This window comes from Thunnus maccoyii, chromosome 2 (genome assembly GCF_910596095.1).
Source record: "Thunnus maccoyii chromosome 2, fThuMac1.1, whole genome shotgun sequence".
NCBI lineage: Eukaryota > Metazoa > Chordata > Actinopteri > Scombriformes > Scombridae > Thunnus > Thunnus maccoyii.
The window spans coordinates 24080834-24369191 of NC_056534.1; the positions used below are offsets into that span (position 1 = coordinate 24080834).

The 288358-nt window shown below is 38.8% G+C and overlaps 1 protein-coding gene and 1 long non-coding RNA gene across 3 annotated transcripts; both read left to right on the plus strand.

The window, feature by feature from the left end:
- Positions 1 to 1571: 1571 nt before the first annotated feature.
- On the plus strand, positions 1572 to 2186 carry LOC121886429. The gene is made up of 3 exons (XR_006092728.1): positions 1572 to 1638; positions 1882 to 1981; positions 2095 to 2186. It is a non-coding gene; the product is annotated as an uncharacterized LOC121886429 (long non-coding RNA).
- A 46721-nt stretch (positions 2187 to 48907) lies between these two features.
- Positions 48908 to 225995, plus strand: LOC121912675 (VPS10 domain-containing receptor SorCS1). 2 transcript variants are annotated; one of them, XM_042434986.1, is made up of 28 exons: positions 48908 to 49999; positions 122855 to 122922; positions 142620 to 142719; positions 169541 to 169699; positions 178799 to 178872; positions 183848 to 183912; positions 185022 to 185140; positions 185342 to 185431; positions 187301 to 187480; positions 188612 to 188758; positions 189680 to 189782; positions 195447 to 195523; positions 197299 to 197390; positions 197760 to 197867; positions 199763 to 199880; positions 202663 to 202796; positions 205109 to 205222; positions 206989 to 207160; positions 207627 to 207813; positions 208497 to 208630; positions 210254 to 210380; positions 212522 to 212634; positions 214196 to 214330; positions 222072 to 222171; positions 222646 to 222751; positions 223388 to 223545; positions 223691 to 223740; positions 225110 to 225995. In XM_042434986.1, exons 1-27 carry the CDS (start codon positions 49283 to 49285, stop codon positions 223738 to 223740), a joined length of 3747 nt encoding a protein of 1248 aa, XP_042290920.1. In that variant the 5' UTR covers positions 48908 to 49282; the 3' UTR covers positions 225110 to 225995. The 2 variants fall into 2 exon arrangements, with proteins under 2 accessions (XP_042290920.1, XP_042290910.1); XM_042434976.1 differs by lacking the exon at positions 223691 to 223740 and having other exon boundaries at positions 210257 to 210380.
- The last annotated feature ends 62363 nt before the right edge of the window (positions 225996 to 288358 follow it).

The window sequence follows — 288358 nt, forward strand, 5'->3', positions numbered from 1 at the left end:
AACAGCACCTACCAGGCCAATGCATTGACGCCAAAAATGGCATCTTTACTGTTGATAAATCCTTCTTCAAGCCATGCTTTTACATGCATGCTTATGAGTGCATGCATGTAAAATCATTGCTCCTCTACCACATCCATCACTTTGGAGGAGGAGTTCTGTCGGAAATGGTTGATATTTGGGGACACAAGGAAGCAGAACTGCTATGAACAAGGTTTGTGTCCAAAAACATGTTGTTTGGTTTTTTTTTGTTTTTTTTGTTTGCAATTTCAAGGCAGAACCCCTTTGTGGTTTCACCAAATTACAACAACTGGGCACCTTGGATTGGACCGAAAACGAGAGAGGGGGGACACTGTTATAAACACAGAACATGAAAGGTTTCATTTACCAAGGCAGCCATGGCTGATCTCCAAATGATGGAAGAGAGGCTCCAAGATGCACTAATTCATCTCAGGGTAATGCTCAAAAATGTGCCTTGTCCTAAGACTCCGGGAGGAAATGAAGAACAGGTTGTCTTACAACAAGATCTTGGAGAAGATCTTGGGAGCTTCAGGTAAGATACATGTCTTTTGCCAAACAGTTGCATCTTGTTACTGTACAGTGATGAAATAGTTCTTCAGCCAGAAGAATGTAATGTTTGTAGCATAATATGTTGTAGTCTGTTCTAACCATAACCCTAACCTTTAAAAGTAAGCGTACAGTATAGGTCAGCATTTGTCACAGGACTTAAATCAAGGACAATACTAAATAATACACAATGTAGCATACAAATTCATCTGTGGCAGTTATTTAACATAGTAAGTTGTACTATATCATTACCTCAGTTATGTGTTTTCCATAGGTGGTTAGGCAGTTGTTATGTGTCCCTGTGCAGTGATCTACTCAATAAAATTTAATTTAAGAGTAAAGAGTCCCAGAGACTATGCTGATATTTTGCTTAGCTGGAAGCACTTCCCAAACATTGCCATTTATGACTTTGCGAGGGAACTGGCAACACACACCAACTTGAGGGAGCTTGAAAGTTTGCCATTTAGTCCAAATGAGGGGCAGCTGGCTGAAGCAACTGCAGACAATCTGCAGTTGGTTGCTGATGGAAGACTAAAGGTCAATTTACCATGGCTCAAAAGCGAGAACATTGATACTGATCCAAACTGCCACCCGATCACTGCATCATCTGATCATTACACCCTGTACAATATTTTCCATGAGAAGAATACTAAGGATACTAAAGATGCATTTTACTTTTAAAGGATTGCACTTGTCCCAGATCTGGCTGGCTGGGTCAACAGCCAGTGTACTGAGCAATTATTTGCCGACATGAGGAAGAACAATTATTTCATGAATACCCTCACGCCATCTGAACACATCTTTATGATGCAGAACATATAACAAAAAATGCAATAACGAAACTAAGGCCAGTATCCAGAAAATGGTGGGCAAGGACGTTCAACTTCAGTTAGATGACAATGGGTAGCTAGTAATGGGTAAATTAATTTGTCTGCATTCACATTTTCTCTCAATCATTTAACATTGAATGGTCATCAATATTATTCAATATTATTATTTTTTTTTAAGGCACAGCTGTACAGCCACCACTGAAGCAGATGAAACACCACAACCCAGAGAGAAACAGAAATCAAAGTATAATGAAATAATTCCTTTGAATTTAACATTATGTAACTGCTTAATGTTGAGGAATATTTCTTGATAACTTCCACTGCTTTTTCCACTGCTGGCTTTTTCATGTCAAGATTTGTAAAATTATTTCTTTTACTTGTGATTGTACACTACTTTCCTCACTATTTGCAGTGCAAGTTATGTGAAGACAGTAAAAATTATTTTATTGCCACATTAATATGGATCTCGTCCTCACACTTGTCCTAGCTCATCTGACCTAGTTCCAAGTGTAACAACAAGTCAGACAGATGAGCAAGCAAGCAGAAGGATATGGACTGTTGACCATCTCCCAGCACAACAGAATTTGGTGACATATACATATTACAATAATTTTCATAAATCATTCTACTGAATTACTGTTCATGTTTGTATGTTTTAATGAATTATTTCCCAATTTGTGTGTTTCCCTTTTTCATATAGCCAGAGATCTAAATAAGGATTTACTTCAATTGAGCTCAACCCAAACATTAACCAGAGGTGACTTCTGGTCTTTGGCCTTTGATGAGTTAGAGGCATTGGTAATGGTCCATTTCCATGCTTCACTCTGCTGTTGATGTGGGGTTAATATGAATGCATCAGTTTTCATTAATATCCTTCCATTTCTTTAAAAGATTGCTAATCAATGCTTCCAACACATAGTTGTACTTGCAGCTTGACAGGTCAGTTTGGGAGTTTCTGTTGTGTTTGGTAATATGTAATACAACGATTATGAAAAATGTATAATGACCTAAACTGCACTATGTGTTTCTATCTTTTCAGGGCAAGGATGTCTTTGCTGTCAACAGTTACATGGTGGTGACCTGGTTGCCACCATTAAACAGTGATCCTCTGGCAGCTTTACCTGTTCGTATCCTTTAAGATGTGTGGCACATACATTATAACGATTTGCTTTCTGAATTGTTAGTGCAGTGCACAGGAAATTAATCAAAATAATGATGGTTCACCATGATTCTCATTCCAACTCACAGGATGATGTTGCAACCAAGGACTTTATTTTCTCCCTTCATGGGAGTCAAGTCATTCGTGAGTGCTATCAGAGAAAAATGCTTAAAATTCTAACTGAAATCTAAAACCTTACAACAGAGTAGAAAATCATCATCGTTTGCATTGTAACAATGCAAATGTACGAAGGTAAGAAACCTCATATCCTATGAAGAATTGACACAGAAAAAAAGAAGATTGATATGCTACAACATGCAGCAGACCCCAGATTACCCTCATATGATTTTCATTCGATTTCTCCTCATGATTACATACAACCTCAGGTATTGTAGAGCCCCAGCTACTTTGTTACTAAGTATCTTTCAAAATTGCATCCTCATAGAAACTTCTGCGCACACAGCCTATCAAGCAAATTCAAACATCCATCCACTGATCATCAGTAAATGACTTGCTCTGTGATAGATGATGACCCTCACCTCCTTCCCCTCTTCCATTTTGTCTGTGTCCTCCTAATCCTGTTTATAAGGATCCATTACCTCTTCTACTCTTGCAGAATCCAACATTCCTCTCAAGGCCCCTGACAGTGATGGCTGATGATGAATCTATGACACATCTTGCTGTAACCTTCCAAATACAAGCAGCTTGCTGTACGTTTACAAAAATGGTTTCCTTTAACCCCCCTTCTTCAGTGAAACTTGTGGATGAGCAGGACAGGGTAGGCATTCCATACACATCGACAGCTCAAGCGTCCAATTTAAAGGGGAGGTCTGGGAGTTGAGTCTACAGCAAAGGGCCCATAATTGGCATCCTTCTTGTCTTATTAAGAGGGAAAGCACTGGGATGGATCCCCTAAGCCAGATCTTGGCCTTTATTAGAATCGTGTGTAAACACAACCTCACACAGAGACAGCTTAAGGCATTACTCATCACAGTATTTTGTTCTCAAGCAGCAAATTAAAGTAATTAAGGATTGTAAATGAGACTTGTATTGGTTGCAGCATAATTCAGGTGAACATTATTTAATTTAAATTAATGGTATAAGTCAGTATTTACACTGATGTAAAATTGTGACGAGTAATTAGATTTTTTGATTGTATAATACACAATTTTTGTCATTTATGGTGAATAAAATATATATCTATAAAGTATTAATTATTTTTTTCATTCATGCTCAGCCCTGAAAGCACTTAATGCAGTAGTGTTTTGTGATGCCCCTGGACAAAGACAGGATTCATAGATTCACTGCTCCTATCCGCAGCCTCTTCTGGCTCAGTAAAGCGCGTTAGTTTAACAAGTTTGTGCCATTTTGATGCTCAAGGACTTAATCTCCCATGGGGAGACAACAAAGATCAGCTAAAAAAGTGTTCTCACTTCTCCTCACTGCTCCGTGATTCTCTTCACTTCCCTGCATTGTTCAGAGCCGTGCCGGTGGTGAAGATCTGCCGCCCCCGCTCAGCCTGCAGCTACCAGCAGTCCCACGGCCACCACAGTTCCACTCCACCTCTGTTACTGCTCTCGGCTGTGCTGGCAGCTTTTTTCCTCTTCATGAGCCCTATTTAGAATACGCTGACATGAGAACAAATTTGACAATTAGCAATTTGCTGTTTTATTAACTGTGCTGCAGTATCGGTGAGTTAATACTTCCTTCGCCAGCTACGAGGGTGGAGACCCTGAAAAGTCTCTGGAGAGGACTTGATGGAGATCGCACATGCACAATTCTCATGTTACCCCTGTGGTTTTTCTTAACAGCTTGTTTTTCAAATGGTGGCTGAATTAGCCCTATGAGCAAATTGTTGGGCTCTCAATACTTATGTAATGTATACATCACCCACCACTCACCCACTCTGCAGTGTAGAAAAGCTTTCTGTTTCACCAGTAGTTTTATTATAGCCAGTGAAAGCATGAGATGTGTAAAAGTAGTGTAAATGTGTTACTATACCTTTATTCTTTTGTCCCTTGACACTGAGGATATTGTCTGAAGTATCTTCTAGTGATGTGGTGTCATTGTATTGTCTGAAACCACTTTTTGCATAATTCTGACAGTCAGGCCTGCAAAGGATGCCGGAAGACATTCAATTATCTAGCAGAGTGACTGTATGTGTTCATTGTGAGCCAGAAGAATGGACCGTGTTCTTTAGAGGAGAAATCCATCATAAGTAGGGATCTAATAGCTGAGTGTGTTTCCTGTGTGTCTGGGTGCTTGTTCTCTTCATAGAAATGCTGTAATTGACACTGTGAATATAAGAAATAATTGAAACTGCTCTTCAAAAGGAGTTTATTGCAGTATTGTGCTGAATGAAAAATTCCTACATACCATGTAGCAAGTGATTCAAAAAGTGTAGTCAGTATGCATGACATTTATACGTTGGTCTAATATCAAATGAGATACTGGCATTATAGGCCATGAGGTGAAGCCGTTTTTCATTTAATCCTGTTTCCATATATGAGGCAATGAATAATTTTTATTTCATGATATAATGTGTTTACAATTACGCATGGTCAATGTTTATTCAGTACCTTCAACTATCATCTATCATAGTCATATACTGTATATTTAAGGTTAAGAAAGAGGCCTAGGGTCACACAGGTTCTGAGTGTCTTAGAAGAGAAAACAACACTCCTAAGGCATGTTAGTTGTTTTTTTTAAGCTATAATGTATGGAATTGTGTGAAGGACCTTGTAGAAAACATATGTGCATCTGACACTATGCCGAATGGATGTATGGCAAGAACTCTGAGTGTTTTTCCAGATGTTGTGGGTGGACCATTTACAAGGGATTACACCTTGTTTTCCTTTGTCTATCATTGCTTACTGTGTTCTGTATACTGTGACAATGATTAAACCATGCCTGATATAATAAATATTTGAATATACTTACTTGGTGGACCCCAAATTATTCTTTGGATGAGCAGAAATCATCTTCATTAATAACACTCCCTCACACTTCATTAAAAAGATGTATTGGTTTTGAGCGAGAAAATAAAAGTTTTTCATGTGTCATCCTGCAGTTTTTTAAACAAATTTTTATTAGTGTTTAAAGTTGGCAGTAGGTCTTTCCATGCGTACTCATATTTTGATCATGAGTAATGAGGCTTTACAGACCAATCATCACATGCTTCCTGCTAGACCAATCAGGTGGCCGCCATTTGGAATGACATTTAAACCAGAATCCAAGATGTATGTGCCCTTGTTATCAACATTGAGTAGAAAAGAAGAGGAAATTATGGCCAGACCTCCTTCAAAAGTATGTTAAAGGGATTATAAACAATGCTATATGCATTGTGGGAAGGGTGAGAATCAGAGAATAGCAGAAACTTACAAACATTGTATAGAAATTGAGTTTTACAATGTTCCTGAAGGGTTTCACTCCACTTCCGGGCTGCAGTCAACCAAGGAAAATCTTTGTCAACTGAAATCGTACAATCTTCAATTAATTTCTCTATTTCTCTGTTTAGCGTCCTCAGGGTAGGCTAACCAATTGTTGCTAACTTTGGAGCTAACCCCCTTCACTTTTCCAGCAGTTGGGGAAACAACAGATGTGACCTTTCTTGGTCTTGAGAAGCTGCAGCATGTATTCACTGTTACACTGTCATTTGTACTGTACATTTACTGCCAGACTGATACCTTACTGCTAAACTTTTCCTCTGCTCTGCTCGCATTCACTGTGACTTTTCTGCCACTCGCTCCTTCCCACTCGCTATGCACACATATTACACTCTGCTCTATTCCTTAACAGAGCTACGCTATCAGGAGTTTCTCAGGCAACAACACAGAGGTTGACTCACGTATTGGAACAGCGCCACACAGAGGCTCTCAAACACTATTGATTTCCAAATGAATGAATATTTGGCGTTAAAAAATATTGTTTTGGTCTGGCGGGAGTTCTCGTTATAATTATGGGAGAAACACTGATTCAGTAAATGCTCAGTAAACGTTGAGTACAGTTAGACCCAGCGGTCTCCATTAGTTTGGGTGAGTTCAAAGTTGTGAAAACAATGGGGGTGTTTTGAATACACCCCCGTTTTCACAGGTAATTTGTTAGTCTGTCCCTCCTGCCGCAGGAAATAATGGATAAATCCTGGAAGGCTATAGATGTAGTACTTTTCTCCTTATGAAAGTAACACAGCAATTATTCGACCAATGAGACTTTGGTTGGACAAGAGCATATTGACCAACTAATCGACCAGTTGACCAGGAGACTACAGCCTTACTCAACTTACTACAGGTGTTTCATAGACAAAAAGTGCTTGGATGTGGCTGAGAAACGGGTCCCACAACATTCTGAAGCTCAAGATGTGCAATGAGGTGAGTCTGTCCTGTTGGGTAGAACCTCAACAATTGAATGTCCAAGAAAGAAACATAGGTCCAGGACAGGCCTGCCAGTAGCTCGTGCTGGTCCTGTGCTTCCTGCCTTGTGCATAATTTGTAAGAAAATGGGCAAGTACAGGACAGGCAAATGCCAGAGGGATTGTCTGTCACAGGCAGAAACGTTGTCAGCAGGTAGGTAAAAAAACAAAAACAAATCATATTATACATATTATTATATTGCATTATCAATTAATAATTACAGTAATAATTCCCTCACATTATTGCACATTTCAAAAGTAAAACATTGACCAGCTGCATAGTCTGTATATTGTCTGTCTGCAGACAAAATCTTGACTGCACAACTCTTGGCACAGTAACTCAATATGATAAAATGTGTAGTGGTGCATGAAGGTAGAAGAAACTAGAAATAATTTATTGCAAGGCAATAAATTCATCAGCCATTCGCAATCAGATGGATTTTCTTTCTGAAGAATAAATAAAAAAATCCTCTCTAATTGCTTGGTCAATTGCTTTTAATTCAATTTGCTACTATTTATACTATATTTAAAATAAGAGGCATTGTCAAATAGTTATAGCACATAAAATATCTTTTCCATTTTTAATGTGTTTTCTTTTCAGAAATGAGCCAACCTTTGATGCCAGCTACAAGATCTTCTGTGAGAGGATCATCTGCTATAGAATCATTGTAAACCAACTGGTGCGGACAATGGACCAGCTGAGAAGATGCTTCAAACTACAGGTAATTTACTGCAAATACCATGAGTTTCTTTTGCAGCTTTGGAACAAATATTTATGCAGAACAACTTTTCATGTTAACTTTTTCTCACAAAAATGGCAAAATAATACAAAAAATATACAGATTTCACATTTCGGGACATTATGCAAATGAAAAACAACCACAGATTCTGCACTGGCCCACGGCGCTCTGCTAAGGAAGTGTCAATGGCTTTACTGACTGCCTGCCTGACTGACTGATGACAATGCCTTGTGACATCATATATATTTATTTGTTGACATAAAATTGACTGTAAATATGTAAAAAAAAAAAAAAAAAAAAAAGTTAAACCAATTGCTGATATTGCAAAGATGATCATGTTAGAAATTCAATCTGTTGGCATCAATATGGCTTCAACTCTGACCTTGGCCAGCTTGGCCAATTGCTTTGAAATTGCACAGGGTTATTTCAGACCCTGTAGTGGGTCTCTACCAAGTCCATTTAGTAGTCAGCTGAGCATGGACTTTTCAAGCATCATATCATATTTTATAACATGTAGAAGCTGATACATAGTGTATTTTAACTAAATTGGTTTTCAATGTGAATATCTTTGTGAATATCTGTCACTGTATTTTTATGTTGCAGGCAGGATAAATTGAAGAGAAGGTTGACCTGTGGTTTCATTCCCCCAACAAGTGCAACATGTGTGAGATGGTTTTTGTTGAGACACTATCTGCAGCTATGTTGATAGACAGGCTACCTCATCCATTAGGCACAGAAACAACAGTCAACTGAGGTAAACCAAACTGAAAGTGACAGCAAAAACACCCAAAGTACAACAGCTGGTCCACAAAGACCAACTTCAGGGGCCTCTATCAATACTACAGAGGACACCAGGACACTTTATAGTGCGGCACTGATATTAAAGATTCTTCTTTGTGACTCTCCCAGTATGACGTGCCCGTGGTTGCCCACTTCACATGATTTAAATATGACCCAAGCAAAATCTGCTGTGTCACTCAAACTGTACAGTGTTCTTTCGGGTTCCTGTGTTCACTCCATGTGTCTGTTAATTCCAGTTCTTCTTTATGGTTGTTGAGCCTGTTAAGTTTTCTGTCAGTATGGCTCTGTGTTCCTTGGTTGCTATTCTCCTCTGTTCCACCAGAGACCTCCTCCTCTTTCCCTGTTATGTTAAGAAGGCTTAATGGAGTTGTATCTCTGTAGGACTGTCTTGCATTATTAGTTAGCTTGTAGTGTTGTGTACTTGAGTTTATGTAATTCTGAGACAGTTTGATATATGCTGGGTTGTGATTATGTGGTATTGTGTTTTCCGGGTTTTGTTTTTCTCTGTTTTTCCCTCCTGTGTTCCTCCCCAGCCTGTTTTTTCCCTCCACACCTGCCCTGCATCTAGTCTTGTTAGCCCTGCCCTGCTCTGTGTTTTCCCCAAACCCGCCCTGTATCAGCCTTGTCAGCCCTGCCCTGCTCTCTGTGTTTTCCCCCATCAGTTCAGTTCAGTTCCTTGTCTGTTCTCCTGTTTCGTCACGTCCCTTACCTCCCCTCCCCTGAGTTTCTCCACCCATCTCCCCACCTGCACCTCATCTCCTCGTTAGTTCAGTTAGTTTTTAAGTCCTGGTTTTCTGTTCAGTGGTTGTTGGATCATTTGTTTGGTTTGGTTGTCTGCCTGCACTTCTGTGTCCTTTCATGAATAAATACATTCTTCAGTGCCTTTTGCCTGCCAAGTCTCTGCATTTGGGTTCACCTGCTCTGCAAATCATGACATACAGTCTGATTTCCTGGATTATAGGTGCAACTGAGGAACCAACACTGGCTCACTGTGTTGATATTCCAGTTGATTTGAACCTAAAAGTGATGATATCTATTTGTCAAGACATTGTGTATCTGGCATCTAAGGGCCAGAGGCAGACACCTAAATCATTGTGTCTTGGTCTAACTAACAAAGCTAGTGTCTAGACTACTAGCCTTGCCAAAATTCAATTAGTAAAGAGCAGAGACAAAATACTAAAGGGATTCTCAAAGAAGGCTCCTACAATAGTAGTGTGGGACAATACTGACTTTGGGGAGGGGATGCTTTCAGGTCGTGGAATTACCAACCATACAAATGTGCAATGCTGCAAAGTTCTATAGTTCATCCTGTGTCAACAAAATGCAGACAACCACCACAGAAAGGGAAAGTGAAGGGAGGTGGGGTAGAATTTTGATTAATTTCAGTCATCTTTGGCCAAAGTGTGTGTGTGTTTTGTTTTTTGTTTTTTTTCTTCCTCTGATTACACAGTAGCTACTGAAAATGCTGATTACCATATAAAATATCAGTGTTTTGCAAAATTTACCATTTGTATGTTTAATTTTGCTTGGTGCCAATCACTGAAGTTGAAGCATATTTTCTGCAAATTTCATGGTCTAAACTCACACTTGATTATACTAATGCATCAATCCTTGTCTCAGATGTCTCAGCTACTGAAGAGACTTTCAGTAGCTATTAAATGTTGCGGTTTCTGACAAAAAAAATACAACTAAATGTTTACTGAAATGGATTACCAATCTCCACTAACTTAAGTACTACAATAATTCAACTTTATATGCATGAGAGCAATAGTACCTATAAATAAATCACTAGAAATATTTGTAGTTGACTATATTCAACAAAAACACATGTAAGCTCCTGTAAAACTGCATTTACTGTGGGGACATGGAATTTTTACTCACTTATTCACTTCAGTTTGACATGCTTGTTACAAGCCGTTTAGACAACTGTAACTCCCTTTTCACTGGCTTACTTAAAAAGTCTATAAGAAAACTACAGCTAGTTCAGAATGCTGCAGCCAGAGTCTGGACTAAAACAAAGGAAATGGATCACATCACCCCACTGCTTAAGATACTGCACTGGCTACCTGTATCCCTTTTAGAACTGATTTTAAAGTTATTTTTTACTTGTTTATAAAGCTTTAAATAACCTTGCTCGTCCCTACATCAGATATTTTCCTTCATTTTATGTTCTAGCCAGATCACTGAGGTCCTCCACCACTTCTATTTTTTAAATGTTCCTTGGTGAGGTTGTCTTCTATTTTTATTGAACACACTGCCTCTGGATATTTGAATGGCAAGCTCTCTTAGTATTTTTAAAAGAAAATTAAATACCTATCTTTTTAAATCTGACTTTCAATTTTCATTTGGAGAAATGTTATAGTGTTAGCTATAGCTATATATAAATAAAGTTGACTTGTCATTTCAGAACAAAGCAATATCTGTAATTTATCAACGTTGTCATGAAATCTGTTTGACTACAGTCACATGTGTCTATGGATCTTACTTCCACCTCATCAAGCACTGTAACTGCTACGTGCCTCTGAACATTTTGGAAATTATTAATCACCACTTTATTCTGTTTTTTTTTTTTTTTTTTTTTTTTTTTAAAGCAACACGTGACTTTTTTTTTTCATGTTAGCCGATTTCTTTCTTTTTTTTTATTGGTGCAATATAATATAACCAAAAGACATAGGGGCATAAGACAAGGCAGTATGAAAGTGTTAGAAAATACATTCATTAAAGTGGAGCTGATTTTTATTTTTGGACTCCACCAGAGTAGCTTTGCATGACTATGATGGCCCTTTATGCAGCCCCTCAGTTTAGCCCCCCTCCTGATGAGCCCACTTTGTTCTGATTGGCCAGCTTTCTGGACGCCTGCCAAAAGGCAACTGTATCAGAGTCCTGTTAAGTTACTGCTTATGCAAAACCAACATTTCCTTCTTCATATTAAAAATTTTAAATGACTAAGTAACAGGAGACTTTTATTGTGAAGAATTTATAGGAAATGAAACATGTTCATCACTGAATTAGCAGAGCTTTGTAGCGATGCTATTCTTCCATGAAAACAGGTTGAGACAACAAGATCTTGAAATATTTGGAGCAGTTTGTTCAGCGGATCAGTTAGAAATAATGCAGGGAGGAAGCAGAAACAGCCACAGTGATGATGATGATGTTTGAAGAGCTGCGGACAACCAGCACACCTCCAACAGGTCAACTGTTTATTTTACTTTGCTCTGCTGTGTAATGGAAAAACACACGTACACAGCGTACCAGTTTGACGCCAGTCATGGCTCAGTGTGACTAGCCCCAAAACAATGGAAAAAAGTTATGAAATAATGTTAGTGGAGTGGAGCAGTGAACTTGCGCGCTGTGCGTGGAGCAGATGACCATATAAAGTGAAAGTAGAAAAAACTGTTGGAAACCGAGCTATCAGAGCAGTCTGAAGCCAGTGCTTTTTGCTAACAGATTACTTTTACATACATTTACCTCATTATTTGACCTTTGGCCACATTTAAAACTAGAACCACCAAGGGGTTATTTTTACCTCCCTGGCATTTTCAAATGCATGTAACTGTTAAAATAAAACCCCTACATCTCTCAGTTCATCACTTTTCCTAAAATAGGTTTAGTAGTCATCTAGGGGGTGAAAATCATGTAGAGAAAAAATTATGATCATTTATACCTTGCACTGTTGGTGTCATTTTTACACCTCACAGAAACCACTGTATAATGCCATGCTCACGTTCGTGCCACATCTGGTTGTTTAGCAACATCCATTGTTTGGATTTCTTTTGAAAGGCATGCTGCCATATCATGAGCTAGAGCTAGCTAAATTTGATAGAGGAAGAATTGCTGTGTAAAATGCAAGTGCGCAAAAAACAAAACAATGAAAATGTGCATGATGTGCCTACGTGCAGTGTGTGGGCAGTGCACTGTGACAGTCCACAGCGTGTGTGCCAATTGTGAGGAGTGTACATGTCTACGTTTTTTGTTGAAAGGGTTGGCAAGACACAATTTAATGACTTGATAAGAAAATACCTGTAAGTCTGTTGCTGTATACACCAAGAGCTTATTTGGGAGTTTTCCAGACACATTCCTTCATCATCTCCTTACAGTTTTCATACATAAACTTGACTCTGTTCTTGACTGTGTAGTTGCTGTGGCAGCTTTGACTTACATATTGGTGTTCAAGTTTGCTGTCTGTTATTGTTGCGATACCAAGTGAACAGAAATTTAAAACTGTATTCAGTTCAGGCTTATTTCATCTCAAATTATATATTGTCATATCTCCCAACCCTACTTATGAGCAGTTATTTTTATGCACAACGATAATTTGGCATTACTGCTCCATTAATGATCCATAGGTGAACAGATGAAGAATGCTGCCAAAGCACTGTGTGTGTGTGTGAGTGAGTAAGAGAGAGAGAGAGTGCTCTGTTTCTTTATTTCCAGTGTAAAATAACACTTTATTATCCAAAATTTGCAATAATTTCTGCAATAATTAAATTATTTAAATGTGTTAATTATTCTATTTTTGTTATAGTCTACAGTTCATTAATTTTTAAAATGTATTTGACCTTTTTGATCTGTAATGAAATAAATTGTAAAATTAATAAATAGCGAGCGCTCTGTTTCTTTTTTCCCTTAAGTGGAAAACATATTATCCAAAATTCATTTAAATTAATGTTCTTCTTTTACAGTAATTGACTTATTTAAATGTGTTAATTATTTTGTTGTTTGCTTGTTTGTAACCTACAGTCCATTGATGAATTTTAAAATGTTTGACCTTTTTGATCTGTAATGAAATAGCCTAAAGCAATTGTGATGAAATAAATAAACCCCATGAACTGAATTTTAGTTATCCTGTCAAATCTTACTTATTATTTAAAAAAAAAAGATGAAAATAGACACTTCACTGCTTCAAGAAATGGCATCTTTGCTGACGCTGTTGTGGCAGGGGGTAAAAATGACTACCCTGCAGTTCTAGTGTCAATATGAACATCTGACATTGTAAAATTTTATATATATGGGTGTATTGTGAGCATGTTTGTCAAGGGGAAGACTAATGAGTAATAACAAAGAAAAGAGAAAAAGAAACAAGGTAGAGAAAATAATAAATAAAGGTAATAATAATAATGAAAATGGAAGATGCAGGCGATTTGAGTCCTGTGGGGTCCACTCCAGAAGTATAGTGGGGCAGGTCTGGTCCGAAGTTTGTTGGTGGAGGTTTTTTTTTTTCTTTTTTTTTTTTTTAGTTTCTTCTTCCAACCAGCCCAATCTTTGTCCTTTTTTTTTTTAAAATGTATTAATTTATTAATCTCTTGTGGTTTAGGTGGTCATGCCTCCCTGCCCTCATGCACCCCCTGTTGGCCCAGCCTACAGTTGAACCCATGTCATGGGGTCTTTAAAACTAGTAAAGTCGGTAACTAAAAAATATGGAGCTTCTAAAAAATGATCAAATACAATAAAACTCTCGAAATTAATACAATTTTGTTATTCATTCCATAGAATGAGTGTCATTAAAATGATCTTTGCTGTTAATCATGAAAGTGGTTTGTCAACCAACCAGCATGTGCCAAATGTTGTAGTACACATTTGGGATTTGAAGTTTGTCCACCAGCTGTTTCCATGTTGGCAAGCTGCATCAGTGCTGCATATTACTTTTGGACATTAAAACTGTTATTATCTGCTGACATTTAATCTCTGTGGATCTTTATAAACTAGTGGAGAGGAAAAAGAGAGAGAGGTGACAGATACAGTAGATCAGGAGGGCAAGAGCAGGAGGGAGGGAGACAAACAGAGATGGCTGCTGGAGGAAGTGGATATGCAACGCCTTGGCCCCAGATTTTGATCTAGAGGACTCGTGTCAGAAGCAATGACATAAATGATGTATCTCTGCAGACCCATCAATAACACCCAAAGAGGGCCTAATGGAGGTATAAAACTCGACAGATAAGAAGATTCGCATGGAGCTTTCATAAATCAGCCACTCAGAATGACCTATATAAAAGTGAACAGCACTGACAGGCTGCATAAATTACAAATGGACGCTCTAGGAAGTATTACTGTTATTGTAATTATCATGAAGCTCTCAGACACCTTAAGCACATGTATTAAATATCCTGGTAAAAACCATGGGGTTTTACTGCACAGGGATACAATTCATTAATGATTTATAGTCTCACTGACGCATCTTTATAATACAGTAACAGACAGTCAGTTCGATGTATGAAGAGCTCCATTTCCTGTTATCACCTATTGTTTTCACTGAAATTAAGTTCTGCCAGGCTGATCAAACAGTAAATCGTATTATATGCATTACACATACTGTATACTATAGTTTTTTCCACCTGACTTGAAGCTGTATGTATTTGTGTGTCTGCGAGTGTGTGGGGGTGTTTGTGCTGTCCTTTGAGTTTGACCTTGACCTGGTAATGACTCTGAGCTAAATATCAGCAGAGTCCATTCCATTTTGGAACCTCCTGCCATTTAACATGGAGAACGATAATAGCACTAACCTCCTCAATCTAACCGGAAAATGACCTTTCAAAGCCCCACATGTTTCCACAAGAAACAAGAGGCTGATGATGAATTGCATAAGTGTGTACCCTGCCTTCATGTTGCATAGCTCTCAGTGCCTATTGCCTCAAGTCACCACTTATGCTACACTCCCACTATGTTGGCGTGAAAAAGAGGAATTGGAAACCCTCCTGTTAAACCACTCATGCAATATTCCAAGATGGAATAGCCATCTGGTCATGCCATATAGATGTAAATTGAACAATTTTTATTGTGTTTTATATATATGTATATATTTTAGTGCCTCATTAATACATGAAACCAGATAAACAAACAGCGTTAACTGTATTAGTGTTTAAAAGAGTACTCCACTGATTTAGCATTGCACCTCTATAACAGATATCATCTTTTTTATTCCATGCATTCTTCTTCCTTGGCAAAATCTGATATGCAACTCAACTGCTTTAAGTTTGGTCAGAGATTCTGGTGTGTTATGCTAGTAGTGGTTAATGCAGCCTTAAGAAGATAGCCTCAAGTAGAGATGAGGAGCGGGTTACAGAGCTCTTTCTAACTAACTTTTTAACTAACACAGAAAACAACAGGCAGTGAGAGGGCCCTTGGTGTATTCAAATCAGGGATGTTGCAGTTATGTGGCATGTGCTGCAACCATTTGGCTACCACTGCACTACCTAGTAACTTTTTAACCCATTTCTAACTCCATATAGCTATTTTTTTCATTGTCAAACTTGCACTCTTTAGGCCCAATCAATGTTTCCTCAAGTTACATCACTTAAGGCAATTTAGACTTTGCGTATGCAGCTAAATATTATATTCCATTTCTGCCAAGTCTGTTCCGCTAGATGCCACTTAAATTGTGAATTTAATGTTGTGCTAGTCCTCAAAGTGAGCATTGAATTTTAGACTTTTCTCATGCTTTTTCATTTAGTTTATTATTATTATTAATAACTTCTTTTCTTATTTTAATTTATTATCAATAACACCTGTAATCATTTTCTTGCAAGGATCCCAGGAAGATTAGCGGTAATTCAATCAACAGCTAATGGGGATCCTAATAAAACAATAAAAACAACAAATTCTATACACTGCACCTTTAAGAGTTCAACAAGTGCAGCTGAGTGAAACAAATCGCCTGCTAGCTATAAGTATTAACGGTGATGAAGCTGCTACTTCAAAGCCACAGTGTTGTCTGGAAATAAAAACCTCCAGCCATGACTCAATGATAATAAAAAGTTACAATTAAACTACATTTTCACTGGATCAGGAGGGCATGGTTTTAGCTGAGCTGTGGCGTGTAGAGCCAAGCCAAGCCAAGCTGTGATCATCTGCATCACCCCCTGCAGCTCCCTCCCACTAGAGGATAACTGTGCTGACCAGTGATGTGCATCATGGTCTATGCCCTGGATGCCACAAAATATGTGGTAATGTAGGCGACTAGAGTCAATAGTAGACTTGCTATTTTCAGTTTTCAGTACTTTTTGTAGTTCTGGAGTAACATAATAAGTTGCTATGGTTTGAGTTTTATTTTCAGTACTACATTGCTGTTACTTTCATACACTGTTACTCTTGTGATCATCTCCTTTTGATGTGCTGCCAACTGTCATCAATTGTTTTAAACCTGCATTCATTTTTGTGGCCACTTTGGAGCAGCAAAACAAGCTATTAACATAATACTGAGTATCACTTATAATGTTGATATGGTGAAAGTGTTAGCAAACAGTGGTTTGTATACACATTAAGCAGACACTGAGCAGCATTATTTGCATTTATTTGGACTCATGTTTGTGTCCACCTGGTGAATGTAAGTCTGAAATTTAGCACTTTTAATAACAAATGATGTTCTTTAAGTAAAATTTCCTTAACAAAATATATTTTAAGATCCAACTGAAAATCAGCCCCAAAGATTATCACATGTACACATTGATAAAAAAAAACATGTTCTGGTGTTTCCACCATGTAACTACAAATTATTAATTTAATAATTAATTAAATAATTTCTCTTCTATATTATGAATATACATGATGTATAATGTCAGTTGATTGTGCATTAATTACAGTACTATGCTCACTTTCTTTATAAAAAATAATGATTTGTTTCTGTACATGCTATTGACATTAATCCATAAATACCTAATAGAATAGTTGTGCTTATATAGAAGGGACCAACAAATAAGAGCTTGCCTATGAAAGTTTGAGAGAGTAATGAAGGGGACATTAATAAAAAAAATTAAGACCAACTTATTTATTTAAACACAAAGTTGGGATAATATTCCAGATGCTATCTGGATCTTTTAGAAATATTTTGATCCAGTTAATTTTGATAATATGGTTGAATGAGGAAAAGTCCAAAATGTTAAGACGCCCCTGTGTTAGAGACATAGACATAACCCCCTTTTGTACCTTGTGTTGCTTATTTTTCTAAAGAAAGTTAAAAGGTCTAAACAAGAGGTTTTATGTTTGGTGACATCAAAGGAGGAAAAAACATAAGAGATTCTTGTATAATGGGCTGTTCAAGCGGCCATCTAAATGGTTACTTTCTCACCTGAAAAAATATTAAAAAATAAATGACATATTAACAGTCCTACAGCAAAATTTACAATAGCTCTGGCCTGGCTTCACCATTGCTGCCATTTGGTGCAAAATGTATTCTGGAATACTTGGCTGTCCCAAGCTTCAGCCGACCAATGGTGTGACTTTATCACTCAGCTACTCAGTCAGTGAATCAGTCAGTCATGGACAACTGTGGCAATGATGATGATGATAATAATAATAATAATAATAATAATAAACAACTTTATTTATACATCACTTTTCAATACAAAGTTACAAAGTGTTTACTTGGCTGAACCAGGATTAAAACATTTCAGGACTGAGGCAAATAAAATCAGGGAATTAAAATAATACAAAAATAACATGGAATAAAATCCCCAACAATAAAGATTAAAAAAAGGGGAAAAAGACAACAGTTATAATAAAACATGTTGGACATAAAAATGATGTGCTAGAATTAATAAAAGGCTTTTTAAAAAAAGATACATTTTGAGAAGTCATTTAAAAGATGTCACGAACCTGCAAGCCTCAGATTTTTGGGCAGGGAGTTCCAGAGCTGAGGGGCTCTGACTGCAAAAGCCCCGTTACCTTTAGTCAGAGCCCTGCCCAAGGATCTGAAGCCACACTCTGGCTCATAGGGGAGCAGCAATTCAGCAATGTACTGTAGCTGGGAGCTGATCCATGAAGTGCTTTGAATGTGATCAGTAAAATCTTAAAATCAATTCTTAAACTTAGTGGTAACCAGTAAAGAGAGGCTAAAACAGGGCTGGTGTGATCTTGTCTTCCACTATTTATTAAAAGCTGAGCAGCTTCAGTATAGGGCTGGCTCTGCTGTTATAGTCCAGCCAAAAACAGAGTTAATAGCAGAAATATCTCTCCATTTTTCTTTCAGTGTCTTCAGAAAATTCATTGAGATCCAGGATGTCCACAGTTCCACAAACTTTTAACTGTCTCTTTCAACTTTCTCTTTCCACTCATCATTCTTCCTTTCATATTTTTATATTTTTTTCCTACAGTCCTTGTCTTGCACCTGCAGAGTTTCCGCTTCACTCCCTCTTTCAGTCTCATGAAGGTTCATGACCCTGTCAGACTGCTGAGAGACATGGTGGTGTACTCCAAACAGGTAAGAAAAACAAAACTTACCTGAGAACAAACAGACACATTGGACTGATGTGAAAGTAAATGTGGACTGTGTGCTGTTGTTTTGAGTGTGTGTGTGTGTGTGTGTGTATATATATGTGTGTGTGTGTGTGTAAAGCTAATTCTTATTAACCGTGTTCCTTCCTAGGGTGGCGGCTGCTACAGCCTTGTCAGTACTGTCATTAAAAAGAGGGGAGAATTAAAAAAGTTAAAAGAAAATAAATACTTTCTCATATGGAGGATTTTATTGTTTGTATTTCTTTGACTCTCAGTATCAGTGCAAATGTTTTGGGTGGAAATGAGGGTCAGACTAACTTTTATGGTTATATATAAATTTGATTTGATTTAGTTCTTTTAATGTTAGACAACAAATTAAATGTGGTTTATTTACAGGCTGTTTTATATGAAGATATTTGTGGCCATTACAATTAAAGGAAATATATGGTCTTTCACAGATGTTTCCATCTCAGTGTGAAATAAACATGGACATATTCAAATAATATTCACTGTTTGCATAGCTCTACAGAGGGTCTTAATAATAGTAGTAGTAATAATATATAACACAAGGTTATTTAAATGGATGAATCAACGTTGAAACATTGTAAGACTAAAGGGTAAAAATAAATCTGGTAAAATAAGCCAATTTAAAAGTACAAAAATGAGAAAAAAAAAAACAATACACATACAACTAACTGATATTGTAGAACTGGAGAAGTAAAAAAACACAGACAAAAGTTGTGCCTAATATTTATCCAATCCAATCCAATACACTTTATTTATATAGCACAATTTTAACAAACACAAGGTTTCCAAAGTGCTGTACAGCAAGATAAAAAAACACAATAAATTGCACAACAGAACTCAATAAAATGATGAGGGACACAATAGGATAAAAGTAATAAAATAAGATAAAACAAATAAAATAAAATAAATAAAGTGCACTGCTCACACAAGGTGCAACATGCTACATGGTGTCAAAAGCCAGAGAGAAGAGGTGGGTTTTAAGAAGAGATTTAAAATGAGACAGTGAGGAGGCCTGTCTAATGTGCAGTGGCAATCCATTCCACAGTTTTGGAGCTGCAACAGCAAATGCTCATTCACCTCTCAGCTTAAGCCTAGCTTTAGGCACTGTCAGGAGCAGCTGGTCAGCTGACCTGAGAGAGCGGCTGGGAGTGTAGGGGTGCAGCAGCTCAGAGAGGTAAGGTGGGGCTAGGCCATTCAAGGCTTTAAAAGCAAATAAAATAATTTTAAAATGAATCCTAAAATGGACGGGCAGCCAGTGGAGTGAAGCTTAAATAGGTGAAATGTGTTCATACTTGGTTGTGCCAGTTAAAAGACGTGCAGCAGCATTTTGCACCAGCTGCATTTAAAAAATGCTTTTAAAAAATTAGAGTTGGTTTAATAGGTGCTTAATAGGTCCTGAAACCTCAAATCTTCAGGCACGGAGTTCAAGAGCTGAAGAGGCCTGAGCAGGGGACCAGTTATTTAGCAATATGGTCAGGAATCAACTCATGATGCGCTTTAAATGTAATGTGTAAAATGTTGACATTAACTCTATAACTGATATGGTGAGATATGATCTTATACTCAATTTCAGAGGGAAACATTGTGCTTTGCTGTGCTGTGCCATATTGGCAGACTGAGGTGATTAAACGGTTCAGTTGAAGAGAGACTGTACGATAACAATGGCATTGCTAAGCAGAGCACCTACTCCGATTGGCTAGAGGTGTGGCCCCCACCTTCACCCCAGCCAATCAGAATATGATCTTATGAATAATGCAAATTCCCTCACCTCCCATGAACCAGACCAGCACATATGGGTACTTCGCAAAACATCATGGCCGCACCCCTTTCATGGAGATAGAAAACCTCAGATCCTATAGATGTTAAAGCAATTTGACGAGTGTTTAACTGAGAATTTTGACAAGTTTGTATGCATTCATTTTGTGTTAAACAAACCTTTGTTTTATAGACATGTCTAGTAATTATTTTGCTACCTTACCTGAAACTGAGCGTTCACAATACCTTAATAAATTAAGGTTGATCAGTCAGCTATGCTGTTGCTTATCTGGACATCTACACGTGTTTTTTCAAAGTTTAGTACTAAGGCTTAACTAGCAAAAACTAATTATGTTACTTTCTAAGTTATAAAAGAATGACATTACGAGTTATTTGGTGTTTCCCACACACGTATACATGGGTAGACACTGGGTCCCAAAGCTCCCCCTCCTTATCTTGTCTCTGGATAGCTTAAAGCCATAAAGCTCTCCTTTTTGGATACCTTTCTTTTCCAGAAAGAATGGGGAACAGGAGATCTAGATTTGTGTGTTTATTTGTTTTACAGCCTGCTAAACAACAGCTTTTCGGCATTTTCCTGCTTCTCCTGTTATGTGAAAGTGTGATTCTTTTCCCCAAAAGGGGATGCAGCCTTGGTGCTTGATGACGTGATGCTGGTCTGGTCTATCTCAACATGGAATAATGGCTTCCACTGGATGTGTAAAACAGTATGTAGCAGTTTATGAACCGGAGTCTGATCCATGGATGTATAAAGAGAAATGGAGACAGCATTGAAGGCGGGCCCCGAAGCCAAAAAAGTTTGACCTCTTCCACATAGCTTCTGCATCTGTGGGGCCCATAGAGCAAGTGCACTAGTAACTTCCACTGGCCAAGGCGGCTACTACCGGTTTAGCTCTCCGGCTAACTTGAATGGGGATAAAACAATCCAGTTGTGCAGTTCCTCTAGACTTTACAAATGTTATGGGATGGAATGGATCAAATTCTGATAATAAAATGAATCATTTCTCTGGGGTTGTGACGCTCAAAAAAATGTATCTGCTGATTTACAGACCTCTCTTTCACAATGTTAAGTGTATGGGAAAAAAATTTTGTAACATCCTGTGACATTGTAATTACACTGTTTGGCCACTATGTCAAACTGGCTTCAAAGCCCAGGGCTGTTCTTGGGGTCTTGGTCTGATCCTGAATGAAGGGGAAAAACCTGCTGTTGCACAGTTTAGATTCCAACAGGATGGTTCAGAAAAGTAAGATTGTGTCTAATTTTCCTGACAAAGTAGCCAGAGATCACTAGCTTAGCTTTAGCACATTTCCAGTGTCCTGCTTTGCTCATCATCCAGCTGGGACGCAAACTCTGACTACAGAAGTTACGTACACACTCAGCATAGCACCGGGAGGTGGTGACTGTTGGATGTGACGTAGTAATGAGTTCAGCATCAACACGGCTAGCTCTTGAACCGCAAATTTCAAATAACTTAAAAAGACCAAGGAGATAGATGTGCCCACCAACACAGCCCCAAAGCTCATTTTTCTTATTTTCCACAGTACCAGCTCTTTGACTTTGTTTCACAGTGCTCAAGTATTTTTTTAATTACATTTTTGTAATCCTTCTTATTTTGTTTGAATAGATGGAAAACATTCATTATCCCAAAAAGGAAACCTCCCAGTTAGCTCACAGTGCAGAATTAGCTGTTAGCTTCAGAGACCTGGAAGAAACGCTTTGTTTAAGGTCAGACAGCTCCCCAGCACTCAAAAGACAGTAGAAAAATGTATCATTACAAATGAAATTATTACTTTTATGCATATATACATACACTGTATCATTTTAATTGTTATGTGTTCAAATTCGAAAAATGTGAGGTGCCACCTGCTGTATAACGGGTTAACCACAGTTAAATGCTGTAGCCAATCAAAATACATGTTCAACAGATATACATAAGTTGTGTGGCTTGTTCGTAAAGGAAGTGTGTGTGTGTTTGTGTGTGTGTGTTTAAACTTTAATAACAACCTTGTAATATACCAATACAATACAAATAATAGCACAAGGAGTATTGGAGAAAAAATAAAAATACACTAATCACAAAAACACAAGTAGAAATAAAATGTACAATGTAAAAACATATATAATACAGAAACAAAGGGAGACAAATAAATAAATGCAACTTATTTAAAAAAGTGAATAAGCAAAATTGCAAACCAACTTAAATCATCTGGCAATATTGTCCACAATGTTTCTCAAGAAATGAGATGTCTTTAAAGCTTTTTTTTGTTTTTAGATACTTAACAGACAGAATGTTAACTGCAATCTCACTCTCTGCCTTGTTATTATAGATAATAACATAACATGGTGTCAGAATTAAGCTTGCAGAAGATATGTGAAGTCACCCGAGGGGAGGAGAAGGATGCGCCTCCATAAGACAGTCATGGGAAAAAAAAGTCGACTGCAAGTCCTCCTGTGAGAACAACAGAATTAACGAGTAGCCAAATGGACTAAACAAGCTAGAGGTGTCACCAAAGCAAGGAAAGAGTAATTGTTGGCCAACCATAAAACAAGTGAAAGTGAGCCCAGCTGAAGATAAGTTGGGGAATTACACAGGAAACAGTTGTGTGAGGCTGTGGATAACTCAGACAAACATAAACGAGCAAATTAACAAAACTAAGTGACAGGCAGAAAAGATGAGCCTTCCAGCACATGCAGCAGCAGCAGCTCCAGCTAACAAGTGAACCCACCAGGCAAGTTTGATTTTAATAATGCAAGTGAATGCCCAAAGTGGATGAGATGTTTCGAGCGTTTACCCCTGGATAAACAGACACAAGAATATCAAGAAAATACACTAATCTACACTTGAGGGGATGAAGCTGAGGACCTATTGAATGTCTTACCCTTAAATGATCAGAAAAAAGGAAGGAAGGAACATTATTTTTGAGTGTGCACAGTTCAAGAGGCGCTATTAAGAGCTAGGAAAAAGTACTGAAACATTTCTTATTGCTGTCCATAGCCTAGCTGAGCATTATGCATTTGGAGATCTAAGAGGAGAACTGACAGGATTATTGATGGCCTAAAAGATGTAAAAATGTCTGAGTCATTGCAGTTAGATCCTGAACACACATTAGTGAAAACTATAGCCAGAGTACATCACAGTTAGAAAATAAAGAAGCAGCAGCCCATACTACATGGCAGCTTACATGAGAGGCAGTAGGAGAACTTTGATGCAATAAGTGAAAGGTGACAGACCCAGAGGAGCATAAAAGGACAAAAATACAGCTCACAAACCAAGCCAGAAAATAAAAACAGAGCCACAGGTTGTGGAAGATGTGGAAATGCAACAAAGCACCAGAGGAGGGATTGCCCTGCCAAAGATGCAGAATGTTGCAAGTGCAAACAACAAGGATACTTTGCCCGGACATGTCAATCAGCTGTTGGAATCTGTGATATCACAGAAGATTCTGCAGACTATGGAGCAGAGGATGTCGCCTTTCTCGGAGAGGTGGTTATTGAGCTTGACAGTGTTGAACATGATCCAACTGAGTGTTTACTGTGGGATATGTTCAAAGTGTGTGTATGTATATTTCCATCGCTGTATATCGATCAGAAACAGGTTTGCACTGCAGTTTGCAGCGATGCATTTATTGATCAAACAGAAATAAACAAGAAACAGTAACTCAACCAATGACTAAGAGAATAATGAAAATTGATTGTGGCCAAACACCTAAGGTGATTTCAATTTTTTATTCAGATATAAGTGCAGGGAACAACTAGCAGAACTTCCATGGCGGACCAGAGTGAGTCAATGAAATGATTTATTATGTAGAACTTCAATTTGGGACAGTTGCTGTTAAGTCTGGGACAGTTGAAAGTAGAATTCAGGACAGTTGCAGGACACTGAGGAAAAAAGTTAATTTCGAGCCCTACAGCTCCCTCAGTTACTGTGCGTTTAAGGCTGTTTAATGACGAATGTGAGCGTTTGTGACTGTGATCAATGCTTTGGAGATTGCAGTGGTTATGCAAACTGAGCGTTTCAATGGAAAACGCATTTAGAATTTTTCAGAGAAAGAAAATCCAACAAGTGTGCATAGTCTCTTGTGATGATCCTGTGTGGCTGATCAATATCGAATAATATACACCACAGTCCAGAATCTAGTATGAGGAAACAGCAGGATTTTCAGAATGCTAACATTACAGATATAATGAGGCTTTCTGTCCTATGCCGCAGTCAAACAGCAGGAATTATATGCAAACGTTGCTTTTGTGAGGGGTGCTTCTGAGCTTTTAACCCATGCTGCTGGTTGATAGCTTGGGACACATTCAGTTAATTTCTCACTACCTGTAGAGGTAACTTTGTGTAGTCTGCGTTAGTGTTATCACTGCTACTAGCTACTGTTTCTCATTGGAATATGTGTCATGATAGCTAGCAAGAGCTAACAAATTGTGACAGTCAGAGTCTAGTGGTTCTACTGCAGTGTCGAATAGTGCCACAAGGTGGTGCCTCCCTTTGTTATGTTAAACAGAGACCAGGGGTCCGTTTCACAAAGCAGGTTCAACAAACTCTGAGTCTAATCCTGAACTCTGAGTTGATCTACTCTGAGACAGGAAACTCTGAGTTTCTGGTTCCAGAACAGCTGATTTGAGTCAGTTTAATCAACTCAGAGTAGTTTCACCTGGAATTAAGCGCGTGCACCACAACTATAAAAAGCCAGCATCAATGGAGCCCCGATTCAACGAGTCACCATAGCAACGGGGAAGAGGATGGCTGCGTTTTTCGCCCCACTAGAGCTAGAAATCTTAATTCGCTCATACGGCGAGTTTGAGCATGTTTTCAGAAAGAAGTGCAACACCGCAGCTGCAAAAGAGAGGGAGACGGCGTGGGAGAACATTGCTGCTCGGGTCAATGCGTAAGTTTAAATGTAGTCCTTTGCAATCACAATGATATTACAGAGGAAAACTGCTTGAATGGTCGCCTATTAATTTATTTCATTTAGGTGCAATGCCGCAGGGGAGAAGCGCACTTGGCAGCAGTTTAGGATGAAATATAAAAACATTGTTCAAAAAAGTAAAACCTCGTCATAATCTCATGGGGGTACTTCATTTTGATCATGTTTTACATTGTAAAGTAAATATTAAGTGGCTGTTTGACTGTGCAGTTGTTTTATCCCCAACATAATGGTTTCACATACATAAATGTCTTCTCATCTACATCACGTTCTGTTAAACAATTAAGCCTATTTAAACTAACACAGACTTCTACTCAGCCAACAGAAAGAAGGCAGATGCCCGTAAAACAGGTGGTGGCCCAGCACCGCCACCTCTAACGGAGGCAGAGGAGCTGGCCCTAAGCCAGAATTTAGGAAGGCCAGTGGCTGGCTCCGACATTGTACAAAAAACTTCCGTTTGCAAAGAAACGCAGCGCAACACACAATATCTGCTGGGATGTGAGAGCATGACTACGCTTCTCTGCGCAGTAATGCTGCATCTTCATCCACGGGATCGTTAACAAAAGGACATGCCATGTTAGTGAAAAAGTCGCTACTTACTGTGCCTAATGGACTTCTAATATACTGACTCTGATTTTTTTTAATGATTTTTTTAAATGACAGACGGCAGAACTAGGCTACGCCAAAACTCACCTGCTGACTGAATGAATGAGGAAATCAAATGGAGTGTGTGGCTCTGAAAGAGGGCGGAGACTGAGAGAAACTTGAGGTTCATTGAGAAAAACCTGGTCCCGACCAGGTTAGGTTCATAGAGTGTTACTACAGTAACTGACCGAGAGCTTAAGTTACCGCTCTTTCTCTGAAACAGGCTAGAGTTATCCCTCTTTCTCTGGTTTGACTTACCTCCCTTTTTGAAACGGAAAACTCAGAGTTTCCCCTCATTTCAGAGTTAACAGACTCTGAGTTTTCACTAAACCTGCTTTGTGAAACGGACCCCTGGTGTCTTAAAAAGTTGCAGTGTGGAAATCTCCATTCTGTTGTCTGTCGACTCTGTGCTAACCTGCTATTCTGTGGCTCCTGCTAACTAGCTACATACTGCTAGTTCTCTCCACCTATACCAGTCACGTTACAAAATGTCTGTCAAAGGATGTGTGTATTTAAAAAAAAAAAAAAAAAAAGTTTCAGAAATGCAGGGATGAGTTTATCATACAAATTCACTTCTAAACATCATTTTAATGGTTTCCAACAAGTTGCTTTATTTCTAAATATTGAAAATGTCCATGAGTAAGCTATCAGGATGCTGTGGCGACGTATTCTTTTTACCCCCGTCTAAAAAAGCCAAATAGAAGGCAAGAACCTTTACCAGTGTATGACTTAACAGCCAATCCACGTAGAAAGCATTTTCAGGAGCCTTTTTGACATCCGTAATTTACACATCTCACATAACTACATGGAGATACATTTCCATTTTGTTACATGTCAATTCGCACAGACTCCAAGTAAGTCACCCCAGGACAGCATTGTTTTTCAGTCTGTTTTTTCCCCTGGTGTGCTTAGTGAAGCATAATCTCCACAGACAGCTGTTTAAATTACATAAACTCCCACTGTTTGTGTTCTGAACTGATTAACAATATCTACATATATTGATTAATCAAAGCTACCAGTGTGGCTGAGTTTACCAGTTTCACATTCCCTCCGCCTGCTGCAGTGGAAATAAAATCAATAAATCAAAACAATTTTGATTTCTTCCTGTGGAGCCTACATGAAAAACTATTCTTATTCAGTAAATTTCTGCTGTCAGTTAGTCTGGTGAAGAAAGTTTGGCCGACAGCTGTCCTCTCAGCTCCTCAGGAGTTGCTGCTGACACACAGCTGGTTCTGTGGATGGTGTCAGCCCAACAGAAGTTGGAGTCAGTGTGGATTGAACCAAGGCCCAGGAAGTGTGCCGGGCTGTGAAACCAATTTGACATAGTGGCCAAACTGTGTTATTACCAGGCCTAAAAATCTTTTTTCATATACAATCATGGGAAAAGGAGAAGTTGTAAGATGGCAGATAAATTCTTTTGAGCCTCACAACCCCTGTGAAATGACTTGTTTCACTATCAGAATGTGATCCATTCAGTCTGATCATATTTGGAAAGTCTAGAAGAGCTGCACGATTTCTTTACAGTGAGAATTTGCTTTTTTGGCTTCATGCGCCATTGAGCAACTTTTGTAGGATTGAACGGCGCCCCAATTCCAAAGCTGTATCCAGTTCTTATTATATGGATTGAACATTCAGTAGCGCTTACACACTGCTCATGTGTCGCTTTTAATGTGGATTCCCAGTCAGAGTGTGAGGCTGTGGTCATGTCCTGGAAGCAGCACATACCAGTGCAGACCCATAAGTCTCAGTAAAAAAGATTTGTTTGTTAATTTTTTTCCAGCACTATGACAGTTTGGGTGAATAATCAACCTTCAACACTAATAAACCTTCAAAGGTGAGCAATACCTCTTAGCTGCCATACCACTCATGCCTGGATCATGGTTCCTCACGGTATACAACTGCGTGTACAGTATATACCAATCATATGGAAATTTGACATTAATGGTACTGTTATTTTGTTGCATGTTGATACACTTTCACTTTACTGACAGTTTCAGCTGCTCAGGGATTTAAAATGTCAACTGTCTAGTCAGAGGCCAACTTCTTCAGCTACTGCTGCCTTATCGTCATTATCTCCCACAGTGGGTAATGCATCTTACTGCAGTATTCATTTTTAGCAGCACTGCTCATTTCCCAAAGAGGTTGGATAAAAAAAAACTTTATGGACATGCCTGGAACTAGGGATGCATGATATTATCGGCAAGTCATCGGTATCGGCCGAGAAAACCTCTAAAATAAAATATTGGCATCGCTGAATTCTGCCGATTATGAGAGGCCGATATGTCGCCTTCCCCACCGCCACCTGACTGTGCTTCCCCCAATGGATTGTGTCACCCCGAAGGTCCCGGTGCTTCCTCTGCAGGCTTCACCTCACTCAGCTGCATGTCAGACCAGCTGCTTCTTCTCACTTTAACCTGAATAACAAACCGGGACTTGGTGCTCTGGTTGGATCCACAATGAGTTGGAAATATCGGCAAAAAATCCAATATCGTGTATCCCTACCTGGAACCTTTTTTCAATTAAAAAGCTTTTGCAAATGTGCAAAAGTTTTTCTCTGTAAAGAATGCCACCTTGTATCTCCTCCTTGTCCTCTAACTTGAGCAATCAAGTGCAACTGACTGGGAGAACTGTTTTGCCCTAAACTTCTAAGAGGAGAGAATGAAAGAGTTGTGCACTCATGACGGCCTGGCTAAGAAGTAGTTCGTCCAGCTCTGTAACAAGATCTGTCCATGCCTGAGCAATTGAAGAGGCAGATGTTCTTGACCAGTCAGAATGTGAACCATGGCTCTTTACACAGAGGAATTAGGAGTGATGGAGGGAGGAGAGGGGAAAGAAGGAAAAGGGAAAGAGATGTAATTAGGGAGCAAGCCAGTGAGGGAGAGAGAAGAAACATCGATGGGGAGAGAGAACAGAGGAGGAGAGACAGAGAGACAGTTCGAGCTGAAAATCATTTAGCGCTAAGCTAAATGCCAACTAAGAATAGACTTTGAATCAATCAAGCCCAGCTATCTGGCTGGAGAATTAATATATCCCCTAGAAAGCATTGCCGTTCCCCTAAAGGCTGAAGGAGTGCATGTGTTTTCTAAAGCCTCACTGAAATTTCCAAACCATGCTTGTGTAGACAGATCACTTTCATGTTATGTGCTACAAAGATCAATGCTTTTAAAACAACATCTGATAAGAGAGTGACAATCAAATATACTTTTTAAGGCCACAGCAACCAAAAGAACCTTTTGATAAAAAATGAAAAAAAAGATGCATCAGCAAGAAAAGTACATTAAAAGCCAACTTGTATCCTCATAAGCGGAGCACTTGCTTTGATGCACTTCCTCCGCTACAGGTACTGTGCTTTCTCCGGAGGTTTGACAGCTTGGTTTGGTCCCTCTACATCTCTTCAGAGTTGGTCTGATCTCTTGTAAGGGAACGTAGTGACTGTGTGACAAACGCGGCCCCTATAGGCATCCGTCCTCAGCAACAAAGACTCCATTTGAACAATAGAAGGGAATACAGGGTCTGTCTGTTTCCCTTCATGCATAGCTGCATTTGTAGTTAGCCTCAGTTTCTTAGCTTATTATATGCAAAGAAATGTCAGCAGAGTTAAAAAAAAAAAAGAGAGAGAGAGAGAATCTAACAGATACCCATGCTGTCAACTGCCCCATGCATTTTGCATTAAGCTTCTGCGATAACTAGTTCACTTGTTAATTGACAGTATCTAGGTAAAAAACATTTGCACTTAGCGTTTTCATGCTTTTAAGAATGTGAGAAATTGTTGCCTAATTAGCTAAGAGATTTTTCCACTCAATGAAACATTCATCAGAGAGCTCTTATTATTGTCAACCCAGGTTTTTAAAGATAATGGCTTCAAAGACAATATTCTTTCTCCCAGCTTCAAAGACGCATACAGAAATGTGGCAAGAGTTTACATAGATTGCCACCATGTGCTTTGAAAAGCCTGTTTTTGCCATTGATGATATAATGGATGTCACGTGAAACTCTGTCCTGCAAAAATCCCATGTCCCCATTTATCACTCTTAATCATTTCCTGCAGATTTCTCAAGACCACATTTATTGAATGCATCTATCTTCCCCTCGTTGAGGCTGTGGACAAAGACGGATAGCCCCGGCCGCAGGATTTAAGGACTTCCCAAGCCCATCAGAGCACGGCTGACACTCCTTAATTATTCTAAATTCTAAAGCTGCTTTTCTCAAGCACATATTGTTCCAACCTGTGCACTCACATAACCATAGATACATATACTCCACAAGGGTTAAGTTTCGGGCGAAGGCAGGCTTAGGATTTGGAATTGAGAAAAAAGGCACCATGTTTATTGAGTTTCAGCTGGTATGTGGTAATATATCAACTCAGATAATAAGCGGCTTAAACGTGTAGTTTGACATTTTGGTAAATACGCTTATAAGTTTTCTTCCTGAGAATTAGATACAAAGATTGATACTGTTCTGAGGTCTGTACACTAAATACGAGTAAGCAGTTGGTTTACATTAGCATAAAACTGGGAAACAGGAAATTCTTGTCTGGCTCTGTTGAAAGGTAAAAAATAATCTGCCTGCCATCACCTCTAAAGCTAACTAATTAGCCTGTTATATCTCATTTGTTTAATCCATACAAAAACTAAGATGTAAAAAGAAGAAGTTGTGGTCTTATGGGGAGTTAGGTGCTAAGTAATTATTTCCTGGCTGGGTCAGTGACTTACTGGGCTCTTTGTGGTTGCCTGGCAACCAGTTCAGAAACACATTGTTAAACTGCAACCTTTTTTACATTTCCCTTTTGTATGGATAAACTATACATTAAGGCAAGGTCCTGCATCATTATCTGTCTTGTCAAAGTAAACATGATGCATATTCATAAGTAAATTTGTGTTTATTCAAATGACTACAAAATGTGGTTAATGGGGACCCACAGTAGATTTTTTTTTTTTTTTTTTGCCCAGGGGCCCCATAATGTCTCGATCAAAATCTGATGTACAGCTCAGAAATCATCTATACGTCCCCACTGCATCCACTGTACTGGAAATCTATCATTTAAATGTGGTTAACCTCATGTTTTAGATGTGTAGGGCCTCATACGCCCTCTATATACAAGACAGGCAGGCCTGCATGCAGTCATCAAGCCTGAAAACCTGTAGGGACTTTTACAACCTGATAACAAAGAAACGGCATCAAGTTGAACAAAAGGAGTCCAAAACAGACTTCAGTTCCCATCATGCTTTGCTCAACTCACACACAGGTGCAAAATCCAGCAGACTCAAACTCTTGGCTCCCATTGGACGAGACCCGCCAGAACCCACGAGGAGTCCCGCTCCTCGACCATGACGTCACCATATAAACACCTGAGACGCTTCCAAAACTATGATTCCATTTGTGGCTATCGCTACCATAGGAAGTACCCCATATATATGTTAACTCTAACTAGGCTGCACAATCTCCACCTCACTGGGCGAGTAGGGATTCTCTTTGTGTTCAATTGAATATATTACTTGATCCGAAGAAGACCGCTGTACAACCTAGCACTCTCACCCCTTCCTGCAAAAGTGAGGAAGGAAAACCCTGCTTTTCTTCAACTTAGTCGACTCTACTGTTTCTTCGCAACCCTACCGAGGATTATCTGTCATAAAACCCGCCAACAGAGTGAGAAGACGGCACCATCATCATCCAAGTTCCGAGGGACCAAGCTGGACCCGAAAGATGGACTGAAACACACTTTAGTCACTTCCTTAAGTGATACAAGTAAGAGGCTTAAGTCTGGGCAGAGACAGGTTTCTAAAGAGTGTGTTATTTTAAGCTTTATTGTTGTTGTTGTGAATTAACAGACTGTGAGTCCAGTTATTGTTGCTGCTAATACCATCAAAGTATTATTAATGCTTGCTGTTTGTTTTTGGTTGTGTTTATCACACAAAGTTGATTTGTGTTTTGTCCATCTTCATTGGACAACTTTGTGTTACTTTGCCACCATGTGCGAAACCAGTAAATTGGGTTTTATCTGTTAAAAGGCCAGCAACCGCAGTGGACGGATCACAGTCCATTCACTGCATCTCTGAGTGATAAAAAGCAATTACTGTGTCTCCCCGTGGCTGCTAGAATGTCTCTATGCTTTTGGTGCTTTGACTCCTTTCTCCTCTTACTAACCACACATATACACACTCCTGCACACACACACACACTCACATTTGGTCCCCAAGCTATCTTATTTTCAGAGACATGTTAAGCCATTAGCCATTGACTCTGTTGAAATCTCGCAGTCACCTACTCTGACTGGAAATCTTGCGTGATGTATTCCCCCACATGGGTCACATCCGCCATCTTGCTCCTCCTCTTCCTCTCTTGCACACACGCACCCACACACACACACACACATCTGCATGTGCCATATGTTTGCTTGTTGTTTATAGTTGCTTGTGTTTGATAGTAGATGGTAGTTGTATGATAGATGTTTATTGATTAAAATGCTATTGTTTGTTAATTGATATTGCTAATGTTATACCTTAAAGAGAAGTTGTTTTGTTATTGTTTGTATGTATACTGTGGTGGAGGCTGGTTGAGAGAGTCAGTGCTCAGATTCAAACCTTCACTGTTCACCTTATCAAAGTTAATATCTCTCAGATATTGATATTTTTAAAGTAAACAACCCTTTTTGAGACTGCATCCACTGTTTAGTTATTGGTCCCTGACCCCACAGTGGTGCCCTATTATTAATTCTTAGTAATCATTTTTATTGGTGTTAATAATTAATAATTACCTTTGTTAGTCATTTATTATTGCTGATAACCAAACCTGCTCCTAGCCAAGCCCCAACAGACATGCTAAGAGATGTTAACAGCTCCACAGTCAAGAGTGCATCTGAACTGAGAATTTCAATTTATGAAATTGGCCTCAGATATTTTGTAGATTCAGATTTTACAGTACAGGTCTTCATCCAGATCGACCATTTAAAAAACGGTTCCACTGACACCACTAGTCATTGACCAAACCATCAAACTGAATACCCTCTGTGTAGTTTATAATGACTTCCACTCCATTATTCATGCATCATTCCCACGCTCCCTGTACACAAAAATCTTTTCCTGCTGCATGTGCTCAGCCAGAGGTCACGACCCTCGTTACAGGATGCAACTGAAAGACTTTTTTTGATGCCTTGTAGTGAATTAGAATATCTTTGAAAAGTTTTTTTTTTTTCCTTTAGAATGTTGGGAAGTCCTCTGCTGCCTTTGCCAGAGCACTGCTAATGCTGTGGAGAAATACTTTACTGTTTCGCCCGCAGTACCATTTCACTGTGTAATCACCTAGCTCATGAAAATTGCAAAGGTGGTGAATAATTTAAAATGGCTGCGTTAAAAATTATGTGTTGTACGGTGTCATAACGATGGTGGTCCAGACACAGGGAGGAAGACAGTGAAGTAGATAAAAAGAAATGCGGGTGAAACATTTTTCTTTGTCGCTCATTTATAGTGTTCACATTACATATTCTTCTGTTTCCAACATTTCTTTATTGTTACTTGAGGGCATGTTTAAATTGCAATGAGGACTGACCTGCTGTTTAGTAGCAGAGGAGGGGAGTGCACCTTACCTATGGCATTATCCATTTTAATAGGCCATGTAATTGAGCACATGTTCTGCACTGGAGAGGAAACACAAAATGTTGCATGATTGACTTAAAGTACAACAAACAGCAGTTTTAAGTTAGACTGTTTGTCCTTGCTAGCTGTACAAAAAACCCAGTGAAGGACGGAATATTGAACTAAGCTGTTCAGCCACATGGGAGATCTGCAGTGATTTTATTTGATTAACTGCAATCATGAAATCCCAACTCACCAGGGTCTGCTCCAGCAAAGCCCTTCATGAAAAAAATACCAATAAATATTGCTTAGTCAGGGAGAGAATAAAGACTGTTATTGGTGCTGATGTGTTTGTCTCCATGCTGTTGTGTTGCATGTTAACTGAGCGAGTAATGAGTGATTTTACAGCAGTTTATGTAATGGGCCTATGCATGTGCAGATATCAAAAGCAGTGAGGCATTCCATAATAAAGGATTGATTAAAGGAAAATGTATTGAGCTTGTGAAGCATGGCTCAATCATCTTTATGCAGTCTAGTGGGTCTGAAATCTTCTTCATCTAAATCTAAGTCTGTCTAAATAAATCTAAATCTTCTACTGCCTGAGTAATGCATATGATTATGTACTTAGATCTCCTGGAACTGGTTTGCTTGCTGTTCCTAGAGTTAGAACAAACAAAATGGAGCTTTATTTAGTTACTGTTATGTGCCACACTTCAACAATTTATGAGATGATCTCAGGCATACATACTCAATAGATGGACTCCGGAAAGAATAACAATTTAATCTGGGTTGGGAACAACTTTTCACCGCAACCTGACCCGGACCACTTTTAATTAACACATCGCTATCAAATCATCTCATCTGTCATCATTCAGCCACACGCTAGTCATCACAGTTAGCAAGGCTGTTGTTGAATGTAGGAGATGCTAATAAAGTAAAATGGCTTATTCAAAACTAGCCAGTACAAAAGGCAGGGTTGACAGTGAAAAACATGCGTTTTAAAAAACACGGAGGCAAGATCCACAAAACTGAACCAGTTAAAGTCCATGTAAAGCAATAATAAATATGTGTTCTGTGTTTGTCACACTACAGAAAATGTGTAATTAACCACCCAGCAAAATATGAATGATTAAAAAATTTGCAAAGTATATAAAAAAGGCTTCAAAATTGTGGAAAAACAAGCAGTATTCTCCACTCTTAAATGCTGAGGGCGTGTCTGCTGAAGATGCTGAAAGCACAGCTCAGCTGAACAGCCTCTGAGTTAACAACGCTCATACCAAACTCCCATATAAAAATACACTATTTAAAATAGACCTTGTTTGTAGGTTTAAGGTAAGTGTAGTCAGGTTAAAAGATACATCATGATTAAAAATAGCTATTTTCTAAAATATTAAAAGGTTCAGTGGAATAAATAAGTTTAAAAATATACAGATGTATAATTTTATTTTGAAGAGTTCATGGAAGTAGTATTCCAGAGTAACTTTAATACTGGTCATTCATGGGTTGATGTGGGTGGGATCAGGAGTAGAGAGAGAGAGAGAGAGGAAGTAGAGTGTGAGTAAAAGTCATGTAACTTGACCATGGATGTATAATAAGAGCTGGATAGGGCGCCACCGGTCAGCCTTGCAGCCAATTTTTCCCAGTGACCACTCGCGGTATTGCAGTGAAAAATCCTCCTGCGGCCCAAAAAGGATTTTCCCCATAGACCACCATTGTAAAAGAGAAGCCTGTAAAACTGTTGACAGGACGCCTCAAACTCTTATGACTCAACTTATGACTCTTTCTATTATGAACGTTTAATCCATGGAGGTTTTATGTTTGTAAAACTTTCCTCGAGCCGAGAAAAGCGATTTAAAAATCTATGACGTCATCACAATGTGAAGTCCATGGGCCGAGTGTGAGCTCGCGGGCGGGGCCAGCGAGGGAAACACTACTGCGCATATTCAGTGGGCCGCACAACGCCGAAGCAAACCCGGAAGCCAGAAACTTTTTTTGGCGTATGCGCCAGGCGAGCAATTCCTATAGGACTGAATCTGAAAGGGCGCCTTTTTTAGTCCGGTATCCAGCTCTTCTAATACATGTATGTATTAGCAGATGTATTAGATGTATGTGTAGCTTGTGTCTGAGATTATCTACCTGACAATCTATGCCGGGATACTCATGCTACATATTTTCTGCGAGCAGCTGAACATACTCCTACTCGAAGTTTGTTGTACAGTTGTTCAAGTTTGTTTGTTTATTAGCTCATTAGCCGAACGTGTGTTTGTTAGCATTCATTAGCAAAGTGAATGGACTCATAGCCACTATAACTAACACACGAGTGATTTATTAGCATTCATTACCATAGTGATTGGACTTATAACCACTGTGTAGCTAACCTAGTTTATGCTAAATGCTTTAGTTCATCGTTTTCGACGTGGAAACCCTGAGGATTTACCGGACAGTGCTATGAGCTACTAAGTCATCGCTCAGAGAGACTTTTCACTATATGGGCCGGACCCGCCATCTTTGCACTTCAGTGTGTATCCTGTTCTTTCCCGGAGACCGAGGGCTGGTGTAAACTCCATCCTGTCCCTTACCGGAGACTGTGAGGCTGGTATAAACTGCATCCTGTTCCTTCCCAGAGACCGAGGCTGGGAGAAACTGTTGATTGGAGTCAGACTTCATGACCAAGGTACCACATTTTATTTTGTTGCTCTTTGAGTGAAGCGGCCAAATAGTTTTGGCTAGTATTCACAAGCATCGAATCAGGCCTGCAACGGGGGTTTTATTTTATTTTATTTGAAATACCTGCCGGCTTGTGTGTGTGTGCTTGGTGAATGTGGGCCCACAAATTTTGATATAAATTTAAATCAGAGGAAATCTAAATTTCACTTTGAGAGTATTGTTTTACATTTGAAGAGAGCTATCGCCATAACTCAGTTATTGAAAGAGACAAAATATTATTTCCTTGTTTATATGGGAAATTTGCAAAAGTAAAAAAGAGAAGTTCATTATTTATAAAACTAGAAACTAGTTTTGTTTAAAGGAGTGATACACCTATTTCAATGCAGTAGTCTAATTCATCAGGTAGATTACAGTGCATAGATTTAATACAAGGGTTGAATAAGAGTGAGCCTAATAAGTGTAATACAGTTCATTAGCAGTGAATAAAGGAACCCAAGACAAATGAAATAGTGTATATAAACAAAAGAGAAACATGTAAGTAGTATTTATTATACATTAAGTTGGCGAAAAGTTTTGAAGACAAGTTAATAGACCAAGTCTGCATTTACCCACATTTGTACAATGGTGTCATCGCTGCTGCACAGTGACAAATATGCTTGATGTGTTTAATTTAGGGGCCTTACATACCATCTCAGATCTCAGAATTAACAAAATAGTAGCCTCCTCGAGTGTCGCCATGTTTATTGTTTACATCATGCAAATTCCTTGGTGTGCCCTCTAGTGGAATCCTCCAGTAATATGCAAAGTACATAGACAAGTATGTCAACAATTCCGTTCATGACACAGCGTTTGTCTACACAAACACATGGTTGAAAAGAAGCTAAAAAAAAAGTGAAAGTTTGACATTAGAAGAGAGCATGGATAATCATGGATAAGGGAGAAACACACTAACATATAATATGCATGCTGCTACACTGAGACACCTTTTACATTTTTTACATTCCAGTGACACTACACAGTATATATGTATATTATATCATGCAGTATAAACTGCAGGAGCACTTTTTAAATTTTCACATAGACAAACTCAAGAGGAGATTGCACTGAGGTGAATAAGCTAGTGAAACAGGGGCTAGCCCACAGGTGGGGTCAAGAATTTGGCTTTCAATGATTCTTTAAAGTCTTATAATGTTATATTTTTAAAATCACTTCTGTTATTCCTTTATATCTTTTTTTTTTATCAGACTTGCCTTACATGTATATATGCTGTATGTCTGCGTGTAGGTTTGTTTCTTTTACATCCTCTTTAAAAGTCATTCTAATTATTTTTTCTATGTGAAGCTCTTTGACATTGTCTGTTATGTGAATTTGCCTTTGATTGTTTTGCTTTTGCTTCATTTTAAAATTGTATGTTAAGCATGTAAAGCACTTTGAATCTGTCTGAGCGTAATGAGCTGTGCCTTGCCTACACAATAACACTTTAATTAATGAATGTTTCATATGTTAAACTTTTGGAAATGTACTTTTATACATGACTATTGTAATTGCTGTTTCTACGTGACATTATTTTCTACTTAAATACATAAAACATACTATTGATTGATATTATATATAGTCCTACTTACAAGGGGAGAAGTGGGTTAAAATCCCAGGCAAATTTATTAATTAAAACAGCCCCAAAGCCACAGTCAGGGTGTCTTTCAGCAACCTTATTGCTCAAGTGAAACTGCCCAGTGGCCAAGAGATGCTTGGCACTTGGCAGCCAGGTGTAAAAGTGTGTAACTGTGCGGAACTGAATGTGAAGCACAGCACTCCTCACAAAAAAAAGGACGCAGTCAGCAAAGCCCACAGCACAGTTTAAAAAAAAACACATCTGAAAGTCCTTAAACTCTCCTCATAACGTATAAAATCCACTGAGATGAATTTCTCAACTGTGTATCGTTGTATCACACACTAGTTTAGCAGCATAACAAGTGCTTCACAACAATTCAGAGTTATCTAATTAGATAATGACCTTTTAATGTTTCTTGCTATGCTGTGTTTTTCATGTGACGGTGTCATTGGGAGGTTTAGAGAGAAATCTTAGCAGACACTGCACTGCACTGATCCAGTCACTGTGCCAGGAGTTGTAAATGCCATCACATTAACAATACCTCCAGGGTATAGAAAGTCCCCTGCATCTCTATGCAGCATGTTTGTTAAACACTGAGTGGTCACATCACTGCTGTCTTGTGTTCCTGACTGCTCTGGTATCATATCCAGGGTGTTTAATAGTGTGATAGCCACAGCGTCACTTTAATTATTTTGCTGTAATGAACTCAAAGGATTGCCTCTTTATCAATTCACTACTCAACCAAGCCTGCTTAGATAGTGGATTTTTCCACTCAGTTCAGTGGCACATCACATCTGCACACTTTGATTAATTTGGCTTTTATAGCCATGAGACACCTGAAATATTGTCTCTGACATATTCTGTTTAAACAATGGCTTTTTTGTGATGTATGTCTCAATCAAAATAAATTATGGACCATTTCCTACTGAATATGAAGTGTGTGAGGGTGTTTTAAACAGTATTCATGCCATTATCATTTTTCAGAGCAGGTCCCCCAGACTCATTCATAAACATACAGGATTTTAAGTGCTTGTGTTTTATACTTAAAACTGCAAAATATCAAAACGGACAACATGAGAGCTCTACCAGCAATCTTCTTTGCTCTTGTTTTCTTATATCCATTAATTTTAACCCAAGGTCATTATTTTCTCAGAAGTTTCAAAATGATAACTTTTCTATTTAATCTTTCTTCTACATTTGCCCTCTAGTGCACACATTCATCATTCATCATACAGAAGCTAAAAGGTAACATTTTATTGTGTACAGAGTAACAATTCAAGGAAGGCATCTCTGTTTTTATCAAAAATAAGTAAATAAATAGAAAACGGTTGCTTGAGAAATGTCAGAACATGGACTTAAATTATTTCATATGTTCACTACACAACACCTTGGTAACAAACAATGTTGTGATGAGCTCACTAAAATATACATTTAAAGCCGCACTGATCTTTATATTGATTTTTATATCATCAATGGGTCAAATGGCTTAATGTAATGTGAAGGTGGTTGGTCATAGAGATATTCCCACCAAAACCAACTACCTGACTCTGGAATTCCCCTGAGCTCTATGGAGTCTTTTAGGCTTTGTTCAGACTGCAGGCAAATCAGATTTGTTTGTCAAATCAGATTTTTAAGACAGACTGTCCACACTGTTATTTGCAAGTGATCAGCTTGGGCTTTTGTGTCCAGACATCACCAACCTATCTGCATGGGTTGCTTTAGTAATGATGTAGGTGTGAGTAACTACATAAGCTGGTGACGCGGCTGGTCAATGCAGAAGCATGAGAAATGGAGATGCATCATCCTCCCAAAAGTGCCAGCAGACAATTTATTTTAGCATCTGTCCAAAGACTGTTGTTCTCTGTGTTGTCCTCCATACTGCTCTGTTAGTAGCTGCATAGATTCTGCTCAGCGGCTCTGATCCACTTCTGTCAGTCTGGATTTGACATCATCATTGTGTGTCGTGTTGCGAGTGATGCAAAAGACACTTTGAAATCTGATGCGAGCTGCCAGGACGTCCAGACTGAGATGCATCTGTAGAGATCCAATTGGAATTGCATTTCAAACCACCTCTAAATGTAGCGTGGATCTAATTTGCAAAAATCGCATTTCATGTGCTTTTTTGCTGCCCAGACTTTCTAAAATTGATCTGGATACAGGCTGGACATGACATAAAATGGACGTGGGCTGGCAGTCTGTTCTTGATTATTGTTATGGTTTTCCAGCCTGTAATCTCCAGTCTTATCAACCTAATTTCCAGCCGCCGCAGACAGCCGTTTTTAGTGAAAAGGTTTTGATGGTGTGATAGCTGCCCAGCACCAAACAAAGTTAGCAACTAACATGCGAACATTGTGGAGCGTTAAGCAGTTTAAGAGCTACATATTTCCTTCAGGAGTTGCTGGAGACCAAAACAAAGCTAAAAGGAGATGGGAGATTGGGATTCCTAAATTTCAAATGAATGCTAATATTGCTCAGTGTTAGCTGAAATAAAATAAAATAAAAATAAATAAATACAGAATAAAAACACAGTTTGTTTAGTCTATCATATCTCCCCCTCTTAACAACCTGTAAGCCCACACAACACTGTGGCACAGAAAAATAGTGACCTATAATAACATATGTGTAATGTTAGACAAAATACAAAAGTTACTATATAGGTATGGAGGTACAGTGCTTAACCACACTGGTCAATAACAAGACTTTCCTGGTTAAACCTGCGGTGCAGAACTTTTATATATACAGTGAATGAACATCCGTTACATTCAAACCCTTGCCAAACGAGTTCACACAATGCAGATTAAGCCCATCATGACCAGGTAAATCTCTCTGTATTTCACAGTATTCTAGAGTTTTTAAATCTGGTGTCGGGTTTGACATTCCCATGCTGGCCGGATGAATGCATACTGCGCGAACTCTACAGGCAGAGCTTGCGCACTAGAGACTTCTGCCAACCAAGCCAGCCAACTTCCAGTTAGCCCTCTGTTAACTTGTATGGGGATAGAATAATTTAATTGTGCGGCTCCTCTAGACTTCCAGACACTGATAGTGACACAAGTCATTTCGTGGGGGTTGTGTTATGCTAAAAACAATTAATTCACCGCTTTACAGCCTCAACAGTAGCAACGGAGTAGGCTATGGTGGAGCCTATGACATAAGCACATGTTGACAAGTCCCACACTCCAGCTTTAAGTTTTATGCCTATTGGGCCAGGGGCCCAACATGTCAGTGGACAGATGCACTCAGTACACCCTGATTGTTAGATCTGGCCATGTTTGCAAGGCTTCCTGCTTTTGAATATATAAGAATATCTTTATGAATGAGAACTCTCTCTTGTGTTCTCCTCCATTGATGCAGTCAGCTCTGATGCATTCTTACTGTGTATTTGGCTAATGGTGATCACTTCCTTCCTGTGGACTGTTTAGGGCCCTTGCCTACAAAAACATGATGTGTTGACCACGCAGCCAGTCTGCTGATATATCCTATTCTAATAGGAATGACAGATTGACTGTTTTGCTCGCTGAAGCCCTTTTATAAAGCCATAGATTGCAGAGTAGAGCCTCTGCCAAAGCCACAACTCTCACCAATAAATCCAGCGGCCGACAGGGTGCCTATTTAGTCATAAATATGCATGGTGGACTCAATTACTCAGCGTGTTATATACGCACAACCATCCTGTCCATAGTTAACTGTGAACCCCTTTCAGAAACAAGCATGTTATTTATTTGACTCAGGTGAAGGAATCTGAGGTGCAAGGGTAATTGTCACCAGTTTTGGAGTGATTTGTTTTCGTGTGGTTTCAGGGCAGTAATGGCTTGTGCCATCTTGGTGATTGAAAACAATCGATTCTACTTCATAGGACAAAACAGGACAACATGCACTTTCCCACCATCAGTGCATTCATTGAATCTTTTTTTTCACTGCTCTCTAAGTGAGTTTATGAAGAAAAGTATTGGCATAGAAATCCCCAGGAACACATAGAACAGATGTGTCCTAATATCCAGTCCAGCATACTTCCAGTAATTATGGCCAATATATCTGTTACAGCAAAGATGGAAGATGTTGGGGGTTGTCTAAGAACATATCTTTTTACAGGAGACAGAAATTGTATTTCAACTGTTTAGCCAGAACTATACAAAGTGTATCCCTACAAACATTCAGCCTTCCCCTTTCTAAGAAGATGCAAAACGTACATGAATTTTAAAAAAGTTGCCCATAATCTGATCACCCATATCAAGCACTTGTTAACAAAGTAAATGCAGGTAAACAACAATTTATTCTTCTTCTCCAAAGACACCAGACATAAATCATAAACACAGTAAGATTCTGTTGCCTCTTCTGTCATTACTCAGCGACATCTCACATCAGGGAACAGATGCTAATAGCTGGTGAGAAGTGAGACAGACTGCTTATTAGGCATGCTCAAACTGAACTAAAAGACCACCCACTGTCTTGCAATTATTCTGCGGTCTCTGCCTCAAATTACAGCTTAATTGAACTTTTCACAATCATACCATTGCAAACTATTCCCCGGGTCAAAGTTGACTGGGTGGCGGAGGGTACTGAAACTTAAAGACATCATTAGCACGGCTCCTCTCATAATTATCCTCTTAGGCTGGTGGCTCTGCTCAGATGTGAGGTCAATTACAAATATACTTATTTGCATGGAGGTGCATGTTAGCGGGTGGTGTGCAATTTCAACCTCAGGAACAAAGGAATCACTCAGCCAACTGCAGTGAAAGAGAAGGTTCTCACAAAAATTAACAAATCTTGATCATTATTCTGCCAAAGGAGAGGGGAGAGTGTTCAATGTTAAAGTAGAAGTGATAACACAATCTTCCTCTAACAGTCAACTCACAAAACACACCCTTGTTCAGTTCAATACACTCAGGAGGTCTAGTCTGGCAAGCCTGGTCTCTTCAATCTGCATACAAATAACATGACTTTACATTTTCAAATTACGTGCAGTGCATCCGCCAAAGGCTGATTTTGTGTGCAGGTGATATGCCAATCCTTCCCAGTGAAGTGACGTCAATATAAAGCTATTTTCTTTTGTTTGTTTTTGTATGAAACAAATAGTCATATAAAACCCACTATTTTTGCTTTGCCAAATAATGTATTTGTATTCGGGCACACCCCTAGTATATAGTAACAAGATCCAAATGTTAGTATGAAAATACTGATTAAAGCAGCTTTAAAGCAAATAACTCAAGAGAATCTTGGGAAATTACTGAAAATTCAGTGTGCCATTACCCTGTAATTGCCACTTGTAGCCACAATGGCCGCTCTTGAGAGAAAGTTACATAATCACACTTTAAAGTAGAATTGCTGTACCTGTGATAGATTTTTAGTGCACACTGGTCTAAGGTTTGAGGAGGAAACCATAAGTGTTCTTATGCTATTTGTAGTGGATTGTATACTTTAACGGTGCGTTTTCTCTTCAAGGACCTCATGCTTACTCAAACAACGTCTCTCTGTGACAGAGAAGTGATGTTGGCTGTTTGAAAGAATGTCCTTGCCTGAAGCATCAGTGAGTAAAAAAGAGCCTGATCAGTCTTTTCAAATAAAAGCTTGGGATCTTCTGGAATGACATAGTTTTCCACATGTTCATGAATAAGTCATCTAGAACACAACCGCTTAGGTAAACAGATCACCAAGATGAGCTCCAACTGCAATAAGAGAATTGTAACAGATTGTTCATTTCTAGTCTACTGACTCCTTATAGAAGACGACGCTACGCATTGCTTTCCTTCTGAAGGTCGCAGGCATTGAACATCCAGCACAGTGGTCTGAAAATGAGATTCATTAATAATTATCGTTGCCTCACTCCAAGGATACTGGTAATGTTCCTGAGCAGCAAATATTAATATTTCAGACCCAGTAGGAAAGCTTTTAAAGCAGTCACTCATTTGGCCCTTCAAATGGATTAAGACAGATCTTGTTCTCCCTCTTACCTTGCTTTTCAGAAACTTTTTTCTTTTACATTTATGGCTGATTTTGATATGAGAACTCAAGATGTTAGCAGGAAGCCACAGTGACAGCCCAAAAAAATGTGCTCCCACCACTCTGCTGGTTTTCTTCTGGAGGAAATGAATAGAAAAGCCAGCCTGATGAATAGAAGCTAATGGTTTATCTGTGGGTGAATAAAACCTAGTGAATAAACAGCAGGTGGATTCGGTTTCTGCTCCAAATATTAGAAGCACAGCTGATTATGTGTCCAATCACCAGCACTTTATGGAAGAGTCATTTCACCCCAGCATGCTGTTGAAAAGGAGGGAATGTCTAGGAGGGGAGAAAACATCTCAGAAGAATCTGAATGCTTCTGGTGAGAGCTGCCTTTGTGTATGAAATATGCACATTTCTTAAACCGCATGAATGAAGTCACTGTGTGGTGAAATGCCTGTTTCAATTGACAGAAAAATCCCTCCTTCTTCCGCTGTTGTTCACACACAATTACAATTTCAACCAGCCACAATGGCTGCTTCATTGGGCTATTAGGTATATTGCAAGAAAACATCAGTTGGAGGCACTTATATTTGCTCTAAGTGAATTAAGCAGAGTGCAATAAGGATTCTGATAAAGGATTGAGACTTGGCCCCAAAAGTGCCATTGGAAATTGTGCAGTGGGGCATAAACTGCTCTAAGATAAAGTCCAATGTGAGGGGAATGAATAAGAGCTACTCTTTGCTAACAAGTAATCTCTATAGAGAAGAAGTCAACTTCAAAGATGTGGTTAGGAAGTGCTGGACAGGAGGAGTTTCTCACAGGCTGTTCACACACGTCATGGAGACTCTTGTTTGAGATGACAGTATTACTCACGCACCATCCACATTCATTTTGGGAGATCCCTCACTGTCATAAGTTTAGGGTTTCGTCGCCATCTTAAAATGGATTATCCAATTACTGCTTTTCAAATGCCTCGAAAATACAAGGCAGAACTGTGGTCCGGCTCAACCAATTTGGGACACTGCTTGAAATTCAATTCATGAATTGGATATGGAGTCCTAACTAACCACTGGTCTATTTCTGTAGGCTGGGTTTTTTTCTTTTTGCTTTGTGGAGGATTGGCTTTGATTTAGGCTGCAGTCTGTATCTTAGAAACTCATATTGTTATGGGTGGACGGTTTGCAATTAATAGCAGGCTGAGACACAAACATGCCAAAAAGTGTTGGAAATTGAAGGATGCTGAACTCAGATGTTGAACCCCTATCCATGAGCCCACGGCAAACTGATTGCTCCTGACCCAATGTCTGCTCTCTGCTGTGGATGAATACCAATAAAGTATATGTTACTGGGAAACTTATTTATCTGGAGTAACTTTCCATTTGAGTCAAACACGGAAAAATATAAAAGAGCCATTTACTTAATCCCCCACAACCTCTCTCTCCCATTCTTTCTTGCTTTGGCTGCTGTTTTTCTTTGACTTCCTTCCTCCTTTCAGCTCTTACTTGTTCATCTAGAACCCTTAAAACACAAGCTTTTTGCCTCTACATTTATTGGGCTGCTTTTGTCTCTGGCTCTCTTGTTAGGAATGGGAACATTTTGGCTCAGGAAAAAAAAGCACATCGCTGTTTGTTCCACTGAGTCCAACTCTTGTTTGTGTTAATGCTCTAAAGCTTTTTACTGGGCTGAGGGTAACCCTGGGTGCTGAGCAAGGGAGGGGGAACAATGTTGTAAAACTTGTGAAAAAGAGACTTTATGAGTCAGTGTCATGGTTCCATCAAATGACTGAAATAATATGAACCAGTGGCTTTGGAGAAATAAGGTCAAACAAGGACTACATCTGAGAAGCTAGACAGGCCACAGACTCTAACTGCATTTTAAGAATGATCAATAAACATGTGCTGCAAGCATGCAAGTATATGTATGTGAAATAAAGACTGATTGAAACCAACGAACTGCCTCTGGAAAGGCTTTCAATTATGCACTTTTTACTATGTTAAGTTTCTGTGAAGCCAGAGGGCATATTCTCTGCCATCACTTTTGCATACAAGAACATTTTCCTGTGATTTCTGAAGCTTTACAGCCTTGTTGTGTATTCATAGTCCAACAGAGTACATACAAATCAGACAGCTCAGGCCTGCATATTGCCTTCTGCAACATCCTCAAAAAATCCATTTCTGCTATTGGCAGGACATTGATTCCCTGTGAATGGATGGTGAGTCCAGGCGAGGACAGGAGATGATGTGGTGTGAGATGGTTACCGCAGGAGACACACACACAGACACACACACTCACACCAGAGAACCGGTTGATAAGTGTCTGCGAGCCATGTGGGCCCTGTCCATTGCAGCACCATTAATCCAATACAATATGTCTGCTTAATGCCGTGTGCCGTGAGGAGAGGCAACACTTATCATCTTTAATGTCTCTGGGAGGACATGGCTGGGGAGGATCGTTCCCAAAAAAAGGGAGGGTGTAATCAGACTTCAGTTTAACAGCGTAATTTAAGGGGTCGTTTCACCCACATTACAAAAAAACATATTTTCTCACTTACCTCTAGTGGGATCTAGCCATCCAGATACTTTGGAGTCATTTGCCCAGATTTTGAGGTGTCTGTACGTAGCTGTAACAGCACAGTTAGAGGCAGCAGACTGTAGATTACAGATCTTCACAGGTCTCAGTTCCATCCCAAAATGGTCAAAATCTGGCTGGTTTCAAATGATATCAGTGTGAATTGAGTCAGTTCAGGTCCCCTGGTATTGCCTCAGTCTCAGGTCTGTGTTTCAGTGTGTCTCAAACACCCACAGATCTGATGGTGTTGTGCATCATAATAATCACAGGAGAAAACTGTGTTTGTGAAGTGACAAAGTAAGTGTGCACTGTGAAGTGTGAGGTAAAATGATATGTATTGCTAAAGAATTGTATTGTTGCAACTAAACAAGAAACACTACAGTCCATCAGGCTAGCTAAACTGACTTCTGTCACTGGACAGCACAGAAATAATAACTGTAATCTAGAAAAGCCAGACTAGAGGTGAACTCAAGAGCAACCAGAAAACATTAGCACAGAATATATATATAGTGTATCATAGGAAACACAACACTGTCTCCAGAAGAACTTAACTGGATAATTCCTCAAAATGCCACAAGTTCAATTACAATGTTTTCTTTTCCTTCATTACATCCAGTTACAATGGTTTTAAAAATCTTGCCTTCTCCAATATTTGCACAAGGTAATTGTGGTGTGGTTAAGGTTAGCCAATGTGGTAATGGCAAATTAGATTAGTTTAGTGAACACTTAAATTTAGAGAAAGATCATGGAAATGTTTAATAAAAAGTCAAATGTTAATTGCAGATCTGTGACTGAAGCCAACCTCCACACCCTTACTCTCCATCTCGCTACAAAGAGGACACACTACTTCCTGCATTAGGAATTGAAATTGTAATTGGAGTTAAATTGTGGAATTGCCTACTGTGGATGTAATTCCTAAAGATTCAAGGCAACAGATAAAGTCAAGTAATTTGACATGGTTGGTCATTAGCTAGAACTTCCTGCTATTTTCTGCTGGCGGTAACCTCCCCCAGTGATGCGGACAGGAGGAGCTACGAGGTTAGCTTCATGAGCCGCTTACAACCACAGGATCAGGACCTTGGAGAGCACTTCTAGAGACATACAGACCTGCATGCTGACATTTCAGTATAATATAAGTGAACGGAATCTCATTTGTAGTTTTCAGTTTGGGTTGACTGACCCTTTAAACACTGATATCATAGCAAATACAAAGATGTCTCTGCTGACGTAATACAAATTATAATCAAACTCCAACAAAGCAGAATAATTTGAATTGTAAGCAAATGCCTTTATTTCATTGACGACCTTAGTATACAATTAAATGACTTCAGTGTGATTTATATGAAGATGAAATGGTGGGAAAACTGAGATAAGGTTGATTTAGCCTCAGGAAATACTTGCATGTTTTAATTCTTGCAGAGGGAGACGGAATGAGGCAGAATAAGCAGTTTGTGCTGTAATCACCACAGATGGGTCATTATCAACATACGAGAGTCTGACAACCAGTGTTTTTATATTCAGCACACATGATCAGAGCACATGATGCAACATGCGTTATGTGCAAACATTTGTCTAAAGAAGACATGAAAATCTTTAAACCAAATGTGTGACATTAATTCTATAATCTTAACTTGTTATAGCCTATAGATATTTTTCCTTGTGGTAAAATGAATCACCTTTTGATGCACAATCTGCCCATTTTATTCCCTCATGGCAGCATCCTCTGCTGTGAACTAGAAAGCAGCCAGCTGTTGTGGTAGTCTGTGGCCATTTGTGTATCCCTTTGTGCTACTAAGTGCTCATCAGCAATCACCATAACCTCCGATCATTAGACACAGAGAGCTGCAGGGCCGGTATCAAAGAGATGAACTTCCAGCCTTGTTGTTTCCACCAGTTACGATGATTCCTGTCGTGTTAGACACTCTGGATGCTTGTTGGGACAGAATTATACTGTTAAACATGATGTCTCTCTCTCTGTTTTTTTTTTGTTTGTTTGTTTTTTTAAGCAAAACATTTAAATATTCATGATCCAGGGCAGGCTGCATGTTTCACCTTACAGGTGATTCTCCAGCTTGCCCTCAGCTGGTCTGTTGCATATAATAAATGCACAGCCATCATATTATCCTGTAGGATGTGAGACCAGCTGTAAAATGCATGCAGATAGAGACGTGTTGTGTAAAAATCTCATGTTCCTATGAGAGCTGTGGAATTTTTATTGCTGTTCAATAAGTCATAGAATCTGCTATCTCTGACATTGCACTTAATTGAGAACATATTAATATGTTCCAATTACCAGAAGCCCCTGTTGAGACCTTTAACGATTGGATCTAAACAGGTTCATCATAGGTGAAATAAGTCTGTTTCATTTGCAAAATTAAGCGATTTACTTTCCCTGAAGGGAGGTTGGGTGATAAAATCTGCATCAGAAAGGGGGGAAAAAAGCTATGAGGAATAGCTTCTCAGAGGATGTGTCTGTGAGAGGAGAAATAAAAGAGCAGCAGAACAAAATGACTGTGTTACTGACTGCTTTAATTATAGCAGCCCATATGGTGGAAAATAACAAATATGGAGAAAGACAGCGGCAACATTACCCTCCATCTCTCAGTCTGGATCCTCAGCTCCTCCCCCTTGCGTGCGGGGCTTCATTTGATCAAATCCTTCAACTTGGACCACTTAGGCTCAGTGCACTTTTTACAACACTGCATTTGGGCAACGCCACAACTTGCGCAGCAGTTCCTTCTTCCACAGCCGAGCGGCAATTTACACCCCGAAGAGGCAGAGAAAAGAGTGGGGGGAAAAGGACTTCTTGCATCCACAGCATCCTGCTCTGCCGCCAGTAATGGAGAGGGAGGTCATATTTTGCCTAAAGTGGCACAGTGTGCTTTGCTTTTTGCTTTTGATGATGGTCTGTTTATTTCAAGCCGCTAAAGCTGAGATAACTTGCAGGTCATGCCAGCCTGGAAATAAGTGGCGTGCGCAGGAATTACTGCTGAAATTTGACACACATGAATCCGCAACAGGATTAAAAGGAGAAGTTTTTGGACATGAGGACGGGGCAGGGAGATCCGGGGCTGCAGGTGCCGAAACTCCGCGGCTCCGTTGCGCAGCTGGGTCCGCTGAATGCGCTCCAGATCGGGCGGAATACACTGAGCAGAGGCTGGAACGGAATACTGACAACCTGGGCGCAAAAGATGAAATCGGAGGAGAAGGCGAGTTTGCAAAGATGAAAGTTTCTCATGTCAAAATGAGTGGTCAGGACCAGACTAGTGATGATGCAGGTCGTGCCTCTGCCACCCGGTACAGAAGGCGCGCCAGAAGGAACAGTGATGATAGTAAAGTCAGATCCCCCGGTTCAGCTCAGAGTCAAGACCCGGGAGAGAGCATCAGCTCGGCGGCTGGACGCAGAGTGACGCGCTCTGAATTGCGTTGGAGCGGAGAAGAGCGGAGAGCCGCCGGCAAGCAGGAGGAGCTAAAACTTAACAGTTCTACATTCGCCTTGACTGGAGATTCATCTCACAACCAGGCTATGGTGCACTGGTCCGGCCAGAACAGCAGTGTAAGTGATTTATGTCCACTTTAAGCATTAAGGCCATATGCGCGAATCCACAGTGGAGGGACATGTGCGCTTGAATTAGCCGTCAGGTGGACGCACAGTCCGCCAGAGAAAGGAGCCAAAGCTCTGTCTGACGAGCCGCTTAAGATGAATGAATGTGTGTGTGTGTGTGTGTGTGTGTGTGTGTGAGAGAGAGAGAGAGAGAGAGAGAGTCCAAATAAGAGGTACAAGAAGCTCACAAACTCCCACCTCTTTAATTTAATTGCCATCTTCAAGTTATCAGCTGAAACTGCAGCTTGTCAGCTGTCTTTAATGAAACATTTCTCACATCTGTTTACAGTAAAGCACATAGTTAATACTTCACTAAAATCTGAGTGTATTTTAGTACAGAAAACCAATGTCTATGGTGTTATTCAATAATATCAACTGAGATTAGAGAAAGTACAATACGTTGTCGACATATTAAAGTTAGGCCTATGCAACAATGGTCTGGTTTTATGAGTTAGTTATAAGGGGGGGGGGGGGGGTGGATCATGAGCTGCCTCAGTTTGAGAGCAGCTGAATTGATGTGGGGATAAAGCTGTTCATGTTGAGCATGGTGCATCTCTGACCAGAGGGCAGGATTTTCAAGTAGCGCTGTAGGTTGTGAGAGAGGTTAAGCAATTTCAGCCGTGTCCTTCCTTTTCTGAAGCCAGCTTTCCTGAGCCACAGGCCTCAAGCGCCTGCAAAGTTTTGAGCTGAGAGAGGCCGCTTTTCTCAGCCTCTGTGCTTGTTGAGTTCAGATATTTTTATGTCATAGCAGGAATGAGACAGTCAAGGTTTTGTCAGTGAAGTTGTTCCCCATGAGGGAGGGAGGATATTTTCATGTTCCCCAGCCTCTGCAGCAGATAATAAGTTGCTCAATCATTTGCTCTGTATGTTGTGCTCAATATGAAGGTTGAGCACATTTCCAAATCAGATGACCAGCAGCAGCCGCACCAGGACTGGGTGTTGAACCTAAATACAATCTTAGGTATCGACTTGTCTGTAGCACCAAGTATTTAGCACTGTCATGGACAAAAAGCTGACATCGAATGTCAGATTTCATCAACATTTCAGATTTGATGTTTGGGAACATTGATTTCATTTGAAAATTAAAAAAAAAAAAAAAGTTTTGTAGGAAAATCAGGTTCATATTTCCCAGAAATGAAATGTGTTGCAGAAGGCACTGTAGGATGCAATCAAGATCATTTTATTATAAATTAAACTACTGATTTTTTTTATTCATCAATTAATCACTTAGTCTATTAAATGTCAAAAACAATGAACAAATGCTTATCACAATTTCTCAGAGCCCAAGGTGATATTTTAATGTAGCATTTTTTTGTCCATCCAAGAGTCTAAAATCCAAAGATATTCAGTTTACAATGATGTAAAACAGAAAAGTCACCAATCCCTATTGGAGTACGTTTGGCATTTGTGCTTGAAAAATGACTAATTGATAAATCAGATTGTTTCAATTATAAATTGTTGTTCAGGTATCAACTGATACCGGAACTCAGCTCAGTATTAGTACACTAGTGTTGATAATTTTCAAATGATGTAGCCCTAAGCTGCACATGCATGGCCAAGGTTTTCTTTTAATGATTATCCACAGCACAATGTCAGCATTACCTACTTATGTGGGTGTTTTCACATTAGTGACGGGTGCTGCTTTTGTTCAGGTAAAAGATTAAATCAAACATGTTCTTCATATGAAGTCGGCTCTTACAGGCACATGTGCAACGTGGGGTCACGCTCCTGGAATTTATTATAATTGTGCCAACAAAAACCCAACATGAGAAAAAAGGAGTAAAGTCGGTATTAGAATCCAACCAATGATGTCTAAAAATGTCATATGCCCGCTTACTCAAAAAAACGTCCACTCAGTTTTGCAGAAATCTCTATGTGACTCCCTATGTCTCTGTGGAGTGTGTGCATATCTACCTATACACTGTGGCTGGCAGTGCCTATGGAAGTGTCATCCATAGTGCAACACATTTTATCACTTGTTTTACCAGCTGCCTTTTTATGCAGCATTTTTGTTCCTTATTTATGGACAACAAATTCTGGATGTAAAAGCAGAAAAAAAGCAGATGCTAATGCTTTGTCTTGTGCTGAATCTGAGCATGAATCAGAATACAAACAGGCTTTATGTTGTATCCCAAGTGATAATCTAAGCCTAAATGCATTTTTAGATTACTGCTTTAAACTTTAATTAACATGGGAAGAAGGAAAGTCTTTAGGCAGCTTAAGCAAAAAAAAAAAGCACTGGAGCACAGTTCAAATGTATTCATTTGCTGCAAGGACTGATATCTCAACATGACTGCTTCTCTTTCAGAGTTTAAATATAATTAGCATGGACTGAGAATCGAAGGCAATACAACATAATAATCTTTTTTTTTTTACTCAAAATCTGCAGTCCTGTAAAAAAAAAAAAAGTGCAAGTGTTTGTCCTCAAACTTCCATTCTTCCGTGAGTCGATGTCCCGACTGTTCCACAACTGCACAGCTCGGTGTTACACCCACACCACTTAGCCCTGTCTGTAACAAAACCAATTACAGTCAAACACGTATCACCAGCTCCCATGCCCTCCACTCGCTTCTGACTGAAATTCCATCCGATGCCTCAGGTGTTTCAGTGGGCTTGACAAACTACTGTAGCTCATGACAAAAAGTGACCTTACACCAGAGGCAAGAGGGGAAAAAGTCCTGAAAATATCAGAAACGCTTAAGAGGATTTTCTCCATTTTTCGTTGTTCTTTTTGCTTTTCTGCTTCTGCCAATTTGTGTTTACCCTTAAAACGAAGCAGTCATCACTATTTTGTTTGATTTTGTGATGTGAATAGATGCTACTTGTGTAACTATGAAAAATTTGCCCCTATTCTTTCAGTTGGTGCGAACGACTTACTCAAGACATGCAAGAATAGAGGGTCCCACATTAAATATGTAGAGTTGTTGCTATAAGCAGGAACAGACATCTTCGGTCTTTACAGTCGGAGCCGCTGTATAAATAAACAGATGAGTCAACAGCATGCCACGGAGCTAAAGTGAAAGGGATATAGATAAGGTCTCCACTGCTCTTAATATTTAACCTGTAAGGCATTTACATAGCTTGTCTTTTAACCATCCCACATTACTGGAAGCCTGGATGTCAGATTGGATTAACTTAGATTGAAATATGAGCAGCACTGTAAAAAAAATAAATAAAAAAAAAGTGTGTTGTGTTTACATGCTGTTCCTTTTAGCCATGAAGGTTCTGAGTTCACTTTGGGCAAGACCACAAACTGAGCATGACCCAAGTTTTTAAAAACTGACTTACCTGTGAAGAAAATGTGACCCTTGGTTACACTTTATTTTATTTATTTATTTATTTATTTATTTTTTTTTACCAAACTGTATTGTTAAATGTATTCCAGGATTTCCTTTGTCTCTGCCTGCATCAGTTAGTGATTTCCCTACATTTTCCAGAAAGACATTTGACAGCTCTCAGAGAACTGGAGTGAACATTTTGCGTTCAGCTGTGTAGGTGGACAGCATCTTATTCAAAACCAGGACTGTCAAATGGTAGATTTTTAAATCGCTTTAATATTTATCCAGAAATATCTGTCGCTTAAGTCACTGTAATAGTTATCCAACAATATCCATCGTTAATTTCAAGTAACTGAATATTTTATGACATTAAACTCAAAAACATACACTCTCACTGTGCTTTACACTACCAACATTTATTTATAACTGCAAGGAACACTGCAAACTAAAGAGAACGTCAATAGAATCAAAATAATAAAAATAAAAAAGACTTAATTGCACAAAAACAAGTTACTATGTATTGTCTGCTATTTTCATTATGTGCCTAAAAAAGTTGCTTTAAATACACATGAACCAACTTGAATAACTGTAATACTTGACATTTCATATAGAGGCTTTACTGTGCAAAAAAAATTGCAAATATGTAACATTATTTTGTTGTTTCATGGCATTACATTACTTTCTGGGTAGGTTAGCAAAATGAGCTTTTCTGCTAATCTAGCTATCTATGTAATGTGTGAGGGACTTTCTTTTCCTGAGCCTCCAAGGCAGTACTTCCTCTCTGGATCTCCAACAAGTTCATTACCTGGTAAAAGAAAAATACAGCTGCCCTAAAATTAAACCCAAATTGTGATAAACTGTAGTTTTCCTTAAACCGCATCATGTACTAAAAGGAGTCTAGCATGATTAAAAGGAATTTAAGATTATTATAGCTTCATTTCTTTAAAGCCACTATGTGTAGAAATCTATGTGATATAATTTCTCAGTTTATTTTGATGCCATAAGTGTAGATAAAATTAAAAATTCTGCTAAAATTTGGTGCAGTGGATATATTGTTTTCAGACCTTTATTCTCAGTGTTATTATTGTGTAATGCTGTCTGCCACAATGTCTTTTTTGACAGTACCAACAAAGTCAGACATTTTTAAAAAAATTCTACACATGGTGGCTTTAAATTAAACCAATGCTTTTGCCAGACAGCAACTGTAAGCAAATCAAATCCCTAACTCATCATGTGTCAAGATTTTGATTAGTAATGCAAAGTCTATTTCTAATCATTGAACATTCAAAATGCAACGTTTTCATTTTTTCATCTGACCTTGATGGTGTCACCACACCACAACATTCCTAATTACAATCATGGAAACAGACAGAGAAAGAAAACTGATCAAACAAAAAGGTGCTGACTTCTTAGAACTGGCAGAGCAGCGTTGAGATTCTGAGAAAAAAGGTTACAGGAAAGCAGTCTCAACGTGGGGCCTGTGGCATATTGCTCAGATGGATGAAAAACATGCACCGGGACAGCATTATTTACATTATGAAATGTCAGGCATTAAGTACTTTGGTCTGTCACTCACATGGATTCAGGCTGACATATTGTCTATCAGCCTAAGAAGTTTACTCTTGAGCTTTGATAGCTTCCAGAGACGTAGGACATGTCCTATTGGAATTCGTCCAGTAAAAGCAAACAGAAGCAGATAAATTATAAAAATGGAACCCTACTGAGACAACAAGTGTGCCTCAGTTTTTCTTGCACAGACACACGAGTAATATATCAAAAGATTTTGTCACCAATTAATGAGGAGCTGATCACATGATGCTCTTTGAAGCGTTGTGAAAAACTCACTCACATATGCTGTCTCAGTTGACAGTCTCACATTACCTCTCTAGCTATTGAGGGAATTTATTTATGCTTGTGTATGCGTTCTCATAACCATGGCAACCCCTAATTTACCATCAACCCCCCGATTTGTTTCACCAAAGTCACATTTCTGCTGTGCGGTGGTATTCTCTCTACACCATCAAGCCTTCATAATTTGCTCAGTGTTAGAAATTTGAGGGCTGTCAACGCCACATGGAGTTGTAGGACGAGCAGTAAATTGAACACATTTACAACCTGCTCATCCAAGATGGCAGAAATCAAACATGCAATTTAGAACAGACATATGTTAAACTGACAAGGAGTTGTGCAGCATGGGAAAGTAGTTAGGATGGAGGACAGTACAACTCAATCTTTGATATGCAGTGCAGTATTATCTGATAGCTTGTGGAGTTTGTAAAATGTTTGACACTAAGTATAAAAACAGTTCATGTTGAAAAAAAGCCAGTGAATTGGACAATTACATTATTTTTCCATCTGATTTTTTTAAACCACATGAATAGAGATGCAATGGCACGCAATGCATTATATATATTTTTTTTTTTTTGACCAAACTAACTCTAGTCAATATTAGCTAAAACTTGTCCGCAACTCATAAAACTGCCAATCAAACAGAAATTGCAAATACATTCCATTTTTATTCAGTTTTCTAAATAGATATTTGGTTGGCGTTCTCTCTGACCAACATTGTCAGTGAAGGTAAGGCAGCATTTTGTGTATGTTAATTATTGAAACTGATGAATTTCACAGCTGTAAATACAACTCTTCTACAGAAATAAACAGGAATCTGATAAGTTTAAAGAGTAACTGAACTGTAAATTTCTTTGGCATTGAGTTTCTATTGGTTGTTGAGAGGACACACCAATCGTAGTTAAGGCCTGTCACTTTCAGTTAAAGGGAAAAAGAAACCTAGCAATATACACACATATATATATATATGGATTTCAAAAATGCGATTTGTTGTGTTAACACCATGTAGATTGTGTTTTGCTTTTATTTTAAATATACATAATTATAGAAACTCATTTCTACAACTACTACCTCCTGAGCTCTTTCTTATTGCCTTTACTCTAAACCTCATACCATATTCTGAATGTGGTGACAAAATAAAGGAAATCCATTTGATGATGGCCAGACATTGAGTTCTCTTTAGAAATATTCCTTAATCACAACTGAGCAGCTTTCCTGAGACACCTGCTCATCTGTATGTGTTCATTTCTAACAGCACAGCCAATCATTTCTTCTTGAGGACTCTTCTTCTTCTGTTGAGGGGATGTAACATCGCTCTAAGTAGATTTAGTTACGTTTGATACATGTATGCATGTTCTACCGATATGCCAGTTCTCCATCTTGTGTGCTTTATTCTCTAAAATCTGTGTCCATGTTTCTTTCTGCCACTTCCCCTCTCTCTCTCCCTCCACCTTGCTCACATGCACCTTGAGTCTTGACCACACTTATCCGGTGTAATGCTACAATCACAATGTGAGCTTCCAAATCAGGTTGTGAACATCCAATTGCAACGCGAGCAGAAGCTAATCTGTGTGCTTTCAGACCTGTTACTTAGCACATCCTGCTGAGATGGGAGAGTAAAAAAAAAAAGACAAAAAACACACATTGAAATAACAAACATACCAACAAACCGAAGCCAATGTGTGGGCTAAGCGATCCTTCGGGTACGTGCCTGCAAGTGATCAGGCAGGCGGACGCGTTCACGCTCCACTGAGCAGCATTTACTTGCCATCAGGCTGCATATGAACATGAACAAACTAGTTTCCCAGTCCCTCTCTCTTCATAGAAGCAAAAATCCCACATGAAACACTCACAAATAAGTAATTATTTCCTTTAGTCTGAAGTTTATAAGCTGTAAAAGTACTGTCTCTGGAGTCGTGCGAGTCTTCCTGTAGACAAGCACTTGACAAAAAAACAAAAAAAACCCCAAAAAAAAACAAAACACTTTGTGGGTAATATGTCGGGGCACTCTCAGCCAAGCCTGTGAGGCCTCAGGAATGCACACTTTATTTCAGTAAGTGCCCTCAGGTGCTTCTGAGTGTATCACTCCCATTGCTCCCGCCTTTCTGTTTCTCCCTCTCTTCCTCTTAAGTTTTTTCAATCATGCAACATGGTTTTCCGCTTGTGTTTTTTTTCACAGCCCACTCAATTTGTGGCCCCTTCAGTTTACAGTAAGCAGGGAGAATTTGACATGTAGCGTGGACTATAGAGGACCTCATGAAGGAGGCTAGTGGTTTATGGGTTCCCTTGTTCTTCAGTTTCCTTTTTTATACATGGTGTACCTCCATTATGCAGTAATAGGTAATATTTTTTGTCTTACTCATGGCATTAATCATTTTGCTGAAGGGGTGGGGGAACAATAGAATGTTATCAAATCGAAATCCAGTAGCAAATACACTTATCAAATCAGGATTGTCTCAAAACATTGTTGAATCTATTTAAGTTTAGCTTTTTAATAACAAATGTTCTGAATAATTAAAACCCAAAAGAGTCAATGGATATCTGTAATCACATTTTGTTGGCTGAGAAGGCAGAACCACTGCAGTTTTGATTGGTTTCCACAGCATGCACCTGTACCACCTGTAAATGAGATAAACATCATAAGATATGACATGTTGATTGTCTGACAAATTGAAATCACAGGTGCAGCCTTCTTACTACCTTATTTTATTTGAGCTCCAAACACTGGATGCCCCAGTTCTGAACTATTAAGTTAATGAAGTTGATCTAATAATATGATACGTATGAAAGTTGAACCAGGAGATCCTGTCTAAAGAAACAAGAGGTAATGTGCTAGGTTGTCAGCTCAACTGCTTCGCTTGAGAGGACTTACCATTCTGTAGTTCAAGTGCAGTCCACTCGTGTGTAGAGTTAGGGCCTCTACACACAATCAGTAGTGGAAGAGAAACGTCTTTAAAGAGTTAAAACAGGTATAAGAGCGTTCCTCGCCACTGTGGATGTGCAGGAACGTGGGTTCATTTACAGCTTCGCTAGCTTGTTGTGCTACATATCAAAACCTCTTGACTTTGTACTGAAGTTCTTTGATAAATTTATAATGTAGCACAAAATCAAGAGGTTGTGATATGTAGCACAACAAGCTAGTGAAGCTGTAAACAGAACCACTTTCCCACTCATGCATAGTGGTGGAGTTACTATCTTATCACTGTTTTTACTCTTTGGAGCTGCTTCTATACAAGCTATGGTAACCACTGTCTTCAGGAATGATGGAACATGTCACCCAGTGCAGCGGTGTGACTCATTGACGTGTTTTTAATAGTTTTTGGACAACAACAGAGGTCTACAGCACAGTGGAATAAGACATATCAGGCTTTGGATACACACAGAATACTCGTAAAGCTTCATTTATACTCTCAAGCGGATGCTACCCACAGACGGGCAGTTGCTCTGTTTATACTACCTTCTGGGATCCACTTGAAGGACGCATTCCACACATGCACAGCAGATCTCCTTCTACAAGAAGATAGTGTTGTGACTGGGCAGACTGGTGTGGACAGGTCCACATGGACACAACAAATTGCAGGTATGCCTATGTCCACACAGAGCCTACGCATACACCCTCTGATGATGAAATTTGCGTCACACAGACCCTTGTGGACTCGCGAACGTGGAAATTATAATTTCAGTTTAAGTAGGATGAGTTCATTGTTGCTTCGGCTCTGCACATGAGATTTGTTGACAAAAAGAAAAAATAGAAAATCACCAGCCAAATCCTTTAAATAAGTAATATGAATTAGCTAAAGCTGCTATAATGTGCTCATGTCAATGTCATTTCAACCCGACAAAAGCCATTGTTAGCGAGAAACCTGCTACTTGAATGTTTTCTATATTGTACTTGGCCACTAAAAAAGAGCAAAGAAGGATAAAATGATTTGATAAAAGATTTTTTTTTAACACATCTGGGTATTTAACAAAATGGAACCCAACCTTAAACTTGAGCATATACACTGCATATGGCTGTGTGTGCATCTGTGTATACGTTAGCTACAGTATATGTACTATATACCGCAGTGCCATTATCTCTTCCCAAACATCAGTACACTGTATTTTCTGCAGTGGCCTGTGACATTACTGCAGCTGCCCCACTGCCCTGTCATGTGATTGACACTTTGATGTGAATGATGGTGATTGAGGTGATGGGTGTATGGGAGCGCAGCATGCTGCACACTATTAGGAAAGTACTGAAGCGCGGCACAGAGGCTGAGCTGCAAGGTGCACGTTCACAGATCAGATTTCGTTTGGACATTGGTGACAGTTAGGTGAGCAAACGTAATTTATACACAACCCAGAGTGTATTAAGCAAGAGCAAAGAGTTAAATTTACTTTTGAAAATGTGAGAAAGTCAGATTTGCAGGATTGAGTTCATGGAAATATACCTGATAGCCTCTGACTTCAGATTTTCAGTCTGAGGCAAATGGATTCAATTGCTGGTCATGGTGTTTATATGTTATCTGCTTCCTGTGAAACCTCTTCCTCCTTGTAGCAATTCAGATTGACAAGGATGATTCTCGCAGCTATTGCAAGGCAGTCAGAGGTCTTCTTTCAGGAGGCAGAGAGTCCCATCTCACCCGTTGATCAGGTTCAGAATTGCATGGGACATTTCTGTGCCACAAATTGAATCTCTGGCAATCTGTAAACTGCAGGAATGTGTCTGAAAGTGAAGATCAAAAAGGGCTTTTTCAAGAGCCGAGCACGTTGACTGAGAGAAGCAGATGAGATGGCCGGTCAAGTTAATTGACCAAGTGTGGTATAACATGGAGACACAGAAGGGTAGAAATAGGTCTGAAAGACCCTGAATTACACAAAGAAGAACAGGAATTGAATCTCTCTTTTTCCACATGCCGCGTGTTGTTTTTGATTAGCAGCTGCGTTTTTTCCTTTCCTTGTCTGCGTATGTCACAAAATAAGACTCAATAAGACCTTGTGTTGCCCACTCATGCTCTTGAAATTGACATGGTGCATACTGAATACTTTGCGCTCAAAGTGAAAACAACAGAGCCTTTTCCTTTTTCTTTGCATTTACAACAGCCCACACACTTCCTGGCTCTGCATGTGCAGATGACCCAACATAGCAGTGCACAAATCTTTTAATGAATCCCTATTCATTATGATCAATGCATTTCCCTGCTTCCTTTTACAAATGCGATTGCTTGAAAAAGTACAATGCAAGTAATGTTTGGTAGGACTTCTGCTGAAATGTGTTGTTAAGATGTTTTTTCCTGTTATCTTGCTGGGTGACGAAGCTCACACAGTGTTTATTTTCCTTGTAAGCTGCCAAGGTTCTTAAGGGCTGGTCTAGGGCATCCATTGTGGGTGCATGAGTGTGTATGTATATGTGTGTGTATGCTCTAGCAACAGCTACAGTACTGCAAAGTAATTTACTAACTCCCATCAGCCAAACAGTAAAACTAAAATGTGGAAATCACCTTTTTTTCTAGTAAAGTCTGCTGTATTGAATATTCATAATCTGCATTCTATTAAGATCATTAGAAAAGTTACAAATAATTGTCTGTTACACAGTCTTTGTGGTCTCTTTTAATTAAGATCTATGAAACATGACTGTAAATTCATCAAATGCATGACATTTAAAATGCTTATTTCAGTGTGTGACTAATAGCTCTGTTTAGTGGAAGTGCATAATGCCACATTAGTGCTGCAAATCAACACAATGAATTTTGATTGGTAATGTGAAAGTCAGAGTACAAAGTACAATCCAAAAAAGATACCTAAAGCTGATCCTGTAATTATGATGTCTGTTGATGGAAAGCTCAGACGGACAGTCTTCATAGGGGGGTTGATCAGTTTTACAGCTTTAATAGATATTCCCTGTTGATTGCAGAGATTCAGCACAGCTGAGTGTCTGAATGCACTTGACTGCTGGAAGAGAATCATCTGACAGCTTTAGTGTTTTACTCGGTGCACCATCTTGCTGGAGGTAAAACGAGCTAAGATAATGATGTCGGATGGAAGGAAAAACCCTATGAACCCTGGGCTATTTTCACTTCCTTTATGTACTGGCTTATGTTTTAGCTAGGCATGCCATATATTGGAGTTTTCAGGATCAGAATGGCAACACCAACCATTGGTATAATACTTGTTCAAGAGCACTTTATGAAAACAACAAGCTGTATGCCAGTTTGAAATTGAAATGTATTGATAGTATAAAAAAAGAAACAAAGAAAAGAAACCTAATTTTCATGAATTTTTGTCACTCTTATTGTTCTGTCTTGTTTCTGTTTTGTCTCCACAGTAACCATCATGCCTTGAGGGGATGAAAGCAGGGTATAAAATTTTGCCATGCTAATTTCTGAGCATGCAGTTTGCTCACAGTGGAGAAATGACAAAATAAAGTATACCGTAATATACGCAATTATCCTTTTTCCTATGATGCATTGCACAAAGGAAATGGAGGAACTATTCACTCCTGCAAAAACCTTATTTGGATGGTGGTAAAATAGATTTGTGAACACAAACAAAAACATGTATTTAATCTTTACTGTCTATTTGTGAAGTTAAATTGGTAGTGATCTTCCAACATACCAATGAGATTTGCATGCAATGGCGTATGTATTATATCATTTAGCAAAAACAGTATACAAAGACAATTAGTATGGAGTACATACCGTACACTGTCTGTATGTAGTATGAAATTCAGACCTGAACTCCCTCTTTTTTTTTAGCCCAAGTTTATTCACATTAGTGAATGTGTTCCACACAGAGTCATGCTGCATTAGCCACCAGCAGTTCCTGTTCGCTCTGTTACCATGGATGTTTAGACAACAATCACCTGGTCAACTAAATCTGATGATTTATGGGTCAGGTGCTAAAGGTCAAAAGCTTGTAATTACAAATGACCCCTTTCTCTTACTCTACAGTTTATAATAGTCACTAGTCTCTGCTTCCTTTGACAACAACTCAACAGCTTTGTGACAGGTTATGGTGGTCTGTATTTGACAATTTAGTAATTTATACATATTTATTTATGAATAAATATAATACATTGTGTGTGAATTATGAATAATTTATGTATAAATATATTTTTTTAAATGTATTTTGCTTAATTCTGCTTATATAAATGAACAGCTGAAAATGTGTTGACTGTTTCTCAAATTAAATTATATCATATTAAATTTGCTTGCTGGAAGTGTCCTCTTCACTCAGTGAAGTATTTGTTGAATAATTTATATTGTGCTGCCACACACGGACCCCAGCTCCTCCATGTCTATTGGTTGAGCTCAATGGGCCTCATGCATGAATGTTTTCTTATTTTTCTCTTATATTTGCTCTTGCACAAAGCAATAAGAGGAAAATAAGAAAATCCTACGTGGGATTCAACAACAACTCTCTTAACTGCCTGAACTTGTTGTAAATTGCTCGCTTCAGCCTGATGAATGTCACCTGTTCATGAGGAGGTGCACATACATAATATGGGATTATTAAAATAATCCATGCCCCTAAAATTATCATATAAGGCTCCATGTTCCGCTCTGTATGATGGCGAGTTTCATTCACAAAAAGTTCGTAAAGAGTAAAAACACAATTTATAGACCTGCTTTCAGGAATCACAAAGACAAACACATAATAAATTCAGGAGTGACGGTAGGAGACCTGAAACAATTAAAAAATATGATTCCAGCCAACATGTCATCAGAGCAGCTCTGCACTGTGACAGAAATAAAGAAGGAATGATTTGACATGAAGTTAAATCTGAAGCAAAGCGCTCCATGATGGGAGGCGGTCATGTGACAGTCACAGAGATATTAGAGGAGAATATTATAGTCTACAGTAAGTGATGTTACACTGTCAGCTGCAACACAACATGATACTGGATGGAGACCTACAGAGAGACACAGAGGCAGCTGTTACAGTCAGAGAAGTTTCCAACAATTACTGAAATGTAGAGTTGTTGCTGCTCCAAAATATGGCCGTAAAAATCATATAATCTAAAAATCCTTTCAGTAAATTGGCTGGACCACTCATAAATTTTGTTCATACCTAACAGAGAAATTTAAGTAACACAAATACCACAAATATTCTTAAATCACTTGCACATGCATTTTAAGAACAAATTTGTTCATACCAGTGCTTCTTGCATGAGGCCCATTGTTTTTTCACTTCTATGTTGTGCTGCCATCCCATCAAACCACTCTAAATATCATTCTGTGATATGTGATGGTAAAAAATAAAGCTGCATCTTCAGCAAGTAATACTTCATGAGGTGTCTTGTTACTCAGATTGTTTAGTTAAGGGTAGCTGAAGAGGATGTAATGAGATTGAACAATAGAGCTAATAGAGTTTGATAATAATATGGATGCATTAATTAGAAATCTGTGGAAAATGACACTGCTTCTATAAACTAAATACATTTTACAAACGAGACAAGCATTTCAATGACAGGTGTGAATATTTTTTAGTATAAAAACTGTGGGCAAATCAGCCTGTCCTACATTCCTGCTGGCTTTTGGCATCAGCTCTGCATGAACAGTCTTCAGCTCTTTTCTGCCATTGGCAATGCCCTGCAAGAGGTGTCCGTGTGTTTTATGAACCAAGAATACTTGCCTAGAAAAAGAAGTCACTTCCTTCTTTTTGGCAGGCCCCATCTGTGTATAGAGTCATCCTTGAAAAGACACACTGGGGACAGATGAAGACATCTGGAGATACAGTACCTGCCACATCTGCTAATGTCTAAATACATTTAACTCAACCCTGTCATTACCAAGTGAATTACCATGTATCCCTTGGATGACGCTTTGATCGGCCCTGCTCCTCGTGTCACAGCTCTTGAAGCCAGCATTCAGCCATCAAAGCCCATTAGACAGCAGCAAAGTAAGGCTGTTGACACTGCAGCTATAGTGGCAGCGCCGGATAAAAAAAATATCCATCTGCTATTAACAACTCAGAAAAACCTGCAGAGACATCTTTGCAAGGTAGTGCATCCAGTAAATTCTCAAATATAATAATGGGAAGCATTTAAATAATGGCCGGGGGTATGATAGGCACAAACAAATATAGTTCAGGTAAAAAGCAGTGAGGAGGGATGAAATTACCCACACAGTGAATGCAGCATAACATTTTCTTTATCACTAATTCTATCACTGCAACAACATGGTGGTGTCATACTCACCACTCCGCTGCTCTGAGTTTCTCTTTTTAACAGAAATACTGTTTTTATTCACTTTTTAATTCCACTCTCTTCAGCTTTTCCGTTCTTTTGATCGATATCAAGCTAACATCAGTAAAAGTCAACACTTCTTTCAGATGTTTCACATTAAAATCCTATTAGGAAAGGATGTCATTACATGCCATTTCAGCCCCTGGAAGGCTTTTAATGTGAAACATCTGTGAAGGAAGGATTTGATTTTATTGACAGTTACTTAACAGCAAACCAAAAGCAAACAAACAGCAAAGTAGAAATGGCCATAGACATGCGACATGCATGTGAAGCATCACTGTTGTACTGATGGAATTAGTGCTGTGGAAATATACATTATGATGAATTTATAAACATAAACAAGAGGTAATGTAGACTTGATAATGATATTAATGTATATACTGGATATATCTACTATTAACAGCTCACAAAACGTGCAGAAAGAATATCACTTCTTTGCAAATTAGTAAATGCTGTAAGACCAGATAAAGGCTGTGGATGAAATAACTTGCACTATATTTCTAATGTACATTTCCACCCCAACTCCATCAGCACAAAAAACAGTCATCATTCTCATCAATCTGCTGCTCTGAGTTTCTTTTTTTAAAAGAAATACTGCCCTCATTCACTTATCAGCTCCAGTCCCTTCTACTTTATTGCTCTGTTGCTCACTGTAAAACTACTGTCAATTAAACTGAATCAAAATTTCTTACAAATGTTTCATATCAAAAGCCCAGTAGGAAAGGAATTTGCCTTTTGAGTTGCTGGAAGGGTTTTAATGTGAAACATGTGTGCAGCAAGTGCTGAGTTACACTGACAGTAGCTTAACACTGGTTTAAAAAAAAAAAAACAGCAAAGTAGAACCAACTACAGTTATTAATCAGAGAATGAAAACGGTATTTCTGTTAAAAAGAGTGGTAGGTGTGACTGTACTGATGGAATTAGTGCTGTGTTCATGTATATGAAAATGCTGAAATGTACAAATCAAACAGGTAAACACAGAGGAAGTGTTGTGTTATTAACAGCAAAATTACAGCAGGAGACCATCAGAAAATGCTGACATGTTTGTTTTATTATACTTTATTAAAGGATGATAAAATATATTATTATTATTATGTAGATTCTAAGTTGGACCCACTGGATTTATAATCGCAGTCATTATCATTTATCTTCCATCTATCAGATGACATGTCCACAACCAAACATTCAATGGCCCTAAAATAAAATTTTGGAAAAAAAAAAAAAAAAAAATCAGGGTTGTCATTTTCATGTAAAGCAGTGGAGTGTAGATGGCAGGATGATAGATTAGAGAAGTATAACTGACTACATTAGGCATATTCGTATTTCATCTCTTCCTGGTGGACACTGGGAATAAAGCGATCAATTTGCATTCATCCACTCAGTGGTGAATGAGTCCAGGGGGCAGCGGGGACTTTATAAATGGGACTATATCATAACAGGAATCCTGTCCAGGGCTGAGATGGAGAGAAAAGAAATCAACCCACTGCAGATTCAAAAAAAAAGGGTGGCCGTTCCGCCTAATTGAGTTCTGTCTCCATGCGTCATACCTTTCATACTTCTTTTTGCTGTCAAGGTAATGCACACACGGTCAAAAAGACACCCAGAGTTCAACTGTGTGAGAAAGGGTGATACTTCATGTGATTATCATTGTGTGAGCGGTTGTAGGCACTTCACATCTTACTCACTGCTTGCCCGGGTGGTGTAATGTGGAGGTGTGTGAAAGTGGGAGGCAGATGAGAGGAGTAGTTTGGTGAATTCAGGACACTGCCTGTAATATTATGAGAATCTAAAGGAATTGCTTTGGCATAAACACAAATAACAAATCATTTATGACTACATAGATCTGCTAAATTTGAGCAAACGGCAACCATCAGTGGTGTTTTGAGGTGATTCAGTAGTTTAATCATCATAAGATTAGGTGTTACTACAGAAAAATAAAGTCAACACTTACCTAAGCATTCCCTGACTCAAACAGAACCTTGTCTTATCTGTGTTACACATACTGTGATAATTTTCTCTGGCATTTTGTCTGATTGTATCAGCTCATAGGAAGTGCTGAAATCATTTTGCAATACAAAAACAATTATTTATTCTTATCAGTGTATTTTCAGTTCAAAGCCTTTTCTGTTGGATGTGTGAATAGGAGCATTAGCCCCCTGTAAACACACAAACCCTTTAAAGGATGTCTGCTGATATTCTGTAATTATCTTAATGTCAATAAATCCCATGAAAAGACCAAAACCAACAATGAAGTGATCCTACTGACAAGTAAACTGTCAAGTTGACTCTGTATCTGAAGCCTGATATATCTTATTCTTCTGTGCCATAGAACCACATTGTTGTCCAAAAATGAACCCATCAATGAGCCACACTGTACACACACACACACACACACACACACACACACACACACACACACACACACACACACACACACACTGTAGTTTATTTTGAGTCAATCCCACATACACCATCCTACTGCTGTAAATACTCCCAAATGCAACATATACACAGTTTAAAATCATCCCCAACAAATGCACTGTTTACTCCTGTTCAAATAATATTTGTGAAAATCTACAGTGCCCAGCTGTTTAAGGAGGTTTTTTTTTTAGCCTTTTTTCAATATAAAATTGTGTAGTCATTACCTGTTTTTATAGTTTTACATCTTTAGCAGGAACCAGTGGGCTTCAGTGCCACAGATGGGGCAGGGAAGTAGGAAAATAATGAGATGGCAAACACACACACACACCAATAAAATACAGAATATCGCCAACCTTATACTTAAAGTCCTCTAAAAAAAAAGCAGTTGACAGACAAGTACAGAAGCTTCATTGACCTGCATTTCCTGACCTATGGCCCATCACTGCCAAAATTCATACATTTTTATTTGAGGATTAATCCATTTATGCTTAATCTCTGAAAAGCTTCCCCTTTTTCAGTTACATGGATGAGTGTGAGATGCATATGAAGCTCCAACAGAGTTACCCTTTGAACTTCCTTTGCTCCATTTGGTAACCTTCCAGCCAGAGGGCCTCCATGCTGAGTGGGCCCATCCAAATCAAAGTGGTATCTTTCCATATCTGGCAAACTGCCAATGCATGTCTTGCCAGCTTTGCCAGGTGCCCGTGGCCCTGGCGTAGGGGCCAGAGTCAGGTAGGACTCCTCAGGCCAGATGGCCCTTCCATGGGGCTACATCACTCAGCCCTCCCCCTGAGCCCTTCTGGAGACCACAGGGCATGAAAATGAAGAAATCCTAAAAAGGCAAAAAATGTATGACTATCACCAGCATGAGATTAAAAAAACATGAATACATACTGTAGCTGTAGCAGTTGCAGATGTACTGCATATCCCTGACATTAGATATATTGCTCAGTGGAAATGTTTGGGCTTAAATCAATACAAGATGAATGAAAGTTCTCTGAACATAGATCCTTCTCAAAGCATATTATGGTTCGGCCAGGTTTGAAATGGAATGACAGCAATTCTTCACACAGTATGGTCTATCATGACAGATTTAAATTCCAAGTCCATCAATGCACTCTACCAGGCCATTGGCCATGTAGCCTTTTTCAACACTTCTCCTGTGCTTGATTGCTGTAAATCTAGAAAAGGAACAATCAATGGTCAAATGACAGACTGCATTGCAGCATAGCATGCTGAGAAAAGTTGGGGCTTAAAGCGAACTGGCCACTCTCTCCACACAATGAACACTTCCCCTGCAGGCCCATACAAGGTCAAGGTTACTGGCAGAAGAAACTGTACAAGCATATCTATTCACTTCATATCTGTAAAAAGCTGCTCACTCTGTGGCTCATATGAAACATCCCCGGGGCTGAGCACAGCCGAGCTGTTGATACAACATTATCTGTCTGTGGATGGAGATTGTGAGTCCTGATTGGAAGTTAGATGGTTTTAATACAAATTTAAAGATTTTTGAAGGTGGTAAAGAATATTAAAAGTCCCAAATGAATTAGCTGAATTCAAATGCTAGTACTAAGTATAAAAAAATATTCAGTTTTTTGCTTTTTTTCTATCTGTTAATAAAGTCGGAAGGTTTCTTCTATTTTTTGATGTTAAGTTTCAGTCTCAGTTGGTTAGCTTCTCACCAGATCAACAATAGCTTTCAACAATCAACATTATTCTGGTGCAACAAAAGTCAACCCTTAAAAATAAGCCACTACCCACAACATGGCACCTCTCACATTTTCTCAGTGGTGGAGAAAAGACAGGAACAGTATTTGCTTTGTGTTGGGGTACTTCCTTACATCTCCCTCTCTCCCGCCCTCCACTGCTTCTTTTTCCATCTCACTCTCTGCTGTCAGATGTTGACTGAATCAGGTTAGAGATGGGAGGTGCAGAAACAGAAGCATTGCTGATGAAAATGACAATGCATCTACCCTGTTTGGATATTGGGATGCACAAACTTGCTCCCTTCCCCAGGAAAACATGAGCTTATGTAACCTGTAAAAAAAAAAAAAAAAAAAGGACCTGGAAATGTCTGCTGCAGGTGTGCAGAAGTAATTGGAAAGGGACACAGATTTACACATGGATTAAAAACTTACAAGCAATGACTATTAAATTATTTATGCAAGTCTGGAGAGATTCATTATCTCTAACACTTACTAAATCAAAGGATATTGTAGTATAAATGTTCTGATTTATAGGCAGCACCGAGACAAAAAGTAATAGCTTTGCAGATAGTGCTGCAGTGACGGAACGCTTTTATTTGATCTGACTGTGACATTTACTGATTTGTTATTCAAATAAAGTCTGACACAATGAGAACAGATAGTCTTGACATTAAGGAGCTCTATCTGTCTGCCTGTTGTCTTCAAGACACATTCCTCTACCTGTTTTCAGCAGTATGCTCACCTTATAGTTGGATCAGGCTTTATCACCTCTCAGAATAACATGATAATTATGTACAGTGCATAGCAGGTGGTGTGAGTAGCAATATAGCGGATGTTAGTGTTAAATATTCGTGGAAACATGAGCTGTAATCTGTTTTCTTCTGATTACTTCTCTCAAGGTTTTTAAAATTAATTTAACACCCATGGTCAGACAGTGTTTTATTAATCCATTTTAAGTAGTTTGGCTCTGGAGATGGCAACAGTCTGTTAGACTGAATATATCTTGACAATAATTTGCTATAAAATTTTACACAGACATTCATATTCAAATTTTGCAAAAAGTATTCAATGGATTGCTGTGGAATTGGTTGCACAGATTCATGGTGTCCGGAGGAGGAATTGTAATAACTTTGATTTCTTGACTTTTTGTGTGGCTCGATCATCTGATGAATATTTCAATATGTATCGACATGCTAGCATTATCATTGAGAGCATGTTATCTATACCTATCTTACGCCGGCGCAAATGTCTTTGTTAGTTTAAGACCGACGCAGTTGTCATTTTCCCGTTCAGTGCTCACATTGTTTAAATAGCAAATGCACTTGTGCCCATCAGAGCGCCGATGGGCATGTTGGTCTTAAAATGAGGTGTAGTCTGGCGCATTGTTGGCGCATTGCTATTTTGAGGCAGCAGAGAGCGATTGTGTGATTGACCGACAAAAATCTGGTCTGAAGTCAATGGCGCAATGTTTCACTGTTATGTTAATGGCACATTATCATTATACTAATGTGTACCCACATAGGCAGGAGGACAACACGTGTACACTGCTTGTTACACACACATGGACACACAGCAGCGCACAGACATACAAAAGATTACAAATAAAAGGATAACAATGTGAAAGATTATTATTGTGTACATTAACATATTTTTAAAAATACATGTCATAATGCTTAGTCATAATATTTAGGCTATCAGAATTAACTAATTGTAGTAATGACAGATAAAATAGTCTAATTATTTGACCAAATCGTGTTGATACATGTAGGTATTTAAACAGACAGACAACAATGGATCAGACACAGATCAACTCTCCTGCTGCATCAATACATGATGACATGAGGAATACATGAGGAAATAAATGAGATGAAAACAATGATTAAACTAAAGAAGGAAATAAATCTGCACAGCTTCTAGCTGCTGCCAGCAACAGGATCAGAACCTTGGAGAACTGATCAAGTCCTGATAACTGTGTTGATGATTCTTTACATGAATAAAATTAATGATTTAATTTTTGAACAATATTTAACCAATATTCTTTAACATTTTTGAGAGTACAGTGATCAGGTTTCCATACTTTCAGCAATTAAAACCCTGCTGATTTGACCTACTACTCCATGACTGAACAAAACGATTTTAAAGAAACCAAAGCTGTAATTAAAAAAATAAACCTTTTCAAAAACCAAATGAAAATACATTTGCAACAAATTAATGAACAGGATCTTAAAATAATGGTCTGGGGCTGACCACGGGAGGGTCCAGGAGCAGCAGAGGCCAGTGTACTCGTCATGGATCGTGAGCTTTCACTTTGCACATGAGCAGATCTGTTTCCTCTGCAGAGAAGCACTCCCTCTTACTACTTGGCACCTGGCTTTTTAAGGGAATGGGAGATGACACTCTGATTGGTTTATTTCATGTCACACCCATGATTAATTAGGAGGCTATAGACAACCCCTTTGAACCATGCGCCTGGCGCTGCGACCATTTTTTCCGCCGTTAAAATAGCGAAAGTGGATTTGGACACACCCTAAATGCACTTACGCCATGCGCCTCAGACCGTTAGCTGTAGATCATTAAAATAGGGCCCTTAGTCTTGTAATCCCATTCAGAGTCACAGAGGACATGAAGGGATGGAGGGTCCTGATGACAAACATATCTTAACTCACACCAGTTTAGTTTCTGACTGGTAGTAAACTCACACAAACATCAGGAGAATATGAAGCAGGAACAAAAAAACCAGGGCTGAGATTTGAACCCTGGAGTGTTTTGTTTTGAGGTGCTAATAGAGGCTGACCTCAAAGTATAGTACTTTTTCAGTAGAAACCAAATTATGTCTGTATCATCAAGTATCTAAAAGCTATTACATGTACATCTTTCAAATTATTCTGGCAACATATGTTTTTATTTGTGAAAATATTAGACACTCTGGTGAAAATTGGTGCAGACTCTGTGTTGCTTTCAGTCCATTCATGTCAGTGGTCCCTGGTTGGATCTGAGGTGTTAGTGTCTTCTTTGATGCTAGCGCTTGTACTAGTGCTAGTAGTAGCTTTGGTAGTAGCTTAAAAATTTTAAGTACCAAATATTAGCAACAAATGGTTGTTTAGATTCTTAAAGCTGCACCAACTAATAATTTTTATATTAAAAAATAATCAAATACGCTACCTGCTCAGCACCAAACAGCTGACAGACAAAGTTAGCAACTAGCTAACTGAACATAGCGCAACATTTAGCTTGTAAAGGGATAGACATGTTGATATAGACCAAAACAAGGCTAAAAGAGAGTGAAGACTGGACCATGATGGCTATGAAACATGACTATTAATGAATGCTAATGTTGCTTTGCTAACATGTTCACCCTGACAATTCATATGGTAATAAAATGTCAAATGTGTTCTCAGCTTGTTCTGTGGCCCAATGTGGCCAACAAAGAACAACGAATGTAGCTTTAAGTGTCATTTTCTGCAACATGCCACAAAATAAAAAAGGGCAACATTAAACATTCAGGCATTTCATTATAGCCCATCTTTTTGAATAAAAAAAAGAGGAAAAGATATTATTCAGCCAAGAAATGAGTTTTAGGACCAAGACTATTACTAACCACCAAGCCTCCATACCTCCTCCAAGGTCAACCATGAGCACAGACATAATCAATCTTAAAAACATGGTCTTTGCTTTGTCAATCTAACTAGCTTATTCATACATCAAACTCTTAAATTCAGTGAGTCATGCTGGAGAGAGGTGAGCTTCATCTGGGTTTTGCATTTTTTATAAGTACATTTTTGGAGATGAAAGTGAGTGATTCATTGAAATATGAAAACAAAATTATAGTACATTAGTGCATTCTTATTCACACCATAAAGTCAAAACTAGTCTTCAAGATAGTTCCACCTGCATCGCTAGCAGCAGAGTTAACTCAGAGAGAGGTATCCTTCCTCAGCAAGCTCTGAACAAAGTCTAGACTTGTTTGAAGCCGTCTATTTTTATCTTGGGGAGGATTTTTTTTCCCTGTTATCTTCAGGAGACTTTTTTCTGTTTATATGTGCTTTGTATGCAGGAGCTTCCGTTTCTCCACCTGGGAATGTAAAATATTGCTGGTTTGAGCACTTTTACTTCATCTCATGGTGGGAAATTTGCAGCTCAGCAGCTTTTTTTTAAAGCGTCTGTTTCAGTGCCACCGAGGCACATCGATGTCTTTGTTTCTTCAGGTTGCTACTTTTTTTTTTTTTTTTTTTGACTGTCCTTAAACTTAACTGCTGGGATTCCTTAAGCTCGACATTGTGATGGGGCAGCCGGGTAGAAAAAGTATTGTGCCTAATGAGATTTCCTTGTGCTTTTCCCTCCGCCTGGGGGCTTCAAGAGCCCCGCTTAGTTCAAGTGGAGGTCTTATTACCGTATTCCTCAATCGAAGGACTCCTTCAGATTCACACCTCAAGCAAATTCCATCCTGTTTGATCCCTTAGCACTGCACTGATGACTTGATCTGAGAGGAAAAAATAAAAAATAAAAAGTGCTACACTCTCAAATGATGAAAGATGGAGGCATGCTGTGTCTACCAGCACTTTCCAGGTTTTTAATTGCTGGAGAAATGAGGATCAGGTCAGAATGACGCAGGCATTGTGTCATTAGATAGAATAAGGAATTTTCTGTCTTGTCAACCAGAATCCATATGGAAAGGATAATTAGAGCAGCTTTAATTAGTATACCTTTCAATGACAGATGGCAGCGTCTTGCTATGTTGCTGATATCCAAAAGGTACATTTTTTAAAACTTGCAACTTGTCCTCCCAAGGTTTCATTTGTTCTATAATTAAGTCTCAGTTTTTGTTGCATTTTTATTTTGGCTTCTGGCTGTTTCATGGAGCACACAGACAGACAGCGGGTACAGCTTGATACATTTTGGGACATTTCCTCTATTTCTCTGACAGTTTGCTGTCTACATACAATATAACCCACATCAACATAGCTCCAGTTTCTGCATGACTTGTTAAGATTATAACGCTAATAAAACAGATATCTCCAGCATCCATGAGGGTGTTGAACTTGGCTAATGGAATTCACAGGGGAGGAGAGTTGAGGCAGTTTTTTCATTACCATCAATCATGGAATTGTTAATTTCAGTGATTAATGTTGGCTTCAGTCTCCTTTGCTATTTCTGCCTGTCTTTATACACATATTTAGCTCATGTGGATGGTTTCAGCCAAAGCAATGTCACAGCAAGGAGAAATTAATTTTTTTCATATAAATTAATGTTGCAGAAATAAATGTGTTTGAATAATTAGTGCAGAGTTTTAAGCAGTCTTCATTAACAGGGCGTGATTTAAGACTTAATGATGAATACAAAATGAAATATCTGTGTAAACTCTAGTTTATTGGGATGAGTTACTGATGGGTAGGTTGTAAAACTGATTTTAAATTCAAACCCTTAATTTTCAATTCAAGATGTTTAACTTGATTTGTATCAGGGTCAATGGAATATACTAGTGAGTACAAGTGATGTAACCAAATACAAATACATTATTCAGAATAGTGAATAGATATTGCACTGTGACCAGCTTTTTAGTTTGTGAAATAATATATATATATATATATATATATATATATATATATGTATATTTAATTGACCTTTCCCCTGCAGCTAACACAATGGCATGATAAACATCCACACATCAGCTTAGAAAGATTAAAAAAAGACACCCCTTATAACTTCAAACTTCGCCTTATCACCATCAGATTTGGATGTTTCTTAAGTATCTACATCAATCTAGTAATTGCTGTCTGTACATCCGTGGATATAGTTCGACTGATGTAGCACAGGTGTTATTTTTACTTCATGATAACACGTATAACAGTAGACGGGAAAATGACGAGCTGAAGATGGGAGCTATCTTAAAAGGTCATGCAAATGTATAAGAGCTTTTCAAATTATTGTCAATAGCTTGCTTTTTTGTGTTTGTGTGGGTTACTTCAAACCAAATTTATTTTCACATGGATCTCCTATTTTATTCACAATCTCCATTTATTTATTTATTCATCATTATGCAATATTGCCTGATGAGCTATTATATTTGATTTTCTTATGCTTTTTTATCATAGATATTTATTATATATATATTATTTTGTATATTCTGTGAGCAGCTAAAGTTATACATACTGTATCTTAAGAGTGTAAATAGCATAATAAACACACATATAGGTACAGATATTACTAGTGTAACCCTTTCACTACCAGCTCATTTTGTGTTAAATACTTCAGTGACAAAATGACAAAAAGATAACCCTTACATGCATAGGAATGACAATGAAAAAGACATTAACTACAGATAACAGCTTTAGGGTGCTTATGATTTGGTTAATACTGAAGATTTCTTCCAAAGGGATGGAAAATATAGCATTAAATGCAGAAATACCTCTGTGCAAAGATAACATTTCACAGCCACCGTAAATCAGACACCCAAGTACAAGTTTAAATTTCAGTGTGAAAATCAATGAACACCAAAATAAATTGGGCCCACAAAATGTGTATACAGTATGCGAGAGTCTATGTGGCATGTACATTGAAGCTCTAATGATTGAATCCATACGGCCAGAATTCCGTTACTTTCAGTGCAGCACCGTTCTGTCCAAAATAAATCCACAGTTGTATTGTTAAATATAGCCACAAGCAGCAATGAACAGCATCCAAGCACAAAGGGCAGTCTGCGACTTAATATGACCTTCAGAAGAATTTGAAAACATGCCACATGCAGGAATTGCCACATGGTTGGCAAGTTTGAATTGGAACCCTGGACCTTTGTATCCCCACAGAAGGTGACTTACTGTCTGCACCACTGAGTCATGGCTTCCCACTGCCCTTCTCACAACTTGAGACAATGATATCACACACGCAAAACTGGAGTATTTTTGTCAGTTTAAACTTAAAACGCTTACAATAGTGAAAATGTTGGAGGGAAAATTCTGAAAAAATCACATATCATCCCGCTGGTTTCGGGTGTATGGTCAAATATTTTAGTGAAATTTGTTTAAAAATTTGATGAAATAGAAAATGTTGTGCATACAGTATAAATTACATCAAGACATTGAATATCACTGTGGACTCACTGTTCAACTGATCTGAAAACCATTTGAAAACACTTGATATCTACCATCTAGAGAATGTCTGTGTTAATTTTGGTAGCAATTGAATGAATACTTGTGGAGATATAGATGTTAATTGATTTAGCATATTTTGAAAAATATATAGTGATGGACTTCTGAATTGACCAGGTTGCAGTGAGGCAAACCTTTGTCACAATTTAGTGAATGTACTGAACAAAATTCAGCTCTGTAGGACATACATTTAGATTTTTTGAAGTATGGAATGTGAAATGTCTGGAAATGTAGATTCATTGTAATAAGCCACACCTACTTTAATTGATCATTATGCATCACCCTAGATCATGAAAACTGAATTTTGTACAAATCCATGCAGCCGATTATGAGATATAAACTTTTTGCATTTGTGGTGCCCCCTAGTTACAGAATATCACAGGACTGTGTAGCAAAGCTTGTGCCTAGCATTTGAATATGTGGACCAAGCTTGGTTACAATAGCTTAAGCCAATTTTGATTTATGAGTGTATTTTTGACAGGTCTCAAAAATGTATAACTTCAAAATGGTATGGAATATCAAAAATCTGAAAAAGTACTCCAGTCTGGTCCAGATATGCTGTGTACCAAATTTGATGCTGATTGCTCAAAATTTGTAGGAGTAACAAAAAATTCAAAATGGTGTAAATGGGCGTGGCTTATAGGATAGATTCATCTGAACCCAAAGAATCCAGGAAAAAAGAAAAACAAGAAAGAATTTTGTTTGTGAGACTTGCGGTTTAAAAGTTACAGGCCAAAACGTACAGTCTGTTGTTATAGCGCCTATATCTGGCCAATCCTTATAATTTTCTTATTATACGGATTGGCCAGTAGGGGGTGTTGTTTTCAACCTATCTGTTGAGTTTAGGAACTGTGACTGTTTTTGAGACCCAGATACTTTTATGGTGGAAGAACGAGAAAAAAACCCAAAAACAATAATAATCCTAATAGATACAATAGAGTTCCAGCAATTAACCAAACCCCTCACTTTGTATGTTGCCATACCTACAGTTGACTTTTGTCAGCTGACTTTTTACTTTATCCGCTACCCACTTGTCCTCTTCACGCTACCATCTCTTCCTTCTAATGTATTCTTTTTTTTTTCTCCTCCTGGCCCCCACTATTGGCTGAAACCTACAGTAATTACCTTTGATTAAACTTGAGAATATTTACCTTTAAAGAAACAGAATAATTAAACCCCTTCTTAAAAAAACATTATAAACTACAACACAGTAAAGCAACACACTTTATAAAAGAAAAAGGCTGCATATTAGTTTTGACAGCTTTCAGAATTTAAGGAAAACATTTTTTTTAAATGCATATAAAGATATAAACAAAATGAAATAGTTGCATTGGAGGAAACACACATACATGGTCTTATACCAGCGTATTACACTAGTAAATCTCCCAACAAGTTCTATAAATTAAATGTATCAAATATTTTGTGTTACTGCCCTTTAAAACGACAGATAAAGGCATCAGATCAGAAAATGCTTCTATTAGCAGGACCGTATCACTGTTAAGAATGCATCTGTTTCATGATATGTCAACACTATTGTTAAAGATCCCCTTTAGATCTGTTTTAAGAAATACAAAAATACTCTGCGTGGAATAATTATAATAATAATTTGTATCTGATATACACTAAAGGTTATCCACAAAGAGATCAGTTAGCTAGTTAAAATTTCTTAAAGTCACATCTACTTCAGCACATTCATCTAGTATATAGTATATAAATCGAGTACCGCAAATGTATCTTCTGTATGTTTTCATGCAGACCTGCTACATACCTTTTGTAAATAAACAGTATGTGTAGCTGTTGCTTCTCGTTCCCATTACTTGCAGGAGATGTAAGTATGGTCGAAAGCATGGCCTTGGCATATTTAAGTGACAACATAGAAGTTGGCTGATGTAGAACGATGTGATGTGAATTATGCATAAAAGCACTCTACCTGAACCCTCCGTCACCTAGTCATCGTTGTTTTCGTGTAATTACAGTGCAGCAATGCAAAGAAGTGTCACTGCAACATTTCCACGGCGCGGCCTGATATACTGTGCACTAATGTTTTCCAGCAGTTGTTTTTATCAGATGTAGACTGAGAAGTTGAAGTAGGAAGAGGCAGCTATTATGATCTATCATCAAACTTCTCCTCCTCACACGCAAGCAGAGAAGTGTGATTAGCAGCGTCCTGTTTTGATTCACAATTAGACATTGTGTGTGACAAATCGAGAAATCGGATGAATTGGAGAATGAACAATTTGCAATCTAACTCCATTCAGCCACAAATTGGACAGTCATCTGTTTTCTTTTGCTTTATATTGGCAAGTTGCAGTTTTTTTTCACCCCTTCCCTTGCGTGGGGCTGATAATCCAGCTTTTTGCTGTCATTTGAATATCATGTTTGTACTGATCCCCGCAGTGTGCAACTATGTGATGCTACCCTCTGATCTCCCCCCAAGAGGACCATAACTCTCTTTATAATGTCAGTGGCATTTTTTATTCTGACTCCAGCCCGTCAGCCCCCGGAAGAGAGGACAGGTTGTGTATATCCATCAGTCATTGTGTGTAGTCATTACATCCAGCTAGACATCAAACAGGTAGGAGTTTCAGCTCTGATGTGCACCATATTGTAATTTGTAATTCTGTTTCACACCTTCTTGTTGCATCTGGGAAGATTAATGTTGCGCCATAGCTTGGTTTAGATTGCAGCTGTACTTACATGGAAACTCTTTTTTTTCACTCTCATTGCAGAATGATGAGAATCTTAGAAATTAAGTAGAAAACTTGGATGAAGTCAGCATATGACATATTTACCAAGTCACGGTCTAATATGCTGTGTCCCCAAATGGCTTTTTGTCATAAAATATTGACTGAATTATTGTTTTATTAAAGCTCTTGATAGAATTAAAGCAGTTTCGGTTATTCACTGCCTTTAAGCTCATGAGGAAATATAGCAGATTACAGTATGAGGAGGTCTAATTTGTGGTCTGAGCCTCACAGCATATGTGACAATGGGTTAAGAAAATGCATAAATGCACACACATCTGCAATCTTTAAATTAAAATGGTGAGACTTAAGACTACTTAGAATAAAGGCTGTTTCATTTCATCTACAGAAGGCATTTTCTTTGGGTCATGGTGGAAATGAGAAGAAAATGGTTTCATCTCTCTTCAGCTTGTATAAACAACATACAGTGTATCAGGGCCACAGGATAGAATGATGGACTGAATTAAGTATGTATCCATGTGCACGCTTTAGGAAACCACATATACAGATTAATAAACTACTCCTTCGATATGAGCGTCTGATCTTCAGAACAAAAACAGGGAATTTTAATTTTGTTTATTTATTTTTTATTACCATAAAATAAAAGTGTGTATTAACAACCATAAACATTTACTCAAGTGCTGTACTTAAGTACAGGATTTACGTACATCCATTTCTGTTTCATGTCATTTTGTAGTTCTATTTGAGGCAATAATGTACATTTTACTCCTAGATTACACATGCAAAACATATAACCAGCTTCTAAAATATGATGCCTTTTTAAAGATTTTCTTCTCTGAAAGTGTATTAAGTAGTTAAAATGTCCAAATGTCAGCTGCTCTAATTTTTATATTAACAATGGATCAAATGATTGTGGATAATATGAAAGGGGTCTGTTGTAGAGAATTATGACCTGGCTCTGCAGCCCCTCTCAGCCCTACATAATGTTTTAGCATCTTTCTGCTCATTGTTGTTCACTGTTCAGTCTTAGCCCTCTTATCAACATTGTTTCCATTTGCAGTTGAACACTACCGGCTCAGCAGACAGAAAAAGGTTACTAGCTAGTGAAGTATTTAATAAGTTAAAGAGCCAAATATTTTTTTCTCAAGAGTTCCTGAAGACCAAAACACAGCTCAAAAGAGACTGAATATTGGACATTTTAGATTTTCAAGGTGGCTCAGAAACATGACTTCAAATGAATCCTGCTGTTGCTCTGTGTCTACTTTATGTGTAAATAGAAAGTTGGTTGCTAACATGTTGTCCATAACAATTCTAAAAGGTGATAATGAAATATGTTGATCTGAATGCGTGTTGCAGAATGTAATGTTTCCACCTCATGGCACTATTACTTCCAATTTAGCAAAGGCCTACCAAATGCCTTAATAAGTGCTCCTACACATACTGTAATAGATTGGCAATCAGCTGGCCAAGGTTTATATTAGACACTGTGCAATGTGAGAACGCAATAAATAATGCTTGTGAGTTAGAGTCAAGAAAAAGATAGATAAAAGCACCTGAAGAAAAATCTTGTGTCTACATCTTAGAAAAAAGGTTTGAAATGGTCTAAGACTGGACTTGTTGAGTGGAAACATCTGAGTGCTGGAGGAAATACCCTCATCAACTACCCCTGAAGGGCCTTTGGGTGAGGCACTCAGCTCCCAACTTTTGCACCAGATCTGCTCTGTGGATAATAATAAAGACTCTCTGACAAATGTGAGTGTGAGAAGAGTGCTGCTTATGATAATCAATATACTGTCTGTCCCATGAATCAATGAAAATGTGAACACAGGTGGCATTACTGGTAACATCTGAAGACTTTCAAAGGCAATGTCTTTTCTGTCTAATACTTTCTGTGCACTTTTCAGAGAAAGAGAATCAAGATTTTTTTTTGCACTGTTCAGTTTGAGTTTGAATGGAGGCCCTTTGTTATCCCTGTTAAACACCTGGCCCAGACAGACAGCTCTGTGCTGAACTGAAGCTGATTCTACTTTGGGGTTTGTTTTTCCTATCAAAAGGCTGCAGAGAAAACAGCTTTATGGAGAATTGCATTACTCTGCATAATTACAACACATTATGCGCCATCATTTGTCATCCTGTGCTAAAAAGCTCATCAAACAAATGTTTGGTCTCTCAGTTGTTACTTCATTTGTAATAATATCAAGTTTCTTTTCAGATGAGCAACAAAGTCTGTCAAGTAATTTGTAAGGATTTGGTCGTGTTCACACAAAGGGAATGTAATGTTTTTACTTGGGTCTCTGCATAAAATTCATCAGCTGAAGTATATCTATGCTATTATACTTTAAAAGGTACTGAAATATCATCAATGTGCTGATAAAATAAAAATCTGCATAATCTTTTAACTCTTTCTTCGCAAAAGCGTGGATTAGGTGCTGGGAAATGTCTGGTCTTCAAAAGGAGGCCTTTTTTAGAACACATTCATTAAATATGATTGTGAGTGTGGCATGTATGAAATTGCAGAGATTTCTGCCAACACTTTCTCTACATCATGTTAATATATTCATAAAGCTATCGTATTTAAAGAAACAGTTCATTATTTATGGACCAGAGTACGAGTTGCGTCAAGTCAAACGCTGGAGTCTACAGCTTTTTACATACTTCCTTTCTAACTCTTTTTTAAGGAGTACTCCACTGATTTAGCATTGCACTCTTATAACATTGTCAGATGGACAAACAAAAAATGATCAAAATCGATGCAGCAGACCCAGAGATTTCTTTCTATCTTTTTTTGATTCCTCGCATTCATCTTCCTTATCTAAAGCTGGTGCCTACATTACCCACAAAGCAACTTCACCACTGACAGTTTGGTGAGATATTTGGGTTTGTTTTGTTTAGTAGGGACTAATTTAGCCTCAAGCAGCTATCCTCAAGCAGAGATGATTTCTGGTAACCTCACTTCTTTCTGACTCCACACCTCCAGATTTGTTTCATTTTCACACAGCCCCAACCGACACTGACTCAAGTGACATCATTTGAGGCAATTCATCAGGCGTTGCACTATTCCCTCAGGTGCCACAAAGGGCTTTATACAACTTTTTTCACATATGCAGTAGTACTCCCCAACACCTTTAATCTAGATTTTAATGCATAAAATCTGTGGAGTTCCCTTTTAAGGTTGTACTTTAACCAGAGACACAGAATGCTGGAGAAAATAAATGCACGCTTCAATTGACAGCACTACACAGTCCGGAGGCCTTTAAATATTAGCATTTGGTTTCCTTACATATTCCCAATGAGTATAGATTCAACTAAATGAAGCCCTAAGTAACAGTAGCTTTAGCTGCCATTGTTAAATCTGTCACTTGGTGCCCAAGAGATGCAGTGCTACAGGCCTCAGCTAAATTTGCTGTCTGTAGGACTCAGGGAAAGTGGGAACTGAGAGCAACTCAACCTGGGGCTTCTGGGCTTTTCACAAGGATACTTCATATGATTGATGTGGATTTTCTTTTTGGTGAAAATTCCTGTTCACCTAAGAAATCCGAGAACAGTCTGTCCATGGGGTGGAACAGACTGTCATGGAGGTTTTTTTAGTGGACAATCAGTGGCACTGTAGGACTGTACAGTGAGCTTTGAGTTGCTTTGAGACACTCTTGGGAACTTGGTTTGCTTTTGCTGTAAACTTGTGAATTTCTGTATTTTTATTTGAAAACATGATGGAGTAATTTAATCTAGGATTTTTTAAAGTCGAATTTACAGTTCAGCTTGACAGTTTGTTCTTGACCCTAGAAACAGCTGTTGACAACACAATCCAAGCTCAAGGTCCTTTTTCCTTGTTCATTAGTTTTCAACCATATAACATGATCTTCAACTGCAGATTATTTCATGCAAATATGCATTCTGAGTAGTCATAAAGGTGCTGACAATCTCCAGTTCCATGATAACAGAGCAAACTCCATCTGCTGATGAAGTCAAAAGCTCCCAAACCAGCAGATTGTCTTGTCAGCTGTTAAACTTTAATATGTTGTCTGCAAAACATAAATATGTAAATGGCTGCACTTTTGTCCAAAGCACTTTACTTTTGCTTTTTCACTTATTCACACATTCACACACAAACTCACACATCGATGGCAGTAAGCTACCATGCAAGGTGCTGGCCTGACCATTGGGAGCAATTTGGGCTTCAGTATCTTGCCCAAGGATACTTCGACATGCGGATCCAACCGCCAACCCTGTGATTAGTGGACAACTTGCTCTACTTCCTGAGCCATGCCCCATTTAATATGTATATGTTAAGTAAATCAATATAAATTAATATCACAAATTATGCCTAAAAACTTGGTTTCAAATCTTAAATATTTCTCAGTAACATTAAATGTTTATGACGAAATAAGCAACAATCAAAGTTATGGATTGGAAGGAAACATTTTTAGTCATTATGTATTAAACATAATACATAATTTTTAGTGTTTTGATTGAGGGACCTGCTAGGGTTCCCTCAATCAAAACACTAACAAAAGGTGGAGTGTGATGACAGTGTGAAATAGCGTGGGATCATGGGAGTTGTTGTCTTCATTGTTAAACAACCAGCTTCTTCGGGTTAGGATTACTCCAGTGTTCGTCATTCAGGATGTTTTTACTGGGAGCCAAATTATCCACAAAGGTCTCTTCCTCTCCAGAACAAACGGATCCAGTTATTGAAACAGCTGAACACACTGAATAACTGTTTCACATAAAATATCAATGTTTCTCCAATGATGTTCGGCGAGCACCTGACTTCTGGGAGGGGCTGCTAGCCAAGCTGCTGCTAACATTTGCTCAGCTTGTTTCTCTGATAACTTAAGATCCAGACGTTCAGATGACTAATATCCTTCATCCGGTTAAAGGATATAGTTAGAAATGACCAAGATCTAAAAACTTTATCAAAAAAATGTGGCTTAAAACTGAATAAAAGTCTGTTTATAACTGTTTCTGTCAAACAACCACAATGCCAACGTATTATCTTGTGTGCGTATACTCTTTGGTAGACGCCATTGTTGCAAAAAGCCACAACGCTGACATATTATCTTGTAGATGTATACTCTTTGGTAGATGCAATTGAAGTGGACAAACACAACACTGACGCATGCATCTTGTGCGTGTATACGTAGGGGCCCTATTGCTAATAGTGAGACGCTGATTGAGAAAATGAGTTTTGGCTATCATGCCTAAAACTAACACTCTACTCGGCCAAGTAATTGCTGAGTTTTGGGAATATGATATCACATGACATCACTATAAATAAGTACAAAAACTCAAGCAGTCAGACAATCAGACAGGTTTTAAACAAACCAACAGATTAGCCAGATTTATTTGTAAGAGAAAATGAAGGTGAATGGTAAAATTATAACCCACACTTTGATGAATGTTGTAAACAATTGAGAGATCATATAAGACATATAAGTTTACACACTGACCTGAAGTTTGACTTTGACTCACTGTATTTACTGTAGTTGTGTGCACTTACAGTTTTCCTGTGGAATGAAGAAATAATCCTCGACACTGATGGCTTGACCACATGGCCTCTGTTGTAGCAATTTCGTGTGTTCCCAGACCTCAGCACTATGGTGAGGACTGGGAATGTCCAATGTTAGAATAACCAACAGAGATGATGGTATGGAAATAAAATCCAAGTTGTAATGAAATGACTGACTATCTGTTTAAAAGTTGGATCTTAAAGGGTTGTTGAACGATAGTTTCTTTTAACTATACATTACCTGTTGTGTTTGGAATAATTGCAGCATAAATGGATATAGAATCTTAATGGGATATGTGGTCTGTAACAACGTTCCAAAACCTCTTCTTATTCAGTGCCAGATTACCCTAGATCCCTAGGCCTTTCATTTGTCAGCACTAATGACCACAGTTCCCTCCCTCTCGCTCTGCTGTTGTTTTACCTGTAATAATGGATTGATTTGTGACTCTGAGGCAAAGCAGCTGTGAGTGAGTGAGAGAAAGTTTGCATTAAACTCATTAAAGTTTGTATTATCCAGTGTTTAGCACACTGATTATGGCAAAAGGAGCCATCTGCTTGGGGGAGCAGGGCTCCCATCACAGCTCTGTATAATTTACCAAAGTTTGTTGCTCCAGTTAAAAATCAGAAACGCAGAAGGTTAGCCGAGGTTTATGTCAGTTGAAAGGTGTAAGTGTACCTCAAGTGAATGAATATTATGTAGATGATGTTTTCATGGGGTCCTCCTTGGTGCTCTTCTTGTGAGTCAATTAATGGAGTTAGCTATTAATCAGTTCCTCAAAATTGGATTGGCTTGCTGAGAAATGAGATTGACTTGTTTCTCATTAAAGGGCAATATGGTCGGGCTTTCCTGGAGGCCCTTTCTCTGGATGACATTTGCATATTTCTCTTAAGCCCTGTTAGCATTCTGCATTGTTATCATGTGTTCATGTGTTTTTTCGGGTTATGAGTGCAATCTAGTTAATTTTAACACACTGTCTGAAAGTTGCTGTCTGATACTTTAGTTTTTAATGAAAGTACCCTGACCAAAAAATAAATCAAATAGAAATAGAAATAAAACTTTGGTTTTAATGACCAATGCTGACTTTGGACATAAAAAAAAGATATTGTCTTGACAAGTAACCTCTTGAGGTTGTGCAAATAATGTCTCTAAAGCAAAGGTGGAAGTAGCATGACTGTTTTAACCATAAGCTAGGTCTTTCCCAAGCCAAAAAAAGTTTTAGATGGCTAAACCTAACCAAACTTTATTGGGGGCAAGCAGAACAAGCTGTAAAAAAAAACACTGATTTGTGAAACTTATAAAGTTCTTATGGTAAACATTAGGGGTGTAACTGTACGCGTATTCGTCCTGAACCGTCACGGTATGGACATTACGGTTTGATGAATGCAGTTGTACGAAGAATATGCTCTGTGACCCAAACAATTACTGTCAAAATAGTTTAATAATCCACTCACTCTAACATGCAGAACAATAATTCTAGAGCACGATTTCCACCTGGAACGTTTTGGCAGTGCATCACTAGCATGCTCATGGGTATGTTAGCCGGCTTAGCCAAGGTGGCTTCAGTTACCCTGCTGTCAAAATGGCAAACCATTAGTTAAAAAATATGAAGGTAAAAGTAGTGGTTTGGTCCCTCTGACTGATGTATTATTATATATGACATCATTAGATTATTAATACTGAAGCATCAGTGTTAGAGCAGCATGCTACTGCTAGTTTGAACTACTTTATATACAGTTAGACCATGAATCGGCATAAAACAGCTGTCAGCAGGTGTCCTGACTCCATAAAGGTTGTTTTCCTTTTCCACTGCAACAAAATGAAACAGTTTCAGTAATAGTTATGGTCCAACAAGCCATTATTGGATGTTTACATTTTTCAAAATGAAAAACCAAATTGTTATTTTCTACCTTTCTTTTTTCCCCTGTTGTACCAGATCATACCAAACCATGACATGTGTTGTGTCGTTAACTACAGATGGCAGATAAGAAAATGCTCAAATGAAACATATTTATAACAAACAAATAGGTTGTTCGGAAGGTAATGACAGACATCTATTTTAGGTAGGTTGTTTAAGGACTTATGAGGTTAGAAAGGAACCGTATCATTCTGAGGAAGATAGTAAAATAGCACAATAAACTTTTGATTCTGTAAATCTGAAAACTTGATTTAGAGTAAACAAATTTACTGATTGGGCATTGTTCTGGATTGGTGATTACCTAAATTGAATACAATCTGATATGCAGCAAATGGGCAGACTGCTATCATCACAAGAAACATAATTAATGATGAATTAGGGCTCATTTCTGTCTTTGAGGAGTCTTTGTGGAGTGCTCAGGGAAGATGTGTTAGAATACAAATATCACAGCTTCATTGTTTGCCTGCACCTCTGGAATTGCTGCAAAGTTAACTAAAAAGACTTGTGTTGTATTTTCAGTCACCTTCATTTATTTAGAAGTCAATTTTACTGTCTGATTTAAGTGCCTGCTCCATTTGTTTCAGCTAATAAAGACAGCAGCTTTGTAGGGATAAAGAATGTTCATTACCTTTCAAAGTTCACTGGGTTTTTATCTGTCCTGTTAAGAGGGTTTTAAGTGCCTTGTTAAGTTGCCCATTAATTCAGCCCATATTGATTTCACACGGCCGCTGGAGGGCTGGCCAAATATCATATTTTTGAAAACTTCCTCTTGACTCTGTAAAATGCTTACATGCTAATTATTTTTGAAATGTTGGACCTTCTACACCCTCTTCTAACCATTAGTGATCAATATTGCTGATATTTCTCTGCACGTGGTCATTATTTGTGTCACTGCCGCAATTACCACATGGTAGGTACTGATGCAAAGCCTTTGCTTGTCTCCAGGGTTTTACACGACATTAGTTAAACCTGTGACACAAGATTTAGCCCTGATTCTCTGCTAATTGTGCAGGTTTTCATCATGTATCTGCATCTTACTACTAGTCTGGCTCCCTTCTCAGTGGATCTTTCAGTCAATAGTTTTCTCAGGCTGTGTTTCATCCTGCAATTCAGTGATTTTTTTTTCATTCAGACATCTTTTCACCAGTTCGATGATGTCCAGTCACTTATTCCTGACACCTGCAGCGGTATAACAATCCAGTAACAGACTATTCCACCGTGTGCTCCATGTGTGAGACAAAACTTTTTTCTGTAGCACCTATGACAAGCCAGAATAGATCAATGACAAACACAGTCACGATTCACAAATAGTTTCTCCCCTTCTCCATCACAGGCAAGTTTCAGACAGCATTGAAACAGCTGTAACTTTCTCCATCCCCCCCCCCCCCCCCTCATTCTCACAGATGAAAGTTTCTCTCTTCCTCTTCTCCCTGCTCGCTTGTCACATCTTTTGGCTGCCATAAATATAGACACAACTTAAGTATTTTCTAATGCTATTTACATTCAGCCCTATCTATCCCTTTTCCTGCCTGTCGGACAATGTAGACAATTATATGTACGTCTGCAAGCGATGCTCCACGCCTCCTTCACATCCAGTGATGTAGAGACAAATATAGAGACTGGTAAACAACAATATGAGTTTGCACCTCCTAACTGAACCCACACTAATATAGGTATAAAACAATTACATGTATACTGTCAAAATATTAAAGGCATGCATCTTTTTATCTGACTCTAGTTTCAGTATCCCACCTTGATAGCAGCTGAACTGCTTTTCTACATACATTTTGACACACCATTACTGACCTATGCAGTGCAGCCGTAAGTTTTATTTTCCTCACATGCTGAGGGTCTGTTGGTTGGCTTGTTTAGTCTCCCACATGGTGTGTATTTTTTTCATTTCCCTGTTTTTCTATACTGAGTTGCATCATCTTCTGCAATCCCCTTAAATAGGAATTGTTTCATAAAAATACAGTTTAAAAGCTTTATTCAAGAGCTTGACTGATACTAGATTTTTGATGCTGATACAAATATTGATATTTGAGAGTTGAACACATCCAATAACAAAACCTATTGGTGGATATTGACTGTTTAAACCAATCAAAACGTAACATAAAGATTCTGGATAGAGATAGAAATTCAAAAGTCATGATATGTACTGAGCGGGATATTTACAGCAAAAATAAATTTGTCAGTCCTCACTTGTGCACATATTCTTTGTATTTTAATTGATATACAGTAGCTTAAATTGGCCAATAATATGAGACAGGCCTATGTATTGGTTGGACTGTATATGCAATGGCTTAGTTGCCAATTCTGACCATAGGAAGTCAAATGGGCCATTGAAGAGAATTTGAATATATTGGAGGTGCTGCTGGATAAAAGAGGGGACTCACAGATAGTAAATGGTGTTCCTGGGTTGCCAAGTTAGTGCTGTCACATCAATATGTTGCCAATGCTCAGTCTTTTTATATGCTGTCACAATTTTATGAAGTTTTCCACCTTCATGATAAATCAGAAAGTGAGTCTACAGTACAGAATGAAACCGTTTTTGTTTGGAGAGAGGTTCCTCTCTAAACAGAGATCTGCTCTTCCAAAACAAAGGGAACCTTTGTCACAGCTTGAATTGGCATACCTATTCACCAAACTGTGCTCATTATAAAAGTCTTTTGATCAGTCTGAGCTCTGAGCAGCTATGATAATAACACACAGTTCACTCTGGTTTCGAGCTTAATTAGCTAACAACCCAGATGCTTCTCAGTTAACTGGCCGCAGCACAGACCAAGCTGCCCCCCTCATGAACCACAGGCTAATTGATTGCTTGATTAGAATAAACACACATGCGATATGTTTGGGATAATGTGGGCAATGTCAAAATAGCACCTTAAAACCCAACTGGCTGAATACATTTGCTTATCCTGCTGTGACAAATGACTCCCAAGTTACAGTACACAAATAAATGCAAGAAAGATGTGTCTCTCCATGTGTCAGGTGATGCACACATGTGAAAACATTTGTGAATTTTTTGAAGATTTACAAAACACATTTGTTAATCTGATTATTTGTGTAAGGTTCATATTACTTATTACTTACTTAATTTAAAAGAAAAAAATTGCCCCGTTATTGAAATTTTATAATTTTAAGTTAAAAAATTCTCAGTCAGGGTTATGGTTAGGGTTATGGTTAGGGTTAGGGTTAGGGTTATTTTACCAACAAGAAATCCAAAGTCCATCCTGCCGTTCATGATTAATCCAGGGGCACTGGTGATCAGGCTGGCAGCCAAGGATTCTGCCTGAAGAACCTTCCTTACTTCAGGAATAGACCTCTTTCCTTTTAACCACTGAGAAGAACAATGACCTGTCTAAAGTGATTGATCTCCCTGAACTGGCAGCTGGACGACATATTTCCATTTCTTCCCCCTCTTCCAGCAGAATGTGCAGGGAGACTTATGAAGGTCAGGCTGGCAGGCATCATTCACCAGTGACTGCCAGGAGTATTCTACACACACATCAGTAACATTTTTAGCCTTTATTGGCATATAGACAAGTGTGTATTCACAATGTGTGGCACTGGGTATAGATTACCTCATTCCTTGTTATCCAGCCTTCACTTGATTCACTTGCAGAGGACTGTATTTTTTGAGTTGAGTTAATTTTCGATGAACTTTGACCAATAGAGAGCTATCTTGACAATGCTGATCTTTGAAAGAAAGGAGAAACAGAGCGTTGAAAATGAATGGAGCTACTGTAGCTCATTAGCGGTGTTTTCACTTTTATTTGACCCTAATTTAGTGCAAACTGCTCCTCGGACAGTTATGAGAAAAAAATCAGTGGCACAAATGCCTTTTGAATAAACTGTGCAACCTTATTGACCAGTTAGCGACTGAGCTAACTGTATCAGTCACTAACTGATAGTCAACAAGCAATCTGCCTCAGAGTGCTAGCATGTTCCCAGCTGGCTAATGTGTTACCAGTTAGCTTGCCAGCTAGCCTACAGTAGTTTGTCAGTTACTAGTCATTATGTCACAAAGTTTCTCAAACCACACATTTCCAGTGGTGATTCAAGTAGGCTACTTTAGTTAAGTGCAATTTTGAAGTACTTGTACTTTACTTGAGTATTTCCATTTGATGCTACTTTTTACCTCCACTCTACCACATTTCAGAGGAAATATTGTACTTTCTACTTCACTACATTTATTTGACAGCTTTAGTTACTTTTTGGATGAAGATTTGACACCATCAATAATATAACAAGCTTTTAAAATACAACACATTGTATACGCCTACAAAAAGCAGTGTGTAGTCAGGGTCACATTTCAGATATCTATGAGTTGTTAACAGCTCCACCAAATAGTGTTTTTTCCCTCTAAATTTCTCACATGGTTTCATTTCAATAAATGTTCAAATGATCCAATATTTCATCAAAAATCAAAGATTAGAGAGAAAGTCCAAAAACTGAAAACAGATTTATGTATCAGAACTTTGTTTTTTTCCTCTCCCATTAATCATCTCACAACCCCTCAGATTTATCTGGTGACCCTTTGGAGGGGCCTGACCCATAGGTTGGGAACCACTGGACTAAACTAGCTAACTGTATATAAAGTAGTTCAAACAGTAACACACTGCTTACACACTGATGCTTCAGTATTAATAATCTAATGATGTCATATATAATATCAGTCAGAGGGACCAAACTACTACTTTTACTGCTATACTTTAACCACATCAAGCTGGTAATACTTATGTACTTTAGTAGGATTTGTCATGCTTTTACTTGTAATGGAGTATTTTTACATTGCTGTATTGGTACTTTTACTTAAGTAAGGGATCTAAGTACTCCTTCCACCACTGAACATTTCACAAAGATGTGCAGATACATTTTGCTGTGCTTCTTTCTGATGGGAATGGACCTTAAAGAGAGACATAATGATCTGTAGAACACATTACACTTAGTACTGTTGGTATTTTCTATTGTTAGGGTGCTTATGTGTATGTTTGCCTGCAGCTCTGTATCCACCTATGAGTTGTGCCAGAATCCAATTCAATTCAATTTTATTTATATAGTGCCAAATCATAACGAAAGTTACCTCAGGGCACTTTTCACATAGAGCAGGTCAAGACCGTACTCTTTAATTCACAGAGACAGAAGATAAAAGCTTGGCACTTGGCACATCTCATCCACTTTGGCAAATCAAATCACTGCAAAAACTAAAACTCAAACTTAAAACAAAAAAGTCTTAAAGTTTATTTTAAACATTAGTTGACATAATGATAACTCAACTACTATGTGCCCATTCCTTGTCTTTATTTGACTCGACACACAATTAAGTAGTTAGCTACAAAAGGCTTTCATACAGCACATACTGTACTGTAACACTCATACAGTATTGTCCGCATGATGTGCAGATAGTCTTTTGCTTAGTTGTTGTATATGATGTCAGCTAGTAGCATGACAGGAATACTTATACACAAATGCATGCTGTAAATAAAGACATTTGAAGTTAATATTGTTGCTTTTACTGTTATTTTTCCACTCTATCAGTAACACAGAGAAACCTTATTTAGTAATTTAGACACACTTTAGTAAGGAGCATCCATGTCAAAATACATGAAAAAGGGGTTTTTATCATGAGAAAAAACCTCCCCAGTGCAGTATGCCCTGGGGCCTCCCTTGCTGGTTGTCTTTGAACGGCTACTCATTAGCCCTGTGGAAAACTCTCTTACGCCAACACTTGGTTTATACTCTATGTGAAATTCACTGTTCATAAATTGTTTAACGCATAGGCCTACATAACAATTGTTAAAATCAAAGGCTTACTCTCCAGGTAAAACACTTAGCACATAAACAATTCAGAAAATGTTTTCAGGCTTTGAAAAAAAAAAAAAAAAAAAAAAAAAAACTTTTGATTTTCTTCTGCTAAAAATGTGCAGCTGCTGCCTCCGGACCTATGAACCTCTTTTACAGGAAAATGGCATTGATGCATGATCATTCCTTGGTGGAAATGATTGATACCACACTTTGGAAGGACCAAATTGCCACAATTTGTTTAGATCCTTGGCAGAGAATATTTTGCATTAATAAAACATTATCAATCATTAGCATGAAACTGTGTGTGAGTCTGTGTGCAAATTAGTCTCCCATTTTAGCCGGAGATGTGCTTCTCATAAAAACAAAAACACATATGTCTTGTCATCTGCAATCCGCCCAAGTCTGGAAATTTGAATAAGCCAAATAAAACGTGGTAGTGTGCTTGAGGCTCAGTGCTTATCATGTTTCTAGGAGGAGTGCTCACAGCATAACTGAAAAATAACACCTTTACCACTTTTTACTGGGAGTACAGTCTATTATCATTGACTCTAATTTTTCACAGCACTCATTCGCTATGATTACACAGTCATGTGATAAGGAGAAACAATGTAAAAGACTAAGACGCTGCCAGTGTTTTTGTAATGGAGGGGGGTGTAATGAGGTAAACACTGGGGTATTGTGATGTATTTATGTAATGACTGCATACAGCATCAACACACAACACTGAAAGCCAATGTAACATGGCTGCTGGCTCTGCTGTGGAGGCGTCAGTTTAAAAAAATGTATGTATGTGTGTGGAAGTAGTTTGATAACATGAGCCTTCAGAAAAAAAGAGCAGAGGTCCTCATCATAACACAAAACACTCCATCATCTAGTACACAAGTCACATCAGGACAAGTTTACAATAAGGATAGTTTTGAAGATATATTGTCAAAATTACCTTGCAAAAGTGTGAAATTATTTTAAGGCCATATTGCACATCCCTAGCTTTTACTCATGCAATAGTTTCCATGTATTCAAAATTTCTTACACTTAAAAACAGATGACAGCAGAAAGTCTATAGTCTAGTAAATAGATCCAACCTACCAAAACAACAACAGCAAAAAAAAGACCAGAGGTCTGTACTACGAAGTAAGTTACAAGCGTGTTCATGTGAAAGAGGTGGGGTTGTTAATTATGAGTGACATCATCACAATCATGAATGAAGTACTTCATATGATATGAGATGAAACGGTGATACCAAGTACCTGCGTAAAGATTCTGTTTTTGGGACAAAAAAAAGTCATATTCAACTAAATGAAATGTAAATAAGCCTGTAATCATACAACAGAATAAGAAGATGTAGAAACACTAGAAATAATTTCCACATATTAAAAGCAGGCTAAGGTTTAAAATACATGTAGGAATTATCACTGACCTATAAAAATATATATTGCTCCCTTTGTCACTTTATTGTAAACACACGACTTTTCTCCATGAAGACTTTTTTCTCTGAAGTTAACCTGCTCCGGAGAAGGTTAGCTGTTCAGCACAAGTTGCCATGGTGATGGCCAGTTAAACCTGAAACTACCTCACTAACCCAAAGCCTGCTTCATACAGACCCCTGGTTGAGAAGACAAATGAAAGTAAAGTGGAAAAACACAGCATCCCTGTTGTTCACCCCTCCACTCCATATTCTTCACTCTCCTCTGATAAATATAGAGGACTAGGCACGGGTAAAACTTCAGAAATAATTAGTCTCTGTAGGGATGAGAAATGTAAACCAAGAGGACAGAAATGATGAGCGAGGCAGAGACAGGTTTTTATTTTTTTCCATCGCTGGGCCCGTTCTATGCCAAGCCTTTTTTCTTTATTCCCAGAGAGCACAGACATCATTTTGTTTCTCCTACCTGTGATATTTGGCTCTGTTTGCTCTGATTTAACAACTGTAATTATTACAGCAACCGCAGAGTTTTTGGGGGCACAGCGGAAACTGAGATTCACTCGATTTGTCTGAAACCTGAATGACAGATGAAAAAAAAAACTACTTAATTTTAAATACTACATTCAGTATTCTCCGACATGATGTGCTACTTTCTCACTGAGTGACAAAATGTGAGATCCTCTAAGTCTTGCTTCCCTGGGAAGTAAAGGGAAAATATACGCTAGCCTGACACAGCTGCCTGACACACCTGTGACAAAATAATCCTGACACTTGAATATGAGCTTGAGACAGAACTGTAAAATATGCGTTTAATGATAATCTGCAGAATTAAATATTCAACTTTCTTGAAGTAAACAGTGATGTTTACATTCAATAGCTTGTCCCACTTCCTGTCTTCCCAGAGATCCGCATTCTCTTCCCATCACAACCAAGCCAATATGGAGAATGCTGCTGTCTGCAACTTGGCAGTCTCTCTGGTCCTGATGCTTCCCACATACAAATTAAATAGACAGTATGACATGTAAGTAACTGCCATGCCTTCGCCTTTGACTTTACTCTCCCCAAGTCTGTCATACAGTCTTATCTTTGAAACTGATACAAGCAGTACTCACCATGAGGTCTTTGGCAGTGGATCCCGCAGAGGAACACCACTATGTATCATTCCCTTATGCTGAGACACTAGAGTGGCAAAATAGCCTGCAATCTGGCCCAGTGTGGAAGAGAGGTAGTCATGTCTGTTAGAAGTATTTTTAAAGGCCCTTCTTGTCACAAATCACAAGGACCCATGCTCTCTCATTGAGTTCTTGGGGCTTTTAGAAGAATCCTGCTGAGTCACAAAGGATTGTACAAAATGAACAAAATTTGGGGAAAAACAGATTAAATGTATTTTCACACCACAAACGCAGAGTTTGTTAAGTTTTAGAATCTTTGTTTCACTTTCGTGATGTCTTCACGATGGAGGAGAGATTAGAAACATATGTTCCTTTTTCAATACCCACATCATTTCTTTAAGCATCTTTCCACATTTATAAAATTTGAGCCTTTTTGAAGGCAATTTCAACAAAGTGTATGAAAAATATACAAGCCTCAGTTCTGTAATACAGTCTCGTTTTGTGTGGAATACAGAGCTACCCACAATCCTATCAGCCCCAGAGAGACCCCTCTCAATGGAGCACCACTGACAGTTTCCAACAAACCAGTGCCTCCATCCACTTCAAGGTATTTAAGATAACGTCTGGGTGGAGATGGAGAGAGAGAAAAAAAGGGGGAAAGAGAGACCGACAGAACACTTTCTTTTGTTATCAACCATGCCTGTGGCTGTATGGGATTTCCCATGAGGACTGGAGTGCAAACAGACCTTATGGGGAACTGAGTGAACAAGCCTCCTGCAAAACCAGTAGGGCTGCTGCGCTCGGTATCATGGGACTTCAAACAAAAACCTATCTGGACATCGCTTACCAATCAGCCCCTCAGAGAGCTTAATTTAATCAACACATGCTGAGCGTCCTCCTTTTTTTTTACTGCTCAATTATATTACATTAAGAATGTAAGATTTCCATTCATACGTCTTTCCCCTTTAGACCTCATCATCGCTTTAAAATCAGATCATCCTGACAAATATAATCCCTAGTTATGTTCAGGTTTATGTACTGATGAATTTAATGGTGCCACATTGTTACAAAATTGGATCAGAGATTTCAGTCTTTCACTATGTTCCCATAAGTCCTTGGCATATTGGAAAGAGCCTTAACAGGCAGGCTACAGTTAACACCTTGTCAGCAGTAAAGGATTCCTTCTAATCTATTTGATCTCATTAAAATGCTCTATAGCATGCAGTCGTGCTACGGCCGGCTCTCTACAGCTGTCAGTCTTCAAAATGTATTTACAGTATGTGTATGCCAGATTTTAGGTGATGGGGTCGATATTAGGAACGGGAAGAGGAGGCTGAGAGTGGTATCGGTTGAGTTATTGACTCAGCCAAGGAGGCGTATGTTTTTCCACCCTGTTTGTTTTCTGTAAGTTGGAAGGGTATTTCAAAAAATGCTGAAGTGATTTTCCATTGTAAATTTTGCTTATACATTAACTCCTTAAAGCCATGGTTTGTAGGATTTTAAAATGATTGCTCAATCCACGCCGCCTCCCCACCTCCACCAACCAGAGATTTCCAACACAGGCACTCTGTGATAATGTGTTTAAGGCTCCATTGGACTGCACCAGGTTTACTGGTATTGTCTCATTTTTGTTTTGGAATAGATTTTGCCATCAGAAAAAAATTGGAGTTAAATGTCAGGCATAGAGACAAGATCCTATTTTGCTGGATTCCCTGCGTCAAGGCGATTTTTTCAATATTGGCCATTTCTAAGATTTAAATTTTGCAAAGCAGTTTCACCAGTGCTCCTAAGAAATTCTACTATGTAAATTTACTTTACAAAATTTGATGCATTAAATATTTGGATTCTATTGCCATGTGAGTGGTTCTGTTAGGCTGTACAGGTCATTGTAAAGAAGAAAGAACTGTTAGAATAAAGATCTTTGGCAACATATTGTATAGAGAAGGGTTTATAAGTCTTGTATTGGTGTATGACCAAATTGAATGTTTGTCATTCCAATCTGTCCAGTCATGGCTAAGACTAAAAAACATAAAATGTTAATCTCATGGCACTATTTGAAAAGTCAGGGCATCCCCAAAGTAAGGTGATGGATGTCTGCATCCAAACTCAATTGCTGAAATATCTGATGCTGTTTTCCCATCAGCCAATCAGTGTGACTGTATATCATTCTATGTATTTTGATGCAGATTCAAATCCAGATCCAGATTAAGTGTTCTAAACATTTTTCTATTATTAGAATAACATTGAGAGGAATTTGCAGCATTACTGGAGGTATACACTCTCTAAGTGCTTTCTCATTTTAATAAAGGTTGTATATTTGTGCCCTGGTGGAAATCACAAGTGCGTATATGAAGTATCTTTAAGAGAGTACTCTAATAAAAAGTCCTTCAGGTAAGTTGCAGAGACAGCAGCTTGGTGCCAGTGGGGAGAGAATGACTTTGGTGTCTGGCAGAAGTCCCTGGTCCCCCAATGGGATGGGATAGAATTTACATAACTAACATCTTGATTTGCTGTAAAGTGAAATTAGGGCCTGCACTATGTTCAATTAACTCCACGGATCTTCTTGTAATTAAAACTCAGCGGTCTCCCACTGTTCAATAAGTCTGTGGCAGGAGAGAGAGAGAGGGGACAGAAAGGTGGGGAGGGAGATTGAGAGAGAGAGAGAGAGTGGAGAAAAGATAGAAAAAAAGAGGAAAGATAAACTGCTGCTTCATCATGTTTTCATCAGATATGACCTTGGCAGTCATCATGGTGAGGGTGAAGATATCGTTGGAGAAGAGCCACACTATCCATAAGTTGAAAGTTAATGTGAGAAACATCAGCCATGGTGGCCCCTTTATAGCACCCTTGCCAGCTGTTGTATGGAGATCAGTGGCTGCGTTGCTAGCCCCTAATGAGATGCTTCTCCTCAAATTGATTACATAGGGGAAGGATTACATTTGGCTGTATAATGCTAAGTACTTTTGCTTTTAGGTTAACTATTTACTATTCCTTCACAAGTCCCTTGCTCTTTGGTAATTGCTGTAATGCCACCATTTAAGATGATGTGGGACTAAGTGCTGTGTTTTGTGTTGTTTGTTATCCCTCTGGAAGGATTACACAAAGTACCAGTGAACCTATTCCTCAATAATCACCTCTTTGAATCCTGTTTTCGATTGTTGGGGAGTCATAATGAGGCATTAACTAATACTGAGACGTGCTGCAGTGCAGTCGTACGGCCTGTGTTGCGATTCAGTATATATGGCTGAAACACTTGTGTCATTATGATATGCTGCTATTCTAAAACCGCAGCTTAGCTCCCATGCTTTTTCTTTTATGCAAGTCGTTAATCTTTATTATACGTTTACCTGGAAATTGCAAAGTGACACAGAGGCAGCGTCTGTAGTCTCTCCTTTGCCTATACAATGCATCTAAAGTGGCTGTTTTGTGAGATCAGTTAGAGAATTTTAACTAAGCCATAATCCCTAAATTGATCAAATTGCCTCAAAATGTACTGTAATGTTTAATTCATGAGCAATAACATGCAGGTAATAAATCTGAATATAAGAGAAACAGCCCAAACCTTCTGTGACACAATGCTGCCTGACTTTCAAGATCCTTTGAGTCGTTTCTTAGACTGTGTGTTCGCAAACTTTTTTATGTTTCAAAAAGATGAAGGAAAAAAATCAAGGCATTATATTACTTGGCTAAAGCTAAAGGAAAATCTTGCATCATGCATTTTAAATGTATTTGCCACATTTATTTCATTCTCTTGACACTTATTTTTCAGTAAGTTCATGAACTCATTGAAAAAATAAAGTACAATGATGTTGAGCATATGATCTTCCTGAGAGTGTCTGTTTAGTATGGAGCTAAAGACCAACTTGGTCATGTTAATTTTGTGCATGTTCTGCTTGCACCTGCAATTTCTGGTCCAAGCTATCACCTAATATCCCCAGCTTACTATAAAATGGGCTGCATATATTACATATACATTAAATGCTTCATGCTTTCTTTGGAAATGTGCTTCCACTATGTGATCTCTGGAGCATGCATTCTATTTATAAAAAAAGCAAAGACAAAACTGCTAAGGCGGTTTATGCACACAGGGAAATAATCCTTTTTCACGTTAAAGTCCAACTCCTGCTAATTGTAAAGAGCAGCAAAGCGTTGATTCTACAGAGAAATGGTTAGTGTAACAGCCAGCCCGTTCTCATTCCCAGGGCGTTAAATACTGATGCTTTGTCACGTCCCTTGGTGTCTAATACTGACGCATAAGGCACTCTTTAGCATATGTATAAGACGCGCCAGGCTTTCAAGTAACTCCAATGTAAACCCATTGGTGTCATTATTAGATGCCATGAGACTAATGACGTCTATATAAGATGACATTTTCCTCCTTTGCTTAGGATGAGGCAGGTTGGGTGGATGGCTAGATACTTAGATGGTAAAATGTGGACTTTGCTGCAGGAGACCACTGTTCGCTTTCGCTTTCAACCGCAAGTGTCACGTTTCCAACATCAACTCAGGACAGTTTTTTGACTTTTTTGTTGCCATAATGATGTTTCAAGTGATAATTTTAACCCAAACCACAATCTTTTCCTAAACCTAAACAAGTGTTTTTTTGTCCCTAAACCTTAACCACACCAGTTGCTCTGAATGTGTAATATTGCCATGGATGGGTCTACATTGGATTTAATTGAAAGCCTGGTGCGTCACTATACAGACACCAAAGGGTGTCTTGTGCATCTGCATGAGACACCAGAGGGGCGTGACAAAGCGTCAATATTTGACACCCTGGGATGAGAACGGGGTTGAAACAACATATAGCATACAGGACAGTATCTTTTAAAGGATTGAAGGCATCAGATACTGTGTTGGCAGCGTCCGTCCACTCGGGACTGTTAATAGAAGCGGAGCCCCGCTGTGAAGCACTACTTGTGGATATCATAGATTTGCTGACAGTAATGGAGGCTGTGTGTGGTGGTAGGGAGCAAAAGGCAAGAGACCGCTAAATGGCCACACTGAGGCATTCTTTTTTGAAAGAGGTTTTTTTTTTCTTTTTCTTTTTAATCACAAGAAAAGTTAATCCTCAATCAATGAAAATGTAAAGCAGTGGCTTTTTGTTGTATGTGTGCTGATAGAAGCTTAAAGGATCACTATTGAGGGGCTCAGACCGCATTTGCAAGTGCCTGGCACGGCTCCTAGTCGTGTCTCACCCGGCACACACACAAGGAAAAAAAGGCTTCCTCTCTCATTTTTGGAGGCCCCTGAAATGGTGGGGAGGGGCATCTATTAGTGCCCTACATTTTCTCCAAATACTTGCTCATGAGGGCAATTAGAAATGATTTGCCTGATACAGTAATGAAAAAATCCTGTGTGGTTAAAAAATGTGTTTTTGTACTAAATCTGGATCCTGGAGCATGTTTTCCATGGCCTCACTGTTGAGGAGTTAGCAATACATATTAGCATCGAATACATAATGAATGTAATTTCAAAGGCTGCTGCTTTGTATCATACTTCTTCTCTTTTTTCCTTTAATGTCTTAAGATCAGGGGTGTGCATGTTGTTGTTGTAGCCGTACAATTTTGTTTTGCTGACACCAACAAATCTGCTAAGTCATGAAAATGCACTGCAGCCTGTTATGGTAATACTTTGTCAGCTAGCGTGTCAGACCCTGATAAGGAAAGTTGGGACATTATTCACCCTTGAATCTTTATGGCTCTCACTAAGCAGCTCCCTTTTTAAGGTCCCTAAGAAAGGCTGCATCAAAGGGAATCAGGTTGTGGAAGAATAGGCAACATTAAAGTTGCATTTATGCATGCTTCAAATCTCAGTGTGCACTGATGATAAACTGCAGCTTAAATTTGGATATGTGTTTATATGGGAGATGCACAGTAACCCCTACATTTCTATGTCAAAGTATTTGTTAACACTTTTTTTCACTGCTTATTATTTATCACCTCTATTCCCCGCTGCTTAGGGTTTTCCCAGACTCAGACTCGTTTGCAATGGTGATGGACAGCTTGATGGATGAGATCGGGCAGGAGTTTCTGTGGACTGTGATGTTTGCGGATGACATGATCTGTAGTGAGAGTAGGGAGCAGGTTGAGAGGAGCCTGGAGAGGTAGAGGTATACACTGGAGAGAAAAGGAATGAAAGTCAGGAGCAAGACGGAATGCATGTGCTTGAATGGGAGGGAGGACAGCGGAATGGTGAGGATGCAAGGAGTAGAGGTGGCGAAGGTGGATGAGTTTAAATACTTGGGGTCAACTGTTCAAAGTAATGAGGGGTGCGGAAGAGAGGTGAAGAAGAGAGTGCAGGCAGGGTGGAATGGGTGGAGAAGAGTGTCAGGAGTGATTTGTGACAGAAGGGTACCAAGAGTGAAAGGGAAGGTTTACAAGAGGGTAGTGAGAGAAGACATGCAGGTGGTTGGCGCAACAGAGGAAGATGCAGAGGACAGGAAGAGATGGAAACGAATGATCCGCTGTGATGACCAATAACGAGAGCAGCCGAAAGAAGTAGAAGAGGGAGTGGGAGTAGGAATAGCAAAAAATGTCCAGATATATTTTTAGAACATCTCTGACCTATGCGATATAGTACCCCAAATTACATTCTGTGTGGGTGCTTACCTACAAGATGCTAGAGCATCTTACTGATGCTGTATCAGTGGATTCACATTTGGTCCACTATAAATCATATCTGCCATGCCTCCAAGAACACCTCAAAGCTAATACAAATTTTTCCACCTTGACACCGTCGTAATCAGATTCGCCACCTGTTTTGTCTAGCTGCTGGGACATTTTTCACCTCAGAGACACATAATTATGCATCACCTGATGCTCTTTTTGTGACAACTTTATGGAATTGTTGGAAAGGTGTCCAAGATTTGCATTAGATTTTGGTGGGGATATCATGTGTGCTTGTTTATTGTTTGCTTGTGTGCTCAGAGGATAATTCACTTCATTTTGATGAAATGTACAGGTTTTTTGCATGTGAGCTGGAAACTGGGCCTTTTTTAACCCTTTAATGGTACTCTCCACGGTTTAGTAGAGCACATTTTGAGTTGTGATATCTTGTTGAAAGAATTTTTGTACGTAACTCATTCTGATTGAGCATCTCTAGCACTTAGCTGAAGTGTGTTAGGTGCATTGCAATTTTTAGAAACAGACTTCTTCCGGTGCTTCCTTTTGTAGGGATGGCAGTGTTGGTCGGTTGGTCCACCACTTTGGTCAAAACTGCAATATCTCAATATCTCAAATGGATTTTGTACAGATATTCAAGGTTCAATAGACAATGAATCCTACTGACTTTGATGATCCCCTGACTTTTCCTCTAGTGTCTCAATGAGGTTGACATTTGTAGTTTTTATTGAAACAATAATGGATGGATGGATGAATGGATGATGTATGGATAGATGGATGGATTATCATGAAATTTGGTACACACATTAATGTCTCCTTAGGATGAATTTTAATAACTTTGGTGATCTGTTAACTTTTCATCTAGGACTATCATCAGGTCAAAATTTTTATTTGTCCAATACTTTGGTTTACGACCAAAAACCTACAAAACTAATGACATTCACATCAGCCTCACCTATACTCTGTCTTTAGTAGTAATTAGAATATGTTAGCATGCTATCATGCTTCACTAAGATGGTAAGCATGCTAACATTAACATTTAGCCTCACAGAGCAGGTAGCTGTTTAATCTGAGAGGGCTTACTGAACTGAATTACGTAAATGCCTTTAACCCAATAGATCACCTTTATAAGAAAGTCAGTATTGCTATCAATTTATACAATGCAAAGGTTACTGCCTATAAACTGTTATCAATATAATAAATATTGATTGTTATGCCACTGTATATGCGTTGAAATTAAGACATCAGTAGTATTTTTTTTGGACATTTTTTTGGATGTTTAGATGTTGATTCACCAAAAGCCAAAACTGACAAAAAATAGACATCAACCTCTTCACTCTGATCACTGGTGGTTGTGACACTGTGTCCAGATTCAAGTGTACAGGAAATACTCAGTTTTCTTGTGTTTGAAGACACATCAGTTATGGTAGAAAACAGGATCAGTCCCACAAAAAAACAGTTGTACTATTGCAACAAAACATGATAAGCAGGTCCGATCTCATTCTATAAGTACTGCTCTACATATTATTAGATCATTAGTTATTTTTGTTTGTTCGTTTTTTTTTTACTGGATTTTAGACAGTGCTCTTGTCCATGAAAAGGCATCTGGAAGGTGCCAATCAACAAACCACAATGTCCCCGGTTTACATCCGGTCAGGGACTTTTGTTACATGTCATTCCCCATCTCTCTCTCCCCCTTAATTTCTTGTGATCTCAAATACAGTCATAACACACAACCTTTTTCAAATTTCACTTCATTGAGGACACATGTTTATTGGAGAAAGTGTACCTTTACTATAAGTGGACATTTCAACTGTTTTGTAGAGGCTCAAAATAATATATTAACTATATATATATATATATATATATATATATATATATCAAAAAACGGGTCAGTTGAAATAGTTTTCTCAATGCCTAAAGAAACTACTAACTACTAAAAAAAGGGCCGCATCAGTTATGTTCACACAATACATCATCAATTCAATATTTAATTTGTAGTTCAACAAAAGTTACCCCAAACTTCAATATGAATGTTTAATTTACACTTTCACTGAGCAAATCAACAAAATGATCTCCTTTACCTCTGCACACAACACTACAAACATCAAATTAAATTACACCCCCAGGTGCAAGTGTTGTTTTTTTGTTTCTCAATTGTAGTTATTTAGTACTGCCAAAGATCAAAAATAATAAATAGTTGCAAATGTAACAAAGTCAGAAACAGAGAATTTGCTCATTTCTTGTGGAGTTAACCTGTGATTTCCAAATGGTTTTTGGCCACAATGTTGCTGGTAATGTTACAGTTTTTCCCATGAAACAAAAAAATGAAATGTCTAAGGGGTCAGCTTTTCAGATGTAGAATCATTGTTCAGAGTGTGTCAGTGAGTGCATGCCAACAGTTAGAAAAAAAAAAGCATGCTATAAATTGTTTTGGAGAAGCAGCCCGTAGAATGCTTTGTCAGTGCCAGAGCTTGGTGAAAATTGAAGCAGAGTGAATGTGTCTGAACTTAGACAGATGAGATATCAAATTGGCGGGCAGGAGTGTGATAATCAGGGAATTGGAGAGGGAAAATTGCATCAGAATGGAATCATAAGCCTGGCCAGAAGTGAGGATTTGCTGATCCCTGACCTTCTGTTTCAGAGCTGAGGATTTTAAGTAATGAGATCTATGCAGTCAAACAACTCCACTATCAGACTGCTAGACTTCGTCATACTGGGGAGAAGCGTCTGCCTGCCGCTACACAAAGCACAGCAAATGGATTTAACACATATTTAGAAATGTGCTGTGGCAGCAGTGAAAGACAGTAAGAGTTATGAAGAGGAAGAATGAGGAACGGAATGACATTTTGTTGCAATAAAGAGACATGATGGTATAATGTGCTGAAGGGCTTTCATGGTGTTAAATATGTCTGTTACAGTAAGGCACCTGAAAAAAGGCATAAATGAGATTTTCTGTAGTGAATTCAAATCAAGTTGCAAAAGCACTAACTGCTGGTTAGCTCTTTCAACTCTTTCAGTATGTTGCCATCTATTTTTTACATAAACAAGCATGAATCATGTGAATCATTTTAGTGAACCAGTGAATCATTTAGAACACCTGTAAGGTTGAAATTGGTATGCAGTGCAGCCGTCGTGATCAGCAGGTTGTGTTGATTATTTAAATAAACTAACTGAAGGTTTTTCTGTCAAGGTAAAGCTCCTCATTCATTCACTTTAATATTATCTGTCTATTCATGGACATTGAGAGCAGTTTAGCAATAACTGAGACACAATTTACAGTAATACAGTAATATGACTCACTCTTCCAACTGTAAAACTCCAGTTGAACATCAGTTCTTTCTCTCATGATCACTCACTAATTACTCCTTATGTTATTTTGGTTGGAAATGATCCCGAGTTAAAAAGAGAATGTTCATCAGCCAGGCAGCATTGAAACCCTCTCATTAATTCTGCCTTTATCACTGAAATGATTAGATTATGTTTGGTTCCAAGAGGGTTAAACAGCTTGAGATGTAGAATTACAAATTCCTTTGCAGTCTGGAGAAACCTTTTCAATGACATCATTTAAATCGGATAATTAATTTAAATGATTAACTTAATTGGACTAATTTGGTTCATTATCGTAGTTTCACAGATTGTTTGTGGCTGGGCGGGGCATGTTTTCATCCCAGATGTGTTTCTTATTGATGAAAGGACCTTATAGATAATCTTATGCATTTACACACAATTTTAAACTAAGCAGTAAAAACAGAATATTCATCTAGATGCTGAAAGAGTGGGTTACATTAATTTGCTCAATTATCTGTGACATATAACAGTAATTACATCTAATAGTAGTTCATATCTAAGAATAATAATAATTAATATTACAATAACAATGTATTATTTTTATCAAATTATATTTTTTCATCACATGCTTCTAAATTACATACAGTATATATAAATTATGTTTATTTTTTTCAATTTTTTGTGATGATACCAACCTCAAATGGTCTCTTTCAGTATCTATAAGCAGAGACAAAAGGATATGTTACATACTTGAAAACGTTAAAATGTTGGACCCTCTTGTTAAGTAGTTTTATTTATGTCCTGACAGAATTGTATTGTATATAAATATTATCAGGACTTAAAATTGTATTTTACACTTTTCAAGGTGCTATATTGAAATCAATAAATTAAATCTTGACTTGATTGTATTATACAGGTAAAATCTTAACTTAACAATCATGTTGCTTGTTATCTGATTCATTGATGTTATTGCACCAGTTGTTGCCACTAGTAGTGCTGCCACAAAATATTGTTGGTCCGTGTTCTGTTTGTATGTCATGCACGAGCACCATGATGGATTTAAAATACTTAATGTTTTATGAGGAAGGAAATCCACACACATTTACGAGGCCTCAAGAACATACACAGGGTACCTTTAAAGCAGCATTCATTTAGTTTTTGGCCACTATGGGGCAGTAAAACAAACTGCAAACATAACTTTGACCTACTATCACCTTGTAAAGTTGTTGTGGTGAACATGTTAGCAAATAATTGCCTATTTACATATAGGCAGACAAAGGGCAACATTAACATTCATATGGAGTCATTGTCTGGCCACTTGATGAATGTAAGTCCAACATTCACTCTCTAGTGAGTTAGCTTGTTGCTACACATTGTCTGTGGGTACTTTGGTGTTGGGCAGGTAGTGTATTGTAGGTATCTCTGATCTTTTTTGCTGAAAGCAAAAACACTTTATGCTGAGGCTGGAAATGAGGTTGATGAGAGCAAAATTTGCAGGCTGGAAATCCAAAACAATGAGCTAAAAGAGGCTTAAAATCTCTGTAAAACTGAGGGGAACTGAAGAATTGGGTGATAATTCATAGGGTTCATAACTATGATCAACCCTTTAACATTACCCATAACCATGATCAATTTCTAATATAAAAATATTGGTAGTGCAGCTTTAAAGACAAGGAATCTCAGTCAAAGTAATGTTTAACAGAGCATCTCCTCTGAAGGAGTAAAGCCTTACATATTGAAGGGAAAACAGATTTAAGTAAAGGACAGAACAATGCCCAAATAACCCCAAGCCACTGATGAAAGAGCAAGCATTACAAGACACATGGATATCTTCAGGCTTCTCATTTGGCCCTATCATATGTAGCCACCATAGAAACTAGTGCTAGAGATCCTTAGAGCAATCATACTGTGCTATGTTGATGGGCTGCGCTCTGCTTGCTCCAGTTAGCTCTTGCCTGCAGCTCACCACAGAAGTCTGCCTAATTCCAAACATCAGTGTAAAAAATGGGCCTGCCCTGCCATTGAATCTCTGCTTAAAGAGATGGGGATGATTGGATGGAACGGTGGAAGACAGTGGAAAGAAACCTGCTCAAACAACTAGAAGGAGAGGTGCTACCTTAAATGAAATTGGATGGAGGGAGAACGAGGCGCAACACACTGTGAAGATTGACTCTAGATTGCAGAGCAGGGTGTAGATGTGGTAAGACGGACAGACTGTGAACACAAAGAAATCAAAGAAAAGGTACAGACTTCCTCTCCATCTTTCACCACCTACACTCCACAAACCTCCAAGCTTACTGCTCACCATCCAGGAAAGCACTGACATTTTCAACCCCCAGAGCAGTTGAGTCCAGTCTACTGCGTGAACCGAAATCCTCCTTACTACGAACATGTAACCAAAAAACAAAGTGTAAGGATGCAGTATAACATTTGAGATGATAACATATAAACCCTAAAAGATATATTTTTGTCACAGATATGCAAAGTCCATCCTATCATGGCCTGATTAAGTGTTACACTAAGAACTGTTTTTGTACTGTACCAACAATATCTATTGTTTATTTGTTCATCATTTCTCCCCTAATGTAATCTCTAATATAACATTATCATTTGACCCTATTTTCCAATTGATCTTTTTATGTTTCCTTCACACTTTCCATAATTGGCTTGTATTTGCATGGGTACCTGTATAATTTTGCCTTGTATTTAATGTGTGATTAATTTAATATTAATGTTGTTTAGGGTTACAGCTCTTTCAGCAGACACGTTGAAAATAAAACAAAAATATCTGTACAGATCTAAGATGCATCCCGATGTGGACGTGGACAATTCTGTGTTGATTCACAAATGTCAAAAATCGATTTTCTAAATGGTAGTTAATAACACGATGTTGACGGAACGAAAAGGCGAAAATCAACTGTGAGGGCAGTTCAGCACCCGGACAGTATGGCGCGCACATGCTTGAGTTCATCTTCATAAAAGGCAGCAATTGTAAGCATTTTTCGATTTAATGAGTAAATAATTACCTTTGTGAGACAAATGCGAAGTACGTCGTGAACTTTCTACGCCGTCACTCAGAGACTAACAAATTCCAGCAGTAACAAACGAGACTGACTGACACACACTGCGGCACAAACAACTTAAACCAACTCTGAGGTGAAGAAAATAACTTGGTGCTCAGTCTGCTTCACCTAAAAAACCCTGCGCCCACTCAGCATCTTGTACAATGATGGCTTTGCGGCGGAGAGGCTGCTCTCTACTGCTGACATGACGTTAATACTAACACAGCAGAATACACTGCCTCCTGCTCATTTTGTTATTCTCATACAGGCAGGAGACTGTAAGATGCTTTCACAATAATTAATTAAGTCATTAATGCAGTTAACTTTTTTAAAGTATAAAGGCTACTGACCATTTATTTCATCTGCCAGTTAGCAATCAATCAATCAATCAATCAGTTTTTTATTTATATAGCGCCAAATCACAACAAAAGTCATCTCAGGGCATTTTTCACATAGAGCAGGTCTAGACCATACTCTTTGTTTCATATTGTATTTCAGTGGACTAAGGACACCAGTAAATGACTCACACAGTGTAATGGAGCAAGAGACTGAAAATAGACCCCACTCCCCCCTTTTCTATTCATTCAGTCGAGAATCGATACTGAATTGAATCGGACAGTAAAGAAGATTCCCAAAGATTCCCACCCCTACTACTCAGTGTGATGTATAACTGATTGATTGAGCCCAGGAGGTCACTCAACATATCCTCTAGGAGCTGAACAAAAGAAGTTGGGTATGTCATCATTATGAGCAAATCACACATGGCAGCAAAAACTAAGATTGTCATCACTCTTTGTAAAGAAAGAAGACTGATAGTAGAGTCCAGCTGATAATATCATGTTAGTCATGTTTCTGCATTGCTGGTATGGATGTGCCACACCTTGAATTTGGGCAGGTGATACTTTTCACTGAGATCATTGATATTTGCAGTTTGATTACAATTACACATCATATGATAATAATGATAATAGAGGACAGTAACAACCAAATTACGGTACATTTTCTCTCAGCCATTGTCTGGGCTGCAGGAGACCGGAAACATGCTCTCATTAATGGAAGAATAAGAGTATTTAACTAGTACCGCATTGATCCTAATATGCATGGTCGCAGTATGAGTACCATTGCTGTCAATCCACCATCACTTCTGCTTGGTAACTTTTTGACTAACATTAACTTTGAAAAGATAATCTCAATAGTATTAGCCCCACAAGGTAGATGTTTTGCAGGCATGGCAAACTTAGTCTTAAAATTAGTCTTAAACTGTTGGAATCAAATTTATTTTTATTTACAGTAAAATGACTATACAGTATGTCATGAGAAAGGTCTCACTCACACATACAATTTTTCCCCAACTCTGCAGTTCCCTTCAGCTCTACAGAGCACTTTAGTGTCTTTCAGCTCATTGTTTTGGTTTTACCTCCCACAACTTTACAGTTTTGGTTGAGTCTCAACGTTCTCATCCACCTCATTTCCTGCAGCAGCAGGCAGCTATTTTCAGCAAAAAAAAAAAAAAACTGAGATAAACCCACTGTACACTACCTGCCTAGCACCAAACAGCAGAGAGACAAAGCTAGCGACAAAGTGATGAACATAGTGGAGCATTTTGCAGCTAGAGAGCCAGCCTCAGGAGGTGGTAAAAAGCAAATCATACATCCAATTTCAAACCTACAGGGTGAGGGTGTTTGATACTAAAACATTTAGCTGTTGTCTACCTTGGAGGGGGTTATTGTTTTGCCCTAACCAATCAATACTGACTGGTGTATCCATCAAGTCAATGTCATTTTGCGTCAATGAGCACAGCATCAGAATTGTTTGATTTGCTGAAAAGATCTGAGATGTTGGTGATGAAAAGAAGCAGAGGTCTAGAACCAGACTCTCCCAGTGAGGAATTTAGGTTTTTAAGTCTGTCTGAGGTTTTGCCGGCTGCCAGCCATAGGACTGATCAGTTGTCCAGGAATGGTACACTTTGAGGTGAAGTAATTGCAAGAGATGTGCAGGCCCAGACACTTCTTTGACATTTCTGTGTAGGACATTATCTGTGTTTGCTGTGGGATCTGACAATTTTGGATTTAAGTGCCATTTTTCTTAAAGAGTTGAGGACATTCCTGAAGACATTCTCATTGTCACTAAAAAGCTTTCAGACATTCAGAAATTTGACTGCTCGGTCTCGCTCATGAGTAACAATTACCTCCTCCAGCAGTGAGACAATTTTGAATTATAGAAGGTAAATATGCAGACAGTAAAATTGATTAGGCAATTTACATGTAATTGCTGATAAGGCAAATTTGGTGAGAGAATGAAAAGAATTGTGATGTTGAGCCAGGCTCTTGCTCCGTTAGGACAACAACAGTAATTACATTTTACTGAACACACTGAAGCTGAAGTACAATAAAGCCACTCCATTCATATTTCTCTGACCTCAGAGAACATTTGAAAATGTCATTTACTCAGCAGAAATGTGCAGATTTACCGGGGATTGTCAAAGCCCACAAATCAATCTGCTCATAACTATTTGACAAATTAGGCAATGACCTTTCTCAGATTCACTTTCTGATTTTATCGTCGTCTAGATAAGTTTCATTTCATCAAGTCTGCATCAAAACTGACGGCTCTACTCCTGCGAATCCAATGCATTAATCAGACAAAGGCACATTGTCTTATTCAGAGCTTCCAGTCATTTTACTGATGAGTCTACAACAGACATGGTTGGTTATTCTGGAAAATATCCAGGTCTAAACTTGTCTTTTCATCCCACTGCTTTATTAGTAAAAAATGAAATGATTGCAACAATGTCAGATACCCATGTTTATGGATCTTGGACTTGGTCAATAAGATATTGTTGAGAAAAACTTAAAGCTGCTTATACAGTCAGCAGGTAATTCCTTTCTCCATAATTGGCCACTAGCTTCCCTGAGGACTCCTTCCCTCTGCTGGTCACTGCATTCTTTTCCAGTGAGCAGAGGTGAGCCGAGCCTTTGTTTTGTGGCTGTAGGAAGCCACAGTAAGCAATAAATTTGCTTGCAGATAACAGAGTGGAAAGTTATGGTTTACCAATAACTCTGCGGTTTATTGCTTTCTATGGTGGGGCAGTATTTAGAGTTTGCTCCTGTGCCCTATGCTTTGCAATAGACTCCACATTCCCCTCACAGTCAGACCCTTATTAATTTATGCATTAACTTGGAACAGGTCCAGCTTGAAATTTCCAGTGGCATCCACTCATCGGTGCAAGCTCAAATGATACCACAGTAAGTAATTGGATGGTGTTCGGAATACCATTAAAAACTATAAAGCAGCTGGCAGAAGCAGGTCAACAATCAATCACTCACGCTTCTCAACCACCAGGCCTCCACCGACAAGAACACGTTTCATTACCTTTGAGTTATTTTTAATAGAAAATTGCCTTTGTTTGTGTCAAGCCCATTATAAGCCTGGTAATACAATATGTCATTTGGTTTTGACCCCATGTATACAAAGCAGCACATTCGGTACCATGACCTAGCATTAAGACAGGACTGAATTGACGCAATTTGCATCAAAATCTGCACCCCTTTGTCTCATAATCATCAGATTCAAACATTTTCTTGAGTAGCAAAGTATTCGATGTGGTTGTTGTCTGTACAGTGTCAAAAGGAACAACTAGCAGCCAAAGCAGCATGGCTTTTCATGATGTCATGTGCCAAAATATAAATAAATGAAGCTGTTCCACTGGTGTTATTTTTACCTTATGATCTGATATTTAAGCCTGGAACTGTGTGCAAGATGGAAAACTGAGGAGCTGAAGTTGGGGACCATCTCAAAAGTGCATGCAAATGGACAAAGTTTTTCTCCTTTTAGACACATCAGACCAACTGGGCCTCCTCTCATTTTACACATACCCTCAAGTTTTTAAAGAAAATCATGAAATATGGCCCAGTGCATATATGTTTAGTAGTATAAATGGCACTAAAAAACTTCATGCAGAAAATGAAGCAGCTTATTTCTAACAATTTCTGGTATAAGCCATGAATCTGAATAAAGGCACAAATACAGATATTTTGTGACATAAACAGATACATCAATAACTTCACATTACACACCTCATGTATATCGCTCACATCACATTCATTTTTATTTCAGAGTAGCCTAACTTATCCAGAAAATAAAAATATAGGCATGACAAGCCCATGATTGAAAGTTATCTTCCACTTAACACACATGCCTGCACCAGTTTTTGTATTTCACATCACATCCGGTACATGCATGTATAATTTCCTGTCAGTCTCTTGTGTACAGGGATGGAATTTAAATGCAGCACAGGATTGAATTGTTGAAAGGCAATTACACAATGCAAATACATTGAATGGGCATTGTCATAGAAAATACTGACCATAAATAGCACCAAATATGAGGTTTGATATAATTAATATGTTAAGGATTATAACTTAAAAGGCCATCTTGGGAAGTGAAGACATTTTTGATCTGCCATTTAATGACAGGAGTGCTAGAAGCCTATTAGTTGTATTGAACTGAGTTTCACACTGAAGGCCTCTGGTCGTTTGCGGCATGCTGACAGGCCTCAGTGGATAGACATTGATCATGTTTACTCATGTCCTCTATATTAACCTGCAGGTAATGACACCCATGCAGATCAGTGCTTCTGACTGCACCATCTACAAATGGATTCTGTGGTTAGAAGACACTGAGCTTCTGCAGATGATACTTACAGCCTTTCCACACCCACCTCGTTTGGCCCCAACTTTTCAGTGTGATGTGTGACCAAAATTACAGGTGTGAAACCTCCTGCAGACCATAGTCCGGAGTCGGTTCGTTTCTAATGTGAAAACATTTTTTGGATGGTTCAGACTTTCAGACCAATTACAGGATGTTCCAGCAGGCCATTGCCAGACCCGGAAAAAGAAAAGAATGAGCCGTGGTAGTACATGAGGAGAGGAGGAGATAAAATTTGTAATTAATGGAAAAAACTCATAAAAATGCAGACACTTTCCAGGTATTTTCAGGGAGGATGAGAGAGAGAGGATATAAGAAGACGAGAGAGCAATGCCACCTGAAGATGAAGAGACTGGAGTATATATAGTAGAATATAATATAGTAGTAATGAAATGAATCTGTTTATTCATTTGTCTCCATTGATTCAAACGGCAAGAGAGGGCTGGCTGCCGAATTGACAACACGCTTACGTCAGATGCACGCCATCTACAAACCAATCAGTGTCAAGTATAGGCAGACACAGCCCATGTAGGTGATGAAGACAGGACGCATCAAATGGTTCAGACTTTCAGGTGTGAAAAGGCCCTTAAAGAGATAAAAGCAACTCAGTTCCTCTGATTCACCTGCTTTCCTTTCACTTCCATTGCTGCCAAGCTTGCTCATTTGTCCTTGGATTTATTCCTCTAATAGGGGAGCCAGCATTCCTTCTGCCTCAGCTTGTACATGCACACTGCAGCCAAGCTCTGTGGCTCGCTTGAAAACATGGCCTTGAATGACTTCCTGTGTGGGCTGGGTTGAAGTCTTGGTCAGGACTTGTATCATGAAGAAATGAATCAAACGCCAACGGTAACTCAACTTAAGTGAAGTCTGACAGTTTGGTTTTGACCTTCCTGACTAAACGGTGTGTGCTTATATCTCTTGTTGACGAGAAAGCAGCAGCTGCACATACTGTACAGTATATTAGGTGATCTATAGATTACTTTGTGTGCAGCATAGTATGTCGTCCCATTTGATGCTCTTAACAATTGTGTGGGCAGTGATACAGCTAAGTACATGCGGAAAAAAGGCTGCCTTCAGGCTCCCGGGGGACGGCGCTTGATCATCTCATTACTGTGGTGTTGAGACAAGGTCACGACCAACGTGATTACAATTTACATTCCTGTATGATGCCTTCGCCTTAACAGACGTGTCAACTTTCCTCCTTGAAAGGCTGCTCGTCTTTTGTCTCATCATCTATCTAATTTTCTATCTTCACTTTAAACGCTGTCAGGCTCTCTTAACACAGATATCCCTCACAAATGAATTACACATATAATGCTGGCATTCGCAAGAGAAATTTACACAGTGCTTTGATGATACAGAAGGAGACGTAGGCAAATAACAAAAGAGGGTCAATGTCAGTTCTGCAGTGTTTGTCTGTGTTGATTAAGCTGTAGTGCAAGTAAGGTGAGGCGGTCTGAAGAAGCGCTTCTTTTTTCATCGTGGCCTTGTCTAATCACCTTTAATCAAATGCAAATGATGAGAATAGAGAATCTTTAATTCAGAATAATGGGAACAAAGGGGGAGAGATGGGAGGAAACATAAGAGCTTGTTAGTTACCACCATTGGTTTGCTCTCCAGGCAGGTCCTAAGGGGGCTTCTTTTAATCTAGCATTGCCTTGGGCAACAGCTACCCAGCCCTAAAGCATCCAAACTGGATGAAATTAAGCAAAATCAATGGGCCTTAATTCTCTTTGAGAAAGTTGACAAATTCTTTTTTTCCTCTGTAACCACAGCTTCTTGGCTGGAGATGATGTTATTGTAAATTCCTTTCTAGGCCTATTAAACAATTAGCCAACCAGTGGTACTCTTGACAATGCCAATTTGAATAATTTATCTACACTGGCAACTATATTCTTTTGGTTCAATTTATCACAGATCTAGAGTACAAACAGTATATAATAGGACATTTCAAAGCAATCTAAAATGATGACATGGCAGAGATCTCCCTTATTTTCTGAATTAATTTTGCAGGTCCAGCAGCCTCTCCAAAGTATGTATTCTCTCTTCAATACATTAAAACTCCTGATTCTACTAACACGGCTTGAGGACAAATACATCTATCTCTGGGGCAAGGCAGTGCCTTCAGCAGTTCTCACAAACTTCAGGGAAGTTGATTGTCTACCTAGTGGCATATGAATCCATGATTTTTATTTATCAACTTGTATGACAAAGATCCCTGCGAAACAGGAAAAAATTGATACACGTGATTAAAATTCATATATTCATTCTAGTTTGTTCAGTGATCAGAATAGGGAGAGGATATTTCTCTCAAACAGGATTTTACTTTCATGAGGTGAGTAACCCAGTTTTGAAGTTAAGCAAGGTTGTTGTTCAGCTTTTCATTCAGTGCAGGGAGCACATTACGCACTCAGAGCGATGTTCCATTTGTTATCAGCAGGATGAGTGTCCATGAATTTCTTTTCAATAATTGTGTCAAGTGTTATCTCCCCCTTATGACAAAGTGCTAAACAGTGATTTATTACCTAAATATACATTCTTTCCAGGCACATCACTCCTTTAAAGCTTTGAAACTTTTTTCACTGCTGAGACTTGTGCACATACAAACATGGGCGGGTACACAAAACACAGTCAGCACAAAAAGCACTCATATATCTTTCACATGGACTATTGCATATACATCTGCATACATTCCCATACATACTATATGTTTACACTACAGTTTTTTTCTTGTGCATAATTCATAGCAAAATGCAACAGTACACTGAAGAGGAGGGCATATAACTGTCATACTGCATCATATCACAAAAAATGAGTTTTGCATAATCATTCTGTACATTTTATCCTTTATATGCATGGTGCTTATTTCTACTAAGTACCCCGTTAATGTCTTCCTTAAGCCTTTCATGTTTTGAAATGCATTAGTAGCTCCACACTTGAAAGATCAGCTACTTAATTGCAATAATTTTCATACACAGAAGCCATCCAAGATACTGTGGAAGAAAATCTACAAGTTGCAAAGTAGGTTAACAACCAATTAGGAGCAGCAAATAGCTGCAGATCAAGGAAGAGACTTGCTGTGAGTCCAAAGACTGCATCAACCTCAAAAACAAACAAAACAAAGGTGACAGGTCTGCATGGATCAAACAAACAGCATAAGAAACTGCAGGAAGTCACAACACATTGATACTTCCTTAGTATTCCATACGCATCTCTACAAACATCACACGTCCAAAAATAATCTGCTCCAATGGAATCGAAAATAGAAAATGTATATTTTTTTTTCTGTTATCGCAAGAAAAGAAAAAAAAAAGTGGAGAAATGTGATTTTAATCATTTGACGTCAACATAACACACTCCACATCATCATGGATGTTTAAATCTACAGCTTCTTTGCGTTCTAATGAAGACTGAGAGAAATCAGGCTAAATGAGGCCGCAGACAACTGATTATTTACCGACTAATAAGCAGCCCGACATTAGCATGCGAGGTGCATGTACCCTCCCTGGGACATGCGCCTCTGACAGGCCTTGATCAATTTTGGATCCCAATGAAGACATATTATTTTTAGAAATGTGACAAGTACCTGAAAACCCTCTTTCCCGGGTATGCTTCACTTTTATATTAACGATAGGCACAAGTGGTGAATTTTCCAAAGGAAGATGTGACAGGCTAATCCACAGAGAGAAGCGTTCCTAGCTCAATGATCCCCCATGAGCCTGACAGTTTGAGGTATTTGGAAATGTCGGCAGGTAAAACTTGTTTACATCATTATATGTGTGTATCTTCTACGTGAGTCTTCATTATGGAATGAAGTTATTGATTAAAAAGAAACTGCAAGACAATTTTCAGTTTCATTAAATGCATCTGTGTGGCAAGAAACTATTTTTTTTCCTCTGAATGAGCATCGTCTTCTGTGCTCAGATTATTTTCTTTTTTTTTGCCTGTAATGAAACAGTGCAAAAAGATCTGTCCCCTGGAGAGATCTGGTCTCACGTGATTACAAAAATTAGATGTGAGAAAAACAAATAGTTCATAATGCCCTGCAGAACATGAACCAAGCACATCTCCCTGTTTGGGAGCTTCAGAATGTGTGCTAATACTCTGCATTTCATATTTGTTTATTCTGCCTTCTTGAGCCTCCGGAAATGGTAATTGTTGTTTGTATATGCATGTTTGAGAATTTTGATCCATGATGATATTTTCTCTCCTCCATCCAAGGACAATTACCAAACAGTATAGGAGATAACAGTGTTTGCTAGCAGCAAAGGCATACTTTTGATTAAAAAGAATAATGGGGAGATATTTTAAACACCTAAAGCTGTGCAGAGACACAGTTGTTACTGATCCCCACCCGGAGCTGAGGCTTCCCTTTGACAGATATCACTGCACTTTTTCTTTATACATTTGGAAAACTCCTGAATAACTTCCAGTTTTTATTTCTCTGAAACTGTTCGATTTATCCTCCATCATGTCCGCTGAAGCTCCTCAACTGATCAAAATTGTGGGTTTTCAATAAAGGATAAAACTGCATCTGATGAAAAAAATGGTTTCATGATGCATCTTATTTGCTCCAACACCATGCGCAGTACTAAATAAGCTCTTAATAATTATGTAACTTAATGTTTCTGTACAGTTTCACAACATTTCTTTTAGTGCTAAAGAGAATCAAGCACTAACTAAACACACATTGTTGTGTTTAGAATTCACAGAAACAGTTGAAACAGGAACAATAATACAGTAACTTTTGGAAACCATCTGCAATGGTGCATAATGCTGTAGTGCTTTGGGAGGCAGCAGAATAAGCTGTGAGCACTTTTATTATTTATTGAAAAAAAGTAAAACCTTTTAATAGGGTCATATAGCTCTTAATTAATTTTCTTTTACGTGCTATTTGTCCCCATTATGGAAAATTCTATTAACTGAGTAGTTTTAGCCCTCCATTTACATATAGAACTTATAATAATAATAAATGCTATATTATTATAGCATGTTGTGCAGTTTAAAGCATAGACTCATTTTATGATTATGGAATTACTGATTTTCCTCAATCAAGGTCATATACAGTGTCAATGTATTTATATGTATGATATTTCTCTATAATGTTTTGGTGTCATTTGTTTTACACTTCTGTGCATCTTCAGTTATTGAACTGGGTTGTATGGCTCTTAATATATATCTCTTGTTATATGTTTCTGGTCTGGCATTTAACTATTGTAATTTTTGTGTCCCTGGAAGAAATGGAAGAAAAACAAAAAAACATTTCCATTTTTTTATTTTTGTCACACTAACTTGACACCAAAATGAACATTTAAAATTGAAACAATATCGCAGTCATTATTTTTATTATATAAAAAGTGTCTCTTTAACTATAGTTTTTGCCATATTTCCTTTGTCCCTAAGCCAGATTTTCAACATTCAACCTTGCTTAACTTTGAATTTAATAATGATGTAATAATAACTTCAAATACAAATGACACTCAAATGCATACTATAATGCATTATATCATGTTTTTTAAGATATATTGATACTTTCTGGTATTTTTCACAAAAAGAACACCTGTTCCTTGGGATCACTGTCATTTTCACCACACTGTACAAAGTTTTTTTTTTTTTTAAAGGTTTGTATACTTGCTGACCAAAGCAACAGTCATGTGACAGGGGAGCACATGGTTGAAGAACAGAGTGAGTAGGGATGGGTATCGTTACGATTTTATCAATACCGATATCTGTATCGGTTATTGATACTACTCTCCACAATTTGGTTCAAAACAGTTAAATTAGAAGTGCTTAAACCTGATGCTAACTATGTCTTGAGTGAATAACTACAGACTTATTTCTATAACGATTAGGGCTGTAGTCAACCAAAGAAAATCTCCCTTAAAATCTACCTGCTCTTCAACCAATCAGTTGGTCGATGGGGAAAAAAAGTGATGTTTATGTAATATAGTTAACAACCAAGTTAGCCCTCTGAGCTAATGCATGCTAACTACTGGAACTGTGCGCACTTCTACTTTTCACAAGCTGTGAGCACAACCTTGACATTATCTCCTTATAAGGTGAGCTATAGATATGGCAAACCTGTCAGAAAAACAATCGCCTATTTACACATCTATAGTGATGTTTCTGGTGATCTGACCAATCTAAATCTAATGCTTTTGTATCTCTTATTTGGTCTTCACCCACTCCTGTGGGAAATATCTGACTCTTTAGCTGCTGAATGCTCCACTCTAATCACCAGCTAGTTGCTAACTTTATTTGTCTGTGTAGTTTGGTGCTGGGCAGATAGCAAAGATTGGTTTATTAAAGCTTTTTTTTGCTGAAAACAGCTGCCGGCTGTGTCTGGACACAAGGTCAATTAGAGTGACAGGACCGAACCAATCTGTAAATCTGCGTGCCAGAAAACCAGAACAAATAATGTAAATAAAAATAAAAATGTTGATTAGTGCAGCTTTAAAAACCTAAATGAGGCTTTTCAAATAAGCAGCGGACGCTCAGAGGAGACCCCTTAGCCCTCTTGTGTTTCAAACAGTGGCGTCACTGTACCACCGCACCTGGCTGAAATGTGACATTTTTACTGCACACTAACAACCATGAGCTGAAACAAATTCTTACAGGTGGCACTTACTGCTCGGTTTGAATGTGCAGAGAGTTATGGATTGCAGCTATAACTTTTTATTAAGCAACTTTCCACCAGCATAACAATGTTCTTCCTGTTTGTTTCTCTTGTTATCTTGACTTGAGCTGACAGGGATGTCTGGTGATCCTGAAGTTACTGTTCTAAGCTCCTTTGACTCTATGGCAGCAATAGTTTCATCAGCGGATATCAGTATTCGACTGCAGTCCTGTTGTCATACTGTACATCTGGAATACCATCTCCTCTCTTTTAGTTAGTTTTCCATAGAAAAAATTCCACAACTTTTGTAACTCACTATTGTAACAAGCGTTGGCAGTTGCAGCACTTGCATTCAAGGCTAACTGCATGGAGCTTATAACTGTGGTGTTTTAAAGCATCTGTTAATCACCGAATCTCTATCTTCAACTGTAACACGTGACCACCAGCTACGTCCTGTCTCATCCTGATGCTTTTGTGCTATTTTGCGCATCTTCAAACTGTCAGAAATGAGTGTGTGTGTCTGCCTGTCTCTGCTGGCCCTAATGGAGGGGAGCCCTGCCTTATCGTAGTATTTACAGTATAAGAAGCCCGTGGGCCTAATTGGCATGGTCAGTGATGGAGCATATGCACTTTCCAGTGGGAGCCCATCTGACAGGGCCACTCGCTGATGACTGCCCACATAGTCTCCATATGCGGCAGACAGAAGGGCCAGTACACACACTGCCCTTCAACTAATGAAGCCAAGTCACCCAGCTTATACCTCAGCCTTTTAGAGGACTTTACCCAGACTCTGGAGCCAGAGCGCTAACTTTCACAGTGTGCACACACACAAACATATACACACAAACCATAAGGGGCAACAGAGTTGTAGAAGCATAACTGCTCCCTCGCCTTCACCTACATCCAGACGGATACACTGACCCACACATACACACGCGTAAACACACAGCAGAGTGACACAGAGATGTTAAAAACATAATTGCACCATTACCCTCACCTTCACCCCTTTCCCTCCCATGTACACACTCACACACACACACAAGTAGGCTCACAGCAGAAAGTGGTGTTGAGATGTGTGGGGAGACAGAAATAAGGAGAGGTAGCGAGGGGTAAAAGAGAGTGAGGGAATACAGAGAAAGAGAGAAGCTGCGTGGTGCGAGTGTGAATTCAGCCTCCAGCTGGGCAGCTAAATGGACTTGGTCAGTCATTAGCATGCAAAGGTCTAGTCCGGACATTTAAGGTTATTCATTCCCCAGGCTAATTCTCCCCATGCTGAAAACGCCTGCTTACTTCCTGAATCGCTCTTAATCAATGCCTTTTTACAAGCTGTTGTTGTTGTCCTGGTGGTTATTTTCCACAACACATCCTCGACAACACTCCAAACCCTGCCAGCCACGGGTTGGCCGGGTGCGCTGCACGTTTTGAGTGTTTTGGGGGCTGCAGATGTTAGTGCATACTTAATAAGCCTGATCACAGGAGCCCCAACCTCGCAATGTAATTCCGCTACCCAAGGTGCATCTGTTCTGCTTGTACTCACAGGAACCTCATGCTGGTGGAAGTGTTTCACAAAGTCACACAAGTCATACAGTGGCTCGGCTGCTGGAGGTATCAAAGCCAGCCAGGCCAAGGGGAAACAATTGGATATTAGCCATGCCCAGTGTAGCACATAACTTACAGGCAACAAATATAAATAGTAAAGACTCAGGTTGTTTATTTTACTTAATGCACTGAGAAATATCTGTGCGCATCGCCCACCTTGTACATATAGAAGTTTCCCCGATGGCAAAGTTGGAGATAAGGATGTACCAGGGCATCACGAGCAACACATTATGTGAATCGACGTTCTTCCATCGGCAGCATCTCCTCTTCACCCACATCATATCATCTGACCATTGTGCCAGAGGTTACCCACAATTCACAGGGGTCATCAGATAATTGTCAAAGTCATGAAGAAATATCCCCAGGGATTTCACACAGTGTTATCAAAATGAAACATAACTCATGAGCAAGAGAAGTAAGGGCACTACACAACTGTTATAAAAGACTATATTAAACTGAAACTGCAGCATTCCCTGTGAAGATTTTCTTGCCTCTTCTGCTTCTTATCCATTTCAAATACACCTCCAGTCACAGAGTAAATAGATTGTGAGTTTCCGTGCTGCTTTACTTCTTATACGCTTGAAGCGAAATGTGATGTTTCTGCCTCTGTTTTTCCCTTAAGACTTTGGCTGACCCACTTTCCCTCATCCCATATACCTTGAGGGTGTTAATGGAATCAGGAATATTTACAGTGGAGTGTTTAGAATCAGTCTGATATGATTAAGTAATGAATTTGAGACAATTAGTGGGGATCACATTAAGCAATGTAATGTATGGTTGTACATTAGAGGAAATACTGTTGAAGCTTTCAAAAGCTCACATCATTGTGGCGTGGGTGTAGATCCCTGGTGTTGAAATGAATCGAGTTTCATTCCGGCAAAGAAATATCTGCATTTCAAAACACTAACATCTCTTGTTACACACAAAAGTGAAACTAATCAACGTAAAAGACAAAATTCCACAGTTGATACATTTTAATTGTTTAAAACTTACAGTAAAATGTCAGTTACAGCATGTTTAGCTTCTGTAATGTGATGTTCTGTATTTCAGAGTGAAAAGGAATATGAGAGTGTTGTTTAATTTCAAGAGGGGTTTTATTGAATCATCCAGAGATTTGGTTTGATTTCTCAAAAGTGGGAATGGCTTAGGTAACATGGACTCTATAACAGATCTATAAAGTTAGGTCTGTAAACCTCCACCCTCACCCACATCACAAATGTATATATTTATGCTTTCCTCTGTGCTTCTCTCACTGGGTTTCAAGTGGGCGGTGCTCAGTGGGAAAAAGTTAAGCGCAGCAATCAGGATTTAGCAATTTTTGTATCTAATTCTGATGACAGTTGTGTTCTGATCAAACCACACCCTCACAGTTCTGAGGAAGCACATCAGCTGTGGTTTCACTGTTAAACTTGAGGATTTTTCCTGCTGATTTAGTAAAGGGTATTTGATATTTTCAGATGCTTCAACTCTCACACACTAAAAAGAACATGGAAAATGTATTTTTTTAATTGAACTGTGTCTGTGCAGGATATTTTGGTTTTCAAGGATTTTTACTTTTATCTTACTTACCCATCTTGTTTGAAGGTTAGCCTAGCTTAGCTCAGTCCCTCCATGCATTAGGAATCAAGCAGCAGCTCTTCTCAAAAGATTTCCTCCAGACATGTCTTAAGAATTCACTATGCTTTGAGTCATAATTTCTGATATGGGCTTTCCACAAGAAAAAAAAACAGACAAACAAAAAAAACCTAAATTACCTAATTAAAAATTAAAATATCTACCTCCGTTCCCTCAGTGAAACACAAAATCTATGAATATATAAATATTTTAACTTCAAATGTTTAACTGCTGGACACAATATGTCTCCTACTTCACCGTCAAGTCCATTCTTGGTTCAAGTTTCACACTTTCACACTTGTGTAAGTTGCATTGTGATGTCACAAATCATGCTCATAGGTACATGTCTTAGACTCAGATTAAGGTGAGCACAGAGAAACTTTCCACTTACAGCAGATGAATGTTAAAACATCCTTCTAGTGTCAAACTCTGCACATCCATCATTCTTCACAGTGAAGGGACTTTAAAAAGCTTAAATGTTGACAGGCAGTCTGACTAGTGATTTTCAAATTTAAAGAACAGTATACAGTCTGTAATTTCACATTTAACTACACAATAAGATGACATCATACATCTGATCTGCTTCTATATGCAAAGATGAATCTGAATTTTACTATTAGGAATGCATATGTACTTCCTTAAGAAAGATTAGATTAAGCACTAAAGTTAAATGATTAGACACTCAGCGTTAGAAAAGGTGTATTATCCCTTTGTGTAAAGGCTACTTGATCTCATAGACACTCATGAGCTAAACTAACTAGCCTAATCTTAATGGTCAACATACCCTCACACCTCCAATCTTAGATGGACCCATGAAAACAACTTGAACCTTGTAAAAAGAGACCCATTCTGAAAGAAATGGGTCTAGTTATACCTAATCTGAATAAACGCTTGGAAGAAGACCCAATCCAAAATCAGGTTGAACCAATAGCGAACAGAAAGAAACCTCTGTGCTTGAAAAAATGTAGCAATGCATGTGATGAAATAAAAGTTTGATGCAGCCCAACATGGGTCCCAAGTTGGGTATTGGTTACTCTAACACCAAGTGAACTCATGAAGACTTCTGTTTCCACTGTTTGACTGCTGTTTGTTTTCCTTTCTGTCAATTTTGTATTGATACTGTTTAACTCGCTCATCAGACTTTTGATCAATAGGCCTGTATATTGATTGCAGTGCTTGTTTTGTTCTGCAGGTGATTTTGATGCTGACCAAATTATTCGACTTCAACCTCAACAGTGTGACGGAGAGTTCATTATGGAGGTAAGCTTATCACACTACATGAGCTCATGACATTTTTAGAAAAGCCTCTGGCAGTTATGAGTTTGACAACAAATTGGTCAGAGAGACTAGTGGACTTAGCTCTATGTATTTTTGATGTTTTTAATCCTCTGGTTTGAAATGCTCCCAGTGCTGCTTTTAGGAGTAAAGATTCCCAATACTCGCATGGATGTCATAATATGAATTAATGAAACATTCAAAGCTTGAAAAAGAGGCAAGAGTCAAAGAGAGATCTCTCAAATGACGAGTCTGGATAGCCGACTCCGTCCTCAATCGGTTTTAATGTCTGTGGGCACCAGATATCCCTCACATGAAAGTCACTATCAACGCCACTAGAGCAGGCAGTGTTATCCAGCAAATTACCTTGACCAGCCTTGAACACAGCGTAGCCTTGCTTGGAGCAGCAGCCTCGTTTCTGATGTAATTTTGGTAGATGCCTTTTAGGAAGGAATGTGGTTGCATTAATGTCTCACAGAAAAAAACTCATAACCAAAGATCTATAAAAGTAATTATAAATATGAAATGTATTTTTCATAATTACTGTTGCCTATGAAATATATTACCAAAGATATGAACACCCCTCTTTAGGAAAAGATTCTTGACCTCTGACGGAGGAACAAGGATAAATAAAGATCAACTACATGAAAACAAATTTAAAGAAGACAGTTGCAAGGATGGTTTAGCCTCATGGTGTTTATGTTCTCTGCATTTTTTTAACTGAAATAATTCTCAAACCCAGCGGAAAAGCCTCTGACATCCATCTCTGTAAATTGCATGTAACTAGTGCAGTGCCCATTCAAAATGTGCCTGTTCGGAACAGGACGATTTCTCAATACCTACAGAGAACAGTGCCCTTCCCCTAAATTCCTCTCATGCAGACTTCAGGTAGACGCTACAATTTACCAATGTACCCTACATGTTCGACAATTTTGAGCTGAGTGGAAGTCGATTGGATGAATTGTAGTGCCCGTTCAAAACGTGCCTGAGACATTCTGCACTTTGTCTTGGACATATGTACCAAGTTCCCGTGTGAGGAATGGGAATAGCATTTAACTCTCTAAACTTTTTCAATTCATTCTCTATGGTAGCTCTCATCACTAAAGATGTAATCCCATCTCTGACCACAATGTGGGTTGCAATGGCAGAGTGGTGCTGTCCGTATTTCCATTTGTTGACTCCACGGGGAGAAGAAGAAGCAAATCAACATTATTTATGAGGTGTTTTTATATATTTCTCGAGAACCGCTCATCCAAACAACTTCACACATCGACACTGCACTTCCTTGAGTCCCCAGCAATCCATCTGCCACGTATGAAGTAGATCGGATAACGGTTCTCAAGATATGCAAAGGACAAACATAGATACATACAGACATACTAGAGATTCCTTGCTTTATATAGAGAGATAATTGGCCATAGTTTGTAGTCTAAGTGAGAGTAATAGCTGGTTTGTGACAGATTTTTCGTTACAGTATTGTTGCAGTTGGCACAATCAGATGTTGCCAGTGAGTGGCATCTCTTTTCTCTTTAAACACCACTATTTAACTTTTTTGAACACTTCAGATTTGAAGCTCTGTGATTTTTTGAATTGAATTTTGAAATTATGAGGGCAGAAGTCTAAAGCTGTTTTGTGGGCGTTTGTTCAAATTCAATGAAAATATGTATAAACGCTGAAAAACTGCAAATGGAAAAAATCATACTTTTAATTAACTGAAATAAAAAAAACAACAAGATTACACAAAAGACCGTAAACATGTGTAAAATGATGCACAAGACCAATGATAGATCATTTCTATTTGATGCAATGGTGCAGCCATAAGAACATGGCATCTTGGGTTTGAATGTTTCACTTGGTATAAGCATCATGTAGCTTCGATGAAGTGTTGAAACAAGCTGATACTCATACTGCATGTGATACGGTGAGTGTCACTGTGGAAACATTTTTTTCTATATATAAATTCAAAGAAAGGTAAGGGTTGCTTTAAAGGTGAAATCAAGAGTTCTAGAAGTCAATACTGGTTTTCTCTGGGTATTCATATTGTATGTTGCTTCAGTGTGACAGCATGAATATCCACTTCAGTGCAAGTGGCAGCAGGGCTGTCTAGATTAATCAAGTAGTCCAAGTGATATGGAATTTTAAATTTGTCAAAAAGGTGTACCTGTGACCTGACGTTTATAATTGTCATTGTAAATTTCTACATTTAATTGTGAGCCTTTAGACTCTTTTGAAAGTTTTTGCATTTAATATCCTGCTTGCAAGCTTAATTTTCCAAGTTGTAAGGAGAACAAAAAGGCAGAAAGTCGTGTTTGTATGTCTGCACACTGATAGACTATTGACTCATTTATGTAACATTTTGTACACAGTGCTTTAAAGGAAAAAGTCAGTCAGACCTTCCCCTTCTTTTCAAGAGTTAAGATACATCACAAAACATCAACTTAGCCTTAAAGGCACCCATGAAGGTGTTTCAATTACTCCACTTGATTAGACCTCAAGTCTGATTGAGACATTAATAATATTGGGGGATCTTAACCTGGACTGGCTCTCTGACAGCTCTAACAAATTAAAAGAACAGTGCCTGGAACTTAATCTTTTTCAGCTAATAGACAAACCCACAAGACCCAATTTCAAAAATCCTCCTAACTCCACTTTAATTGATATCATACTTATTAACAGACCATACAAATACCCTGCTTCTGGAGTTTTTGCCCTTGACATTACTGATCACTGTCCTGTCGCCTGTGTCAGAGACACCAAAATAGCTAAATTGCAATTTGAAATTATCACCACAAGAAATTATAAGTATTTTAACCTTCAGGATTTTTTAAGGATTTGTCCATCTGACATTGATAATATCTTCTCTATTCCTGATCCTGCCGTGGCGCTGGAAGACTCTCACAATCTTTTAATGTTATTGCAGACAGACATGGCCCTTATAAAAAAACAGATATAGTCCTTGGTTCACCCCACAACTCTCCAGTGCCATCCACAACAGAGACAAAGCCTGGTCCAAGGCTAGATCCAGTGGCATCCCTGAGGACTGGTTAACCTTTAGGCAACAAAGAAACATCTGCACCAGCATGATTAGGAAGTCTAAATCAAATTTTTATCAGTCAGCTCTCTCTGCCTGTGATACTTCCACTACTTGGAACACTATAGCATCTCTTAAGAATTCATCATGGTTGCATCTCCCACCAAAAATCAAGTATCTTGTCATATTTCATGGTTGAAACTTTTAATCTCCATTTCCTCTCCTCTGGTCTTTTATTTAAAAATATGTCTGCAGATTCATCTGTAGACAATTACCATATCTGTCCAACAGAGGGTGTCCCCAATGCATCAGCTTCTTCTGACTGCAAATTTTCTTTTAGTTTGGTAAGCAGTGCAGATGTTCACAAAGCTCTGCTTAGGTTAAAAGCATGCAAAAACACTGGTGCAGATAATCTTGACCCATATCTTCTTCATCTAAGTGCCGCCTTAATCTATCTACATTTAGCACATATTTTAACCAAACCTTTTTAACAGCCATGATTCCAGCTTTGTGGAAAAGTGTCTTGGTAGTAGCCTACCCTTACACAAAAGTGGTGATATCTCGGATCTCAACAACTACTGTCCTACTACTATCTAAACGTCTAGGGCTGTAGTCAACCAAAGAAAATCTTGGTCGACTAAAATCGTGCATACTCTTCAACTAATTGATTAGTCACGGGTGGGGATGTAACGGGACAGAGTGCACAGTGAACCCAGCAGTCACACATTTCTCTGTTCTCTATTTCTCTGTTTTGACCCATTATTGCTGACTTTGGAGCTAACCCCCTTCACTTTTCCAGCACTTGCGGAAACAACAGACGTGACTTTTTAGCATTTATAAACTGACACACTGTAGTCTGTACTGTACATTTACTGCCAGACTGACAACTTACTGCTAACTCTGCTCCGCTCGCATCCACTGTAACTTTTCTGTCACTCCTTCCCACTCGCTACGCAACATATTACGCCATATAATGCTGTATTCCTTAACAGAGTTACGCTACCAATAGTTTCCCAGGCAATGACACAGAGGTACCCTCACGTACCAGAACAGCTTTGCACAGAGACTCCGAAAGGCTATTGATTTCCAAATGAATGGATATTTGGCGTAATTTTTGGCAATAAAAAAATTCTTTTGGCCTGGTGGGAGGTCTTGTTGTTATAATTATAGGAGAAACACTGATTCGGTAAACACTCAGTAAACTTTGAGTACGGTTAGACCTAGCAGTCTCCATTAGTTTGGGCGAGTTCAAAATTCTGAAAACAATGGGAGTGTTTTGAATACACCCCCGTTTTCACAGGTAATTTGTTAGTCTGTCCCTTCCACCTCAGGAAATAATAGATTAATCCTGGAAAGCTATTGCTGTAGCACTTTTCTCTTTATGAAAGAAACAATGAGACCAATGAGAGTTTGGTCGGACGAGTGCATATCGACCAACTAATTGACCGATCCGTAAGTTTTGTATGTTTTTCTGACATTACCCAAGTTGCCAGATCATCTATGAAACACAATCTACTCTCACAATCTACACATGACATACAATTTCAACCCATCTGTCACCACAACCTGATTTAAGGGGCATGTGCACAGCTGCTCTCTGCACAGGCAGTCTTCCCTCCTGTCCTCCTCCTCCCTCTGCTGCTGATGTGATTCACTGCTGCAGGTACCGCTGGTAAAGAGGGGCTGGTTTGTCTCAGCCAGCAGCTAAATTCACAAGAATTTGCCAAATTTTAAGATACGTGGCAAACTCAGATAAACAGTTAGACTTCATACAGACACCTTTCGTGTTATTAGCTTAACCGGCACACTGCGGTTGTAAACCATACCAGTGGTGGATGGGACACTGTGGCCAAAGCAGTTGAAAATATCACATTTCTACATGTTTATGCTTGTTGAACAGGTGGTTTGATAGAGTACTTATTGGCTTTTTACTCACAATGATTTTGTTGCACTTACAATAATGAGTGTAGTTGTCGTCAGCTTGAGTAAGACATTATCTCTCGCTTCACCAACGACAAGAAAAACTCCCTATTTTGAAACATAAATGGCAGGTATGAAATGTGAGTGTAAATGGTTGTCTGTGTCTATACTATATGTTAGCCCTGTGATTGACTGGCGATCTGTCCAGGGTGTGTCCCGCCTCTTGCCCAATATCAGCTGAGATTGGCTCTAGCTCCCCTGCGACCCTCTAGAGGATAAGCAGTAAAAGAAAATGGATGGAAGAAAATGGATGAGTCCAGCATGGGTAGGCTGATGCATAAACTCACCCTATAACCTAGAAAAAGCCAGGGGGAAACTAACAGCTGGTAAGTAGAGAGTAGGGATGTGCAGAGAGCCCAGTATTTGTATTTGTATCTATATTTGTTGAGGCAGCAAAATTATGTATATTTGTATTCGAATATAGTGGAAATAGGTGTAAAAATTCAGTTTTTGTGTTTATTACACTTCTTTTTTTTAGGATATTAAAGTATAATCGTATACCGTGTAGAGGAGAACTTCAGAAGTGATTATTGCTTTGCACTATTAATTTATTACCTATTTTTACAACCTAACTTTGTGGAAAGGAGAAGGGGAACAACAGGTTATGGAGAGTCCCTTGAAAGCACTTCGCTTGTGTCAGTAGCTCAGCTTTATCTCCGGGGAACCCCCCCAACTCCAGGAGTGATGTCCAAATAAGGAAATGTGTGTTATGAAGCAGGTGGATGTGACTCCCCTTGTTGAGACCTGCTGATAGACATAACAGTGGAGCAGAGGAGAGAGATGGAGATAGCCTTGTAACCAATCCATGCTGGTATTTAACATGTTTTTTCTCTCTTCCTGAAAACAAATAATTTTTAAAGCATTTGTACAAAATAAGTGTTTGTTAAAAACCCACTATTTGTGCTTTGCCAAGTATTTGTACTCGGGCACACCCCTAGTAGCGAGTAGAGTCTATCATTTAGACAATGATACATTTAGGTTGTTTTGGCTAGGTATATTTGATTTGAAATGAAACAATGACTGAAAAGGAAAGTGCTGACTTGGTTTTCAGTAGTTTTATTTTGTTCACATCCATACTGGGTGAACAGTGAAGCAAATGTAGCCCCCTTTTTTAGGTAGCCTGCCAATTTTAGGACAATGCGGGAGGAGGACGATCCTAAGTATACAGCAAATGCAGCCGGGCACTTTTTTATGACCCAGCAGGGATGTTTTCGACTGATATTGTCATTCACCTCAGCTCAGTCCAGCTGAGCAGGTGTGTCTCTCACTGAAAATCAGACCAAACGCAAAATTGCAGTTTGCAGTACAGGTCTGGAATAGAATCACCTGGGGAGTTATAAGTGTCTTCTGGGATCACAGACTTCAGACTAAAAACAGTTTGACATCAAATATGTCAAACATGACTAGATGACTAAAGTTTGTTTTAGATGGTCAAATGATCTTTGGTCCATTAAAGTTGGAGAACTTTAGTTACAATTAAAAAAAAACCCTGCCCTACAGAGGATCAACAAGAAAGGGCTAAGTATAATACAACCTGCCTAATGTTTATGTAAAACTTTAAACCAGTTTCTCATATAAATCAACTCTGTTGTGTGGTCAAACATTGTTAATGTGGGGTGGGGTGGGGGGGGGGATACAAAAACAAAACCACAATGACTTATGATGAAGAATTAATTTCATGGTACCAGTATGAGCTATTGTACAGTACTTTCATGTGTACACTGTACAAATATTAACCATCTCTTCTAGTCATCTGGTAGATTAAAAGACATTGCTTAAATCCAAACCTTAATTAATGTATTAATTAAGTGTCTTGGATTTGTTACTTCTTGTTTACAATTGTTTGTACTGATATCACATATCTTTGTCATACTTTGATAAGATGTTACATCCATGAAAAGGTCCAGGGGATGAAGGGAGTAACAATAAAGAATTACCCAGATAAGAAGGAGGAGTGGGAAACTGAGATGTATAAAAATAAGAGAATTTATTGTACAATATATAAATGTGAGCAAAATATAATATCTTCAACAAAAAGTTAGCCTCAGAGAAGCCGGTCAACCTATGAAACACAAACAAACAAAGTTACACAAAGTCATACGAGGAATCAAATTCAACCCTCCCTACAAGTAAGGAGTAATTTTACCAATCGGTACCAAAACCACACAGATGTGGTTGACACACAGCAAAAGTGTCAAGTAGCACACACTGCCCCGACTGACACTCTCCTCAGGCTTTTAACGGCAGGTGAGCTGATGAGTGAGAGCACAGATGAGCCCACTTAGTAATCACTGGGGCAGGGTGCACCTAGAGTTTGTCACAGCATCAGGGCTGTAACATAAGATGTCTGGCATTAATCTGTGTGGTGCCTCTCTGGATCACTGCACTTTTTCATACAGAAGAATTAGGCCAGGCTGTGTATGTAATCACTGATTAATACTAATTATAAATTAATTTATTATAAATTTGTCAATGGCTGTAAAGACCGGTGTGAAAGCTAGTCTTGGTAGGTTAGGGACTCAGAAAGCAGACATGTGAAACCCCAGCAAAGCCATTCGAGGTGAGCAACATCCATGATCTGTTTATTGGCCACATCTACAGATGTCTTCCCTGGTGTCTCATAAGCTCTCTACTCTGGTCCTCTGAAAACTGTAATAAAAGAAAATGTTTTGTTAAGTTTAAAACAGATGTGAAGACTGCATGAAGAAAATAAATGACTATGAAGTTAATCTTTCCTCTTTACTTTGATGGTGTTTCCATCCACAGATGAACAGTATAAGAATTGTAACATTAGTTTTTACTTGTAACTAAAGTTCTCCAACTTTAGTGGACCAAAGTGTCAAACTGTTTTCAGTCATTGACTGTCTGAAGTCTGTCATCCCAGAGGACACTTATATCTCCCCTTGTTATTCTACACCAGGCCTGAACTACAAACTAGACCTTTACCTTCAGTCTGATTTTCGGTGAGTGACACACCTGTTCAGCTGGACTGAGGTCCAGTGAATGACAATACCAGTCGAGAACATCCAACCGCTGGGTCATAAAAAACTCTCCAGCTACAGTTGCTGTATACTGAGGATTGTCCTCCTCCTGCAAGGGTGTGGCCAAATACAAATATGTAATTCTGCAAAGCACAAATAGTGGTTTTTTTTTTACGAATATTTGTTTCATACAAATATTTTTAAAATTATTTGTTTTTGGGAAGAAAAAAAAAACATGTCAAATACTAGCACACAGGTTGGTTACATCGCGATCTCAGTCTCTCTCCTGTGCTCCGCTGTAACGTCTGTCAGCAGGTCTCAATGAGGGGAGTCACATCCACCTGCTACATGACGCACATTTCCTAATTTGGACATCACTCCCAGAGTTGGGGGTGTTCCCCAGAGATGAAGCTGAGCTACTGACACAAGCAAAGTGCTTTATAGGGACTCTCCATAACCTGTTGTTCCCCTTCTCCTTTCCACAAAGTTAGGTTGTAAAAAATAGGCAATAAATGAAAAGTGCAAAGCAATAATCGCCTTTGAAGTTCTTTCCTACACATTACACGGTATGTCTCTGTGTTATGGGTGTATAAATAGGTAGAGGTCTGTCTGCCATGAGGCGATAAGTAAAGTTTTAGCTCAGTAGTCAGCGCAGTCACCTATGATCTGGGAGACTCCAGTTCGAGACCCGGTGTGGGGATTTCCTTTACAAGGTAGTTTATTCATGGATACTTATTGTAACACTTTAATTTTCTAAAATTAAAAGCATAATAAAAACAAAAACAAAAACAGGATTTTTAAGCCTCTTTCTACTTTTATTTGAATACCAATACAAATAATTTTGAAAATGTTCAACTAAATGTGCTTTCAACAGCTAAAGGGCTAACATTGTTAACTTAGCATTTCTTGCAATAATTTAGCTCACAAGCTAACATTAGCTAGTTAACTTTCATACTTAACGTTAGATTTTGTTTTCTCTTAGGTTATAACAGATATAGTAGCTACACAATAACCAATAAGTATTTTGTATTTAATTAAACAGTATAATGTCAATAACTTTAATACTTGCCAATAAAGCAAGCTCTGGATGGTTGGTCGGGAGCTGTATTTGTGGTGAAAGTGACAACGCTGAAGCCTTGTTTGATTCTATTGGCTGCTGGAGGAAAGGGGTTGGGTTTCTGTTAGAAGGGCTTTCCAACAGAAAGCCCTGAAGGCAAACTTCTCCCATGTGTGTCTTGCAGTCACATGATTGGCAAAATTATCAGCGCTAATGCACCTATCTCACTGTAAAACCAAGTTTTTACATTACTGTTTGGATGCAGATTGAACAAACAAGAAACAACATGTTAAATTGCGAGCTTCAGAGGTGTTGGCAGGTGTATTTTTGACCTCTGGCGAGAACCAAGCTAGCTGTTTCCATCTGCTTTTGGTCTCCAGCTCTGTACTGAACACACAAACATGAGAGTGATATAAATATTCTCATCTAAATTTTGGTAAGAAATTGAATAAGCTAATTTAACAAAATGTTATTTTTGAAGTGCAAACCTTAATAGATTGAAAATAGCATATAACAACTATTATTTGACTGTCAATCAGACTAATTAATACTACATTGTAAAAAACTTTTACAAAGATTTTTACAGTAATTAACTGGCAGCAATTGACAACTTACTGTAATTCATTTTACATTAAGTTACTTGTCAATTCAACAAGATTTTAATTACCTATTGTAACAAACATTTAAATACCTCTTAACAGCAATCTTAACAATCACAGGGAAAATGCAAGTAAAATTAATCTAAAAGAAATAGGATGTGATATAAAAATCTTGATGAGCAATACCTTTTGACCATACTCTAGCGATGTCATTGTTTCCTCCTGATATTCAACTGTGAACGTATAGCAAGATGTGAAGATGGCAGCCAAGGTGGTGATGAAGTCAGGTCTCCATCAGCAGCATCCATTTGGTCGTACACGGGATCTCAGGTTTAGGTTCTCTTGATGAATAATAATCAAACACTGAATTAACAACAATTCTATCACCTTAAAGTACTGTTTTCTCTTTGAAAACTAATAAACTTACACAACAGAGACAATATCGTTTTTGAGTTAGTACATGAGAACAGATCTAAGCAGATGACTGCTGAGGTGCTTGTGGTTAAGCCAAAATAAATATAAAATATAAATATAAAATATCTAAAGACAGGCACATAGTATAACAAGCACAACTGCCACAAGAGCTGACTAACTTGGCTTTGTCTGTGGATTTTAAACCTTACCCAAGTGGCAACCTCTGGGGCAGTAAAATGAAGCCAATGCGGAAGTGCCAAAAACTGCAGTTTCTTGAATGACCACTTGAGGCTGGCTCCAAAAGCGAGTCATTCCCCATAGACCCCCATGTTAAAATGCCCAACTTTACAGCAGAAATAAACATGTTTACAGCCTGGTACAAAAAACGGTTTTGGTCTCTATAGCTAATTTCCCCTTTCATGACCACTGTACGGGGGGAGAAGGGAGAGAGTTGCTCCTGCTGTTCCAGACTGACGGCTAACTTTAACATTTCTCCTCACCATGCTGCAAGAAGTGCACTGTCCACACTGCAAAAAATATCTGTTGAACAGACTTCTTTGTGGTCTCCTGTATCTTCCAGTGCTCGTTTATGAATGTTCAGAGTTTGTTGCGTCCTTAATTTCAGAGTACTCAGCAGTTAAATGTTAGCTGGTGAAGTCAGCAAGCTGTAAGATGTCAGAAAGTCCATCTATGATACCGTCTGACAACTTTACACCAAGCAAAAACAGACAAGAACATGAGCACTTGTAAAAAGAAAATCCTTTAAAGTAAAAAAAGATAATGTAGTGAACCAAAGAGCTGTTAAATCCCAAACCGGCTGCAGTGAAGTAAATTGATTTGGCGCCCAGACTGACTCAGTAACGCTGTTCAAATTTGAGATCACGTGATGTTTTTCTTTGGCTCAACCAATCAGCTCACGACTTCACTGATAGTCTGTCATGACCTGACAAACACTGAGACAAATGTAAAAACTGAAAGAAACAGCCTGCAGAAGCATGAACAAACAAGGCCATCTTGAAGTATTTGAACTCATATGAAAAGAATAATTATGTCAAACTAATATTTAAACTATTTAATCTGCACCATGAATTTGAAGGATTAAATTTGAAGGTATTACAAAATAATCTTCAAATTAGTGATTTTCTCTACAAAAGGGAAAGCTAATACCTTAAATAGAGTAACATGATGGTGTCTGCAGTAGTATCAATATTACTGTGATTTTCTACAGTACTATAATAGTTACTGTGATTTTCTATAGTAACATACAGTTACTGTGATTTTCTACAGTAACATATGGTTACTGTGATTTTCTACAGTAACATATGGTTACTGTGATTTTCTACAGTAACATACGGTTACTGTGATTTTCTACAGTAACATACGGTTACTGTGATTTTCTACAGTAACATATGGTTACTGTGATTTTCTACAGTACCAAAATAGTTACTGTGATTTTCTACAGCAACACAATGGTTACTGTGATTTTCTACAGTACTAAAATAGTTACCGTGATTTTCTACAGTAACATAATAGTTACTGTGATTTTCTATAGTAACATATGGTTACTGTGATTTTCTACAGTAACATATGGTTACTGTTATTTTCTACAGTACCAAAATAGTTACTGTGATTTTCTACAGCAACATGATGGTTACTGTGATTTTCTACAGTACTAACATAGTTACTGTGATTTTCTACAGTAACATAATGGTTACTGTGATTTTCTACAGTAGTGTGTTCACTACTGTGATTTCTACAGTATCATTATGATTACTGTTTTTAGGCCCAATGCACAGTACTATATTGTAAAAATATTCACGGTAATTAACTGTGCAGAAACACAGTAAATTACTGTGGATTTCACAGCCAGTTTTTACAGTGTACACATTGAGGTCTCGCATTGATACTCTGTATTAAGACAAAAATAAAACAAACAGAATTGTATATTTTAGTAAAAATATATTAAAATAGTCATTCACACGGAAAATAACAGGTGGAAATTGACAATATAACTCCAGGTACAGATACAGCTAAAATCTTAAACTGAATTAAAAGATAATCACCCTGCCTCTGTAAAATAGATGGAATTAAGTGTTCCTTTACCTCTCTCAAGGTACATAGTGGTGCCTCCACATTTTCAATTCGGTGTTTTATGGTGTGTTGGGAGGAAATTTGGGGATTTGGGTGAAGCTACTGTGACAAAAATGAGTTATTCAAAATGTTTTTGGATTTGCTGCTACTTTCTGCCTCCCCTGCCACATTGAATACAGTAACTTAATTTATTGTACTTGCTATAACAATAAAACCATCTGCAAAACCCAGGCTGGTATTGCATCATCAAATTGTTTGCAAAGACAGCCAATCAATAAACTTTTGAACAATTTTGGAACAAGCATGTAATTTTAGTCAATTTGTCTCAAACCAAGAGAAAGAACCTTTAAGTGAACTACTCTTTTGGATTTTTTAAATAATAGTCTTGACAGGTTTACTTGAAGTTTGACAGATATAGAACTGCCTCTAATTGAGGAAAGTATTTCCAGATTATCTCCTCCACTGCCCTTCATGGAGATAAAAGGAAGCAGGTTTATGCAGCAAACAATTCATGGTCTTCTACAGAGGCTGCCGCAATTCTTAAGCTCTCACCCACAGCTATGGTAAATGTACCATTATATGACTGCACTTACCTCATAGTGGCCCTAGTGAGGCTATTGCTCTGTGTCTCTGGTGATGGTACAACATTACCCCTGTAATGATGCATCACGCTTCAATCACATCATTATAAATCTGATGCCTTGAGGAAACAGAGCTTCTAGTAATGGATGGATGATTAAAGGTGCATGTGGAGCAGACAGACTGACAGACAGACAGATGAGTGAACAGATGATATACGTTTTGAGAGAGTAAAGAGGATAATGACAGTTCAGAACATTAATTGGCGATTTACAGGTGGGAAGATAGAGCAGCAAAGCAACAAATAGCTGCATTTAAGATAGCCAGTTGTTCCAGAAATCCAACACTACTCAGGGAGAGTTTGAAGCTAAACTGGGCATCTCAGTCTATTGTGACCCCAAATAACAGCATGAGGTAACACCTTGAAATTTTTCTATCTAGAAATTATGTGACATGATGTGAGCTTGCACAAGTCTGTCAACCTGCCTGTCATTGCTTTATGCCAAAGGACATTTGAGGCAAAAGACACATTGGTAAGCATTGATATAACTAGGTGTTTTTCAAAGTTTTCACTCCAGTTACAGGCTTATAGTTACTCATGTTTTGCAGGGACCTAAAACTAAGACCTGTATCAGGTCCATTCCTGAGTCTTTAAAACCCAATCCAGCTGAAAATAACTGATACTCCCAAATCTGAAACGTGAACCTGAGCTCAGAGAATAGTTTTGCCTTATTTCCTTCATTGCTGACCATTAGCTCTCTAAGCTAATTCTAAGCTTTATGCAACAAAAAAGCCTAAACATGTCAGGCCCTGACTAAGTTTTAGGCTGGGTAGTAGAAATCCAAAGATGTGTTCAGACTGAAAATGAATCAAATTGTAAACAATCCGGCCATTGCACACAGTGTCAAACAAAGTAGGCACAAATAGATTTGCTCATTTGAGGCGAAGACACATCAGTGCCAGTTAAAAACCACATTATCAGGTTGAAAATTCATGCTGATCCTGAAACTGTATAAATTTGCATTATAAACATGAAGAGACTATAAGAAAATAACAGAAATTAAAGCTGCAAGCAGCGATGATCGGGCCCTCGCACCCTTGCGCACGTCGGGGCACAGCGCAGTCGAGGGGCTTCTGTCACGGGCAGATGTCTTCAGGCCCAGGCTGTTTTCAGACAGTGTAAGAAAGAGATAAACATCATCTCCTTTGTCCACTATTTTGCCTGCTGCTGGGGCTGCCTCCTTGAAATTTCGAAGGGGGCGCTATGCAGCCAGTTTGCATCACTGACTGAATATTGTCATGTAGACGTGTTCAGGCCTGGACTGTTATCAAATGTGAAGTTTCAGGCAGATCTGACCATGTACACCAAAGTTATAGCAATTTCCTCTGTAATGGCGAAACATCAAAACTCAACGCCATGCCACAGCCACCCGCTTCAACGTTATCTAAATCTTTTAATAACTTTTGATCACAAACTAGTCTAGATGACTCACACTGATTTTGAAGTCGTTATGATGAATTCTGTAGGAGGAGTTTGTTAAAATATAAGACATGCGAAATCGCCACATGATACATGTGTGTACCGATTTTCATATATATAGGTTTAACGTGGCGCGGGGGCTGCTTCGTTGAAATATTGTAGGGGGCGCTGTAGAGCCATTCTGCCACACTTATGCCAGCCACCGATATGATATTATAGACTGTATGACCTGCCATGTGTGTGCAAATTTTTGTGAGTTTTCAAGCATGTCTTGGCCTCTAAAAACAGCTTTGTATTTTGTGGCGAACAATATGTTGCCATGGCAACAGCTTTTGATGAAAACTCAAAGGCTTCAGGAGTTATCATCATCAAGGTCTTACACCTTGGCTTACCAAATTTTATGTGTTTCTGACTGACCTGTTAGGAGTAGTTTACAAAAGAGTGGTGCTTAAAACTCAGATGATTCAGATCCAATATTGACACATGGATGTGTTCAGGGCAGGACTCTGGGTCTCTTAGGATCATGTATGCCGGAGTTATGGCCAGTTCAATTTTCATGGCGAAGGATCGAAATTCGCCGCCCGGCCACACACCCTTGGCAATGTCGAAAACTCACCGTTTTGATAACTTTTAATCTCCCAGGTCTGTAGATGACACTGACTGAATTTGAAGTCGCTGAGGTCAAATCTCTAGGAGGAGTTTGTTGAAGTATGCTTGCTGGAAATGGCAAAATCTGAGTCAAAATGGCAACTTTGATCCAAAATGGCTGACTTCCTGTTGGATTTAGGTTATGTCTCCAAGAGACTTTTTGGTGCGTCTGATCATGATACATATGCATACCGAATTCCGTTCCTCTATGACAATCTGTATCGAGGGGCTCAATTTTCTTAATTTTCTAGGTGGCGCTATGGGCCATTTTGCCACGCCCATGTTCGAGACCTATATAATATAAAATTTTTCACCACTTTTGATATATGTGCAAAGTTGAACAACTTTGCATATGCTTTTCTAGCTAGATGATAGTTGTCTAAAAAAAATAAATAAACAAGAACTGCAGAATCATTGGTAACATTTGCACAAATAACACAAGGCAAAAATTTGACACAATTAATATTCACTACATATCTTTTCTAGGCATACCATGTATTTTTATATCAGTGGTAGCCTACATGTTCTACTGTAAATTTCACAAGAAAGTCTTTAGCCATTTGAAATAGTTTTGCTTCTTTTGCCTGTGTGTACATATCAGTGGATAGAGGACTGTCATTGATCCAGGAATATAAGAACCATATGACTGGTTGATTCTTAACTCTGTCAAAAAAAAAAGCACAATATTAGAAAAAAAAAACATAAAAAAGTTCATATTCATAGTGATGTGAATATTTGAAGAGTTTTGGCACTACAGTTCCCATCATGCTTTGGGAGATGCAAAAAAATATAAATTTGGAATGGAGTCCATGAGTAAGCCTAGCCATTGAAGACTACAATCAACTGGATTATTTTCGATTATGAAGAAAAAATCTAAATACAAGGCAAGATCTGAAGTTATAATGAGAACTTTTTTATTTATCTTTAATGGGCATCAGAGATTTGTCACTTTCTGTACAGAATTGTGCATACAGGCATATATACTGTACATATATAACATCAGATTGTACTCAGTAACTTGTCTATCAATGAAGGTGGGATGCCCTACACTGTTGAGATCTTCAACCTTCCTTTTTAAAACATACTCTTGTCTAGTATAGCTTTAAAAATAGAAGTTTGCCCTGAAGGACAGCAATATGATGGAAGGGGATTGCGACTGTGGAGGGAGGGAGGGAATGAGGGAATGGTATGAGTTAGACTGCTACTCAGAAGATATACAGTCTGAGCGTGCTGAGGGTTTCATAAATTCATCCTGGAACACTCAGCTCAGCTGCCATTTGTCCAGTGTCTCAAGCAGTGCTGTTGGTATTTTTCCGTCTGCTAATGCAGCAAGTGACCTCATGTTAACTATCCCGAGATGCATGCAGCTCTAATCCTCCGAGCCATGATTAATCAAACCCCCATGGAGAATGTAAATGCCATGTAGTAGCTGCCTATCAATGTATAGTAGACTCTGGAAATTATAATTGAAAGTCTATCTAATAAGCCTTTTAATATGTGACCGCAGACATAATTCTAATCTATTTCAGAGAAGTGAAAAGTTCAGTGAATGTGAATTAAGGGGGTTTTAGGCTTTCAGTTGAGTGTGTGTGTGTGTGAGTGTGAGAAAAAGAGGGGAGTGTGAGACAGAGAACAGAAGAATAAGAAAGAGTGAGTTTTCAGATGTAACAGGGAATAACTCTGTCGTCCTCCTTGCATACCCAGAATCCATTTTCCTCAGTGAGCTGTATCACTCTAATAGGACTGATATCAGCCTTGTGTGCTTGTACAATGTTTCAATAACTCCCCCTTGCTTAATCTAACATGTGGACCTACTGCTCCCATCAAGGCAACAACCTCACAATGGATTAAATCAGAGCAGTGTGTTCTGAGCTGCATTTTACACCCATACACAGCCATTGATTAGCCCTTAAAAAACCACTAGGCAAGGCAGACAGCTTTCACTTAGAATCATTGTCCTTGAGAAACTATCATTTTCCATTTAATGTAACTTTCATCTTCCTGGGATCAGGTGACGTTGGACTATTTTATTGGTCTATGCTGAAAGTTGCTGTGACACTAAAAATAAGTCATTGGCCCCTAAATCAAGCGAATCTGTGACAGGGGCAGATCAATAGCCTGATGATTTCATTGTCCCATGGTCCGGGGTGTTGATGGTTTTGCTTCTGATGAATGCTACTGGACTGATCCAGGAGAGTTAGCCCGATGCCAGTGTATTTGCTCACCATGGCAACTAGCCTGTAAAAAATCTCAAAGGACTAGTAAATGAGACAAAATTGCCAATGTGCCATGAATATTTCTGTATTTTCATGGGTGTTTTTAAACTTCAAGCATGACGCTCTCAGAAAAATCTGAACGCTTCAAACAAGACCTTCAGTCTGGATTTAACAGCTATATGGAAAGAAGGTGGAGAAAATAAAAATTATTCAATGTCAAATGATTGCTTTATTTGAAGTCACACAAGGCATTCTGCGGCTTCTTTTGCTGCATTTTTAAGATTTGCATGCTTTGGGTTTTTTCTCTGTCTTCATGTGAAATTGGAATAGCTCCTTGATTGAGCCTCAGGCCTCTCAAAATAAATTAGACCTGACAGCCCAGATAGGTCATTCAAACTTTCAGTGATGGTCTGAAATGCTAAATTTCAACCAAACACAAATTTCGATTTAGTGCTTTGACCAACATTTGAATATTGCAGCACTCATTCAAAGCTAGTCTTGATTGAACTGTTTAAAGCTGGCGTATGATTCTTTTCTATGTAAATGAAGTTTAAGAAATTATGAAATGCCTCTGCTTGCCAGTCATGTTGGACAAAAACTACCACTCCAGCTCCGAGATCAATGTTATGTGTTGAGTATAACCCAGATGGTGGCATGAAGTGGACCCTGATATATGACTGAATATATAATTATGGCAATTAGTCATTTTAATATACAGCAGATGAAAGCTGGAAAGTATTTACTTAAAGAGAAATGTGACACAGCACTATCATTTTAATCATAATCTTACTATAACTGCTGATAATTTATTTTTTATCCACACAAAATTGAAATTCACTAATGCTTTTCTGTTTTTACTATTGCATTAGATGCTTGAGTGGACTCTTCTCAAGTAATAATATCACAGTACTGTGGAACAAAGATATACAGTTTCCTCTAACCTAACTTTGGAAACACATCTTCTACATCAAACTAATCACAAAAACTTTTGTTTCTGCATGAATGTACTCCCACATAAAAACGTAATTTTCAGGTATTTCAGCCAGTTGCTGTATGCATGTTAATAAGTAATTGCTGCCAGTATCTGTCGTCCACAGCTGCTTTGAGTCTTTATGACAGACCTCTGTTTCAGTTGATTAAAGCCCTACAGCTCTCTGAAGGCAGTAGAGCAGATATGTGAGTTGTATCTGTAGACTCTAATTTGAAAACTTACATTTACACACAGTGATTCATTATTAAATCAATGGACAATCAGCACCAGGCTGCTGCAAAATTAACACACAAACCTCTGGCCAGTTTTAACTGTATTCTATCAGGTTGCACAATGCAAACCATTGGGTGTTGGAAATGGTGACATCCTGGGAATACACTAGACATTGTCCTCTTTCCAACCTGTTGGGCAAAACTATAATCCTAACCCTAGCCCCTAACCCTAACTAATTTTTACTTAAATATATGTAAAATATGTAAATTATATACACTTTTTAAATTTGATTTTATATGATAAATCAGATGACTGAAATACACTACTTGGCCAAAAAATATATGGTCAATCAAACATTATGCTCACGTGATTGTTGAACATCTCATTCCAAAACCACAGGCATTAATGTGCTGTTGCAACAGCATCCACTTTTCTGCTTTCCACAACATTTTGGAAACTGTCTCCAATATCTTTGTATGCTACAGCATTAAACCTTCCCCTAATTAGAACTAAGGGGCTGAGGCAAAAATAAGCAACATGGCATCAGACCAAAAGGACACAAAAGTATGTGAGTTCTTCTCATGCGCCTTAAATCAGTCCTGTAATCATCTGGCAATTCAAATCTCTGTAAGTTAAAAACAATATACAGTAAAATACTGCCACAATATAGAAAGAATCATTTACAATATAATGCTCTCATTTTTCTTCAAAAATAATTTCAGATGAATATGCCAATGTAAGTATTACACACATACAGCAAGTGTTTCAGTGTACTCTAAAAAGGTGTTACTTTGGTGCAATTGACAAAAAAAACACAGCAAAAAGTTGGCAATCTTTCTGTTTTTTATCCACATTTTCTTGTTCCACTTGTTGCCTCCTTATTCAACTAGCCTCTTTACCATTTCTCTGAAACAGTTCAAGCTTTTGAACTGTGGATCCTTGCACTGTTGAATTTAAGTTGTTTACATTTCTGCATAAATGCCACCAAAACTCCCTGTACTGTACAGAGTGTTTATCACACCTGACAGGTGACGAGTTTCATTCCTATGCTGATATTTTGTTATATGTTGTGTGTATGTACTATATGGACTATATGTTGACGTGTGTGCTAAACGATGTACTTTTACCCATTATTTTACTTTAAGTAACTGTTTAATATTCAGTCACAGCTCTGGTGTAGGATGTGTTGTTTGTGTCCATTATAAATACACCAGCTGAAGTCACTACCCACTGACCGTAATGATGTGGCCCCTGTACTCCTGCTGGGACTCATGTTGCTGCGTTGAGCACAAAAGGGACTTAATTACGCTCTTTCCCTGCTCACACTGAATTCTCGAGGGGACTTTTAATTGCAACAAGTTATTCATCAAGTGTTCATCAGACCTTTCTGATTAAATTTCAGGTCAACTGACTACGGAGCGACGTACCAGAAGCTGAATGACAAAGTAGGAGCAAAGACAATACTCAGTTATTTGTACGTGAGCCCTAACAACAAGAGAAAGGTAATGTTCTTCTTTTGTTAACTTTAAATTTAATATTTGTCTTGATTGTGAGAGTTGCTTTTGTTTTCTCCTCACTGCTGGTTTGATTCACAGTGTGCAAAATCAAATACAGGCAGACATATTGATGTTGTCTGACTCATCGACTCTGTTTGATGTCCGTCTCTCCCTCTGTCACTCTCTGCAATGTCAGTAAGATTAATTAAACAGTAGTTCATTTATTAACATCTGGTATCCACCCAGGCAGTTAGCTGCCTGCAAAGAAAGTACTGTCTAATTTCTAATATTAATGGATGTGCCAAAGTTTCCTTTTATTTTATGTCTTTCCGGAACTAAATCAATTATAGGCCAGACAAAGGGGATGAAAGACAAGAATGGGTTCATATTCACAGACACTCATTGCCCCCTCCTGTTCCAAAGTTTGGGTCAAGTAATGATTGGAACCATATTTCTCTGTTCACTCCACGGTTCCACCTTTCTCACTTTACACGACTCTAATCAGGAAGGGTCATTTTCTGCGAGTTAATTATTATATTATAATGAAGATAAGATGCAACTCCACCTCAGTTCAGAAGCCCAGCCACCCACCTGATCCAGTTAGGAGGTCTGTCATTGATTGGGACATTTCAGAGGTCAGTTAAAGGTGACAAGCCAGCCGATGACACAGAGATGGTGAGTGCAACCTGAATACAGAGAGCCACTTGTGGCTGCACAGGGAGGCTGGAATGTCTTTAAGTTGTTACCAAGGGACAATGAAGATGCAGTTTTACTCAATATGAGAGATGTTACAGTGTTATTCTGTGAGAAATATGCAGATAAATATACATTTTACAGTAGAAGAGAAAATATCGAGTACCAAACCTTTCTTGCTCAAATACAGTGCCTTCTATGTAGAGGCACCTTCGTCTTATTTACCAGTGTTGACGCATGCCGATTCTCCAGAAAAGTAACAAATCCATCACATTCTTTTCCCAGACCTTCCTCCTTCCCTTCTGTCTCTATGACCTAAAGTTATGCTTCTAGTTTAGAATTCAATACAGCCAGTATTTGTCACATTTTACACTTTTAGATGATCAATCTTGCAATTTGCCACATGTACTTCTGCTTCAGTCATGTTTAAACAGTTAATACTTTTTGACTGGCGGCCCTCACCCCCACAGCTTGTAGTCTACTTTGGTTGATGGGTGGGTCAAGTGTTTCAGGTTTTGAGTCTCTGCAAAATTAAATTGAGACCTGAGAGGAATCAAGTCCAATAACACAGGCAAAACTTTTGCATCTTTAATTCAGACAAACAGAATGTTATTGACTTAAAGGCTTCATCATGTTGGAATTTGTGTCTGTAACTTTAACCCCTAACTCCCGAGCACTGCATTTTGCACAAGAAGCAGCCATGCAGGCAGCTGAGTTAGTGGTAGACTGAAACAGTGCAGTGTTAAAAGAATGCAAGGATTTTTGTGAGGGTGTGTACCATTAAGACAATGAAATACAATCCAGGAAGGCCGGTTTGAGTAATAGATGCATGCATTTAAAGGTGTATCAGACACCAAAACACTGCACAGTGGTTTGTAAAACTATGAGTCAGGATTTTACAGTGGTATCATTTGAAAGTGTCCCACCTTGCTGTGAGAAAGCTGCACCTCTGCTGTAGTTGTACTGCATTTGAGGTGCAACCTATGATGTGTTACAGTGTAATATCAGTAGCTGGCACTCAGCTTAAACTCAATTTTACACAGGTAAACCCACTACTGCACTGTGGTTGTTCTACTGAAGGGCATGGGTTTTTATGTCACGTCGCACTACATTCAGATTGCTGTTAATTGAACAACCAAAAGAACAGATAACATGTTGGGCAGGTAACATTCAACCTGCCATATAGCTGAACTATATGTAGCCTTACAATTCCACAACATGCTGCTTTTCCACAGCCATAATTATTGTCATTACTAATGTCTTTGTCTTCCCCCAGTAATAAAATATTTGAACGTTTTAAAGGTTTTGTTTGATCCAAAACACATATTCAGTGTCCGTCACAGTTGCACCGCCGGAGCTCTCTGCCTTGGTACCCCTGCTGTGTCAATAGAGCGGCCCCACTGCACTTTTTACACAGAGGTCTTGTGTCAGTCGGAATGTGGCCTTAACCAATCCTACTAAATTTCACTTTTTATACATAGTTAATATGTGTTTTTGCTGCAAAAACTAAATGTGCCTGTCCTAAGGGAAGAAGGGGAGTGTGCTCCTTCCTAATGCTCAAGTAAACCTGGAAATTGATGTTTTGAAAGTAGCAATTAAGAGCCAGGTAGTTTTTAATCAGAGGTTTTCTCAGCTGGTTGGGAGTTGAATGAGGTAACAGAGGCAACAGCTCTGTCTAGGCTTAAAACAAGATTAGAGGCAGCACATCAGTAAATGGTGAGTGTTAACCACTTTTGTTGGGCTCAGGTCCATTTGGGTCAATTCGCTAACATTCCCCTCAGAGTCAGGCCCATTAGGGTCAATTTGGGCATTTGTGGGTTATTTCTGAATAGTCTCTTGTCCATGTACATTTGGGGTACATGTAAGGCAGTGATGAGGTCAGGAAAAATGTCTGGATCCATGAAGACCTCTTCTTCCCTTGCCTTGTTGCATCTGTCTGCTGGAAAGAGCACAATCAATGGCAGTTTTTAACTTTCTAGTTTTAAAAAAACCTCAGGTCCCTCTTCTACTAATGATCACTGATACTCACTGAGACTGCTATTCTCAGATTTTGACTAAAAACCGGGCAAATAAATGTAAAGTTGGCTTGGAGCAGAGGTAAAGGAAAGAGGTAAGGCCTCAGCCCTTGTTAGATGGAAACTTGAGTCTGACAATGTAAAGCTGAGCCTTAGGGGGCAATATACTCCATCAGAAGTCAAACAGCTTCAGAAACCCCCCTCCCCCCATAGCTTTCTGATATTATTAGGAAGGCTTTTGTAGGGCCATTTCTATAACCTTCCAAAACCAACAATCTGACATTCACACCCTCTTCACGCCATGATTGGTAAACCTTGTGGAGGTGAGAAAGTTGTCAAGGTTTTCACTTGCCTCTCTAGCTCTCTTTTTACATTCTTGACATATATCAATTTCAGTCACTTTTAAAGTGAACAGCCATATGCAACACTAAATGCCTTCCAGGAGAGACTGTCTCCCTCTCTGTGATGGCTGACTTCTCATTCTGCCTCTGAGTGTAGTCATTTGGAACACTTTTAATTTCCAATGTGGTCTCCTACGTGGTTGGACAACATGTTGTACGAACTGGTTCTGATCGACAATAAAACGACCCTAATACAGCTGGGGTGCTATTGGGCTTAACATTAGGCATGCTAACGTGCTATGGCAAACCTACATTTAGCATGTTAACATGCATCTTGCCATGTTCATATTATGTCAGTGTAATTTCCAGTTTCTGACATGTTCTTCAAGGTATTTAAATTCAAAGTCAATGGCTATATTGTATTAAATTGTTAATACACAGTATTTTTAACAGACTAAATACAACTCTGGAATCACACAATTACCTTAAGTTGTGTAAGACGTTGACACTCACAATTCCTCTTCTTCTTCAATTCTTCATCCATCCCATGACATAATTAACAACAATTATGTTAACGCACTTATGTTTTGCGTAATGTTCGTATACAAATGTTAGTATGTGAACTTAGGAAGTTCACAGTTAGCATGCTAACATGCTAACACACACATCTCTTCCTATCTCTCTCCATATCGCTCTGTTAGCTACTAGACCCACAAACAGTGAAGTGTGGTTTTATATGATGGGTGTGGCTAGCTACTTGCTACTTTACTCATTGGATGAACTTCTGTAAACACGCCTGAGTGCAGGATGTGTCATCAAACATTTGAAACAGTTTTACAGGAAGAGAAAAGACAGGGGCCTGTGTCCGAAATCACTCCCTATTTACTATATAGTGCACTACCTTTACTCTCCGCCAGTTTATTTAAGTGTCTGAATGCTGAGTTTATAAATATATCCACCATATATGGAACGAAAACAGTAGTGTCCATGGCATGTACACTACTTTCTGCTAACAATCCCACAATGTAATGCTCCACATTTTAAAGATGTGAAAACTACTACTAAATGACTCTACAGCTGATGGTGATACCACAAAATGACGAAGGTTAGTTAGTGTCCGAAATCTTGATTTGCTGCTCACTATTGAGTAAACTATTCAGTGTCTATTATATTGGGGGTAATGAATGAGTGAATAAGGGAGTGATTTCAGACACAGCCAGAGATTTTGATGTAAAAATACCCTGATACTGATTTTTTGACACATATTTGCATATAACAAGAGATAAATGAACAATTAACTGGTAAAATTTCTTTTTCATTTCATGGGGCCTTTAACATGTGTACATGTAGTACGTTAACATGATAATGTTTAAAGATCCCCTCCACTAAAAATGTGTTTTGCTCCTTGTTCCTACAGTTGGATGTTTGAGCGCCACAGTGCAGAATGATGAATGTGCAGACTTTGACACTAGAAGGCTGTTTTCACATTCATCTGGAAAAAGTGGAAAGTTTCTCTGCGCTCATTGAAAATCCGATTTTAATTGGTGAGCCTACGAGCTTGATTTGTGATATTACAACTAGTTTGGAAGGCAATCCTGGTCCAGTATTCAACTGCAAGTGTGATGTGGAAACTTGAAGCCTCCAGTGCACAAACACTGAGAATGGACTTTACAGTGAAGTAGGAGACATCTTGTGTCCAGCAGTTAAACTTCTGAAATGAAATATATTGACAAATCAGGGGATCACCAAAGACATTTAGCATTTATTGTGCAGGTGGAAGAACATTTACTAAGCAAAAATTAAACACAAGTAAAATAACACAGAGAATCAGATATGGGAAGCAAACACACTTACATAAATGAACTTTTACAGTCTCCCTGCCCACATGCAGTAAATTCCAAGCACACATGCTTGTGAGGGAGGGTAGCAGAGACTGGAGGTTCGTCACTCTTGCTGTCACCCCCGGCATGGCGCCATGTGACCGCTGCTGGTGGCAGACAAAAGCCTCTCTCTTCACCCAGCAGTGGAAGTAAATCAGGTCTTTGTGGCTGCGGGGGGATAGAGGGAGTAAAGCACTGGAGGACAGAGGGGGAGACAAAGAGAAACAGCACAGAGAGAAACAGAGTGAGCAAGTGAGCAGGACATACGAGAACGGGAAAGAGACAGCAAATAAACTGACAGAGAGCAAGTAAGCGTGGAAGAGTGGAGATAGGAGCAAAAGAAAAAAAAAGAGTGATAGAGCACTGTTGAGAGAGAGAGATGTGGCCCAGGGGTCACCCATGGAGAAAACAGACCGACAACACAGCAATTACATCAATTTTCATATTGTGGCTTTATACAGAGGCTGTACCTAAGAGGACACATCTCGAGCACACATTAGGGGAAATGATTTTGGGTTTTAGCCTGAGACTATGTGTGAGGGCACATTATTACAGTAAATGCTGGGGATGGTGAGTACTGGTTAAAAAAAGAAAAAATCAGATTGCAGTCTCATACAAATGGGTATTGCCTAATGGTTTGAAAACAAAGAGGAATTTTCCAGGGGAAGCGTATGAGTGACAGATGGATTCAGTCTTTACTACTTTACTCTCAGTCTGTGAGTTCTTTTTAAGGAATACATAACTGCTTTTTCTCATGAATGTATTGACTAAAACAACAATTGCTGGCCTCAAGTGTTTTCACGGCAAAGGCTTCAATTGTGTTCACGTGTGTGTGCTTGCCTGCGTGCATACATGCACAGTGTTCAAGCACAATTACAGCCTTGTGTGGTTCAGACGACAACAACAGGCAGGTGGGTGGAATATGAATTCAGGTCACATGAGACCTCTTCCACTGTCGAATTTCAAAAACTTTTGTTGATTGTCTCACTTTTGGATACAAGTGCAGACTTAAAAGTGAACTTTAATATTTCATATCCTCAAACTGTCCTCAAAGTGACGAAAAAAAGTCTAGTAGAAAGACAAACAGAATCCACTATCAGGAAAAAAAAGAGTAACTAAGAGAAACTTAGAGGAATTTCAAATATTAATACTCTCCATTATATAATATTGATTCCTTTCTCTGCAGTAGTGATGAGTGTCACCTTACTGGAAGGTTACGCTCAATATACATTCATCAAGTGTGAGAACAAGCTGATGATAGTATCACCAAAACACCTTACTTCTTAGTTCATGCTTTTTAATTGTATTTTTTGACATATTTGCCTTTATTTGGACATTTTCCATTATAACTGAATTTATTCAAATACAAAAATACAAAATTCATTTGCATTTAAACATTATCAAGCCAATAATAGAATCTAGTGCTGTCCCTTCTTAGCCAATTAGCTAATGGGGGTTTTCCATACACATGCTGGCTTGGCTTGACTCTGTTTGACTCGGTGTGTCAGCCCGGCGCTGCAGGGATTTGCATCTCCATTACAACAGGGCTAACCCCTTGAAGGTGTGTCTTTAACTGATGATGCACTTACTCAAGCCCCCAGGAAGTGCGGCAGGCTGTTACTAGTTGTCAAGAGAGTGACTGTAAAACAGTGGATACATTTTTTTGAGCGTGGCAACTCCCATGAAATAACTAGTTTCACTATAATTTGATTTGGTGTAACTCGGTGCGTTTAGACAGGTAGTGGAAATGCAAATCAACACAGCATGGTTTGACTCAGCATGACCAAAAGTGCCAATGGAAAAAGACTATAATAGATCATCAGGGTTATGGATGAGCAAGACATTTTTAGCTGATGAGTCGTCATAATGGTATTGGAATGTAGGCATGAAATAATATGACCTGGATCTACACTTAAGTCATGAGCAGACTGCATTGAATAATGAAGAAAAAGGAACAAAAATGAAAGAAGTCAAAATTTTTAAACAGTAATAGCAGATGGAGATGCAGATTGGACTCAAAAAAGTGATGCCAAATTAGTCAAAAATACATATCCTAAATAGATCTATAGATCTATCATATTAATATATGTATTATATGTATACATAATATATATGTATATATGCATATGTATATACTCAAGTCAAATTTGTTTGAATTTTGTTACTTTACTTTTATTCTGGGTTGAAGCTAGTTTCCTTGGATGCTACAAGTTAGGCTTTTCATAGCTCTCTGAAGCTGAATGCACCAGTTAAATGGGGCACAGCTACTTTCTTGATCATACTGTGAAGCATAGATGCGGAGCAGCTCCCTCCAAGGTTCTGGTGGTTTCCTCAGGTGCTGTTGCAGAGGAGAGGCTGTATTCCCAACTGTGTGAAGAAAACAAAGTTTGTTGAAGTCTGAAAATGGGTGTAATTGTTGCACACACATGCAGCAGGACAGGTCATCTGCTTTGCTCATGCAAATGCAGAGTCATTATTAATCCTTATGATTTCAGTCCTGGCTGATCTACATGAAAGCTCACTGTGGCTGCTCCTTGTTTCATTAATTATTATTTAAAACTGATCTGCTGTCAAAAAATGCAGAAAATGAATGTTGTACATGTTGTACATGAATGTACAAATACATCACATTTACTTCTCAAGTTGAATGATTTTAATGTGAAGCTGCAGCAGGATGCTCAGTTCGTGTAAGCAGCAACTTAATACAGCTGACACAGTGTAAAATGTGAATACATTAAAGAAAGGCTAGAAAAAAAGTGGCAACCATAAACAGCACCAAAAATGGGGTTGGTTTTCATGAAAATCTTGAGGATTATAACTTTAAGCAGAGGATGTGTAACAGAAATAAAAGGTGTTGCTTTTTCTAGTTTGTCTTATTTACTCTAATTCATGGGCTTTTTTCACTATGACATTTTGACATGTCATAGTAGAAAAAGAACAGGTGTAAATAATAAGATTAATGATGGCTGAATTCCATTTAGATGCTTCAGTTTCAGAGTCCTCGTATTGTGAATGCTGGCTTACTGTCACACTGTCATGGCTGTTACTGGAACACTTGAATATAACAGAGCTGTTGGTTATGTTATTAGTAACACCTGTGCTTTTGCCAAATATGACAAGTCAAAGTGTCAGCCTTTAAAAAGGAAAGTTAAACACGGAGAACATTCGTAGGAAACTATGTCAAACCTATATTTATAAGACTTAAAAAGTGCTGAAGTGTAAAAAACAGGTTTTCAAAGATTTTGTCTTAAAATACAGCAATTTTCATGCAGAACAGAAGAGAAACTTCTTTTATGTATTTCACCGGAGTTAAAGACAAATACTCATCAGTATGCTGAAAATTTCAATTTGTCAAAAATATAATTCTGACATCAGTATATTAACATTATACTTGATATTATATATCAAGTACAATACCTAATGAATTGCTTGACATTAAAAACTAAGAATAAATGAATTAAGATAATGATAAGGTATTAATAATAATTCAGTTTCCTAGAGAACAGAAATACAGTACACTTAAAGGACTCAAGGGGAAAAATATGAGAGCTTGATTGTGATTGTGTTTCCTTTGAAATGTAGCTAAAAGCTTGGCCACCACATACTGCTGATAAACATGTCTGATGAATTTTGGCAGCGCTGTTTATGCTTTTAAGGGTAGTAAATATAATTTGTGTTATTTGTGCGACAGCTTCATAGTCCAGTTGTGAAGAGGACAGAAAGACTTTGTTTAAAAGGAGAATTTCCCAATTATGTAGAGTTGATAATCAAATTATTTAGTCCAGATTTTATGTTCTGACAAGCAATGAGTCATTAGTAATGACTGGAACATCATTATCACATATCAGAATTCATAATAATATCTCCAAACCTCTTTTGGTCTTTAATAAGCAGTTAGAAAAACAACTTCAGAGATTTCTCCATCACATCAACCAGTGGATTGACCAGATTTATTATATAAATCGAAGACAGCTCTAAACTGAATAGATGTACTGCTATTTCAATGACAGCAAAAAGGAAGAGATATTCCCCTTGACGCCAATTTCAAAAGTGAAGATGGTCTTGGTCTTTTGTTCATCTGCAGTCGTCTTGTCGAACTCTTTGTTGAGTTTGAACTTGAACCCAGCATCATCCACGCTGATCACCCCCTCATTTAGTTATTAATGGAAAACTAGTTCAGTGCCCATTCAAAACGTGCCTGTTTGGAACGGGCCAATTGATCGTCCTCCATTATTGCTGCTTCAGCGCATATAAAAATGAATACTGTTGATGTGAGGTGTGAATGCACGAACAATAACATTCTATTATACACATATGTTAATTGCTGCATTTAAAAAATAAAATACATAACAGAGAGCTTTTGAAAAGATGTGCATCTTAAAATGAAGCGTTATTTTCTGTAGTTTTAGTTTGGATCATTTGAGTGGCTGGACAGAATCTTAGGCTACTTACTACAAAAGATTAGTGCTCATATGAGACACACTGCTTTTGAACTACTGTGGGAAGTAGCCTAAGAGTCTGTCCATTCTTGATTAAAAGCTCTGTTTGCGCTGTCTACTCTTGCTGATACTAAAAGATGACGTGAAAACATTGCACAGATTGGTCCTCTTGTTCTTTGTATGTACTGCTGCATTAGTTTGATGTAATGAATGAATGAGAGGGAGAAATGCAGAGGAGGAAAATAAAACAGAAACTAAGAGCATCTGTCTCCACAGTAAATCATCTATTGAGTGTTTGATGGTTGTTTATTTGTGCTGTGAAAGAATCAGAAAATAATGTATTTCTTTCATTGGCGGGCTTTGTCTCTCTCACAGAAAACTTTCCACTGCTGTCTCTCCTCAGCAGCCTGTCTCTCTGTCACTCGCTCCCGTTCTCAGTTCGCTCGCCTTTCCTCTCTCTTTATTCTCTTGTCTTTTTTAAAATGAGTCTTGAAGCCGACAACAAAGCCTAACTTAACTTAACATTATCAAATGAAGAGAGATGTACTCCCCTCATCTCTCTCATGGCATGTTTGTATAGATCTTGCTGATTGCTTGTTTATTCAAAGTTTATTAATATTAAACAAGTTGCATGTACAAATTGTGAGCTGTGAATGAGTACATACACCAACAACATGAAAGAAACTAACATTCTTTTATACACGTTTGTACATTCTGTTATAAATAATAAGTACTCTGATAGTACATAAATGTTCTTTTCTCATTTCAAGTAAAATAAAGGCTGCATTTAAAATTAAAATAACGGTCATCCTAAAATAAAATGGATTGATTATATTGGGCTCTTAGATCGTTCCTATTTTCTGTGCCTTCATTTCGGATTTAAGTGGGTATATTTGCTCTAAAAGATTTGTGCTTTGTCTGTAGTGGCACTTCACAATCACCACGGTCTCAGAACAAACTGGTTTTGAACTGCCTGTGGAAGTATTTCCCTTGTTTTACACACTCTGAGCGCTTCCTATGCTCAGCCATGTACCTTAACGCTATGCTTTCTGTGTACACACAGGGTAAGAGTGTCCATTCTTGATTCAGGGCTCTGTTTTTGCTGTCTACTTCTCTCTTTTTAGAGCACTTTTCTCTGCTTTGTGTCATGACTTGTCTCTGGTCTCTCCCTGACATGCTGGCTAAGTGTGGAGACGATCTGATGAACGGAGATACGCGAAGGACACACATGCATACAAATATTCATACATACAGAAATTCCTTCCTTTAGTTGAGAGATAAATATTCAAAGAAAAGGTAGAATGCAGAAGAAATTATTTGTTTTAACTGTGTGCATATTTTCAACATAAAACATTGTATGAACTAGCCCACAGCAGCAGTGCTACAGAAAAATGATGGAATTATTGATTAAACAGGTCAAGTGTCATTAGGACACATGCTTGCTTACTCCAGACATACCTGGAGCGATACCAGCTGGTGCAGCAAGGAGCATACTAGCAACACTTCCTTTACTGCACAGGGATAAAGCCAAGAAAATGGAGGTGAAGTGTCTTTCTGTCCACCGGCTTTTAAAGGACACAGTGAATGCCAAATGAATCACAGCGAATCAGCCATGCTTTGCTGGCTGGCCGCGCACGCAGTGGTAACACAATCGAGGAGAAACTAACGGATGCGGGTGGGGGGGGGGGGGGGGGGGGGGGGGGTTAGTGCTAGGAGGGGACGCAACATCTGTCAGCCCTGAGGCACAATCTCCAAATGGCTGCAATGAGCGGAGAGGCAAGCGCCCTGGAGCCTGAGAGAAGACACAGCGACAGAGGAGGAGAGACAGGCTGTGAGACATAAATACAGATGGACAGAGATGGAGGGAGATAGAGACAGGTTGACAGAGTGTGAGACACAGAGATAGAAAACGAAGAGAGAATCTGAGTTGTACGGAAGATAGAATGGGTAAGTATAGGTGAGCTGTGGGATTCCATCAATATTCTTTTTATGTGTCTTTATGGGACATTGCCCACAGCATGGGAGTGAAAGCTATACAATTCAATGCTTCTGACACTGCCAGGATAAGGGACCTGTATCCCACTCCAAAAGCATTAACTTATGCTAATGTAAAGTGCTCTGCATAAAAGCATCCACCAAATGGCATATGTCGTTATATTATTTATTAATGATCACTGGGAAGAATTCATTTCACTTGCTCAAGACAGATCAAGATGTCTAATCTGGGAATGCTGCTAGTTAATTAACTAAACATATCTTGTTTGTCTTTTTCTCCGTTCATTCATACATAATGAATCAATAGCTCTGTGTTTTCACACACAGCCTGCACGCCTTCCAACTTATGTACTACCATAAGGAGTTGCTAGCTTGCTAGCTGAGATGGAAACCCAATTACACTGAAAGGCGGAAACTGACATGTTACTGTTTGTCAGGTCTGACAGGGGTCTGAGTGAGCTAAAATGTCAGGCAGTGTTAAATTGGCCCTGGCTTAAATGCCTCAGATCAAGAGACAGGAGTTACGTTTAATAAGACGGATCAAACAGTTGAAAGCACCTGGTCGATGCAGTGGACGAGGCAGTGAGGAGAAGAGAAGTAATAATTTTGAATTTGTGTATCAACTATTTTTTCTTTCATGTCCTCAATTTAAATCCACGTAGCTCTATGGAATTTGATAGCTATGGTTTGACATGAATATTCATGCGAAGGAGAAGTGAGAGTGATTTGATTTGCGATGTGCTGTCAATGCAGACAGCTTGCTAAGTTAACACGGTTCCACATAGATGCACAAAGGCCGTCTTGTACTGGAGGGCTACAGTTAACTCTTTAGTAATACTGCCAGTCTCACACTTATGTCTGTTAGTATTAGCTTTGTAATTGTTGACCATTTTATTTAGTGGTGGCTGACAGTAAAGGACAGTGGCATGGCTAATGTTATCTCCAGATGTCTATGATATTAAACGATCAGTGTCATAAGCAACTAGACATTTCATGCAAACACTGACACAAGATGCAGAGTATACTATGTCAAGAGGTAATTAACAGACAAATATCTTATTCTTCTTGTAAATCAAAATATTCTCAGTTTGGTTTCATAGTAATAAATAAAAGGAATGGGGTGGTAGCATTAAAAGCCCTTTTAGTCCACATACTGTTCCTTACACCACACGGTCCATTAACTCTTATTGACTTCCAGTGAGTATGACCTGAAAGTGCAGGTACATTTCCCAGAGTACAAATAAAGTATTTGATGGTCTCCATCAGACTGGCTGAACATGTAACACTCACAAAAGTCCAAGATGACCTGGGATGAACGTCACTCATATTCAGTCTATGCATTTGTTTTATGGATAATTAACCAAAGCAACTTTTTAAAGAGCATGTGAGAAAAGTAGTCCTAGTAAGATGTCCCTACAATGTGATATTAAGTAAGATCTCAATTAGTCTGAAACATATGAATGTGTTCTGATGTGATGCTTTTACCGGTTTAAGCTATAATATGTAACTATTCTGCATTAAAATGTCTAAAAACAACTAGACTTATGTTATATATGTTGCTGAGTTGTGTACTTATTATCCCAAATGTTTCCAACGATTTTCAAACCCAGGTAACGTCCGTTTCATTTGGTCGCCTGTCAATGGCGTCATAACCCCTCTACCAAAGAGTATATGTACACAAGATGCATGCGTCTTGTTTTGTTAAGTTATCAGAGAGCTGAGCAAATGTTAGCAGCAGCTCGGCTAGCAGCCCCTACCAGTTGTCCTTGCCTGCTAAACAGCGTTAGAGAAACACTGATTTTTAACATTAAACTGCTTTATTCTGTGTTTTTACCTGTTTTAATCACCGGGTCCGTTTGTTTTGAAGAGGAGGAGACCTCTGCGGATAATTCGGCTCCTGGTAAAAACATCTTGAACAATGAACGCTGGAGTAATACTAACCCGAAGAAGCTGGTTGTTTAACAATGAAGACAACAACTCCCATGATCCCACACTACTTCACACCATCATCACACTGTGTCTTTTGTTATTGTGGGATTGAAAGACCCCTAATGGCTGAAATTACATATAGTGCGTTTAACAGCGCCTTCCAAAACTTTTACAAATCAAAAAAAAAAAGTTTTCTGATCTGCCATCCTTATGGATCAAGCTGGATTTGTAGTTCTGCGTTAAGGGGTTACAGTTCTTTATCATAAATGCACTATAAATCAAACTTATAACTTACAACTATAACTTATTTCTTCCCAAAACATTATTAGTTATGTAATTAATGTCATCGGAAAAAAACAGATTATTATTATTTTAGGAAAGTTACAGTTAAAGATGAACGATTGAATAAAGCATCTGTGAGATAAGACAAAAAGTATACCTCTGGGGTCTGCAGGTACCCCAGTCATTAGGATTAAGGTTTAAAAAATACCTTAAGGTTAGGGAACCATCATTTGGCAGTCAGCTTTCCCTTCTGTCCTGCCTGATGATATGCAGAACTGCAGTTCAATCAGTACTCAAAACCAAATTAAAAAACCTGTAAAAAAAAAACTACTCAACTCTGTAACCACTGAATCTAAATTTAATCTCATCGTCTTCTCAAATAATCTTGCTTTGAACTTGACAAGCTTACATTATTAATTTCTAGTTGACATTGTGGGTGTATGTGATGTGCTGTTGTGTGTAGCTTTGTATTTTGTGTAATGTGTCCTGTGTGTTTTTTGCTTTGTACTGTTTGCTATTGTGCGGTTCTATGTTTTAATGGTAAGGGACTGCAGATGAAAATTAGCTTTAAAGCTAACTCTGGTGCAGTGCATCAAATGTTAACATTTTTGTTTAAAACTGTACATTGTCCCAATAAATACAATACAGATACAAAAAATCATCACCATGGTTAAAAGGACACTATTTGGTTATGTAAAGCAAAGTTTGTAGTTATGGTATAAAAACAAAACAAAACAAAAAACTAAGTTTGGTGACTGCAGAGGAATATGTCTAGAGTCATAACTCACAGAGCTTTAACATTAATATCATAATATGTCATTTTTAGGAATTTAAACAATTAACGGATGCCGTTGTTTTTCTTATGAGAACATTCTCACAACTGCAACTGCAGTGTTTAAGGGGTTGGTTCATACAAATCACAAAAGAACATATTTCTCACTCACCTCTAGTGGTATCTGACCATGTAGATATTTCAGTTTGATATGCCACACTTCTTAAAATATCCCCTCTCTGCTAATCTAGTTTAACTAGGATATGAGATTCTGAAAAGTCATTTTTGCTGTTGAGTTTCTTTTAAAATATCTTTTTTCAGTGATTTGAACACCACAACTAAAATCCCACTCACCTTAATTCACCATAAGGGGTAAGTGAGAAAATATGTTTTTGGGGGATCCTTAAAGTTTTCTCTGGGTTCTTCTCTTGTTACAGTTCTGGCTAAAGGGGCTGACAGTTATATGTTGAGATGTTGAGACCTTTCGCTGGTCCAGCACATGTTTACGACTGACATTTATCAACCTCTTGTGTATACTTTACTCTCTCCTGGCTAGACCTTCTCCCCATTTGACTGCCCTTTGGCTTGAGACTCAGTACTTCTGGCTTAAATACAACCCAGAGCAAACTCTTCCTTTTCCCTGAGCCCCAGCTGATACGGATGTGAAATAATCCACCATTGCTTCTGTGGCTTGCAGGAGCATTTATACAAAACTCAGAGAATCCTATCCCTTTTATTATACATACAGTGTGCTTAATCACACATAAAAAATGCAAAAAAAAAAAAGCTAGATGTGGTCTTTCAAAGTGTTTGGTCCTTTATTTTCTTTTCATTTTCTGTTTTTTGTTGCCAGTTCTTTGAGAAACATTCAAAGCACCTTGAGATGTTTGAGTCAGAGAAGAGCTGGAACATTCATAGTGGCGACATAAAAACATGTCAAAGGAAATATACACAGCACGGTATGCTTCAACAGGATTTCTCAAACATACAATTGTTAAATATGACAAACATGAAGAAAGCACTTCTCAGATAGTGGGATAAATGTGAACTAGCCATGACCCCATCGTTGTCCAAGCTTAGCTGGACTCAGTCACGTAAAATTGATTTCAAATAAAAGATAGATGCTGGATCTTGGGTTCTTGCTGATTCTGTGAATCCCAGCTCAAAACTGTAACCTCAGGTGGAGTATTTCTTTGTTTACGAGTTGATTTCTTTGCACAAAAATCAAGACTAACAGAGGGGTGTTCCATCAATGCAGCTAAAGAAAGCTGCATTTACTTGAAAAAGCCTGGCTTGAATAAACATTGACTCTCACTTAAGGATCAAGCCCCTTCACTAATACAATTTAGCCGTGTCTGTGCATGGAAGGAGTACATAAGCAGCCCAGAACAGTCGATTGTTGAAAAGAAGATGTCACAAAAAGTAGGGAAAACTAGAGTGGTGTTCTTCTCAGCAGCAGAACAAACCCTGCTGATGGAACTATATGAAGAATATAAAGGAGTCATCACCAAAAAGGGCAATACTGCCGCAATTAACAAGGTGAGGGAGATGACTTGGCAAAACATTGCTGACAGATTAAATCCGTAAGTTTTACAAGCCTACATATGTGGGCATAAAGGTTAGAGAGCTTGTGATGGGAAAGTTGCTGGTTCAGTTCCTCAGCCCAGCAGGACTTTGACACATTTCTCTTTCGCAGGATGTCCGTTTGATCTACAAGCTTCATTGAATGTTAAAAATTAAAAAGTTGCAGCTGGAGATGAAAAAACTGGAGAAAGATATAAGTACAGTGAAAACCATTTATAATGATCACCATCATCTGTAGCTTCCCCCAAGGAACGGTCCCCCAGAGGCCGGTCTGGTGGAGGCAAAGTGTGGGCTCCCCGACGGGCAGGCATCTTAGCTGGCTGGTCAGGATGACACCGATGAAAATCAGCAATGAGGTTGGAGTCGATGATGAAACGAGCAGGAACCCAGGATCTCTCTTCTGGGCCATACCCCTCCCAGTCCACCAAGTACTGAAGGCCTCTCCCCCGCCGGCGGGAGCGCATCAGGCGGTGCACCGTGTAGACCGGACCCCCGTCAACAATGCGTGGAGGAGGTGGTGGCGGTGCTGCAGGGACCAAGGGACTGTCACGGACCAGCTTCACCTTGGAGACATGGAAGGTTGGATGGACGCGCATAGAGCGCGGGAGCTTCAACCGTACTGCAACAGGGTTGATGACTTTCTGTATAGTGAAGGGTCCAATGTGTTTAGGTGCCATCTTCCTGGATTCCACGCGGAGGGGCAGGTCTCGGGTGGAGAGCCACACTCGCTGACCCGCTTGGTAAGTAGGTGCAGGGGTGCGGCGGCGGTTGGCAGCGGCAGTGTAGCGGTCTACAGACCGAAGGAGGATGGAACAGGCCCGGAGCCAGGTTCTGCGGCAGCGGCGGATGAAGGCTTGGACAGACGGGCAGGAAACCTCCTTCTCCTGGGTGGGGAACAACGGTGGTTGATAGCCGTATGCACATTGGAAAGGAGAGAGGCCGGTGGCAGAGCAGATGAGGGAGTTGTGGGCATATTCTACCCACAACAGCTGTGAGGACCAGGAGGAGGGGTTCTGGGAGGCCATGCACCGCAGGGCCGTTTCCAACTCCTGGTTCATGCGCTCCGTTTGCCCATTGGTCTGAGGGTGGAAGCCGGAGGACAGACTGGCGGTGGCACCCAGGAGACTGCAGAACTCTCTCCAAAAAACAGAGGCAAATTGAGGCCCACGATCTGACACCACATCGACAGGGAGGCCATGAAGACGGAATATGTGGAGCAGGACCAACTGAGCAGTTCTCTTGGCTGAAGGGAGCTTGGGCAGAGGCACGAAGTGGGCCATCTTACTGAAGCGGTCCACAATGGTCAGGATGACGGTGTGGCCTTCAGAAGAGGGAAGGCCTGTCACAAAGTCCACGGAGATGTGGGACCACGGGCGGTGGGGAACAGGAAGAGGCTGCAGAAGTCCTGCTGGGGCCCGGCGGGAGGTCTTGTGTTGATTACAGACCGGGCAGGCTTTGACGAAGTCCTGGGTGTCCTCTTTCAAGCTGGGCTACCAGAAGCGCTGGAGGAGGGCATGCTGTGTCCGTCGAGCACCAGGGTGGCAGGAGAGCTTGGAGGAGTGGGCCCACTGCAGCACCTCTGACCTCAAGGCTGGTGGGACGAACAAGCAGTTTGGCGGGCAGGAGCTGGGACCAGGCTGCCCCTCAGCCGCTGCTCTCACCCTCTCCTCGATGTCCCAGGTCACCGCGGCGATAAGACAGGACCCAGGGAGGATGGGCTCTGGCCTCTTTCCAGATTCCTCCGCTCTCTGGAACTGCCGGGACAGGGCGTCGGGCTTGGCATTACGAGACCCAGGGCGGTAGGAGAGGGTAAAGTTGAACCGGGCAAAGAACAGGCACCAATGGGCTTGGCGGGAATTCAGTCTTTTAGCCGATCGGATGTACTCCAAGTTCTTGTGGTCAGTCCAGACCAGAAAAGGCTCTTTGGTACCCTCCAACCAATGCCGCCACTCTTCAAGAGCCATCTTCACCGCCAGCAGCTCCCTGTTGCCAATATCATAATTCCTCTCGGCAGGCGACAAACGCAGAGAGAAGAAGGCACATGGGTGGAGCTTCTGGTCAGTGGCAGAGCGCTGGGACAGGACAGCCCCTATCCCCACATCCGAGGCATCCACCTCCACAATGAACTGGCGTTCAGGGTCGGGCATCTGAAGGATGGGTGCTGAGGTGAACCGTGTCTTGAGAGTTTGGAAGGCTTTGTCAGTGGAAGGTGACCACTGAAAAGGCACCTTGGAGGAGGTCAGGGCGGTGAGAGGAGCTGCCACGGAGCTGTAATTGCGGATGAAGCGGCGGTAGAAATTGGCAAAACCCAGGAAGCACTGAAGCTGTTTGCGGGACTCAGGAACAGGCCAGGAGGTGACGGAAGAGACTTTAGCTGGGTCCATCTGTAAACTGTCTTTTGCAACTATGTACCCCAGGAAGGACACTGAGGAGGCATGGAACTCACACTTCTCAGCTTTAACAAACAGGGAGTTCTCAAGGAGGCGCTGGAGGACGGCTTGGACATGGTGAATGTGTTCATCTCTGGACTGGGAGAAGATGAGAATGTCATCCAGGTAGACAAAGACGAACCGGTTGAGCATGTCTCAAAGAACGTCATTTACCAGGGCCTGGAAGACGGCGGGGGCATTGGTGAGGCCGAATGGCATGACGAGGTACTCGTAGTGCCCTGTCGGGGTGTTGAAGGCCGTCTTCCACTCGTCTCCCTCTCTGATGCGGACAAGGTGATAGGCGTTGCGCAGGTCGAGCTTGGTGAAAATGGTGGCCCCCTGGAGCAGCTCGAAGGCGGAGGAGACGAGTGGCAGCGGGTACCTGTTCTTGATAGTAATGTCATTTAGCCCTCGGTAGTCAATGCAGGGTCTCAGGGTCTTGTCCTTCTTCTCCACGAAGAAAAAACCCGCCCCGGCAGGAGAGGAAGAAGGACGGATGAGACCCGCAGCCAGAGAGTCATTGATATAAGTCTCCATGGCTTTTCTCTCAGGCTCAGACAGGGAGTACAGGCGCCCCTTGGGGGGTGAAGTCCCAGGCAAGAGGTCAATAACGCAGTCGTAGGGACGGTGCGGAGGCAGAGATGTGGCTTTGGCTTTACTGAAGACTAGGCAGAAGTCGTGGTACTCCGGCGGCACCCTGGAGAGATCGGGCGAGGAGCTGGGGCTGTGGGAGTGAAGTGGCAAGGAGGCTTGCTGCAGGCACCTGAGATGACAGGAGGGGCTCCACCCTTGAATGGCCCCCGTGACCCAGTCGATGTGAGGGTTGTGAAGACGGAGCCAAGGATACCCCAGGATGAGAGGCAGACGGAGTGAGCTCAGGATGTGAAACTGGATTGTTTCGTGGTGGTTGCCAGAGAGCAGCAGATGGACAGGGGAGGTTCGATGTGTGACGTTGCCCAAGATGTGTCCATCTAGGGCTCTAGCGGGAACCGGTTGTGGCAAAGGAACCCGCCCGAGCCCCAACTGAAGGGCCAGCTCCTCGTCAATTATGCAGGCATCAGCCCCAGAGTCAATGAAGGTAGCCATGGTGTGGGGACCGTCCGGAAGGAGGAGCCGGGCCTGGAGCAGAGCTCTTTGGGGACGGGGAGACACTAGGGAAGTTGGGCTCACCAGGATCTCCCCCATTACTGATGAGCCCTGGCTTTTCTTTGCTGGACATCTGGAGATGAAGTGCCCTGCTGCTCCACAGTAAAGGCAGAGGTTGGCCTTACGGCGATGCTCCTTCTCCTCTGGGGTGAGGGAGGTGCGTCCCAGCTGCATAGGCTCAGGATCCCCTGTCTGCAGAGCTGAAGAGGAGGCAGAGTTGGCTGCGACGGCACCCCCATGGGAGCGGGACGGCAGAGGGCGATGGCCTCCCCCTTGACGCTTCTCTCGTCGCCAGGCCTGGATGCGGAGGTCGATGCGGGTGGCCAACTCAACCACCCCATCCAACGTGGTGGGCAGGTCATGGGAAACCAGTTCATCCTTGATGTAGTTGGCCAACCCGTTGAGGAATGCATCGCAGAGGGCCGAGTTGTTCCACTTGCTTCGGCTGGCTCTGGTGCGAAAGTCTATGGAATAGTCTGCCACTGTTCTCTCGCCCTGTTTCAGTCCAATCAGACCTCCGATTGCCTCAGGACCACAGGTATCCAAGCCAAACACTTTGCGAAGCTCTGTGGCAAACAGGTCAAAGGAAGCACAGGCTGGTGACTGTCTCTCCCACTCGGCTGTCCCCCATAACCGAGCTCTGCCCGTCAGATGGTTGATGACGAATGCAACCCTTGCTCCCTCAGTGGCAAAGGTGCGGGGCTGCAGAGCAAACAGGAGAGAGCAGTTGGTGAGGAAAGGGCCACAGGTCTCTCGGTCACCCTCGTAGCGCGCCGGGATTCCCACCCGGGGCTCAGGGGCATCCATGGGTGGCAAAGGGGCTAGAGCAAGTGCAGGAGCGGTAGCAGGCGGAGCAGGAGGAGAAGCAGCCCCAGAGGCTTGAGGGGCTTGGATTAGCAGGGCTGTTAACTGCTGCAGCTGTCCAGCTAACATTGTTAGCGCCTGCTCGTGGGCTGCTGCTGCCTGTTTGGTTTCAGCCACAGCTGTTGTCATCATGGCCTCATGCTGTTGAAGGACGCCTTCAATCCTTTCAAGGCGACTCAGCGGTGAGGGTTCGTGTGCTGGATCCATAATTGGTCAGATTGTACTGTAACGGGTATAGGATGGACCCAATAGCAGCACAAATGACACTGGTATAAACTTAGTAGTCTTTATTTCACACGATGCCAAGGCAATATAAGCACGGTCGGAGAAACACAGTTCTAAGGAGTATGACTCCACTGGAAATTGAACCCCGATCTTCCACTCCCACAGCAGACAAAGACCAGGGAACAGGCAGGCAGAACTCAGAGTCAGGGACAGAAGGCTGGTGGGTTTACCGGGGCAGAGACGAGGAGCGATGGTCGAAGACAAGCTGATCAGAAACCAGGAAGGCAGTCCAGTGAAGAAAGCAAACGACTTAGCATAGTAGTGTAGACAATCTGACAAGGAGGGAGTGGGCTGAGGCAGCTTATATTCAGGCTGATTGCAGATGATGAGCAGGTGGGAGCGCCAGGTGAAGGTGGTTGAACTAATGAGGGGTGTGGCAGAGCAGAGTGAGACTGAATGATTGGATAATTCCCACAGCAACAGGTGAGGGGGAGAGCAGACTCTGACACATATGTATGAAAAGACCCAGAACGAACACTGTAAGCAGACTATTTGATTACTATAGGCAAATTATTTAAACGGCATGAATTTTATATAGGAATGAAGAACTCTGTTGTGAGCTTTTTGATCCATATAAGCAGTAGGGATGTGCAGAGAGCCCAGTATTTGTATTTGTATCTATGTTTGTTGAGGCAGTTTATGAATAAATTATCTTACAAAGGAGGTCTACTACCATTTTTGCTTTGCCAAATAATGTATTTGGATTCGGGCACACCCTTAATAAGCTCACTGTATCCATGATAACTGTAATCTGTGTAACTGTGATCACTATAAGCTGTTTCCACTGTATAAACTTAAACACACCAGAAGGTCATGATTTGGACTTCATTTAATTTTCTTTTTGTCTTCACAGCTTCAACAAAAATGAGTGAGTGGGTGAATGAATGAATAAATAAATAAATAAATAACTTAAAAAAATACTGGGACATTTTTATTTCTATAAATTATAAATGCTAAGCTTTTAATTAAAAAGGTTCACTCCAAAACCAAAGTGACCATTAGTAAAATGGGGATTAACTGAAAGAGGTATTTTTGTAAAGGTCTCTCCCTCCATTTAATGTTTCCAAACACAGACATGACAAAAGTGACGTGAGCGTGAAAAGACACTTGATGGAGTTTGTTTCTGCCCATCTGACATTCTTTGACACGCAGCTAAATTAAGCTCGACAGTTAGCCTCCTATGGAGCAAGCTAGTTCTGCGGTATAAGTTACCTTGGTTACTGAGCAGGGAATCATATAAGCCACAGTGATGGAATGGAACTCTCACGAAAATTTGTGAGGCTTATCGAAATAAGCCAGGCTTTTCCTTTATCCAGCTTGATGGAATACCCCTCAGGAATCAAGTGAAACCAGTTTATTAACTTGTATTAAATCATTCCCAACCAAGTTACTGTCACTGTAAAGCTAGAAAATTGACTTGCCCCAGAGAGAATAAATCTCCAGCTCTTTCCTTTGTTCCCCTTTTTGAATGCTTTTTTCCAATCTAAACCCGCTTAAAGTCTGGCAGCAAGTGAAAACGATTTATTGCAGGGTAGGCCTATTGCAGGAAATTAGGCACAGATTTATAGAGAGGAGTCACAGTTCAATTACTGGGTGACTGTGTGAAATAGAAAATAAGAAGCTAATTTCATTAATATTCTATCTCTGAGTATTTACGGTCCTGCGGTGGCGGAATTATTCCTTACACATATCTTAAATGTCCTCTAGCCTGCACATACGCTTCATTAACCTTTGTCATTTTCAACCTTTTTGGCCTCATAATTTACAGTCTCTCATACACACACATGCATGCACCCACACGCACAGTCTACTGGTCCAAAGAGAAAAATGTTATTCTGTTTCTATAACTGTGTAAGTGTCAGTGTCAGTGCTGATAAGAAAAGTTTTATGGTTAATTTCCCGGGGATGCTGATCAGATCATTCTACTTTAATGGGAGGAATTTGCCTTGATGCTTTTCTTTTCTTTTTTTCATTAAAAATAATTCTGTTAGACCAAAACTTGTTTGGTTTACAATGTTTCAGCTCCAGTTTGACTGTTTTGAGTTCAGTAACATTACATTAATGAATGCTTAATTAATGCTTAATGAATGAAGTATAGATATGATTGATTAGCAATCTATACAAACTTGAGTTCAAGATGAAATTATAAGTAATATTCTGAGTATCACTGTCATTATTTTGCAGATGTGACATTAGAGAGCAGGTCAGCTCAGAATGGCTCGTTCAAATAATACAATTTCGTCATGTTAAAAAAAAATAATTATGAAGTAGTAAAGAGAAACTTTATGCTTTAATGGCCCTTAAAAACATCTCTTATGCCAAAATTCTCAGCATGTCTTAACTTACTGTTTGTCAAGGAATTCTTAACTCAAGGTCCACTTACTAGATTTCTGTAGAGCTTTCAATCATGCCTTTATCAGCTGATGAAGTTGAGAGATCCAAAAAAGGCAAGCAGTGGATGTCGCTAATAATTAGGAAAAGAGCTAGCAAGTGGACCTTAACACTGTTTTGTTAAATTACCATCTCTTCAAGATGCTAAAAATTTAGATAATGATTTTCCATAATAGCCCTCTTAAAAGTTGCACTTGGGAGCAGAACAACTCCAAAACAAGCCTTATAAACTTATTGTAACATGTAACAAATAATTGTTAGCAAACAATTGTTCAATTACATGTCGAGCAGACACGGAGCAAGATTAGTTCATCTCAAGCTATGTTTCTGACCACCTGAGGAATGTGAGTCTGATATTCACTGTCTTTTTAGCTCCGCTTTTGTCTCTACCGACAGAAAAATAACTAGAGCTGTTAAAAATTTCTGAAGCAGCTAAACTTTCATGCTGAAAACAGCTTCTTCATGTGGGAAACAGAGTTCATAATGCTGAAAACAAGCTATTCATATTGCTGAAAACAGGTAAAAAGCATTGTAGAGTTGTGATAAGTGCATCAGTCAGGCCACTTTTCATATTAAAAATTTACTTAAAAACTTTATTAGTTGAGCTGCAAAACGATTGTGTCCCTTAAATGTTGCATGACTTCAGCAGCCAATGCAACATAAAATACATTCCTACACACAATATGGATAGAAAGCAATATGCATTTTCTCCACTTATATTTTGCTTTATTTGAACTTTATGAAGTACATTTTTCAAGTTTTTTTTGAGCATGATTTCTCTTTTTTTTCATAACGTGGTGGAATCCAGTATCCTTATTCATAGCCATGTGTTTATATTAGCATGCTGTGTGGCCTGGGAGGAGCCTGCACAAAATTAATTTATGAGATGTCATGTAAACATCAACATGCAAACATCAGATTTTGAGCCTCTTTTGCATGCAGGAAAGGTGCATGTGAAAGCACTGAGGGGAGGGAATGACTGTAGAATGCAAACGAGGCAAAGTCCCCATATTTTCACACCATCATTTCCTGGAACTGAATAACATTATGCTATAGGAATCCTTTCTGTATTGTGGCATCTGTTCTATAGCCCTTTTCCCTTATTTGTTTATGATTGAGAAGGTTATAAAAGGTTTTTTTTATAGAAGAGAACAAACCAAAAACAAAGCCTCTTGCATTGTAGTAATCTCCATATTGTATTTACACACCTCACCAGGGTGTGTTTATCCCCATATTCTGATGTATATAGTGGAATATGCATTTCTGTAAGCATGCCGGATCATATAATGTCTCCCATTCACCAGAAACACATCAGCCAATCATAAAATTGTCTGCTATTCCAGCTGTGTTGCGGTTCCAGGGAGTGAGCAAAACATTAATTGGGATTTGTAGTTCAGACAGCATTTGAGTGCATTTGATTGGATTGGTCAGCATGTGGCTCACGTATGTGGCATTATATCTGCCGTCTGTGATTGATGAACTGGTGTTAGTGGGTCTGCCCACCACGGCTGCTGTTACCCAAGCGAGTGCTGACAAATGACTCACTAGCATGAGAGACCAGAAACACTTTGCCATACGGTGCCATACTGAGAAGGATATTGACTGTGAGAGCAGTGTGTATTCTCATTCTCTCTGCTGTCTGACGACATAATGGGCACACAGATATTTTCATGCCAAAGGCCATCTCTAAACCAAACGTAAGCCCCTTTGTGCAACGAAGGGACACTACTTTCTCTGCACTTACATAACAACTTTCAACAACCTGTTGGCGACAAGGGCATCGCAAGAACCTCAACAGGACTCCAGCACAGCTTGTTGTGGCTTTTATCACGCTTATATTTATTGCACTATGCCTGCTTGCGGACTGCAGATATTTTTCAGAAATAGCAGCATGAGGGACACACTCTAGTTGGGTTTCTATCCACATGTTTTTATGCACAATGTTTTCACGTATCCAAAAAACAAAACAAAACACAAAAAAACCCTGTGTGGAAATGCTGAAAAAAATCTCAATATCTCAAAAACATTTTAGTCTTCGCTGTCATATTTCCATCATGTTTTCTACATTGTTTTTCACCACTTGAGGTTTGACTGCATGGGGTTCTTAACTACATCACGGATGATGATGGGTTTATGAGGAAAATAAGTGCCAGACTTCTTTGCAAAGTGTGCAAAGGCTGGTTAGATGAATTTAATGACATTTTTGCAAAGTTTTGTTTACCTGCCCCCCAATACACTTCACCTGTTCAACAGTCTTATGACTAGTTGTTGGACATATATTGTCCTATTGTCCTATTAACATAATTTTATACTTGTTTCAGTTTTAGTATAACTATTTAAACTTTTAAAGGGTTACCAAACACAGGTATACAAACTGGCATTTGCTCATGATGTGTTTGACCACCAAATCTGATTATTAAATATTTTTAACTTTAACTATTATCCTGTATAGTCAGCACAGTGTAAATGTAAAAGGTTGACTAAATATACATGATTTGTCGATTTATCATGTGTCAGGAAAAAAAACAAAAACTAGTGCCAAACACATTTTTGTTTTACCTTTCATTTACCTAGCTTGAATCACTGTTGTGTTATTCAGTTGTCAAGGTAACAAAACTGACATTTATTAATAAACTAATTTGAATTATTATCAATTAATCTCAACAGTCATTAGTCCAATAGTCTGCTAAGAAAGGTGTATTCTTGGTATCAAATATTGATGTCGATGAAATTAACAATTGTAATCATTTCTAACATATGTTAAGGGTAACATTGCTTCATCATTATGCCTGATTCTACTTGTTTGGCCTTAGGTAATTGTGACTTGGTTTTTTTAGGGAAACTAACAATAGAATATGCTGACCAGCCATTGAGTATGTTCTGAGTTCACCTCTAAAGGATTTTATGTGGGAACATGAGCTCTTTGTATATGCATCATTATAAAATGGTAATACCAGGGGCAAATATTTTCCAGTACCGGTTGTAAACATCACTCATGAGCACACATACAAACAGTTGTATGCAGCATCACTCATAGACTCACATGAATACATAGATCACACACCCACAAGCGTGCCTTTCCAAAGACTCTGCTACTGTACACTCTTCTAATGATATGTGTCTAGAGGTCCACTGATTCAATTATATTTGCATCTGATATTATCAGGAGATTTCTTTGTGATTTTTCTGGGGACTGTGCCAGAATTTGGCAAAAAAATATATATATATATATATCGGCCCTCTAAGAAAAGAAAGGAGCTCATGGGAAATTAGCGCTTTCAAGGCCTGACTGAGCATAGGCGGCGAGAATGAAGAGTGAGACAAACAGCAGAAATCCGAATGATGAGGCACACACAACCACTCCAAACCACACATACATTTTCTGCAAGATGTATCATACTGATTATATCATCAAGCCCAACAGATACAAATTAGTATTAGAGATATGGCATCATCAGTGGAAAACTGACTGTGGATGACAAGTTTTTACATGCTAATCTGCAGTCAAAGTTGTAATAATATGCTTTATATCTCAATATGCCAGTCAGTCTTGATTGACTTGTCTCTGTTTTTTTCTGTCTTAACACCCGAGTGAAGTGCAAACATATGAGGGAAGAATTCAGCACAGAGAAAAGAAAAGTTTTTCAGAACAATCAAAGAAAAAAACACTTGCCACTGCTTTTTAAAATTTTGTTACTACTGTGTGCAGGTTTCAAATTAGATGGAACATGTCATAGTGCCATCGTCCCTAATCTCTCATCCATCTGTCATTTTCTCTTCAGATCATGCTGCTAACTGATCCGGAGGTGGAGAGCAGTCTTCTGATCAGCTCTGATGAGGGAGCCACCTATCAGAAGTACCGGCTGAACTTCTACATTCTCAGCCTGCTCTTCCACCCTGAGCAGGAGGACTGGATTCTGGCCTACAGCCACGACCAAAAGGTGAGAGAACGGGCAAGGTTAGCTTAGCAATCAGTTGTTCAAAGGTATGAAAAGAAGCTAAGAGTTAAGTCAGATAAGCAACAACAGTTCAGTGCCTCTGAACAAGCTGGATAAATGTGAGATCCTGTTACACAAGAGTTTGGCTGAAAACACACAGTCAGAGTTCATGAAGTTTATTTGAAGGATAAGGGTGGATTGTATAATTCAGGTAGTTGCTGGTACAGAAGGCCATTTTTCTACAGGAAAAGAAAAAAAGGATGAAAGGTTTAAACTTTCACTAATCTTATGAAATTCTGTGTTGAGATGGCAAGTCAAAATGATGGCTTTTCAGTCAATGTTAAGAGAAGTCAGTGTTGATTTCTAAATGAGAATCACTACCTCATGATTTTAACTTAAATCATATCGTTCTAAATTTTGATTTAGTAAATCAAATTTTGATTATAAATCAATTAGTTTGATTTATAATCTTATAATTTCAACATAGTATGTTATAATTTTGATTTACAGCTCAAAACTTTTATGTATATCTTATAATTTTGACTGAAAAAGTCAGAATATTTCACTTAGCGAGTCATAATTCTGACTTCTTGGGCTCTATCTTATTGTTGGACTGGTGTTTTCCTGTGGTGCACTGAGGTTACTTCCTCGACTTCATTGGTTTGGCATCTTAGTGACTTGCTGTGCACCTCAGTGGGAGGAGAGGTGCAGTAGAAGGTGTGCCATTGTCTATCCAGCGACATAGAGCAGACTCTGGTGCCAAGAAAAATCACTCTATTTGGTAAAGGCACACCCATAAAACCTTTCTGTAATCAAACAGATACCTTTATTCATGTTTTGCTTGTCTTTCCACTTTCATTTTATATTCTTCAACCAGCTGACATGTGAACACAGAAAAAAATAAAATTTTATTCTGAGTATGGCATTAATGCTTGCAAGACAGAATTAACATTAGTGAGTGTAGATTTTTAACAGCATCAGTCATCTACAATAGTTAGCATCCTATACTCCTTCACACTGATGACTCTCTTTACAGCCATCTGAAGGTATCACTGTTACAGTCTCTAATTGAAGTGATGTTGTGCACTGTCAAATCACAACTACGCATGGTAGAGTTACATTATGTGCAGCATCATTGTGGTCTAATAGTTTATGTCACAATATGAAGATGAAACAGGCAGCAATTTTGTTCTCATGTCGTCCACAGCTATTGTCAAAACTCATCAAATTAAGTTTTAGAATGAGTTCAGAAAGCAAAAAAAAGAAATCAACATGCATTTGAAATTCTACCTTCATTTAACCATTTTACCTTTATTGCAGATGGTTATTGTATGGCCATTACTAGCCATTATGGTAGAAATTAAAGGACCAGTCTATAAGATTTCTATTGGCAGAAATGGAATATAATATTCATTGATTCAAGTATGTTTTAATTAGTGTATAATCAGCTGAAAATAAGAATTGTTGTGTTTTCATTGCCTTAGAATGAGTCCTTTATATCTACATAGGGAGCGGGTCCTCTTCCATGGAGCCTGCCATGTTGCGCTGCCATTTTTTTTTACAGTAGCCTAGAACGGACAAACCAAACACAGGCTCCAGAGGGCCTTTCACATTTTTTTTGGGTTTCACTGCCATCATTTGTTCTCCGACACACTTGGAAGGGGGAGAGGTGTATTCAGTTGGTGGCAATCTGCAACCTCACCGCTAGATGCCACTAAATCCTGCATACTGGTCCTTTAATTGATTGATTGAATTGATTGATTTTGGTACAGGACTACTCACTAGTTTGCTCAGTTACACCCCATTTAGATTATTTGGGTCAGTGCAGTCTAAGCTGTAACCTTGATACTACTACAATGCGTGAGGTTGGTCACAGCAAAGCTTTTTTTGCAATTAAAACAAGTTTATGGATTAAATGTTGTTAAGTTTATGTTTAGGCCTGTCCAAAGCTGTATAACATGCTAAACAATATGCTAGATAGCTAGATATGTACTTAATCGTCTCTATACTATATATTATATACTATATTTGGTACAAACTGGAAATCAACCTTGTGGTTTAGTAAAACCTTCAAGGAAATCATTAAAGTGTTCTTTTCTCAAAATGCGTTTACAACCCTTGGATTAATAAGAGACACAAAATTGAAGGTAATACAAAAGGATCTGCAAAGTCCAGCCAGGGGCAGCAAGGGAGGAGATAAAAGTGATAAAGGTACATTTGCGTTGGCCATTAGCAATTAGAGAGATGCCCAGCAGAACTTAAACCTTTACCTAGCCATGTTAAAAACTGTCATGAAACCCTGCTAACAGACAAACAAACGAAGCTACAAACTTAAAACATATCTTCCTTGGTAGGAGTAAAAACATACATGACAAAGGCAAGAGGGTTAGTGCAGTTCTAGCGCTGTATGTCAGTGCCTTACCACCCACAACAAATAACCAGCCTATCCTCTCAAGAAAAACAACAGTATAGATCTAGATTATTATGGCCTGGGGAAGTGACGGTGTTCAGGTGATATCAATATAAGGTGACTTCCTTATCAGAAGGCAGCGGGTAGGGGGGATGGCTAGATAGTGGCTTGGTTATATAGTAGATGGCAAAAAGTGGCCTTTTCTACATGAGACCAGTGTTTGCCTCCTGCTTCTAACCAAATAGCTTTCTGCACAAAAGACACCGTGAGTCACCGTGGCTCGGGTGTCCAAGCCATGACCTTTTCCTAACCGTATCCAAGTGGTTTTTGTGCCTAAACCTAGCCCTACCTTAACCACAGCGTTGTCACACCATAAAACATCATTATATTATAAAAGGGTCCTGTGGGTCATTCTTCTGGTCCACATCCGTCCTCTAGAGGGCACTGAAAACACTCTTATAGGTTGTTTTGGGAGTCATTGGAAATAAACCTATTCTGTCATTTTGGTATGAGGATGTTTTGCAAATGACAGAGCTGCCCAGTCTTTCAAGGATGATTGCCAATGCTATGACATTTTCAAATAAATGTTTAAAAACTAAACCCTTTTAAGAGGTGTTGTTTCCTTATATTCCAAATCCTCATTCCAAAATGTTAATCTTAATTGGGGATGTAGCCTTTTTACCAAACATGCATCATTGTTCTCTGCTGATGGGGACCCATTGAATGTATTAAGTACCCTTTATATTTTTTTGCCCCTTCCCCTCAGGCAGCCTAAGTCTGCCGCTGGCACTGGGTATAATCCTTCACACACGCACACACACTTTTACTACATAGACCTACAGTTTGCTGTGTGATGATTCTGAGACTTCAGCTGTGATTCTAAATTACTAGCTACGAATTACTCTGACTGCATGCGGTGTATGAATAAATATAAAGAAAGGTCTGGGTTTTCAAACCACTCTTAAATTAAAATAAATAATAAACCAATAATCCGATGGTGTTTATGGATGTTTAAGGCACACCAAATAGTTCTACATTATATTATGTACTAGAAGAATTATGTATCTAATAAGAATATTGAGGGTTTTTTTCCCTGTTTTTTGATGCGGAAACAATACTTGAGCAGAAGTGATGCTGCTGCTCATAGCAAAAATTCCATTAATCGCAAGGATTGGTGGTTGGATCTCTTCCTGTTGACATCTTGAAGTGTCCTTGAGACATAATGCTCAAGAATGTCCTTCTTTACTCCTTCTTTCTATATATCATTTCTTACTCAAGTAAAATAAATCGTAGACTTGTCTAAATACTTCTGATTTTTACTCTTATATGCATCTCTGACACATTAGCATGGGACAAAAAATATATTGAAGTTGACAGATATTTTGACATTTTTTTTGGATGTTATATTAAAACTGGCTGTGATTCATTACCTGCATTTGAGCCGTTTGTTCACTCTCTGTATGTCAGGTGCTGACTCACTCACTCACCTGCTCTCTCACTCATGCACTCACCTCCTCACCCATCCACCCACTTGCTCACCCATGCCCTGTACCTTGCACACATCATCTCCACCCCAAAACTGCTTCTCTTTCAATTTCCTCACCTCTTTTTGGCAGTGCTGCTGCATTTGTTGATTGAGAGACCTTTGGAGGTTGTAAAAGCTGTGCCGACCCCTTTCCCCATCCCCACCTCCACCCCCACTCCCACTGTCTCCTGCTCACTGCCTCTTCACTGTCACTTGCTTGGCTACATACTAACTTGCTGTAGGAGGATAATTAGTCAAAGTGATTTCCTGCCCCCCCTCCCGCAGCCTTACTCCCTTTCTCCTGCATCTGCTTAGCACAGCTTGGCATGGATGTCATGGAAATCTCATCACCTGTGCCATTTGTCTCTCTCTGTTTGACATGGGAATATACATGCATGCCATACAGCTTGAGTGAGTATCATCAACCCAGTCTTACATCAACTTGTGTAATACTATGTTGTTAGTTTTGCAATAATGGCTGTAAAATTGTGAGATGCCTAAATTTTTTTGGCTTATTATTTTCTATTGGCCTGTGTGCACGTCATGTGACTGTCACGTTTCTGTCTGCTCAAACAAAAAAAAAGGCTGCCATTCCTTTTATTCTCAGTGGAAAATGCAATATTTTAAAGTAGTTTTATCATTAAAATACATTTTGATAACATTTTTAGCAAGAGATGTGCATTTCATTTTCATAATCTTCGTTCAGTGAATGCATATGATGTTTAGTTTCTTCAGTTATTATGGGGATTTTTGCAGGCTTTCTATCATTGCTGTGGTGGTTGCTATGGACGCTGCTATCGCTGAAAACATGTAGTTGCATGTTGTTTGAATTATTGTCTTTGTGTTGTGTAGTTATCTGAACTGTTACGTTATTTGTGTTATTTTGTGTAACTGTTGGATGATGTTCTTTAAATCAAAAATGTGGATTTTAAATGCAGAAAAGAACTGAATTTGAAGCTTTACAGGCTTTGCAAGGACCCGCCCGAAAATATCTTCCTCACTGTCACCGTGTTAAGGTTTTCTTTTTAAAATTTCTCAACACAAAAACACGAAAGTGTCCTTGATAAGACAGCAATAAAATAGGTTAATGTTAAGGCCAGTTTTAAATATTTCTCCTTTAATTCTGGGAAATAACTTTTTTTGTCAGTTTTTGATAGCAGTAGGCTACGGAAGGGCATTGTGTTACAGGCAGATGTGGCACTTTCCACTACTGATTTGGGTTGTGGGCTTCAAACCATTTATAATTGCTGCTGTCCGCTGCAACCTGACTGCAAACGCCACTATCTCTGTTAAGAAAGGCTGTTTTATAGCCTGTGATTGTTAAATATGAAGTTGCTCATTTAATTTTAGATTTCCAAGACTATGTGGCTGAGGATATTTAATATGAAATCATCTATCTTAAAATATACAATCTTCCTCAATTAATATTGAGACATGTCATCCAATTAAGTAGTCCAACACTGTGTGTATGTGTGTGTGTGTGTGTGTGTGTGTGTGTGTGTGTATGTGTGCATCAATGCCACATTAAGGACGGGGTTGTCTTTACATTTCACGCTCATCCCTGCACTTGTCACTTGTCACATATATTTCATTAAACTTGATTTTAGATTGTACATTGCATTCAACCATTACTATTACATAAATTAATAATTATTTATGCACATGTCACATTTAACTGTTGCTTTTGTCACCCTCATATATTTCATACACTTCATTTCTTTGTCCATAGTACAGTCCATATTTCCTTTGTACAGTCAATATTTCATTTCAAGTTTTATATCTCATTTCAAAACTATTACTGTTACATTCTGTAAATAGATTTTAAAATTTCAATTTAATTTTAATATTACTCTGTTTATTTCATTATTATTATTATTATTATTATTATTATTATTATTATTATTATTATTATTATTATTATTATTATTACCTTACTTTTGTCTGTTTTTATTCTACTGTATGCCATGCTGACATAAAATCCCAAAATCAAAAATCATAAATATACACAAAATTTTCAGGGTTGTGTAAATAGTACCCTAACCCTAACCCTAACCCAAACACTCCAGGCCTTCCTCCAAGCCTGTAGTAATGCCCTAGATTGTCAGCAGTATTGTAATCTCTGAAGGTGAGTCATTTCCGTCACTATTTCCACTAAAACGAAAAAACAAACAAACAAATAAAAAGCTTCTTTTATATATTGGGCCTTCAGCTTGCTCTCTGAAACTAGGCCTGAGATGGCTTTTATCCATAAAATGAGAAAATTAAGTAGAGCTAAACTAAATGCATAATTTGAAAGGTCTCGACCTGAAGAGTAACATATGTCAGTATGAATATTCTACATGGCTCTTGCTTTGAAATACTGACCTTTAAACCTTGACCTTGGTGCATGTTTGAAGGCTTATAATTCAGTTACAAAAGGGGCTTCAGGCATGGGACCAACTGTTATGGAGAGCTCTGGACCTCGACTATCATATGAGAATAGTCAACAGCTGGGGGCACTATCACATATGGGTAAAATATGGTTAAAATTAATTTTCACCCATTTAACAATTAGATATTTAAAATTTGATTACACAAGTGTGTTTACCATCCCCTTATACTCCTCAGTGTACTCTCAAGTCAGTATTTACAACTTCCAATTCTAGGAAAAACACTAATAGTTTTTGAAAACGACAATTCCCTAGAGCCGTGCCATGAAGTATGATACAAATCAGCACAACAGTTGTGGTTCTTCTGGTTTGCAATGTAGGGTTGTAAATATAGGCTGTAAAAAGATATATCTACTGAATATATCAAATATCTAGTACAGCCAAACGAGTAATTACACTACATCTAGATGATGTATGTTAAGAAAAAGTAAAGATATTGGTTTATTTCAGATATTTTAGCTAGTATTCTAGAAATGGGGCTTTGGGTTGGTGTTCAGTTTTGGCGGGAGTTATGCAGCACTTCAAACTGTGTTCAGGAACTTGTCTGTTATTGATTCAAAATGTTTGTTTGGTCCGCATGATGCATATATTAAACTGCCTCCTGAATGCTTACCAATATGTTAATAATTGCAGTAGATTAAGGGATAACTCTGTTGCAATTAGAACTGATCTTAGAGCGATTGGTAAAATACTTTGAAAAGTCTATGTTAACCGTCGAGGAAACTGATTTGGTGCCAGGAACAGCACTATTTCTGGCCATAACATTAACCTGTTGTATTGTTGAGTTATCAAGGGCACTTTCATGTCTTTGTGCTGAGAAATGGTAAAGATATAATTAAACAAAAACCTTAATCTTTATGGGATGGAGAGACTGTTGTATCATGGATGCAGGCCTACACTTCACCCTTCAGGATAGAATAAATAAATGCAATTAGAAAATAAATGTATATAAACAGACAGAGTCACATTTTTGTTATCCACTAATAAATAATTGTTTACACATTATGCATGACTGCTCATGCTTAAAATGGAAAAAGTCCAGTCTGAAACATTGAAACATGCTTTATGCCTCATTAAATTCCAGCTGTAAGCTACAGAGTAAACAGATTTGTCATTGTGCTTTGTCAGAGAATGCAGGTTAGTTTGGAGACAAAAAGGACTTAAGTGAGTTTATCACTCTGTCAAGGTTGTTGAGTTACTGAAGAACCAATAGAATATGTAAAACAGGTCAGTTCACCCAAATTATGAAGATAAAAAAAACAAAAAAAGGTCTCATGTACCTTTATAGGTATCTCCATGCATAAGGCTAGATAACCAGCCAGGCAAAACAGCCCCAGTTTCACTGTGTGTTAGTTGGTTTTGGTATTTAATTAATTGCATGTTTATTGAATTAGAGTCCTACATTGTTGCCAAATCCTGAGGGCCCTGTGTCAAAATCTAGCTTTAAAACTTGGGTCATTTTAATATATATTGTGCTCTCATTTCTCACATTCCTAAATTAAGTTGTGTTTAATTAAATTACCACAAACTAACTCATTGCTTTTTTACCTCATCATGACCACTCTTCATATGTTATATTCTTAATTTGGACATGATTGGTAAGCAGTTCAACCAAAGGGTTATTTTCACTTTTGGATTGTTACATTTGAAGGATTTTAAGAGGCCGGAAGCAGTGAAAGTGTTCAGTATTTCACAAGAAAAAAGTAAAATTTAGAGGAAAATCTTGTGCACAGTCTAAGAGGCTAATCCAGCCATGGCCGCGTACAAAGTTTTTGATTTATTATTCATTTATTTGAATTTTTGATATCAATTATGGTAGCTATACCACAGTTTTCATTATCTAGAGTAACTGGAAAGTTGTTTCTGTAAAGACTTGAAAATGTAATAAAAAAACCCTTTTGAATATGACACTGTTTTTAAGTGAACTAACCCTTTAATATTGCAAAAATAGTCCTCTCGAATCTCTATAGAATGATCTTATTTTTATGGACAATTAGTTCCATTACACAGAGATTTCCCATGCATCCCCAGCCCCTTCTGTGTAGTGTAGTGAAATCACAGCAGTCCAGTGATTTACTAGTGAACAATGGCTGTATTGAGACCACCCGCTTCAGTCAGGCTCCTCTCCCCATCTCCCCCTCCCATTCACAGGCATGTAACAGCAATGTACTTTTCTCTACTGCAGGAAAACCTGCACCCTGCTCATCTTTAATTACATTTCCATTCTTAACTTGTAGTTCAGTATGTGTGTGTATGTGTGTGACAAACATCTGTGTAAGGTTTCTGCAGTAATGGGTAGTCGTGTGGGAAGGGAAACAATGGTGCTTGTATCCCTAAATGTCCTTAAGCCACGTTATTCCTCTGCAGTGTTTGAATCTTATGTAAATTCTAATCTAATTTAGTGGATTCAAATAAAGAACTTGTACAGTGTGTGTGTGTGTGTGTGTGTGTGTGTGTGTGTGTGTGTGTGTGTGTGTGTGTGTGTGTGTGTGACAATGTGAGACAGCTCGTCTCCCACTCGTCGTTACACTGCTGCAGTTAAAAGGATGACTGAGGTAATAAGTAAATCAACGTGTGAAAACAAACCCAGAGAAAAATCATGTTCAAATGCATATCATTTTGAGGGCAAACAGCATGTGATGGCAGAATGGCTTGTGTTGTACGAAATGGTAAATTTGATCGGCTGTTAAGATGGTATGTGAATAAATACTCACTGGTGCTTGCTTGTCTTGCTACAGCTCTACAGCTCGGTGGAGTTTGGGAGGAGGTGGCAACTGGTGCATGAAAGAGTGGCTCCCAATCGTTTCTACTGGTAAGTACAGAGTTTTGGACAAGTTGTGAGCAAGAGAAAATGCATAAGCTAGATCTAAAATTGTCAGTGAGAGTTTTTTGTTTTATTTAGTTTAGGGCTGAATGAGTTGGAGAAAATATGTAACTGTTATTTTCACAATCATTATTTCAATTTAGACAGTGGTTATTTTCTGTAAATGAAACATTTTGAATTTTTACTAAGCATAATCACAAACTTTATATGTTTTGTTCACATAAAATGAATGATCACATAAAATTATGCATTTACTTTTTTTTACTTTTTGTCCTCCCAATATCCTTTTTTTTTTAAAACAATCAATTGGAAAAATAGTCAACTTCTAAGCAATTGATTCATCTCCATAAATTCCTAATAGCTTCCTTGAAAGTTTCCTGGAAGAAATTTTGTAATTTGGTAGTGTTTATGAGTAAGATAGAGAAACTGTTCAATTTGCACACTTTTAATTAATTCATGAATAAATAATATAAGCCTATGTAACTAGGTAGGTTACATTGGCTTGGCATTTGGCTGTACTGGCTCTTAAGATGCCAGTATATTTTATGAGAACAGCTTCGGAAACCCCCTCCCCCTACACCTTTGTGACATCTGAATTGGGTGGGTGTTAGCTGCTTCTGAAACAGACAGTCCTACATTCACACCCACTACACACAGTGATTGGCCAGGTGTGTGGATTTGCAAAAATAATCAGGGGTTGAATTGTTTACACAGCTACTTCTGTCATTTTTTTTATTTGTACAAATAAATATAATACCATAAACGCCTTCAAAGAGAGACTGTCTTTCACTATAATAAGTGTTAAATTTATTTTATTTGACATGGATATCACAATAGCATTGGAACTGCAACATACAATTATGTACAAGCACCAGATGCACCTGTCCAACACCTGTCCGCTTTTTTAAAAAGTTTAAGTAGAAAAAAGAAAAAATATATAAAAAAGGAAAATAAAAATACACCCACAAATACATATACAAAAATACAGTGGTGTGTATACAGGGGTATTAGGTGTGAGAACATTGTTGTTTGTCTTTTAGCCATGATTTAACACCTCTCTTGAAACATTATATTGTGCTGCATTTTCAACTCAGTGGGTAGACAGTTGTATAGTTTTGCTCCTTTAACAGATTGTCCAAATGAGGTTTTGTGTATTGCAAATTACATATCCTTCCCAGGAAATTTTTAGAAATTAACTATTAGTAAATAACAGACTCATTAAATAAAGCATTACCAAATAAAACAAACAAACAAAAAAAATGTAGTCATATTTAGATGTTTGTAGTATACTTGACACTACTTAACATTTTCCAAAACTAGTCATAACATTCAAACTGGTATTTTATATTGATAACAGCTATTGTTGCCTTCATATGGAAATAATGACAAACTGCTGGTAAGGTGTTTAAGTTAATGCTGGTTTTCCTAACAGTATGAGCTGCTTCACAAGTTCAAATCTTGGAGATCAAGATTTAGAGCTATCAAGATGATAATTAGATGAATTATATGATGAGCTTAAAGCTCAAAGCTAGGAGGAGTATTGTCCAGAGTAAGGGTTGTCCAGTTCTTGAACATCATATATTTCTTGCAGTTATCTGTTGCTTTGTTGCTATAAACAATAATTGCATGACAACTATCAGTAAAACTAATGTTGAACTCAAAGCCAAATTCTTGACACTGTAAATGTCGTGGACAGACTACACCATTGCCTCGCCACAAAGTGAGGAACACATAAGCTGGAAAGGTTTTTAAGATTTTCATTATTCATGTGTCTGACATGCCTGATATTCATCTGTAGCAGACAGTTATGGGATCGACAGTGTTCAGCTGTGGAATGAGGCTTCAAAATCAGTTTTGGGTGCAATTGCAGTATTGTTTTCCTTCGAGATAAAATAAACCTTTGTCAAGTTTGAAGTTTTCTGTCAGCAAGACCTTTAAACCCAAATTATGGCATCATGCTCCCATCTGGACTGTTGCATAGTCATTGCTTTTATTTTTTCAGATGAAGACTAAATTGCTAGATAGTAGCTAGACTTAAATTGTTACATGTATCTTTATGTTTACGTTTATTTTATTTAAGAAGGGACAATGCACATTAAATAACATGAACACTTTAAAATACCACTTTTTCTATGTGGTATTTTATAATTCCCTCTGGTAGTAGCACTGATAGATGAGTTTTGATTTTGTTTAATGGATTCATCGAGTGTAGGGGAGGCCAGACCATGAAAAATTTTATACACAAGTAAAATATCTGATCTATCTGTATCTAATATCTATCTATTTGATCATGCTTTCCCAGTTTAAAAAATCATATTTAGTTGCAATTTTACAATGATGATATGAATTTGACTTTTTATCCAATGTCTTCAAAGTCAGTTTATGAAGTGTTTCTATTGGTTGTAATGTGGTCCTATCTGTCTGTGTCTAGCTGGTAAGACTATTTTATGTGTGAGAGAATCATAAAGTAAATATTTAAACTCATACACTACTGATAGTCCTCTCCCTGCTACTATAACATCTGGGTCTGGATCTCTATTTGCAGACTTTGAAAAAAAAACATACATACATTTTTGCTGACATTGAGGTGTAAACATGAATTTGTTAACCAATTAGAGATATTGACTATTGAAGCTGATAGTTCTTCTGCGGCTTGCTTCTTGCATTTAGCATGTAGATTCGACCATATCATCAGCATACATCTGACAAGTTACAGTAGGTGGACAAACTTCAGGTAGGTCATTAATATACAAACTAAATAACAGAGGACCCAAAGTGAAACCTTGAGGTACACCAACATAATTATGAGGTTTTATGGTCTACAAAAACACATTGTATTCTGTCAGTAAGGTATGATTTTAATCGATTTAATTATATTTGGTGAAAAATGAAACTTTGACAACTTATGTAATCAAAACCTCATGATTAAATGTCTCAAAAGCTTCCCTTAAATCAAAGACGAAAGCCCCTACCACGCCTCCCTTGTCCAATTTGGTCGTAATATTTTCCAGAAGAAGACAATTTGTAGTTTCAGTGGAATGATGTTTTCGAAACCCAAATTGCATAGGTTGCAATGAGAAGGAAGAAGCATTCAAATGTGATATTAACTGTTCAGAGATCCATTTTTCTGCAACTTTTGAAACTGCCAGAAGGATATTGATGGGTCTGTAGTTACTAAAGACCATGTATTCATCTGATTTGAACACTGGTGTAATTATTGCAGTTTTCCAGGCCCTTGGAAAAAGTCCTTCATTAATGGACCAATTAACAACTTTTGAAATAGGAGGAATGAGTGCCTCCTTATGGGTTTTGATAAATACTGGGTCAATCCCATATACATCATTTGCCTTTGAACAATTAAGAGAGGATATAATTATATATGCTTTGGAATTTGTCACTTCTCTAAAAGTCAAAGTGGAAGCATCAGTATTCAGAGGAGTGACAGAATAATTCGATCCAGGGAAATTTTTTGGTTTTTGTATCATCATGTAGAGAGTTTTTGTATCATCATTGCTTCCAGGTCCCCCATCTTTTCTTCAGCAAAATGGTCTCACCAACACCACACAGGTGCTGTCTGCAGTGGTAGTTAGCATGTCTGGCCTCTATACAGTAAATAAAATGTAACAAAAAGCTTTCACCTCAACAAACTGCAGAGGAACTGTCAGGGTAGTAACAAGCTGGGCAGCCAGGAGTGAAGGGAGCCTGGAGGGCTGATGCTGCAGAAGCTGTCAGAGTTCTATTTTGGGACTCACACTATGCAGTAGGTGTGGTGGTAGCCCTGGTAATGAGGCTGCAGAGGGAGCTGACGTCTGCTGTACATGTGGCCACCAAACATGTAAGGAAGATGAAGAGTCGTAAGGTGATTTGAGATTTAGTCAACCTGAGTAGTGCTCAGTCACACAGTGCAGGTTGTTTGTGTAAGGCGCAAACTTGAACAAACAGAGCTTCCACCTAATTCAGCTATAATCAGTTTGCGAGTTTAGCCAGTGCAGCCATGAACTGTTCTGCATATGACATTACAAATCTTTACAAAAACATCTGGAGCTGTCTGTATGTGTTTGCTAGGCAACAGCTCCATCTCATGACTAAGTTCTGTTTTTTTCCCACCTGTTCTAACTCCAAGTCTCCTCACACAGATGTGTGTGGTCAAAATATACAAGTTTAAACAAACCATATAGCTCCACTAATTCAAAGAGTTGAATGGATTATTCAGACTGAATGGATTATTCAGTTAAAATGGAAATGTGCTTTGGATAAGTAGGCCATCCTATTCACAGCTGTGTTTCATCTGGGAAATCACCAATAGTACAGTACCAATAAGTATAATGCTATGGTGGTCTCTGTCTGTCTCTCACTGTGTCTGCTTCCCATTCCCCTCACACTGACTCTTTATGTCTCTCCCCATGTAAGTGCTTGCTACCTGTCGACACACTCTTTCTTTCTTTTTCTCTGTCCCTCTTTCTGTGTCTCTATACCTCCCTCTTCTCTCCCCCTCCATGCGTGTGTTGCCTTTGCTTCTCCTCTGATCCTCCAGTCTTTTTAATACATATTTAATGCCGTAATGATTATATGCTATTCCATCTGCGGGCATCCCTACTGTAGCGAGAAAATCAATGGCTTTTCCTCTCATTATGATGTCAGGAAATGTCTCTCTCCATCTTTCTGGGGTAAAAAGGACCTTCTGGGGGCTCTGAACATTTACATCACAGTAAACCTGAGTCCCCTTTTCCTCTTACTTTAAACTGCCATCCACAATAAAGACAAAGACACAGTAATGCCTGCAGCCAATGCTGCTGATGTTTACCATGTCACAGCACTTGACTTTACCTCTCTGTAGTTATAAATTTGTCTGACTTTGCAGCATGCAATCCCTCAGGTCAGACAGCAACTTCGGTAGGTGGCATCTGCCCGAAGGCAAAAGACCAATGGTGATGTTCCTGAAACACATTTGTCTGCCTTTCAGGTCGAAAATGGGTTTGGACAAAGAGCCAGGCTTAATTCACCTGGAAACCAGCATCTCTGAAGGACGTGAGTAATTGAATTCCGAGTTCAGCGCTCCATTCTCTGGTGTCTTTGTACAGTATCGTGAGCATTGTGCTAAAGTAGAGAGGAATTGGGAGTTGTGTGGACAGTTCTGCTGAAGGGTAATGCAAAGGGACAGCGGAAATGGCCAAGTCCAGGGACACACAATGACAATGGAGAGAAAAGTAATGCATATATTAGAATGCTTTTAAAAGCAAGTGATTTAGCTCAGTGGCGCTCCCCATAGAGAAATATCACTCATCCTCCTGAATGACAATGAATACTGGGATATTGTGGGTTGATATATGGTATTTGACTTGATTTGCTTACTGAATATGATGTCAGAATCCTTAAAAAAAATACATACATTCTCTTTTTCTCAATTATTATCTGGTGGAGCATTTTATACTTGTTTCATATATTCACAATCAACATAAAACTTTGATTAAATTATATTTACATATGAATGTTAGTTTACTAGTCATGAAGTACTACTCAGTTGTATAATGTCCCCTGATGATGTCATCAGAGGGTTATCTCGAGTTCTTTTTTTAATTTATCTCTGGTGAGTCCCCAAACTTCATGAAAGTGCAACACAAAATTCCTGAAGTACCCCTTAATATTTACTGTATTCTTTTTTTTTCACACAGTTTTCAAAAAGACTTCAAAGGCGTCCATGCCACCTTTCTGTAAGAACATTCTCTTTGACGCCAACACAATAGAGAAAAGCCAATCACACAAACACACATAGTAAACATCAGTTGTGTCAGATGATTTGGTCACACAGCCAGAGACTATCACTATCGATCATGTGTATGTGCAAGAAGCCGACACATATTTGGCAGAGGCTAACATGTGGGGACAGGCTCTCTCCCAGCACTGCGATTAAAGGCAAAGAAAGCAATTGGCCTCTCTGGTCATCTGTCTTCCCCTCCGCCCGGCTCCTCCCTTACTGGGACCACTTTATTGACACGAGTAATGTAGGAAGCCAAAAAGGCCACTTGGCTCTGGGTGAAGGCTGCCTTTCTTCATTGGCTAATACCACTGCCAATGCCATGGCTTGACGTGTGTGTATATGTGTGTCTTTGTGTGTGTGTGTGTGTGTGTGGGAGCAGAGGCGCTGTATGTCACCTGCAAGTTGCAGAACTGCACAGATGCCAACAAGGGCAAACCATTCCCTGGCTACATTGACCCCAATTCTCTGGTGGTGCAAGATGAGTATGTGTTTGTCCAGGTAGGTAATTGTCCAGTTTGCTCAGTGAAAAACATTTAGAGTGTGTATGAGGCAGAAAGTGTGAGGATTTTGTAGGAAATTTCCAAGGTCATTGTGAGAGAGGTACTATTACTACAGCCTTATGTGTCCCTTTGGTGTGAAAAATGCTTTATCTGTGTTTTTTATGTCTCTAAAATGCTTTTACCCAATGGTCACCTTAAGGTGTCAACTGCAGGGAGGCCAATCTACTACGTGTCTGCTACAAGAGATGTCTTTACACCAATGAAGCTGCCAAAGTACACTTTGCCCAAGGTAAACATTACAGTCTGAATAAAATCAAATCAAATGAAGAGATACTCATAAGATCTTAATGAGTAACAGTACACATAATTATTGGTGTTCAGGAAGTGCCCATGTCTCTAGTTGGTAGTGCTGGAGTAGTATGTGGAAGTTTTCTGCATTCAAAGGCAGTAAACTTCCAGCTCTGTTAGGTACATGAGCTAAAGTTGCAGTAAAGCTCCAGTTCATCGCTGGCTCTGCTTGACACTCTTTCTGTTATTTATTGGCAAATCAAGGCCAAAAGTAACTCTCACAGTGTTTCCAGAATTGTTATTCCGTGCTGCTCCATGTGCGCATGGCCTCGCTTGTCACGTCCCCACTGACAATTAAACATGTTTTATTCAATCAAGCCCTAGGCGCCCCAGTTGCTGTCGGCTCACTGCAAGGTGTTATTGGCACAGTCAGAGGCAGATGAATCACACAACCAAACAGCATGGCCTCAGCTGCATAATCTCTGCCCAATAAGCCTGACATAGTGTTAATGATTGTAGTATCCTCTCAGTTAAAATATGTGAGTAAAGAAGATGTAGAAATGCTGATTGTTGAATATGATTAAGGTGGCAGGAGTGTAAGAACAGTATACAATCTAAAAGTTTTCATATTTGTTATTGAGCCATAAGAGATCATGTTTTTGAGTGAATGGGAAATTTAAAGCTTTCACAAATTAGGGTGTATTATTAGATGCTTTTTAAAATTATATTTATTTTAAATAAATGTCAATGATAAAAAATATTTCATACTTTTTACAGTAGGTGTATTCAGAGCATTCAAGAGTGTTTTTTTTGCCTTTTATTCACATTTTTTCACATTATAACCAGATATTTTTCATGTTATAATGAAAATTTACAAGTTTTTTCATTAGTACTACATACCAACTTATTACATTTTAATAAGAAACTTTTTTGTGTTTTAACCATGTATCACTTTATCTTGTATAACCAATCTTTTTCATTTTTATTATCATTAGTATACATCAAATTATTTCTTTTTAACAAGAAAGTTTTATTTCACAATACCAACCCATCTCTTGTTTGAAACAAGAAGTTTTTTGTTATAACATGATAAAATGGTATGTTATAACAAGAATATGTTGATATAATAAGGAAAAGATCCAGTCGATGCCTTAAAACGCAGTTGAGTGGCATTGTTACAACAGCGTAGAGCTGCCAAAGTGCTGCGACAAACTGAGCAAAATGTATTTGCTTTGCACAGTTTGTAGTTATAAAAAGAATATTGTCCCATTTTAACAAGATTCATGTTATTACAACATACCAAATAATTAACTTTTAACACTATTCTTGTTGTAATAATATATTACTTTTTGTTATATCAAACTTTTTAAAACTTAAGTAAAATTTTACATATATACTATATTACACAACACCATGTATCTCATTAAAACATTGAAACCTTTCACCTTACAACATGATAAGTTGGTATGTTGTTATAACAATAAACAATATGTTGTTGAAGTAAGAGATAGATCCAGTCAGTAGCTAAAGAGAGGACATTGTTGCAGCAGCTTATTGCCATGACCAAAAGTATTTGCTCAGTTTCTCATTATAACAAGAACATTTTCTTGTTGTAATAGATCACATTATAACAAGATGTTTTAGTTTTTAGTGACATATTTTTCTTGTTATTTATATATACCAAGTTACTGTTTTCATTATTACACAAAGCCATAACTGTAAAACCGTATTTCATTCGAACACGAAGCGCTTCTCGATATATATATATTACACAACAGCACTTGAACATTTAAAGGTTTGAGTCAATCACTTTTATGTATTCATTTCATCACAACACTTGGATTCATCATTGCCTTTGCTTGTCTCCCAGGACTTGCATGTGATCAGTACGGATGAAAACCGTGTGGTGGCAGCCGTACAGGAATGGAACCAGAATGAAACCTATAACCTGTATGTGTCAGACACATCAGGGGTCTACTACACTCTGGCTCTGGAGAACGTTGTCAGCAGCATGGGCCCAGAGGGCAACGTCATGGTTGACCTATATGAGGTAAACAAACATTGATATCTAACTATGATTCCATGGAAGGGCAGTTTTTTATATGGAATTATATAGTATGTTGTGGTTCAAGTGGCAAAATATCACGCTGTGGTGGAAGTAGAATGACAGCTTTACTTTTGGATTGGTATGCTATAAATGGGGCCCTTTTTCTCCAAGACTGTGGTATTAATTTTATCTAATTTCTTATCTTTAAATAACAGCATCAATTAAAAGCCTGCTTGCCTGGCCTGAAAGTTTATAATGCACACGTTCACACATTATTGTAGATCTTGTAGGCAGAGATGATGAAATGTACTTGTTTTGTCATTTTGGGAATGAACCGTGCTGCTTGTAGGCCTACAGTCTTCAAAGCACATTGTATGAATACGAAACAGCTTCAAAGTGCTGACATCAACAAAGGCAAGAGGGGATTGTGCCAGGGATATAGATTTTTGTGAGGCTGAGATTATTTCTTTCTTTGATGAATAACTGCAGATATTACTTCACAAAATGCACCTAATCCAAAACAAAAAAAAAGGTGCATTAGGGCTAATGCTGGGGCTCTGGAACTCTGATATGCACAGTATGATTCTAAAGACTTGGATAAAACGATATCTATGAATCAAATAATTAAGCTGTTGATTATGCTGCTCATGTCTTGCTGTGGCCTTGCCAATGGAATCAAATCCACTGTCTTGATTGAGGTCGCCACCCAAAACGAAGGATATGCTAAATCTCTCCTCCAAGGGGGATTGAAGTATCTGTCAGTTACTAAAGTGGAGTTTCATTGCCTGATGCGACTGTCACTGACTCAATTCAGTATCCCTGAGCTATTCCTTGGAGCCTCCAACAAGGAGTCCGATTCATTTAAGAAACACATTGATTACTCGCAAGTCCCCAGACGGTCGATCATTCTCCACTCAGTGTTTGTGTCTGTATCTGGTTTTGTCGGGAATACAGAAGAGGTAAGTGTGCATGGTTGCGTTGCCCTAGGGTATATGATTTGCTTTGCAGTGCATTGCATTCATTGTCACCATTGTGACTGGAAGACATGGAAATACTTTCATATCCTTTGGACGTGTGAAGTCCGCATTTGTTGTCATTTGCAGATATGAGCTGTTTCCTTTCTAATTTTCACAGGTAGCGGGAATAAAAGGTATGTTCCTAGCCAACAAAAAGACGGACAACCAAGTGAAGACGCACATCACCTACAACAGAGGCAGAGACTGGAGGTTACTGCAGGCCCCAAGCAAAGACCTAAGAGGCAACAGCATTCACTGTGTGCTAGTGAGTGTCTGCGTGCCGCCTTCATACAAGCTTTTACATGTGTGCGCTTCCATCAAAGAGAGGCCTTGACAGGAGTTGACTGATCCCAGCAGCAATGAGAGGCCGAGCTCAGAAAGAGCAGCGCCCGTCAAAGCTGAGTGCTCTGAGCTGAAAGGTCAGCCATTTTGATTCAGTCCAATAAGCTGACCTCCCATTTAAGAAACACAGAGAAAGAGGTGTCAGGAAGAAAAGCAATCGCTTCTTTTTTGTCTGTCTTTCTTCCTGAAAGCCTCTGAAAGTTGGCTGTTTCTCATAGTCAAGTAGAATTGACTTTTCACTGACTGGCCAAAGTTAGAAAAATATGGAACATTTCAAAGTTAAGAGTACAGCTGTATATCATTTAAGTGCAGATGTGGTGTTTGCTGATGAAGCAGATTCACTTCAATCACCTTCAACTAAAAATCTGCATACATGATGACAAAAATGATAGTAGATGTAGATTTGATGGTTTGTGTCATTGCTGCATTAGCACATCCTCTGTTAACATGAATTTATATACAAAAATAATCGCCCTTTTTTTGATAAACCAATTAGTGATTCTGTGGCATGCCTCGCCTTCTACCCGTATTATACAGTCATTTGTCTGGAAATGTCAGAGTTTTAATAAACCCCTAAACAGCCCGTCACAACATGGCCTGCACCACTGGCATTTTGCTGGGTCGTAATGAGAATTGTGTCGGTAAAGGTTAACCCAATCAAAATTAATGGTGAGACCAGCCAATGGGGAAATGGTGTTTGTGATAAAACTTGACTCAGGAGGGTTGTGCATCCAAGTCGCTGCAACAGCCGTTTCATTCAGAAGTGTTTTTTGAAGGTTTTTAGTGATAGCGTTGGCTCAGTTTGATAGTTTTGATAATTGAGTTTGTGATTTCTTTCCTGCAGCCATACTGTTCATTACATCTTCATCTTCACGTGTCTGCAAATCCCTACACATCTGGAAACATAGCCAGCAGAGACTCAGCTCCAGGGATCATTGTCGCATCAGGTGGGTGAGAGGGAATTTTTTTGGAGTGACATGTTGTTTCTTTCTCTTGTTCTGAGGGGCTTTCTTTAAAAACAAAGCCTTTTATGACCTTTTTGTTTTATCTATTACATAGTAATTAATTGAATTAATTAAATTCTTTGTAGTTTTGGGCTGATAGAATAAAACCTCTGCCAGGTGCTCACAGGTTATTTTTAAATATACTTTTTCTTCTTAGAGTTCTCAAGGTTTAGTTTTATCTATTATATAGTAATTAATTAACAAATTATTTGTGGTAGTTTTTGGCTGATAGAATAAAACCTCTACCAGGTAATCACAACAGGTGTTTGATTAAATACTTTTTAAGGCACTGGATTAAAACAGACTTTCATTTTATGATTAAAAAGGGAGTAAGAAAGAAAGTCAAACTAATAGAATGTTAAGTAAATGTATCTGGAAGTGAGATGGCCAAATGAATTGTGCATTGCATGGTTTGCTTAAATTTAAATAATTAAAAGAAAACAAAGGAAACATAAAAAGACACATTTTTCTTTTCTCCAAGTCTCCAAGCAACAACATTTACAATTGAGTAGGGTAGGTTAGGATTAGAGTTTCTTTTCTCCATCCAGTGTTATAATATCTTGAAGAGACAAAGACCACAAAAATCATTTAGAAGACAAAGCCAAAAGAAATCTGCCTCTTTCAGTAAAAGTCTTGGCACTTAACATTTCAGTGCAGTGAGGTTCCCAATAAACACACTGCAGCTCTCAACACTGTGTTTCTATGGAATTACATTTGGCTGTTTGCAGTTTCATGCTCTTTCATTCTGTTTTCAGTTGTTTGTCCATGTACAGCATCTGTCTACAACTCCCACAGGTATTTGACAACATGCATGTGCCACCTCACCTTTGAACAAGGGCAAATGACAGGACAACAGAAAGCCAGAGGACCAAAAACTCTATAATCCTCATGGTTTAGCCCTCAGAGCATCAGTGTTTCTGAGAGTGCAGGAGAGAAAGCAAAGACTCTCCTTAACTCAGTTTGGTGTAATCAAAGAAATGTTAAAATATGAGATCAGCAGCCCCCCAGGTATATTCACACCTCAGTGATATTTACTCCTGCATTGACCCTCACTATTAATAACGCATCAACACATGCCTCAGGTGCCCGGAGAAAGCCAAACTTACGCAAAACACTTGTGAAACACTGAATGAAACAGGTTTCAGAGAAGTGAGAATAGAAAAAATTGACAGATTTTGTTTGTTCTTTGTCATTAGTCCAGCCAATTTTCCTTTTTTTTGTTTGCTTACAAGTTTGTAAAAATAATCTAATTGTAGCTGTACCTCCCACTTAGAAGAATAAAATGCAGTAAAGGAAAACTAATTTTTTTTTACATAAATTACATTAAAAAAAATACTTTTGTTTTTCTCTTTTGCTTTCAAAAAAGTTGTTTCCTTTGTTACATAGCGATAAGTAACAAAAAAGTGTAAAAAAGAAAAACACAGAAAAAGTTTTGATCAAGAGACCATCAGTAGCTCCACCAACACAAAAACAAAACCAGGGAAAACCGAACCCAGGATCACTTACCGTGTGCCACCAAACAATCATCCAGTGACCATAATTTTCCATTGAAGATAACTAACTAAATTCAATTTTTAAAAAATTAGTAAATGGAGTCACTTAATTATACTATCATTTCTAGTCCCAATCTGTAGTGTTCATTTCAACAGTAGTTTTTTTTTTCTTTGTCTTTTTGCAAAGAAAATCAAGTAATCACATAATTCTGTTGTCTAGACCAAAACATAATGGGCCCTATCTTACATCCAGCCGAGCAAGCGGCGCTAGTTTAAGACCGACGCAGTCATTTTCATTTCATTTTCCCGACCAGCGGCCACGTCGTTTAAATAGTAAATACACTTCTGAGCACCCATTGGTCTTAAAATGAGGTGTGGTCAGGCTCATTGCTATCTTGAGGCAGCAGACAGCGATTGCGCTATTGACCAACAAAAATCTGGTCTGAAGTCAATGGCGCAGTGTTTCATTCTTATTTTAAGGGTGCATTATAAAGACAGTAATATGCACCTACATGGGCGGATGCACAACGTGCGTAACTCTGCCTGATACACACAAACGGACGTGCAGCAGCGCACAAAAATGCAAATGATTACAAATAAAAGGATTACAATGTGAAAGATTATTATTGTGTACATCAAAATATTTTTAAAAAATACATGTCATAATGGTTAGTCATAATATTTATCAGAATTAGCTAATCGCAGTAATGACAGATAAAATTGTCTAATTATTTGACCAAATCGTGTCGATACATGTAGGTATTTAAACAGACGGACAACAACGGATCAGACACAGATCAACTTTCCTGCTGCATCAATACATGATGACATGAGGAACACATGAGGAAATAAATAAGATGAAAACAATGATTAAACTAAAGAAGGAAATAAATCTGCACAGCTTCTAGCTGCTGCCAGCAGCAGGATCAACACCTTGGAGAGCTGATAAAGACCTGATAACTGTGTATGATGATTTTTTACATGTTTAAAATTAATGATTTAATTTATGAACAATATTTAACAAAAATTCTTAAAGATTTTTGAGAGTACAGTGATCAGGTTTCCATACTTTCAACAATTAAAACCCTGCTGATTTGACCCTCGGGGGAGGGAGGGTCCAGGAGCAGCAGGGGCCAGTGTGCTTGTAATGGATTGTGCACTTTCACTTCTTGCAGAAGCAGATCTGTTTCGTCTGCAGAGAAGTGTTCCCTCTCATTACTTGGCAAATGCACCATTATAATAGCAATCTGCCAAGGTGCAAGTGCACCTGGTTTTTAAAGAGAATGAGAGATAACACTCTCATTGGTTTATTGCATGTTACGCCCAGAACACACCACACATGATTAATTAAGAGACTAAGGACAAACCATTTGAACCATGTGCCTGGCGCTGCGGCCATTTTTTCTGCCATTAAACTAGCAAAAGTGGGTTTGGACACACTTTAAATGCATTTGCAACATGCGCTTCAGACCATGCACTTAGATTATTAAAATAAGGCCCTATGTCCCTGTGTCTATGATGATCATTTACACTGCACACCCCAAAGTGGAGACTTTAGAGTTGTAATTTGCAAAGACAAGAACATGTAAATGAGAATAGTAGTATTTCTTTTTTTTTTTTCAGCACATCCAGACATATACAAATGTATTTTCCAAAAAATGTAAGAGTTTCCTCCATATTTTGTAAAAGGTGTGAGGCTTTCCTTTGATAGCAAAGGTTAATTTCTCTAAGGCAAGACACAAGAGAGAAGTTTTTCAGCCACTGACTGATGGAGGGTTTTTCTAGGTTTTTTTTTTTTTCAAAATACATATCGTATGTTTAGCTTGAAGAAGAGAGAAAATATATTTTTTTTCTTGGTGTTATTAAGCCTTGGAGTCATAGTTTTGGACATTCTGGTAGTTTGGCTGAAACAATTTGTTATTATTTGTGATAATGTGTCAAGAACATCTCTCCAAAATTCTTTGATCCTTGGGCAAACCCATAAATAGTGAAACAGTGTGCCCTTTTCAGCACTGCATTTCACATTGGTCAGGATTATGGGCATCAGAATGGTGTAGTAGGGACAGAGTTACATAAGTATGCATCATCCATTTGTACTGCAGGAGTCTAAATCTGGTGTTAATAGTTTGAACCTGCTTCATGGCTTATCTGCTCTCAATCATCTTTTGCTATCTCTGTATTCAAGCCGTTACACTGAGCAAGTCCCCTATTCTCTGAGGACTCCTCTGACTTAGTTTTAAGTAGGTTATAGATTAAAGACACTTGATCATGACCGCCAGAGTGATCGCTTTTTCCAACATGGGAAGAGGTGGACATAGAAGTGAGTGATCTAGTGTCTTTGATATGTAACTCCTAAACTGCAGATACTTAAAGAAATGTGTCAAAGGGATATTGTGTTTATTCTTTATAGTCTCAAAGGTCAGAAGTGTGTCATTATTGTATAGATCACTGATCTTGTTGAGGCTTTTGTTAGCCCAGAAGTTGAACCCAGGATCAGGTGTTCCCAGCGTAAATCTCCTGTTACCCCATACGGGGGGAAAAGAGGATATCTGTGGGTTTGCACCTAAATAACTTTGTACTTTGAACCAGACTTCAACTGTGTTTCTGATAAAAGAGTTACGCGTTCTCTTTTTTAGCTCCTTTGGAGAGTCAGGGAACAAATAAAGACTCAGTGGTAATGGAGTTGTTGTACTATGTTCTATTTCCACCTAAGGTATAGAAGTTCCCTCCAAAACCCAACACACTGCTGCTCTTATTTGGGCTGGCCAGTAGTATCAGGAAAGATTGGGTAGCTGGAGCCCTTTTCTCTCATAAGGAAGGTATAAAAGGGACAAGTGTAATCTTGGTCTCCTATTGTTCCAGGGAAAATTTTTTTATAATCTTCTTCATTTATGGAAAAAATGAGGATGGGGGGTTCAATGGTAGGGATTCATATAAATACAGAAATTTGCTTAGGATATTCATCTTGATAATATTGATATGTCCAATCAGGGATAAAGGTAGTAGCATCCATCTATTGATAGGATCTGTTACAGAGGCTATGATTAGGTTGTAGTTAATTGGAACTAGATCTTCTGTTTCAGGAGTAGTAGAGTAGTAGTATTAGTGTAGCTAGTAGTTTGCAGCATTAATCAGTGTTAAAGTGTTTGAAGCAAATTTACATTGTCCCAACCACTCATTCAAATCCACTATTCTGTCACTCTTCATTGGCCCTGCTGATGTCTCCTGAAGCTAGCAGTTCAAACAAGTGCAGCTTTGAACTGCTGTGAGGGTCATCAGTTAAGTTGGGAGACTCAGGGAGACTGAAGTCACTGTCCTCGCTTTCAGTGTCAGCTGGTAAAAAAATGGCGCTATGGGTTGCACAAGTGTAATGCTAAAACAGTTGAAGCTATAACAGGGTGTTAGTGGCTTTTTAGAGGGTGACCTCTAAACTGACTTCCTCTGGTTGAAAGTTTCGAGTCTGTTGCACTCTGACCCCAACGAGCATTTGGTTTGGTGAGTGCTGTGTTGCACATGTATAGGTACATACCCAACAACGTCATAGCACACTATAACATCACTGCAGCGAGGCAAGAACATCAACTACTGGAGGACAGCAAAACAGAGAATTTCAGCTGATATTTAGTTGCTCTCAGTACTGGGAGTGTAAAGCAAATTTTCTCTCAAAGAGGGCTCAGCGTAAGGGACAACCATGATTCTGAAACACTTCGTACTCTCAAGCCCTGTGTTTAACCACCTGGCACCAATTACAGGCTAAATTAAAGCAATTACAGCAGTCTGCACAGCATTAGGGAAAGCACTTCTTAATATGGTCAGAACTGCTGAAAGATGAATGTAGTAATCTGGATTTATTGGTTAATTTGGGAGTATGGGCGAATGTTGCACTGCACAGTAGATCTTCAGGAGCACTGTAATTACAACCTCAGTCTGCAGCTACAGGCTGGAGCCCCCTGCTGTAACACCACTGCCATTCTAAAGGCTCTTTATAAAATTTGGGATTTGTTTGATCTTAAAAAAGAATCAATTCCCTGTGTTTGCATCATGCACTTTCCCGCCTCAAACACTTACTGTAGTTTGTCTCTTATCTTTCTGTGGATTGTCACCTCACCTGCAGGCTCCATTGGCTCTGAGCTGACCACCAGCAATGTCAGTGTGTATATTACCTCGGATGCAGGCAACACATGGAGACAGGTGAGGGTACTCTTTTATTTTGATCATGTCCTATTGTTTAAGTCAAACTCAAATCTGGATTATCTTAAATTTTTATGTGATTAAACGCTGCAGTTTTTGTGCATATTTGACTACTTTTTAAAGGATGATAAAATCATTTTTGGACATATTTGTGTAAACGGCGTGTAAACTTCAAACCTCTGGGTGGGCTTTTCTAATTACAGCAATTGACAAATATTTGACAGCTGGCGTTGATAGGATACGTGCTCTCAACTTCTGTGGTGCGCTCCTAACAAGCACACATAGTGGTAGTTATATCAACATTTGATGTAATGTCTACCCCTTTACAACATTCAAAATTTGGGAGGACCCATCATACTAAATGTTGCCAAGTTTCAGTGAACCAATCAGAAACCAGTAATGTCCATTACTAGGTTTGCCCTGTGGTGCTTGGAAGTAACTGACACTTCAGATTCTCCCAGTTCTGTGGCTGAATACGACCAAGATGAAAAATAAAGTGTTTGGTCCAAAGACACACCTCTGGACTGTTGTTTCATTAGTATAATAAAATTTTAAAAAGTAGCCAAAATAATCACAAGCCGCCCAAAACCATTTTTACCCACCTATTCAAATAAAAATAGGGCCAACTGCACAGGAAATTGCCTAGCTTGCTAATGTTGGCACTAATTCACATTAATTAATATCAGATCATGTTCTATCAACACCTATTTAGTCATTGGCAGCTCCTACACACTCAGGACATTGTTTGTCCTACATTCTAGAGAAGAGGGGGGTCTAGGTAGTGTTAGCTGTCAGTTTCATGGGTTCAGTAGTGGTAATGGTAAAGACCAGACTGTCAGAAGACACTGCCATAAGTAGTCCTGTGACCTTATGTGATGACATGTGATTAGAATCACAACATGGAGGAACACAGGGACTGAAATCAGAGACAGGGGTAAGCAACATCGGCCCCCTGCTGGTTAACTGCCTGTGTGACTGTTAAGGCCAACACACAAAGGTGGCGTCACTGAGTATCATGTCAATTGACTTGTCATATGCCACAGATATGTGTTGCCCTTTAGAATAGAAATTATATCACAAATTATTTTTAGTGCCTGCCCACAGAGAAATATCAGTACTACCATGTCAGTCATAGAACCAGAATATATACACATACACATCAGCAGCTATGTTGTATGAATGATGTGTGTACTATTGATGTTACAGAATCACACCTGATAATTAATTTTTCAAATGACATGCCCAACTGAATTTTAAACACTAAAAATAAAACAGCCACTCACTATATGGAGCACCATTAACTGACTGGCCTGCCATCCTCTCACTGAAGATCACTGTCCCTCTCCCTCCTCCCCCTCCTCTCTCTCTCTCTCGCTCTCGCTCTCTCTCTCTCTCTCACTCTCTCCCTCTCATATAGCATTTTAATCCATAAACACTAGCCATGTTTCTTTAACGTCAATAATCAAATGAAATCTGAAGAGTAATTTAATTCAGTCACTGCGTACAGTGCAGGTGGGTGGCCCTTACCTCATTTGATCCTGGCATTTTCAATCTATGGGGCTTGTTTCTAATTAAACATGGCAATGAAAATAAGAAGCTGACGTGGCAAGGTTTAACCATGATGTATACTGTGTTTGTGTGTGTGCTGTGCATTATTACTTTACTTACTTGAATGATACAGTGTGGGTGTGTGTAGATGTGTGTTGCACACATGTAACAAGCCACTGCAGAATGAGTGCTCTCTCTTTTTCTTTTTTTTTTTTTTGTCCCTGCAGATCTTCGATGAGGAGTATGCAGTGCTGTATCTCGACCAAGGAGGAGCCTTAGTCGCAATAAGACACACTCCGCTTCCCATCCGACACCTGTGGTGAGTCATTATGACAGAGACGCCATTTGTCACAGCTTGACTAATTCCCTTGGAGGAAGCTCCAAGTCTTAAGTTAGTCAAACAAAGGCAAATGAGCTTGTCTTGGAACAGGGTTGTGATATTATTCTAGTAAGAAAACTCACCAGCCATGGAAAATTCTGCTTTGACAATTGTCATTCAATTTCACCTTTCCGTGTTTGAAGTCATAATGAGTCTAGCTTCCACTGATCAGTGTTCACTGAGCAGAGCGCCTCAGCCCTGCGCAGAATATGAAATAAAGTTGTTAGACAACTCTCAGGGTCATTAGCTTGTGCACACAGTCAGGAGATTAGTGACGGTCCCTTGTGCAACGGCTGTTTATGTTCCCAGGTTGAGCTTTGATGAAGGACGGCAGTGGAGCAAGTACAGCTTCACCAGCACACCTCTGTTTGTGGATGGAGTGCTGGGAGAGCCCGGGGAAGAGACTCTCATCATGACGTGAGTGACAAAAAAAAAAAAATCTATCAATCACCCTGCATATATCAAAGGAACAACAAATAGCCTGTGTGAGTGTGTGCACACTGTGTGAGTGGTCTCCTCAGCCTTAACCCAAGCCTGCTGTTTGCATCCATATCTAAGCCTGCTAGATTCAGCATTCCTGACTGCCTGTTTTCCTTTTCATGAATAAAAAAAGATTTCTCTCAAGGTCTACCCAACATCAAAACTGGCTGTCTCCAGATTATGATCACAGGAGATCAATGCTTTGGCAGCCAGCGACAGCGTGACTGTCCATTTGAAGAACATGAAGGAAAATGATCAAAATGATCAAAAAATGCCTGAGAAAACAGACAAGAAACTTTGGTTTAAAAAGTTTTAATGGCATTAAAAAGTGGGAGGGGAAGCAGGTGTAATTCAATGTGTCCTCAGAAACCAGATTTATGAACATTCCTTTTGTGTTCTTTCACATTTATTATTAGAATAGCCCAGAGTGCATACATATGGTATGACACAGCACTATCCCCTTATTGCAGCAGAGATTTAGGACTTCTGGATGGGTTAGCAAAGGGTTCCCACAGCCATTAGATCAATGTTTCATGACACCTGCCATAAATGACAGACTGACAGTCAGCTCTATAGTCAGCTCTACAGGAGAGTGATGGGGCACAGCTGGAGAGATGGTGAGGGAGAGAGGGAATAGGAAAATGCACAGCAATAGTCTCAATGAGATGAAAAAGATAGTTGGGTAGGGGGGAAGGACCAGTGAAAAGACAATGCTGGCAGGTTTGCACTGAAAATAAGTTATCGAGCACAGAGCCTCTCAGCTGGCAGACACACCATTAGTTTTCATAAGACCATCATGCACTCTTTTCTTATCAATTTGTACTCATTTTTACAGCAAGTGCCTGTTATGGTCGGGTGCCTCAAGAGCTAATTGACAGATTGATTGTGATAAATATGTTGTGGTATGGATGGTGAGGGGGGTCAGTGCAGAGAAACACATCCACTCAATTTAGCTGGAGATGGAATATTTATCTGGTTAGTCTCATAACCTTGGATTCTGTTTTACTTTTTGACCATTGTGAATATATGCATATTCATTCTGATATAACTTTCCTAGGAGAAAGCTAAAGCTTTTCAATAATCACATATCAGTTCAAACTTATTGGACAAAATATATATCATATACTATAAGTATAAATCAAATCAAATAAAACAAAATAATATGTAAAGAGGTATTATTTAGTATTCCAGGTCTAATCTATAAAGCATGGTGTTATCCTTTTTTTTTCTTACAAATCCAAAAGACCAAAACCATCAATGTGTTAGTTCGTGTCTTAACACTTTATCGTGTCTGTGGCAGTTAGCCCCAAGCCCATTCATCCCTACTTAAAATGTAAATCCTAAAAATAGGCCACAAATGTATAGAACATTTCTTGGAAACATTACTCAAACAGAAATAAATAGTGCTTTTGTTGGGGGCTATGTTAGACCACAGATTAATGCACATTTGGTGCTCTAGTGAATATTCATGACAGCAGAACGGTGTGTGTGTGATTGACTCAAAAAACTGCGGTGCCTGTGTTCATGGTAATGAAGGAACATGTCCCCAGTGCAAAACATATCACTGATGTGTTTTAATAGTTTTTGGACAACAATGGGGCTCTGTGGCACAGAGGAATAAGATATTTCAGGCTTTGGATACACACACACACACACTGCTGATCAGTCCATTATTGATTTTTGTCTTCTCACTGTCATCATACTGTCATTTTTTGACAGTAAAAACAATATAAAATGCCACCAGCCTTTTCCTTTAACACCATTTAGTCTTTATCATTATGTGCAGTGTGTTTTGTATGTAATGAGCAGCAGCATGCATGGTTCTTTTCCAGGATATTCGGCCATGTCAGTCATCGCTCGGAGTGGCAGCTGGTGAAAATAGACTTCAGGTCCATCTTCAACAGGAGGTGCACAGAAGCAGATTATCAGACATGGCACCTACACAACCAGGTATGATCCATGCCAGCACAGGAATAAAGACTAGATTTGTTGATCACACATCCCGAAAAATCTTTTTTGCCAGTTGGTGGAAAAAATCTACACCCAAAGAGATTTTACTGTGGGAGCTCAATAAGCAATATGCTTTTAAATACAATGTTTTTGACAACATGTGTGAGGGACCGAGCTGGCAGGCAAGAGGAGTTACAGGTAGTTTTTCAAAAAGAGGGATTTTATTTACCCAAAAACAGAAAACAACAATTGATGTTCTAGGCCCATAAAAGATGTTAACTAAACAGAACTTAACTGATGCTATATCACCTAACAAACTGAACACCATGGGGTAACACACTACTAACTGTACTACAAATAACAAAAAACAGGACAATTCCTCAAAAGGTTAACTTATTTGAATATTAACCAAAACCTAATATATTCTAAAGAAACAAACAGAATATCTAAACTAAGAATTACATTCCTCCCCCTCCCCTGACATGGTGGGCATTTGATAGAGTGCGATTGGCCACTTCCTGTATGTGTTCCTGCTCAGGCCTGGCAAGTTGTCCTCCCGCAGCAGCACCCCCGGCACTGGTAACCCAAGAAATGAAAATGAGAACAACTTAAGACAACTTAACTATAGATAAACTAGAGTGTTGACTGTACAAAAGTTAACTAAATGTGTACGCTAAAGAACTAATGTACTGTCAAAACTGCTAAATAAAGTATGATGATATGTAGTATGATGTATAGAACAAAACCTATATGTCATGTCAGTCATTTGTTTGCGATGTGCCCAAGATAAAGTAAACTAAATTAGGCAGAAACAAACTACGAAGGTAAACGATAGGGAAACTAAGGCATGAGTGCCGGAGGATTACTGACTTTTAAATCAGTTGTTTGGCTATGAGTTCGGCCATCACAGTTGGAATTACAACAAGTTGTACATCATAATTTTCAAAAGTGGTCTGAGACTAAAATGTTTTGATGTCCAAAATCCCTCTTGTGTTCCCTCATTTAATATCCCATGTATCAGTGCTGTAAGTAAAACAAGGAAATCGCTCGTTGGTTGAACTAGACACAAACTTGCTGAAACATGCAATGATGAGGGGTTGCAGGGATCATGTAATATGCTGGTTATGTTTTCATTTTATGTTTATTTATTTGTTTAAAAAAATATATTAGAAACATTCAGGTTTCTGTGCCATTTGTGGCTGATTAATTGGTTTCCTTTGCTTTTTTGTAAACTGTTAACATGGGCACTGGCAGTTAAATTCTTTTATTTCATGTTACTATATGTTATGTTATTATGTTATGTAATGTAATTAAAAAATGGTTAAAAAATATTTTTGCACCATTGCTGACCAGGATGGTTGCCAGGATTGACAGGATTTAGCCAGAAAATAGAAAAATAAATAATGAATAAAAGTCCTCCAAACACCACCCACACCTCAGAAATAATCCATGAAAAAAAAAATCCAAATAATTAAAACATTTTAGAAATGTATGTCTCTTGTGCTGTCTTAGATTATGGATGCATCTCCATTCTAAGGCCCTAAAGAGGATTAGGAGAAGTTACAACTTAATGAGCTATTATTCCAAAATAAGATGCCAATTTCTTCTTAGAAAATGAAATCATCTAAAGCCTGGTCTGTGGAGCTCAGCCTGTGAAGCAGTGTGCCTTAAAGTCAGTTTGAGAGGTGAGAGGTTTAAGCAGGGCCTCTTGATCAAACGCCAGGCTCCATCGTCAGATAACGTGTGATCACCGACTGACCGTCTCTGCTTTAAGCCAGGCTGTGTAGTGAGTGGACTAAATCTGGATGTCTTTAAGTTCCCAAAGCACTTATGCAGATTTTCCACCAATTCCTGCTGATGCTCTGCGTGAACAAACCCTAACCCCCACACCCCCTCCCGCATACATTAAACCTGCCTGAGAACCCCTCAACCTGGTCAGGCCTGAAGCCGAGCCAGAGACTCAGAGCGCTCCTTTATTCATGGCCCAGATCTGTAATTGGTTTAGATACCCATATGCTCAGAGCTGGTTAATGATCAAAACATATAGCATGGAAGACGACAAGAGTCCAAGCCAATTACATGGCTAACCTGACTAAATGTAGAGGTTCTGTAGGTCCTAGTCTGCTTCAAAAATAAACTTCTTCAAAACAGAGAACATTGTTTGTCTTTTAAGACCACTGGAAAAGTTAGGGACATTTTCAGGAGTTGGGAGTCTATTTGTGGACACAGCTAGATTTTTTGAGCATCTCACTAGTGACACCTAATGCACAAAGACAGAATGTTCTGGTAATAGAAACAGCAGCAGTGTAGGATGAAGGATGCAGTGAAACAGTCTGGTGTTGTCTTCTTACCTTTTTTGTACTCCAACTGATTTTATATTCACTTCCCACACATAGATACATTGCTAAAAATGGATTGGGTGCTCGCAGCTTTGCAACTGAAGTCCTTTCTTATTTGTTCATCTCAATTCTGTGCATCACAACAACAACGAAAAAAAAATCTCTAAAAAAGAATTCAAGCAACACATTCTCCAGTGTGACACTTGCGACGGAGGAACAGTTGTTGAGTTTAGCACACCACACAGTACCAGCCTGCAAATATTCACCAAACAGGAATGCACAACGAGCTGAACGGTGCCTTTCCCACACAGTGTGATGAACACATGGTTGGTTGCATCGTGTAAATAATTTATGGTGGCAAGTGTGACAGAAACAGCTCATTTTTAAAACTCTCTCTCTGTGTGACTTTCCTCTTGGTTCTTTTTTAAAAATCGGGCCCGCAGGGTGAACCGTGCCTCATGGGAGTGAAAAGAATCTACCGGAAGCTGAAGCCCACATCAAGGTGCGTTATGGGAAAGACGTACTCTGTGTCGATGACATCGGGTCCCTGCGACTGCACAGAGGCTGACTTTGAATGGTGAGCTTTTTAACCGTCACATATTCAGTCCCATTTATATCCCCACTGTATAGTAGTTAAAGGGGAAATTTTAATAGTACTACTCAGACTGCTGAATAATGTTGTCGGTGGGTCTAAAGGTTTGTGAAGTCTGAGAAAAGGACTTAAGCTTGGAGACTACAAATTTATAACACAAAGCCTTTGTTACAAACTGGGTGCATAGAGTTTGGAAGATTTTGGTGTTTAAGAGGCAAAAAGGGGTTTAATGAAAAAATGCATTTGAGTTGCATTATGCAGCTTGACCCAAACTAGTCTTGTAAAGTCAGGACATTTAGATTTTACTCATTCTTTTTTTTTTACGTGTCTCTTGTGAGTCCTCTATGGTAGGGCAATAAAAATGTTGGAGTACTCCTTTAAGTGATCCACATGTGCAAACAAATCATCATAAAATTGTAGGTTTCATTCCCAAAATTGGTTGCAAGGAGTAAATTTAAGGGTAAACATCCTCCTGTTTCAAATATAATATGTCATAATATAATAACATGAAATCAGTAATTGTAACAACTCTATATTGATAGTTTACTGGTTTAATATAACACTAACAGCAAGTACAAAAATAGTTCTATTCTATTTTCAGCTGTGGATTAATAGCACTAGGAAAAATCAGTATTGTGTATTACATTGTGGGACAATAGTGTGCATCAACACCACATTTAAAAAGAATATTTAGTCTGCATACTGAAATCGTTGAGTATAGTTACTTGTGTCACTTTTCAGGTTTGACCGATGAGGATTAGCTAAAAAGTTTGGAGGGTTATTTAGTGTAACCATGTACCTTGTGTAAATATAAAACACATTTGATATTGCTTCATGTCAGGTGGTTCTTAGCCATCAGGTCATCCATTACAATCATGGAACATACGACTTGTCAAGTATTATCCGTTACATATACACATTCAAATTCTATACGAAGCTTGTATAATCGTACACCCGAATATGACTCTTGCTGTGAGCTGTTCGGGCAATTATAAGCCATTATTCATGATCCATATAGACACACACACACACACACACACATAAAAAAACAGAAATGGCACAGACACATCTGTGATCTTTCAAGTTGTTACAGTGTTACAGTAAATGAGACACATTTTGCATTTAAATAAACTGTAGATAAATACAAGCTCTATGTATGTGTTTGTGATAACCTTTTAAGTTATAGAAAAAAAATAGTTGAGTAGATCTTTATATTTGCACACTGCAACATTTGACAGAATTGCATGGAACTAACCATTGTTTGGAGGTCAGGAAATTGTGAAAGTGGCTCGATGGGGATTATTAGACAGACAACAAAAGTGAAAACAAATAACAGAGGTGACATCTTATCAGTTGTAAAAATACATTGGCCATATGTCCCAGGGTTTAAGGAAACTGGGTTTAAATGAGGGATTTAAAAGATAAGAGATAACCATCATGGAAAAACATCCTCCAGATTATAATTGTAAAGCAGCTCTGGCAGATTTTTCATTTCCTTGTTTCATTTCACCTGAATGTGTGCTACCATTCACCGCTTGAAGAAAAATCATAATTCACTGCTGCTTTTGTAGCTGCTGCTAGTGACCCTTTATATTACAGCTGCAATTACAGAAAATGCTTCTCTACTCGCAGCCTGCTTTCTTTGAATTATCAGCACCAATGTAGCCTTTTCTTTCTTTTCTTTTCTTTTCTTTTCTTTTTTCCTTTCTTTTGCTTTTTCTTTGGTCCCAAATCTGCAGGTCTCTCAAGTGAGGCAGTTCTTGGAATAAGCACCATCAAAACCATAAATCACCGAGCCTAATAGCTTTCATTAACAATCACAACACTTTTGCATCTGTGTGCATGTCGCACTAATTGGGGCAATTTGTCCCTATCATTTTGGGGACACAGCGCTGCTCTGCCTTTTAATTTGTAGGACAAACAACTCATGGGCTAAAAAAAAAAAAAAAAAAAGAAAAGAGGAGCAGAAGAGCCATACTGTACATACTGAAATGGCATTACGTTAACATGTTTTCCACAATTCTTAATCATTGTTTTATTATCCAATAATTGTAAAATACAGAGCAGGTGTTTTTCTCTGTGTGGAATATTCTATTATCTTTTGTTTGATTTGTCTGTGAGTAATATCAATCATTTTATAAGTATATGTCACACTTTGAATACTCTGTATCTCATTTTAGAATTGAATTTCCCAAACAGAGCCTCAGGACTATTTGCATCCATCTTGGCTGTCAGTGTTTCCTCTGCAGCCCCTGATTGGATAACTGTTTGTGTTCTGTCTGCTCGGATCATCACAGTGATTATGGCTACGAGAGACGGACCGATGGCAAGTGCACCCCCGCCTTTTGGTTCCATCCATCAGCGATGTCCAGGAGTTGCACCACAGGGATGACGTTCCTTAACAGCACTGGGTAAGCATAAGAGAAGAGCAGACTAGAATCAGCATACAGTCTCAATAGTGATTTGCAGGCATTGGGTAAAATGTATGGTGCATTTGAGTTGAATAGCTCAGGGTACATTAATTAGTTTCTCTGGGACAATGAGGACATACTAAGGGAAATGTGGGTGGAATAATCAAATGTGCACTTTTCAAAACAGTCATGAACTAGCATATAAACTACTGTTAATAATTAGATCTACTGTCAGTGAAACAGTATTTTTAAGTCATGTCAAGAATTTGAAAAAGGAATGAACTCTCTTTTGATGGGTTAGGGTTAATATAGAAGGGTTAGGGTTAGGGAAGAATATCTGGTATTGTTAGTGGTGCTCCATTAATCATATTATTATTAAGTATAGATGTATAAGTTTATGGAAACACGTATGATTCATATTTTATTTTGTGTGGCTTTTCAAAATACACTTAATATGTATGCATATTTTTTCACTATGTTTGCAAATTTACCTCAAATGATAGGTTGACAATTTTTCAAGTGTGTCTTAAAACAACAGTCAGGTGTCCATATGAACAGTGAAAGAGGTTTTCCCCACTGTAATCATTCCTCCTGTCCATACTGGCATTCAAAAGATCCCCTTCAAATGTGCTTTCAATGTAAGTGATGGAGGACAAAATCCACAGTGTGTCCACACAGTCATTTTGTGCAAAAATGCATTGAAAATGATGGCTTCAGCAGTCTGCATTAGTAATATCAAGTCTTTTTAGCATCAAATTCCCTCTTTGTGTTTCCTTGTACAGTGTTTCCCTGTTGAGCTGTGGTGGAAGTATAGTAACAAAAAGAAGGACTTTGGCACTGAAAGACTGTAATGTTGAACGATATCTACTTGATTTGACTCATTTGGACACTGAAGCTTCATATTAGCTTCAGATAAACTTAAAAAAAAAATTTCATAGAAGGAGGACTGTGTATTTTGTCCCCCATCACTTACATTGTAAGTGCATTATGAAGGGATCTTCTAATGATCATCATGAACAGCAAGAATGATTATGACAAGAAAAACATGTTTCAATGTTCATTTGGGCTCCTGACTTGTTTAAAGACAGATTGTGAACCCGTCCTTTAATCAGGGGCCATTCTTTTGAAGATGTCTGTAGGAGTCTCAGCCTTGCTCTCTGTTTCAGAAATATTGACATTCTCTCCACATTTTAGATTTCTTGTCAAAGGGCACCCTCTTTATGTTCCTGCTAACACCTCTCCACACAGAAACAGCACTAACACAAAGATGAGCAAACCTTTCCAATGTTAAGTGTTTGCTCTAACCTATATGGAGAATCTATATGGGCTGTTACCATATATTGTGGAGCACGGCAGACAGAGTAAACACAAAGCTTAAGTGACTAAAGTGTAATTGTGGTGGCACAGTCTCCCATTTTCTATTTGAAACAACACAGAATGAATTTTAACAGGTTGGTTGGCATATCCATTTCACTTCACTCCATTTCCATTCCACTCCTCTTGTGAGTTCTAGCCATACAGATTATTTTAGTTCTATTTGTCCAACTTTTGAGATATCCATCTCCAATCCAATCCAGTTCTTTCTGCAACTTCAATACAGTGGAAAAGATGCTCACAGCTTTGACAAATTTCATTCAAATATGTTATCTGCAGTAACCCTTTTCAGAAACAAAGACTTGCTCTGGATAATCCATGCTGTCTGATGTATATGAATGCTCAATCAATCATATAAACATGTATAAACTTTTGTGTTTTTCCACCCTTAGATACAGGAAGGTGGTCTCTAACAACTGTACAGCTGGAGTCAGTGTGGAGTACACAGCCAGGAGGCAGCAGTGTCCCATCCAAGCACCTAAAGGTCTCCACCTGGTAACCAGTGAGGGCACGCTAACGGCCACACTTGGCTACAATGTCACTTTCCTAGTTTTCCTGGAGGAGGTGAGCCTTTTTTTCTGCTTGCTGAATTTGTGTTGCACCAAGTAAATGTCATTATATTTATAATGTGAACAAAGGTGAAATCTGAATTATCTGTATTTTCTACATAACTCAATGTTAGATAATACAGATTAAGCAAAAAGGACACTTTGCAACATCAGAATAACACGACATTCCCATTTAGCTTTCTGCTAAATAAAAAAGCATAATTTGCAATTTAATTGTTAAAAAAATGTTTTTTTTTTATTATATACACCAGTTGGTGGACCCCTATCTAAAGTACAGTGATAACCAAACAACTCTGACTCTGTCGAGCTCTAGGAAATCATTACATATCTTTCCCTTAGAAGAAAAATAAGTGCTCTGTGCTTGTTAAGTGCAGTCCAACGAGTTACTTGAAACCTGTGTGACTCTGTGGCTGATAAGGGGCCAAACCTGCAGATTTCCTGAAAGCATTTGTACCGTGCAGGGCGACGGGGCGAGGACAAGCATCACACTTGACTTTGGAGACGGCCACGCTCTGACATATTCCAATGTGAGCTCTATTGAGGATGGGATTAAACATATCTACAAAGCTGTGGGAATCTACCGGGTGACTGCCACCGGGGAGAACAGCCTCGGTTCAGAGACTGCTATACTCTACCTGCATGTAACATGTGAGATATTGAAGCCTTTTGTAAGATTTGTGTATACAAATGTGCGTATGTATTTATTTTGATAAGAGTTTCTCCAATTTTTGTACTCATGTATTCAGCTCTACTTCTTTTTGCTTTCCATGTTTTTATCACATTCAGTGGAATCGTGGCTGTCAGCTTGTACACAGTGTACCGCGTTCTATACTTTATCTCTGAACATGCTCCCCACCCATAACCAAACAAACAAGTGAGATAGAACAAATCCCATTACACTTCCACTCAAGTCAGCTTATGCTTCATAGCCGCTCGGCCTGCAGAAGTCACTGCTGCCTCATATGTAACAGCACTGACCACCCCTGGTGTATTCGGGGGTGACAGATGTAACGGAGCTGACTTATTGATCAGGGAGTGCCATTGCCCCCACCAATCTGTCAATTCTATGCGCCAGCCGTACAAATAGAGCCACCGCAGGCTCAGGAGTGGCACGGATGAAAAATAACACACAGATGGCAGTCAACAGTCCCAGCGCAGGAGAATCTGAACAAACTCACTCTCATCACCCACCTATAAACCTTCTATAAACCTTCCCCCTTTTTCTTGCCTAACACGATAAAGTTGCATCCACCCCCTTTTTTTCCCCTTTTTTGCACATTGTGGCGCAGTGCATCGAGTTCACCTAATGATGTATCTGTGTGCCTGAGTAGGTCAGCTGGAGTATATCCATCTCTCAGCTCCCTTTGTGGCGGTGAGGAATAAGGAAGTGAACCTAACCGCTGTTCTGTGGCCCAGCCAAGTGGGAACGGTCACCTACATCTGGTGGATCGGAAATAACACAGAGGTACTGTACACTCAAGACTTTCCCATTTCTCCCTGGAATTTTACTTCTGTTACACCTTTGCCCATTTGCAATTAAGTAGGTTGCCGACTCTTCTCCTCCAAAATGTGAGAATCATTACTTTGTTGACCTGTTTTTGTGCATTGAGGTTTCAAAAATGGTGGCCTTATTAATCAGTGTTGATAAAAATTGCAGAGCATGCTGACGTATCAGATACACCAACAAGCTCAATTACTGATAGCAACTGAAGTGTATCCGTCATTTATTCTTACCAGGAACTCCTCCAACTAAGGTCTGAAGCAAGTTATTTCAGGTTAATGTGCCCAAATTTTAAGATATCTCTGAAACTTCTGCTGCCATCTCAATACAGTGAAGGTAAATGGGATTAATTTTGGGTTCATCAAAACGGGAAAAAATACATTTTAAAAACTTAACAGCAATGTGCCCTATAAAGACAATGCCCCTGTTACTCAAGATCAGTGTTGGGAAAGTTACTTGGAAAATATAATCAATAGCCTATAATTACTATAATAGCCTAACTACTTCAACAGTAATTAGTTACATCACTTGTAACTTTCTGCATCAAAGATGCCTTTAAAACAACCCCAAGGCCAATGTAGATATAGGAAAACAGACATTGTGGTTTAACAAGCAGTGAAGATAGGATTTGGAAGTACACAAAGAGATGGAAAAAGAAGCATACTTTAGTTTTAGCTCAGGAAGAGCACTGAAGTCATGCTTACATCAGCTGGTTGACATAAGCTGCTACATTTATGCTTCATGGTTAATCAGCTGTTTGTTGATTTAACTAAGATTTAAAATTCATGCTGCTCAGATTCTTTGAGAGTTCCCTCAAAGAGCAGAGCCTTGTCTGCTAAATGTAGCTCTATAACCTTTTGATGGTAATAGACGGTAAATTAATGGTCAGTTCCTTGACCTTACGTGTCTCTTTACTGAATTTATATCAAACCCAGCATACAAGCCGACCTGAAAAATGTCAAAGTAAGTAAGTGTTACTGGGATTAGGGATTATTGAATTAGAAACTGCTACCTCCACAATGCTAGTGGAGTTTTAGATAGAAGCGGCTGCAAAAAAACAAACTCCATCTCTCAGGACCAGCAGATGCACTGAATGTAGAAATGTTCCACTTTCACTATCTGTCTTCATAATTGTAATTGTGTAAATGTATTTGTTCAGCACCAACAGGGGCCTTCCACAAGGACATCCAGTTATGTCAGTTGGTAATAAACCGCAGCAGTATTAGCATCTTATAGCTATTTGAAGAACAAATGGAGATGTGAGCAACGACAGGAAGGAGCTGCTGGTGTCACACAGGGAACTCTCTGCGGGCCCCGATACTGTATGCAGCACAGCGCAGATTGCTGCAAATCTCTCTGTGTATGCTCATGCATGTGTGTGTGTGTGTGTGTGTGTGTGTGTGTGTGTGTGTGTGTGTGTATTTGTGAGTGTGCCAGCAGGCTGACACCTCTGTAGTGTAAATAACAGCAGTGTGAGATGTTAACCAGCCGTTGATAAGGGTCTCTCACGGGAGCCGCCAGACTCTGACTCTCTCCCTCTCCCTCGCCCTCATCCTCTCTTTCTTTCTCCCACTCTCTCACCCCCAGCAGCCAGTAATCACCCTAGAGGGAAGTGTGGCATGCACGTTCTCCCGGGAAGGCATCAATACAGTCACTGTGCAGGTGTCTGCAGGGAATACTATTCTGCAGGACAGAAAAACCATCGCTGTCCATGGTGAGCTGACTCTGTGACTCTCCCTCCACTGGGACTCTGTAGCTCTGTAAACACACTGACAAGATGTGTCACCACAATCTACTAAATAAGTTACAGATGATTTGCATTGATGACAGAATCATTATTAAAGGATAATTACAATCGGGTACTTATTTTCATAGTTTTTACCATAATGCTTATCAGTAATAATAATATTTTACTCCCCACAAGGAAGTCTCTCTCCAAGACAAGGAAGGCAGGAAACATGAGCAGTCAGACAATCAGACAGGTCTTAAACAAACCACCAGGTTAACCAAACCTATTTGAAAGAGAGATCAAGGCAAACAGTAAAAGTGTTTGTTGCAAACATCCATCACAGTTTACAGACTGACTTCCTGGTTCAACTTTGACCTACTGTACTTATATCAGTATTATTCAAGACTCTTGTTACCACATTTACAGCTCTGCATGTTGAAGCACCTGCGGCCCTGCATCACCAACAGGTCTCTACGGTCCTCTGATCATGCTTTGCTAGCTGTTCTTCGCTCCAGGCTTAAAACTTTTTTTGAAATTTACTCCCTTTGGGCTTAATATCTGTTGACATGTTTAAAAGAACATCTCAATAATAAGAATAATTTACTTAGTTATTATTAATTTTTTATGACTATTACTTAGAAATGCACTGACCCAACAATGATTGGGGTAACACTTTATTTTTAACTACTCTTGTGGGAAACCATAAGTGGAGGCTGGTGTAGAAATGGATAATAAATGTCAATATAAAACACAGATGTAATAATATAAAATATGTCTTCATAGAAGAAGTTATAATTGCTGGCAAATAAACACTTAAAATGTCATTATATCTGCTTATAACTACATTATAGTGTTTTATAAACATTTATTAAATGTTTATATACTGCTTATTAATGCTAAAGTAACTGATTTATTAATCGATGTCACTGTGAAATTCAGTGATCCTACTATCTGATACTTTCATTCAGTCATGATGGACCACTGACTCAGCTGTTATGTCACAGCAATCCCTGGTACATAATGTATGTGAGAGAAATTTAAATAGTCTTTATCATTTAATGTATTTCTTCTATATATTATATATGTTACAAAGGTTTTCAAACTAAAGGGTCAATCTTTGTTCTCAATTCAACGTGATAGTAATGACACTGTGGTATAAAAAATCCTACTACTAGACTGGTTGAACTCTTCAACTTGTTTCTATCTGAGGGTTCTTTGCTGATCTTTGGGGTTAACTGGCGATATCTTTGCCTTAAGCCTATTTGTCTTAGAAACTGCATAGATCATGACGTTCCTAGACAAGCTAAATTTGAAGGATGTCCTTGTTTGAAGTTATTGACTGACCGTTAGGTCTCTGTGGGATCATCTTATAACCATACTTGTTTATAAGAAGGTGTAACAGTTTGTGGAAGTGACCATTTAGGGACTTTTTAACTTTGCTTCTGGAGAGGCATAAAGCTGTCTGGTTTATGTTTGCAATCTTTAGAGAAAGAGCTGACTTTAGGGAAAGGGCTAGCTGAGCAACATGCTTTCTCTCCAAAATTACTAGATGATTGTATTTTTGTTTTGTGTTTTTGTATTTGGACATTTGTATAATTGTTACAGAAGGTGTAATGGATTGTACATTGTCTATAACTTCAATTCAACAAGTAACAATATTTAATGCTTTCTTTGTATAAAATTTCCACGACATGTGCCCCATTTATCACTATATGGCCAATATTGGATTGGTTCTCAGTTTCAGTTTATTTTATGTATTTTGTCTTTTTTTTCTTTTTTTCTTTTTTTCTGATTGATCTAAGCACTTTGTTACATCTGCTCTTGCATCATGCGGCTAAACTGTTGGTTCGGATTGCTCGTCTGATTGCTCGTGTTTCTTTTAATGTTGAACTACATTGTATCAATGTCGCTGTGTTCCCATATCTCAGCAATTATTTTTGTGAGGTATGAAAGGATTGCCTAAAATAAGGCCCCAGTTGAAATAAACCTGAATTATCCTTCAAAGATGATGGTATCAGACAAAGTAGAATTCTGTCCACAAGAGCTAACTCTAAAGGCTGAACTCTACATTTGATGACAGATGAAAAGTAAAAACATCTCACATGGATTCATTTTTTTCCCTGCAGAATATTTTCGATCTCATCTGCTCGCTTTTTCATCAAATCTGGACGACCACAATCCTGATGTTGCAGAATGGAGGCTGGATGTGAGCCGAGTCATCAGAAACTCTCTGATACAGGTAAAGCTCTTTCAAGTCTTTCCATGGAAACCATTGCTTTTCTCGGGTAAATACTGTCAGCACTTGACTAGACCTCTGACGGTCTATGAGGGTAGCATGACCTCCCCGAGGCTTTGAGACATGAATCTGACTTTTATGATGATAAATGACAAGGCAGAGGGAGAAGAGGGGGAAAAATATAGTTCAAGTGAGTTCAGGGCCATACTGTAACGAGGTTGTGGATGTTGAAGTGTACAGAAGAATAAATGTCAGTATGTGACCTGACCTGAAGGGATGCTTGGAGATGAGTGCTTTGCAAGATGTCAAGTGTAAGACATGATTCAAACCTGCACAGGACACGTCAGGTATAGATTTTACCTCATTAGCTCCTGTTTTTTTATAACATCCTTTTAACATCCATACTTTTCCATTTCCAGGGAAAAAGCAATCCGGTTCTTGCATCATATTTTCACACTTTTTGATCTTGCAAAATCAAAATTGATGCCAAAAATATACCCAACTCTTCAGTCTTCAGTGAACATGTCTGTTTTGTTATTTGTTATTGACATCATTTTTTCATGACAACCTCAGCCTGGGAGGCAGAACACACACACACAGGCACACACATAAACACAAAAAAAACGTTCAGATGAAAATATGACATGATAGCTTAAAACATTCACATTCACAGCATTCACTGTGGCAAATTCATGAAAGAGCTGGAACGAGAACCAGCCACTCTTGCAGAAAGTAAAAACATTCAGTAAATTATGTGCTCTATATTTGTCAGATGTTGGGTATAGGGCTGGGTATAGTTTGAAAATGTACTCTAGTGTATGGATAGATTATAAGATGATTGGCACAGACACCCCCACCTGTATGTAGCAGCACAACTGCCCTCACCCCAACCACTCACTCATAGTCACTTTGTGTCTTATGAAAGCCTACTGGGTTTTTTTGTTGTTGTTTTTTTTCTGGTCCGTATTATGGATGAGCTGATAAACTTGTTGTATTTTCCTCTTGGTTTGGTTTCTTTTCACACAGAAAAAAAATTCAAGCAAATAAAATGCACAGTCACTAAAAAACATGAGAACATTCACTCTGCTCATTGGTCAGATGTGTCTGGGGTGGGAAACACAGGAAGAAGTTTCCGAGGAAGGTCCTATATGTCAAATCTAAAGAAGGCAAGATACCTCTATTTGCAGCAGCTAGAAACTATTGCAGTATTACAGTAGCCATTAAGTTCAAACTTTGCCTTGTAGCTGGGTTAGATCAAAGTCGGATCACATTCCCACCACAAAATATCATTAATTTGTGACTGGACCAAGAACACTTCCCCTAAAGGGTCCTGGGGTGCTTGTTTTGATTTGCACCCAGTATGATTACTGTGTTCAGATATGCTCAAAGGAACCGTACCAAGGGGGAAAACAAACAAGGGTCCAATTTAGCCAGACTAAGCAATGCAGGTTTGAAAACGCACTAAGTGACATTTTCCAGGTTAAGCATAAGTTTGCACAACCCTTGACACCTTATCTCAAACCACTGAGCTCTTTAAATGTCTTTATCTCTTTTTCCCCACTAGGCTACAGGCGTGAGAGAGGATCAGCTTCTGGTCACCGTCCTCCCAGGTTTACCAACAGCAGCAGAGTTTTTCCTTCTGCCTGACAAACTGTTGACTGAGGGGAAACCAGAGAAGAGCTCTGCTCATTTAGATCAGGTGAGAGCACTGTTGACAATATCTGCTGCTCTGTTTGCCACCATGTTTGCAACAGAGTCATTCCTTTTGCCAGCCCTAGACAGTATTTGTGTAGGCGGATGGATTTCACCTTGTTATCCTTTCTCTAATTACACCATGCACAAGTTTGAAACATTGTTTCCTTTTAACTGTTTTGTGAGTCATGGAGGATCCTTTATTTCTAGCAGCAACCTGTCCAGTAATTGGTCCCTGAAAAATAACCCAGAACATGAGTTCCTCCTTCCTCCAGCAGATGTCAGTATTGGTCTACTGGAGCATGTCGATGTTTTTGTGTGAGTCTAATTCTAGAACACGCCCGAGGAATCTCTGCAATAGACTCATCAATAAGCCTGACAAGTATTAACAAATTATCAGGGGGAATGACTTTTAAACTCCCTCAAGTCACATCCTGTAGGTGTTGAGGTGAGAGGGAGGCCGGAGTCTTGAAGGAGTCTGAAAAGACAGACAAAGAAATTGTCATGGTTGATCAGTTCACCAAATCACTGGCATATCAAGATGGACTGAATTAGCTCTGCGCCTCACGTAACAGATAATGACTGATAATAATGTTGGATCTGCTCACCGTGGGAAGAATTCCACAGGCATGTGTGGAGAAGGAAACTGGGAAGGAAATCAATTTGATTTTCCTCTTGCCTCCCCACTCACACCTGGTTGATCTCCTGGAAAGATCCTCTCCCCTACAAGCCAGCAATAAATCTTCATTCAAGGTTGGCATCTTAAAAGTGTAGAGCGCGCTCTGCTTATTAGAATGTATAATAGATTTACTGACCCTGGTATACAGTGGGAAAAAGTAATTAGTCATAGCATAGTCTAAATTTAAACTGCAAAGAAATATAAAGTGAGGAAGAAGGACTACAGAAATTACTCATATCACAATTAATTTGGCAAATGAGGCAGATAAGATAAATGAAGTCTCAGTGGAGGAAAGAACGGGATCAGCAGCAAGAAAATGGAGGATTTGTTTAGTTATTGTGTCTTCTCTATACAGCTCCATATATGCTTGTTTCATGAGTGCAGATTAGATAGAGAAAAACAGTTTTATGATATTGGTATGTCATTTAAAAAGAGGCACATTTCATTTTCAGATTGCGTAAAAGGATCCAAGCCTCAGGATAGAGATTTTTAATTGTGTGAGTGAAAGAATCTATGTGGGGAAATAGATTAGGAGTGAGTGAAATTGGACTCTGGCTTGCTATAGTTTACCCTCAAGCCAGAGTAATCTGCCTGATTTATATCAAAGTTAGATGTTCTCAGTGCAGAAGGTTACTTGCCAGCCTGGAAAGCAGAGATCAAGTGAGGCAAGGCAAGTTCATTTGTATAGCACATTTCAACAACAAGGCAATTCAAAGTGCTTTACATAAAACATAAACAGCATCAAGACAAAATGTAAAAGCAACACAAGGCTATATAAAAAGGCATTTAAATGCAATTAAAATGAGTTGAATAGAAAATAAAAATAAGCTAAAATAGAATAAAACAGATAAAACAGGAGAGTAAAAGTTTAAGTGCAGTGTAAAACATTAATCAAAATCCTCAAATTTGATTTAATAAAAGGCGGCAGCAAACAGGAAAGTCTTCAGCCTTGATTCAAAGGAACTGGGAGCTGCAGCAGACCTGCAGTTTTCTGGGAGTTTGTTCCTTACATGTGGAGCATAAAGACTGAATGCTGCCTGTCCATGTTTAGTTTTGACTCTGGGCACAGAAAGCAGACCTGTCCCAGATGACCTGAGAGGTCTGGATGGTTCATAACATAGCAGCAGATCAGAAAGGTATTTTGGCCCTAAACCTAAAACTATATCAGTGCTTTAAAAACCACAGCGGCATTATAAAATCAATTCTTTGACAGACAGGAAGCCAGTGTAAAGACTTCAGAACTGGAGTGACGTGATCCACCTTCTTGGTCTTAGAGAGGACTAAAGCAGCAGCACTCTGAATCAGCTGCAGCTTTCTGATCAATTTTTTTAGAGACCTGTAAAGACACTGTTACAGTAGTCAAGTTTACTGAAGATAAATGCCTGGACAAGTTTTATTAAATCCTGCTGAGACATAAGTCCTTTAATCCTTGATATATTATTCAGGTGATAGTAGGCTGACTTTGTAATTGCCTTAATGTGGCTGTTGAAATTCAGGTCTGAGTCCATGACTACACAGAGATTTCTGGCTTGGTTTGTGGTTTTTAACATTATTGATTGAAGCTGGGTGCTGACTTTTAATCATTCTTCCTTGGCTCCAAAAACAATTATGTCAGTTTTATCTTTGTTTAATTGAAGAAAATTCTAGTACATACAATCATTGATTTTTTTCAATACACTTACTTAGTGCTTGTATGGGATTATAGTCCCCTAGTGACATGGTTATGTAAATTTGTGTGTCCTCTGCATAATTATGGTAACATATTTTGTTGTTTTCCATAATCTGAGCAAGTGGGAGGATGTAGATGGCCCCAGAATGGAGCCTTGAGGAACTCCACATCATTTTTGTCCGCTCAGATGTATATTTACCTATAGACACAAGTAGTAGTACCTGTCCTTTAAGTAGGATTCAAACCAGTTTAGTACTGCACCCAGAAAATCCCACCCAGTTTTCCTGTCGCTCTAGTAATATGTTGTGGTCAACTGTATAGAATGCAGCTCTGAGATCTACCACTGTCTGTGTTTAAGTGGATGTCACTGAAGACCTTAACAAGAGCAGTCTCAGTGCTGTGGTGTGGTCAAAATCCTGATTGGAAGATATCTATATTTATTTTTATATATTTAGTGCCATTAAGTTGTTCAGTTGTTGAAAAACAGCTTTTTCAATGATTTTACTTAAAAATGGGAGGTTTGATATGGGCCTATAATTGTTCATTAGTGAAGTGTCTAGATTGCTCTTTTTTTAAAAGTGGCCGATGACTGCTGTTTTCAGGGCCAGTGGGAGGAAACCTGAGAGAAGAGACATGTTGACAATTTGTAGAAGATCTGACGCCATTCAACCAGGAACATTTTTTAAAAAGCCTGTTGGCAGAATATCAAGGCAGCAGGATGAGGATTTCAGATGTTATTTAATGTCCTCCAAGTTTTTATGGTTGATCGGATAAAATTGTGTCATGGTATGTGAGTTGATTTTAAGTGGATACAGGGACAACACATACCCTGTACCTGATATGGAGGCACTGACTGCTTGTCTAATTTTCTGAATTTTGTCAGTGAAGACGGAGGCAAATTCATTGCAGGCCCTGGTGGATAGAAGTTCAAAGGCTACTGACACAGGAGGGTTTGTCAGCCTGTCGACAGTAGCAAACAAGGCACGAGCATTATTATTGTTTGTGGCGATGATGTCAGACAAGAGGGTCCACCTTGCATTTCTCAGTACCAAATTATTAATGTGAAGTATCTCTATCTCTATAGATGTCATAATGAACTTGAAGAACTTGTTCTGCTTTTCAACACTCTCTTTTTTCTATTCTGACCAGTGTGGTATTTCTCCATGGAGATCTTTTCTTACCAGGGACCTCCTTCATCTTAGAGGGTGCAATGGCATCAATAACATTTGTAATTTTAGAACTGAAATTATCTACAAGCTCATTGACTGAGACCCAAGAGAGGGCAGATGTTGAAGAGAAAGCCTGAAATATTTTACTGGTAGTTTTTTTTTTAGAGATCAGTGTTTACCATGCATAGGTTCTACTTGGGGCAGCCTCCGCGAAGGCACGGTCATCTCTATTTTTGTGCCTAGATCTTGCAACATCCAAGAGCATCTGGTTGGTCGATCTCAGGGAGTATGATCTAACTGGAGTATGATGAGGCAAGAGTTCCGTTAGATAAGGTGGTGCCAGCCCATTTAAAACCTTAAAAACAAGCAATAAAATCAATCCTGAAAAGGAGAGAGAGCTAGTGGAGAGAGGCCAGTACGGGTGTTATATGATCATGCTTTCTTTTCCAGTGAGAAGACGAGCAGCTGCATTTACATTACTGCTCTACACCGACATACAAAGAATTACAAGTCTACCCAAGAAGTAATGAAAGCATGAATAACTCTCTCAAAATCTTTGGGAGAGAGATTGGCCTTTATCTTTGCTAAAAGTCTTAACTGAAAACAGCTAGTTTTGACAACTGAACTAATCTGTTTATCAAATTTGAAGGAGCTGTCAAAAATCACACCAAGATTCATTACAAAAGATCAATTGTAAGAAGCTAAAGGGCCAAGAGTATCATCAGAGTCATCCAATAGGTCAGGTCGTCAAAACATAACAATCTCAGTCTTATTTTCATTAAGACTGAGAAAGTTTAAATCCATCCAAGTTTTGATATCTTTTAAGTAGTTCAGCAAAGGCTGTATTGAATCTTTACTTTTTTAAATATACACAGATAGATTTGTATGTCATCAGCAAAACAACTGAAAGGAATATCATATCTCTTAAAAATGGACCGGGCAGCATATACAATCAAAAGAAGATGGGGCCCAAAACGGAGCCTTGAATACCCCACATGTAAGTGGAAGAATATTCACCTTGGTGAACAAAAAACTCTGTCAGGTATGAATGAAACCATTTGAGGGCAGTACCTTTGATACCTATGTACTGTTCAAGACATGATAAAGGGATTCTATGTTCCACAGTGTCAAAGCAGCAGTCAGGTCTAAAAACACCAGAAAAGCAGAGTTCCCTGAATCAACAGTGAAGAGAAGATCATCAAAAACCTCTTAAAAGAGCTGTTTCAATACTGTGGCATGGTTTCAAACCAGACTGCAACTTTTCATAAATGCCAAGGTTATCTAAAAATGTTTGCAATTGAATAAAAAAAATACTCTCTCCAAAACTTTAAACAGAAAAGGTAGCTTAGATATTGGCATCTCTTTTTAACAGTTTTAACAGTTCTCTGGTATTTTGATAAGCAGTCCCATAAAATTCCTAAGTAGACTTAGAGTTTGGACCAACAATAACTACACAGTCAAAGTCAATACAGATTATAGACAGCAGTTCAGTGAAGTTATCAAAACAGTTTGCACAGTATTTAGGTGGCCTATAGATATTTAGAAATATAGTTTGAGAAGAGGAATTCAACTGAGGAGCCACATGTTCAAAAGAAGCAAAATTTCCTTAAGTTATCTTCTTGAATTGGAGGGCATCATTATCGGTTGAGTGCCTCCTGTTTCATAGCAGATTCACCATTCTTTTTCTATTACCTATCAAGACAGGAATTGAGAAAGCTACCAGCACACTGGGCCCTGGCTTGTCCTGGGAATATTCATGAGTGCCATCAGCTTTGTAGCCTGGACCCAGCAGATATCAGTTAGAGCCTGCTGTATTTTAAACACAAATAACTGGAGATGCTGTGCTTTCAGGCTGGGGAGACAGAAGATGATTGTTATGACATCATGGCAGGGAGGGAGGGGCTGGGCCAACACTGGCAGATGTGCCAACACTGGCAGAGGACTTAAAGCCCATGGTGGAAGTGGATGGCAAGGGGGGTTTAGGGGAGACAAAATGGGAGTAGGGCGGAAGGTAAGTTTGGTCCCAGCAGCTCTTTCATCTGGTCAGTGAACTCCAAGAGGGGGGAGGAGGGAGAAATTGTGACTGGAGAGGAAGGTGAACTGAATGAGGTTTGGGGGAGGGGGATGAATCCTCACAGGTGATTGTTGGTAAAGGGAGTGGAGACTCTTCTTCTTGGCTCTGATGTCTCTCGTGTTTAAAGCTCTCTTCAGGTGGGGGCTGAAGTGGCTCTCAAGGTTTCTGCTGCATTGTGTTATGTCTTCTTCTTGTTTTGATTCCTCTTGTCTCCTGTCCTTGGTAGAGGGAACAGATGGGTGATGCAGGAAGTAAAATAGGTTAGAGATGAACAATTTTACTCCTGACTTGTTAATGCAAAGTACATCTGCTTTAAAAAGATGTTTGTGGTCCCCACGTTACTGTGTAACATGTAGGGAAAAATTTCAAAGGCAATTATCATTTATTGCCTACTTTTTACAACCTAACTTTGTGGAAAGGAGAAGGGGAACAACAGGCTATGGAGAGTCCCTTAGAAGCACTTCGCGTGTATCAGTAGCTCAGCTGCAGTGACTCCCCACCTTGAGGGGTATTTGACATGTTTTTTTTTTCTTCCTGAAAACACATAATTTTAAAAATATTTGTATGAAACAAATATTGATAAAAAACCCACTATCTGTGCCTTGCCGAATGACACTACACCCCTATTACTTATAATACTATACTTGCTTGTTACGCTCTTCTCAAGAGGGCAAAACACAATTAACGCAACATTAATCTGACTCAGGTCTGTAGCTCAGTGGTTCCCAACCTGCTTTGGGTTGTGATCCCTTAAAATGTCCACTTGCCATCCTCCATCGGTTGCATATAACTGTGAGTTCTAGGCAGTTCTACAGAGGGATGATTTCTCAGGATTAGGAGCGAAAGTCTGAACCAGTTAAATTACTTTTGTTATTGTTAGTCATTTCCTGACCCCTCAGATCTATCTTGTGACTCCTTGGGGAGGTCTGGATCGCCAAACTGGTAACCACTGGTGTAGTCTTGTGGTAGTTCTTTTAATTTGTCCACCCTTTGTGTTCTGGCAGTCATTCACAAACTGACACAAACTGACTGCGGGCATTTGAACAGGAACACCCTCAGAAGTGCTGTCAAGGGCAAGTGATATTTGGACTCAATTATTTTTCAGTCTGACATTAGAAAAATGGATGAATCCATGCAAAGATTGATCAGAGCTAAAAACAAATTTGCTCTGAAATGTCAGAACAGAGTTAATAAATGATGAGTCAAAAGCAAAGACAGATGAGTCTGAGGTTTGATGATCTTAGCAATGACCTTTCTCAGGAGTTACATTAAAGGGGACCTATTATGCTTGTCCTTATTTTCAGACATATATATAATGTCACAATGTCAGATGTTCATGTTAAAAGTGGCCGACATGTCAAATATTAAGGTAAATGTATGAAGAGGTAATCACTGTTAGCAAAAAACACCAGCTTCAAACTGCTCTGAATGCTCAGTTTCCAATGTTTTTCCCACTTTCAGCCCAAGTCGATGTCGGTGACAGATTTGTTTATGTGGTCATCTGCCACACACACAGTGCGCCAGTTCATTGCTTCACTTTGCTAACATTATGGTGTTTTTCCAATGTTTTCGGGGTAGTCACGCCAAGCCATGACTCCATTACACAGCACTGCAAATTAAAATAAGTAGTATACGTGTTGGAGGTGTGCTGGTTGTCTCCTGCTCTTCATCAAACATCAGCATCATTGTGGCTGTTTCTGCTTGTACCATTCCTCCCCCCATTATTTCTAACCAATCTGCTGAATAAATAGCTCCAAATATATCCACATGTTGTTTCGACCGTTTTTTAGCACCGCTAAACAAGTTCCTCTAATTCAGTGAATAAAAGCCTCCTGTTATTTAGTAATTTGAAAGCTTTTAATTTGAAGCAGTAAAGCAGGAAATGTTGGGTTTGTGTCCAAACTTTACACAACTCTGATATGTAAATCTGGCCAATCAGAACAGAATGGGCTCATCGGTGGGTGGCTTAAGGGCAGACAGGAGCTCAAATGGACTGTGAAGAGACACGATGTATACTGAGGGGCTGCATAAAGAGTCAGTATAAGATAAATAAGGAGTTTTTTGAGCTTGAAATTAGCATATTAGGTCCTCTTTAAGTTTTTTTTTGTACACAATGAGTTGTGTTGAAATCATGTCTCCCTCTGTATCCACCAACAGCTCTCTGAGGTTTTGCTCAGCGCCTTGAATCAAAACCTTGTCCAGTTCACATTGCGGCCAGGGGTCCAAGTCACCGTCTACGCAGCACACCTATCAGCAGGTAAACAAATATAGCCATGTGTAGAGCTGCCCAGGAGGGCCTTTGTACTTCCTGTAGTAAGTGGGACAGAACTTAAAGCATGCAGAAAGTTACAAGACTATCAGGAGACCTAGATACAGTGGACAGCTAGGTATATTTTTATTATTTTTGCTGCCCCCATCAACTAATAACCCCAACCCTGTGTCTGATTGGCTCCCACCATGTAGCTACACAGAGACATTCAGAGAGTGAGCATCGTTACAAGTATGTGTGCCTCTTCCTATTGGGGATGCTGCTACTGTCCTAAAGGGGCTTATAAGATAAAGAGTAAGAGAAGTCCATACTACTGTATATTAAAATGATTAATATATGATTTACATAGGTGTCATTTATTCTTTACACTGCTCATTGCATGATTCAGCTGGTTGGGAATACAGTTGTTGTTAGTTGTTGTGTTGTTTATTCTGTGTTCCTCCTGTCTCTCTGTCTCTGCAGCGCCCCTAGTGGACACCAGTGAGAACCACAGTGGCTCTGCCATGCTAATGCTGCTATCAGTAGTGGTTGTGGGTTTAGCTGTATTTGTCATCTACAAATTCAAGAGGTAAAGTGTTCATGAAATGTCATGTCTATAAAGTCGTCACATTGTGCGTGATAGGGAGGTGGTGAAAGGTGTCTGAGCATGCCAGGGGGATCCTGACAGCTCAGTAAACAAAAGCTGCCTGCGAGGCTACAGAGAAGGTTGATAGCTGCCTGTCAAACGTCTACGCCAGCGTACCCACCGTTCCTCAGTGGAGAATTGGCTTTTTCCTCACACATCTCCAGGGATCCTGTGGAAATTCTTTTGTCAGGTCAATCTTTGCAAAAGAAATGTCAGTCAGTCTTCAGTTGTTATCAATATTAAGCCCTTTGAACGTAGGCAGTTGACCTTTCTGAAATGTTAAATTATGTCTCCTTGCCAAGGTGCAATTTCAAGGGAAAAGGGCACAAAGGGTCATGAAGATTTACAGACAAGCAGAGAGAGAACAAAACTTCAGATTTACAGACTTTATTTAGTAGTTGTGGAAATGCTGAAATAGAATAGTTGCAAAGAAAACAAGCAATGTTGTCTGGTTGATGCAGATAATGAGATGGTTATACATACAGTAACATATCGATGCACTGGCTGTGCCCTTGCTCTCTTTGTTTCAGTTAGGCTGTTCTCTTTATCCCTTTGCCTCACTGTAAATCTTTCCTCAAGGAAGATCCCAGGCCTCAACGTCTATGCGCAGATGCAGAACGAAAAAGAACAAGAAATGATGAGTCCAGCTAATCCAACAGAGGCCACAGAGTCCTCACAGCAGGACTTGGTGCATTCTTTGGAGATTCTGGACACAGAGTTTAACTCACGGCCCATCGGTAAATGTCCACTCTGGTTTGACTTTTGTGTGTGTGTGGCATTTAATTTTTTTTCCTCCACTGCTTGCCATATTTCATTCCATTGTGATCATGTGCTGATTGTTTCATGAGACTCATCCTGTGCTTTTTGTTGTGTGTTTCTCAGAAGTGAAATGGTCCGGTCAAGGGGTGAACGAAAACACTAAAGCAAAATGAGTATGATGAACAGTACAGTTGTTTCTCAGTAGAGCAATTAACCAGTTGATGAACACTAATGCTTTTAACCCTCATCCTACCAACATATTTAACATACAAGGGCTACCGACTGGCGTCCTGTACTACTGTAAGGACCAACCATCATAGCAAAATGTTAACTTATTTCTTCTCAAAACATTCTAAGCTATGTAATTAATTTCATCTGAAAAAAAATATTATTATTATTTTAGGAAAGTTACAGTTAATTTGCATAAATACAATTTGCAAAAATATATACCTTTCTTTAATACAAATTGCAGATTTATCCCAGTCTTTCCACAAAGCCTTCAAAATGACTGACAGAGTGACCCTACCCCCTGATAGTGTGTGATACTTTAAATTAGGACCCATGGCAAACATGAACTCAATAAACAGTTCCATCTATTAAAACTGCATAGATGGAATTGAGTGCTTTTGACTGGGGTCCCCCAGGACCCCAATACATTGGTATTTTTTAAAAAGCACTAATTAAAACAGAAACAGAAGGCAATAATATAATAATATTTTCTTTAAAGAGAAGAAAATAACACCTATCATAAATAAACAGTTTAAATTGAAATAAACGCACCTTTCCTCAATAAATATATTCTGCCTCTACAGCCTTTTGGTCTGATATGACCAATAGCTTATGGTAGCTGATGCTAACAAAATTCGGGTAGATATTGCTTGTATCTGAAATTACTGAGTAATTTCACTGACTCTAAGCATTTACCATTATCTTGTACTTCTCACTTGTGGCCACAGTGGCTGCTGTTCAAAAACATTTGTAATTTAAAAGCTGCTTTTCTGTTTTCATACATCCTTTCTCATCCAATTCAAAATTTGCTCCATATTATTTATATTGTCTAACACTTCTACTCTACTAAGACTTTGATGGCTGTTAAATAAACAACTTTTAAGTTGACATATCTGGTAAAATAATCTTTAAAGCTGCACTAATCAATATTTTACACTGTTAATAGTAACTAAAGTCATTCTGTAATGTGAAAGGAGTTGCTTGTACTAACAAACCAAATAAAATTATTATTCCCCAGCTCTACAGAGCCTTTTAGCCTCCTTTAGCTCATTGTTTTTGTTTCCTGGCCTCCACATTAAACTTTCATCAGCTGATTTACAGCGACTGAGATCTACTAATCTCCCTTTGTGCTACCTGGCCATTACCAAACTGCAAACAGACAATGTTAGCAATAAGTTGATGACCACACTGCAGCAATTTATACAGCTTTAAAGTATCTGTAATGCAACCAGCTAAATGTTGTAGGTCTGCATTAGCTTTCAATATAAAATATCCGCTGATACCTGTTTCTTTCCCTGTCCTGTTTTCCCTCAGGATGTATGAAACCTCATGTACATGTGAAATTCTCCACAGAACTCCCCACGTACATCGTCTGAACTGGACTGGATTACCACTACAGCTGCGTCATGGATATTTTTTACCATTTGGGACACAATGGTTTTGAGCTTTATACCTGTGCATGTTGGACCCTGCTGACACATACTGTGCTCTGTTAAAACCAGAAGAAACTGTGTACAGGTTTTTAATTTCATTTTAACATATGTCTGATTATATTAAACATTTTAAAAATTCCATCTATTTATACAAGTCAGATACATAATCCAGAGGGAACGCCAGCATGAACTAGAGAGGGGAAAAAATGTAATAAGCAACAGTGTTTTGGTTTTGCTTACATATCTGAGATTGGTTTGCTGTTCTATGAAGCTAACAGCAGTAGTGTATTATTTATTCATATGAATATACTTTTATGAAGTATGTTATTGAAGTGAATTACACATTTATTTTGTAAATCATGAATGTCTATGTTAGAAATTTGTGTATTTTAATAACAAATGTCATACTAAACAGAAATGCTGTTATAAAATATGAATAGGGTACTTTAAAGCTTTTGGTCCATTGTCTCTTGGAAAGCTGATTTATGGCACAATACACATTTTCTACTGAAATATTTCTTTTTTTCCGATTTTAATTTATTAACAACAGTACAGGGTTTGGTTCTCTGGATTAATTTAAATCTTGCTGTTAATCTAATGCTTCTGGTACTATTTATGATACATACCAGTTTGTAAAATGTTTTGTGCTTAAAAATAAGAGACCACTTCATAGCTAAGGTACTACAATGCACCTTCTGACTGAAAGTGATCCCCAAATATCACCAGGCATTACTCATTTTAGGAATAGAAGAAGAATAGAAGAAGAAACATGGGGACTGGAGGGTGGGGGTGGGGGGGGGCTATCCCACAATGAAAAGGATTCCAGAGTCGTCCTCAGCCTCACCCCGATCACAGCCAACATTCCTACTAGAGGCAGAGTACAATTTATCAAGGCTCAGATTTAAGGTGCCAATTGGAATGAGATACAACTACTTTGCAGGAGAATCCAAAGAGCATGGCAGCAAGAAAGAGAGAGACAGAGAGAGAGGGGTTAAGAGAGATGGAAGAGTGCTTTTTGGGGACGTGACACATTAAGCGCGTTCTATTGGACAGAATAAGAGGAGGCTGACTTCTTGAATACTTAATGTGGCTAGTCAAGCTCAAGGCTGGCTAAGGTTGGTGACACATTTAGGCTAATGTCCTGCCTCGCTCTCAAGTAGCACCCATCTTCATCCCAGCTCATTATGTCACTCTGTAGGAGCAGGAGAAATAGAGCGCAGATGCTACCAGGCTACACGGATGGTTAGCTTGTTCAGAAGACTGTTGAGCCCTGTGGTACTTTGTGTGCCAAATCTGACAGATGTAAATGCCTGATTGATGCCTCTCAAATCTTTTGGGGCAACTTTTCCGAATTTGTTTTTCCTCCTTTTACTTTGTGGAAATGTGAAAGTACAGTATGGAAGGAGTGTGTTTTTTGTCATCCTAGGATCTCCAATTGTTCTGTCATAGCTGTACAGAATTTTCCATAGCAGATGCACTTGCAGTGACAAACCATGTAGAAACTTGACCATACAGAGTGCTGATGATGAGACACTTTCATGCAACAGCTGCTTTGCATAATTTGACTTATAATAGCAGTTAAGACCCACTGAACACGAATGAATATCTTCTCAAGGCATTGTGGGATATCAGGCCATTCAGGACCACCACAGCAACAAGCAGTTGCTTTGGGCTGTATTAATTGCAACAAGCAGTGGCAAAGGTGATGTCATGTGATATTAGCCATGTTAGCAGCATGGCACTAGGGACAGCAATATCAGTCGGTCCTATCTCAACAATTGGATGGATTTCTATGAAATTCCATCATCAGGTCAAAAATTTGGTACATGGTGCTTAGACGATGACACAATCACTTTGGTGATGACCTGACTTTCCCTTTAGCACCACCAGCAGGTTAAGGTTTTCACTGATCCAGTGAAGTATCTCTACATCTATTCAGTGGATTGGCAGAACATTTGGTACAGACATTCATGGTTCTCAGAGAATGAATTCCACTGATTTTGGTGATTGTCTGACTTTAACTCTAGTGCCACCATAAGGTTGAACTTTATGGTTATAGTCGCCATAAGATTTGCTACATACATTCATGTTCCTCTTAGGATGAATTGTAATAATTTTGGCATTCCCCAGACTTTTCCTCTAGCACCATCATCAGGTCAAAATTTCAATTTGCCCAATTTCTTCATGACCAAATACTGGCAGGACTAATTACATTCCCAGCAGCTTCAGCTGTATTTTGTGTTTAGTGCTAATTAGCAAATGTTAGCCTGCTAAGACATTAAACTAAGGTGGTGAAAATGGAAAATATTATACCTGCTTAGCATCAGCATGTTAGCATTGTCATTATGAGCATGTTGATGTTAGCATTTAGCTCAAAGCACAGCTGTATGACTCTTATGGTCCTCCGAGTGAGTCCTCGCCAACAAGTGGCATAGTGATACTGACGATGCTTTCAAACATACAGATAAGAGGGCAGACAGTCTTTTGTCTCCTATAAGCCTAAAGCTTACATATCGAGCTCAGATCAGATATTTTCCTCAGTTGCCACTATACCAACACAAGACAAAATAGTTAATTTCCCTGGCAATGTATTTCCTCATAGTTCTTCTCCTTCAGGTACCAATAACTTGTTAAAGTTCATCATAGAGAAATGGGAAGCTGTTGACTGCAGCATTTATTGGAGTACTTATAAGTAGTTAAGTTGGAATAAAAAAAATAAAAAAAAGTGCTTCTGTTTCATAAGGGAATCAAAATGTGTGCGACCGGTTGTCTCCAGGTATTTGATCCTTTGCAGAACACATTTGCATACAGTTGAACTGAACTTACACATGCAGTACTGCTGGGTGCTTCTTGAGCCTTTTGAGTTGCAGTTGGTGGCGTCAGCGTCACGTCACATCTCCAGTGTTTGAGTCCATATTTGTGAATGGAGATAATAAGTCTAAAATGATAAGTCTAAAAGAATTAATATTTCAAAACTGCATGCTAAGATGATTTAGGTAACAGTTCTTCTTCCATCTTCAATTTCCATTGTAGCTCAGATGTTTGGACCGCACCTTATGTGTGCCCTATCTGAGGTTGCAGGACAGAATTTGTTGTCAGCTATGAGGTGATATATCTCGTTCCATTGCATGGTGTATGAGGGCAATTTTACATATTGGTGGTTGGAATTTTGTAAATCAGTGAAATGTCTCCAAAATGTAGCACTAAAATAATATTTGGATTCCCTGTGCTTAAGGAAATTTAAGTTTGTTTGTTTTTTTCTTTTTTTTTTTTTTTTACAGGTTTTGCAAAATTAAGAATGTAAAGTTGTATACTGAGAGGATTTAGTTCATGTTTCAGATTTAGAAAAGAGGTCCCCACCTCTCTCTGTCTGGCTCTGATTTTAACAGTTTGATGGAGCCACATAGTAGCCTGTAACCACAGAACTACGGTCCGAAACAGTGGAGTGCTAATCCTAAAGTCAGCTGCAGGGGACAGGAAATTACTCTGCCAGACATGATCAGGAGGTTGGTCATGATAAAAGCAACTTCTGTGTTTGAGTTTCAGTGGGACGAGGACAGGTTGAACAGACAGGATATACAGCTAACAAGAGGTATCTTTGGCCTCCTGGTTAGGACATGCTGTGATGTGACAGCACACCGTATCAATATGTAGACTAGCTTTGAGCTACACTCTCTTCCTATCTCTCCCTCTCTCTGTCTCTCTATCTCGTCGTTCTCGCAGAATTAGCAAGATTATTATTTTTGTAGAGAAATAATAATAATAAAAAAAATTTATTACTGTACAGCTTTTGTATAAGAACAGACGGTAAGGTGTTACAGTGTTTTTGTTTGACCTCAACTGTGCTGTGTGTAATTGTTTTATGCATTTACAATCATATTTATTAAATGGAAAGAAGTCTGTTAACTGTGCTCTCATTTTCTTACAATATTTGTAAAGAAATATGTATTTGCGGAAGTAATATTCAACCTATAAAGAAAACAAATCAAATGTGTTGGTATTTTCTTCTACACACACATACAGTACATATGCATTTACATTCATTTAACCCTCATCCTACCAACATATTTAACATACAAGGGCTACTGACAGGGTCCCTGGGGACCCGAAAATAAACCACTGTAAGAAACAACCATAATAGCAAAATGTTAATGTATTTCTTCTCAAAACATTATTAGCTATGTAATCAATGTCATCTGAAAAAAAAAAAAATTATATTGGGAAAGTTACAGTTAATTTGCATATTGTGTAAAACGAAAGTATATGGCCTACCTTTCTTTAATACAAATTGCAACTTTTATCCCAAATACAATCTTTCCATAAAGCCTTCAAAATGACTGACAAAGTGCCCCTATACTTTAAATACTATAAATTAGGACCCATGGCAAACATGAACTCAATAAATAGTTCAATCTTTAGGTGGAATTGGGTGCTTTTGACTGGGGTTGCCCAGGACCCCAATACATCAGCATTTTTAAAAAGCACTAATTAAAACAGAAACCAAAAACAATTATATGAAGTCATTAGGAACCAATTGACGGACAAAGTCATGAAAAATTGGAATGACAGTGTTACAGGCCTAGTAGGTGGCCTCGAAAGGCAGAGACAGGAGGCAGATGGCAGTTATAAAGAGTTTATTGTAAGTGAAGGTGTGGGACAGATGAGGAGGCAGATGATGGGGTAGATGAAGGCTGAATAAGTGTGGCAGGCAGGTGGGCAGAGCCGGGCTGGAGTTCAGGCAGCTGGAGTCTGGGTGGAGAGTGCTGGTGATCCTGGACAGAAGAAAAACGGGTTAAGAACATGGCAGACTAAACTGAAAAAAACAGGATACAGGGTCAAAATGTCTGAAGAGCTGGAGATGGGACTAACTGTGTAGCTGAGTCTACAATCCAGCGCTGACTGACTGAACCAAGGAGCATAAGTATGCTGATGACTCCAATCAGTGACACCTGGGCAGCTGAAGCCAAATCCAGCAGCGTAGGCTGACAGTCATTAAGCCACAACCTGCACAGAGAGGGGGAGAAAGACTAGGAGGCAGAGGGCATGACAGACAGAATGAAACACATTTTAGATATGACAAAAAATATACCCTTGGGGTCTGCAGGTACCCTAGTCAGTACAATTAAGGTTAAACAGTGGTGATATATTTCTATAGTGCTTTCAAAGAATCAATAAACTGTATTATGGAGCCTTTTCTGTTAGAACATTGATAAAACTATCTATTACAACTACCACTCATGGTTCAGAAGTATGTTTGCCATGATGAGTTCCAAAAAATCTGATATAAAGTAGATATAAAGGGCATCCATGTGATCTCACTGTAAATGGAAGTGTCCATTGGCCATAGATATGTCAGCAAGGCAAGAGTCACATTACAGACAGCCAAAGGCATCCGTAGGCTACTTTTAGATACTTAAAGCAATTTTCTACTTATTTTTCCTTTGCTGAGGAAGGGGTTGTCTTTAGCTTTTTGCAGGACTCTTAGATAGCAAGAAAGGGTAGAGTTAGGTGACAGTGCAACATTTTGGGCACTTTTTTTTTTACTGTCCCCAAATGTGGTCTGGCTAATCTGATTGCATTCTGATGCGTTCTGTGCATATTTACTCTGCATATACCTTCATCCAAATGCAGAAAAGATATCGAGATAGAGATTGCATCTTGATACCAAGTGTAAATGGTGTTTTAGATTTCTTTCTTCCCAGTATTGCAGCTGTCACCATATAGTGCAGCTATAGTTGGATCAGATTTCTTTATTGTCATTTCTCATCACTCACATACATGAAACAATATTTGCCCTCTGCATTTGACCCATACACACACACACTAAGAGCAGTGGGCAGCTGCAGTGTGTCGCCCGGGACCAACTCCAGTTCTTTTTGCCAGTGCCAGTGGTCAGGCGCACTGACAGGAGTATTAACCCAAACATACATGTCTTTGATGGTGGGATAAAACTGGAGCATCCGGTGGAAACCAGAAAGGATGTGGGATGGCCTGGGTTTGAACCCAGGACCTTCTTGCATCAGTGCTAACCACTGAGACATCGTGATTAATGGTGATTAGGGGGGTTGTATCACATGAAAGGTGATGTCAAAACCTCTGGACTAAGCTCCTAGAGAATCTTTCACAGTCTTTCACCCCCCAACCTTTCTTTAGTGCCACTATCAGGTCAGAAGTTCCCTTTGACTGATATTTTGATCCATGACATACTACAGACAGGTGACAAATTAAAGAAACAGTGTATGATGAAAATGGTGAGAATCATATATGTCCTTCACAGTCACCAAATCTAAACCCAAACAATTACAAATGAGGGAATATCTTTTCTAAGACATATTGTGTTTATTTTTCCTTTGATTTGAGGGTATTTTAAATAGGTACTAATGACATGATCATGGAATTTGTTGTGGATATTCATAGCTTTAGAAACATGAATGTTATTGGTGACACTTTGACCTCTCCTTTAGCACAACCATCAGACCCAAATTTCCACCTGCACAAAATGAAAAAAAAATCCAAATCTTGGCATGAACATTGCTGAGCACATTCATTTTCCTCAGAGGCTGAACTCTTTTCATTTTGGATGGAACATTAACCCCATGTGTCACCCTCATGTCAAAATTGTACACAAAGTATGTCATTAGCTGTTGAACAAATAATATGAAATATGCTGGGTACACTCATGCTCCCAAGTGGGTAAACCCTTTTGAAAAAGCAATTGGCTTTTGTTTGTGTAATGAATGTTGCACTGTGGCCCATTTCTAGAACTTCAGTGTTTATCACCAAATTGTTAATGACAAATCTATTTATTGAATAGCACCTTGCCAAAATGGTTAGCCAAAATTAGTTCATGGTGATAGTTTTGGAAAGTAATAGAATATTGAATTCAAGCACATTAAATAAACTATTCTGGCCATTTTCCCCTTGAATTTCATAGATAGTCTTACTGGGGAGCAACCTATCAGTAAACTGACTGGAATAAAAAAGTTAGTTTAGTAGTTTATACCAGTTTGTCAAGCAGAAGGGATACCCTCATAAATAGGGATGAGAAACTGAGATGGAGTCATTAAAGATGAAGATGTTAATTTCAGCCTGGATATAACCTTAACAAGTTTCAGTGCAGAATATAATGATGCTGAAGTGAGTGATAGTGCATAAAGGATAAAAGTAATTATAGCTGGCTCTGTTATTTATGCAGTTCCTAAAATAGCTGAGGTTGGAGCAGTCATGATAATAATGATGATGGCCAAGGCAATGGCAAAACTAACACAAAGTGATTGTTTGACTGATTCATGTTGATGCTGCCAGTGTACAGTACATATCTCAGCTGAGGCTTTTAGGGAGGATATATCATCTGGATAATAATGATGACTGTGTTACTCATGGGAATAAGTCATCATAGTTCACATGATGCACATATCCAAAGGCTTCCATTGTCCTTAACAGAAGAGTAGAGAGACAGACCACAGAGCAGTGTTATGCACTGATGCTATTGCCGCTGACGAGAGTCAAGGGGCCCCAGACAGAGTGGTCGGGAAGGAGCGTTGGATGACAGACTCTTTAATCGTTCTTAGCCAGAAGATGCACAGGCGCCCAGGGGAGGGAGAAGATTACCAAGAGATCAATTCCAAAACAGGGCTGGCTCTGCTGACATCTCAAGGCAGTGCACTGCAGTGCCCCATGGGACCTGGCTGCCAATACAGGCTGGTATTACTGTGGATTTAGTGTGAAGGAGACTCTGAGAGGGGTGAAGAGAGGCTTTTGGTGGAGGTAAATAGGAGGAGGATTACATAAACTGTTATAGACTTCTGGTAACTGGTTACTAGCCTTAGTCCACAACATCACAATTTGATACAGACAAGAAATGAGAAAAATTTAGATATCAGGTATGGTCACGTTGCATCAAATCTTCTCAGCTGTTGTGAAATAAGGCAGTCACACTAGAGAGTAGATAAAATGAACTAGAAAGCACTGGGGGACCTCACCAGTCAAAATATGTCATTTTAATCATAGGAAAATGTTAAAAATGTTTCATCTTAACAGGATGTATGCATAAAAATACACATATCAATAGACAATCATTATGTACATGTTTTCTGTATGCAGAAGTGCCAACGTTTATAAGAAATTAGTAAAAATCTCAACTCAAGGTTCTCTTTCCAGAACTTTTAACCACATCTCACGAGTCTCATTAATGAATGGGGTTGCTGGCTCAGTTATCATCACATGTCTTAGACAACTATGACCTGTGACAACTGAGGCCCTGTCCACATTAATATATTTTCGTTTTAAAATGCATACATTTACACCTAGCGTCCACACTACATTTTCAAACCTCTAAAACCGAGACTTTTGAAAACCCTGGTGCCCCTGTTTTAGTTTGAAAACGCCAGTATTACGTTGTAATCTGCACTGGTGGAAAGGGAGAGACCTACAGGCCTGGTTCTACGAGGGTGCAGCATACATCGCACTCTCAGTTGATGAGCTGCTAACTCAACGCCTCCTTCATAAGAAAAAAAAACAGAATATCGAGTTATAAGTGACCAGTCTGATGTCTGTAGAGGTGCGTGTGGTTATACTGCAGCAGCCTGGTGTCATCAGGTGGTTTAATGAAGGTAAACACAGTGAAAGGCCTAACAGCACTGCGCTCTGGCGTGTTATTTCTCAGAGGCTGCATCAGTCCTGCTGCCTTCAGATGCTGCAGAGATTTAATGAACTGAAGGAGAAGCTTTTCCTACAGTTTAAAGCAGCTGTGAACAACATACACTGTAAAAATCATCACCCACATTCATTTATATATCAATGCAGACTGATTTATTGACTTTCCTTAAAGTCTGTTTGCTGCTATGTTAAGAAATGGGAGGCATTGCTGGGTCTGAACCTGCCCTGGCAGGGAGTCTGGAGTCTTCTGGTGGAAGAAGCTGGGTGGTACAAGCTGCCTACAAGATAGCAAGACAGAGAAAGAGAGAAAGGGCTGGTTTATGATAAATGAGCTTGACATAAGGCAGCTGATATACAGTCTGCAGGTCCTGAGTGGATAACAGGCTGCACTTGGTGAACGACAGTAATACTAGAAACAGAGAATAAATCTGGCCTTGGAAGAAGAGGAAATAACTTCCATCCGCCTCTGTTAACAGGAACAGTTAATCCACTATATATGTACAGTAAAAATTCATTCTCATATATTTTTGCAAAATTAAAGTCGAATCAGCAATCAATGCATTCATTGAGGAAAATAAATTGAAGATGTTTTCTCATAAATGTAATATAGCATCACACACATAACAAGAAGGCAGTCTCATAATTACACATACTCTCTGAATTACAAGATTTTTTTTAAAAGAATTAACATAGGTATGATAAGATCTAATTGTTATGCAGTGGTTTTTTCACAAAACTAAAACTTTAAGTTATTATTATTTGATACTGAAGTCAACCAACTTTATTGTTCTTTGATGAAGCAATGCACTCCACTCTGTACTTCTGCACCTTTTTAAATCCACAGAATTCACATAGGAGGAACATAAACGAAAGACTGGACCACAGCAGAGTAAACTCCACAAATTTAGCTTTGACTCAGTCTTGTCATCGCACTTCCATAAACTTCCAAGTAAAATCATTTTGGTTAAGGTTAGGCTATATTGATTTCCTGGATGGTACAATTGTTTCACTCTATTTTTAATATATTTTCATAAAGATTCACATGAGGGCAGTCTGAGTCATTTAACTAGTAATTGGCCTAAATAGTTCAACATCCTGTACAAGGAGACTGTGGATAGACAAAAACAAAACAAAACAAAAAAGCTGAGTTTGTTTTAGTCTCTATATGTTGAAAAAAATAGTACAATCGCTCTAAAAGCAAACTATCCTTTTGACCTCAAACTACTGTACATTATATAACTGTTCCCTCCTGCAGACGCATGTGCACCTGTGTTGTCTGTCTCATAACAGCTGAATTTAAAGCTGTGTTAAAAGTGATTTTCAGGTTAGAAGTGGAAAATATTCAACTTTTCTGACTATTCATGGACAAGGTCTACTATCTTTCATGTAGATCAGTGTCACACTGGGGACAAGTAATTCTTTCTCTTTTGTTTCAGTACTTACTGATTTGTTGGACTTTGCTACATGGATATGGCATAGAGTGCAAAAAGATGTATTTCTTTTTTCTCTACAGTTAAAATGATATTACTTGAACTTTCCAGATGTAGCAAACTCCACTCCTTGGTGAGAGCTATTTTTTTTTCATTCAAAACCATTGCTACAATAGCATTACCTTGGATATTTTGCTGACTGTTTGTGGTACCATCAGCTTATAATGACCCAAGAGCCTCTTTCATTTCCCAATACATTGCTTAGGCCAACTCTGATAATGTCAGATTCAATGGCCCATGACGTCATATTCAATTAAAAATGCAGCATAATGACAAAATCTCAAGCACTGCAGTAAATAGACCTAATCGCTCGAAGAGGGAAAACTCTGAGATCGAGGACAGCCTGTTACTTTAAGTCAGGGTTGTCAGTGTGCGTTTATATGTATGTGTGTGTGTGTGTGTGTGTGTGTGTGTGTGTGTGTGTGGTGGTGGTGGTGGTGGGATGTACACAACTATGTGTATCTGTGTTTTGCGACAAGCTTTTGCAAGTATGTATGTGTTTATCTATCTGCATGTGTGTGTTCATATGTGTAAATTTGTGTCATTTGCATGTTCAGTGGTGTGTGTATTTCATGAAACTAGTGCAGTGCCCGTTCAAAACGTACCTGTTTGGAATGGGCCGATTGCTTATTATTTCTCGAGAACTGCATATGTATGTATCAACTGACAAATGTATCAATTGAAACGATAATGGATTAATAAATTAAATGCTTTAAATCCAGACAGAAACTTCACCAGTGAGACTAAACTGAGGTTGAACTGTAGAAGCAGTTTACAGCATTCCATTGGTTGATTCTGCTGCCAATCAACTGTGTCTGCATTCTTATTGGCTAGTTTTACTGCCTCTGCCTCAGTTTTTTTCTTTTGTGTGGCGCTTGTTCAGCAAGTTAGAGCCCAGAAGCTCCGCCCCGCTGTGATGTGATGGTGTTTATATCAAACAGCCCCCGCTGCACTCAGACATGGAGCTGAGCGGCTTGCTGTTCATTTGTTTATTCAAGTTTATTAAATGTGTTGCATATCCAAACAACTTCACACTCAACACTGCACTTGCTTGGGTCCTCAGCAGTACAAACGCCAAGTGTGAAGTTGAGTCAGAGCCCAGAAGCCCCGCCCCACTGTGATGTGACAGTGTTTATATCAAACAGCCCCTGTTGCTATTTGCTTGTTTATTCAAAGTTTATTAATATTAAACATGTTGTGTGTCCAAATTGCACCAAATTTGAAACTGCACTCCCTTGTGTCCCCAGCAATACACCCACCAAGTGTGAAGTAGATCGGATGAACTGTTCTTGAGATTATTATTATTGTTATTATTATTTCTTTTTTTTAGTTAGACAAGACCTAACAGGTGAAACAAGACATCTTGTAACACAGTGGGTGACTTGACAAGGTTGACACAACATATCAAACATGTGGGCATTAAGGAAATGTTATAGAAACAGTGAATAAAGTTGGGTTTTGAACATCGACTGTATGTAAAGATGAATGTAGTGAGGTGTGACATCAGAGTTGCAGCTCATGGTCGGTGCCATCTTTTCCATTTGGAGCCAGGACTTTCCAAATTAGGAGTGCTGGGTGTTGCCTCTCACGCTCTGGAAACACACCTTGCTACCTCGGACCCAAGCTAATGCTAGCTTACTGGGAACACCCAAGCAGGTAGTTCCTAAAAGTGAAGCCAATGAGGAAGTGCTTTAAACCTGCATTCTCTCTAATGGCCATCAGGGGGCGACTCCACTGGCTCCAAACAGAAGTCTATGAGAAAATGACCCCACTTCTTACTTCATTTATCACCTCAGTAAACAGTTTCCTAATAAGTTTATGGTCTCAATCGCTAGTTTCAAGTCTTCTTCAATACAGCATGATGTTCATTTTGTAAATTATGGTCCCATTTAATTTACATATATTTAATGGGACCATATTATATTATTATAATAGATATATAATAATAATAACAATAAAAAAAACTCAATCGTTTATCGCTAAGATCCTAATACACAGCAGCTATATTTAAATGAGGCATTATAAATTATAAACAAAAGACTGACTTTGCAGTAAATAGAGTCAAACATAAGAAGTCTGCAGAGTCCTCTTAGCGATGGAGGGCAACGAGGGTTAGCAGGGACCATCCAGCCTTTATTTATGGTAAAAGCAGAGTTACAGAGAGAGGCCGAAGCTAACAAGCCAGCCCTCCACTCTCACCATCCCCTGAGGGAAGGGGGCACAGGGAGGAGAGATAGAGCTGGAGTCTGGGCGTCCATCAGGGGAACGTCATTTTGCTCTCCTGGGCAATTTGCATGCTCTAATATTAATTGCTATTGAAAATGCTTAATTTGATTAAGGAGGGAGTCCCAGTGGGGGAGCACGGCTCTTTGCAGCTGAAGAGTAGCGCCTTTGCTCCTAACCTTGTTACGCTGAAAGGCCACTGCTACTGTGTCAATAATGTACAAAACACACACACACACTGTTCAGCCTCTTGGGTGTGTTCGCACATTTTTACATGAGTTTTTTCTCAGATCACTGACACAATAGTTGCTGCATACTATATGATAGATTATATGATAGGAAAGAATTGTTTGGAAAAAACTCACAAACAGTCACTGAGGTGCACAGACACTCGAGCTTACACATGTTAAATCAATCATTTGCATCCACTAAATTCCATTAGAATTTTTATTGGGTTGAAATATTGCAGATATGCACACGCACACAACAAATTTAGCATTTAGACAAGGCTGAAGAATTGATCACAGCGTTTGATATGGAAATGCATAAGCACACTGTATCACCTGCACATTTGCATTCTGCTGATCACTCCTTAATTCATAGCTGAGGTTTTCTGTACATGTTTTCCTTTTGGTATGCACCAGGCAGCTCAAAGGAATCTTTTGTTTTGACTGCAAAGGGTGTATTAGTCCCTTGGCCTCAGCATAAATAGGAGCTGACAATAAAGTATAGCCTACAGAAGAATTTACCATTGACTGAGAATGAGTAGAAGCACTGCTATTGTATCACCAGGCTGATTTACATAACTGTGCATCTGTGCAGAAATCTATGTGTGCAGTATGTTTGAGTGCAACTTATGATGCAGACGAGGCGATGCATGTGTAATTGTAACATCAATTAAACAAACTCAATTGAACTTCAAATTCTGTGTGGAAAATTAAAGTAACATATCCGTCCAAACACATGCAAGCTTGCATTATGCAAACTTTCTCTTTGTCTCTCTTAGGTTTTGACCTCCGCCCATGAACATTAGCATATAGTAGCAAGGATTCCAGCAAGCTTATCTTAATGGTCTTCTTCAAATGAAACTCACAGCCACTGAGTTAAATCTTGAGCTCACCAGACTTACTTGGCAGATTATTGCACTGCACAGAACACCAGCTGATGAACTTATAATTCCTCTGAGGTTTCCGCCATTAATTCCTGTCATAATGCAAGAACACACACACACACAGTCGTGTTTCCATCACTTCAGAGGACATTACACTGACTTACATTCATTTCATGGAGACTTATCCTAACCTTAACCATAACCACTACATTCCTAACACTAACCCTTAACCTAATCTTAACAAAACTCTAAACTAACCTTAACTTTAAAATAAGTCTTCACCTTTAAATTAATAATTCATGTTAAGGAGACTTACTTTTTGTCCCCACAACATGACTGTGTAAACAGATTTATGTCCCCACAACATGAGGAATACCTGGACCACACACACACACACACACACACTAAATCTCTACGTCTTTCATATGAAGCACTTTAGTCAGCCCGTGTTTGTTTTCCATGTGGACGTGACTGGTAATGCAAACAATGCAAATACTTTCTGAGACAGACAGTGTTTCATTAAAATTGCCATCAGAGGTGCAGACAATCTTATCTGGGTTTGTGAATGAGCTGTGGAAGATGAGGATCCCCTCTCTGATTCATGCATGTGAGGGGCACTGTTACAGAAGTGTGGCTGTTTAATAGCAACCTCAAAATGTGATTATTTTGACACTAATTGTGACTATTGTGACTGTTCCAAATATGTCCTCTGCATACAGCATGTGCCCATATGTTTGTAAGGTATATTTATTTATAAACACTCACAATGTAGTGGCACATATACAATTGAAAATAATTCAAAAGACAGTGAATAATTTGGGAGCTTCAGTCACTACTGCTGTTTTGAGTGTCACTAAATTCTCAAATTTGCAGGCAGGTTGCTCCTTGAAGTCATTCTACACATTTTTTGTGATTGATCAGTTGTTTGTGGTTCTTAAATTATTTATCTGTCGTAACTATGAAATGGATATCAACGGATTTGTAAATATTTGTAGCCATGTGAAAGGGAAAAATGAAAACAAGCAACACATGCTGACAAGCAGTTGGATTATTATCCAACAACCAAAGGGACACAATCTCCTGATGAGCACAAATAAAACGCTTTCTCTCTGTGGACAAATTGTTCAATAGTGTCTCTATTGTTACCATTTTTACTTTAAATAGTCACAGAATTTTCCTATTCTCACTTGTAGAAATATTTACCCCAGAGATACTTTTGCCCTGTGCAGCCCAGTATGTTAATAGCCTTGTGTGTTAAATTCAAACAGGCCATCCATACATACTGGAATGCAATTTAGGTATAATGTGTCATCTTTGCAACTGTACTGTCATGTAAGATCGCGCAAAAATCTGTATGTGCTTTGAAAATGACTTACATTTTCTCCCAGGAGTCTCTTAACCCAACACAGCAGTCACTCAATTTCACCTGCATCAGCCAAAGCCTGTGGCATCACATGCAGAGATTTGACAAGTAGTATACTTTTCCTTCAACAGGGGGAGATGTGGCTCTGTCATGTACAGCTCAGTGCTGTGTTAGTGAAGGGTGCAGCTTGCTGAGGCACCTCAGCTCCCAGACAGTGACTAGTGCCGCCGTCCTGCCACAAAACCCGCAGGCTGCTGATCTGGTTTGAACTTGATGTTTTTATGTTTTTTAATAGGATTTTCATAGCAATGTGTCACTCCCTGTATTCTGTCACTGCCACTGACTGAGTGCATATATATACACTGGGAGCTGGTGGGGAGTTCATCGTCGTTATCTTAACAGGAGAAAACCTAATTTGTGTGGTTTCTCAAAGCTTATTCTGCAGTGAAATAGAGTTAAAGACTGATACTAATCTATTAGTCCCAGAGGTCTGGCACAACCAAGATGACACATCTCACGTTATGCAGGGTCACAGGAGAGCAGCAAGGTTAATTGCTTGTTATAGCTATTAGCAACAAGTTTGTTTAAGTCTCATGTTTGTTGAATATTTTTGCAGTGCCCACATTCTTCAGTGATGAGCCCAGCATGAAGAAGCTCTTTGTCTTAATGGGCCTTGACAAGACTAGCTTGATTCTGCATCAACATCTCAGAGGGATGCTTATAATTTAAGGTCAGAAGAATGGTGAGCACATGTTCATCAGTGAGCATTTTACCCCCTGCCATTTATCATAAAATGTCCCTCTTTGTTTTATTTCTTAAAATATTTTATCTCCACCTTGTAGAAATTGATATAATTTCCTCTGCATACTCACCTACGTGTGCGCCTCGGTAGCTCTTTACCTCCCACCTGCTCCATACTGCTGACTCCTCTTACTCTTACTTGCCTTACTCCTTGATGTAACTTCTGAAGCTGTATGCATGAGGTGCAGGGACAGAGATCACTATTACCTACACTGATGACAACACTATTAGTCATTCTTGTCTCATTTTGACTGAACCATGGATACAGATAATGTTGCCTGTACCAAACCAGACTGGATTTCTGCTTTCTTAAAGTATTACTGCACTGAAAACTTGTTTAATCATCAAACATTCACCCCCCACAGGCTTGAAAGGTGGTTCTGAAAGGTTTGTGGCTTGCTTCTTCATAAGGGACGCAAATAGTCAGCTTGCATTCCCAACAGTTACAATAGATTCTTCTTAAAAAAAACACTTTTTGAGGAATATCTTACTGTACTTATCTTACTTACTTATCTTACTGTAATTTCATGCTAAAACACAGTGTTTCACTGCCTTCTCTGGTTGAAAGTTTCAACTCAAGCAGCCTCATAAACATGATAACCACATGACACAGATACATGACTCAACACAGGAGGCACAATTGTGTGCCTCTGTACAGTTTACACTTCTCTATGATAAACTGCTTTGCACTACCACAAAACCTCTTTTATAGAGTTTAGGATGAGACGGTTGTATAGCAAAAGTACAGAGAAGGAAAGAAGAAAAAGAATATCACTGATGTTCATAGCTTTCATCTGTTCTGAACAGGAACTAAGTAAGGAGCTGACCAGCGGGTCAAAGACGTAACATCTCCTCCATGACCTGTCTTTCTGTCTCATACTGTCTCTGTCTCTTTCTTTCTCTGATTCATGCTAAATTTACCCCTACAAGGTGACAGACTGGAGATTATGAGCTGCTTCTCATTGATGTAGAACAAAAAGGAAGCAAAGCAGCTGGCAGGTCAGATGCTAATTGTTTGGTATCCCAAAATGGAGCTGGATGACAAAGTGAAATCAGTGACTTGTGTGGGAACAGATCTACATTTATACCTGTTGTTTTGACGCTGCCCTGAGGTTCTAAATTTAGATTCAGAAAGAGTTCAGACAGGTTTATGCAAAGTTATGACACTGAAAAGTCCCGAATGTATCATGTCAATCAGAGGTAGAAGCTCTGTATGATAACTACCTTGAAAGAAATGTTTGATATCATCGGTACATGTTTGACACTCAGTACAAAGAATGATGCAGTGTGATGCTGTCTATGTGTGTGTATGTGCCTATTGGTCCATGTATTTCTTTGTTCATGTATATGTTGCATGCTTGAGCAGGTACCTCTCAAAATCAAACGTTCACTTATCACCTATCACACATTTCCTCCCCTGCAAAGGTGTTATAGTTTTTTACACTAGATGGCACTGTGCACATGGATGTGAGAAGCCTCCCGAATACTGTGACTTGATCAAAGCACACAAATATCATTTATGATCAGTTATTGACACAGTGTTTTTTATTTAGACTTCACCCCATTAGACTGGCTCTGTTGCTGTGGGAACAGGTCTAAAACAGGCTGTAGAAATCTACACACAGTAATTTACTCTCCATCCAACGTCTCTAAGGCGAGTCACTGTAATGCATACAGCACCTGAGTTGAGTCAGCAAAGGTCACTGAAGATGACACTACAGTACTCTCTGAGAGTGAATTAGCAGGGGGTCTCTGCCAGGGCCAGGTGCTGAGCCATTAGCCCTCGTTGGCTTAGAGCCAGGTAATAAAAGTCAAGTATTGGAAACTCATGTCCTGTAAAAGCCAAGTCTTACTTGAACACTGTGTTGGCCAGGTAATCCAGCAGTTGAATAAAATGTCAGCCTAGCTGGACGCGCTCAGCACACCTGTTTGGCATGACTGTAAGGCTGCTTCGTCCTGCACTGTGCAGCTGGGCCAGCAGCTCAGATGTCCATCCAGACGGAGTTATGGCCTCTTTTGGGCTTTAGAGGGATGGTTCACCCAAATTACACTTAAAAAAACAGAAACACGTTCTCTTATTTAGCTCTTGTGGTATCTAGCCAGAGCAAAAATATGCCAGTACTCTTAACTAGCAGCTGCTCAGCATGTGTCTTTTTATCTGGTATGACTGCTGTACATCCATTGTTAAACAGTATTTATGAAAAGAAACATATATTTATTTATTTTCTTAAAGTCTCCTTCCACTAAAAAATGTGTTTTGCTTATAGCACTGCAGTTGGATGTTTGAGCTTCACTGTGCAGAATGACTCTAGACACTAGCAGACATGAATAATTATTCCATGGAGATTATATTTATGTCTTAAAACAAGTCTGGAGGGAACCTTTAAAATAAGGAAATACAATATATTTCATTCACTGTACTGTACGTGGTTAAAGGATTCAAGCCGTTTCAGTGTACACAGACATCAACAGAACCAATTAAAACAGAACCAATAAAAATCTGTCATTAATTGCCATTAAGATGTGTAAGTAAGAGAAATTACAATTAGAATAATCTTGAAATGCAATGTAATAATAATAATTGTACCATCAAAATACCACCTGTAGCCTCAGTGTGATTTGCACTGCAGCAATTAATTAACACAGAAAATTGTAGTGGCAGCTGAATTTTTTCAACTTGAAGATTTTTCACTTTTTTCCATTCTAAATCCATTTCAACAATGGATTTTTGGTGCTATTAATGTTTTGATTTGATTAAGTTTTTTATTTAGAGAATTGTGTGGCAGTAGTGTTAGGCAATAAGCACAAACAGGTACTCACATTTTGAGATATCCGCCTGAAAGTGCTTCTGTTAAGTCTTCTTAGTTTTCTCAAAGATTTCTCCTTCCAACCAAATACAATGGAAGTAAACAGAATTGTATTTGTTGTATCAGCACCAATGGAATAATGGCACTGTGTGTGTTCAAAGAAATTACTTTATGCTGCAGAAATAGACCTAACATTGTTTCTGGAAAGACATTTTGCTGTTGAAGCTTTTAAATGCCATTTTCACTGATCTGAAAACCACAAACAAAATCTCATTCACTCCAGTTTGGGTAGTGACAGAAAACTACAACTATCTGCCTGGCTAGATTCTATTAGGGGCAAATTAATATACTGTCATTTGGGTGGATTGACCCTTTAAATTCATTAAACCTGCATTCCCAAACTGTTAGCTGATGGATGCACATAAGTGAATGTATCTTACGTTACAGAAGAAGAAAAAGTCATCATCTCATAGCACACCTCCTTCAAATATGCAGGGTCTTTTCTTACCTGTAATAAATTGAAATATCAGGAAAATGACACTTATATTATGCATAGCTTGGTTTTGATTGTGCTTCATAAACAAAGTCTGTGAAGTAGCCAGCGCCTGTGGTCGCAGCCTCATGAATAAAGATAGAAAATGGAAACACTGCTTTCAGCATTCAGCGAGCTTTCCCATCTGACATAGATAGAAAAAAAAAGTAAAGTATACATTTCAAAGGATTGAAAACAGGTGGTGTGACTTCAATGATGCCATTGAATACTTGTCTTGAGAATAATAAAGCAGTGGCTTCCTGTTCGATACATCTGTGATATTGCCCTAGACTTCATATGCTCAAAATAAGGGTTCATCCACATATCAGTGGCTCCATCTGTCTGTGCAGCCGCTCTGCACATATCATCAGTGGAGTGGGCAGTTTAACAAAGCCTATCCGACAAGTTCATTTTGCTTTTTCTTTTCAAGCCGTATTAAATGAAAGTATGAAGGTGCAAGATAAAGCATGTGTCCTTGCTTTTTCACCATGCAGGACAAAGTTCAGAAATGTATAATTTGCTCCTATCATTCAAAGATATTTAGTTCAGCTGAGGCTTCTTATCTTTTACAGTGAACATGTGGTTTTGAAAGCATTAATCTAACCAGGACAGCTTAATCAAAAATCATATAAAGGGTCTTATTATTATACTGAAAATGGAATGTCTTGCATGTCTGACTGGTTTGTGCTGTTTATTGTTCAGGTGGTAAAAATGAATAAGACCAGCAGAGTGCAACAGTAAAATGAAGACATCAAAAACAGAGCTTCTTCTCAAGTTGAGAGAGTTATTTAAAATGCATCTACAAAAAAAAAAGCAACCAAATGTTGATTCAGCTCCTTATTGCTAAATGCTGTCAGGGGTTTCCTGCTCCACTCTGAAGACTGAATTTGCATATGAACTCTTTCATATGCTCTTTCATCAAGAGGTATAAAATATAGAGGAAGCTAAAACAATCATAAACACTAAAGATTAATTACTTGACATGCAGTCAAGAATGTTTTATTTCCCTTATAAACATGCTGGCCATGAGCCATTATATCTTAATATCTCCCAGAAGAACATGCCTCACTGTGCATTTGTAACTTCACCTTTTTCACACACTTTATGTGCACACAGATGTACGGACAGATGTATTTACATGTGGCATTTGGTGCTGGATTTATATTCATGCTGCAAAATGAGGGAAAACAGCTTTGTGCAAGAACACGATTACACATATATACACTAAAAAGGCACATACACAAAACAGTCCTCCTTCTCTCTCTCATCAAAGTATTGTCAGTACACTGGTAGCACAACATTTTGCTTTTATTTTGAAGAGAAGTGGGTAATAGTGCCTAACATCTTCTGCATCTATTTTGCAATTTTAAGGTGACAAAGCCTGGCTGCTTTGACAGTGAGAATAATAAAAAGACATGCTGCTACGGAGACTGGGACTAACAGTCTATTGCACATTTCCTACCCTGTGCAACTGAGAGTAATTATCTTTCTCTCTGGGAAATCAATTCCATATCATGGAGCGTTTCCAGAGACCAACTTGCTCCCTGAGTCGAAGCTGAGCATCATAATCGCCCCTGTACTACAAATTTGACTGTCCTACTTACTCCTGCAGCCACCCCTAACCTCCCCTATCCTCTGTGATAATGACAGATGTGATGTAAAAACAGTAAGGCAGAGTTATCACTAATAAAGACAGAAGCACATTGAGAGAATCTGAAGGCTTTTAATTTACATGCTATTTATTTGGGTGATATTTATGCAACATCATGTACTGTATGCAAGCTCACATCTGCTACATTTCCTGTGACACTGTAAGATAGAAGATATACCAGTAAATTATGTATATCCTGTTAACCTTGTTAGCCAGTCTGATAAGGGGTGCCAGATTGAAGGAACATTCGCAGCCCAGCCAACTTGATGTGTGAATACTGGAGGCCGTGTTTCCCATTTCCTGCCATATATTAAAAAGCAGCCACAGATGTCGAGAGACGTGTAAATCAGTTCAGAAGGCAACAGGTCAGGAGTCTGCCTCTAATTGAAGTATTGAGGTTTCTTCGCTTCGTCCTCTGGGCCTCCTCCATCAGCACAACATGTAGAGTGTTTTATATTATTTAAGCAACCATAACCACATCCATCAGATCTGGGTCATATAACATTTGCAAATCATTCATTTTCAATCAGTTAAATGAGAAGATTCAGAATTTAAGGTTTTTAGTTTGATTCAAATAGCCAGGTGAGACTAACATCATCTGATGTCACTACTCATTATGAAATGTCACTTCACCTAAATAAAGAACAAATCGCATCTAATGTAAAGTAGTTTTATTGGCCCATGTTTTGACATTTGAAGATTTCTGCCACCACCACTACAAAGAGATGAATAGAACTTTGTGTGTAATGCTCACAGCATTAGTAATTACAAAATTCAGAAATATCTTTTTCCAGAAATAACAATGTGGTTACCCAAGTTAAAAACAGGAACAAACCTGTAAAAAGTCTGATTTGGAATGTACTTTTTACAGAAGAAATAGACCCTATGAACGTCTACTGGGGACACATTTTTCTGGGAAGAGATGTTTAATTTCTTAAATGTCATGTTTCAATACTGTGAGCACCACAAACAAAATCCTATTCACCTACATTGTATATTATACACTAAAAATCAATAATCAATGAGTTAAAGTTTTACCCAGTGTGGGTCAATATAGCACCAACACAACACATGTTAATGTTACCCAGAAAGCCACTCAAGACAAGGGGTTGTTTTGACCCAGTTTTACCATTATTTTTTATTTTACTGTTGGGTTATTAACCAATGTAAACTTTGTTATAATATGCTCTACTCTTTGAATTTACATATCCATATTTGTTATTGATTTATTGATGGATAACTTGCATATCATTTGAATGTCATATGCACATAGTTTTGTATAAGAAACAATACATTTGTGACAGTTCTTAGCTAAAGCATGTTCTATGTAACAGTGGTTCAAACAGATTGCTACTGGGTAAAATTAACCAGTGTTTCAAACTGGGTCATATTTTAACCCAGTGTGTTTGACAGATATCTCAAACCCCAAACACATAAAAACATGCATGGATTAGAGTGAGAAAATATACCAACCCTTTGAGCAGAACTGGTAAACAACAAGCTAACCAGAATGAGATTGTACAAGCCAGCAGTTTTAGTAATGTGTGTATTTAAAGTCCATTTATAGTCTCAAGCTACTACCCAAGGCACTTTGGACAAGAGCCTCTAACAAAGGGGCAGTGTATAAATTCTTGGCCCCCTGACAACAATTCAGCTACAGCTCTGACACCATGAATATCTACAAAAAATGAGTCTCATCATTATTATATCTAACAAGCTACATACTGTTTTGAAAAACAAAAGAAAGAAGGAAAGACAGAAAAGAAAGAAGTGGTGACGATATCTTTGATACTGTGTGTTTTAGAGATTTGTTTCAGTGATTTCTTTCTTACTTTCTTTTTTAAACTCTGTCCTCTTGTACAGTCTAGTAACAGCCAATAAGTCTGTTGCACTCAGTCATTAACCTTTAAACTGCTGTAATTATTATAAAATATGTTTGAAAAAGTACATTGGCCTTAATTATCTATATTAATCTTCTATCACATCTGTTTTATTATTGCCTTGTAGGGCTATATTTGCTTAAACACTGCAGGGGGAATGATACAGTATGCAATAATTTTGTTTTGTGTGTTGCGCAAAAAGGCACATTTTTCCAGTCTAATGCTACTGGTCCATTCTCAATGTAACAGCTTTATTCCATTCTCAATTAGTCACCTAATCAAAATTAAAATTTTCCTCCTTCATCACTGCAAATGCAGTACGTGTAAGTTTAAATAAATACCTAAAATGTCCTTCAGTGATTTCTGTCTCTGTTGATCTAACAAATGTTACAATGCAGAATATTTTTGCTGTGCTTGTGCAGAATAAAGACTTTCTTGTCTTACTTTTTATCTCATGGGTAAACTTACTTTGAGATGGCTTTGACTTTTGGATATTCATAATGTTAAACTGTCATGCGAGGTGTCACATGTTTACTGCGTTTACTGCCACTTTTGGTGCAGAGAGAGAAGTCAAACTCATGAATGAATGAATAGATGATTGGATTGCTTTTCCAATCGCATATTTTATGCATTTTTGTATATATGTGTACATACTGTTGCTAGCAATAAAGTCAAGAAAATGCATGACATGTACTATATCTTATACCTTGGTGCTGTATGTGGCAATTGAAAACAAATGAACATGACATTTTTCCAAATTAATAAATACACATGCAATGGCATGTGCCTGTAAGTTTGTCTCCCTATCTTAAAAAAATCTCATCTACAGCAAATGACTGTTCTGTTACGCCTAGAGATTTGGTTGAACTCCCCACTGAATCATATAAAAGAGTATTTGGAAGTATGGGTCTGTATAATAACAGTCTGTATAATTGTTTTTATAATAATAGTTTTAACTTCATGACAAGTGTTCCTAAATGAACTAACCAACAGTGACTTTTGCTCCCCAACTCATGGGAAATTCTAATTATCTCTGCAGCATACCAAATTACCTGAAACTAGACTCTACAGTGCTTTGAGCTAGTAATTACTGACAATTAAGGTGTGACATAATGAGCAGGTATGCAGTTCAGTATTTTGTATCTTAACCATACATCACTAAGCAAGCTGGTTTTGGTTTGTGCTGACATTCCATTTGTATTATTCCACCAGCAGGCAGTAGCTGCAAAACAAATGATGATTTCATTTGTGACACAGACCATAAAACTGTAATGAGAACAGGCTGTAGAAGTTGCAAAATGGCATAATACACACAGAATGATTCCTGAGAAACTGTTCTTTTAAATTCTAATTATTCTATTGTATTTATTTTGGTCATTTCATTACATTTTATTTGTACTACAGTGTCTGTGTACTTGCAGTAATACATACAATACAATATATAATATATGTATAATATCAAAAACAGGATACTGAAAGTTTCTCCCTCATATTCTAGGGACCAAATAGCCCTCTGTGTCTTGAAATGCAAATACCAGAATTGTACACCTCCAGCATCTCTGGGGCCCACTCAGTCCATCTCAGATTGTCAGAAATAACAGGTAATCATTAGAGGTGTCATCCAAATGCTGTGATTAAAAGACCCAATTTCATTTTCCTGAGGGTCAGTTGTCATTGAACCATGGCAACTTTGCAGCACTCTTAAAGAAATGCAGTTCTTTGGTCCACAGCACAAGCAGACCTCTAGTAGATGGATTAAAGACATAAATATCAAAACCCTAATTCTATTTCAGTATTACTGATAATATGACAAGAACATATAAAAGTGAAATGCGCCAATAATAAAATGACAAAGGCAGGGCATAGAAGATTATATAGGGGCAATTCAAAGTGGTTTACAAAAGTTGAAAAATGCATTAAAATATCATCTAAAAAATTCAATGAAATGAACTGAAAAAAATAAAATTAAAAATTGAACAATAAAGGATGTAAAAGAGCAAAGCGTGTACTAGATATTAGAGACTGTCCACTCAAGAAAAACAACACAATACGTTGTAATGTCAGTTGCTCCAAAATGACTTATAGTGTAGTTTGAGTGATAGATGCCATCTAGCAGCCATTATGATTATGACCAATTATGAGAAGTGGTGCATTTCTGATGACATGTGCAAGAGGAGACCACCTTTCGTTTCCTCTTTTCAACTGTGAGTTTGGACAGTTTTTGAAAAAGCGTAATCCTCCCCTAACCTTAACCCCATCATTAATTATTGTAGCCATGGTGATTAGGGTCGCCTAAAATTGAGAAAGTAGTAACTTTAACCCCACACCACATGTGTCTTTAACCCTACCAAAGTGATCATTTTAATCCAAACCATAAACCTAACCAAGTGCTTTTTGTGCCTAAACCTAACCAGACCTTAACCACACATTGTCATGTCATAAAACATTATTATTGTTTAACGCTAGAACCAGGAGTCATTTTTACCCCCTTGGCATTTTCAAATGCATGGAATTCTGTTAAAATAGAACCCCTACATCTCTCAGTTCATCACTTTTCCTTGAATGGGTTTATTAATCATCTAGTGAATTATGGGGGATATGGGCTAAAAAGAAAAAAAACTATGAGCATTTATACCTTGAGTATAAGTGTGTGTGTGTGTGTGTGTGTGTGTGTGTGTGTGTGTGTGTGTGTGTGTGTGTGTGTACTATTTCTTTTTTGTTGAAAGGGTTGGCAAGACACAATTCTATGACTTGGTAAGAAAATACCTGTAAGTCTGTTGCTGTATACACCAAGAGCTTATCTGTGAATTTTCCAGACACATTCCCTCATCATCTCCTTACAGTTTTCATGCATGACTTCAGTGTTCTTGACTGTGTAGTTGCTGTTGCAGGTTTGACTTACATATTGGTGTTCAAGTTTGCTGTCTGTTATTGTTGCAATAACAAATGAGAACAGATCTCAAATTATATATTGTCATATCTCCCAACCCTACTTATGAGCAGTTATTTTTATGCACACAGACAATGTAGCACTACTGCAAACATGAAAATAACCCATAGGTGAACAGATGAAGATGCTACCAAAGCACAGTGTGTGTGTGTTTGTGTGTGTGTGTGTGTGTGTGTGTGTGTGTGTGTGTGTGTGTGTGTGTGCATGTGCATGTGTGAGAGGGAGGGGGAGAGAGAGAGAGAGAGAGAGAGAGAGAGAGCTCCGTTTCTTTATTCTCAGTATAAAACATGTTATAATCCAAAATTTGTTTTCTTCCTCTGCAATAATTGAAATATTTACGTGTGTTATTTTGTTGTTTGTTTGTTGTAGCCTACAGTTTATTAATGCATTTTAAAATGTATTTGACCTTTTCGATTTGTGATGAAATAGCTTAAAGGAATTGTAAATTAATAAACCCCATAAACTGAATTCTAAATAGCTATTTTTTCAAGTCTTATTTATCATTTAAAACATAGATTTGCAATTGCTGACGCTGTTGCGGCAAAGGGTAAAAAAAAAGGTGGTTCTTTGGGGTATTGGAACATTGGTGGTTCTAGTGTTAACAGTGATGTGCTGTGTTTTGGAAAGCACAGCAAAATGATGTTGTCCTGCCAGTCACTGCCGATAGGGACACCAGATTAGAAAACGCTCCTATGTGTCGTCTTAGAGTCATATGGTCAAACAACGTATTTGGTTATTGATTTGGAGGACTTGTTGAGACATTACATTACTCTCTGTTTGTGAATTCATCGTTAAGGTTAGACACGTAAAAAAGTCACTGGACACTAGTTCCCAACTACATAGGCAGGAACAAACAATTGTAAGTAACTAAAACCATGACAACCAAGATGGTTGACATTAGATCAGACATGCAGAGAACTTCAGGAATATCTGTCCAGTCCTTCAACTGAAGAGGACCCATATAATGTAGGTAAATACAATTTGGTAACATCAAGTAACATCTAAACAGTAACGTAATTGTTATATTTCTAATATTATATGAGCAGGAAATTACAATTAATCATGTGAGCACTAAGTTGGACATCATGCATCAATAGTTATATTCAACTACAAACTTTGAAAATGCTTCTTTACTGCTTTTCTCTCTGTAAAATAGTTGATTTCTATATACATATTATTATTATTGTGCTCCAACAAAAAGTTAAGTTCTTAATAAATATCAATGCCTCATCCCTTTGCCCACTTCCTCTAACACCCTATTCAGATTTCTATAAAGACTCTCAGTGTAAAGTTTCTTCATACCACAAATACTATTCGCTGGGAAGTTCATATCCTGGATCTTTAGCAATAACGTCACAACGCAAATTAGGGAATAGACAGACCATTTAAAAAATAGCACTTAGGTATGGAAGCCATGAGTTCTTTGTTCTCAACAAGAGAAACAAGAGAAACATAAAAACACACTTCCTGCTGAGCCATGCTGTAACTGAGTGCAAGAGTGTCAATCAGGGACTGAAGTAACTGACATTTTGCTCAGCGTGGTGTCTCTCTGAGCGGCTGAATCCAAGACGTGTATGAATTCATTACTTAAGGCTCATTTTCAGGAAATGCTGCAGATGGTGTTCAAAACTTTACAGGTTAAAAATGACACAGCTGGATGGTTATGGTATGTTCAAGTAGTCTGCTTACCCACACATGGATCTGGAACTTGTGCGCAGTCTGTCCCTGCTGAAGTGTGAACAATGTAGGCTGGAGAGTGATGTGCATAAGTTGGTTTATGACTTTGTCTAGTTTTCTGCTTGTGTTGTTCTGTTTTCTGTTTTCACTTGACAGTTTGGGGTCACGATGAAGCAGAAGAAGAAGAATTAAATATAATAACATTGGTATATAAAGTAATCTAAACTACAAAATTATGTTCACAACAATAATTCTTAAGCTCAGCTAGGCATATTGGTTGCCATGCTATCTCAGCAACTTGGGTAGCATGGCATATAACTCAAAGTTGTCTTTTTGGTGTTTATAACAAGCCTTAAATTCATAAGAGTTAATCAAAAGCAGACTTTAATCTTGAGATGGCTTAGTTTGAGGCAGAGCCAAGTCGTCACCCTAAAATCAACATTGCAATATTTAGCTGGAAAATCAGTATTACCTATTTATAGCGTAAAAGGGTGGACCTAAAATTGATCCTTGTGGGTCGCCTTTATTAACCATATGGGTACTTGATTTAAAACCATTGTTAACAAGAGTCTAAACTCTACCAGAAAGATATATGATTAGTCCAGGTGTAGGCACAATCACCAAAACTAACTGAAAGCACCCTTGGACAGATGTACCAAGAGTGTTTCTTTTTATCAAACGAATTAACAACAGCACCTTGAGCAGTTATTGTATTATGACAACTTGTGAACAACACATGACTTCCTTCACCTGGGGAAGCAACTCACTCCCAACTCAGAGGGAGTAGTCCACATTTTTCCGGCAGAGCACCATGGCCTCAGATTTGGAGGTGTTGACTCACATCTCAGCCGCTCCACATGCAGCCGCAAACTGTCCCAGTGCCTGCTGGAGGTCACAGTGTGTTGAAGCCAACAGAACCACATCTACAAAAAACAGAGAGGCAATCCTTAGGTCCCCAAAGATACTCTCCTCCTCCCGGCTGGACCTTGAGAGTCTGTCCATGAAAATCACCAACCGAATTGGTGACAAGAGACAACCTTAGCGGAGCCCAACACCCACTGAGAACAAGTCTGAGTTACTGCTGAGAATGCGGACACCGCTCTCACTGCAGTTATATAAGGACTGAATGGCTCACAGCAATGGCTCCGGCACCCCATACTCCCACAGCACCACCCACAAGGTGCCCCGAGGGACACTGTCGTAAGCCTTCTCCAAGTCCACAACGCACATTTAGACTGGATGTGTGAACTCCCATGACCCCTCAAGTATCCTTGCAAGGGTAAAGAGCTGGTCAACTGTTCCATGGCCAGGAATCCACAATGTTCCTCCTGAATCCAAGGTACGACAATCAGCTGGAGCCTCCTTTCCAGCACCCTGGCATAAGCTTTCCCCAGGAGGCTAGTTAATATGACCCCCCGATAATTGGAGCACACCCTCCAGTTCCCTTTTTTGAAAATGGGAACCACTTCCCCAGTCTGCCAGTCCATGGGCACTGTCCCTGATCTCCATGTGACACTGAAGAGACATGCCAGCCATGACAGCCCAAAAATATCCAAAGCCTTCAGCATCTCAGGGCGAATCTCATCCACACCCAGCGCCTTGTCACTGAGGAGCTTTTTGAATAACTCAGTCTCACTGTCCCTGCAACAAATAGTCATAAGGAGGCGACCCTCTTATTCCCGGGGAGAACTCCAGCACAGCTGTGCTCAAGTGGGGACTCGTGAGTACCCCCACACCCAACCACCACCTCTCACCCTGGGCAACTCTGGAAAAAATTAGAGTCCGCCCTTCTCCAGGTGTTTGGTTCCAGAGCCAGTGCTGTGCGTAGAGGCGATACCAACTATATCTATTCTGTATCACTCCACCTCCTGCACTAGCTCTGGCTCCTTCCCCACCAGGGAGGTGACATTCCTATGCCTGGGATTAGCATGTCCAGGTCCCTGCCCCTGCCTGCTGCCAATTTGGCAATGCACTGGAACCCAGTCTTTATCCCTGCCAGTGGTGGGTCCACAGGGTGGCGATTATTTTTTCAGGCTGTGCCCAACTGGGCCCCATGGGTCAAGGCCCTGCTACCAGAGCTCCCCTCCCAGAACTGGCTCCAGGAGGGTGCCAGGTGCCAGGGGGTTGTTCCAGGCATGTCCAACTGGTGGGAGACCCCAGGGCAGACTCAGAACATGCTGGAGGGTCTACATATCTCTTCTGGCCTCCAGCTTGCCCAGGAGGAGCTGGAGGGCGTTGCTGGGGTGAAGGATGTCTGGGTTTCCTTATTCAGTCTGATGCCACCCAGTCCTTGATAAGCAACGGAAAATGGACGGATGGATGTATTATGACCAGGTCTGAAGCCTTACCGCTGTGGCTGAAGGACATTATTTTCCCTCATACAAGCAGGTAATTTTGAGTTGACCACTATTCCAGGATTTTAGACACACAGGCCATCTTAGATATAGGCATAATAGTTGTTCAGGTCACATAAATTGTTTAGGTAAATGTTAATACACCATTGATAAAAACAATAAATCATCACTTCTGCATTAATGTATGTTAATAAAGTAAATAATAAATGATCATGAGTATCAGTTCCTAATAAGCCATCAGCAAAATTTTGTAAGTCATCTGCAATTATATATTTTAATAAATCACTCATTAATAATCAATCTTTTTTTTTAGGAAACTAAGTCTGCAGTTGTAAATGTTGATAAATTGTTAATGGATGGATTGCAGCCTTTGTCCAGACATTCATAGGTCAAATGGTCCAGTGGAAGGGTCTAACTGATAGACGAAACAAGATTTTTTACAACCTGGCAATCCCAAGGTTGCTCTTGATTATGGTTTACTGACCCATAAAGCATTATTAAATGACTTATTAAACATAAACATAGCCATCAGTTACAGCTTACACTGTAAATCCTTTATTACGAGTGATTTATAGGAAAGTAATACCGACATTTTTAAAACTATTTTGAAAAAGTTTAATATAATATTGCGTTCTTTTTTTTTCCAAGACCATTTTTCAACAGTGTGAAATCTTAGAGCTGTATGAGCTCTGCAGCATTTCTAACTTTGAAGAATGATTCATAGGTGTAATGGATCAAATGTCTCATAATAAGCCACATTAATGTTAAGCATCAACCTTTTTCATTGAATTTTTGATACTGGATCATCTTTACGTTGTGATTACAAGAGGGAAAAAACAAAACAAGACTCTGCTTGTGTTGTGGAAACAAAAGAAAGGAGTGAAATAAAAGATTTGGAGTTCCATCCTCCTACATGTTGTGATGAATGGGAGCTAGGTAGCTAAAGCTGAGGTCATCCATCATGAGCTATACTGTTAATTAATGTTGTAGGAGGTGAGCCAATGAAGCCTGTTCCACATCAGCAAAAAGAAAAGCTACCACTCTTCCTTTAGTCTCTCAGAAGGACTGCAGATTAAAAATGTAGCTGTTTTCAATGAGAATCACTCAGATCAGGATACATGAGATACATAGGAGACAGAGACTGACAGAAACATAGACAAACACACACATGCAGTCAGTGAAGCACTACTTTCTCACACACACAGATTCACATACTGAACACCTCACAGTGCTCTACGTGTCACTGTGGCTGAAACCAAAGGTATCTCCTGCCATAATAGCCTTGCCCATAAACCTCACTCTTATCAGCTTGAGATGTGACTGGGTTTCATAATGAGTTTTCATTACACTATAATATGATTTATGTGAGCGGTCATTTTTAACACCCTGCCATTGTAAATCATCCCAAAGGAAAACCCAGCAAATAAACAAGCATGTCATGATCGTCAGCATAAAGTGATTTTAATTCATAACAGGCAGCCTGTGGGAACACATCTGCTCCTCGGAATGCTGACCAATAAAAAAGGCTCATGAAAAATGACAGAAACAAAGTTTCATGTATATAAAGATGCTGTAAGACCTCAGTCATTTGTATTTCTTTGGTGTGTTTGGAGACTTGGAGGCCAGCTTGAGAGAGAGAAATTCATTTCTAAGTGTAATGCTACAGCCTTGGGCTTAAATGACTCAAAATATAGGTGCAAGGTTACATTGGATTTTTGCCATGAGTGCACTCATGAAAAAAAAGCTTGAAATCCAGTTGAATTCTTGGCCTCATATATTGTCCTTTTTCACTGTTGATTTGCTATTTCCTAAAATTTTGCATTTGCATTTGCTGTCTTGCCAAGAGTTAGATAAACACCCTGTGTCTGTTAATATGAAGCTGGAGACAGCAGTTTGTTAGCTTAGCTTAGCAAAAAAACAGGGGAAAACAGCTAACTTAGTTCTATCCAAAGGTCAAATTCCACCTACAAGCACATCTAAAGGTCATTAATTATTCAGTTTTTTGGGGTTAAGCTGGTTAGCTAAGCTATATACTCTGGTTATTTAAGCTAACTGGCAGCTGGCTGTAGTCTTAAACTTATCAGACAGATATGAGAGTTGTCTCCAGGGGTTAAAGTGGGATGGAGCCCAAAGGAGCTGAGCTCTGCCCCCTGAAATCCAAATCACACCCTGTCTGAGCCCAGCTCCATCTCCTTCAGTATCACAGTGTTACCAACTCTCTCACTTGGTGTAAAACATCCGCTTTCAGATACTGTCTCACACTGACCTTTGATTTTATGAAATAGCTATAGCCATCACACAGTAGCAGGATCAATAGTGTGTCTCCAAATTAAGAGAGGGACTGTGCTCAATTTATGCATGTGGCACGGCAGTGATAACTAACTTCATTTATTATTTAGATCTTCTGATGTGGGTGTGGGATCTTGCAGTAGCCTTATTAACCTAAGTGCTTTTCTGTACAGCAAACAGGCCAGCTGTTATGCACAGATTCCATGTATACAGTGAAATCATTGGTAAAAAAGCAGCTGGGCTCAGAGACAGGAGCTAAAACGGCCTGTTTCAGACAGAGGCTGAACTGAGGGGCTGCATAAAGGGCCAATAAGGAGTTATTAACTGTAAATCATGCAAAGATATTCCAGTAGAGCCCCAGAATATAAATATAGACCTGGAATTGTGCATAATACATTCCCTTTAAATATGTTTTGGTCAGTCATTATAATTGCTATTATTATTATTATTATAATTGTCTCAAATGTTTGAGATATGGCACCCCTTTTGATTGGGGTTGCTGTGGCTTTAGTGTAAACATATAGTTGTTTCATATTGCAAATTTGTTAACTGAAGATGGTCTATGACCAAAACATTCTAACTCTAATAAACTCAGTGCCAACAGTGTGGAGAAATTCAACCTTTTCTTTCACATGGTTTCATTTTCGGAAAATGACCATGACCATGACATTGGTCCATTGGTGCACTGAAAACTGGTGGCAGATGTAAAAGCAACATGCTCTCGGTTTCACCTGGAAAAAGGGCTAAGCGCAGGTTTTAATCTGTAAAAAAATTGTGCATTCAACAAACTGAACGTTTTCCCCTGTGAAGAGGGCAGAAAAAAAGTCCAGTCTGTCAGTGTGATAGGTTAAATGTCAAAGTATAAAGAGAAAATCAAAGATGTGTCTTAAAGTCGGAACTCTATGGTTTGCCATGAGTGGACGCAAAAGGGCATCTGGCCAAGCACTGTCAAAGACAAACAGGTCAACGACGTTTCCTTTGGCATACAGAATCTGAAAGAATTAGACACATTAGGTTCTATCTAAAGGTTATGAAATCCACACCGTGTAGCAGGGCTCTGCTCAAAGGAAACAACACCCTAGTCTGAAAATAGATGTCCTCTCCACTTTAATGAATTAAATTTAGCACAACAATGAAACACAAGTTTTTACTTCTCACCGAACTTCAACTTTATTACAGTTCATTAGTCACCACAAATTCAACTTGCATGCCCTTTAACTGAACAAGAAGTCCACATCTATGTGACAGCAGTGACAAATGAAAGAACAAATGACTTAATAAATGTCTGGTCCCTCTCTTTGGATTTTTCGTTGAGTCACTAAATGCATCTTGCTTACACTGTTCTGATCCTGAACAATATATCCTCCTGTCTCTGTGGAATTTCGCCTCCATTAGTCATTTACAATCACCCATGCTCTTCTGGTAGATTTTTTCCTTTTTTTATACATCTATCACCGAGCAGACCAGAGTCAAAGTCAGCATAGGGGCAGATATCAAGAAGGCAAATTATCAGCTGCCATCATCTCTCCGAGGGCATTATAAATATGGCATTTATCTCAGAAGCGATCCACAAACCTCACTTTAATATATTCTCATTTGACAGCAGGCAAAGTGATAAATCTCTCCTTGGACCGATTTAGACGAGGTAACTACAACTTGGAGAAGCAACTACCAGAAATGAATAATTCACACACTGACAAAATGGTGTACCAATTACCCAGCACATTTATAGTACAGTTGTATTCTGTTTTGCTTGCAGTTAAACATAGGCATGATTGGTGAGATGGATGTGAGATCATAGTTTTCACAAGATGGACATACCGTATCATCATGGACTTGATTTCTCACATACTCCCTTTACAGCATTTGTTGCACACTGTTGCTCTTTGTAGTAAAGCAATGTACTGCACATTTTGTGGACAAGTTCTGGTGTATGTAACATACTGTAGGATGGGCACCAGAGTTTAGTATTTGGATAAATGAGACTGAATAGACAACACAGCAGAATCTGAACCAGTAAACCAGCAAAAAAATGAGGTCTGCTACTGAGATTACTAAAACATGACTGTACTCTGCTCTCTGTACATGTACACTCTGTACATGACTGCTTTAGGTGAAGGTGTAGATGTGAACAACCAGAGTTATTTGCAAATTACAAAAGAACAATAAGTCCTCATAACTATGAGGCAGCTTCTCTTACTCCCTCACCAATCAAGTGATCAAGCGTTTTTATTTATTAGTTTAGTTTAATATTGGATTTGTAATATGTATTCATCATCTAAAGTCAGGATTCACTCTAGTTGAATAATACATTTGCTTTATTTAGTATGTTTTATTTGAAGTATTTGTTTCATTGGTTTCTTGTTTCCTCTGATTTCAAATCATTGTTTTCTCCCCGGTCCACTTCCCTGTTGAGGATGGTGCTCTCATGAATGTGATGTGCGCACATGAATGCCACTTACTCCACCAGATGTTGACACTGTGGACTGTACCAAGTAGGACTATGGGAGGGAGGAAGGAATGGGTTATTTTGTTTTCCTACCAGCCCTAAACCAAATAACTAGGGCTATTTGTTGAGCGGATCAGTTACAAATAATGCATATATATATATATATATATATATATATATATAAGATTACTATTTCAAGTTTCAATTTTTATTTGAGGATATTTACACATAAAGTGAATGGTAATGGGAATGATCAATTGTAAATGATAAAATGAAAAGTTTCTGTTTTTTTCATTCGACAATATAATTTAGTGAAATGTATAGTTCCTTAAGGCCATTTCAAATAGTAACAGTAATGATTTTCAATGTAAATTTTACATGCTGGGAAATCAAATGTCTTTATTTGAATTTCAAAATAGATGAGCTTGGCCCATAGGCTCTGCCTCGTCGACTGACAGATCAGTAGATGTTTCTGTTCTTTCATTCGACTAATGAATTATCCTGGGAGGAGCCAGCTTGGCAAAGTTCACACAGCTCGTGGCTTGTGTGCCGTGTGCCCAGCCTGCCAGCACTTGGAGCTGTGTTTACATGGTGGCATGTACACAGGTATGCTAACGATTAATTTTCTTCAAACCTGAATTACATAACATGACTGTTTGTTGTCTGAAAAATATTAGCTTCTGTTTGTGACCAAAGGTATACTTTGCAGAATTAAAGCCGACTGACAGGGTTAATTAGTCTGGTGGGTTTCATGCTAAACGCTGAACTCATTCATTTTCAGTTTGTTTTTTCCATGCTGTTGTGCAGCAGTGGTTTTTTTCAGCATCGTCCGAGAAGGGTAAGAACTTTTGAAAACAGGCAAGTTTTTTAGCTTGCAAAAATGATTACCTGCTGTTTTTGCTGCAAAACACTAGATACGTTGAGGGGTTATGTGCTGCATTGTAGAGTTCACAGGAACGAACCCCATTGTTTTTTTAAATGTGTTGGTGCCAAGTGCAAGTGCACATTTTGTATTTTGTATTTTTTATGCAGCTTCTAAAGCTCATTTCTATTGTGTTCACAATTTGCCTGCACCCTCTGCTACTGCTAGCACTGTTGTTACAGATCTAAAGTGTGCAATTTCTTTGTGTTTACATCAATTTCACACAGTTAAAGAACTAGAATGGGTGCGACCTGTTGCATGTCCAGTAACTGGTTGTAAAAACACGTTCACTGTGAAGTCATCATTTACTGTTCATTTGTCAAGGAAACATAGAGCATGTTCAGCGGCATAAGTGACATGTACAGGGAAACTATTTCTCAGTCTTCTGCTGTCACTGCATGTGAAGATGCTTCTAAGAGTTTACCTGATTCAACAACAACAAATGAAAGCATTGATTCGCCACAGAATTTCAATGAGACCTTTCTTAGAAATGAATGTTTATTTTATCTAAAACTGCAAAACTAGCTCCTTCTTCCAGCTTCAACAATACAGACAATTGTTGAAGAGATGCAAAATGTGCACAACTTGGGACAGGATTACACTTTAAGTAAACTTTGTTCACTTCTAAAAAATGACATGGGTCTAACAGATGATGCTATTGCTAAAATCTGTGTGTAAAGGATTCAGATCTGTCCTCTTTCTGTCATCAGGGACCACCGAGAACAACATATTCAAGAGCTCAGGCATTCCAAAAAATGTTCAATGTCAAAGTAACATTGGGAAATTATGAAAATATGACGCAAAGCTTTACTAACTACATACCTGTGAAGCAAACAATAAATGGCCTTTTAGAATCCGAATTGTGAAAGAATTCAGTGTCACATGAGTCTTGTGAAACAGACTCAGATGTTTTGGGTGACAAAAGTGATGGACAAACCTTTAAGTCCAACCAATTCTTCATTGAAAATCCAGGATGCCTGAAGCTAATTCTGTACCAGGATGCTTTTGAAGTAGTCAATGCCCTCCGCTCTTTTAAGAAAAAACCCAAAGTTGTTGCAGTCTATCTGTCTGTGGTAATTTTACCAGCTCACATGCATTCCAGTACTGATCACATCCCTTGTCTTGTTGTGTTGAGAGAATGACCTGAAAAAAATTGGATATGCTAAGATTTTCTCACAGATATTAGTGGATTTAAAAGATTTGGAGGAAAACTGTAGGTGGTGAAACTGTAAAAGGGGCTCTGTATTTTATTGCCGATGATAATTTGGGTTCACATGGCATTGGTGGGTTTACTGAAAATTTTAGTCGCTCTCAGTACTTCTGTAGGTACTGTGAAATTACACAAAGTGAATTTGAGAGTGATGATCTAATTGTATGTGGTCCACAGCGTACCCCTGAAAGTTACGATTCTGTTGTTGGTGATCTCCAAGCTGAAGACAGTCAAGACATCAAAGGTGTGAAGGTAAACCAGCCTGGTCTTCCACCTTGTTTAGGCCAGGACATACATGAGGGTGTCTTATCCTATGATGTTGCACTGTACTTGAAGTATTTCATGAAGAAAAAGAAATGGCTTATTTATTCACTTTTGAATTCATTGGAGAGAGGAAAACGACCAAGTCCACGACTGAGAAGGGAGATGGTCCGGATTATGGTTTGTGAGATGCACCTGTAAGTAAACTCTGACCCATGCGTACGAACTTTTCGGAGACGGGGGGAATGGGCAACGCAGATGATGAGGTGGTGAATTGAAGACAGATTGTATAATAATCCTCTCAAACATTTAATTTCACTTCATATCAAACATTAATTATAGATCCACTTTATCATAAACATCCAAACCAGCAGTGTTATCTGCACTTGTGCTCGTAGTGAGCCATAACATTTCATAAGCATCTTTCAATTTGAAAAGATATAAGCCAACTCAGATCTTAAAGTCCGCCCAACATTTCATCAGCGCTGTCTCACTCGGAGCGCAAAGGAGAGATTGTGGAGCAGCACAGCAGCAGCTGAAATGAATGATGTCAGGATGTGGCAGGAGGCAGGAATCTGCAAAGTCTGGCTTGCCTTTCCCCGATATTAGGTAAGCGTGAATATACTGATTCATTTTCACCTCAACTACGTTAAATAACTGATGAAATTATTATCATCGATTGTAGAAATCCAAGATGACATCAAATAACTTGACGTAACTAAAAAATGTTTGAAGGACAGGGCGTTAATAGATTTTTAATATTTTGTTATACTGTGCATATATCGCTGTATATATCACTGTGTTGTCAAACACACACTTGTTATACTGTGCATATATCACTGTATATATCACTGTGTTGTCAAACACAGAGAGTGCACTAGAGACACCCACATCTTCACCACCTGCACTCACTGTGTAAATTAGAGAAACACCTGTATGCTGGATTTTGGAGTAAATATAAATTAATACAGAGTTTATTGTATTATAGATAGTGAGTGTGTGGTGTAAAAACTACTTATACTGGTTAACTGGGAGCTGGCCCGCTGCAGGTTGTGGTAAACATTTAACCAGAGATGTCTGACTTTACAATCCACGGGAATGTTTATTGAAGATGTATATGGTTGTTTTGGGTTACACATAGAATTTCAAGATGTCCGAAAACAGGGAAATAAAATGGTAAAAGTCTGTTCATGTCTGTTGCGGTCCTTCCTCTGCTGCTGCTGAACACAAGTGATGAGAGAGGGTCCAATACGCTGACTCTCGACACTGATTGGCTAGGCATCTAAAGACAGAGAGAGTGATTGGTGCGGTGAAAGAAACACATGTACATCAGTATTCATGAATGCATTTGCATCCATCATTTATGGTTGAATGTGGGCGTCTAGAGGGCAGGAAATGAGGCTGATCCATGTGTGCACATTTCCAGGTGGACTGTGAGTTATAAAGGGAAATACGTGCATTCGTGCGTACGCATGGTTTTATAAATCAGATTATTTTTTGGTGCACGCCATTTTCGGCTTTTATATGCATGTACACTTTTAGTGTGGATCCTACACACTGTTTTATAAATGAGACCCCAGGACATTTATGGGTGTATTAACTGGGATTTAAAATTCCTGCCCCTTGGAGAGACCCCAGAGCCCCAGCAGGAGAAGAAAGAAAAACTAAAGATGATGTCTCAGCAAAGTGATGCAAATCCAGAGGAGGTCAAACATCTGATGAAGGTGACTTTCTACACACAGTGTAAACAAGTCAACCAGGGGAAAAATCTAAAATACCTCCTGGAAGAATGGCCGTTTTGGTTCAACTAACTTGTGATGGCAGTCCATTCCAAGGAACTCACCGAAATCGGGCTAAAAGAAACTTTCACATGGGATGTGGAACTGAAAGGGAAACGGCTCTTGGGCTACATGAATAATGTTTGTGTCAACAAGAACAAAAAGTTCCTACAGGCTCTAACAAAGTTTAAAGTGATGAGGGGAGAGCTGAATGGTGTCTCTGAAAATGTCAATTTGTGACACAATTTAGGTATAACATACTGCAATTGACATGTTCAGCCATCATTTCATGCAATTTTATGCAACTACTATATGAGGAGCAATTTATTAAAGATTGACAGTAATGCTGCTGTTCTTCAGTATTACTTTAGTTATAAAACTATGAGTAATACCTTTTAGAAATCATAACATATGCCACAAATTAATAAGCTCTGGTTATTAATTCAAATGTACCCTGTACCCTGTCATTATCATATGTATTGGATGGATTTTTTAAGTGTTTTACTCCATGTATTTACAAACCATACTCTGGCTGTTTGTTTGTCTTGTATGTAGAGAATGTATATATAGTACTCAGCTGTCTTTTTGGGCTTGTGTTCAGCAGGGAACAATCTGTAAGTGAGAAAGAACAGCTGACTGAATACAGCATCACAGTGTACTATTTACTCTTTTGTCCCTGATTGCTCATGTTTACATTAGTGAACCACTCTTCTCATTGTTGCTGTCACATATACAGTCATCCAATGCACAGGACCATGTGAATCAGCTTGAGGCAACATTGTGCGGCTCATGAACAACCTTCACTTCACAATGTTGTCATATACTGAGAGTGAATAGCAGCTGTCTGAGAAGTGGAGCAATCAATAGCATATTTACTCAACGTCACATTCTGATCTCTGAACCAAACAATCTTTACACGTATAGACTGTAACTAATGACTAACACAAACATAATCATCAGGTATTACGTTATTATATTTAGAGATTCTGGATATCAGTGTGCGTACAGTGCTCTAGCCAGTTGGAATACCTTCTGCAGGACACTAGCGGCCCAACAAAGATTTCCTGGAAGGCTGTTGAGTGACCCCTTCTCGACCTCACCAGGCCTCTGAACACGAAAGAAAAATGTAGCGATAAAGATGAATCTGGATATCTTTCAATGGAAAGCTCACTTTAGGAGAGAAGTTATGCTTTGTTTGGAGTTTCAGTTTGTTGTAAGAGAATTTCCTTCCACAGTAGTCCTAACCCGAGCGGTAGCAAGGACTGAGCACACAGAGATCATATCCTTTCCATTTTTTCCCCCGTTTTTTTATTATTTTAGTCCCAGTGTTTTTTCCTTGCTTTTTTCCCTACCAAGTTGAATCTTTTAAATATCTCAAAGTTTGATTGATATATTTATAAACTGAGTTTTCCATGTTTTTCATATGCCATTGCTGGATGGAAGTAAAGCAACTTATGTTCCAAGCAAAAATCTACAAACACATATGTATTTTGTATCCTGACACTAACAGGAATAAGATGCTAAGATTATGGAAATGATTAAGTATTTAAATTAATATGCAAGTATTGTGTTGCCACTAATAGGCATGTAGGGGAAGTGTTGAGGGCAGAGAGTGTATACAGGAGCTGGTATCAGCAGCAGCTGAGTTGAGTATACAGGTAAGTAGTGCTGAACCATCTCAGCAGTGAGTGCATACAGCTGTGGTATCAGACTCAGATTACAAGGCTATGGCTATTTCCTGGAAGCAGAACATACCAGTGCAGACCTTTACATACATAACTTGGAATGTCTCAGTAGAAAAGATTTCTTTGTTCAGTTCTTGCCAGCACAATTACATTATACAATTAAAAAGTTATACATTTCAGGTATTTTTTTTAGAGCCCAGTATAACTAAATGTGATGACCATTGGGCCAAAAAATGGTAAAAAAAATAAAATAAATAAAACTGAAAAAATATGAAAACTAAAATATAATTTTTAGACTTTCTTTATAGAGTCTTTAATTGGCTATTTATAAAATACTGGGTGCAGCCCTCATCCTAACACTGGAATATCATTTAGGTAAAAGGGACGAATCTTTGTGGGGATGGGACACATTACTCCACTGTGCTAGCACAGGTGCAGTGTTACATAAAATCCTCCATAACTTTTAGGGCCTTTTCAAACTTTGCACCTTCGTGGACTTGGGTGGATGATGACATTACGCAGACCAACGCAGACCCTCGTGGCCACATGGACACGGAAAGTATGAATTTGCCTCTACGCTTCATGTTTGTTTTATGCATTAAGCTTTGAGCTAGTATCCGTGCGTTAAGACTGTAATCTCTTGCCACATTTGCATGACTGTGAAGCAGCTTTAGGAACGGTGATTTGAATGCTCTGAGTGCACCAGACAATCTGAACAGGAACAGGTCTTCACTGTTGGCTCAGTGGCCAACAGTGAAGACACTGGTTTACTTGTCAGTGTTCAGGTGTCAATGAGTGGAACTTCATGAAAGTGACACAGGGCATTGCTGAACAGACAGGTGCATTCTCAAAGAACCTTCACAGTATAAAAAATGGTTTTAAAGTAGTGCAAAGCATGAGTGACAGTTGGCAGTTTAATAAATGTATATGTTGCTTACGGAATTGCGGACCAACACAAACCAGGCAATCCAAACCTTAGTATCCCAGACAGAAGAGATTAATCTCCTCAATTTAATATTTTCACTTGACACAGAGTAAACAGATTGTAGCTGGAATGGCCTTATGGGTCCTCTGCAGGACATCTATTACAGTTCTTGTTATTAATCTCCTCTGAAACCCTCTAAACTTCCCAGCGGATGGCAGAGTTTCACTTTACACTTCTGGTTTTGACAGTGATTTTTAGCTTCATGATTGGTTGTTTACAGAAAAGAATTGTATTCTGCCGCTCACGGTAGGCACATTTGCAAACACTGTCATTGTTTACAAATATATCTCAGCACAAAAACAATTACTGTGGTTTTGTCTTTCCCATTCAGTTATTGAGGAAACAAACAAAGGAAAGTCATGAATATGTATGCCTCCTTACTTCTTGACTTGATTGAATTGGATCGTTGCCCGATTTTTTTTTTCTTTTTTTTCTCCAAAGTCATTTCCAATCATGTGTGGCACTGTTACAATGTGTATTGTAAAAAACTTCCTGTGGATGCAACAGAGAATCTGTAAAGCTGACACAATCTGTGTTTTTATGATATAATATTATGATCCTGAGACCCAATATTCATGTCATCATACTAAAGTAATTTGAATGAGCTTTCATAGATTCACAGATTGGTTATCATTAAGAGTGCAAACACAGATAACTAGTGTCCAGGCATTATAATAAAAAGCACTGTACAGCCAAAAATGTACTTTTAATATTGTATTCAAAATCAAGTACAACCATCAACTTTCTTAGAAACATCACATAATTCATGTAAAGACAAAAGTGTCCAAAAGCATTGCCATTTTGACCAAAACAAAGTACATGCTGGTTTATGAATCACTTAAAACACTTTTATCATTTTTAGCATATACAACCGACTGCATGTATCGAATCAAATGTAATGAGCTGAAAGATTAAGTCAAATTAAAAGCTTTGTTTTACAAATGGAGCCAAAGACATATTATTGCCATATAATTTGCAGTTTTCTTGTGTTAAGATCAGGTAGAGATGATCTTAAAAGAAAATTTAATTTCAGAAGTCATTCATTGTACACATACTAAGTTAAAGCAAATGTGTATTACATTATATGGTTTCCGACTGTGAAACTCTCTGGATAGTTGCTTAAAATATTGTTCCAGTATCATTCAGTTTAAGAAGGATGAGAATCTTAATCAAGGTTCACTTACTTGCTTTTTCTGGAGATTTCAATGAATCTGAATGCTCAGTTGTCAATTAGTTGTAGACTTGACGTTGGCGATGTATTTCTGGCTGGGCTTCTCTCATTACTTTGCAATATTGACAATGTCAGTGGATATGATTTGAATATGTGATAATATGGCCTTATCTGATGATTTCAACATTGGGCATATCAGATGCATACAATGCAAGCTACTGGTCAAACACCTTTCTTACTTCTTATCTCTGTCTGTATTGACCCAACTTCATTTGATAAATAAAAGTGTACACATTGAATGAAGACAAAAATTACAGGATTCTCAAAAAATGCAGTAAAGGAATAGTTAGACATTTTGGGAAATACACTTTTTTACTTTCCTGCCAATAGCAAAAAATTCTGGTCATTTGTGTTAATGTATTTTATTATTTATTTTTCATTTTATTATTCAGTTCATCTGAATAATTATATGCAACTTTGAAGTGTCTCAGGATTTGGCAAAGAATATGCCCTAACAATTAGCTATCTACAGTAGGGGGCAGCGTAGAAGTGTTGTTTCACTCTGTAACTCTCTAAAAGCCCTCACAGGTTCCTAGTTCTTGCATTATCTGGGAGGATTCTGTGAAGAGCAGTCATGTTTCCCTGCCTCATCATTTGTGTCGTGTTTTCAGGAAAATATTATTCTCGGTATGAACCCTGGTACCTGTAAGGTACAAGATCAATACCAGTGACTGTATATAAATATGGACACCATGACAGCTCCCCAAAAATGAAGCCAAAACATCTTGATCGCCCCCTGGTGGCTGGCTGCAGTTTAGGTAATAAATGTCGTCCCCTCCATGTTAGCTGATGGGACATGAGCCAAACTCAAAAATCAAAGTAGGGTGTGACATCATGATTTACAGCTGTGACAGCTGATCTCAAACCTTCATCAGGCAGTGTGACCACTGAGGGGGCGTGTCCCGCGGCTCGTCATCCCACCACCCGACTCTACTGTGCAGACTGTGGTTCCAAATGATGTCACACAAACAAGATGGCAGCTTCCGGAAAGGAGATATTTTGGCTTCACTTTTGCATAGCGTTAGGAAATGAAGATGTGTCATCCATATTTATATACAGTTAATGGTTGATATCACTCATGTGATGCCATCAGGTGATTAGTTTATCATATCAACAGCTAGCATGGCTGTCTCCATATGTCTTATTTCCTTCATCTTCAGAGGGAAAATTGAAGATACTGCCAAGCTGAAGACTTGAAATTCCTTAGCACCACTGTAGGAAAAGTCTCCAAATATAAGCATTATTCTTTGTCTTAACAAAATCATCAATCAAGATCATGAGGTGTAAAAAGTCAGGACTCCCTGAAACTACTTTTGTCGTCCAGTTAGATATGAAAACTGGGGCAAGATTCACAAGTACAGGAAATATACAGGGACAATGGCTGCACTCCAGATCAAGTTTGCATCACCTTACAACAATGCTATAAATACCAAAAGCCTGTTTTGAGCAGGATACACAGTCATCTTCTTGCTGTAATCAGGATCTCCCTTGGTTGTGTTGACGACCAGCACATATTTATAGTAAAATGAGGCTACAGCTTTCCTTGACTCCATGACGCCAAGTCCAAGTAAGCTAAAACAGGTGGAGGCTTGACTGTGTGGTTGGCTCCTACAGATAGACTGCACTTTCCCGAGCTGCTGTGTTTGGTTCCGACAACCACTGATTTATTTAGCACCTGACCGAACTTTATATCTGGAGAATATAAGAAACACAGCGTGATGCATTCCTTTGAGATGTGCTATTGTCAGGGTAACACTAACTTTTCTCAAGCTGTGCTGAGGAAAACAGACTGCCAAGTCTCATGCATGGCACCAGTCTACAAAGTTTTGTGGGTATGCTTCTTTATTTCAGCTATTTATTTCATAAATATAAAAAATTGTTTTTATATCTGCAGTTACCCAAACCAGAAACCTTCACTATCCTTAATGTACCTAAAACCTAAAAGAACCTACCTAAATAAACTCCAGTTTTGCAATCAATAAATAAATAACAAATAAATCATAAAGCTCAGGCTTTGCTATTGGTAAAAACCTAAGGCAAAGGCTGTTAGGGATGAGATGTATGAACCTCTTCACAGATCCAGTGAGTGAGCCATTGTGCCATCTGAGGGGCCCCATGAGCCCGACCTCTGTGACAGATGCACAACCAGTTGGACTTCCTGAAAGCTGCCGTGCACTCCATATAACAGCAGAGCATGCGCATGGGGCACATTCACCTCAGGTAAATGACCCTCAACCTGAGTGAGGAGGTGATCACCTTGGGCTGGAAGGACAGATGTAGACGTGGTTCTAACGACCCCCTACTATCACTGATAGACATGCAAGAGGGATACACAGACAAGGGTCACCTGCCCTCTTGCCTGTCGTCTTGAGTGACAGTACCTCTAGGTCCACCTGACCCAGAGACTCAAAAGCTGGACCCGCTAGACCATCCAGCACCGTTTGATTGTCCCAGTGAGGAAGGGAGCATTGATTGGGGGATCTCAGCCTGTGGGCCGCTCGCAGGAAGCTCTTCACCAGTAAATAGCTCCTGGCCATGAAGCAATCCAAACTGTTGTGGCCCGCTGCTGCAAAAAAAACCCAAAGTGGATGTAGCATGACCACTTTTGACTGAGCCCTGCAGGAAATCTAGAATACCCTGCGGGGGGCACAAATGCAGATAAAGGTTCCTAGCCTTGCACCAGTTCGCAGACACCTGCCAACGTGCCATTGAGGTGGAACCCTGGAGGTGGACAGGGCACGTGCATTCTGAATCTAAGAGACCACCACAGCTAGGAGACCCAAACTACTCAGTCTCACTCTCAACCTCCAGACCATGAGGCATCATCCCAGAATTGGATGTGAAAGGATGGCACCCCCTGCTTGATGCTGTGGACAGGTCCAGTAACCTGCCACGGACTTGCCACCACTAGTCAAAGCAGGTCCAGGAACCACCTGGCACCCAGACTCTCTGGTGACATGACTACTACGGATAGATGCTGCATCTCGACCCTGTAGAGCAGCTGCATCACCAGTCGCAAGGGTGGGAAGGCATCCCTGGCTTCATTCTCCAGTGTGCAGTCGTGGAGGACAGTAGGGAAAGTTTCCTTTTGGGGCTAGGCAAGGCTCCCACCTCTCGCTTATGTCCTCTGTACTCACTACGTTTCTTCGGTGGTGGTAAATGCTAGTGGTAAATGTAGTATGAGCAATGCTCCCCTGCACACATCCCACTTGGGTTGTATGCAGTGAGGAATGGCAGCAATTGGCTAGACAATAAGACAAGAATAGCCTAATAACTGCTAATGCAGAGTGTGGGGGCCCTGCTCGTGACGTGAAGGCCGAGGAAGAGTGGGGCTCATATCTTCCACAGGGTTGAGTGAGTCAGCGAGTGAAGCTATGTTGCTAGCTAGCGCTAAACCAGATAGTGGTGCTAGTGAACCACGAAGTGGCTGAGGCTAACCTGCTAGTATAGCTACTGATACAGCCTGAGCAGCAGAAGCCTGACCATTAACCAAAGTAGCCTCTGCCTATGGGCAATGGCGACACAAGGCCAAGCCGCGGATGCAACAACGCCCACAGCGTACTACAAGTTGTGTTATCACGTAGCTATTGATGCAGCCTGAGTGGCAATAGCCTAACAAGCAGAGCGTATTCACCGTAGATCCCCTGCATCGGGAGAAGCATCGCACCAAAGCAAGACGTATTTCCCAACCAGCATGACTACATTTACTGAGGTCGAAGCAGTGCTAGCTCGTGCTAACCCAGAGTTGGTGCTAGCAGGACGTGATGCAGCCTCCTACCTCACGTTGCATGATTGCCGGATAGAGTTGAACGAGTCAGCAAAGGAGTGGTGTTACTAGCTTGCAAGAATCCGCTGGCAGAAAGGTGGTTCTTCCTCCACGTAGACATGTTGGCTTTTTCTGTGACACTGGATGGTGAAATGAAGTTCCCAGATGATCCATTCTCAAAAGTGCAGGGTTTTCCCTGGATTTGTTTCAGATAAAGGTAATGCAGCGTCAACAGTTTTTGCATGCAACTTCAGAATGTTGTACGCTTACGTGAAAAAAAATCATGATTTGACAGGCAAACAACTATAGAGATTTAAAGATGAAAAATAGAGGTTGTGACAAATGTCCATTTTGTAGGCCAGATATGCTTATCTGCTGATTCGATAGTACCATGATACTTGGCTGCCAATTCAATTCGAGCTCCGAGAGGAGTGGGCATAGGGTTTTTGAGGTGCAACTACTGCATTGTTTTGAAGATGAACTTCATGATAAGTCTAGTGTGTGCACACTGTAGACTGTCCGGGTGCTGCGCTGCCCTTGTAGTTGAGTTCTGCCTTTTTCGCTCTGTTAACATCACATGCAGGAATTTTCAACAAAGGCTCATAATTCAAAGGCGACCCGCCTTTGAGTTAGATAGGCAGGGAAAACCCTAAAGTGGCTGAGTGAAAATGGAAGGTGAGCAATACATGCAGTGGGGCATAACAGGGGCAGGGTGCTGCACGGGTGCTACTTCACATTTGGGCAGTGAGTGCAAAGATCTGTCTCAGGTGCCGAGGCAGAGCCTCTTAGGGTAAACCAATAGCGAAGCCCGTTAGAGGGCGGAGCACATATGACATAGAACCACATCTGAAAAGACAGAGTACATGATTTGAAACAATACACTCCCAAACCTCTTCAAGTCTAGATAATCAATACTTAATATATATATTTTTGCCAAGGATTAACTTTTTAATTTTAGTGATGGTATTAATTTTTGGAAAATGTTGGACTATGTGGCTTTTCAAACAATATCAAACAATAAAAAGCCCAGCATTAAGACCTCAATCAAAGAAGTAAATCCTCCAGAGAAGTTTGTTAGAAAAAAAAAATTAACATTATTTTGGGGTTTTGCCTCAGTTCTTTGAAAAACAGATATGTTTTATATGGATATGGATAATCAGCTTCTGTTTTAACATTTAATTAAACTTTTTCCATCCTATATATCATATATACTATATATTATCTATTTTGACATGCAACTGAAAACAGTCAAAAAGAAATGTGGTTCTCCACTCTTTGTGCATGACTTTCAATTTATGTTATCTGCATTTATTACATTATCAGAGTCTATGGAACAATAAAACAGTTTACATTGGTGAGTGACGTAGACAGGAAGACAACATTTTTGTGGGTTGTCTTTGTAAGGACAGTGAAAATAACCATGAATTTTGAAAGCATACTTGAATTTGTTTTGCAATCAGTATTTCAAAGACTTTGAAATACTGCAAAGTCTTTTGGTTGGGGAGGTTTTGACTAAAATATTCTACTCTGGGTACATCTTCTGTTCTGGACTTGTTTCCCATTGTGTAAATTAATGCAATAGCCTGCCTTCTGAGGATAATACAATAATATACAACACATTAAATATGATATTTTATTGAAGGAAATACAAAGATGAGGTTAGATGGTTTGAGCGATGAGTGACTTTCTTGTCATAGAGTAATTACACTTTAATAGTGTCAATTTTCAACCCTTTTTTCATTTTTTTTTCTTATTTTGATTTTCCACTAACATGTTTTAAAGGTTTTTCACTCATTAAATAGTTTTATCTTATCTTAAAAAGTGTTTTGTGTGTTAGAAAAAGGGACTTTGTGTTTTTCTTGGATCTTCTTATTTTTGTATTTTGTTTTCACATTGAAGGAATGAGTAAGCTAAAAGTGTCAGTAAATATTGATTTTATACCTAAAATTTGATGTAAATATTATATGCAGATAAAGATAAAATCTAAGATATTTAGTTAAAGAACAGTGACAGCAGATCATATTGTGTACCACTTGTTTTATCAGATTAACTGTTTTTGATTACAGTCACTTAATCAGTCTAACCTATAACTCCAATTTGCAGGTGCATGTCAGGTCTTTCAGGCTCACCTCGCTGACCCGTCAAACAAAACCGTCTCACTAAACCTGTAAAGCACTGAGAACAGTTTATGAAAAGGATTCTGGTCGACACAGATGGTGAGACTCCCTGTTGATCTCACCTGCGAAAAGACATCTGCTTCATCCCTCTGATCTTCCTTTCACTGGGGAGTGTCAACTATGGTGACATACACGTCAAGTCAAATCAATTTAATTTATATAGGCCAAATCACAACAGAAGTTATCTCAGGGTACTCAGCTTTAGACTGTAGGGAACAGTAGGGTAAGATGAGCCAATTTTTACGTATATTGTCCTCTAGGTAAGGAAAAATGAGACTAGAATCAAAACACCTACCTTTATTTCAGGATGTCTCGTATCAAATAAAATGGTAAGAATGCATCTATGACACAGCGGCTTGAAAATATGACTTCTCAAAAAAAAACTGTTCCTATGGCTCAACTTCCCCCAGGTTAGGGTATGTTGAGTGGGTAAGTTGAGCCATCTCAGGATAAACTTACCATCTGACTTTTTAAGACAATTGAACAATCAAAAACAGTTAATAGTTAGAGTTTTATCATTAAAGAAGCTCATAAAGTCGTTACTACTGAGAGCTATAGGGATACATGGATCAATTGAGTTATGACTCTTTGACAGCCTGGCCAAAGTGCTTAAAAGGAAGGTAGGGCTGTTTTTATTCTCCTCTATTAATAATGAGTAATAGGCGGCTCTGGCATTACAGAACGCCTTCCTATGTTTTAAGACTATTCTGCAAAAATACACAAGATTCTTCCAGTTTGGTGGAATGACATATCCTTTCGAGTTTTTGCGATATTTGCTTTAATTTGCGGGTCGGGGAGTTAAACCATGGAGCTAACCTCTTATGTTTTATTATCTTTTTTTTTTTTAAGGGGCGATGGAGTTGATTTGCATTTGCAGTGAGCCTGCAGCACTATCAACAAGATGATCAGTTTGGGAGGGACTAAAGTTAGCATAAGAGACCTCGATTGTACTGATGGAATCACTTCTTTAAATTTCACTACAGCACTATCAGATAGACCTCTAGTGAAAATGTTTTTGTCTAATGGCGTGTAGTCCAGTAATAGGAATTCAAAAGTTATTAAATAATGGTCCGATAAAAGAGAACTCGGTGGAAAGACTATTAGATGTTCAATTTTGATGCCATAAGTCAGAACAAAGTTGAGGGTGTGGTTAAGACAGTGAGTGGTTTTATTTACACTAAGGACTAAATTTGATAAAAACTGATATACTATAACAAAAACAAATAGCAATAGCATAACTATAACAAATATAATTGGCTGTAAAGTTTTCCAGGTTGGGTGTGAGAGACTAAGAACAAGGCTTTTGAATGAGTTATAATAAAGTTTAGGCCTAGGGTTGATTAATAGGCTTGAGTTAAAAATGGCTGCAACTCCACGTCCTCAACCGATGTCTGGAGGAATGTGAGTATTAATATGACTGGGGGGAGTAGATTCATTTAGGCTAATATATTCCCTTATGACAGCCTGGTTTCAGTAAGACAAAATAAATCAAAATGATAATCTGAGATTAGATTGTTTACTAATATGGCTTTAGATGACAGAGATCTAATGTTTAAGAGTCCACATTTAATTCTCCTATTTTGTTGTACTATTGCAGTGGTGGTGGGTTTTTGTTGGGTTTTCATGTACTTTTGATTGAACTTTTGATTGATGGTGGCGTGGTCCCGTGGGTGACCTGCCTGTCATGTTTCCATCACTGCCGATTGGAGCTGGAGCCCATAAATACCCGTGACCATTGCAGAGTCATTTGACCTGGGAATGAATGCTGATTGTATCCTTTCACACTTAAGACAAAAGCCAGATATTAGTGGATGTTAGTGGGTGTTTGTCCAGTGTGAAAGGGGCTTCAGAAACTATGGAATTGTTTTTATTGAAGTTGAAAAATTACATCAATACTTACCTGGTAACATCCTCCACAGTTTTCCTCTAGTGTCATGGTACATCTTAAATACTGGCTACGTTCTCATGGTTTTACTCAGTAAGTAAGGTGAAACTGTACTGTAAAAGGAAGCCTGGTTTGTTTTCATGGTATTAGCAGGCTCTTACCATATCCTTTGTAACTGGTTATTCCCTTTTCCATGCAATCAACACAAACTTGCACCATGGATGTTCTGCAATGTTACTAAGACATTACAATTTACAGAGTAAGTAAACTGGAACTGTACTGTAAAAGAAAGCATTGTTTAATCCCATGGTATTACAAAGTCCTAACTACATCCTTTCATCAGAATGGATAGTTTCCTTTCCCATGCAATATAGACATACTTGTGCCATATTTTCTAAAGTGTTACTAACTAAAACATGACATTTCATTGAATAAGTACGCTGAAACAGGAGAACTGTAAAAGAAAGTAACGCTTAATGACATGGTAGTACTAAAAAAAGTGAGCTTGTGATGTAAGGATCATAAAATAAACGTGATAAAACAATGTAACAATATGTACCAAATAACCACTGCTTCAGGTTATTATAAAATAATTACTGAGACCAAAAACTGTAACAACTCAGGAGAATTTATTTAGGGTCTGGTAGCAGTTTACTACCTATATCCAGTTATTTGTATGAACTGCTGGACTGGAGCGTAGCTATCTTTATTATACTTAAGATAATCACAGAGTACCCTTATCCTACTTCCTCACATAATTTATAGACATGAAATTAAAGGAAAGTTACACTTGAAATGAAATGGATAGGTATAGATGCAAAATGAATTGAACCTGGGTTTGGTAAATGACCAGTACCTTCAAATAATTGGCTTAATACATTGACAATTACAGGTTCAACCTGGAATTTATTGTGTTGCCCTTAAACTTAAGGAGTCCTTTCTGAGTCCATGGTGTTGGGCCTTGGCTACAAGTTTGGCTATCAGCAATAATTAATCATAATTAATAAATTAATTACTAAAATCAATAACAATATTAATAAGAATTAATAATAACAGGGCACCGACCTGGAGTCAGGGAAAAAGATAGCCAAATCAGTCTCATAGTGTACTAATCTACCAATTTGGAACTTTGATTAATAATTAACTTAATAACTATAAACAAAATCATCATATCAATAGCTAGCTAAGGTTGAAGGATTTTGGAGTTCTTTGCAGAGCATAGGTTGGCAAAACTCATTCTTGTGGAACATTAAACAGACAGCATGTAAAAGCATTTATTTAACAAAAAGGTAAAAGAGCAAAACACACAATATTAATCTAGCTAAGTGTACCTATATACAAGTGTGAGTGTGTATGTGTGTGTGTGTGTGGGAGGAAGACAATGGCAAGATGGCTGCAGTCACCTGGTGACTGAGCACATGGCATGCAGAAAATATGGCTGAGAAAGAGGACCAGAGGGACAAAAGGCCAGACCATGTGGTGTCTTGAACCACATGTGCTGCCTGAACCAAAGTTTGCAAAGCTAGGTTTTAAACCTCTCAACTGTGTGGTTCTCTGTTCAAGGCCAATTGGTGTAGGATAAAGGTGCCAGGTTAGGAAAAGGTTAGTTGCATGCAAGGCCTAGTTACTGGATGTAACATGTGTTAAGCATGCTAACATTAACCTGGCAGTGTGGCTATGCAATAACCTGACTATGACGTCACAGACAACGAACAAGGACATCACAACAAAAGTTCAATGAATAACCTTAGCCAAATCAATACATGTGCAGTACATTGATTAAGTTAAACATTCTTGCTTAGCCATGCTATGCTTCACTATATGTTGTTAGGCTATGTCCAGTTGTTACCAAGTCCATGAAGAAAAAGATGCTTTGTGGTGGGCTGCTGCTTAGCTGGCGAATCTGTGGATGAGTCAGGCTGAGAAGAGTTTGGCTCCAAGGAAGGATGCAGGCTTTGCTGGGTAGATGGTGTTCCACTCGTGCAAGTCAGAGGGCCCAGGTCACTCCTTTATGCAGTCCTCCGTTTTGTGGCTCTTGTACTTGTTAAATCAGCCAGCAGACTTGTGTGGTAGCTGCTGGCACTAGATAACTTAAGTTTCTGAGTCTTAGGCAGGCTCTCGTATCTTCTGCCGTAAAGAAAAAGAGTTTTGTGTGTGTCTGCTGTGAGCAGGCCACACAAGAGCAGAGAGCTGCTCCAGCAGCAGCCATGAGGAGAAAGAGAGAGAGAAGAGGGGATTCTCTAGTTTTGTTAAGCTGATTCCATGGGTGGAGTTTCACACCTTAGGTGCGAACAACCAAGGACTCAGGTTTCTTAGCGTCTTAAAACATGCGGTCAGCTAGTGAGTCACATAAGCAGGTGATTTGAAGCTAGTGAGTGCAGAGAGGGAGGAACTGAATCTCACAGGCTTACTCTGCCACAGCTACATCCATCTGAGCCCTTATTTAGCTCAATAATAAACAGTACTGTGCTCTAGGTTTAATACACAATACAAACTATAACTCAGTGTATATTAAAGGCAAAACACACATTACTCCCTAAAAAAAGGAGTAAAACTAATCCATCTAAAGCAACATATTCCTTTGGCATTTAGCTTGAAACAGCATAAACCAGGGGTGGAGCTAGACTCAGCACAGAGAGTGCAGAGCATTCTCGAGGGGCCTTTGTGTTAAAGTCATTTTAAAATTCACAACTGTAAAATAGCTGATATATCCTATCCTATCCTGTCCTATCCATCAACACAAATTGTCACTCATTGAGCCAAGCAAGCCTATGTCTAAGAAAACATACAGTGAAGCCACTTTGACAGACAAGCTTGTTCTGAAGAACTAAAAAAGAAAACAGGTTGCCAGTTGCGTTCAAATGTTTCAGCACCGAGGACAGCATGTGGTGCTCTTTGTGCATTGACTGATGAACAATTCAGCACCACGGCCGATAGACAGTGACAGGCCAGGTGCACTGTCTCAGACATAGATCTTCAAAAATTGTCCTATCTATGTGGGGAGAAAAGTCAATGTGCAGTAATGGCTGCAAAATATATTAAATCTTGTCATAATCTGAGAGAAACAAGCTCTGTAGTAAATGTTTCTGTGTGATTGCATCTGCAAAAATATCTTTTATTATATTGTATTTAATATTATTGTTTATATTTGCATATTATTGTATAATTATTAATCATCTGTCAATGTTTATAATTTTCTGTCCTGCTTTGGCAACATAGGTTTCTGATCTGCCATGCCAATAAAGCTTATTTGAAAAGCATATTTATGTCTCAAAAGACACAGACTCAATGCACATACAATAAAAACAGGCCATAGTGCCCCTGCTGGTGCTGTTTGCTGTGTAAGATGAGAACCCCTTGGCAGTGGTAGGGGCTGTGGAAATAGGTGTAAAAATCCAGTTTTTATTTTTATTACACTTTTAATTTTAGGATATTAGAGTGTTAAAATAAGTGTTTATGAATAAACTATCTTAGAAAGGAGATCCCCACGCCGGGTCTTGAACTCCAGTCTCCCAGGTCATAGACAACTTTGCTGACTGCTTAGCTAAAATTCTGTATCACTGGTGTGCAGATAGACCTCTACTTATTTATACACCCATAACACAGAGACAGCACACTGTGTAATGTGTAGGGAAGAACTTCAAAGGCGATTATTGCTTTGCACTTTTCATTTATTGCCTATTTTTTTACAACCTAACTGTGGAAAGGAGAAGGGGAACAACTGGTTATAGAGTCCCTTGGGAGCATTTGCATGTGTCAGTAACTCAGCTTTATCTCTGGGGAACACCCCCAACTCCGGAAGTGATGTCCAAATTAGGAAATGTGCATCATGTAGCAGGTGGGTGTGACTCCCCTCGTTGAGACCTTCTGATAGACATAACAGAGGCACAGAGGAGAGAGACTGAGATAGTGATGTAACTGACCTGCGTGCTGGAATTTAACTTTTTTTTCTTCCTACAAACAAATATTTTTTAAATTATTTGTATGAAGCAAATATTTGTAAAAAAAACCCACTATTTGTGCTTTGACGAAATATGTATTTGTATTACCCTACTGGTAATACCATGGAAAAAAAGTACAGTACAGTTTCACCTTACTTGCTGAGTAAATTGTAAAACCATCTGCAGGAACCACAGTTAATAATTCCATAGTTCCAAAGGTAAATTTAATAAATGCTTTACATATGGGTGTAGCCATGAAAAATAACTATATAAGAAAAGGTACTTTATTGGAAAGTACTATCTTAATTTCTAGATAGTACATTATTAAACTTTGGCTGTTACCAACATAAATGTTTGACTACTACAACTACAGTTGTAACTTGAACTGATGGGAAATAGAGGAAGTGTTTCTAAGAATTGGTTGCCTGCTTTTCTAGGAAGTATGCAATTATATCTGAGTTATTACCAACCTAAGCCTGTCACAACTACACAGTACTTGTGTTAGTTGATGGGTAATAGTGGACATTTTTCTTAGTATTTCAGCTGTAATCTCTGTACTTACCTACTTATTACCAGTGGTAATTACCCAATAATATACTATAATTTACCATATATTTACTGGGCAAATACTTTTTAAATAAGGGACTATAAAAGGAAGGAAGAGATGTGTTACTGCTAAATTGAAATGAAGTGGTTTTCTCTTATCTGTTATTCATCCACTACCAGACATCATTTCAGCACCAGGAGCTGTCCACTGGATGACCTTTCAAGTGGCATAAAACAAGATACGGAGGTAAAAATGATTAGGGTAAATTTATATAATTTCTCTTGGACTTAATTAGGCTTTACTGTTCTACCTACCATAGGTTTCTTAAACATGCATGCAAGTTTCTAGTCAAGTATTTTGGTACCATGAAATCATAATGTGAAGTTGAGTGCTGTCAAGGTTTTTCATTCCAAGTTAAAATTGGATGAGATGTATTTTGTATTTCAAGGGAGTGTTCAAGGAGCATCGCAGGCTACATCCCACATCTTTGTCCCACATAACCCCAACACTGTGTGTGTGTGTATGCATTTTTAGCAGTGAAGTCAACAAAAGCAATACAGTAGCAGTGTTGTAGCAGTTGCATGTTGCTGTTAATGAGCTTCAAATTAGGCTTGTTTGAAGTTAAAAGAAATCTCTAGATGAAAGAGATGTGTAACAGCATAATGTGAGATGGAATGGAATCCACAAGCAACACATTTTTAACAACCGAAGCCTCCTCATTTCAAAAAGTTATACATTGTATCAAGTGACTTTTATAAACAAAACAATAGAAAACACTTTGAATTACCACAATGTCAATGAGATGGTCAATTGTATAGGATATGTATATCATATTTCTGTATTACAATTCTTTTGCGTTTCTTGTGTAAACCAAATGAAATATAAGACCACAGGCTTTTTCCTGTTTTAAAGAGAGACTGAGGTGATGCCTCAGCACAGTTGACCAGGTCCTGTCACTGCAGATAATTTAGTACCCAGACCACTGCTGTTTCAATTTTATGCTTTTCTACACACACATTTTTAGGACTGACTACACCAACAGCATCACAATTGAAGCAATCTTTAGCTTTGTGAATACAATTTTATTCATATTTCCAAGGCTTTGAAAACCATAACAGACAAATCAGTTCACCAGTATTTTAAGTTTTTGTAACATCTGTGTTCATATGTGCTTCACTTAATATTAGCGGAGGAGTGCTGTCATTAGGAAAGCAGATTCCATCAGGTAAAAGCATACTCTCGAACCTGAATAAAGGACAAACATTAAGTTATCTCCATTTGTTCTTTCTGAGTTTGTTAAGTATTGATTGTATTTGAAATCCTGTTAAACAAACATTACATTTCAGTAAAACATCTTCCCATCATAAAATTGTAGATACATAGGTACATAGAAATGTAGATGTGATTGTGGATTTGGGCCTAAGAATCAAAGAGAGACTGAAGGTCATATCAAGGTAAAGTCATTCTTACAACATATTGTCTTTCATGTACTGCTGTATGATAGTGATGAGTGTATCTGATTTAAAGTATTTTGATGGATGTACACAGCCAAACTCCACTCGAGCTTTTGTATTGTTAAAAAGTGATTTTTCCACTTTCAGTTGTTTAATCTGGTTTCATGGCCCATAGATTTACCCCTGCGACATCATGGAGTGTATTTTTCACATTAAAGATCTGATCTAATAATCACATTTGAAAGAAAATGAATTACTTTCATTCAAGATTTCCCAACATGACTCCATCTACATGTCTTATTAATCAGACAATTGTAATTTGCCATTTACACTGGTTGAATACCACACAATTGTATGTGCGCTTGCTTGGGTTCAAACCAGGAACATGTAAAAAAAGAAGAAGTGACATTTGTAGTTTGCTATAATTTCAATTTTCAATTTTCAATTTCAGTTTTATTTATATAGCGCCAAATCACAACAAAAGTCATCTTAGGGCACTTTTCACACAGAGCAGGTCTAGACCGTACTCTTTAATTTACAGAGACCCAACAATTCCCCCTTCAGCAAGCACTTGGTGACAGCGGTAAGGAAAAACTCCCCTTTAATGGTTAGAAACCTTAAGCAGAAACTGGCTCTAGGTGGGCAGCCATCTGCTTTGACCGGTTGGGTTGAAAGAGAAAGAGAAGAGGTGGGGGGCAGAGAAGTAGAATAATCTGTTATTAGTTTCAAATGGCAACTCTGTTGTGAGCATGCAACAGCATCAGTAATATCATCATAACAAACTCTCCTTTATGTATCACTTTCCCAAACTGATTTGTAAAGTATAAAAGCAGAAATTAATGAGAGGCGGTAAGATAAACAATAAAGACTATGGTCTAATGTGAAAATCTATTTAAATTTGGCAAAATCATCCACAATCCAACATCATTTTATGTAAATGTGCTCATTACATGATGTTAGTCCACCCTCGGAGCTAAAAAAATCCCAAATGTGCCACAGCAACGTACATCCAAGCCAGCATGAGCCATGAATAAAAGAGACATCATCTGCCATCCCAAACTGTGATGTCCAGCTGTTAGTGACGATGCAGAATTCACTAAAACAACCTCAACAACCTCAACAACAACTAATAAAAAGAACAGAATCTAGAGCCTCAACTAAATACTTTTATTTCTTAAGTAATTTACTGAACCACTAAAGGCAAAAAAGCCAGATAAGGTGAAAATGTTTAGGGTAATAAATGCATACACATATACAACAACTTTGCAGTTACCAGTAGCTGCACAAGTTGTTTCTATGATCAACAGCTTCCAAGTGTTTGACTGCAGTCCATGCACACTTCCTTCTGTCGCACTTCCGAGCCTGGCCAGGTTGTCTCCTGGGGGAGAGATAGTGTGTGAGAGGAGTATAAAAACCCAGCTTGGGTAATTACATCTGTGAGCGGAGCCAGTGGTGGAGGCTCCAACACAACTTCGTCCCAACGAGCCGGAATCCTGTTGTAGCATGAGGAGACACTATCTGTGCCCGTGCAGTAAGGATTATATCAGTTGAAATTTGTATAACAGTTCACATAGCCCTGAACACCACTACAAAACCCTACATCCTGCCAGCCTTTTCCTAATGTTGAATTTTCTGGTAACATTGTCTCTGCTCCCTGAAATAAATGATGTCTTCTACATCACATCCCAATGCCATCATCTTTTCCTACAGTCCTGGTCACATTCCAAAGCTTCTCTCTATTTACAGCATGCTCCCTGAGAGACTATGAGGGCTAATATATTCTGTGTCCAAATCTACATGTTGCATCCATGCCACCTGCGCATGTGTTGGCCTTACTCTTTGGGCCTTGCAGGAAACGTCTTGCAGTAACCACACTGTCTGTCTCTCCATAGTAGTCTTCAAATTGCAATTAGTTGTGAAGAGTAGAGGCACAACAGTTGGTGTATTTGTAATAAATGTATAAAATAGGAACTGGCAAAATGGTTTGGCCACATGTGGGCTTCATAATTGTTCTACGCTTAACTCTTTTCAAATTCCCTAACTCCCACATGTTTAATTTGATTTTATGCACAATTTGCACACGTCTTGACTGTTCTCAAATTAGACAACTGGACTATCAAAGCCCTTTTGTCACCAAAATGTCTTGGCCACTTTAGCAGCCTAAATACAGCATGCCAGGTTTCTGGACTCAACCCAGACATATGATGAATGACGTGCCAGAATCAGCTCAAATACAGGGGTCTGATCACAGGTGCCAAAGCTGGCCCATGTGCTGATAACTGGAGCTGACTGTCAGCCCAAGTTGGCCCAAGTCCACACCACCAAAATCTAGCCAAATCTGGCTTGGAGGCCAGAACTGACTTGGACTTACAACTTGGTTTCCAATCAAGGCAGAGCCACAATCATCCTGACACAGCTGGTCTCTTGGGTGGAAATAAAAGAATAAAACCGTGAGTGATGATCACTCAGTAGCACATCAAATACGGTCAGTGACCATTAAGTCATCTCAGCCCAGTATCACGCCAAAGTGTGTAATACATCCACCTGTCCATCGTGTCAGTGTCATGTTTTGCCTCGCCAAGGTGTGACAAGTACACGCATGTATACTCAATGCCAACAACTCCATCTAGCGGCTGCAGTAATAATGACCCAGAGAAGCGACACAGCTCAGATGATGTCTATAAATGTGACAAGTTTCCACATTAGGAGAAGGCAGGTTGTGTCGATGGCTAGATGGTTAAATGGCAAAAAAAGGACATAGCTGAAGAAGACCGCTGTTCACTTCTTGCAACCGCAAGTGTCCGTTTCCAACCATGACTCGGGACAGTTTTTTAGAAACGGTAACTACAATTGTCGTGGTGTCTACTAGGGGTGCGCTGGAATACAAATACATTATTCAGCAAAGCACAAATAGTGGGTTTTTTATGAATATTTATTTCGTACAAATAGTTTAAAAATTATTTGTTTTTCGTGAAGAAAAAAACAAACATCACATACCAGTGTACAGGTCGGTTACATTGCTATCTCAGTCTCTGTTCTCTGCTCTGCCGCTAAATCTATCAGCAGGTCTCAACGAGGGGAGTCACATCCACCTGCTACATGATGCACATTTCCTAATTTGGACATCACTTCCGGAGTTGGGGGTGTTCCCCAGAGATAAAGCTGAGCTACTGACACGTGCACAGTGCACCCGAGGGACTTTCCATAACCTGTTGTTCCCCTTCTCCTTTCCACAAAGTTAGGTTGTAAAAAATAGGCAGTAAATGTTCCTTTGAAGTTCTCTACATGTTACACACTGTATATTTGTCAGATGGACACAAAAATGACTCAAATAAATGCTTATGTTACTCTTTATCTGGATGGATGTGCAAATAAGCAACTGTTTACTAGCATGTTGGCCAATCACTTTGAAAGGTGATACTAAATTAATTTAGTATTGAACTTCCTCATAGCTGGGTAACTGTGAGAGACGGATTAAAAGAACAAAGGTCAGAGGCCAAGACCAAGACTCTGACTTTTAGTCTCTAGTCCCTGGATCCTACACCTCCTTTGATGCAGTTAAACTCAAAAGACTAAACTTATCCTTTTAGTCTGTCTATTTAAACACATTTGTGCTCATCAGGGGCGGCTGTGGCTCAGGAGGTAGAGTGGGTCGTCCACTAATTGGAAGATCGGCGGTTCGATTCCCAGCTCCTCCAGTCCGCATGTCGTCTGTGTCATCAGTGTGTGAATGTGTGTAAATGATTCCATTTCCTCTGATGGGCAGGTTGGCACCTTGCATGGTAGCTCCTGTACCATTCAGCATGTGAATGGGTGAATGTGATTCGTTGTGTAAAAGCACTTTGAGTGGTTGGAAGACTAGAAAGGTGCTATACAAGTACAGTCCATTTACCTTTCATCTTGACTGGTGAATAGACTTTGACATGCAAAATCAGAAGTCTGAAACTGAACAACCATAATCAACATCTCATCACAGGCATAAGAACAACAAACAATTTTCCTTTGCTGACAAAACTGATGACTGTTCACACTTCAGCTGGCTCTCCCTGCTCACTCAGCTCTGCAGGAAACAAATGGACTTCTAGTGATTTGTGATAGTGTTGCTCACAGCTTGAACATACTTTAACTGCCTTTTTATTCATATGTTTATAGCAATTAGTTCATAATTCAGTACAACCACAAAATATCCTGTATATTTTCATGTCCTTGCAATTATTATTATTTGTTTTTTTGTATTTTATACACCCGGTGACACAACCATAAAGAATGTAAAAAAAAAAGATTCATCCATATATACACCTATATACCCATATACACACATTTGCACACAAATATTTATATGTACATACATTGTCTGATATCAGACAGAACTGTCAACTTGTCACTCTTCATCAGTCAACTCGACTTGGTAGAGTGGGCACCATCAAAGGTCTGGACTCAGGAAAGTACATATATACATTCATACCTGCATACAGATATGCCTATATACACATATATACATTTAACTAAAAGGTGTGTTAATAATATTAACTACTATACTAACTATTATATTAACCAACCAAAGAAAAAATAAAAAAAGGTGTGTGTCTCCTCCTCCTCTATGTGCACTGAATATGTCTATATGTTTATTTGTTTTCCCAAGATCTGTCTCTGTCCTATTGTAAATTCTTTTGTTAATCTGAGTTTAAGTAATTCCATAAATTAATGGCATCACTCAGTCATTCACTTAAACCAATGCGTTTATACTCTGTCTCTTCATTTCTGACTCTATAAGTTATTCTCTCCATTTCTGAGATTTCCTATATTGTTACTTTCCATCTGATGGACTTTCTGGTTTTAGCCAATTCCTAGTTATTTGCTTCATAGCTGCGATTCTGAGTATTCTATATAGGTACTCGTCCGTTTCCTGCATTAGCTCTGAAGTTAATTTTCCATGAACAATATATATAAGGTTAATTGTTTCTTCATATTAAAAATACCCATAATATCCACACTGAATGCCAAAATGACTTTAAAACAGGACAGAAAAAGAAAATGTGCGAATGGTTTGCCTTTGTCTCACCACATTTTCTCCAGCAATCTGATTTCAATGATGTGTTAATTTTAGAATGTACATTTGGAGTAACAAAAACTCTTGTATGTAATTTTCATGAAAATTCCCTCAAATACTTAGATTTGTGGTTTTATGAATTTCTCTGCACACTTACTCCCATTATTCTTCCTTCAGCTGTTCTCCTATTTCAGAGATCAGTTTTGTCGAATCCTATTATTGGTGTCCATATTGTTCTCAAGAGTTTTATATATTTTTGACACAGAATTTTTGATTGCTTGGATATGATTTTCATGGTGATTGAAAGGAAGTTAATTAAAGTGTGCATTTCTTGAGTAGTTTTTTCTTTTGTTTGAAAGATAGGTCCTTACTTGCAGATATTTATAAAAATTTACTTTGTACCAAATCATATCTAGAGACTAATGACTGAAATGATTTTTTGGTATTGTTGGTCAGCTCTGTAAATATGTTTTTAATCCTTTTGATGCCCATGCTTGCAGTATGTTATCTGTTCTGTTTGGTTCAAACTGAAATTAAAAAAAAGAAATACCATTGTTTGGAAGTATATCAAGTTGTTATTTATTCTGTGGGTTTTACATATATTTTTTCCAGCTTTTTAGTGTGTTATCTACCAATCTGTTTAGTCCTTTAATCCTTTGTGTCTATATTCGGTAGTGTTTTTATGGACATTGGTATGGATTCGTTCTTGATCGATAGCCTTGGCTTTTGCTCTGCCTTTCAGCTATTTCGTTATTGTATTTATTTGTGTTGCGTTGAAATAGCTCTGCGGTTTAAGAACGGCTAAACCACCCCATTCTTTTGCTTTGGTTAATTTATTACATTTTATTCTTTTCCTTTTCTTATTCCAGACAAAATCAGTTATTAATCCATTCCACCGTTTAAAAGATGCTGTAGGAATTTTTAAATGTTAATGTCTGAAACAGGTTGAGAAACTGTGGGGGGATCATTATCATTTTCCACCTGTTCAGTTCATGTTTAATTGTATCATCTTTTAATTAAGTCATGATTTACAAGTTTACTTCTTAAGTTTATATGCCAGAACTTTAATTGAGTTTGGTCCTCCATCAAAATGTTTTGATGTTTTGGAAATATAAGTGATATCTCTATTTCTTCTGTCAACAGTTTATCTAGTTCTGAGCGTTTCTTCTTTAGTTGCGTAGTAATAGTTGTGTTAGGGTTAAGTTTGTGCTGATCCTTTAGGAGTTTAATTTGTCAAATTAAACTTCCTTCCTTATCCTGTATACAGTTTTAGGAATATGTGCTTTTATAGTAGTAGCAATGCCCTTTCCTCTTGAGCTATATGTGGATGAGACTACTTTTTTTTAACCTTTATTTATTCAGGGGAATTTCACTGAGATCATGCTCTCTTTTTCAGGAAAGCCCTGATCACATTCACACCACAGTCTGATCTGCTGGCCACTGAGCAGCTCCACAGCAGCAGTTGAGGTTAAGGGTCTTGCTCAAGGGCACCTCAGTGGTGGTAATGAGGGAGGGGCAAGTGTTGCTTCTTCACTTTCCCCACCCATATTTATCCTGCTGGTCCGGGGGATTGAACCAGCAACCCTCAGGTCACAAGCTTGCTTTTCTAACCTTTAGGTCACCACTTCCCCCTTACTTAGCTTTTTATGTTCTTCTTGTGTCAAACGAGTTTGTTGGAGAAACAGTATATCTTCTTTTTTACTTATTCAATTGTTGAAAGACTTTTTTCTTCTTAATACAGTTACTGAGGTAGGGTTCAACGTAACGCAAATTGATTGGCCAGTCAATGGCCTGTCTGGGCCAGTGAAGACCAATCAGAGTCTGTGACGTGAGCGCATTTTAGGAGATGTCATCGTTTTCAAGACACTTGACTGATGAAATGCGTCGTGATTCACTGAAATACACGTAGGGAAGACTGGGCTCTTAGCCTGCTAGCCTCTTACTGGTGAATCTGATGAGTCAAATATGGTGTAACACCGGTACTCGAAAAAAATGTCAGTGAA

Bases quoted from the DNA above. Each gene is read 5' to 3' on its own strand.
- LOC121912675 (XM_042434976.1), top strand. From the start codon at position 49,283: ATGGAGAGGGAGGTCATATTTTGCCTAAAGTGGCACAGTGTGCTTTGC. The intron at 50,000-122,854 runs GTAAGTGATTTA...TTTGTTCTGCAG, and splicing joins GGTCCGGCCAGAACAGCAGT to GTGATTTTGATGCTGACCAA. The intron at 214,331-222,071 runs GTGAGAGCACTG...ATCCACCAACAG, and splicing joins GCTCTGCTCATTTAGATCAG to CTCTCTGAGGTTTTGCTCAG.